The 283,507-nt window shown below is 53.3% G+C and overlaps 3 protein-coding genes across 7 annotated transcripts; 2 read left to right on the forward strand and 1 right to left on the reverse strand.

Annotated features, from left to right (window-relative positions):
* Positions 1–46,697: 46,697 nt before the first annotated feature.
* NR3C1 (nuclear receptor subfamily 3 group C member 1) lies at positions 46,698–109,251 on the forward strand. Its single transcript, XM_066559964.1, has 9 exons — positions 46,698–46,782; positions 48,596–49,784; positions 85,340–85,503; positions 89,440–89,556; positions 93,748–94,026; positions 96,492–96,636; positions 102,649–102,779; positions 105,729–105,886; positions 106,735–109,251. Exons 2-9 carry the CDS (start codon positions 48,610–48,612, stop codon positions 106,885–106,887), a joined length of 2,322 nt encoding a protein of 773 aa, XP_066416061.1. The 5' UTR covers positions 46,698–46,782; positions 48,596–48,609; the 3' UTR covers positions 106,888–109,251.
* Positions 109,252–117,993: 8,742 nt separating this feature from the next.
* ARHGAP26 (Rho GTPase activating protein 26) lies at positions 117,994–225,502 on the reverse strand. 4 transcript variants are annotated; one of them, XM_066559966.1, is made up of 24 exons: positions 225,206–225,502; positions 206,516–206,611; positions 205,580–205,641; positions 205,183–205,254; positions 203,581–203,682; positions 201,626–201,736; positions 201,280–201,384; positions 200,516–200,645; positions 200,163–200,263; positions 197,027–197,121; positions 187,796–187,874; positions 171,911–171,947; positions 167,336–167,401; positions 166,571–166,645; positions 161,812–161,899; positions 160,684–160,742; positions 159,855–159,960; positions 145,645–145,804; positions 144,134–144,272; positions 139,803–139,956; positions 123,159–123,269; positions 121,190–121,281; positions 119,254–119,379; positions 117,994–119,141 (listed from the first exon to the last, which is right to left on the reverse strand). In XM_066559966.1, the coding sequence occupies exons 1-23, from the start codon at positions 225,357–225,359 to the stop codon at positions 119,291–119,293; spliced, it is 2,283 nt and encodes a 760-aa protein (XP_066416063.1). In that variant the 5' UTR covers positions 225,360–225,502; the 3' UTR covers positions 117,994–119,141; positions 119,254–119,290. The 4 variants fall into 4 exon arrangements, with proteins under 4 accessions (XP_066416063.1, XP_066416062.1, XP_066416064.1 ...); XM_066559965.1 differs by having other exon boundaries at positions 117,994–119,379; XM_066559967.1 differs by lacking the exon at positions 123,159–123,269 and having other exon boundaries at positions 117,994–119,379.
* A 19,109-nt stretch (positions 225,503–244,611) lies between these two features.
* Positions 244,612–262,263, forward strand: FGF1 (fibroblast growth factor 1). 2 transcript variants are annotated; one of them, XM_066559979.1, is made up of 4 exons: positions 244,612–244,762; positions 256,744–256,935; positions 260,383–260,486; positions 261,163–262,263. In XM_066559979.1, the coding sequence occupies exons 2-4, from the start codon at positions 256,767–256,769 to the stop codon at positions 261,355–261,357; spliced, it is 468 nt and encodes a 155-aa protein (XP_066416076.1). In that variant the 5' UTR covers positions 244,612–244,762; positions 256,744–256,766; the 3' UTR covers positions 261,358–262,263. The 2 variants fall into 2 exon arrangements, with proteins under 2 accessions (XP_066416076.1, XP_066416077.1); XM_066559980.1 differs by having other exon boundaries at positions 244,659–244,762; positions 256,670–256,935.
* Positions 262,264–283,507: the final 21,244 nt, after the last annotated feature.

The following is a 283,507-nucleotide window of genomic DNA, read 5'->3' on the forward strand; positions in this document are numbered from 1 at the left end:
GCTTGGCCTTAAAAACCTCCATGAAACGTATCATTTGCTCATTTTCTAATTTAACAAAGCAATTATATTAGTCACTCTTTACATCTGCTTCTCCAGGCTCTATGGAGATAGATAGATAGATATAGTTATAGTTGATGTAGATAGATATAGATATAGATATAGATATAGATATATAGATACAGATAGATATAGATTATTAGATATAGATAGATATAGATATAGATATAGATATAGATATAGATATAGATATAGATATAGATATAGATATAGATAGATATAGATTAGATATAGATAGATATATAGATATAGATATAGATATAGATATAGATATAGATATAGATTAGATATAGATAGATAGATATAGATATAGATTATATATAGATAGATATATAGATAGATATAGATAGATATAGATTATTAGATATAGATAGATATAGATATAGATATAGATTAGATATAGATAGCTATAGATAGATATAGATATAGATATAGCTTAGATAGAGATGTAGCTATAGATGTCACACTTCCCATGTTGGGAATGGGCGATTCAGCCTCGGGGATGATGGAGGTGCCTCCACAGAGGATGTTGCTCGCTGCTCCCCCGTGTCTGACTGCAGGATGGCAGAGGACACTCAGCAGTCTGGAGCAGCTCCTCACACCCAAAGCCCTCAGGCAAAGGCACTGGAGTGGTGGCAGTGGCCAGATAACCTCAAATCACAGCTGTGTGTCATCTCTCAAACATTCTGTGACTCCTTTCAGACATTCCACTTCATTCAAGCTGCAATAGTGCAGTGGCAGCAATCTGCAGCCCTGACAGCAGATACCCCAGTTCACATTCCCTGGCAGAGGTGGGCCAAAGCTGGAGTTACTTTCCAAATCCCTGTGACTTTGCAAGTTGGAATTAGAATATTTAGGCAAACCACACAAGTGATTTTGGCTTCAGAACGTGCAAAACTTGCCTGGTGAGCTTTAGCCAAATAAAACCACTCTGGGTTTTATTTCCCGGCAGCTTTTCCAGGCGAGGATGCTTTTCAGAAAATGAAACCCCTTGACCCAGGCCAGGCCAAGCAGAGAGGGAAGGGTGTGTAAAGGTTATAAGCAGTAACACTGGAAGGGTTCTGCTCCACCCCTCTGTGGTTGCACTGAGCCCAGCAGAACCCAGCCCTGGGCGCTCAGCCAGGAGCACCTGAGAGCTCATTCCCACCTCAGACTGTCTCAGTCCTGACGGGCTGTGAAACACCTGAATGAGGTGAAATGTTCTGTACAAAACCATTGTGTCCTTTTTTAGTGAATGGCTGTGCCCAGTTATTGCCATCCCTGGGCTGCCCCAGGAGCAGGAGGGCCAGGCTGGTCCCTGCAAACCAGAGTTGCAAAGATGTCCCTTGTCCACGGAGCTCTGTGGTTATCCAGGCAGAGCCAGGCTGGACACTGGGCTGGGGGCCCTGGCGCAGGGGAAGGTGTCCCTGCCCTGTCGCCTCAGGGACACTGAGCTGCAGGGGACAGAGGGGAGGCTGTGCAGAAGTGCTGAGCTGTTCCTCCCCCTCCTGGGCTCAGAACTGCCCAGGCAGGCAGCATCCTGCAGGAATTCTCTCTTATATGGCTGAGCTTGGCTGAAAACTTCACGAGCCTGAGCGGAGTTTGGGTTGGTGATCATATCCAAAGTGGGAGATGTTTTGCCAGGGGGTTGCTATGAAAATTGCTCCCAGCTCCATTGACTGCCTGGGCTGCCTCTGCAGCATCAATTCTATCCCTGGCTGACACCTTGGATTTTGGAATTGTCTCCATTTTCCAGAGAAAAGTATGTGCATCAGCTATTTTTGGATAGTGTCTATTTAATCTCCTGCAAGAAATGGAGCAAGTCTCTTGTTCCTTATTTCCAGAGCCATTACATTTCTCTTGGTGACAGCTCCAAGGAGCAGAAATCCTTATCTTCTCCAAAGTCTTCCTCTGGGTGATCCAAAGGCACTAAACCAAAGATTCCTTTCTGTGCCACTGTGGGGTAAATCCTGGGCAGCACCGCCCAGGTGAGGCAGCTCCTCCCTCAGCCTGGAGAAAGGGAGTGCTCAAAAGAAGCTCTGGATGGTTCTGTGTCTGCCTGGGAGCCAGTTCCAAATGCCACGGGCTGTTCATCATCTGCTCTGGCCATTCTTTTCCTTTATGCCTTGCTGAGGATAAGCTGTGGTCTTTGCACCATGTGAAGTGTGTTTGGACTCTGCTGGAGTGAAAAATGAGCTGTTATCTGTGCCAGTAGTGAGGAGAGAGGGAGAAATCTGGGACAGCCACGGGGCTGCCAACGGAAACAAGCTGTGGAAGATGTGACTGCTTTAATGGCAAACGCAGGGAGCAGAGGCGCTCACTGAGAGCTGCTCCCTGCCCAAAGGTCTCAGCAGCTCCAGAGGGGCTGAGGGACATCCTGGGGTTCTCTGGGCTGCCCCACCTTGCTCTGTTCACGTGTGACAGGGGAGCTGGGCTGAGGAAATCATGGCAGGGTCTGCACTGCCCAGGGCTGGAGGGGATCACAGAGCCCCCCAAGCTCTGCTCTGCCCGTGCTGCCCCTCCTGCTGCGCCTGGCACAGAGCGAGTGGATCCTGAAAGGTCACCCAGCAATGGGACAGTGCTGCCAGGGGGTTTTGATATTGGATCGTCTTTTCTCACTGGCACCAGCAGCCACAGGATGGAAAAGCGTGCCAAGGATGGCTGTGCCATGCCTAAGGAAGAGCCATCACCTGCTCAGAGCTGTGTTCTGATGGGGACTCGCAGGAGGGGACACCAGCACTGCAACGAGGAGGGCTTGGATAAACATTTAAATTGCTAAATCCAGCCCAGCTGGCTGAGTGGAAAGTGCTGATAAAACAGATTTCTGTTTCTGACAGGGCAGGTGTTCCTGCAAGGAACATGGAGCTGGACTCAATGATCCTTATGGCTCCCTTTCAACTCCAGATATTCCATTATTTTACTTTCTGATCTCCAGTTTGCTCTAGGTGCATCAGATTGGGCAGAAGCTCCCAAAATCAGCAGCTGCCATTTCCCTGGTGCTTGCCAGCCCAGGTGGGACAGCTCCTGAGCCCAGGCTGGCCACGTTCTGTCCGTGTGAGAAGCAGCTGCTGGGCAAACACGAGCAGAGCGTTCTCTCCGCTCTCCCACACCACAGAGCTGGGGATGGAGCACTTGAGGAACAATTGGTGACCTCAGAGCCACGGGAAACACCCCCCAGGGCTCTTCCAACCCGCAGACACTCACCCTGAGCACCCACCTGCCCCTGCCCTTTCAGCTGTGCCACCCCTGCTCCCCCGGAGCCTCCTGAGCCCCAGCCCGTCCCTGTCCTGTCTCAGCCCTCCCTCCAAGGCTTCCCCTTTTCCTCCCTTTCCGGGGCTCCTGCTTTGGAGCCATTTGCCAGCTGGCAATGGATTGCCAAGCATTTCTGATGCTCTTGGGGACGGAGCAAATTCCAGACCTGGGGAAATCCCTGATTTTCGGGTTGGTGCATTCAGAGCCCATCAGAGTGGGTGCTGCTCTCCCCTGTCCCAGGTGCAGGTGACAGATCTGTGTCTGCAGGTGCAGCAGGAGCTGCAGGAGCTCCCCTCAGCTCCTCTCAACTCAGACTGGCTCTGCAGTGTCCCGTGGCACACCTCCCTGTGCCAGTGTCCCCTGGCTGCCACACTGGCACTGCTCACTGGCTCTGCAGTGTCCCCTGGCACACCTCCCTGTGCCAGTGTCCCCTGGCTGCCACACTGGCACTGCTCACTGGCTCTGCAGTGTCCCCTGGCACACCTCCCTGTGCCAGTGTCCCCTGGCTGCCACACTGGCACTGCTCACTGGCACTTTCTGTGTGCTCTGAGGGCAGAAGTTCAGTGCTTTGATCGTGACAGCTTTGTAAACTGTGCTGCTGAAGCTGCTCACCTCTCACCTCCCCACCTTCCAGTTGGGTCAGGAGCCTTGCCAGGCCCTAGGACAGGGTGAGATTTATGCCCAAGTGTCAGCCCTTGTTTGCAGTGGCTGGACTCTCTTCTCTGGGATTTCTGTCACTGAAATGTAATGCAAGGCGCAAGAAAAATTATTTCTCGCCAAGAGATGATTCTGAAATTTCAGAGGAACAAAAGTTAATGGTCTGAATTTGTAATTTCCTCTAATCTAAAAAGCTGCAGCTTATATGAACAATTTACAACAAAAGGAGAAAAGCATCACACACAAACTCTTATAAAAGACCCAGAACACCCAGAACTCGGACCTGAGTAAATTTTTGCTGATTTTACTCACATAACTTCTCCTGTGGCTTCCCTGCAGCTGTACCAAAGTGGTGGTGTTGAGGCTGGAGCAGATCCTGCTCAGAAAATCAATCAGATCACAGACACTTCAACTGTTGCCTTGTTGAAAGGCCATGGAAGGGTTTCACGGCCGGTCTGATCCTCAAGTGAAGAATTTTGACCCAGTAATGAATGCTAAGTAGGAGAAAAGGCTGGCTCTGGAACAGGGATCATCTACACAGGGAGGGAGGTCTGACCCTGCTTGGCTCAGACAGTGAATTCTGGGGATGCTGAGCAGAACAGGGCCCTGCCCAGCATGGGGGAATCCCTGCATGGACAGGGCTGCAGGGAGCTGGGGATGGAAATCATTGCATGGACAGGGCTGCAGGAGAGATCCCTGCATGCACAGGGGCTGCAGGAGAGATCCCTGCATGCACAGGGGCTGCAGGAGAGATCCCTGCATGCACAGGGCTGCAGGGGAATCCCTGCATGCACAGGGCTGCAGGAGAGATCCCTGCATGCACAGGGGCTGCAGGGGAATCCCTGCATGCACAGGGGCTGCAGGGGAATCCCTGCATGGACAGGGTTGCAGGGGAATCCCTGCATGCACAGGGGCTGCAGGGGAATCCCTGCATGCACAGGGGCTGCAGGGCACTGGGAGCAGCAGCTGCCTGCACTGCCCTGCTGGGGTCACAGGGATGTGGCTGCTCCTCCTGCTGCACAGCAGGGTTTGTCCAAAGCAGCACCTGGAACGTTGTGGACACGGTTCCATCCTCTGGAACTGCTGCAATTCACACACAAGGGTCAAATTAACGGCACCAACATCTCCCAGCCTCCGCTTTTGCTTAATTAAAAAGAATCAGATACTAATTAGCATTCTTAATTGGGCTTGTCAATCCCAAATGAGCCCAATGGAAACCAATAAAATCTCAGTTCTGGCCTTCATTACCAGCATGAGAATCTGTTTATTTTTCTTACAAAATAAAGCAGCCTCTCAGAATTTCCATCTGCCTTTGCTGGCAGGAAGAGCTGTCTGTGAATCCCCACAATGGTTTGGGGAGCCTTTAGGTGTTTTTTCCTCAAGAATCTGAACTGGCACTTTTGGGTGCTTTGGGAGTTTGCTTTCCCATCCTATTTTATTAGCAAATACATTTTTCACATCTTTTCACATTACAAGGAAGTAATTTCCTTCTTCACAAGTTACTTCCTTGTCATTTTTGACATTGAATAGTATTTATTTTTCAGGAAAAGCTGTTCTGCTTGTCCAGACAATGTTGAGGGTTCTTAAATAGATGTTTTATTCCCAAATAAATGCTTGTGTGGCATAGCAGAAGCTGTCCAACTACAAGACAGAGCTTCCCTTGTGTAACTATTAATCTTTAGTCATGGCAAATGTCTTTTGTGACAGCAAAGCCAAACCCTGAGCCAACTGTCTGTGTCCTGAGCACCACTGGCCACTCAGGTGTGCTCAGGTGTGTCCTGGGGCAGCTGGAAACACCTCCCTTAGGTTCCCTTAGGAGACAAAGCTCTGGCTAAGCCATTTGTCACTGGGTGTTGCAATCCTACAGTGCAAGAAGCTGTAATTGGGGATGGATCTGGGGTGATGAGCAGATGGATCTGGGATCATGTGCAGATGGATCTGGGATCATGTGCAGATGGATCTGGGATCATGAGCAGATGGATCTGGGGTGATGAGCAGATGGATCTGGGGTGATGAGCAGATGGATCTGGGATCGTGTGCAGATGGATCTGGGGTGATGAGCAGATGGATCTGGGGTGATGAGCAGATGGATCTGGGATCGTGTGCAGATGGATCTGGGGTGATGAGCAGATGGATCTGGGATCATGAGCAGATGGATCTGGGGTGATGAGCAGATGGATCTGGGACGATAAGCCAATGGATCTGGGGTGATGAGCAGCTCCATGGCTCGGTTTGGTTCAGCAAGGGCCATTCAAGGGCTGAGCAAAGCAGAGCTGTGCTCTGTGCAGGGGAATTGCTGCCTGTGAGCAGCCCTTGCATCCCCTCCCCTCCCTGCCCCAGGACAAGGGCAGCAGGACAGAGCTGCCCCTCTCGGTGCCAGGGCAGAACCCAGAGGTGTCCAGAGGAGGAAAATGAGTGCACCCTGAGCACCTGTCAGTGATTGCCAGAGCTCAGGGGGCAAAGCCAAGGCCCTCACTGCTCCCTGTGGGAGCCTGGAGCTGCTGGAAAGGGGTGACCCTTTCCCTCCACCCTCCAGCTACATCTGCAAGTATGGAGGAGTAAGGGAAGAGGGAAAAGCTAACTGACTGTTGAATAAGGATTTCTGTTCACCCTTTCTAGTTCAGACTCACACTTGAAGCTCAGCTGGGCTCTGCAGGCTCAGCCTGACCCATGGACAGCCCCAGGCACAGGCAGAACCCCTGGGGCAGGGCTCTGGGCCAGCCTGGCACAGGGCGGTGGCCCAGGCAGAGCTGGCCTAGCAGGAGCGGGGCGTTTGAAAACATGGAAGAAGAACTTGACTTTTATTTTCATTGGAATCCTCTAAGTGTCTTTGACAACCATGGCCATGATGTTGTTTACACAAGCAGAGGTACCAATAGATGAAGGATGGAAATATTGCCCCAGTGTAAACACAGGGCTGGGCTGGGCTGAGACCCTCTCCAGTATCCGTGGGATGCTGCCATCCTGCTGACATATGGTAATGCTTTCTCCCAATCATCTCCTGCAGAAGTTGTTCTGGGCCAACCACTCATACATTCAAATTCCATCAAATATATGGCAGAGTTTATAAAGTTATTAGAACAGAAATGGATTTGGAGCTCTCGTTTCATTGTACAGTGTGCAGCTTCAGCAGAAGAAATCTGTAAACAGCTATTTTAGCTGACTACAAAACTCTCTTTAATATTTACTCTGACAATCTCAGTGGTGGACCTCAGCCAATGTGTTTATGCAGCTCCATGCCTGAAGGTTTCTGCTCCAGCCTTGCAGCTGAATGTTTTCCTGTGTGATGGACACTGATTCCAAACTCTCCCCAGCCCTCAAATCCAAGACAGTTTGTGTTGCAAGCTGTAATTTCAGTGTAGAGGCAGATTCCACACAGATTTCACGTCAGTGTTTGTACACGAGGAGCAGAGCTTGGAGGTTCCCTCTCCAAAAGTGACAGAAGAACAGAATCAGGTCCTGCAGGGTTCAGTAAAGAGTAATAAATAACATTGATGTGAGTCCTCAAAATAATTATGTTTGCTAAAACAAACTGAAACACTAAGCCAGAATCTCTATGGCAGTTAAAATTCAACATTAAAATTGCTTTTTACAGTTGTTGCCTGGACACCCAGCACTGGATCAAGCCTGGGTAAAAGTCAAATGAAAACAGCTTTGTTTGGCTCTGAGTGCTTGTTACTGCCTCCCAAACCAAGGATGCTTCAGCAGAGAGACACAAACAATTCCCCAGTAACTGGCTCGTCGATGCAGAGCTAATCAATGCAATTAGCTGAACTGGGCTGAGTGATTGGCCTCAGCTCTGAGCAGACCCCTGCCACAAGCTGTGTTTATAGCCCTCTGCCATCAGCAAACTCGTAACACCCACAGCTCTTGCCCATCCTTTGATGCCAGTATTAAATTACCTCCTCTTCCATCTGCACAAGCCAGGCTGATATAAAATGATGTCAGAAGTGTGCAAAGAAATAGGTTTTTAAAGGTAATTTAAACAGAGTACCCTGTGAAAGGCCTAAGGAAATGCTACTGAGCACTGGGGAGCAGTGGTGGGATAATGGAATAGAGGCAAAATTATGGAAATTGCTGTTCATTGAGCATTTATTCTGAATATAACCCAGCACTCTGCCCATCTGCAGGAGGTGTAAAGCAGAGTTCAGAGCGGCTGGGGCACCTGCACTGCTCCTGTTGCTTTAGTGACTGATGGTGAATTTATACTGAGGCCGGAATTTCAAAAGGGCTCTCTTCCATTTGCTTGTTTATATTTAGTGTATGTCTAAATAGAGAAGCAATCAAATGATGAGATTAACACAAATTTTGGTGCACTTTTACTGATTGCCACTGTATGACCTTCTAATTATTCTGTGCCTCCAGCTTAGGCACCCTGAAAAACCCATAATTGTATTAATGAGGATTCTTCTCCTTTCAGAACCTCGTTCCCTGAGCTCCTTCAGTTTCCTCCCAGTTCTGCAGCCCTTGGGGCTTGGCAGCCTTTGGCTGCCTGTGCTCAGTGCTAATAAAGGTGACAAGAGTGGCAGCAAGGGCACTGCACAGAAATGATGGTCTGGGGAGGGGGACCCTCAGGGAACTCACACATCCCTCTGTAGAAATCAGGAGGGAATAAAAAACCCCAATTATATGATGAATTTTCAGCTCTGCAACTCAAATGTCAGGAGCTGCACTTTGACTGTAAACACCAAACTGCTCTAGGTGGAGGTTTTGCCTCCACGCTGTTGTAGACGAGCTGTAATTTTGGGCATTTGCACTTGACAAATGAAGGGCTCAGGTGAGCACAGGTGGTTCTGGTCCTGGGCTGGCCCAGGGGGTGGCACAGAGCTGAGAGCTTGGGAAAGGAGTCAGGAAAATGGGGCTCCAGGGGGTTCTTCCCTGGCATGACTGAATGCAGTTTATGTTCATTGAATATCTTCGTGTGTTTCATCCCAGCCTCTGTAACCAAACCTCAGTGCGACCTTGCCCAAGAACATGTCTTTTGGTTTGGCTCCTAATTTTAACTTCTCGATAAAACTGAAGAGGTTTGGCTTTTACCACTGCTCCTCATTCCGAGCTGGCATCTGACCCCGGTGAGTGAGAGCAGCCTGGCTGCTCTCCAGCAGCTCACTGATCCGGGCCAAGCTGAAACATCTGATTATTATTATGTGGCCTTATTGACACGCTGCTTAGAGAGCCCCTGAACTGAATTGGAAGAGACAGTTTTAATATCCTCTGCAGGAGAATTTTCCAGGAACAGAGGTGTGTGTTTGGTGCAGGGGTGGCTCTGCACATCACCCTAGAGGAGGCTCCCAGAGCCCTCCTGCCCAGCCAAGCCAAGCCAGGCCCAGGTGGGCAGCCCTGGCTGAGGAGAGGGCTCCATCACCCTGGCCATGGCCTGGGGTAGGTGTGGGCTCCTGGCATGGGCAGGGCAGCTCCCCTGCCCAGCAGCCCAGGTCCTGCTCTCTCACCTGCCTGTGTTCCCCCTCTGGCCCTGGCATGGGGCTGGAGGTACCAGCAGCCTGTCCTGTGTGCAATACAAAATACAGCTCATGGTTCCAGACATCTGAGCTGGAAATGTATTAACTTATGAGATTCTGGCTTTCATAAGTCTGAGGGTTTCTGATGTTTTGGGACTGTTGTCATCTTGATTTATTTTCTGGGCTTGAAAGGCTTGAACTTGGATATCCATCTTTAGGTCTGTGCCTGTCTGCTCAGCACTTCCCTGAGTTGCTCTGGTATTTCATCTTCCTAGAAGATTACTCTGCTGGAGTAAATGTAAGGATGGCAAAACCCTCTGGAGGCAGTTTGGGCTGGTTTATTTAGAAAGAAAAATGTGGTAGATTTTCAAAAATGCTGCCGTGGGAAAGAAGGGAGCAGTGTCTGTTTTGGCAATCTGCGCTCGGGTGATCTGAGGGATGCGATCAATACCCTGTTCCCATGGTGTCCTGCTCCCACTGGAACCTGCCCTGCTGGCACCTGCGGTGGGGGAGATCAGGCACTGGAAGTGAGCTGGTTTTCAAAGGGGGGAGAGATCCCTGCACTCCATTTCCACAGGATTTGATCTGGAAATGGGGCAGGGAGGGTGCACGAGGGGGGCACAGCCCCGCTGGGGCAGGGTCTGCAGCCGGGCACGGCCCTCACCCAGCCCAGCTCAGCCTTCCCAGCCCTGCTCAGGGCACAGAGAAGGTTCTGGAAGCGCTGGGCTGGGGCTCAGGGAAGGTTCTGGAAGTGCTGGGCTGGGGCAGACAGAAGGTTCTGGAAGCGCTGGGATTGTGGCAGAGGGAAGGAAGGTTGTGGAAGCTCTGGGCTGGGGCAGACAGAAGGTTCTGGAATGACTGGGCTGGGGCAGACAGAAGGTTCTGGAAGCGCTGGCCATGGCAGGCAGAAGGTTCTGGAAGCTCTGGGCCATGGCAGACAGAAGGTTCTGGAAGCTCTGGCCATGAGGGCTGACCCAGCGTGGCTGGGCTGTGGCTGAGGGAAGGTTCTGGAATGACTGGGCCATGGCAGGCAGAAGGTTCTGGAAGCTCTGGGCCATGGCAGGCAGAAGGTTCTAGAATGACTGGGCCATGGCAGGCAGAAGGTTCTGGAATGACTGGGCCATGGCAGGCAGAAGGTTCTGGAAGCTCTGGGCCATGGCAGGCAGAAGGTTCTGGAAGCTCTGGCCCTGAGGGCTGACCCAGCGTGGCTGGGCTGTGGCTGCCGTCACTCACAGGGCAAGTTTTAAACCCAGACTTTGGGACCTGGTTTGGATTTTTTGCAACTGTCAGATTTGTTTTAATCCCCGTCTTCTTTGACCAAGGAAGACTGTGGAGAAAAATTTCTTTCCTTGTCTTTTTTTCCGCCATCTGTTTGATGCTGCTCCAGTACCAAGTGATTCACAGAGCCCAGGCTGAGGGAGGGAAGGAGCCAGATCTCCCCTCTTGTCTTTGCAGAAGCGTTTCGGGGTCAGTTCTTCAGCTTTGCAAAAATGCAGCTCAGGAACACGGCCGGGCTTCCTGTGCCAGGAGAGCTTTGTGGCAGTCACTTCAGAGAGCTGAGGGAACTTTTTTGTGAGATAAATCACCACCATGGCTTTGACAGCAAATATCCATCTTCAGCCCAGAGCACTTAATGGCCATGAGCTAATCTTCGTCATAAATACCAGTTCCAATTTTGCTTCAAACAGGTGGAATGTCAAATGGTGAGTGTTGGCCAGCTGAAATTAGTTTGATCTTGATCAGAACTACAGTGGGAGCTCTGGCTCTGGGGGCAAACACAAAGATTAAGTGTCACCCTGCAGAAAAATGATGGATTTGCTGCAGGAGAAGAAAGAAACCAAACTCCTCATTTCCAAGACCCCTTGTTGGAATTACTCCAAGCAGACTCTGCCTGCTCTGTGCTCAAAGGTTCGGAGCATTTGAAGCAGAGATGTGAATTTCAGACCGATGAGAGAGGCATTTGCAGCTCCAGGGAGGCAGCCTGGGTGCCCAGCTCCTCACCCAGCCCCGGGTGCTGCTGCTGGCGCTGTGGGCACGGGCGGGCAGGGGCTGCCCGGGGTGCTCAGTGCCACCAGCAGCCGCCCCTGCTCCCCAGCAGGACACACAGCTCCTGCCTGCCTGCCGGCCCTCGGGCAGCCCCTTGGCTGCTGCCTCAGTTTCCCCGCCGTGCCAGCAGCACGGGGAGCTTGGGGCAGCTCTGCACGGGTCTGACTCCAGCGTGGAGGGAGCAGAGGTGCCCTCGGTGCCCTCGGTGCCCACGGGGGACAGGGGGAGCCCTCAGGGCTGTGCTGGGCACAGGCAGCTCTGCCATGGGGACACAAATTCCCGGTGTGCAGCCCTGCCCTGCCTGCCTGTGTCCCACAGCTGTGCAGGTGCTGCAGCTGCTCCAGCCCAGCCCAGCCCAGCCCAATGCCATTGCATTCTTTATATCCTTTCCCCCACTTCCCCGTGAACTCCTCCGAAATTAACGGGCTTTGTGTTTCCAGCCTTTCACCAGCTAGCAGAATGGCTTTTTTCCATTACCAAAAAAGCCTTCTCAGCTTCCCAAACACCGTCATGCACTAGAAGCACAAAGGAAGGCACAGGCTGATGTCTTCGTACCAGTGAGGGGCTTTGAATCGAGCTGCAGTTGAGCAGTGACTAACACTGAGTGCACAGATTTCTTCTCTTATTTAGATCTCGTGCATCACTTTTATAATCATGCTGAATAATATCACCAGTGCTGTATTGTGGCTTCTCCAAGGATTTCAGTTTGTTTATTGAAATTGCTGCACCACTCTGTAGGGGCTCTTAGGAAGGCAGGATGCTTTGGGAGATCCAGCACTCAGATCAGGATTGAACAGTGTAAGGGAGAGCCGGTGGGACAGAGGGACAGAGGGACATGGGGACAGAGGGACAGTGGGACAGAGGGATAGAGGGACAGAGAGACAGTGGGACAGAGGGATAGAGGGACATGGGGACAGAGGGATAGAGGGACAGGCAGACAGCGGGACAGAGGGACATGGGGACAGAGGGATGCTGCCCGAACCGGCAGCTGTGCCCCTCCCCTGCCTGCCGTGCCCAGGTGTGCACCCCCAGCACCCCGGGCAAGCCCCCGGAGCCCCGGGAAGGGACGGGGAGCAGGGAGGGGAGCGGGGGGACAGAGCCATCCCCGGGCACCGCCGGGAGCCGCTCCGTGCATCCATCAGCGCACAGGGTGGGAGAGGAGGGCACTTGAGACCGCCCTGAGCAGAGCGAGGGGGCTCTGCTTCCCGCAGATGTGTTGTTTATAAATACGTGCTGTACTTAGGAAAGTGCCGCTCAATTTCCCAATAACGCCGGATTTATTTTTCCCAGTTGTCTCCAGTCTCCAAGCCGGAGCTGCGCAGCCGATTGGCTGCCTGCGATGGTTTCTCAGGAAACTGGCAATTAAGGAGCAGGAAAAACGTCTGTGAGTCACAGATACTTATAAACAAGGCGAGGGGATTGATTGGGCTGCTCGGGGGCCATGGGGCAGTGCCGGGTCCCGTCCCCAGCGCTGGCAGTGCCACGGCGGGCACCGCTGGCACCGCTGGCACAGCGCTGGCTGCGAGCAGCGGCCGCTCCCCGGGCCGGTGTGGGGTTATCCAGCTGTGCTTTGGTCCATCGGCACTCCCGGTGTGTCCATTCCCGATGTGCCCGGCAGCAGCAGCAGCAGCATCGGTGTGCCCTGTGCGTGCCCTGCACCCGGAGCTGGCACCGGCTGGCCCCGCGCGAGGGGACACGGGGACATGCAGGGTCCCTTGGCCATGGCGCTGCGCTGACAGGGCTGGCTCTGGGTGCTGCCCTGGCACACCTGCTGCAGGAACACTGGGGAAGGGAGCTGGCCTGCGAATCCTCGTGTCTCTCTCCAGGCCTGGGACCTCTCCCAGCTCAGAACTCAGAGCTTCGTTTTCTGGGGTTGGCCTGAGCTCGCTCTGTGCCCCGCAGCCTCTTTGTCCCCATCTCTGGAGGTGCTGCCCGTGGGGTGCCCCCAGCTCCCCAGCACAGCCTGGGCACCAGGACGCTCCCTGCAGCCCTGGCAGAGCAGCCCTTGCCCCAGCCATGCCTTCTGCTCCCTCCACCCCTGCTCCTGCTCCAGTGAGGGGCACGAGCAGAGCCAGGGGCCTCACAGAGTCACTCAAACCAGCAAACCCAAAAGGAGAGAGAAAACACAGATGAGAGACCTGTGCGGAGCCTGCCAGGGACAGGGGCCATCGTGGGCAGCCCCACCTCTGGGCTGGCCATTGGCACCTGGCACGGGTGGCCATTGGCACTCTCTAGGTAGGACCTTTGGCACCTGCAGGGCTGGCCATTGGCACCTAGCATGGGTGGCCATTGGCACCTGGCAGGGCTGGCCATTGGCACCCTCTGGGCTGGCCATTGGCACCTGGCACGGATGGCCATTGGCACCTGGCAGGGCTGGCCATTGGCACCCTCTGGGCTGGCCATTGGCACCTGGCACGGGTGGCCACTGGCACCCTCTGGGCTGGCCATTGGCACCCTCTGGGCTGGCCATTGGCACCTGGCACGGATGGCCATTGGCACCTGGCAGGGCGGGCCATTGGCACCTGGCACGGATGGCCATTGGCACCTGGCAGGGCGGGCCATTGGCACCCTCTGGGCTGGCCATTGGCACCTGGCACGGATGGCCATTGGCACCTGGCAGGGCTGGCCATTGGCACCTGGCAGGGCGGGCCATTGGCACCCTCTGGGCTGGCCATTGGCACCTGGCAGGGCTGGCCATTGGCACCTGGCAGGGCTGGCCATTGGCACCTGGCACGGGTGGCCATTGGCACTCTCTGGATAGGACCTTTGATACCTGGCAGGGCTGGCCATTGGCACCTGGCACGGGTGGCCACTGGCACCCTCTGGGTAGGACCTTTGGCACTGTTGGCAGTGGCCCCCAGACCCACAGGGGTGGCCCCCAGCACCTCGTGGAGCTGTGCTGGGCCAGGGGCACCCTGTGAGCAGTGAGGCACTGCAGAGGGTGAGACAGGAAACAGCAAGGGCTTCTCAACAGAAGATCTTTTTCTATTTATTCCGTATCCATTGGAAAGCGATTGTGTCCTGAAATAATTCCTGTGCTGTCATATGGGGAGTTGATGATAGAACCAGAAATAGCTTCCCCCACGGTAATGCCTCGTGCTGTGCTGCTCTGGGCGCTGCTGCTGACACAGCCCTGCTCTCTTTTCTCCTCTCTTATCCCCTAGTTCGACAGAAATATTCAGAAATTTGGGGAAATTTCTCCTTTTCCTTCTGAACCCGTCTCTGAGTGCCGCACAGAACTGAACTCCTGTCAGCGCTGCCATTGTCGGTTTTGTACATTCTGACATACATTAGTCTGGAATATAAAAATCTTCTTTCGTATTAAAGCTAATCTAGAATTTTGATTTAATAAATTGGATCATGCTCAAGGAAATCAGAGTGAAATATCAGCTTGTTAAGTTTCATATCACCAGCTCTCTGATAGGTATAATACGGCAATTTCTGGTGAATAAATTATCAAAAAGTTTTATGTGCTGTGTCTAATCTCAATTTCCATCAGATAGAAATTACCACCTACCTCCCAAAGGATTTTTTATTATTATTCTTCTGTACAACAGGAAAATTAATTATGCTGTTTGGGGTGGGAGTTTATGAAAAAGACACAGAGGGTGGTTCTTAGGGAATTATCTTATTAATGTTACTTCAGCCATCCAAATAAACATGAGGGATTCACTTGAGAGGGAGGCAGAGTCATCAACTGCTTTGATTCAGTGGATCAACTCTGTCCCACTTCAAAGTCTCATCTTCGTTATTTGGCACCAGCTCTCAGCTTTATCAGGTTTTTAAACGCCCTCCTCTGCTCAGCACTTTGGAGATATTTTCCTGAGCGGGTTGTTTCTTCCACTGGCCCTGGTTGAGCTGCATCATTATTCCACATTTTAACGGCGCTCTAATCTTCCTCCTAATTACATGTAATGAGTATTTTGGAGTTGACAGAAGTACATCAAGACATAATAATAAAGAAAATTACGAAATTGAGTCTTCCAATTACATTCTATTAGCTCAGATGGTTGGCATCTAGTAGAAATAAAAATAGGCATTATTAAAATCCTTCAATTTTCCCTTGGTGTTTTATCCTGGCCCCACATGGTGCTTCCACAGACACATCAACAGCAGGTCCTCTGTCCAAGCCAGAGCCTTGCAGAGGCAGAGCAGAGCAGAGCAGGGTCCTGGCTGTGCAGGAGAGGCCAGAACACAACTGGCTGCCCTGGGAGCAGCTCCATCCCTCACCTGGGAAGCCCTGGACCCATTAAATGCCCCAAAATGTGTGAGGGTGCTGTAAATGGTGACCCTCAGCACAGGAGGAGAGGGCACTCAGCCCTGCTTAGGATAAACTCCACTTTTTCCCTGTTGCTCATTGAAGGAAGCAAATTTTGTTCATTCTCTGACTGAAGGGTGGAGGTTTTGCTCTTGTTTTCTCACCACATCTTGTATTATTTATGGCCTCTTTCCACAGTGCTGATTTTAGCATAAATAGAGGAAAGGTCTTAATTACCACAGCTCTTCCATCCACGGAGCCCTTCTGAGTTTTCTCACCTGGTGGTGCAGCTGTGGGTCAGTGCAGGGTGAGCACTGCAGCATCTGCCCCTGGGAGCTGGACAAACCCTGCAGCATCTTCATCCCAAACCCTTGATCTGATGCTGAGCCCCAGCCACAGCATCTGCACCCAGCCTCTCTCAGGGTCCGCGGTTTGTGTTGAAGCTCCTCTGGCTGTGGGATCTAAATGCAAACCCCAGGGTCTGTGTCCCCCCAGGGTTACCTTGAGCTCGCCTTTGTCACAGCCTTTTGCTGCTCCCCATGTGCATCCCACTACAGAGGGGTTGAATTTCGGAAAAGCCCCAGCCAACAGAGAGAGAACAGCTGGAGAAGAAGATTTAAATGTTTGATCATGTGCACAAGTGTGTTTGTGTCTTCAGGGCAGTCTGGGGGTCTCTAGTCCCTTCCTAGCCAGGGGAAAGTCCTGCCAGGCTGCTTTCCCTGCTCCCCCAGCGTGGCCTCAGCCTCAGTTTGGAATGGATTCGTTCGAGTCAGAATTAAACACGAGTCAGGCTGCAGCTCTCTGTGTGTTATGGTCCAGAAAACCACGCAGACACGACGGGCTCTGACCCCCTGAGCTGCCTCCACTGCTCCCACCAGGAGCTGGCAGCTGAGCAGCTGAGCCCACGTTGTTTTCCAGCTGTTTGCTTGCTCTGCCCCACAAAGGGCCACAGGCTGTGCTTCCCATGGCTCCGGAGTGCCAGCCCTGATACTCACACTCATCCAGCCTGTCTGGGAGCCATTTCCACACCCGGGGCTGCAGGAACATGTTGGATTGGAGGTGCTCCCTCGTGCAGGGCCGTTTGGAAGCAGGAGTGTGATCAGACTGAGGGATTGCCCATTAAGTGCTCGAGTGGTGGAAATGAAACCTGTGAACAGCACGGCTGTTCCTCCGCAGAAACGGCCCCGCTGCGGCTCAACCCAGCTGATCTTTCCCAAAGACAATTACAGCATGCAAATATTTATAAATCACCCTTCTCTTTTTTGCCCCTTGATATGTTAAACACAACCTCTGTGTTTCCAGTAAAGGCTGAACAAACTCTGCCCCTTATCCATCGTTCCTGAGCAGGGACACAGGTGCTGCTGGGGCCTCAGGTGTGTCCTGGGAGCCTGGGGAGCCAGGATCACATCCCCACATCCCTACATCCCCATGTCCCCATGTCCCCATGTCCCCATGTCCCCACATCCCCACATCCCCACATCCCCACATCCCCACATCCCCATCTGGCTCAGACTCTGGGATGGGGGCTGCAGTCCCCCCTCTGCCTTTCAGAGGAGCAGGATGACATCCTCCTAAAATTTTCTGTGATACACTGGGAATATGGAACTGACAAAAAGAAAAAATGTCCTTTCAGAGCTGCAGGTGTTTAAATGCAATGGGATCAGAGTCATTTGCCACTTCCCAGTGCCACCGGTGCCATCCTCCCCCTCCCTCTGCCCACCCAGCCCTAACCCTGTCCCCCAGCCCCTTTTTGCTGCAGTTCCAGCCACCTCTCAGCCTGGACTGTGGTGTGGCCTTAGGGGATGGGTTGGCTTTGCCTCTCCCTGCTCTGCAGGGCAGGAGCTGTGAAATGTCACCGTTTGTGGCGATTGTCAGGAGCTGGGTGTGGAAGCCAGACCTGCAATGGCAGTGTGTGACTCTGCTGCTGCTGCAGAAAGCCACAGACGGGGCTGAGAGCCCCCAGCCCCATCCCTGGCCTTTGGCAATGCCCATCCCCTCCCTCCTCCTCCTCCCCAGCCCCGCTCTGTGCCTCGGGGCTGGCAGCCAGGCCAGGGCTGGGGCTCAGCCTCGAGCTGGCCACATCAGACACGCCGTGATTTATACATCCTGTCCCAAGTAATGGCTCCAGCAGAAGAAAAGCACTGATTGCAATTGCTGCTGTCACTTGTGCCTCCTGTTTATGAGGCAGGATTGGGTTACACAGATGTCAGCGGTGGCACCGCGAGCGCCGCATCTGCCCTGGCTCAGGTACGGAGAAAATGAGGGAACATGAGCTCTCAAATCACATTTTGGTGCCAATATCTTCCTTAGCAATAAGGGAAAGAAGAAAAACAATTTCAGGAAAAGGCAGTATATAAGGCACGGTGGCTCCTGAAGCAGAACAATTATTGCTGCCATAAAGGAACCTGTGATGCATCATCTGCTCCTTAACAACCCCTGCGAGAGAGGAGGGTGAGAGGGGGACTCGGGGGGCAGATCTCTAACCCCAGCCTTTAATGAAGAGCTGGAAAGAAGTCAGGAAATTATACACTTGTAGGGTTGATCTCAATGGTAAATGCGAGTCTACAGAAATTAATAAAGGATGAGGTCACCCAACAGCTGGAGGAGTTCGTGTTGGTTTGAAAAAAATACTCCAGATGGCTTCTCTAGTTTATTTTTTAAAGGAATAAGGCCTTACCTGACAAAGCTGTACGAATGCTCTCAGCAGCTGACAGAGGGAGCAGGGTGAGATGGGCAGCGACAGCCCCTGGATGCAAAGACCCTCAGTGCAAGGGCAGAGGGGCATCCCCACGAAGGGGGCACAGCTCAGAGCCACGGTGCCCTCCTCGAGCACTGCCAGGCAGGTTTAACCAGCCAGGGGCAGGTACACAGCCCTGCTAGGGTGACCATGAGGAAAAGCCCTTCGGTCATTCTTTTGGGGAGAAAACCCTCATTCCTCTCCCCATGCCTGCCCCTGGCAGCCAGCCCAGGCCGTGGTGGGCACCCCAGCCTCTGCAGGGCTGGCTGGGGAGCCAGGGGCTCCTGCCCTGGACTCTCAGAGGTTGCTGCAGGGCCAGGGGACACCAGGGGCTGCCCAGCCGTGGTGAGGAGCTCCTGGCTGGCTCTCAGCACAGCGCTGGGCTCTCACAGCCCATCCTCCTCACTGGATCCCAACCCAGCACGGGCTGGCTTTGAGGCTGGAGCCAGCTGGGCTGGGCTGGGCTGGGCTGCTTCCACCAGGGCTGGGAGCAGCAGCAGTCCCAGGCTCAGAGCATGGAGAGAAATCAGTGCTGGGGCTGAGCTCAGTGCTCTGCCTGCCTCTGGGAGCACTGGGATCCCAAGGGGGTGTGGGCTGCTCCAGGGCAGCCCTGAGCAGCTCTTTGGGGCACGTTAGAGGGGCTCAGGGCTGGGCTGGGGTTTGGGATCAGCAATGGAAGGCTTGGGAAAGACAGGAGGCTGCCTGGGACCTGCCTGGAACCCTCAAAGTCACTGCTGAATTCTGAGAACGGAGAGGAGAGAAAATGCTGAAATAGAAGTGCCTGACCACATGGTTTCATTCCCCAGGATGTCCCCTGGGATGCTCAACAGGGAAAGAGAACTCTCAGCATGCAGGAACCGGATCTGCCCCACAGGAGAGGCCCCACTGTGAGCAGAACTTGGCCCTGGGGACGTGGGTCTGGGCAGGGATGGTGCCTCCAGCTGGGGAATGGTTTGGCAGCAAGGTGCAGCTCTGCTCTCCAGCCTGACACTGACCACACTCAGCCTGGGGATGGCCAGCCTGGGAGAGTTTATCAGGAATTTCATGGCAGGGTTTCCTTAGCTGACAAGACTTTCCTCAGCTCTACTGCCAAGACTCATGCAATACAGGGATTTATTTTGGTTTTACTACAACGTACCATTTTAACCTATTACTTCAGCCCTTAAATTGCAGTAAAACCCCTGTGAGTGGGAAATGCACAGAAAAGAACCTGATGGAAGCTTGCCCAGCTGGGTGGTCTGTCTGTCACTCCTGCAGCTCCCACATTTTCCACAGAGACCTTCTGGTGAACTTTTAGCACTGAGCTAATCCTGAGCTGGTGTGAGCAAGCTCTGTGGATGAGAACAAGGTTTTACAGGCCAGGGATTCTCTCACAGCAGTCTGCTGACCTTTCTCTGCTGAAGGCCCATCTGACTGTTCAGGGGACCAAAAGTGGGTCACCCTCAGCCTCCTTCTTGCTCAGCTATTGAAAGAGATGTGATAAGTAAATAAACATTTCAGCATTGAGCGAACAAGATGTCTCTGTGCTGAGGAATCAGAGCAGCCCTGTGGTAACTGCAGAGGCTGTAATTAGTCAGCAGGAACCACTGGAAACCAGCACCTGACCCTCTGTGTGCAGGCCCTGACACGCTTCTGCCCACCCAGCTCTGCTGCTTTTGGAAAAAATGCGTTGTTTTTCATCAGGTTTCTAATGCCTTATTAACTTCTGCATCACTCTGCTGTGTGGGGAAAGGGCTTCATCCTCTGGCTTTGCTCGGCCGTTTGGGTGAGTTCTGAGCTGTTCGGGTGAGTTCTGAGCCACCAGCCCCACGCACTGACAGATTTCCTGGGCCCAGTGCACCAACACACTTACTAATCCGTTCACTAATTCATTCTCCAACACGTTTGCTAATATATTTACTAATTTATTAACTAGATATTAGTAAATATTCAGACCGATTAGCTGGAAACTCCTTCTGCTGGGCTCTTTCTGTTCCAGAGTGCTCGAGCTGCACGTGGGCAGCAGCCAGAGCTGGGAACCACCAGCCCAGGAGCCACCCAGGCCTGGGACCCCTTGGGTCTCCTTGTCACCCTTCCTGGACAAGATTCAGGCTGTGTCCATGTTATGTTTTGTAATCAAAACCATAGTTTTGGTCTTTCTTTTGGTCTTTTGCTCCTAATGCCTGGTAATGGATACATGGGGTGGAAAAAGGAGAAAACCTCAACATTTGAGCAGTCCCAGAGATTTCAAATCAGGGCAACTCTGGCACTTACAGAAAGAAACTTATTTAAGATTTTTATCATTTTCATTTCCACTAAAAAGCTGACACGCAGGTGCATGTCTAAGTCCACCCATTGTCATCTTTCATGTCTTGGCTCTTTTTTATTTCCCTGTTATTTTTTACCCCTGCTTTTATTCTTTGTCTCCTTTATTCAACAGTGACAACTCAAACCACCTTTTTTTGAAATGCATTGCCAGGTCAGTAAATCACAATATACACTTTTAAAAGTTAGGCTGCAATGTGCACGGCCATAAACAGCCAATAAATAAATTTATTGGCATCTAAAGGTGTCCTCTCCCAACAGACTTTCTTGCAGTCATTTCCTAATTTTCCTGCTGACTGACTTACCAAAGTCGTTCTTTCTGTGCTTAGGAGGAAAAGAAGAAATACTAAAGAATCATTTCTTTCCAGTGGCATCATCCATTTCTGCTAAATCAGTAGCAGGTCACGTTGGCTCAGGAAGAGCTCTCCTCATCCTTCCAGCCAAAATGAACCTTAGCTATGAAAAGCAGCATGGTTACCGTGTGATTTGGGAATGCTGTTAAAAATAAACAGGGATCAGGGCAAGGTGGAGCCTGAGATGTGGCTCATCCCCCTTCGTGTGGCTGCAAATGCCTCTTTATCCACCATTCTGGAGGAGATGGAACAAGGCAGGAGTTATTACAGTAATGTCCCTGTCACTCTGAATAAAACATGAACAGAGCTAGTTACTCTTGCCTCAGATTGAAGCAATTATTCCATGTCTCCTTGCACGAGGCCATGTGTAACCGCTTGCCAGGCGCTGCAGACGAGGCCGTAAAGGATGGAGAAATAACAGCTGGGACTAATTGGAATTGTGGTGGCTTGATTCACTCCATTTATTTATTTATTTATTTATTTATTTATTTATTTATTTATTTATTTATTTGTGTGTGTGTGCAGGGAAGGGAGGGAAGTTTCCCTCAGCGTGCAGAATATTTAAAGGGAAAAGAGCCGTGGCAGGTCTGCCGGTGAGCTGGGCTGGTTTAATTAACCTTTCCACAGAAGCCCCAGCTTATCACCTCGTTAACACTCGCTCCGTGCCCTGTGTCCTGCCCAGCCCTACACCAGGCTGGCACTGCCAGCTTGTCCCCACACCTGCTGAGATGGGCACACGGGGCACCCACGGGGCTGTGGGCAGGGAAAACCCGTTCCTGGGCAAACTGAACCTCCTGCACTCCTTACCCTTCCGTGTCTGATTATTCATGGGCATGAGGAGGCAGCTCTGAGAATGTTCAGGTAGCTCAGGCTGAAAATTCCGGGTGCCTTGGTGCAGCCCCATGCCCAGCCAGGCTTTGGGAGGTTTGGGGGATCCCTTTCCCAGGGGAGCTCAGGGGAGAGGGCAAAAGGCTGAGGAGCTTGTGGAAAATGTCTTGAACCCAGCAGGTTCCCCCAGCCTGTTTGGGTTCTGACCCAGTGATGATTTCAGCCCAAACTGTGTTGTTTGTCTGCAGCCCCAGCCCTGGGATCCACGAGGGCCACTCTGGGCCCATCATGGTGGCACCTGGGGTCTCTGGGGTCTCTGGGGTCTCTGGGGTCTCTGGGGTGTCTGGGAATCAATCCCCATAGTCTGAAAACAGCAAAATGGTGCCTGGCAGCACTGGGGGAGTGCAGAGGTGGAACGTTTGCAGGATGTTTCAGAAATGCTGTAGCCTCCTGGCTATAGATAGGCACAGAACCCACCGAGGCCGTTGGGAGCAGAGCACAGCTCATTTTGGGACATTGTGGGTTAATCTGGTGGTTTTTCTGCCCTATTTTTTTTTTTTTCTTAAGATGTGGCAGGATGCTGCTGAAAATGTGTAACTCAGGGCACTGGAAAGAATCCTGTGAGTTGCAGTGAATAAATGCAGAGCAGGGAGTATAAAATATATGTGTTTTTTAATATTTATTCATAGATTAAAAAGCCAATATGGTGGCTGAGATGAATGCTAAAAACTTTAATTAAAACCAAAACAACAACGCTTTATTTCAGTTACCGTGGCAGCAGAGAAAATGTAGGTAAACATCCTTCATTCTGAAAAATGATCCTTTTCCTAGCAGAGCCCACCACCTCCCTTTCCCAATAGGAATGTATCATATCATCCTGCTGAACTGAACCATGAAATGACACCGTGCAAAGTCCTCAGAAGTCAACGTGAGGCTTTTTGCTGATCTTGCTGGACACCGGATCAGGAGGTGGAAAATTATCTCATTTCATTAATTAGTTGGGAGAAAATTAATCATCTTCTGGTGCACGAAATGTTGAATGCTGATTTCCCCTCTCCCGGGCTGTCTGTGCCAGGGTTTGGGGAGCCGTGGCTGCCTAAGGCCAAGCTCAGCTCAGCCTTTTCCAGGGGGCTGAGGGTTGGGACCCAGCCTGGGCCTGCAGAGACCAGAACTTGAACCCTGGTGTGTTCCACGAGCCCGTGGAAGCAGGGCACACGAATGATTCCTACAAAAACCCCATTCCACCAAATTGCAACACCATGAACATTAATAATATAGTTCAAGATGGGGACAAGCACAGAGCATTGTCTGCTCATTTGGGTTCCATTGCTGGGGGGTTCTCCCACTGCCCGGGACCATCTACCACCACAGAGTGGATGGATGGATGGATGATGGATGGATGGATGGATGGATGGATGGATGGATGGATGGATGGATGGATGGATGGATGATGGATGGATGATGGATGATGGATGGATGATGGATGGATGGATGGATGGATGATGGAGGGATGGGGATGGATGGATGATGGATGGATGGATGGATGGATGGATCATGGATGGATGGATGATGGATGGATGGATGGATGGATGGATGGATGGATGGATGGATGGATGGATGGATGATGGATGATGGATGGATTCAGGGATGCAGGGATACAGGGATGGATGGAGCTCCCTGCAGAGCTGACACCCAGCCCAGCAGGTGCCTCTGGCTGCCCCTCTCCCAGTTGTCCCCACTTTGGGCACTTGCAGGGATGGGGATCCACAGCTTCCCTGGGCAGCTGGTGCCAGGATCCAATACAGGAACTCCACTAAAACTTTCACCAGCCTGTCTGGTGTCTCCAGGCCTGGCATGGGCACAGTGAGCCCTCCCCACCCGAGGGTGCAGAGAGTAACTGACACCTGGATTGAAAGATGCTTTATGAGCTGTGGGGGAGACCTGAGCTCCTGCGTGTCAGAATTAGAAACCATTACTGCAGAGTTTGACAAAAATCAACTCAACCTTGACTGTTCATAAACATGGCCTGACATTTCCCTCGCTGCCTGTACACACTGGGCAGGCTTTTAAAGAGTCCAACCCTATATAAAGGCTCACTGTTATGAAAAATAATTTACATTGGTTCCTTTCCCAAATACATCAATTACAACCTCAATAAGAGCACACGGTGTTTGCATTTCCACTTCCCACCACGTGTTCCTGTGAGAGTGCACTGGAATAGCTGGAGCACTTTATTCCATCCACAGACCTTGATAATCCAAGCCCACAGGGCCCTCCTTATGGAAAAATCAGTTTCAAAATCAGTTTTCCTTCCCAAGAGGAGACAATACAAATAAAATAGTTCAAACACTGCTAATGTCACCCAGGATGTTGGCAACTAGAATGGAATAACAGAGCCACAGAATGGTAAGGGACCTTAAAGCCCACCCAGTGTCCCCCTGCCATGGCAGGGACACCTTCCACTGTCCCAGGCTGCTCCCACTCCCAATGTCCGGCCTGGCCTTGGGCACTGCCAGGGATCCAGGGGAGCCACAGCCTCTCCGGGCAATATAATATAATAATAATGCAATGATTTAGCTTTAGGTTGCATTACATATCAGCAGGTGAAATAACTATTTGCTCATTTTACCTTCAAGTCATGAAGAAATGAACACTTAATTTACTTTCTTCATTTGCTTGTCAGCTCTGTTCATTATAGATGCACATTTTCTAAGTTAAGTATCCAGATTTCATGTCTATATTATAATCAGGACTGGGAAAATGTAATGGGTACAGGTATCATTTAGCCCTCCTATTCAAATTACTCCTATTTTCAGCCAATGGTTCAGGAGGGGCATTTCCAGGAGGATCCAAGTTGCTGCATTTTTCTGCATCCCCTGTAATGATGCTAAAAGACATCTGGCCTTCTGCTTTCCATGGGCAACAGAAACTTGGCTGGCTAAAGCAAAAAACCCTTTAGGGCTCAGGTTTGTGTCCTGCTCTGTGAAATGGGAAGAACTGGGGCTGCTGGAGCTGTGACTGCAAGGAGCAATTCCCAAATAGTCATGGTGGAGAGGACAGTGTGGAGGTGGGGGTGACAGTGTGGAGGTGGCACTGTGGGGTGGCAGTGTGAAGGTGGAGATGGCAGTGTGGAGGTGGAAACGGCAGAGTGGAGGTGGCACTGTGGAGGTGGCACAGATGGGTGAGGTACTGTTCAGGTGGGTGTGATGAAGTTCACATGAATGAGATGATGCTCAGGTGGGTGAGGTGATGTTCAGGTGGGTGAGGTGATGCTCAGGTGGGTGTGATGAAGTTCACATGAGTGAGGTGATGCTCAGGTGGGTGAGATGATGTTCAGGTGGGTGAGGTGATGCTCAGGTGGGTGAGGTGATGTTCAGGTGGGTGAGGTGATGCTCAGGTGGGTGTGATGAAGTTCACATGAGTGAGGTGATGCTCAGGTGGGTGAGATGATGTTCAGGTGGGTGAGGTGATGCTCAGGTGGGTGGGGTGGTGTTCAGGTGGGTGAGGTGATGCTCAGGTGGGTGAGGTGATGCTCAGCTGGGTAAGGTGATGCTCAGCTGGGTGAGGTGGTGTTCAGGTGGGTGAGGTGATGCTCAGGTGGGTGAGGTGATGCTCAGGTGGGTGAGATGATGTTCAGGTGGGTGAGGTGATGCTCAGCTGGGTGTGATGAAGTTCACATGAGTGAGATGATGCTCAGGTGGGTGAGGTGATGCTCAGCTGGGTAAGGTGATGCTCAGCTGGGTGAGGTGGTGTTCAGGTGGGTGAGGTGATGCTCAGGTGGGTGGGGTGGTGTTCAGGTGCATAGGTGCCACTCAGGTGACTGTTTGGGTGGAGCACCTTTGCAGATGCTGCTCTTTGCCCGCCTGAGGAGCTGCTTGTGCAGCCCAGCCCAGTGGTGGTGGTGTTGAGGGGGGTGGGCGCACTCCCACCCTTTCCTGGCTGAGGGCTCACTGGGGGATTGCCTGGGTGTGGCACAAGCCCCAGCTCTGCTGCCCCTCCCTGCCCACTGGCAGCACCTCTGCTTTATACCAAAGTCTTGCATGCAGCTCAATTACCACAAATGGTGCTGATAAGGAATGAGGAATATCAAAGGAAGAACAGGATAATAGCCCTGAAATGATGTAAATAACTGATTGAGGAGTGTGGTAAAGATGAACTTTTTCCATTTGGGTATATTGAGTATTTGATTGTATTTATTGCTGCGGAATCGCAGCCTCTCCTGGGGCTTTTCTAACGCTGTGGTTTGTATGTGCTACACTCCAGCCTAACCAGCTGTCTGCATGCCAGGGACATTTTTTTTCCCGTTATAAATGACAAGATTTTGATTTCACACCACAGTTATATCAATATTCCAGTCTCCTGAGAGCCTCTAAATGCGATGACAATCGCAATATTAGTTCAGGCTGTTAATCCCAGGGCTCCTGTATTTCAGCATCTCCCCAATCTCATCAGAGTTATATTCTTTCAAGAATATATTGTTGTGTTTATCTTCATATGTATCCCATTAATAATGCTGATGAGCATCCAAGCCTTAGCCGGAAGTTTCCAGGGGAGTGTGAGGAGCTGTTCGTGGTACATTGGCACCCTGCATCCGTCCAGGACAGGCTGTTTCACAGGCCACCCCTGCTCTGCTTCTCCATGTGGATTTCTGCTCTTTTACACAGAGGAATTGCTTGGTGTTCTTTGCAGTCTCCAGAGGGAGCCTGAGGGGAGAATCCTCCCTGTGCTGCAGCCCCTCAGGTGGGAATGGTTTGGCTACCTCCCTGAGAATTCCTGGGCAAAGCAAAAGCATCCTGCTGTTATAAAACATGGGAGTTACTTTTGTGCTGTGCTTGTTGTGGTTTGGGGCTTTTTCCAAAAAGTGCTTTCTGTGAATACTTTGTATAATTTTGAGTCTGCTCGAGGTGCGTTTGGGTGGCTGAGGCTGAGCCATGGAGAGCCTGAGTGCAAGGCTTTCCTGCCTGGTTGTTGTATTTCTTTCTCACAGGAATAGCTGTGATTTTATCATTAACCAGATAAGGTGGTGTTGCCTGAAGCTCTATGAATAATCTCACCTACCTTGCAGTGCCTTCTTGTCTGGTATTTAATTAGCCCGATTTTTTTATGCTTCAGGCAGAGTACAGATCTGGCTGTAACTTCAGGAATACTGCGTGTAACCCCGGGAGTAACACTGCTGAGTCTGTTATGAGATGGTGCTGTGCCACAGCTCCTCTGTGCTTCTGGGAATTTCACCTCGACCTCATGAATTAGGCAATAGGTTGAGGGAAGGTAGAGTAGATATTGCAGCATGTTGACAAATCAGAACCAACACACACAGTTGTCAGTTCGTGCTGTCTTCATTTTCTGGCTTCAAATAACTTACTTGTCACTTAGCAGAAAGAGGGGATGTCCCCAGAGGAGCAGGGTGGGCAGGAGCTGGCACATCTCCTGAGCAGCCTGGGGTGCTCCCAGCCCTGCTCTGGTAACTCCAGGGGTGCTCCTCTCTCTTTGCCAGGGGTCATTCTAGGCTAGGTCCCTTCCCCATCCCCTGCAGCCCCTGGCTGCTCCTTTCTCACCCACAGCTCTCCCACAGCCCTGCTCACCTCCTGCCGCCCCCTGCAGCACCCAAGGCAGGCACAAAGCCACTCTCCCGGGCCTCACAGGGCTTCACTGTGTCTGTCAAGAGCAGGAGTGTTCCCTGAAGGCTCTGCTCTTCCTGCTGGTAATGGCCTTGCAGAGCTGGAAACAGCTTTATTTATATATGTATATCTATATATACACGTATACATGCGTATGTTTAAAGAAGACTGAAAATCTTCTCCCATACTCCTGCCTAGGTCTGTCAGAAACTCAAAATATTAACCATGCCCAGGGCAAGAGGAGCTTCCAGGGCTTCCTCAGCTGGATGTGGGGGCCCTGGCAGGCAGGCAGCCCGGGTTCCCTCTCCTGGGCAGGAATTTCACTGTATCTACAGCTCTGCACTGGCAGACAGGCTCTGGATGCATCATCCTGAGCCCATGCATAGGAAGTGGCTCCGTGTCTTTGCACAGAACAAAAGCTGCAGCCTCCTGCTCAGACTGGAGTCTCCAGCACAGAACTGCATCTCTTTAGTTTAGAAAAAGGGATTGATGCCTCCACCAGAATAGTGATGCAGTAAAGCCTTTTGTCTGAGAAAACCCTACAGAAATACTTGCAAAGCTCTTCAGAAATTCTGCAAGTGGCCCAGAGCTTGCTTTGTCAAAGAATTTAAACATGTAGTCCTGACATGTAAATATTTCCAGAAATATTTCCTGAATAAATAAGATTCCTTCCAAGATGACCTCAGCCCTTGGCAGCAGCGAGAGCTGTACTGTACATCTTCCAGAAGGATTCATCTGCTGTGCTGGAGCCCCCGGAGCTGCTGCCAGGAGCTTGGCATCTCTGCTGGGATGGGGCACGGGAGTCTGGAGTGTGTCACCCCCGTCGAGCTCTCGGCTCCTGAGTCTCTGATTCTCTCCTAATCCCATCCTCCTCCCAGGTCTGCAGCACCTCTGGTCCCCACCATGTATAGTCAAATGTGGGGAGGCAGAACTGAGCATCCCTGGGCTTTATGGGCCATAAATCATTTGGGTTTTATAGTTTCTGTAACTCATCTTGCATTCCAGATAAGCAGGGCTGGAAGTTGCTTCGCCTCCAGTTCCTGGGGCAGGTTACTGGGGGCTCAGCTGAGCCGTTCCCGCTGATCTGACCTTCCAAACCCCATGTGGGCTTTTCTCCATGTTATTTTTGGAGCTTTCCCTCTGGGTGAACAGCTGTCCCTGCAGCCTGTGCCAGCTCCCACCTGGTGTGCTCACAGATCCCTGAGGGGCAGGGACAGCGTTTCCCCTCCAGACCTGGTGGGGATGTGTGGACAGCGCAGACAATAAATAACTACTAAATGTTCAGCACAGGCCTCTCTTAGTGCTTAGAGCTATTTCCCACTTCTGTGTCCGGGAATTTCCCCTGCCCCTTCCTTCTGCCAGCCCATCCCCTCCCCGGCACTGGGATTTCCTCCCACCCTGGCGTGTGGCTCCACCTCACCTCTCTCCCTGTCTCCATATCTGCGACCTGCAGCCAGTTTCTCGCTGAGCTGAGCAAAGCACAAACTATTCCTGCCAATTAAATCTTTATCCAATGATCTTCAGTTACTTTTCAGCTGCCCAGGGAGCTGCAAAGTCTCAGTTCCCCCTCCTGTGGGAAGGTTGGTGAAGGAGCTCTGAGGGGAGCAGTTCTGCCTCCATAAAACACTGGTTTTTCTCTCTGCTTGTCTAAAGTTATAAAAGTGATAAAAAACTCCACTCATTTCTTCAAGTTTGAGGAGACCATAAAGAGTTTCCCAAAGGGCATCTCTTCAGAAAGGGGGATTTTTAAATCAGTTTCATTTCTTGGCCAATTTGTTGCTCAGCGCTCACTGTGTTATCAAAATACTGAATTTGCAGAAGTGAGCAGGGCTGGCTGGAGCACAAGAATGTCATTTTTTGGAAAGCTCTTAGACTGAAATTTGTTTGCAATGCACGTTGAACACAACCAAATGCTTTTTTTTGGGGGGAGAAAGGAAAATATGGAAAGTGTGCCTCCTGGATGGGCACAGCCATCCCAAATAGCAGCAGTTTGTGCTGCTCTGCCCTGGCCTTTGAGCTGCTGAGGGAGAGCTGCTGGCTCCTCGGCCCAGCCCCTGGCCAGGGTGGCTCTGTGCTGTCCCACCTGGGACACAAACCCCTGGGCAGGGGCAGGTGGAGCCCTGCAGGGCTTGGCACTGTCCGGGCTGGGCTGTGACCCCGGGAGGGGACCCTGCCCTGCCCTGAGCACCGTGTTCACCCTCAGGGACTCCACACGTGGACCTAATCATGTCTGAGTCCATCCATACGTGAGTAGTTCCTGACATATTGCTTGCTGACCCCTGCAATTCTGCCTGGTGCTCCTGCAGAGCACGAGCAGGGCTGGCCCCTCCAAGGACACGGGCTCTGACGTTTGTTTTCCACCTATGGCTCCGTGGCTTTTCCCCCTCTTGGCTAATTATTGCAGTTCTTTTTAAATGATGCATTTGGTATTGAACTATGGATTTTAAAAAGTTTTTATGCTTGTCTTAGCTGGAAATATGTTCTGGCCTGACTTGTAATTCCCTCTGCAGCCTTGTTGGAGTCAGGTAATATACCTCAAATATGAAGTCAATAAAATTGTACTCTAAGTCACTGCAGATTTAAAGATTCTTTTTTTTTTTTCTTTCTTTTTAATGAACAAGAATCCCAGGCAGCCAGAAATAATTTCAAAAAATTCCAAGCTCTAATTAAAAAAATAATTTAAGAATATCTTGGGATTTAAAAATCTGCCAAGGGCTTTGCCTGCACAGGGCTGTGCTGGGCAGGGGGCTGAGCACAGGGGCTCTGGCCCCTCGTCCTGCTGGGGTGGGAGTGGGAGCCAGGCAGTGCTGAAACTGCTCTGGGCGCAGGTAATTGGGTGCAGTGGATTTTCCTGGCAGCAGGAAAGCAGAGGGGAGCATCCACCGCTGTGCCTGGGAGCTGGAGCGCAGCCTCCCCGTGCTGGAGCCATGTTCTGAGCTCCCCGTGGCCTTTGGGACCCTGTGCAGGTGTCACCAAACCTGCAGCCAAATGAGAACAGCGCTGGGAAGAGCCCTGAGTGCGGCCCAGAGCAGCTCCCTGTGCAGCCAGGCTCCGTGTGACGGTGAAAGCTCCCCATGAGCAGCTGGGGTGTCCGTGGTTCAGCCAACACCTTTGTGCTGGGGAGGAAACCAGGGCTGGGCCAGGCTCTGACCCCTCCAGGGGCCTTCCCTCTGGGAATGCTCTGCACCGAGCACCCCAGGAGGGTCGTTTGCACTCACCTCCAAGTGTGGCTGCTCAAACAGCCAAAAAGCAAACAGAGATCCAGACTAGTGTGCATAGATTTGTCTTGTCTGGGGTTTTATTTCAATGGCCTTTTTTTGGCTGCTTCTCCCAGCTCAGGGGCACCTGGAAATAGCATTCCTCTAGGGATGCCCCTTCCTGAAAAACCATGGTGGGACGCTTCAGAAATAATATTTGTGTTTAATGATTAATTCCACCTAATTCAGAGAGTTCCACTGACCTCAAGCACAGGTAAAGCCTTCCTAGGGAATGGAAGACATTGGCTGTGGTTGGAAGCATCTCTTGTGTTATGTTTAACCTGGAAGTATTTAATTTTGGAGATAATTTGAAATGATGTATTTTGCTTTAGAGATAACTTGGAAAGAATAATTCCAGTAAAAGGATCTGTGGTTACAGCACCAGGCTTGTTTCTTCAGAGCTGCTGATACTGATGGAGTCAAAGCTTATGCACTCTCATAAAGCAAATGAGTGATTCACAGGCTCCATCTCTGCACAGCGACTCTATTTATATGATCCCAGAAATTATATAAATACTGTGTTAATCATACATCTGCATTCGCTTTGATGGCAAGGCAATTATTTCTCCCTAGCACAGTCCCGTTCAGCGACTTCCTAATGCTCCAGAGATTATTTATTTCAGAAAAAAATGCTAAATGCACTTTAAATGGTCAACACTGTATTGTCCATGCTGTCCCTGTCACCCCCCAGGCGCTGCCAAGGGCTGGCACCTCCAGCGTCAGGGACAGCAGGGTCCCAGCACTGAGCTCACACTGAGGGCTGCACGCGGGCAGGACAAAGGGCAGCCAGGGCCACACCTGCAGTTCATTCTCCTTTTTTTGCTTCCCCTGTCCCCTGAAAGCCCCAACACTGATTTAATGCCCCGTTTCCCCTCGAGGCAAGGCTCTCGCTGCAGTCTGGGCTGGCAGAGCCCTGCTCCCTGAGCAGCTGGGCACTGCAGCCCTGGCAGGGACACGGCTGCTGCAATGGCCCAGCTGCTGTCCCTGCCATTGTCACTGCCAGTCCTGCAGCTGCCTCCTGAGGCCTGGCCCAGCACGGCTCCTCCTGTCCCTGCCCAGCAGCGCTGGGTGCAGCCGGAGCCTCCCCTGTGCTGCAGGTGCTGCCGGGGCTGAGCTGCCTGCACGGCTCCATCACCCCCACACACGGGCTCTTTTTCCCTAAAGATGAAAAGAGCAGCTTCCTTAGAAGTTCCTTATTAAATGCATAATCTTGTTGAGCAAAACCATCTTGTTTTTAACTCGTTTTAAGGGCCTTGCATCGCGTATTTGTTCGTGCTTGATCTACAAAGTGATTTAACTTTTGCAGAATTCCGTGGGTGTCGAGGGTTGTTTTCTCAGGATTTTGTCTTGGGGAGATTGGAATGGGAATTATTGCAGAGACAAAGCAAAGTTCCCAGTGCCAGGCAGGCTCTTCAGGCGTTTGTGGCCTCAGACTTTGCTGTAAATGCGTCGGGTCAGTCCCCAAAATCTGGGGTACAGATGGGACCCCACCCGTGCTGGACTCTGGGCAGAGAGGAGGACTGAGAGTTTAGGCTGTGTTTTACTGTAAATTGAAACGTAGGACCTGGAAAATTGTGGCTCCCAAGCAGTGAGGATTGCTCCCACCTCCCCAGTGCCCCTCCAGGGAGCATCCCTTCCCCAGCCGAGGGCAAACCCCATTCCCCTGCTGTCCCTGGGCTGGCCGCATTCCTGAGCTAATTGCACAGCAATTAAACAGTGCCCTGTGCATGAGGTGTTGCAGTTGCAGTTCTGTCTCTTCTTGTTGACCGTGCCAGGATTCATCCCAACTCCATTTCTTGGAAAAGATCTCTGCAGGAGTGGGAGCCATGCACCAGGGTAGGTTCAGGCTCCCCATCGTGGGTGATTTACTGACAGCATCCTGCTTTGGCAAACAGGAATTTCAGTCATTGTAGCTCCTTAAAGGAAAAACAGAGCTGACACCCAGATCAAATATCTAGACTATATCAAATATTAAGGTTGTTCAGGTACTAGTTTAAATTACTTAATCTTTATTCCTTTTTAAATTTTTTTTCCCCAGCACTAATTAATATCTCCCTAAACCCTTGGAATTCAACAATTTCATATCTATTTTAGCCAGGCAAAAGCCTTTAAAAATATTCTCCTGCTATGTTAGGGAAGGAAAAAAAGAAAGAGAAAAAAAGAAAAACAATCTACCAAAGGAAGGCTGTCATTAGATTACTTCTGCAGCCAGAGACCATCTTGCTCTTAAAATATATCAAAAGCCCCTCTCAGTGAACCGTGTACATTCTGTCCCCAAAGATCTCAGAGCAGCAGTGACCTCAGAGGGTCTATGGAAGAGAAGCCCTTTATGTCTGAATGAGTGTCCTGACATATGATGAAGAGATTGCCATGGCAAATCTGCATTTCTTGCTGTAATCAGAGAAAATAAGTGAATAAACCACATAAGTCTGAGTCATAGTTACTGCTGCTCAAGGCTGTAGTAAGCCCTCGCTCCTGTTGCGTGGCCAGAGCTTTTCTAATTTAAAAAAAATAATAATAGATTATTAAATTCAAATAAGGCCATTTAAATCCAGTTGGGTTCCCTTTGCCTTGCAGGTTTAGAAATGTTCAATTATAGCACAAAGGAGCCCAACCCCAAGGAGCTGCTCCTGCAGCTCCCAGCACACACAGAGCAGCAGCCATGATGGGCCCCTTGTGCTGAGCCCCCTTTCCAGAGGGAGCAATCCCCTTTGTGCTGAGCCCCCTTTCCCAATCCCCTTTGTGCTGAGCCCCCTTTCCAGGGGTGCAATCCCCTTTGTGCTGAGCCCCCTTTCCCAATCCCCTTTGTGCTGAGCCCCCTTTCCCAATCCCCTTTGTGCTGAGCCCCCTTTCCCAATCCCCTTTGTGCTGAGCCCCCTTTCCAGGGGTGCAATCCCCTTTGTGCTGAGCCCCCTTTCCAGAGGGAGCAATCCCCTTTGTGCTGAGCCCCCTTTCCCAATCCCCTTTGTGCTGAGCCCCCTTTCCAAGGGGAGCAATCCCCTTTGTGCTGAGCCCCCTTTCCCAATCCCCTTTGTGCTGAGCCCCCTTTCCCAATCCCCTTTGTGCTGAGCCCCCTTTCCAGAGGGAGCAATCCCCTTTGTGCTGAGCCCCCTTTCCCAATCCCCTTTGTGCTGAGCCCCCTTTCCCAATCCCCTTTGTGCTGAGCCCCCTTTCCAAGGGGAGCAATCCCCTTTGTGCTGAGCCCCCTTTCCAGAGGGAGCAATCCCCTTTGTGCTGAGCCCCCTTTCCCAATCCCCTTTGTGCTGAACTCCCTTTCCAGAGGGAGAAATCCCCTTTGTGCTGAACTCCCTTTCCAGAGGGAGAAATCCCCTTTGTGCTGAGCCCCCTCTCCAGGGGGAGCAATCCCCTCTCAGGATGAGAACAGCCAGGGAGAGCTTTGCCTTTGGCTCTGGTGTGTGATGGTACCCACGGCAACCTCCTGCTGGTGTCCCTGGGGGTGTCCTACCTCCACAGCAGAGCCTGCTTGCAGCAATTTTCCCCTTCTGGGATGAGCCCCTGCAGAGCTGCTGAAAACTGGCTAACCCTTGGAGCCCTGGGGCACCAGGTGGAGAGAATCCTCATGGTTTTATCTAAAATGCTGGAGTTTTATTCCGTTCTAATGGTCCAGTCCCAGGAAATGTTAAATCCAATATCCAGCTCAGGATATTCCATTATTCTGTGGATCCAAGAAGGCACTGCTGTTCCCTCAGAGCTGCCCCCAGTTTCTGGCTGTCCCTCCCATCCTGGGGCTGCTGCGTGTCCCTGATTTCCCTGTGCACCAGGATCCTGCAGGATCCAGCTGCAGGATTTCAGCTTCACCCTTCCCCTGGATGGTTGCAGTGGAAGTGCAGAGCTCTGCTCTCAGCTGGGACAGGGACCAAGGGATGGGGATGTGGGCAGGGACTGGGCGAGCTCTGCCAGGCCAGAGGAGGAGTTTGACCTCATCCAGGAGCTGGGAAGGTCTCAGAGGGTACAAACATTCCCCAGATGACAGGCAAAAGTCAAGCCAGCAGAACGATTGGAAAGCTCTGGGTAGTGGCAGATTGTTTCTGGAAGTGGAGAAGTGGCAGTGTAATGGGAACGGCAGGTTTTCTGGGAATTCTGGATGTTGTACAAAAACAGCTCCTTTCAGACCCAGCAGACAGAAGCAGAATAAAATAGGGGTTTTGAGTGGAAAACTGCCAATTATTCCAGATTGTTGTGATAGTTTAGTGATTCACACAAGACTTTTGTAGACTATTAGGGAGAACTCCTTCTCCAAATGCTCTTCAGGGTACAGAGCCTGTTTGGGAATAATGCACATTTGGAAAGAACTCTTCCATGCAGTTCTTCTGCTTCCTGAGGGCTTTCAGTGTCTCAGCAGGGTGGGCAGGGGGTGGCCACCAGCTCTAAGGGTAACCCCAGGGGACAGGACCAAGGTGGGGTTGTGGACAGCCCTGGTGTGCTACTCACACCCAAGGCAGGGTGGGAGGAGTTTTACCTACAGCTCTGTGGGTAAATGAAGGTAGTAGCAAAAAAAGAAGCACTATATTGACTCATTTTTACCTTACTTAAACTTCTCACTAAAATATGTGAGTGATAGAATGTGCATGTGGCATCAATTCTGTTTTAAATGCCAAAAAATTTCCATACAGTTTATAGAAACCACAACAGATCTTTAAAACAAATGATTTTGGTGTTTTTTCTTTACAATTCTGCAGTGTTGGCAGTTTAAGGAATCTGAAAATTGAATCCATCCATCTGGCATTGGGAAAACAAACAACATATTTGTCTCTGTTCTCTCTTCACTCCAAAGCTTAAAGATGTGAAACACAACCAAGTAAATGTGACACGGGAGGGGAGGGAGGGCTGAAATCCCTTACCCCTCAGGCTATTAGCTTGAACAGGTTCTAAAGACAAGATTTGACTCATTTACCAAAATTCCTCCTTGCAACTGAGACATTTCAGAAGTTACAGAAGATCTGAGGAGTGCAGAGAGTGTAAAATGCCAGGAACTGATCCGACAGTGCTGGGGTCAGAGCTGTCCTCTCCAAGCAGGGCTGTGCTCCCTGGAATGGAACCACAGGGGACACATGCACCCACCCTGGCACCCTTGGGCTCCATGGAGGCTTTTCCAAGCAGGGCAAACAGCAGCAGAGCTGCTCCCAGGTAATTACGTGGGACACAGTGATGTGGAACTGCTGGCTGCAGTGTCCTGGGTGCTCCACAGCAATGCTCTCACCCTCAGCGTTCACCTCTCTCCTCCACCACGCTCCTCAGCCATCTCAGGGGCTGATGGAGAGGTTCTACCATCACTCTTTCTCCTTCTGGACATGGGAGGAATGGCAGCAGAGCAGTGATAATGTCTCACCAGCGAGTCCAACTGGTCCCTCCACGAGTTGTGCTTATCAGGAAAATGCAACAAGCCAGAGATTCTCTTCTTCCATGTGCAGAATGAAACAGTTCCAGAAATTCAGCTCCCCGTGAAGTGACAGTTCCCAGATTGCCTCAGGGCTTTGTGCACTGGGCTGTCCCTGCTTCCAGAGGTGATTTCGTCAATTTTTCTGCTCTGGGCTCTAACAGTTTACGTCCATCAGGAAAGCTTTGGCTGTGGAGAGCGGGTCCTGGGGCTGTGTGTGCCCTGAGCCTGTGAGCTGGAAATCTCAGGGACTGGGCTGAAGATGTAGCATCCTCTCAGGGTGAAGGATAGGCCCGATACTGCTTCCCTCTGGGAAGGTGTTCTGGCCTTCCACAGAAGGAATCACATCCTTCAGACCCTGATTACATTCCGAGGACGGCAGGCGGAAGCTGAGGCTGTCAATGCTCCTTCCTGGGTTCAGGTCAGTTGGGAATGGATCACTGGGAACTTGCTAAACGAGAGAAACTGCAAAGAGTTAATCTTTATCAGAAAAGCATAAGCACACTTAAGTACACATCATGGCCACATTATTTCCATTAAATTCCCTCCTCCCATCTATAACCTTGGTCACATAATCAGGAATGAAAATCATTATCTATTTCATTCACATCTGTTAGTAATTTTTTTGAAACCTCCTTTTAATCTGATTAGAACATCTCCTCTAAACCAAACAAATTCTAAACTCAAGGCTAAAATATCAGGTTAGCTTAGTAGTCCACGTAATATTTTCATTTTCTCTTCCTAATTGAATTTGCACATTGATCCACGTTACTGTTCTCCTGACCATTGTTATCAGCTGTTTCCAAATGCCAGAGGTGTGTGATGCTCTGGGAACACACTGACAGCACACTGCTTTTCCAGCCCCTGCATCCCCTGTGCCTGCCCCGCTCTGCCACCCCTCAGCCCTCGGAGGATTCTTCTCTGTACTCCCTGAAAACCTTGTCTGAGATGAGCTCTTGGGGTGAGCCAGGCTCAGGGCTGTGAAGGGACACCCCATCCCTGCCTGAGGCTGTGAAGGGACACCCCATCCCTGCCTGAGGCTATGAATGGACACCCCATCCCTGGCTGAGGCTGTGAAGGGACACCCCATCCCTGCCTGAGGCTATGAATGGACACCCCATCCCTGGCTTAGGGCTGAGAAGGTGTTATGAACAAGGGACACCCCATCCCTGGCTCAGGGTGTGAAGGTGTTATGAACAAGGGACACCCCATCCCTGGCTCAGGGTGTGAAGGTGTTATGAACAAGGGACACCCCATCCCTGGCTCAGGGTGTGAAGGTGTTATGAACAAGGGACACCCCATCCCTGGCTCAGGGTATGAAGGTGTTATGAACAAGGGACACCCCACCCATTCTCAGGGATGTCAATGGACACCCCATCCCTGGCAGTGCCCAAGGCCAGGCTGGACAGGGCTTGGGCCACCCTGGGACAGTGGCAGGTGCCCATGGCAGGAGTGGGACAGGACGGGCTTTAAGGTCCCTCCAACCAAAGCATGCTGGGTTCTCTGGCTCTAACTCTGGGACTGTCCTGCCTGGCAGTGGCAGTACCGGTGAAAGAGAAGAGAAGGCAATTCAGGGCAGTGTCTTCCCCTCCTCCTGGGTGTCCCCACTGCTCTGCAGGGCCTCAGGCTCAGCAGGCAGCAGGACACTGCGAGGAGGAGCGGGCACAGGCATCGTGTGTCCATCCCCTCTGCAGGGCTGTGGTTTCCTGTTTTCTCTGCCGTTATTTAGAGAGGTCTCTCTCCCAATAAAAGCAGCCAGCGGTCCCAGGGCTGGGCCGGGCTGGGCACCGCGGGGCCCGGGCTGCCGTGCCAGGGCCCGGGGGCACGGCCAGGAATCACCTGGGAGTTTCACTTTCGTTCTGCCGAGGAGAGCAGATGCTCCCAGGCGGTTTCGCTCTGTAGAAACCCCTCGGTAAAGCGGCTCAAGAGCCCGGTGGGAGCTGGTGCAGCGCTCGGGGAAGGGCAGGCCCAGAGCCCCAGCCCCGAGCCCCCGGGCCGGCATTGCGCTGCAGTTTGCTCTCATCTGGCCTCCAGCTCAGCCCTTCGGGCGCTGCAGCCATAGCAGAGTCTTGGCAAGGACACCACACTGTAAAGCTTTTATTTGCCTTTTGCAGTTGTTTCGGGTCCTGTTCCTTGTTAAGCAGTAATGAAGGAAGTCAAACACTGACCTTGCGTGTAAGCACTAAAGAGCCTTTTGGGGCACTCTAACAACCTCCGAGGACTCCTGTAGTTCTTCACAAGTCTCTATAAAGTTACTGTTCATAATCTGCTTTTTCCCTCCTCTCTGATGATGACTGAGTTATTTTAAATTAGTATTTATCGGTTTATCAGTAAATATTTCTCCGTCCCATCCATTCATTGGGAAGTGGCCTCTGACACTGGTCATTTAAGGTGCAGGTGCCCCTGCCCATGGCAAGGGGTTGGATCAAAATCATCCTTACTGGCCAGCCCAAACCAGTCTGGCATTCCCTAATTCTCCAAACATTTCCTTTGGCTCTCCCAAAAAGAAATGCACACTGTGAGCACTCAGAACGCCCTGAGGAGGCTGTGCCCACGGACCTGGTGGCTGTGCCCTCTGTGGATGCAGGGCCATGGCAGGGATGCTGGCACGCCACAAATCCCCGTGTGATGGCAGATCCTCTCCTGCAGACAAATGATGCTGCAAGGCTCAATACTGGACTGCTCACAGCACCCAGGGAGCTTCAGCTCCTGAGAGACGTGAGAAACTTTTGTAATAATTCCCAGCGAGTGCTGAGCCTCAAGTTCTCTTCATCTCTGCTAAACCTTATAAATCATCACACCTGCAGGACTTCTGCCATCACGCAGCCCCTTCGGCTGTGACAGCAGGGGTGTGGTTGGCTCCTACCTGCAAATTAACGAGGAGTTCCACACCATACCTGAAAAACCAGAGAAGACTTGTTTCTCAGGAGAAACATTTTTTTAGAAAGTTTTGCATTGATACAGAAGAGTCCAAACCTGCAGCTTCATTAGTGCCTCTAAGCCAATTAACCTCGCTCGTGTCCTCCTGGGGAGAAGTTTGCAAACTGAGGAGTTCAAATCCTGCCAGCGAGTCTGTGCTTGGGCAAAAGCCCTGGCTCCTCCTCGCTGCTGCAGCTGAGGGCTCTGTCTGCAGGGTGAGTCAGGCTCTTGCTCCTCTCAGCAGGAATCTCTGATTTCCTGGTGCTGACACCCGCAGCAGAACTGGGCCTTCATCTCTCTTTGCTGGGTTTTAATAAAAGGTCAGGCTCCTTCTCTGCTTTCTCGCCCCTTCAAGGCAGGTTAATGTCAGACAAATTGAGCTGCCCAGAGAAACAGAGAGGATCCTTTAAAGGGTCAAAAAGTGGTTAAAATGTGGAAGCAAAAGGTAGGAAGAAATAGAGAAATAGATCATTTCACAGCTAAGTGGAGTCCCACAGAGATCCCTGCCATTCCAAATACTCATAAATGACTTGGAAAAGGAGAGGAGGTGGCAGGAGGTGGCAGGAAGTGACAAAGATGTCTGCTCAAAATAAATTATTGAAACCCAAAATCTAAGTGTAAAGAGCTGCAGAAGTACCTGACCAGTGTCTGAGAGAGTGAACAGGTGATCAAATGCCAGGCTGAATTTATAATGCACTGAAGATTATAAGGCACACAAGGAAAAGCAAGGAAAACAAATGAGTATGTGCCATGACAAGCTGTAAATTAGATATTGCCACTGGAGATACGGAGTTTTTCTGAGACAAACTCCCCTCTGGCTTTCAGAAAAATCAGCTGGAATGTTCAGAATGATGAGGGAAGGGAGAGAAAAGAACTTTGTGTGATCATGTCTTGTATAGTGTGTGTGCTTCTGGTCGTCCCTCTCAGCAAGTATATCCTAGAATTAAAAGGTATAGAAAGGACCAGGCAATAGGATTAGGGTAAAACAGCAGGTTTGGAGAGCACACACTCCTGCTGGATTCCGTGGTGCTGGAGCCGGGGCTGAGGCTCCTGTCACTGTGCCTCTGCCCCTGGGGAGCTCTGTGACACAAGGTGTGACACCACAGGACACACGTCCCTTCTGCTCCCAGCGCCAGCGAGGGAGAACAGGAGCTGCAGGGGGCTGCCTCCAGGCTATTTCTGAACAAAAAGTGGGAGAGGCCCCGCTCCTTGAAATATTTTAAGTGAGGCTGTTTCTGACAGAGCTGCTGCTTATTTACACTGAAGTGCTTCAGAGCCACTCGCGAGTCTGGGTTTCACTGCTGCTGGCAGCACAGAAACTCTCAGGTGGCAAAATAACCACCTGTTCTGGAGAGCCTTGTGTTTCCAGAATGTTTAGGCTGTCTCTAAACTCATCTTTAAGTAAGATAAGACAACATGATTTTCTTTTTGTTTGTTTTTTCTTTTCAGCTCCAATTTCTGTGATGTCAGTCTGATGACAAGCACAATCCCACAGAGGAATTTGGTGGTTTTTTTTAGTCTTTTGGTTTTTTATAATATCTTCCGACTAAATCACAGAAAATGCCCATTTAAAACAGCAGTGCTTTGAAAGTTATATCCATGTAAATATTGGAACAACAAAACACAGGGAGTAAAGAGGATGAAGCTCAAAGGATAAGGACAATTAAGCTCTTTTTCTATAAGAAATTAAAAGATTGAGACCTTGCATCAAATTAATTTCTACCATATTCCCTTCTTGTCTCCAGAAAAAGCATTTTAATTTTTTATGTCCCATCTCCTTACTTAACTCCCTTTGAATTCTCCCATTTTGGGTTTGTAATATTTAGGAAAAGGTTTAAAAATCCTTTCTTCATATGGCACTCATACTGCAAGTCCAAGAATCCTTCCCCTTGGCCCCTGGGATTGCCTCAGGCTCTAATTTAGGAGCCATCCAGGGTACTAAACATGGCAGAGTTTGGAATTATGGGTTCAGTTTGAAGAGGTACTATATCTCTTGCTGTAAAGGCAGATGTTTTAAAAGGCAAGTGGCGTTTCATAAAACACACTTTTAGTGGTAACATTTTTGTTTTGCTCATACCTTTACTTACATATTTCACTCCTGAGTCCGAGCTGAAAACTCTGCCAGTGTCACAGCTGAATTTGTTTCATTAGTGAACCCAGCTGCACATAACTCTGCTTTATTGCTGACAAGCCCTGGATTTATGGAACGTGCTTTGAAATCACCAGCATGGGGAAGTAGGACTTGCTTTAAAACAAAAGAGGTGTCAGCCTGCTGCATGGTGCACTTGTGCACTGGATCTGCCATGGTGCAGTCACGTGGGAATGCCGTTCCAGAGTCCTGGGAATACCCAGCTCTGCTCACTCTGGTTCAGCACTGCCTTGGCAGCGGTGTTAAACTGCCCCTGTGCAGCAGCAGCAGCACCACAACATCCCAAAACAAACAAAGGAGCTCCCAACACTGCTGTTCATCGTTTCTGCTTGCCTGGGCTCCCTGCACGTGGCAATTCATGGCGCTGCTGAGCCACATCAGGCCTTCGATGATTCACCTGTCCCGGTAACTTGTCCCTGTCCCCAAGGACAGCTGAGCCGAGGTGACCCCGTGAGCTGCCATCGGGTCTCTGTGACACAGGGAGCTCCTAACACCCCCTGCCCATGGAGGGGCTGCCTTGGCAATGCCACAGAGCCCAGGCTCCACTCAAATCTGTGTGCCACTGGCTACTGGGTTTCAGCAGGCATTGTGCTGCAGGAAAAAATAGGGCTGCAATCAAAGGTGGCTCTCTTCTAGCAGGCATCCTGTAATTAGCTCAAGTTTTCTTTTTTTCATAGAGAGGTCTTGATGCATAAACCAAAGGTTTCCTTTTCCTTACATGTTGTTGCCAGATGTTTCTGCAAAGCTTCAGAACAACAAAGTTGTTTGTGTGTACTTGCACATGACTTCACCCCATGCCTGTCAAAAAGTGCTCCTCCTCCTCCTCCTCCTCAATTAACCCAATTAATTCCTCTCTCCCATTCTCCCCTCCATTTCTGACCACTGCATTTCATGGTCTGTCCGTCCCAGCACCTTGGAGTTTCGGCCCTTTGTCACAGATCCCACAGGAATGGGTTGAGCTTCAAGGTCCCTTCCAAGCCAAGCCATTCCATGATCCTTTAGGGGAAGGAACAAAGGGATTCAGGATGAAGCAGATCAATGCATGAAAAGAGGAAGGAGGTGGGAAGGAGAATGTCACAGAGGGAGAACTGCAGAGTGGTTCATGAAGAAGTGAAGGACCTGGTGGGAAATCAAAGCACAAAATAGACCACAGCAGACAAGGGCTACCCTGGGAAATACAGGAAAAAACATGGTAAAAATAGGAAAAATACCAGGAATCATTAGTGCGAGGAGGAGTTAGGAGGGCATGGGCCAGCCCCTCTGTGCCTCACTGTGTCTGACAACAGCTAATGGCAAAAGCACACTTGGAGTGAGCTCAGAGCCAGGAGCCTCCCCTGACAAGCACGTGGAGGATGCTGTGATGTCCTGCTGGTAGAGCAGCAGCTCCTGAGCTGTGGGAGCCACAGCTGGGGAACATCCTTATCCCATTCTGGCTTCCCTGCAGAGCTATTGACAGGCTGCAGGCACTGGCTGAGCCACTTTGATGTATGCTCAAGAATTAAACAGAATTACTCCCAAGCTGATAGGAAACAAAACACAGCTCCTTACAAGGCAACCGAGATCTTCAAAGATTTGGGCTTGGGAAGAGCCTTAGACACTGGGCATGTCACTGCCCTTTTGGGAGAGAGCAGATTGCAGAGGGAGGAGCAGGAGGAAACTGTAAAACTCTGCTTTACATGAGCTGTCTGAGGCACAGCTAAGGAGCTGGCATTTCATAGGAAAAGGCAACACAACCCTTACTTTTGGAAGTACTTCCAAGCAGGCTTAAGGACTTTAGGAGTTGTTATGTGTGGAGTCCATACAGCCGTCATTCCATAAGTGCAAACTCTGATCTTTCCCCATGTGACTCCACGCTGAGATGCTTCCTGTGGCCCACGTTCTGCACGCTCCCTTCTGTCAGATGTGACAGGATCTGCTTATCTCCAGGTGCCCCCATTGTCCATGCTGACCCCAGGCAGATTTATGTCAGCGTCTGGCAGCCAGAGGAGTTCCCTTCAGATGTTCTTTCTGACCTTTGGAACGCTCCACACAAAGCTCAAAGTGGCTCCCGCTTCCATGAATTGCCTGATCTCCTCAATGAAAGCCATAATTATGTTTTAATGATTTAATAATATTCTCCACTTCTATATTTTAAAGTCTATATTTAGTGTTTTTTAAGGTCAAGGCTCATTATCTCTGCAGTGTTATTACATTGTGGCGTAGGAATGTGCAGCCATTTATAGATTTTTGAAATCTGTAGTATGACAATTGGCACCACTGTCCCTGCGGCTCCCCAAAATTCCTGGGGCTCTGGGCTCCCACCAGACATGCACTTACTTGAAAAAAAAATCATGAGTTTTTTAAAGCCTAACTTACTCCACGCATTTGTGTAAACTAGCAAAGATGAGTTGCACTTAACTCTGACCACCATCACATAACACACTGGAAGTTGTTCTGCATTGGATACACGTTAATGTGGTAAAACAGCCAGAACACACAGCTTATCAGCTTTTACATTACATGTATTTTTACGGTGTGGGAGTGTCCTGGGGAGGGGAGGTGGTTTGTGGGGTGGTTGAGCCCCAGAGGGCTGTGGCAGAAAGGTTTGTGCGGCTCCAGGGGCGGCACAGGAGGATCCATCCCCGTCACTGCCCCGCGGGACGCTCCGGGCCGCCCCCGCCCCGGAGCACCTGGAGAAGGGCGAGTCTGTAACATTCTTTTCCCAGTTTTACAGAGGCAGAAGACATCTGACGTTTTTATCCGCTCCATTCAATAGAAAACCCTTTAAAGGGACCCGATCTCAGGGACAGAATCCGGTGCGGACCCGGCGCGGCTGCAGCGCCGGGCGGAGCGCGGCCGGAGCTGCGGGGACACACCGGGAGCGTCACCAAAAGAGCTGGCACTGAGCGATGCTGCAGCCAGCACCGAGGAGAAACAGCTCGGGAGAGGGGGCGGCCGTGGCCCGGGCAGAGCCCCTGCACACAGCCCTGCCCCAATTCCCGCAGCGGGAGCTGAGCTGGACGTGCCCGCACCCCCAGCGCTGCACTGAGCCCCGGGCTGGGCGAATTCACAGAATCACGGCACGGCTCGGGCTGGAAAGGACCGAAAAGTCACCTCGTTCCACCCCCTGCCATGGCAGGGACACCCCCCACTGTCCCAGGCTGCTCCAAGCCCCACTGTCCAGCCTGGCCTTGGGCACTGCCAGGGATCCAGGGGCAGCCCCAGCTGTGCCAGGGCCTCACACCCGCACAGGGTACAGTAAAATTCTGTATAATAACTAAAATCGGGATCTTTTGGATCAAAGGTGACATTAAGATAAAGAATTATTCATTAGAGAAGGAGTGTTCTCCCCATTACTGTACAAACCCAGCTGTAATTAAGCATCTGGGTGTTTATAAACAGATGTTCTCATCTAAATGTCTTCGAAATAAACAGCTTCGTTATTCCAGTTTCCCCAGACTACAGAAGGAGCTACAGCTCTCCTCCAGGCTGATGTTCTCCCACACGTACACTAATATTTGAGTTCCCCAAATTGCAGGGGTAAGAGGCATCCCCAAATGCAGGAGAGTTCCTGCAGCAGGACATTCACAGAGCAATAGAGTAAATCTCCCAGGTCCCAGCAGCACTTTGGGATTTCATGCTTTGAGAGAGATCATTGCCTTTATTGAACAGCCAGCACCTCTGCAACAGCCCTGCACTGGTGACAGAGGTTTCACAGCCTCTGTGAACACTCTAACTTCTGCTATTCCAGTTCCCTTGCATGGGAAGAAGCATTTCCTGAGAGCTGTAAATCCATTGCATCATTCAAAATGCACTGCAAGACAGTTTTGAGGGCTGCTTTAAACACATCTTTTAAAAATGGGGAAGAGCTACAATTTTTAGAACCATTTTTCACAACTTGTGGGGGAAAAAATAATGTTAATGTAACATTTTGTGCATGTGTTTTGCATTTTAAAAGTAAAACAACTGCTTCCAAAAGTCAATGTGGCCCGAAAAAAACCTTATAATTAAAAAACCCACAAGATGATATATAATTGTGCTGTAAAATCTCAATCTTGTCCAAGCCTCTGCCAAGGCAGGGTCACCTGGAGGTGACACAGGAACATGTCCAGGTGGGTTTGGGATGTCTTTAGAGAGGAAACTCCAGCCCCTCCCTGGGCAGCCATTCCAGTGCCTGCCACCCTCCATGGAAGGAAGTTCTTCTTCATGTTGAGGTGGAACTCATTGTGTTTGAGTTTATTGCTCCTTGTCCTGTCACTGGCACCACTGAGCAGGGTCTGGCACCGTCCTCTGCCAGCCCTTGGAGACGTTTGTATGGATTGATGGGATCCCTCTCAGTTTTCTCCTGACTAACCCAGCCCAGCTCTCACAGACCCTCCTCCATCAGAAAGATGCTCCAGACCCTTCAACATCTTTGTGGCCTCTGCTGGACCCTCCCCAGTCACTTCTTGTCTTGCCTGTAGAGCAGAGCCCAGAGCTGGACAAGGCTCTAGCCGTGCCATGCCGGGAGCATCTCCCCTGCGGGAGCATCTCTCCTGCCCTGCTCTGCCCTGTCCACTCTGTCCTGCCCCGCTCTGCCCAGCCCTGTCTGCTCTGCCCGCTCTGCCCTACCCAGCTCTGCCCGCTCTGCCCTGTCCAGCTCTGCCCATCCTGCCCTGTCCACCTCTGCCCATCCTGCCCTGCCCACCTCTGCCCGCTCTGCCCTGTCCAGCTCTGCCCATCCTGCCCTGTCCACCTCTGCCCATCCTGCCCTGTCCACCTCTGCCTATCCTGCCCTGCCCACCTCTGCCCATCCTGCCCTGCCCACCTCTGCCATGCTCTGCCCTGCCCAGCTCTGCCATGCTCTGCCCTGTCCACCTCTGCCTATCCTGCCCTGCCCAGCTCTGCCATGCTCTGCCCTGTCCAGCTCTGCCCCGCTCCGGCCCGGGCCCGGCTGCACTTGCCCGTCTCGGCCAACAGGTCGCACCGTTCGCCCTCGGCTGGGGCTGCCCCGGAGCCGGGCGGCGGCGGCGGGGCCGGAGCGGGGCTGGGCACGGCACAGCCGAGCCGAGCCGAGCCGAGGCGAGCCGGGGCGCGGAGCAGCTCCGGCCGCGGCCGCCCCTCGCCGAGCCGCTGACTCCACTCCCTCTCCACGTCGGGGAGGCGGAGGGAGGGAGGGAGAGAGGGAGGGGACGGGGAGGAGGCGGCCGCCGCCGTCCTCCATTTTGTGGCGGGGGCAGAACCGCCGAGCGCGGCGCTGCCCGGCGGAGGGACGGGGCGGGGAGCGCAGGGGGGCGAGGTCCGCGGCGGCAATTAGCGCTAATTAACGGAGGGGGCGCCGCGGCGGCGGGCGGGGACGGGTCAGGGTCTGGGGCCCGCGGGAGGAGCAGCGGCAGCGGCCGGAGCGGCATCAGCGGCGGCGGGGGGAGCGGTGCTGCCGCCGCCGCGGCCCCGAGGGGCGGCTGTTGATCCCCCCCAGCCGGCTGCCGCCCCCGCCCGGGGCGCCATGGCCGTGGGCGGCTGAAGGAGCCCCAGCGCCCTCCCCCGGACGAGGTAAGGGCGGCGGGGGTCCCGCGGGGGCTGTGCTTTTCCCCGGGAACTTGCCGGGGGGGGTGCGGCGGTCCCCGCAGGAATGCCCGGGGCGGGGGGACCCGGGCCGAGCCGCCCCCGGAGGAGCCCGGGGCGGGACGGCAGCGGGAGCGGCGGCGGGGCCGCCCCGGCGGGGCGCGGGGACCCCCGGGCCGGGCCCCCGGTGTCCGTGTCCCGGGGGAACGGGGGGCGCGGGCGGGGAGCGCGGCCGAGCCCCGCGCGGGGCTGCTGCTGCTGCTGAAGTGGGTGTGCCAGGAGACGGCTCAACAGGTCCCGACACATTTCTCTGAAAACTGTACTTTGCAAAGGCGATTTTATTGCAATCCGGCGGTTTTAAGTATTTGCAGCGTTTTCCGCCCTTGGGCAGACTCTCGCAGCTGATTTTTGACACGTTTCCTACGCTGGATGATTCGCTGCCTTGTTTCTTTTTTTGGGCGTTGGGGGAATTGTCAAATGAAATAACTACCTTTTCCCTCCCCTTCATGTAAAAAAGGAAGAAGGCAGCGCTGGAGGTATTCTTGTGTTTTCTGTATTTTTTCCGGTCGCTGTCGGGTGTCCACCTTAAGCAGCGCAGCTGCGCTTCGGGGCGCTCCGCGGGCCGCGCTCGGGGCTGCGGCTGCCGGCGCCGCGCTCCCCGGGCAGCGCGGACGGGACCCCCGCGGCCCCGCTGCCGGGAGCTGCTGGCGCTCAGCCGCTCCCGCCCGGGACGAGCTCGCCCGGGCCACCTTAAGGTTTTACACGTGGGGCCTTTTTGCCGCTCGCAGCCTTAACTTTGCACACAGAAATAGCGGCGGGGCCGCGGCTGTGGCGGTGTCCCCGTGCCCGCGGGAGGGGACAGGCTGGCAGTGCCCCCCGGGCTGCGGCAGAGCGGGCTGGGCGCTGCCGGGGGAAGGCCGGACACCGTGTCGGAAGTTTGCCGAAGAATTTACAGTATTTCTCCAAATATTTATGCTCTCCGCTGAAAAAAAAAAAAAAAAACAACCAACCATGTAGCAAATACAAACATCTGAAACTTACGAGGTTTGTTTTCAGTGTCGGGTGTGTTTGGAGAGTAGCCGTGAACGGGTAGAGTGCTGGAAGCTAATAAAAATCCTGCTTTATTTTTAGCTAGGTTTTATTTATAAATTTGAGATGTATTTAAAGAATTATGCGGGGTTTACTGCGAGATGGGTGGGTTCCTTTTTAAGACTGAACCCGTGCAAAGGTGGCAAACGATGCGTTTTGTGGTGGGGAGGTCGAGTCCTGGGGAATGCCAAACCACGGAGGTGCCGCCTCTGGGCGCTCCGGACCTGCTCTGCAAGGGGAGAGCTGACTTGGAAAGGTGGCAAATGTTCTTTTTGCCCCGCTCAAGGTGTAGTTAAATATCAGAGAAATTTACCTGGCAAAATTTGTAAACGGAGTCTTTCAACAATTCTTAATTTCCTTAGTGCTGGGATGGGTGACAGAGCTGGAGAGTGCGTGCACAGATGTCACGTGCTGTAGCTTGATTCCGAGTTGTGTGCAGGCAGACTTACCCCTTCCTCCAGGTTTAGCAAAGCTTTAAAATACATAGTTCCTCCTCACTAGACAGAAACCAAAACCTAAAACCCCCTGAAAACAAGGGCAGTGTGTCTGAGAGACATGGCACGTGTCAGCCCCGGAGCATGGTGTGCCATGCCCTCGCTCTCAGAGCAGCTGAGCCAGGTTCGCCAGGCGAAGGATTTAGACTTTTCATTTTAAAGCTTTTATTAACGTGTCCTTGCTGTGCTGACTTTGACTGCTTCTCATCTTTTTATAGTTAATGGTAAAGTAATGGATTCCAAAGAATTGCTTAACCCGTTGGATCAAGATGAAACCAGGAAAAATGCACTCATCAGTACCAAAGGAGGGATCGTGATGGACTTCCATCCACCCTTCAGGGGTGGAGCTACTGTCCAAGCCCCTGTGTCTACATCTCCTCTCCCTGCATCTTCTCAGTCAGATTCCAGTCAGCAACCTGCTTTGGCTGACTTTCCAAAAGGATTAGGAAACAATGTGCCTCAGCCAGACCTTTCCAAGGCAGTGTCGCTCTCGATGGGACTGTACATGGGTGAAACAGACGCAAAAGTGATGGGAAACGACCTTGGATTTTCGCACCAGGGCCAAATCAGCATCTCTTCTGGAGACACGGACTTCAGGCTCCTGGAGGAAAGTATTGCGAGCTTGAACAAGTCCTCGAGCCTGGCCGAGGACGCCAAGGGAACCGCGTCTTCTGAGGTGCCGCTCGAGCCGGATTTCCCAGGCATGGCCGGGCGCAGCGGCCCCGTGGAGTCGGGAGCTGCGGTCCAAGGCCAGGTGGGCTCGAATGGTGGCAACTTGAAGTTGTTCTCTGAAGACCAAAGCACCCTGGATATCCTCCAGGATTTGGAATTGCCGCCGGTGTCGCCGGGCAAGGAGCCCAACGGGAGCCCGTGGCGGCTGGACCCGTTGCTCGATGACGGCGGCCTGCTCTCCCCCATATCCGCGGACGACGCCTTTCTCCTGGAAGGAAGTCTCGGCGAAGACTGCAAGCCTCCTCTTTTATCTGACACTAAACCTAAAATTAATGACCGTGGTGACCTTTTACCCAGTTCCAAAATGCCAATGCCCCAAGTGAAAACAGAAAAGGAAGACTTCATTGAACTGTGTACTCCCGGCATCAAGCAGGAAAACATGGGCCCGCTTTACTGCCAGGCCAACTTCTCCGGGTCGAACCTGCTGGGTACGAAAGTCTCGGCCATCTCCATCCACGGTGTCAGCACTTCTGGGGGACAGATGTACCACTATGATTTAAATACTGCGTCGCTCTCTCAGCAGCAGGATCAGAAACCAATTTTTAATATCATTCCATCTCTTCCTGCCGGGTCAGAAAATTGGAATAGGTGCCAGGGATCGGGGGACGAGGCATTGGCTCCACTGGGAACGCTCAACCTCTCTGGCAGACCTGCTTTCTCTAATGGCTATTCAAGGTAATTAGTTTGTGTTGCTCTTTATTAAAATGCTGCAAGTGTGTTTAGCACAGCTCCATGCATGCTGGTTTGTTGCCTGGGCTTTTTTCCTTTTTTTTTCCTTTTCCATTGGGTATGTGTGGATGATCAGACATCACTGGGGAGTGTTTATCCCACAGTACAACAGCAGCTTTAAGCAACTACTCAATTATTGGTATTAAAGGGAAGAAAACTTGAGGAGAGCTGGCATGGTCTAGAAAGTAAATAAATAAAAATAAAACTTCCAAGATACAGCCTAGAGGGAGAATCAAGTATGTGGTAGCAGGATCCAGGCAGTATGGGAGGAAGTATTTAAATGTATACAAAAGCTCCTTCGTTCCCAGGGGTTAGAGGATCAATCACTGTGGGCTTTTTTTCCTTCCTAGCATTACTTAAATGTTATGCACAAAAATAACTTGGTTGCTGGGTAAATTTCTAGAATTACATTTAAGCTGAACTCAAGTTTTCGCTGTGCTCGGTATCGCATTTACCTTACATGGACAAGAAGATTCCGAGTGGGAAACACTCAGCAGCTTGTTCAATAACTGCCTTTAAAGAGATAAGAGTATTTGCAGTCGGACTTAAACATACCTGGAATTTAACTCCAAGCAGGACGGCAGGAGGGGCTGTGGGGAGCTGGGTCCTACCTGTGGCCGGTGCCTTGGCGGGTGTGTTTCCTGGAGTAATGCAGAGGTGCAGCTGTTGCAGGGAAGTGCTGCTGGAGGAGCAGCTCTGGGACAGTTTTGGGACAGCTCTGGGACAGGTGTGCTCGGCTGTGCCACCAGAACTGTTCTGCTTCCCGGGGAACACCCAGCTGTGTGTCTCCCCCAGCTGCTCTGTGTTCCCCAGCTCCTCTCACAAGCAGCGTGTGGCCGCCACAGAAGAGGGGGATTTGTGGAGCCTGTTAGAAAATGGCCCTGCAAGTGCCTATACAGAAAGCTGGCGTTTGTAGGCTTTTAATGAAGGATCCGGTTCAACATTCTGGGTTTTACTGCTCTGCTGACAATTGGATCCCCAGGGTGCTCCCGCCAGTCCCGGGGCTCTCTCCCTGCACGATGTTTGCTCCATTTTCCCATGGCTGGAATGAAGTGTGTGAGGATTCCTTCTTCGTGTCAGGAAAACAACTTTTAGCTTGCTTTCGTTCTCAGTTTCTTTCAGAGATTTTGATTTCTGTTGTAAATGTTTTCTTTTTTCTTTGGAGCGTTTAAAGTTTTTTTTTTCTTTAAAGTGTTTAAATTTCTAATGTAAGAGATCCAGAAAAGAAAATCGAAATCTGTGGCTAGACTCCACCTTGACATGTGAATATTGAGCATGTCTCACCATTTATTTCGACAGACTAGAAATGCTTTGTGCTAACCCTTTGCATAATTTGTCCAATTCCGTGTTGTGTTCAGTTTGTTTCATGGGTGTTTTTTTGAGTTTATTTCCCCTGTTCTCACTGTATCTCCAATGATAATCATAAACTTTGTGTCAAAGCAAGAAATGTCTCTGCGCTGGGGAGGAGGCTTTCAGGGACAGTTTAAATAAGCAGATTGCCCCGAGGTGGTGGAAATGTCGCTTTTGAGGGTAACTCCGAGGAGGTGCTGCCCGGGCTGTGCTGTGCAGAGCTGTGGAGGCAGAGCCGGGGTGGGTAACAGGGGATGTGTGCCCAGCCCAGGGGAGTTGAGAGCCCAGCAGCGTGTCCCGGGTGTGATCCTGCAGGGGTGGGCAGCTCCTCCGGGCTCTGAGCGTGGCACAGCTGTCCTGGACGGGGAGGGCGAGCAGGGGGAGATGTTTGGGGCAGGGCTGGCAGTTCTGGGACAGCGCAGGGACTGTCCTGGAGCATCCCAGCACCAGCTGCCTCCTCCTCTGCCCAGGGTTATCCGTGCTGGGGCTTCAGCATTGACGTTCTTGCTTCCTGCAAGGTCATCTTACATTTTATTGCTTCCTTTTTTTGCCTTATTTGTAAGATAATGGGGTTTTTTTCTTTATGGAATGTGTAAAGAATTTCGAGGTGGCTCCTAGCTGAGCTTTGCATAAAAATGCATTATTCACAAGTTTGTGGAAGCTGTTCTTACTTCCCGAGGATTTTTATACACTTCAACTACCAAGTCCAGTTCTAAAAACAGCATTGTTTGGGTTTGCTTTATTATTTTTGTTCTATAACATTCAGGCAAGTCCATCTTCCTTTTACAGTGTTTGAGGTATTAATGAACTCTGGGTTTGAAGCAGGAATTTTTTTTCTTCTTGAACCTTGCCAGAAATATTTGGTCTAAACTGGGTTAGTTTAAGGTGATGTATTGTGGATTTGTTTGTTTTTCTTGCAGAAGACTTAACAAAATTGGCATTTGTTTTAGAAACAAAGGAAGGACTCTCTTGCCAGGTTCCCGTGGTCTGGTTTTTTTTAGGTACTAAATGTGAGAGGTGGAGGCTGGGATTTTGAGAAGCTTCAGTTTCCAGGAGGAAATACTTTTTGGTGTTTGTAGAATTATTTGTCTACTAATAACATATTAATTGTGGACTGAACATAGGGGAAGAAAAGCTGCAGTTCAGCCCCGGTGTTCAGGTTGTATTTAATCTGCCTGTTTAGTGGGAAACCTGGAATGTTGTTTTCTGTGCACTCAGGCTGGAGTTGATGCCATGCCATTTCTGAGTGGTTTTGCTCCTCCAGGTAGCCCAGCATGCTGGCTTTAATGAGACAAGTGATGATCAGGACCAAGAAAACCAATCAATTGCAGGGAACTGCGGGAGGGATGCGGACGTTAACGAGCAGAATGCAAACTTCAGGAATTTGATTGATGGGAATGAATTGGCAATAATCAATAGGCTGCTGTCAGTGGAAGAGGCAGCTGGGGCTTGTGCTGAGCTGCTGAAGCCCTGAGCTGCAGCTCCTCAGCCCCCAGATCTGAGCAGATCTGGGGAGGCTCTGGCTGGCAGGACAGTTTTGTCTGGCATCCCTCGGGGTCTCCCCTCTGAGCAAGTGCACTCCATGAAGAGGGTGGACAGAATAAAAGGGAGGAAGAAGCAGGATAACAGACATTTTACCTTAGATTGTCCTCAGTGGCAGCGAGACAGCGGCTGGAAGAGGAGCAGATCGTGCTGCAGTGCTTCACTGAGGATCTGGAGGGTTTGCTGGCGTCCCTCTGCGATGGGATGTTGCTGTGATTTATTACACAAACCCAGGGAGAACCGTTCCATTTCAAGGAAATGGTTTTAGCAACACACACTTGTGGGGCTCTTGCATGGTATATACATTAAATCCTTCGCTCAGCTCCTATTGCTCTGACTTCCTGGAGATGTGGCTTGTTGTGGGGGGAGTGAAGGATGCTGAGAACCAGCCCAGCAATGCAGGGTTTGCTCCCACAGCCAGAATTCACAGAAACTGGGCCCCACTGGCAGTGTTATGGCTTCTCTTATTACAGTTAAAATCATTCCTAGTACTTAAGCTTGTGGGGGATAAGGATCATTAAGGAAGTTTAAGAAAGGGCAAGAGCTGAGAGAAGCCATTAAAGAGGAGGAGAGTCTGGGAGGAGGGAAAGTTTCGCTGGTCGGTCCCAGTCCAAAGCCTTGCTTCCAAAAGTTACCCTCCTGCCCTTCTACCCTTGGCTCTTTAACTGGGATTCTTCTTGGGCTCAGGTGCTGTGAGAAGGAAGGGGAAGGAAGGGCTTGTTTGCCAGCAGTGGTAAAGGTCAGTTGTCCGTTTGTCTTGCCGCTTTGTTTCCCTCGGCTGCTGGCCAAGGCCGGTGGCTTGGCAGGGCTGGCTGCAGAGCTCTCCGTGCTGCCTGACTCAGCAGAGGATAATGTATGGGACATCCGCAATCGGGGCTTTTTTCATCATTCTGCTCTGATAGAAAACCCAGGCGTGGTATTTGGAGCGCTCAGGGTTCCAGCAGGCTGTGTTGGGATTTGTCAGCTTCGTGCAATAGTGTACTTGGGGCTTTGACTCTAGAAGTACATGGCGAAAAATCCAGTTGTTTTGGCAGAAAGGGGTGAATCAGGAGTGTCCTGCAGAATGTGCTCTAAGGTGCTGTGAAAAGGTAACTAGCTAAATGGGAGGTCATGTGAGATGTAATCCACTTTTCCCAGTTTTGGCTGATCTTCCATCGAGCTCATAGCCAAGGAGGTTGCTGTAAGTCCAGTCCAAATGGTTAACTTCTGAAATTTATTTCTCCTGACAATGATCTCTGCTTTAAACTTAATTCTGCCTTATAAAGCAACCTTATTTTTGTTGTCCGTATAATTTTTTTTTAATTTATTTCCATGGTTAAACCCCTTGTACTCTCCTGCTGCCAGTGAAGCCAAAGCTGTGGTTGAATGAGTCCTACTCACGAATCTTTCCAGAAATGTGAAATACAGGTATTATCCAACTCCTACATTGTATATTTACCATGCTAAAGATTACTTTACAGTGAGAGCAATTTATCTTGGGGGAAGCAAATTTCCCTTCTTCCCTTATTGCTGCTTATTTTGGAAGTGAACAAGTGGCGCATATTCTGTGTATATGTAACGTGCAAACTGGAATTATTTCTGCACTGTAAAAGGTTCCCAAGTCCTCTTGGACTAATATTCATTTTTGGGGTGGTTGAAGCCAGCCCGAGCTACTGTCCTACCCCAAGGTGCTGCTGTAGTGTCATGTGTGCATTCTGCAAACAGTCCCCATGGCATCAGTCTAGGGGAAAACAACATCCCAGTAAAATCCTGTTTTCAATTCAAGTCACAGGCGATGGGAAAAGCTTTGTAGAGCTGTAGTTACAATTACCTTGGGTTTGTGCTGTTAAAATAACTGTGAGCATCACCTCTGGTGTAGGCAGAGGAACCTGGAAATGCCTTTGTGAAGTGATCAGCTTGGAACTCAGGAGCACAGAACAAGTGTGTGTGCAACAAGGTGGTTTCTGGGCACAACACTTGGGTGTGCTGAGTGCTGTGCACCAGACCCAGGGCGTTTGGCTTAAGCTCTCTTTGGTTTCCCAGCCTTTGTCTCCCAGAATCTCAAGTGTACACAGATTTTAATCTTATTTACTGAAGAATTAATGTGTGGCACTGTTTCATGTACAGATGATTGTTCTCATCGCAGGGATTTTCCAGCTGATTCAGTGCAGTGTGAGATCCACTGATAACCATTTGTAACAGCCCCTGCAGTGTGAGATCCATTGATACCCTTCTACAGCACAGCCTTCGCTTAGCTAGCCCAGGCCCTTGCAGAGCAGGAGTTAATGCTGTTTCAGTGCTGGGTTCTGGAAATGCTGGTCAGATGCTGTCAGCGGATGGCCTCGTCCCCCTGGGACAGGAGTGAACCAGTACAGCTGGAATAGATGACACACGCAAAAAAAAGAATAATTCCATCTCATTGTCTTGGCTCTGACTCCAGAGCAGCTCTGTTGGGCTATCTGTGGGAAAAAACCAAAACACAAAATCGACTGTTTCTTTGCCCTTTGTGATGAGGTGTGACCAATTGTGGCTGTGGCCTTGCTGTCACCTGCAGAGGGATGTCAGCAGAGGGTCGCCTGCACGGAGTGAGCTCCATCCATGGGCTGGAGCTCTGGGTACCACAGCCTTGGGGGCAGCTGGGAGGCTCTGGCCATGCAGCTCTTGCTGCCTGTGGGCAGGAGAAGCAGCAGGTGTGGGTTGTCCCCATGTGTAACCAGTCCAGCACCCAGCTCCTTGCTGGGGTGTAACTGTGTCCCCAGAAGGGCAGGCTTGGGCTGGGAGGACAATTCAGCACAATTACTGTGTCTCACCTGGGGATTTTCCTCCTTACCTCACCTTCACTCCAAAGAAGGTGTTGTGCCTGTGCCTCCCATGTCCCGGTCTGACTCAGCTCCCCAGAGCTCTGCCATGGGGTTTCCTGCTGGGATGCCATCCCTGGCTGAGGCAGCGTCTCCCTCTGCTCAAGCCATGCCTTTATTGTTTGAAATAGAGCTACAGAGCACCCTGAGAAAGGGTTTTGCTCCCTGTCCCATGGCCTGGCCCGCTGGCTGTGTCACCTCCGTGTCCCAGAGGTGTCTGGCAGGAGCAGGAGGAGCAGCTGCAGCTCTTGGGGCTCAGGGAGCCTGGAGCTGGGCTTGGAATGCAGGGGATGGAGATGAGGTCAGGATTTCTCCCTGCTTCAGACTCCAGGACACGGTGTTACTTACCCAGGATATCATGTAGAGTTCTATAGCCTGGTGCCTTAAATCAATAATCACCACAATTGTCTGGATTTCTGGAGGAAATTGTGCTCTTCAGAAGTCATCCTGACAGGGTGTGTGGAGAATGTTTCTGTACCAGCCCAGTGCCTTCTCAATCCAGCCAGTGCCAGTGGATCACCATTACACCTCCAGGCTCCAGCTCTACTTGTGGAGCTCCCAGTCCACGCTAAATCTTCCTAGAAAATTACAGTCCTGATGTACTTTGGAAGTTAATACCCCACAGACTGCTGATAGTTTCTGTGGGGATGCAATATCATACACAAGTTCCCCTTTTTGATTGAATATCTTGGGTTTTGTGACGTTGCAAATGCAAAAGTACTGTTGGGGAAGGGATTCTAAAATAATGATCATGTCTTTCTTGAATTCAGTTCACTGCTACTGTAATTTAGTAAAGAAAACTAGTTTCATATTGGATTTTACAGTAATACATTCTTCATGCTATTTGTAATATGTTTGTACAGTTACTGTGTGTCAGAAAGCAGCTGGAGATCATCAAATTTCTGCACCACGGTCACACAAGATTTAATATGAAACTTGTGAGCAGCAGGGCACCATTTACTCTTGTCTTGCTTTATTCAGACACTTCTTATTTCTCATTACTTTTATTTGTGTAGCTGAGTTTTAAGTTAGCAAGTATTGCTCAGGATGGGACTTTTATAAGGAAATGAGGGCACAAATGAGTAGTTTGCCTCAAAATACTACTTGAGAAACTCAGAAATGTGCTGTAGAGTCAAGGAGGAGCAAATCATGAAGTATCATTGAAGTCTGTCATCTATTCTAGAAGCAAATAATGGAAGTGATTTCAGAGCTCCCTGGCTTGGTTTTCTTTTTTCCAAGAAACTTGGAAAAGGTCCTGTCATTGTCCTTACCCAGAAGATCCCTTGTGGTGCACTTCTGGGTGCAGCAGGGACTTCGCTCTTTTCTGACTAGAAACTCTGCAGGCAGGGGTGATTTGGGGGGTTTTGGTGCGTGTCCCTGTCCCTGAATGCTCGAATCCCTGTTCCTGCTGGCAGTTCTCACAGAGAAGAAGGGCTGGAAGGTGGGTGACCTCTTTGCTCACAAGTGGGCAGCAGCTTGGCTGCATCTCAGTGGTGAGGGGGGCGTGAAAACAGGATAATCTGGGGTTAGACATTCTGTGAGAGTGTTACAAAGTGAGGTTCTGCTCTTAGATGGGAATCCTCCAGGCATTGCACAGCTCCTCTCCAGCTGTGTGAGTCGGGTGTGACAGGGAGGGTTTCATGGATCTCTTCCTTCCCAGCTGGCATTGAGAAGGACAGGGCTGCTTGTGCTGTGTGTGCACCTGGCCTTGCATCGGGCTCCAGCCTGTGTGGTGTCCCCTTGCCTTCCCCTGCCCTCACAGCCTGATTTGGGGGCACCACTGTGGGCTTTGGGGGTTCTCAGGGACTTTTATTGCCAAGCTCCAGCAGGTCCACTCTGCCCTGAGCCAGGAGTCTGGAATCTGTGACAGAAACCAGCAGCTGATGCGGTTTATTTTTGCTGTCAGGGCTCAGAGAACCTGCTCCGAGGTGTGGTGGTGTGGAGGGATGCAGTAACAGGGTCTGGGAGGGCTCAGTGTGGCCGGGGAGCTGTGCCAGGCTGCCAGAGCGCACCCCCGACACCGCGGTGCCACCGGGCTGGGCTGGGCTGGGAGAGCGGGGGCTCGGGGGCCTTTGTGAGGCTGGGGCGGGCAGGGGGAGCTGGGGAGCCTTTGTGGGGCTGGGGCGGGCAGGGGGAGCTGGGGAGCCTTTGTGGGGCTGGGGTGGGCAGGGGGAGCTGGGGAGCCTTTGTGGGGCTGGGGCGGGCAGGGGGAGCTGGGGAGCCTTTGTGGGGCTGGGGCGGGCAGGGGGAGCTGGGGAGCCTTTGGGGGGCTGGGGCGGGCAGGGGGAGCTGGGGAGCCTTTGGGGGGCTGGGGCGGGCAGGGGGATCTGGATGGGCAGGGGCATCGGGCTGGGCTGAGCTGGGTGGGCAGGGGGAGCTGGCTGGGCTGGGCTGGGTGGGCTGGGGGATCTGGCTGGGTGGGCAGGGGGATCTGGCTGGGCTGAGCTGGGTGGGCAGGGGGATCTGGCTGGGCAGGGGGATCGGGCTGGGCTGGGCTGAGCTGGGCAGGGGGATCTGGCTGGGCTGGGCTGGGTGGGCAGGGGGATCTGGGTGGGCTGGGGGATCTGGGTGGGCAGGGGGATCTGGCTGAGCTGGGCTGGGCTGGGTAGGCAGGGGGAGCTGGCTGGGCTGGGCTGAGCTGGGCGGGGGGATCTGGGTGGGCTGGGGGATCTGGCTGGGCTGGGCTGAGCTGGGCAGGGGGATCTGGCTGGGCTGGGCTGGGTGGGCTGGGGGATCTGGGTGGGTGGGCAGGGGGATCTGGCTGGGCAGGGGGATCTGGCTGGGCTGGGCTGGGTGGGCAGGGGGATCTGGCTGGGCTGGGCTGAGCTGGGTGGGCAGGGGGATCTGGGTGGGTGGGCAGGGGGATCTGGCTGGGCTGGGCTCAGGGCTCTGTGCCAAGCTGCTGCCGCTGCTGCGCTGAGCTCCTCACTCATGCCCACAGCCTCAGAGCAGAGCTCAGCTGCCATCTGGCTGTGCAGGAGGGGCCCTGGTGCAATGGATGCGCTGCCAGGAAAGGGCTGGGGGTCTCCCCCAGCACTCAGAAAAGAGGGGGGTGTGAGTACAGCTGTGATGTATTAAATTCAGCATTTTATTTGGGATTTCAGCAGCTTTTCAATTGGTCGGATGCTGTAAATTCAGAATGATGTGTTTTAAACCAGCACACCTATCCACAGGCACGCTGTCCATTGCTGTGTACCCGTATATTTTTTCCTCTTGCTTGTTTTTTTCCCTCCCCTAAGAGTTTCTGTTACCTTTCTGAAGCAATAACTTCCTAAAGGCATCAGCAAGGTTTTGACTAAATCCATGCTGAAAACATGTTCGTTCTGCATGCACATGTGTGGATTTGTTGTGCAAGAATGCAGTTCAGGCTGTTAACTTCTAAAACAAAAACTGAATGAAGAAAAGAACTGACAGACGTGATAGTTTCACGTGGATTTCAGTTTGCATGTGGATTTCAGTTTCCAACTACCCGGCTGTTGTTTTCTCTCTTGTATTTTTTTTTTCTGTGGGTTACTTTTGCTACCAGGACCTTGGATGGTTTATTTTGCCTGTTGAATTTCTGCTAATCTTGTGTTCTGTATGAATTGCTCCCAAATCAATTGTGCTGTCCCCATATGAGGGCCATGTAGGTATAATTAGACTTTTTTTTGTAAAGGACTCTGCATCTTGGTTCTCTTAAAAGATGGACTAGATTAGAACATTAGCCAATATGAGAAAAAGTTGTATCTGAAAACAGACTTTTAAAACAGCTTTAACAATTAGAAATATTAAGCTTCGTACGCAGAATAGTTTATGGATGCTGAAGATGTGTGGAATTTAATTTCACGTCACACCTTAATTTTAGTAAGGTAATACACGTTTATCACATGTTTATTGAAATAATACCGTACTGGGGGATGCACTGCTTGTTGGTAAGGATTGTCAGTGACCCCAGTAATGGCACTGGAGTCACCTTGGGGGTTTCCCAGACCTAGCTTTTATTAAAAAGTCATTTCCAAACAGAATAATTTTGTTTGGAAAGGCCCTCCTGGACCATTGAGTCCACGCTGTGCCCAGTCCCCCCTTGTCACCAGCCCAGAGCACTGAGTGCCACGTCCAGGTTGTTTTCTGTACCTTGCTGGGGTTTCCAGACATGAATTAAAATTACTTTGTAGAGAATGATCTTACATCTTTGCCTTTTGATTAAAAAACGATGTAATCCCATCTGGGGGAGAAGGAAGGCTTGGAATGCTTTTGGGGTTATTTGCTGTGACCAAACAATCCTGATAAGCTTCAGGTTCAAAAGAAAACAGGAGGTTAAATTTGTGCTGCTGTTTGAAGCAGCACGAGGTGTAGCCATGATCCTGGATCACAGACAGGCTCTCCCAGCTGGAATAGCAGTGCTGCTTTAATCCACACTTCAGCAAAGGCTTTTTCTCTGACCTACTTTGGCCCGGCCCAGCCCAGGCCTTTGAGAGCTCCCTTGGCCACCCCGACTGTGGGGAGGTGCTCTGGTGCAGGGTCTGAGTCCTGCTCTGGTGTGAGTTCCCTTGGTTTCATTTTTGTGTTGCTGTACCAGTTCTGCCCTTCCTGGACACGTGTTTCTGCTAAGCCCTGCACATCTGCCATTTTCTGAACTGAAAAGGAAGCTTCTCTGACACCTTCTTTTTTAACAAAACCCATCTAACAAGTTCTGTGCTGACTCGGTTTCCGTAGCTGGAGAAGACAAGTCTGTTCTCATGCAGTGCCAGGTGATTTGCAAGTTCTGTGCATGATTTGATAAAAAATCTAGTGCTGAAACTCCTTCATCTAAAATGTAAGTGTTGTAAGAACCCGAGTGCTTGGAATTCTGTATTATGAGTAGCAGAGCATTCCTTTTTCAGCTCTTACTGAAGGGAGCAGTTAATATTAGGATGCCTGCTCGACAACATCCTGAGTCATCGAGATACTTGACAGCTACTTTCCAACCAGAGCAACTGGTTTGACAAATGAGCTTGGACTTATTTTATCACTTTAAAGATAAATCTTTAAAGACTCTTTTAACACGTTAAAGGTTGGGACATCTGATATTTTATTAAATAACAATCAGGAGGTTTCTGAGCCCACTTATTTTAGTGGCTGAGCTTGTTCCGTGTGGCAGATCAAAGCCCGGCTGAGGCTCTGGCATACCAGTGGGGAGGAGGAAGTGACTGGGTTTCTATTCCTGGCTGACCCCAGCCTCGGAACCGAGGAAGAGCTTTAAAGGAAATGCAGCATTCAGCTCTCTGAATCTTTCCAAGTATTCGTAAGTGCTACCAGCACTGGCTTCCTGCACACGGCGTTTCAAGGCGTGGACATCTTAAAACTGCCCTAATTTCAAAATGAAACGGGGCTAACAAGGGAAGCCCTAAAATTCATGGGAATAGCAAAACTTGCCGTTCCAGATTTTATCAAAAACTTCCAAAGCATCCTCTTTTTACCTGGCAGGCAGCTCTGCAAGCCCAGGCAGGTGGGAGGTGGTGGGAAGGGATGGCCGGAGCCCAGTGGGGCTGCTGGGTCTGAGCCCCTTCAGCCTGGGCAGGGAGAGCTCTGTGGGATCAGTGCAGTGCCAGCCATGCCCTGGGCTGGGTGGCTTTGCCCAGCAGACCTGCAGGAGCTGCCAGCCCTCAAAGATGTGGTGTGCAGTGAACCAGCACCGCGATGGAGCACCAGGAGCTGCAGCAGCGTGGGGTGGGAGCCCAGCTCTGGCCCTTGGCACGGGCAGGCTGTAAACCTGTAAGGTCACTGAGCACGTGGAGGCTCTTGCGAAAGAGCTGTCCTTGCTCCTGGAAGGAACGCTTCATTTCTGACACTGGGGTGTTCACATCAGTGTCCTGGGCTGCTCTGAGGATGCCGATGAGCTGAAGTCCAGCCCACCCAAATCGACTGGAATTGCTTTTTCTCCTTCCTTTAAGACTTTGACACGATTCCTTGCCAGAGGCCATTTCCAAAGAAAGAACCACCCCAACACCCCCCCAGGCTGTCATGGAACTGGAAGAGCAGTTCTTTATGGGCTGGGCAGTGGGGCTGGATTTGGGGTGCCTGGTGAGGCTGAGGAGTGGTTCCCTGTGGGTCAGTGCTGGGCTGGGGAGGGACCATGCACAGAGGGGTCTGGGCTGGCTGATCCTGAGCGGTTGTGGGTGCTGGGTGTCAGGCTGGAGAGCTCTGTGAGCACACAGCTGAGCAGAGGGAGCTGCAGCTGGAAATGCAGGGCTGGAGCCTCGGGAGTATTATCTGTGCATTGCCTGCACAGGATGGAGCTCAGAGCTGGCAGCTGGGACTCAGGAAGGGTCTGGGTTGTCCCTGATCCTCTGGGGATACCCTTAGCTCAGTGTGCAGGTGGATGAGGCTGTTGGTCACCAGGGAGGATGGAGGAGCAGCTGTGGCTGTGCTCCCGTCCCAGCACTGCCCCTTCCCTCCTGCCTGCTCCTGGAGGGGCTCCCAGAGCACTTCTCTGGAGGGGTTTGGCTCCAGTGCTTTAGAAATGGTCCCCAGATGCCACCAGTAAGCAGCCAAAATGGAGGGGGGACAGTGGCAAAGCCGGGGTGCTTGTGGTGATGTCTTCCTGCACAACACCTGTTCCTTTCCTTGTTTCTGATACCGGGATATTCACAAGTTTGTGTATTCCCCCCACCTCGTGTGTTAAATTCCATACTTCATTTTGTCTTTAAAATTTCAAATAAATCAAGGTGATTATAGGAAACAGGCTCTGCCAGATGCTGCCTGGGAAAATTCCTGAGGGCTTGAAAGCCATCCTTCACTTCTTCTGTGCTGTAGTCATTGTTCCAGAGACATCTAGGAAATTAAAATCTTCTATTATAAAGATGGGTTACTCTGTCACACATATTACCGTCAGTAGTTTCCCTGGCTGTCCCTGTTGTCCCCACACGCTTTGGGTTGCTGTACCAGCTCTGAGGAATGTTCTTTTCACTCCTCTGCTGCTGCCACGGATGTGCCACCAAAAGCAACCAGACCCTAGTTTGGCAAAAATCAATTTTTTTGCTGGTTTAACTGCAGGGAGATTGTAGTGAATAGAATGAATATCAATTTAATAGAATTAATACAAATTTGTAACTGAAATGTAAACTTGTGAAGTATTTTCTGCAAACACAGCAAGAAAGAACTTTAATTGTTCAAGAAAAACGAGAAGTTGACCATGTTCTAGCCATTGCAGTAGTTTATTTTTCTTTATTTTCTAACTGCCAAGGCTGGAGCTCGGTGCTCTCCCCTCTCTAATCGTTCTTTCCCAGGGAAGGTGATTATGTGTGTTGTTGCTGTGTTAACGATGTTCTGTGGCACTTCAGCCTCCTGGGCTGAGGGTGCATTAAATCCAGAGGGTTTCCAGGGTGAGAGGTGCCTGGGAGGAGCTGCCTCTGCTTTGGCTGTGCCTGGGGTCTGCAGGGCAGGGCTGGGGGATGCCAGGGTGCAGATCCCTCCTCAGACACTCCGTGTGTGCAGTACATTGTGTTTCTGCTGTACATTTCCCAGGGTGATGATGAATCTCAACAGTTTTCCCAGAATTGTAGTTTCAGTGAATAAAGCTGTTCTCGATGCTGGAGCGGGGAATGGTGTTGGGAATCCTTTGCCTATTTCTGCCCTGAGGGGGTTTCTAATTCTTTCCAGTAGAAAGTCATCGTGCAGATACTGCAGAGCATTAATTGCTTGGACTGAGCCTCGCACAACATGTGAAAATTAGCAGAAATACAAACAAGCTGGCGGTGAGACGCTGCCTGGGAGGCCTTGTGTTAAAATGACAATCACTGGCTTCTCCAGCCTGCGGTGTGGGGACCTTTCTGAGCCCACGAGTGAGACCAGGCTGGGAGCAGCCAATGGCTCCATCCTCCATGGCTGCCCCTCTGCTCCAGGGCACATCGCTTTGCTCCTGTTCTGGAGCTCAGGCAGCCCTTCAGATCACTTCCAAAGCAGTATTTGTTTGGTTTAAGTCAGCCTTGGGGCAGTGGTGTCCTTGCTGTAGGATGCCACAGTTTGTGCACCGAAGTGGAGGAGCAGAGCTGTGTTGTTGCTGCACTCTGGAGCAGTTTCTCAAGGAAGAGCTGCTCCACTGTTCTCACTGCCCTGGACTGCCTGAGATGCTGCTTCTCACAGCCTGTCTCTTGGCCTGACCACTTGAATTTCTTTGGACTCTTTGGACCTGTTCTAACCAAACCTGTTGGTTCGTTGCTGTTATTTTCCATTCACGGAAGATCTGCAGAACATTATTCCTTTCCTCTTTTTGCAGGTGTCTGAGCTGTCACCTGCCTTTATTAATGCCTTTGCAGCATCACACTCATCAAGCTGCTGCTGTCTGGGGAGGGGCTGTGTCTGTTACCATCCTTCATCTCAAAAAGTGGAGTCAAATATTTGATGATAATTTTGTAGCACTCCAGCACTGACACATCCACCTTTTATTCTGGACCCCTGAGTTGGTGAAGTCTGTATTTTCTTTTTTTATTGTTGCCGGCACAGTGAAGACAGGATCATAGAATGGCTTGGGTTGGAAAGGACCTCAAAGCCCACCCAGTGCCACCCCTGCCATGGCAGGGACACTCTCGACTGTCCCAGGCTGCTCCCAGCCCTGTCCAGCCTGGCCTTGGGCACTGCCAGGGATCCAGGGGCAGCCCCAGCTGCTCTGGGCACCCTGTGCCAGGACCTCACCCAAAAGCCCATCTAACCCTCCCCCTGTCAGTTTAAAGCCTTTCCCCAGGCCTGTGTAAAAAAGGAAAGCGCCTTTTGTCTCCTTCTAAGTAACCTTTTGCCAGTCCAAATTTCAGTTTTCAGGCCAGCCAGTCTGGGTTTTGCAATTGCCTTTGATAAATAAGCAGTGTCTGGGTTTGCATTTGACAGGACAGGCATGTTGGAATGCACTTGGTGAAGCCTTTTGCCCAATGAAAACTGCTTCTTCTTCACCCTAGTGATACCTTTTTCTGCTAAATCACCAGCTGTGATTATATCTCTTACCATATGCAAATTTTAAATTTTCTGTTATGAAACTTTTATTTACTTAGATATCTACTTTGGTATCTACTTAGATTAGAAGGCACATGTAGCAGGTCTATATTTGCTGTTTAATATTTTTAGAGAAGTAGCGTGCAGGTTTGTCTCGGGGTAGACATGCAAATGTCAGACAAACACTTTGAGTCACAGGTCTGGTCAGTCCCAGCCTGTGGGACAAGATTAGAGTGTCTGGCTGTGAGAGATGGTCGAGGACCGAGTCTTTTTCTTAGCAAACCACGGGTTTTGTAACTGCCCACGTAAAGGCAGGGGAGAGCTCAGCCACCGTCCCCTGCCAGCCCCTTATCAGCTCTGCTGCAGCCTGTGCCTCTGGAATCACAGAGCAGGATTAGCTGGGGCTGACGTGCAGCTGCAGACCCAGCCCGGCAGCACCTGGGCTCTGGCACCTTCTCCCTGTTTGGGATCGGGAACCTCTCCCTGTTTGGGATCGGGAACCTCTCCCTGTTTGGGATTGGGAACCTCTCCCTGTTTGGGATCAGACACCTCTCCGTGTTTGGGATCGGGAACCTCTCCCTGTTTGGGATCAGGCACCTCTCCCTGTTTGGGATCGGGAACCTCTCCCTGTTTGGGATCAGGCACCTTCTCCCTGTTTGGGATCAGGCACCTTCTCCCTGTTTGGGATCAGGCACCTCTCCCTGTTTGGGATCAGGCACCTTCTCCCTGTTTGGGATCAGGCACCTCTCCCTGTTTGGGATCAGGCACCTCTCTCTCTCTCAGGGCTCAGACACCTCTCCCTGTCCCCACACACCCACAGAGCCCCTCAGGCTGGCCAGCAGCAGGATCTGTGTGCTGGCCATGGCTCCTGGAGCCCAGGCTGGGGCTGTGCAGTGAGCTGATGTTTGTCTCACCCTGCCAGGGTGGGTGCTGATGTTGGAGCTCACCCTGCCAGGGTGGGTGCTGGTGTTTGTCTCACCCTGCCAGGATGGGTGCTGTTGGAGCTCACCCTGCCAGGATGGGTGCTGGTGTTCAGCTCACCCTGCCAGGATGGGTGCTGGTGTTCAGCTCACCCTGCCAGGATGGGTGCTGATGTTTGTCTCACCCTGCCAGGATGGGTGCTGGTGTTCAGCTCACCCTGCCAGGGTGGGTGCTGCTGTTGGAGCTCACCCTGCCAGGGTGGGTGCTGGTGTTCAGCTCATCCTGCCAGGGTGGGTGCTGCTGGCACAGCCCCTGCTGCCCAGGCAGCTCCCAGGGCTGCTGCTCAGGTGGGATTGGCAGCAGCCACTCCTGCTCAGGGTCAGCAAGGGGCTCAGCCCAAAGCTTCCTGCTCTGTATGACTGCAAGGGAGGAGAAAGTGCTTGGAAAAGCCACTGCTCCCTGCTGGTGAGGGTCAGAGGCGCTTGCCAAAGCCGTGCCAAGGCTCCAGCTCCCCTGGCACGTGGCTGGTGAGGCTGGGACCTGGCCACCAGCACTGTGACTCCAAATGAAGGTGCTGTGGCAGTGTTCTGTGTACACTAGAGGACTTGGCTTGTGGAATGTTTGCCAGCACCCATCAGCAGGGTTTTTCACTTGAATCACAAGATTAGGCTTACTCTTAAATAACTGAGAGCTCTTGGAAGGAAGCAAACATCTGTGTTGTGTGTCTGCTTCAGGTGTGCATGTGCTCTGTACTTGTGCTGCTTGAGGAGCAGGGAATCCTGAGAGCTGGAGTTTTACATGGGGGGCATGTACACAGCAGCATTATTTCTCTATAATAGTATAATTCCTGCTTGTACCTAAATGCTCTTGCTGGTTTGATACATAAGAGTTTTAATTTGACACTGGACTCTTTAATCGCTGTATATATTCAGAAGTGAGTATAGTAGCCATCAGCAGTGAATATTTTTATTGTTGTCGCTTTGTTCTTCCTTCCTCTCTGACCAGAAAGCTTGGTTCTCTTTTGGATCCGTGGATGGCTCTGGAGTTATCAGTGGTTAGACAACAAGTAAACATGTACTGTACATGGGCTGCTGGCCAGCTGGCCCTGGCAGCCGGCAGCTCGGGACTTGCTTTCAGCCCCAGAAGAATGCCTGTTTGCTTGGTCATTTCCTTTCCTTTCAAACACAAAAAATAAAACTTTTTTCCTCCAATTAAATTGCTTTCCTGGCCTAAATATTGAAATTAGGGAGAGAGCTCCTCAGATATTGAGGCTTGGGCAATTTGGGAGGAAACTTTTGAGTTTGCACAGAAGCCCTCGAGGAACACTCACTGGGATGGGAAGTGACCAGGCCTGAAATTCATCTCTTTTTTCCCCTTGCTTTGTGGGGCAGTCCAACACCGAATTTCTCTCCCTGGCTCAGGCCTGCCTTGTCTGTGGCAGCTGTGCTTGCCCCCAGGGAGCTGTTGGGGCACACAGAGCCCTCGAGGGGCAGTGCCCTGACCATGGGCTGTGTCCCTGAGGCTGAGATTTTCCTCTGCTTGGAAAATCCCCTTCCACGAGGGTGTTTTCTGCATGTTTTGAACTCCAGGGTGGAGAAGGCAACTCAGAGCATGACCTGAAGCACCCTGGGACATACCTGGCCGCAGTACCCTGGTGTTTTGCAGCACTGTGACTAGTTTTCATCCAATATTTGAGTGATCACATTTCTGTCACGTGCAGTTAAAAATGTCTGTGCTGTAAGCTGGAGAATAATTAGACTGAACGCATGCCTGTAATTGATCTTGCTGCTGGTTATTATACTAAAGACCTGCCAGGAAATTTGCTTCCTTTCCCGCATCCCTTTCCTTCTCCCCTCAAAATGTGCTCAGAAACTCCAAAACAAAATCCCTCTGCTTGGGAAAGCCTCAGCACGTGAATGGAGCCTCGTGGCTGTGGCTCCTTCTCTGACCCGAGGAGGATTTTTTCAAGGGCACCAACACAATGTGTGCATTATTCCCTCCAGCTCATGGGTTCTTCAGCCTGGGATAAGGTTTGGGCAGGTTTGGAGGGGGCTGCCCAGGGAGGTTTGGGGTGCCCATCCCTGGAGGTGGCACTCAGAGCTCCGGGCTGGGGACAGGGTGGGCACTGGGCACAGCCTGGGCTCGGTGGCCTTGGAGGTCCTCTCCAGTGTAAATGATTCTGTGATTGTAATGGCATCCTTTCAGCAGTGTTACACGTACCAAGGAGTTACCATTGGGTGTTGGAGTAAATCTGCTTTTGCAGGGAGCTTCACAGTAATCATTTCTTACACAGCACTCTTAGATATCATCTCTTTTCTTGGCTCTAGTTTGAGGTGAAAAAGAAATCAGAGGGTGCCTTGGCAATGGGATTGAAACAGCAGCACAGGCGATTTTGGGGTTAATTTACTTATTCCACAGAACCCTCTTCCCAGCTTAATTTTATCTCTTCTCCGATCTGGTGTCTCTGTCCATGTAATGCTGTTTTGCAGCAGCAGTTGCATTTCTGGTGACTCCTGGGCTGGTTTTGCCTCCTTGGTGACAGAGCTGCCCCCACACAGCCCCAGCTGCCCCTGCTCGTGGTGCAGGGCTGGGCTGGAACAGGTGGATGTGTCCTCTGAGCTTCTGGAGAGGCTGGAAAAGTCTAAGGAGAGATCCAGCATTCTGTATCTTGGGAAATCAGAATAGCAGAGGCTTTCAGGAGAGTGAAGGCTGGTGATAGGAGCCACCTTCTTTTCCAGCTGCCTCCAATAAATGTCAAATAAAATGCTTATTTTACACACCAAGGGTGTGAGGGAGTTTGCCTTTAAAAAGTGTGTAAAAACTTTCTTTTCATCTTGTAATTCAGGACTGAATTTAAAGGCTGGTTTTGAAATCAGTAATACTTAGTGGAAACTGGTTTTTAGTATTTTGAATAGTTTTCTTCATTATTAATTTCCATTTGAGCACTTTGAAGCCTATCAAGTCCATTTCCCGTCTCCATGATCACATTGAGATTACTTGGTGGTTTCTCTGATCTTCTCAAGGCCTTGCTTTCTGTAAATGACAGTCCCTGTGGTATTTATAAAACTGTTTTTTACTTGGTGGTGTTATTAAAAAATGCCAAGCAGAAAAAGTGACTCTGGGAGGAATGAACTGGGTTATTTGTGACTTTGCAGCACTCTTGGGTGGCTCTCGCTGGGGGAAGGAGGAGGCTGGTTCTGAGCAGGAGAGCAGTAACCATGGGTTTATTCTGAGCCCTGGCTGCAGTTAGGGCTGCAGGGAGCCCTCTGCCAGGCTGCCATGTGCAGTCCCTGCAGGGCTTCGGGCATCTGAGCACGTCACATTCCCATAATACACTGAATTTCTGGGAAAAACCTGCCCGTACATGTAGGGCTGTGAGCACAGCCACAGGTGCTTCCCTCGGGGCTGCTCCTGAACCTCCTGCACCCTGGGAGCAATGGATTTTGGGGATTTGGCACCTGCTGGTAGCACTGAGCCGTGGAATTTGGTCCTTGCTTCATCAAAGTCCATAAAATATCTCAAGTTTTTCTTACAAAGCTTAAAAACAGTACCAGGTCATGGTTTGAGGCTCAGCCTAATTGTGAGATTTACTTGGTAATTTCCTTTCAAATACAAAAAGTAAAATTTTTTTCCTCCAATTAAATTGCTTTCCTGACCTAAATATTAAAATAAGGGAAAGAGCTCCTCAGATACTGGGGCTTGGGCAGTTTGGAAGGAAGCTTTTGAGGTCTTGGAGGAAAGGTTGTGCAGATCCCAGAGCCACTGAGGTAGGATAAGACCCCCAACACCATCGAGTCCCAGCCGTGCCCAGTCCCCACCCTGTCCCCAGCTCAGAGCCCCAGGTGCCACCTCCAGCCCTTCCTGGGACACTCCAGGGATGGGCACCCCCAGCCTGCCCACACCTTATCCCAGGCTGAAGAATCCAGGAGCTGGGAGCAGTAATGTTTTCCTCTGTGCAGCAGTTTAAGCCCATTTTCTCTCCCTGGTTGAAATCAGAAGTGCTGCTTTATTCTTTAGCTCTTCTGCACATACATTTCTCAGCCCAGAACAGATTTTCTGAGAAAAGACAGATTCTCTTAATTGTCAGCCCTTAAGTGAAGCTGAAGGAGAAGTGCCAGATGCTGCAGGATTTGTGATGAAAGTTTCAAGAATAATCAGTCCAGGGAAGCACTCATCATTGTCTCCTTGGAAAGGCTGACCTGCTTCTCTGCAGCTGAGGTGAGGAGCTGCAGCCTTTTGCCTGGATCTGGTACTTCCTTGTGGATTGTTGCAGGGGAAAATGGGGTTAATTCATGACTTTTCCAAGCTTTTTGAAGCACCACAGCTTCTGGAATACTGAGAAGTAGCAGCAGTGATGGCAGTTGGTGGGTCTGCCCTTGTCGTGGTATCATTTTCTGTATTTCTCTTGTGGTGCTTCCTGGGTTTTTCTTCCAGGACCTTCTTTCTGTAGGTCCCACATACAGAACAGGGTGAGAGGATGATCTGTGTTACAGGTAGGAAGAGCTGTAGATAATGATGGCGTGTTCAGCATCACGAATAAGAAAATACAAAACTTAAAGCATTCCTTCCTGTCACTTTGATGATAATTTATATTCAGGCGTTGGTTAATCTCATCTAAATTCAGACGTGCTGAGGACTCAAATTTAAGAGCATAATTATCCATAGTTCAGTTTTCTCCATGAGGCAGTGGGGAGGAGAAACAGGCTTGGATTGTTCTTGGCTGTTCAGTGTTTCTCTGTATTGCCAGGTAAGTGTTCATTATAGCCATACTTCTAAAATTAGTACCTCTTTTGGTTCCTGAAGTGAGAATGAAATTAATTTGGGGGAAAAAAATTGACCCTAGATTTTAAAAAAATACTTTGTTCTTAGGATGTGTTATAGTTCTTTTATTTTTCATTTTCTGTGGTGGTGGTTTATTTGTTGATAATCTTAATTATACTTTGCAGATTGAACATTGGGACACTGAAATGTTATGACTGTATCCATCCTGCATGATCCAGGTGTTGTCTTAACTTTTAACCTGGTTTGTCTCTCAGCCAGATCCTTTATTACCTTGCCACGAGTAGATTGGATAGTGGAAGCTTCCCTAGGCAGGGTGGAGAGGAAAAGCCCCATGTGTGGTGGGGTGATTCCACAAAAACCAGGAGCTCCTGTTCTGCTGGAATCAGTGGGATGGCTCCATAAAGACCAGGAGCTCCTGTTCTGCTGGAATCAGTGGGATGGCTCCATAAAAACCAGGAGCTCCTGTTCTGCTGGAATCAGTGGGATGGCTCCATAAAGACCAGGAGCTCCTGTTCTCCTGGAATCAGTGGGATGGCTCCATAAAGACCAGGAGCTCCTGTTCTGCTGGAATCAGTGGGATGGCTCCATAAAGACCAGGAGCTCCTGTTCTGCTGGAATCAGTGGGATGCCTCCACAGCACCAAGAGCTCCTGTTCTCCTGGAATCAGTGGGATGCCTCCACAGCACCAAGAGCTCCTGTTCTCCTGGAATCAGTGGGATGGCTCCACAGCACCAAGAGCTCCTGTTCTGCTGGAATCAGTGGGATGGCTCCATAAAGACCAGGAGCTCCTGTTCTCCTGGAATCAGTGGGATGGCTCCATAAAAACCAAGAGCTCCTGTTCTCCTGGAATCAGTGGGATGGCTCCACAGCACCAAGAGCTCCTGTTCTCCTGGAATCAGTGGGATGCCTCCACAGCACCAAGAGCTCCTGTTCTCCTGGAATCAGTGGGATGGCTCCACAGCACCAAGAGCTCCTGTTCTCCTGGAATCAGTGGGATGGCTCCACAGCACCAAGAACTCCTTCTCCCCAGAAGGGGCAGCTCAGCAGATCCATCTGACACCCGCTGGTCCTGCTGGCTGCCCTGCACCTGCAGCCACCAGCCTGTGCCAGGTGAACCCCTGTCCAAAGAGGGCTTTATCTGCAGGTCCAAGCAGAGCCCTCTCCTCACAAAGAGTTAAGTGTGCAGCCAGAGCTGGGTTTGTTCCCGTTGCAGACGTGTTTGCCAGCCTGACCTTTGTTTAATGTTTCTCAGACAGAGCATGCAAGCGACATGACAGCAGTTAGGGAGGGATTTTAGCCTGGAAATACAATGAGGCTTTGGGCTTACATGTATTTATTGCACCTTGCAAATACTCCTGGATTAGCTGCCCCTTCTGGGGGCTGGTGGGAGCCTGTGCTGGGAGCCAGGCTGGTCCCAGCTCTGCTCTCAGAGCCCTGGCTGTGCTGACGTGTCCAGAGCCCCACGTGCTGCTGCGCCCTGAGCCACTGCTAAAAACAAGGAAAGATTAACCCCTCTGCTGTTTCCTAAAGGTGGTTTGTTTCAGGGTTAATTCCTCTGAAAGCCCAGGAATCTCAGAGAAGCTTTCCAAAGGTACAAAAGCTGTTTTTCTGAGGGAGCCTCATCCCCACTGGAGTTGGCTGAGCCATTGGATCAGTGTCTCTCAAAGATGCAGTAGCAGTTGAAGTTATTGTACTGTTAAAGCAATACAGAAATGCTTGCTGGAACCAGGATGTTGTGTTTTAGATAAAAGCACCTCCATGTGCTTTTCATTTGAAAACTTAAGGCTTTGTGAATGTCAGCATCCCCTGTTATTTGGAGTTAAAAGCTTGTTTGGTGTGTGTGTGATTGCACCTGTATGGGGTCTGCACCCTGGGAGTTTCAATGCTGCTTTGGTTTGTTTCTCTGGTGCTTGCTGCTGAAAAAGCTGATTATAAACCTGAGACTCAGGTAAATGAAGTTGTACCCAAGTGAGGTCTTCTCAGTAATGTCTGATTGAAATAGATCTTTTTTTTTTTCCTTTGCTTTATGTTAATATTTTTTAAAGGTGGGACTGTTGGATTGGCTGATCATCTGATGGGTTGAAAGGATTGGCTGATGAACTTTCATTTTTTCCTACCCTATCCTGCGTCTAGCTTTGTCAGATTTTTGTCTCTGATACGTTCTGTTCAGGTGCCCATAGCTTTGAAACCTTTCCTAGCTGCAGCTCAAAAAGCATTTTTTTATATTTTTATATTGTTTGATTTCATCAATAATATGGGAAACTGATTGCCATACCCATTCTCTCACCTCCTGTGTAATTATGCTTATGTAAGGATATAAGGACTTAGGGACTAATACATAGTCTTAAAACTGAATTAAGCACCTGTTTTCTTCAGGTACTGAGTAGAGTGAGCTCACCTCCCAAACCCAGCATGCAGTGAGTTCTGCCTTTCCCACATTTCAGTAGTAAACACCCAGTAATTTTCCCATGAGGAATACTACAGCTCTCCTACTGGAACAGTCTTCAGATGGCTTCAAAACCTGTTGCAGCTGTGAATGCAATATGCACTCCATTGAGTAAATCTTGAGTAATGACCATAGTTAAAATGTTGATCTGAGCTGTTGTGACATCTTCTAAATCAGGAAAAGAAAAGAGTTTCCCATCAGGAAAGCTTTTAATACTTTTCAGAAGGAATGTTGGGATTGCTGCAGTAAGTTCAGCCCTGGGGACGCAGGAGGAGCTCTCGGAGGAGAGGGATGGTGGGGAGGGCTCGGGGTCTGTCTGTCCCTGTCATGGTGGCTGTGGGAGAGAGGTAAACAGCCCATTAATGAAGTTTACAGATGGAGTTTAATTGGGAGGGGCTCCCAGTGCTGCTCAGGAAGAGAAAATACACAAAGAGGCAGAGACGAACAATGTGGCCAGGAAACAGCGCGAGGTTCAGCGAGGAAGGAATAGAGCTTCCTTCAGCTGGCAGGGAGGGGAGAGGACAGAGGAAAGTGCATAAAAAATACCAGGAGCCCCGAGAGGGACAGAAGGCGAGAGCTAAAAGTATCATGGGGGAAAAAAGCACACCACAAAGGAGCCCAAAGCCCCAAGGTGAGAATCGCCTGCAAAGGCGGGGTGTGGGCAACAGGAGGGATGTGGTGAAACATCTTTATAGTCTTGTGTGACATGGTTGCCAAGTGGAAATAAAAGCAGGTAATAACCTACTGTGTGTGCATGTTATAGCAGAAATTGTATCTGTAATTGCTTAACAGTGTTGACAAAAGTAATTACAGCCCTCTCCTGGCTAATTCAATAAGGTTGACTTAAAATGCCTTGGAAATGACATACAATATACACGTCATACAGGTCTGGGGTGCTACTCCTTGCTTGGCCTTCTGAGAATATTACACAAGTTTCTGTGGCTGATTTCGTGTCAATAAACAAACTTAGGACGTGCTTTTCTTCCTGTTCGTGCAGGGAAGAGTGGTTTCGTATTTGTTCTTTGCATCCCCTGTGTCAGGGGCCAGTTAAAATGAAGTGGAATTGTGTTCTGAAGGGCGGTAAAAGTGATTGTAAGAGTTTGGGAAATGCTTTTTAAACAGATTCACTCAGTTTTAAGCTCTGTTATGTAGACACACAGATCTGAATATGAAAGATAAAATGCACCAAGAACTAAATGTGAAACAGGAAGAAAAGCTTTTTGTAGGGTTTGGGGGGAGACCTCAGCCTCTCCCTCAGGGCCCTGTGCTCATCCGTCAGCGACTCTCTGATTTTTAAGTCACCAGGGATTTTGAATTTGCTCCGTGTCTTTCCTGTAAGAATTCCTGTTCCCTCTGTAAGATGGTACAAAGGAATCTCTTCCCTTTAAAGTGGCGTTGGTGCTCATGACTAAACAGGGAGCACAATCCACACGAGCTGGCGCTGCACCGCAGGCCCGTGGCGCTGACAGCAGCTTGCAGTCGTCATCCTTGTGACTAAGATCTCAAAATCATCACCAGTATTTTTGTCTTCCAGCAAAGTACCCAGGATATGATGTTTTTATTGGGGTTTGTTTGTTTTTCATGCTCTTGGAAGCCGTCACAAAAGCTGATTCCATCCTGGCAGGTTTATTGTAGCAAAGCCCAGTCTCCCTTCCCGCTGCTCTTCTCATTAAAGCCAGCTCAGGCTCCCCCTTGGCTCTTTCTTTAGCTGATGATGAAAATAAGTGGCTGTAACAATGAATTTCCCTCCCTCTCAGGGGATCCAAACATACTGAATACATACCTGGAATGAGAGTGGAAACACAGTGAGTTTAGTAAACAGTTTGAAAACAACAGGCATGAACCTTCAGTACAGATTCCTGTTGGTAAATGCAGATTATTTGTGTAATGACTTCATTTCATGCCACATCCATGTGGAAACAAACCACCACAGTTTATGGGCCTCTCTTCTGCCAAACAGAAGGGTGTCTTCAGTACTGAAGCAGTAACTTCTGGGGGTTAAATCTTTTCATTGTCGGTTGTAGGTTGAGTACTGGCTAAAGCAAATGACCAGTGTGCCCATTGCCCATCCAAAATTTCAGGAATATTCTACTGTTAAAAATACAGTTCTCAGTCACCAGTTGATTTATTTGGGGGGAAAAGGTTTGCTTTCCTTCCTACATATATTGGGAATATAACAGGCACGTTTTAAACCACAAGGTGGATTTTGATTCTTCAGTAGTTTCTGCTAATAGCAAACGTCATTTGAGAGTATTTTTCTTGCTTACATGCCTTGTTTAAACTCTGTTTTGGCTGCTTTCTTTTTGGTCCATTGGTGTTTTTTGAGCTTCTGGACTCCTGTTCAAAGTTTAAAGAACAATAACCAGTCAAATGTAAAATAATGTCAATTGAACCAACTGATGACTCAACAGTCAACCAAGTCATCCTGGCCCTGCACCAAATGGACCGAGGCCAAAACCTAAAGTTGGCACCGTCCCCATCCCTGTTCTCCATAGATCTGCACTGAAGCAGAGCCCAGAGTGCAACAGGCTGGTTAATATTCCATAATGAAGTGCTGCACGTGTGAGTGTGTGCCTCCCATTGAGGGAGCCCGTGCTGGGCAGGACCTGGGTCTGCAGGGCTCCCTCCAGAGGGACGGGGGAACAAATGGGGAAATGGGGAAATGGGGTTTGTGCTCCGGGGAATTCAGCAGCCTCGCCTGCTTCAGTATCACCTCTCCTCTGAACAGAGCTTCCTGGAAGGGCTGGAGAAGGAATGGAGGAAAAATAATTCATTTCTGCTTCTCTTGCCCTCTCTTCATCTTTCCCTTCTCCTCTTCTTCTTCCTGCTCAGAGTTAAGGTGTCATTTCTGCTCTGTTATTTGTGTTTGAGTTACATTACTTTTAGTTTCTTTTTTTATATTTCTACTGATATTTGTTGTTGTAAAGCAGGAATTAGCTCTGCAGTGCAGCTAAAAGCATGAGCTGGTGAATAAGTTTGTGTGTCCACATTGATACAGCTTCAGTCCAGACCACTGTTCCACTGGCAGCAGGAGAGTCTTGATTTTGTTGTGTTTTTTCAGAATAGAAGAAATAAACTTCCTAATTGCAGCTCTAAATTTATTTATGTCTTGATGGTTATTTGACTGTGGAAGGACTCTACTGCAGCTTTGAGGCTTTTGGAGAAGAGAAGGTTCCAAGGGACCTTGAAACCCCTTCCAGTGCAGAAAGAGGCTCCAAGAGAGCTGGAGAGGGACTTTGGACAAGGGGGAATGGCTTCCCACTGCCAGGGAGCAGGGCTAGATGGGATACTGAGGGTGGGCAGGCCCTGGCACAGGTACCCAGAGCAGCTGGGGCTGCCCTGGATCCCTGGCAGTGCCCAAGGCCGGGCTGGAAGGGCTTGGAGCAGCCTGGGACAGTGGAAGGTGTCCCTGCCATGGCAGGGGATCTTTAAGATCCTTTCCAATCCAGACCATTCTGGGATTCTATGATTCTACTGCAGTTTAATCTTTTACTGCCTTTCTTTCTGTATCATTAATATTTTTCCATGTATGTTAGAATCAGCTTTCCAGATGTGTCTCTCCTTTCCTAGCAGCATCGTTTTGGCAACCTGCACACAGTCCTGTGATTGACACGAGCACTGGACACGGCTCATGCTGAGGTCATTAATGGAACAAATCCTGTTTAATATTTTAAGTTGAGTTCCTCTGGTACAACATTAATGTGTGCTGGAATAAGGGGTCAGATCCGATCTATGCTGACTGTGGAGGAAGAGCCAAAATGCTGGGGCTGCTCTGAGCTCATGAATCTCTTGTGATCACCACAGAATGTCTCAGTGCAGTTCTGCTGCTGTTGAATTCCAAGTGCTGGCCCATGGAACTGGTGTGTGAAAGGGTCAGTGTTCAGACAATACATTTTTGGGCAGTTAGTTTGGCTCTTGGTTAGTTTGCAAGGTTCAGAAAACTAAAAACCTGCTTCCAAGAAAGGTAAAGCAGGTCTGAGGCTGCTGAGATCTGAAACAGAACCCCAGAGTCCACAGGAGTTGGAAAAGACTTTTAATGTTATCTAGTCCAAGCTGTGCCTGACACCCACCCTGTCCCCAGCCCAGAGCCCCCAGTGCCACCTCCAGCCCTTCCTTGGACACCTCCGGGGATGGGCACCCCAACCCTCCCTGGGCAGTTCCAATGCCTGAGCCCCCTTTCCATGGGGAAATTCCTGCAGTGCCCACCCTGAGCCCCCTTTCCATGGGGAAATTCCTGCTGTGCCCACCCTGAGCCCCCTTTCCATGGGGAAATTCCTGCTGTGCCCACCCTGAGCCTGCCTGGCCCAGCCTGAGGCCGTTCCCTCTCCTCCTGTTCCCTGGGAGCAGATGCCAAATCCCACCTGGCTGTCCCCTCCTGTCAAGAGCTGTGCAGAGCCACAAGGGCCCCCCTGAGCCTTCTTTTAACCAGGCTGAGACATTTCTTGGGATGCACTGAAAATTAAAAAAAACAAACTCTAATTCTACTCAGACTTTTGCATTTTATTGTAAAGTGCATTATTTTGCAGCTGTCCTGGTCCTGGCTCACCTCAGTCTGTGAGCACAGAACATGTCCCTGTGCCTGCAGGTTTGAGATGATCCACAGGCTGTAAATATAGGTAGATCAACTTGCTCTTTTGTCATCCAGCAGAGCTTAAACAATTGGTATGGCCCAGGATGATTTGATTCCATATTTTTATGCAAAGTCTGTATTTGAGTACAGAGGTACTGGCTTCTGTCTGGGTCTCTTTCTTTGCTGCCTCTTTATTTAGAGAAGGAAGGGTGAACAATGAAATTTTAAAAGCAGCACAAAGCTTTGGAAAAGTATGCCTAAATTGATTCATATAGAAATGAATTCTACCCTTGAAGGTAAGACTTTTTGGCCGCTTTACTGGAGCACTGTAATAAATATAAAAGTTTAGAACATATAATTTAATTATCATATTCTGGCCATAAATGCTTTAGGTCTGTAGTACATTTGAAATCCCAAGAGCTCTGGCTGAGGTTGCAGCTGCAACATCAATTACCATTTATCCATTCCAAGAAAGCTCTGCCTGTGCCCTTGAAGCCTTTACGTTCTGGAGAGGCTCCAGCGGGAGCGCGGCCGCTGCTCCGGCGTCACTCGCGGTGATGCCAAGATGGCAGCGGGCGCCATTTCACAGCGGGGCCAGGGCTGGCCTCGGGCTGGGGCCTGTGGAGCTGCCAGCCCCTCCTGGTGCTCCAGAGAGCTGCCGTGCCCTGGGCAGTGTGGGTACCCTGGAGCTGCCAGCCCCTCCTGGTGCTCCAGAGAGCTGCCGTGCCCTGGGCAGTGTGGGTACCCTGGAGCTGCCAGCCCCTCCTGGTGCTCCCAGGGAGCTGCAGTGCCCTGGGCAGAGCGGGTGTTCCTCAGGGATGGGGATGGCTGTGGTGCAGGCTGGAGCTGGAGCTGGAGCTGCAGTGCCCTGGGCAGGGTGGGTGCCCTGGGCAGGGTGGGTGCTCCTCAGGGATTGGGGATGGCCGTGGTGCAGGCTGGAGCTGGAGCTGCAGTGCCCTGGGCAGAGTGGGTGCTCCTCAGGGACTGGGGATGGCTGGGTGCAGGCTGGAGCTGGAGCTGGAGCTGCAGTGCCCTGGGCAGGGCGGGTGCCCTGGGCAGGGTGGGTGCTCCTCAGGGGTTGGGGATGGCTGGGTGCAGGCTGGAGCTGCAGTGCCCTGGGCAGGGTGGGTGCCCTGGGCAGGGTGGGTGCTCCTCAGGGATGGGGATGGCCGTGGTGCAGGCTGGACGCGCCGCTGGCCCTGAGGAGCCCTGGCTGCCAGGGCAGCTTTGCTCTCCATGTGTTGTGTTGGCAGATTCCTGCCCTGCTTCCATGCTGTTGGCATTTGCCAGCACTATTTGTCTGCCTGTACAAGCCCTCAAATCCTGCAGCCAGCTCTAGTTGTGTGTGAAGGCGTGGTAAAAGTTGTGTTCTGGGATAGGGGATGATCCTGAGACTTTGCTGCTTGAGGAATCTCTCGTATTTTAAATTTTTCTGTTATAACCGTGGCATCCCCTAGCAGCATGTACTGTGGCAGGGTCAGGAGGAGGGACAGCCCCTCTGCCTGTGCACCAGGAGCTGCTGTGCCATGAGTTTCTGGCTCTGGCAGTGAAGGAAATTCAGCCGTGGCCTTCCGCAGTGCCACATCCCTCCTCTGCCATTATCTTGGCCGTGTCACAGATGTGCTGCACAAAGCGAGACCGTTAGTTCAGCATCTGATTTCCTGGCTTATCAGGGGTTTTTTAATACAGTGTTTATCTGGGTGTGCGATAAAGGAAACCGTGTTAATCATCCTGGTTCTCAGAGCAGCTGGAAACCAGAAATGCTGAGGGCTTTTTTGTACAGGCTTTGGTTAAATACTCCGGAGTGGATTTTTCATTTGTTGTGGCATCATTGAGGACATGCTTGTCGTCAAGACCTGCACTCCTACCAAAACCATCCAGATCTCCATTTTAAACAGAAAATAGGAAAGAGAGCTGAAGAGTGGGTGGGTCTGTAAGGAAGTTACGTGGAGGGAGGATTTGTGGCTCTGTGAGCAGTCAGCACCCCAGGACACCTTGGCTTGGGGTCTGTCCCCATGGCAGTCTGTGCCTCTGCAGTGGCTCTGTGCCCCCTCTGTGGCACCCGGCCAGCCAGGGCTGGCTCTGTGTCTGCAGAGCTCAGGCAGCCTGGGAGGAAAACCTGGGTTCTTACCAATTTTCAGCCTCTTCAGAATGAAGTGAAAACATTTCAAGAGACAGAAGAGGCCAATGGTTCAGGTTCTCAGCAAAATGCCTTTCTGGAATTATTTCCAACTGGCAAACACACTTCTGTTTTAATAGTCATGACAGGTCTAGTGTCAACAGCATTGGATTGAAATTTCTTCCTGCTTGAACTCAAAACTACTTCCCTGCCTAGGAGGATATAAAAATAATTAATAGTTTCTCTAGTTAATGAAGAAATAAATAAACAATTCAAAAAATGTAATCAGGCAGTGTCCACAGCCTAGTGTTTACATTGTTCTCATTGCTGGAAGATAAGGAGGAGGCCCAGATGGCAATGACATTGAAAATGGTTTCTTTACTCTTAGTTTGGTGATACCACTTACACCAGTGAGTAACTTGCTTTAAGGAATCCATTCCCAGTGGTTGGTTCCGTTGAGCTGCAGAGCCAGCATGTGTGGTGGGCCATGTTTTGGTGTCTGGGGGTGTGAGGAGTGACCCCTGTTTGGACAGAATGTGGTCCAGGCTGACCATCCCTTGCACACACTGGTGAAGAGGGGTGCAGGCTGTAGGCTGGAAATGGTCGGTAATTTTGGCTCCTCAGAGTTCCACTTGCCGTTGTCTCACTAGAGTTGTCTTTTATAGGGTGAGAGAATCGTGCAATGGTTTGGGTTGGGAGGGACCTTGAGGATCAACACGTCCCACCCCTGTGTGTCCCTGTCTGTGTGTCCCTGTCTGTGTGTCGCTGTCCATGTGTCCCTGTGTGTCGCGTGTGTCCCTGTCCGTGTGTCCCTGTGTGTCGCTGTCCATGTGTCCCTGTGTGTCGCTGTCCATGTGTCCCTGTGTGTCCCTGTCCGTGTGTCCCTGTGTGTCCCTGTCTGTGTGTCCCTGTGTGTCGCTGTCCATGTGTCCCTGTGTGTCCCTGTCCGTGTGTCCCTGTGTGTCGCTGTCCATGTGTCCCTGTCCGTGTGTCCCTGTCCGTGTGTCCCTGTGTGTCCCTGTCCGTGTGTCCCTGTCCGTGTGTCCCTGTGTGTCGCTGTCCATGTGTCCCTGTCCGTGTGTCCCTGTCCGTGTGTCCCTGTGTGTCGCTGTCCATGTGTCCCTGTGTGTCACTGTCCGTGTGTCCCTGTCCGTGTGTCCCTGTGTGTCGCTGTCCGTGTGTCCCTGTGTGTCGCTGTCCATGTGTCCCTGTGTGTCCCTGTCCGTGTGTCCCTGTCCGTGTGTCCCTGTGTGTCCCTGTCCGTGTGTCCCTGTGTGTCGCTGTCCGTGTGTCCCTGTCCGTGTGTCCCTGTGTGTCGCTGTCCATGTGTCCCTGTGTGTCGCTGTCCGTGTGTCCCTGTGTGTCGCTGTCCGTGTGTCCCTGTCCGTGTGTCCCTGTGTGTCGCTGTCCGTGTGTCCCTGTGTGTCGCTGTCCATGTGTCCCTGTGTGTCCCTGTCCGTGTGTCCCTGTCCGTGTGTCCCTGTGTGTCGCTGTCCGTGTGTCCGTGTGTGTCGCTGTCCATGTGTCCCTGTGTGTCCCTGTCCGTGTGTCCCTGTGTGTCGCTGTCCGTGTGTCCCTGTGTGTCGCTGTCCATGTGTCCCTGTGTGTCCCTGTCCGTGTGTCCCTGTGTGTCCCTGTCCGTGTGTCCCTGTGTGTCGCTGTCCGTGTGTCCCTGTGTGTCGCTGTCCATGTGTCCCTGTGTGTCCCTGTCCGTGTGTCCCTGTCCGTGTGTCCCTGTGTGTCGCTGTCCATGTGTCCCTGTGTGTCACTGTCCATGTGTCCCTGTGTGTCACTGTCCGTGTGTCCCTGTCCGTGTGTCCCTGTGTGTCCCTGTCCGTGTGTCCCTGTGTGTCGCTGTCCGTGTGTCCCTGTCCGTGTGTCCCTGTGTGTCGCTGTCCATGTGTCCCTGTGTGTCGCTGTCCGTGTGTCCCTGTGTGTCGCTGTCCGTGTGTCCCGCTGCCCAGGCTGTGTCTGTCCATCCCCTGGACAGGAGCCCTCCCCAGCCGTTGCCACGCCCGCCTGCTGCAGGTGACCCTTGAGCCGGGGTTGAAGTCCCTGGTGAATGATTAACCCTGGAATGGCTTTAATTAAACACCTTGATTTCTGCACAGCTCGTTACCGGGGCGCCATCTTCGTTAAGCCTTTCCATTTTCCCCCTTCATCAAACTTGCCCATTTCACCCCCTTAATTAAGGTTTCCCATTTTGACCCCCACACTTTCTGTTGACTGGAAATGATAAACACATCTATACAAATAAATAGAATCAGATTGTGTATGAATAGCTTCTGAAAAATACATGGGAATGTACTAAGTTTAGTACCCCATACCAATACCTTGCCTCCCAAAATGAAATTTAATCAAAGTTTTTACAGATTTGGAAGGCTGAAAATTGGGAGATTTTTTTCCTCTCTCATCTGTGCTGCTTGATTTTTTCTTTTATCTAGATAGGACTCATAGTTTATTAGGGTTTGTTGAGTTGAAAGTAGTTTCTGTAAATACTGAAAGGTGTTCCATTATTATATTACCTCAGAGTGTAATTTCCCTGCCTTACCTCTTCCTTAGGAAGTGGTCATTTGCCTTTTGCTGTGTATCACTGTGTAGGTGAGAGATGTACACTGCGTGTGGCTCGTGCAGGAGCCCTGCAGCCCCTCCTGGTGCTGCTCCACAAGCGGGGCTGGCTGGCAGCTCTCCACACAGTCAGTGAATATTGCGCTTATCTGATACAGCCAGGCTGGGGAGATATGCCTGCAGCCCGGATTGGATTGCTGGCTACTGCTGTATTAATCAATGTAATCATTTATTTTTAGTTTTAGATGTCATATCATCTGTTTTCTTTCTCATATTACATTTTCTGTGGTGCTGGTACAGAAAATGAGCCCTGTTTAAAAATTAAAGGTGACTGAAAAGTTTCAGTGGAATATGTTTGGCACTGTCATGGTTTCCCTGACAGCTAATGAATGTTTCCTTAAAAATGCTTTTGTCAGAAATTCGAGAGATATAAAGAGTTTTATTTTTGTATCTAAATTAGCAGTCTTCAAAACTATACATAGAAAGATGTTTCCATCTTTTTAATAATTTTAATGAAGCGAAGTTCTCAAGTGCTATATTTCTTATTTAAACTCATAGCTTCTAGCCCGTACTTCAGTGTTTAATCTGAAATATTTATTATTAGAAAAGGAGCTATTGGGCCTAAAGTTTTAGAGAAAATAAGGCATCTTAGAGTAGCCAGATAGTGACTGCTCCTTGTAGAAGGGGTATTGCTTAGTTTTGAGGTAAGTGTTGGGGTTTTTATTTGGGTTTTTTTTTTGTATATGGTGGTCTAAAAGTAGAGAAACAATTTCTTCTTCCAAACGTGTCAGTGAGCTGGGGAGAGAAGAAAAAAAAATGAAAGAAGAAAGTAATACGTGCATCACATGAAAGGAAGCAAAGCTTTGAGGTCAAAATTACTTGTCTGATGATCAGACAGGAAAGCTGTGAGAGAGCAAAGAACCAAGGGTGGCTCTCAAGCCTGAGGTTCTCCTCTGGTCTCTGGGCTCCTTCTGAGATCTCCACGGAGCAGCAGGGCTGGCCAGAGGCAGCAGAGCAGGAGCAGAGGTGGATCCTCAGCTGCCTTGCCAGGAGGTGTGAGCTCCTGCAGCCAGGAGCTGCAGTTCTGTGCTCAGAGGGGACGGGGCAGTGCCCCTCCATCCCTCCAGAGCTGCTCCTGGAGCTCTGTGCCCCTGAGGAGGGCAGGCCTGCTGAGCCTGTCACTAAAGATGTGTGTTCCTAGGCACATGGAGTTGGTGGGACTGGCTTGGGTTTCATTCTGCCACGGCTCCAGTGCTGCGGGGTGCGTTGTGCAACCAGAGGGGTTTATCAGAGCTCTTTAAAAGAAGGGTAGTTAATTGGAAGAGCCAGGAAAGCCATGCCATGGGTGATGAGCAGGGGTGCAGTCCCTCAGTGAGCCCTCTCCAGCTGACAGACACGTTGTGGGGGCTGGCAGCCTCGTGGCAGAGCCACGGAGGAGAAGTGTTGAGCATTCCAGAGATGCTTCTGAGCGCAGAGCAGCGATGTGACAGATTCGAGTTCTTTTCCAAGTTCTGGAAAGAAGCATGCTTCCCTTTGGGAAAAGAGGGGCCTTTTTCTTCCCTTTTTCCTCAAGTTTGACTCATTCTCCTCCATTCCTGCTGCCAGCCTTTCCTGCTGAGGGCTCTGCACCGCTCTTGTTCTGGTCTTACTCTGCTCTCCTCTTCCCACTTCTCTTGCAGCACGCTGAAGCTGTTGCTGTGTTCCTGTCTGGTGTTTTCTCTTCTGCTCAGCCTCTCTGCTCTGAGACACAGCTCAGCTTCTCCCCACCTCAGACTCTGCTTTTAGGGGGTTTGCACATCCCTTAGGTCTTTGCCTGCCAGTGCTGTCTCATTTTTTCCCCCTAATGCAAGTAATTTTCACTTCTCTCTGCCTTCTGGTTCCATTTTTGTCAAAGTGAGAACTTCATTGACACATTTATTGTGGTTTGACTTTGATCCCTCTGTGTTTGAGTGGGAGGATCCTGCTCCTTGTCTTTTGATTGCCTCAGTCCCTGTAGGAAAGGACAAGCACAATGGCAAAGTCCTTTGGACACTGGATGGACCATTTCTCAGGTGCTCCCTGGGGATGGGACATATGGACCTGTGCAAAAGCAGAGCTCTCAGGTGTTGGAATGTCTTAATTTGGGATGGAATTTTAAGGTTTGCGTGAGCGTGTTGGAGCTGTGGTTTTTTTTAAATGTGTGACCAAATCTGGTCAGACTTCCTTGAGGAGGGGAAAAGGAATTTTCCATGCAAAAGCCATCCCACATACAAATGCTAAACCCACATCAGGGAACGTGGATGGTCTGGAGAGTTTCCAAGGCGAGGCACCAAAACCTTAAATAAAAGTGTCATTTTTCTAGCTTCATCTGGAGAGTGGCTGGAACCCTGGTGAACAGGATTTTCTGTGAAAATCAGTTTCAAGTGAAGCAGGCAATACAGAAATCATGTTTTAGCCATCTCAAACTTAGCTGGGAATCACAGAATAGCTGGGGTTGGAAGGGACCTCTGGAGATCATCCAGCCCAACCTCCTGCCCAGGCAGGGTCACCTGGAGCAGGGGACACAGGAGCGTGTCCAGGTGGGTTTGGGATGTGTCCAGAGAGCGACACTCCCTGAGCTCCTGGGCAGCTGTTCCAGTACCTGCCACCCTCCTTGGAAGGGAGTTCTTCCTCACGTGGAGGTGGATGAACTCAACCTGTGGGCCTTTGCAGGGCTGTGGGGCAGCGCCTGGCTGGTCTGTAGGATCAGGGTTGGTCTGTAAGAGTGCATGCAGCTCTCTTCAGGCCAGAGAAGATAAGCCACTGTAAGAGCAGCCCCTGAGCCCTGGCCCAGCACTGCTGGGTCAGCCCTGAGGATTAGGAGCAGCTCCAAGGTGATTAGGATGGATTGTTTGTTGTTCCAAGAGGGATTTGGGTTTTTCCCTTAACAAACTGATCCTTCATTTGTAGCTGGGCTGGGTGTTTACATCCAGATCCTGAAATGAAGGATATTTCACTCTTCTCCTGAACTGCTGGGGTGCAACCATCACTCGTTACTGTGAATATTTGTTGCTATATGGCCCAATTTGCACGGCTTCTTGCATAACAGCATCCCAGTGGAGCAGCCGGTGGTGCTGCTGGGAAGGGAGCCCTTGTGCAGACTGCAGGGAATGTGGCAGTAATGGAAACAATATGGAGTAAGAGCGTGTTTAAAGAGTCAATTTTAAAGGCTGGGATAATTGTGCAAGAAACTTGGCTTCAGAAACGTGTAAGGGAAGGAATCTTGATGCAGCCAAATAGGCCGTGAAAAATCCATACAGCTTTTCTGGGGTTTTACAGAAGTCCTTGTTTAACTGTTTCTGGTGCTCTCTGTGTGCAGAACTGCCCCACCAAGCTGTTCCTGGCAGGTGCCAGCCCTCTGCTCGCCTCCATCCCAATTAAAGGTATTTTTCTGCTTTGTTTCAGCCCTGGAATGAGGTCAGATGTAAGCTCTTCTCCATCCACAACCTCAGCAACTACGGGACCACCTCCCAAGCTCTGCCTGGTGTGCTCCGACGAGGCCTCGGGGTGCCACTACGGTGTCCTGACGTGTGGCAGCTGCAAAGTCTTCTTCAAAAGGGCAGTGGAAGGTAGGACCTCCTGATAAATATGATAATAAATATGAGATCCCCACGCACACCATCCATTTTCAAACCCAGCATCCACGGTTTTGCGAGAATCCTACTGAACAACCCACCCATTAGATCACTGATCTTGTCATGGTAAATCACATTGATAATGGTGCATTATCCAAAGCATGGATTCCATTCACATTGATAAAATGCTCCCATTCACTCAGTGTAAAAGAATTTATTGTTGTTTTGGCTTTTGTCTCTTTCATTTTCTTTCACTGTTGTTTTTGTTTATTTGTCCCGTTTTGTACAGATATTTGTCTGTGTGCAATGGATTTGTAAAGTTTGTGATTTTTCAATTTACGATTAGTTGGTTTGTGTAGAAAACTTACATGGAACTTGGTGAATCCGTTGTGTGTGAGGGTATTGTAGTTTTCCTGTAAACAATGTTGGTTGAATTGCATCCATGTCCCTGGGTGTTATTTGCAGGGACACTGGGTACCAGGGGCGTGTGTGGGATTGGATCACTGAGATTTCTGTCCAGTTGTGATTAGAGAAAACCATTCTGGAAAACAGAGATGATGGAAAACTAATGTGAATGAGGGCTGTGTGGATTTTGGGTGCGTCAAAAGCCATTTTGTGAGGGACCAGGTTGTACCTCAAGATCTGACTGTGCTTCAGTATCACATGAAGAAAAACTGGAGCATATTCCCAGTGATTCTGAGGTGATTCCTCAGATCTGAAGAGCATCATTCCTAGTTCTGGCCCTCAGGGTTTCCTGTCTTGTGCCTCCCTCATGCAGCCCTCTCTGAACCAGGCTCTTTCTGCTGACATTTGTGCAAGCTGGGGTCACTGGAGGAGAGGGAAGGCTCTTTGACAAAGACAAGCCGCCATTCAGTCCTCAGCATCAGCACTTTCCCCCAGTTCTGGCTCACCAGGTGCCATGGGGAGCTCCATGGAAGGGCAGAGCCCCTCGGAGGGATCAGCAGAGTCAAGTTCATGTGGTGGTTTCTGCTGGTCACAAAGGGCTGTTGGCTCTGTGGCAGCTGAGGTATAACAGGGCAGTACGAGCTCAAGTGCAAAGCAAATAATCATCTGTACCTTTGATTAAAACATGGTCACCAGAGATCCCTCAGAGGACAATTTGTAAGGCAGCTGGACAGGTGCCATAGCCATGGGTTTGCCTGTTCTCAAGCTTAAATAAATCACAAAAGTATTGATACAGGAAGGAATCACTCCAGTGATTCCTTTTGGGTTTGACACACCATAAATCAACTGTCTTGGTATTAAAAGTAAAGTGTAAGCAGGCTTGTGGCAATAGTTCCTCGAGGCTCACCTCTGCTTCCATTTTGACTGTGCCACAAATTATCCCACTTCTCACAGAATCCCAGAACCATTAAGGTTGGAAAAGACCTCCAGGTTCATCAAGTGGAGCCTTTGATGGATCACCACCGTGTCAGCTGGGCCACAGCACCAAGGACTGAGCACCCTAAACCCTTCCATTCCATGACAGGGATGTGCAGGACTGCTTCCAGGATCCGTTAGTCCTAGTCCTCACTTTAAGGAACAAATAATTCGGTTTTGTCTTTTATAGGCATTTTTCTTATTAGGAACACATGTAAAAAGAATTTGTTTCTGCAATATCCTTTTTATTAGTGGCTGCCAGGCACCTGTTAGTGCTCAGATCAAGCTGACTCTGCACACTCATTCTCCGGCCTTTAGCCAAAGCCCTTTTTTCCACCTTTGCCTCCAGGCCTGTGTACTGTGACAGAAATAGTCACAGAAACTGGAAGTGTCAGTGTCTAGAAGTCAGTATAGAGTGCATTTTTTCAGCAAAGAGTAGAACTAGAGGAGAAGAGGAAGGGTGAAGGTGGGACAGCAGCTGTCGATTTATGTGCAGCTCTTCAGGCAGCCAGGTCTTTCTCCAGGAGCCCAGGCTGGCCAGAGACAGCTTTTTCTCTTCTGATTTCGTGGTGTTTCAGAGCCCAGAGCCCTTGTGACTGAGTTTCTCCAGCCCCAGCCCTGCTCAGCTCCCAGCCCTTCAGCCTCCAAGTACCAACCTGGATCCTCCAGCTCCTCACACTCCCTCCCTGCAGGCTCCCCAGCACCTCCCTCCTGCTTTGCTCCAGATCAGCCTTCTTCGGCAGCACTTCCCATTCCATCTTCCAGACTCTTTTGTCTGCAATTCCCAACCTTTTTTAGGCTGCTGTGCTCAAATGGGCACAGAGCTGTTGGTGCCACAGTGCGTCAGAGCCCCGGTGCCAGCGGGGCTGTGGGCAGCACGGGGATGGGGATGGGGATGGGGATGGGATTGGGATTGGGATTGGGATTGGGATGGGATTGGGATTGGGGATGGGATGGAGATGGCATTGGCCAGCCTCTGAAAAATGCCCCTGTGTGCCCCAGATCCCCCTGGAAACTCCTGCCTTGGCTCACTCCTGGTTTTTAGCAGAGTATTTGTGGAGTGCCTGGGCTTGAGCAGCAGAGAGAACTGGAGCACATTCCTTTGGCTGCTGGCACAGCCCTGGGCAGCAGGAGGACATGGAGCACCAACTTCCCTTCATTCTCCCCCAAAACGGTCATGGGACAAGAGACTTTGGTGTAGCATAATACAAAGAAATGGTGTAGCTTGGTCCTAGAAAAGGCAAGAATAGGTGAGCAGTAAATACAAGAAACGAAGCGTTTGTGGAGAGGAAGCTCTTTGTTAGGAATAGAATGGAGCAGCTCAGGAGCAGCCTCACCTGAGTGCCTGTGTTCATGTGTGAAACTGTGGTCTCATCAGACAGGAGGGACAGGGAGCTGTTGTTGTCTCTGCTGCACTGCAGTGCTGGCACATGGGCATCAGTTCATGTTCTGTGTGTGTTTCTGTGTGTTAGGATGCTAATGGCAACCAGAATGGTGAGGGGAGGATCTGTTGTCTGAATTAATCAAACACAAAGCTGGCACAAGGGTCAGGAAGGCTCCTCTTCCCTGAGTGGAAGAGGTGGGGCAGTCATTCAGAAAAACATTCCTTGGAATATCAGCTTGAGACGCTTCACAGGAGAAGTTTGGCCAAAGCCATAGGAATGAACTCTGCCTGCCCATAATTTTCACAGCTGACTTGTAAGAAATTCCTTCTCCAAGCTGTTTTCCTGTGAGAAAACTCTTGGACTCTGTTGTTAATAGTTCAGTATTTGGAAAATCTGTTTGTTTCTCACAATATTGTACTGTCAGTACTTTGCAATACAGAGTAAAAGCCCAGGCTGCAGCTTTCTGCCCTCTGGAAAAACATGCTCCTTGACCCCTGTCTGGGAGAAGGATCTATTCTTTAGTAATACCTTTCCCTAAATAAGTTACATTCAGACATTCATTCACTCACATAAGTCATATAATTAAGAATAGATACTTCTGTTGCCCTGCTCTAGGCAGCTAAGCAATACAGTTATTTTAATGCATGTACTTCAACTTGTTGTGTTTTCAGGGCCAGTTTTGCTCTGAATCTGTGAATTCATAAAACTGTCAGAGAGTTTGGTTTGTCCAGGTCAGGCTGTAAGTTCCAGGAAGGTTTCATGGCTGTCAAGCTGATGAAGCTGTGTCTGTGCTCTGTAGAAACGTTTACAAGTGTTTTCTCAGAGTGTGTTTGTGCACATTATTTATGTCTCTTGTCAAACTATTTAGAGAAATGGGAAACCTGCTGTAGAAGGAGGCTTTGGTAAATGCAAGGGGAAATAGTTTTAAAAATAGAAGTTGCCAGTCTTAACAAATAAACAATAATGTTTTTACCTAAATGTATTGGCTTGGAGGTCTAAACATGAGAAATGGCTTTGGATATGTGAAGTCAGGTGGGTACCGATGTTCTTGCAAGGCAGGCAGCGCAGCAAGGGAAGGTTTGCTGTGCTCCTTACTGTCACTGGGGCTGGGCTGAGCGGGTCTGTGCGTGGGGAGCTGATGTTTGTCTGTCTGCGTTTGTGCCAGGGCAGCACAACTACCTGTGTGCCGGCAGGAACGACTGCATCATCGACAAGATCCGCAGGAAGAACTGCCCCGCGTGCCGCTACCGCAAGTGTCTGCAGGCGGGCATGAACCTGGAAGGTAACAACCCTGCCCGCTGGGCTGCCCAGGGGAACTGCTGGGGAAACTCTGGGGAAACTCTGGGGAACTGCTGGGGAAACTCTGGGGAAACTCTGGGGAACTGCTGGGGAAACGCTGGGGAAACTCTGGGGAACTGCTGGGGAAACTGGGGCAGCTGCTGGGGAACTGCTGGGGAAACTCTGGGGAAACTCTGGGGAACTGCTGGGGAAACTCTGGGGAAACTCTGGGGAACTGCTGGGGAAACTCTGGGGAACTGCTGGGGCTGCTGCTGGGGCAACTGCTGGGAACTGCTGGGGAAACTCTGGGGAAACTCTGGGGAACTGCTGGGGAAACTCTGGGGAACTGCTGGGGCTGCTGCTGGGGCAACTGCTGGGGAAACTCTGGGGAAACTCTGGGGAACTGCTGGGGAAACTCTGGGGAACTGCTGGGGAACTGCTGGGGCAGCTGCTGGGGCTACTGGGGAACTGCTGGGGCAGCTACCTGGGCTGCTGCTGGGGAAACTCTGGGGAACTGCTGGGGAAACTCTGGGGAACTGCTGGGGCAGCTTCAGTGTGTGCTGCATTCTCTGGGCATTGTAAGGAGACACAGCAGGGCTTGTGCTGAATCTTCTCCTGTCTGTGCTCACTTGCTGGCCCTGTGTGTCCAGCACAAGTGAGGCACGCACACAAACAGGGATTGTTCTTCATCCCTCTCAGCACATAGGTCTCGTGGCTTTTTCATGGAATGTGGGACAGCAGAACTCTTGGAGAACACCTGGAGGGAGGGGTAACACCTGTGGGAGGGTGTGCTGTCTGAGTGACCTGGCTCTGAGACCATGGACAGGGATGGGAATGGGGATTGCATCTTCTAGCTGAGGAAAATTGAAATACTTCTGTTCATGCTGTGGATACTTCTTAAATATCTGACAAAATCTCTCTAGAAGGCGTTGGTTAAATTTAACATACCACCACATCATTGTCCTCTGCTGAGTCCTGAATGACTCCTGAGAATCTGAAGGCCACATCAACCAGAGATTTAGCAGCACTTGTAAAATCGCATAAAGCACTTTTATTAGTGTCAGCTTCATTTTATGTTTGCTATTTTTCCCTGAGCGGCAGAGATTAACGCAGCACTTACTAGTGCAGTTATCCTGGTGGTACGTGTGTGATCAAAATTGTCAGATAAAATAAAAATGTCAAAGATGTATTTGTCAGCTCCAAGGATGAACAGAATTTCATTTCAGTCAGAGCTAACATCCTTGGTGAGGTGGAAGTGATAAGTTAAAGAGATCAATGAAGCACAGACTGGTGTCTGAGCTGGCACATCCTCCCTCCTGTGCTCCCAGCCTCCCTCAGGAGGACACAGCACCACTTCTCCTGGGCTTCTCCTGGCTGGGGAGAGGGAGGCTTTTGTGGCTGAGAGGAAAAAGGAATCTAGAAACTCAGGAGCACAAAATGGAAGAACCCAGAGCAGTGTGAAAGGGTGAAAAACACCCTGAAAACAAGGATTTTTGGAACAGAACAAGGATTTTGAACAGATGGAGAAGTGGTCATGCAGAAAGGCAAACTGGGAGGCAGCATAAAGTGCAGAACAGACTAAAATCCAGTTTATCTTGTCTATTTTAGGGTCACAGTTTAGGAACGACCGTTGTTGAAAAGAGAATTAAATTTGCATGTTTTTTAGGCAGTAATTTCTTTTTGAAAAGCCCCCAGCTGCATCCCCAGTGCATAAACAGTGGCTGAAGCAAACCAGTGAATGTTCAGAAGAGACCCCAGTGTCCAGCCCATCAGTCCTTGGGCCCCTTGCACTCTCCTGACTTCCTGCTGGGCTTTTTCCAGGAGCCTGGCCTGTTTTGGGTTTCTCCCAGTTTCTGGTGCCTACAGTGGATCTCACTGTTAGGTATTGGGTAGAAAATGAACTTATTTTTAAATTAATTAATTAATTCATTCATTCCATCGTGCAGTATTTTAATTGACCCATTCTTGTCCTGAGTTAAAAGTGGCTCCTTCTAGTCACTTGATAATTTTCTATTTGTGTTTTTTACCATAAAATCATTAAGGTTGGAAAAGACCTCAGGTCCATCAGTCATCCTTTTGGCCCAGCATATCATCCTTTTCTGGAACTTTCTTTTTTTCTATTGCATGGGGTTTTGGGGCCTGGGGGACTGGAAAAACATCAAACTGTCAAGCTGCAGGTACCAGAGATTTACACAGCACAAAGATGATATTTTGTACTCCAGCCTTTATTTCCTTGAGTTCTCATTTCCGCTCCCACCGTTAATTGGTGTTCCTTGGCACCCTCTCTCTTTGTGATGTGCTGGAAGAAAAGATTTATTGTTAAGTTTTATGCCTGTAAAAAAACGGCCTCATAATTTTTTTGGCTTTTCATGCTGCATTTTACAGTTAAACTTGGCAATTAATTAGTTTTTTCTGCAGTCTTCGCTCGGAATTTATTTCAATTTTTTGAGGAATTTTTATTTTTTTCCAGTTCTTTGCCCTGCTCTGCCTGCAGTGGGCTGGCTCTGGCTGCCAGTGGAGGGGGGCAGTGCCTGGTGGCCCTGGGGGTGGTGGCAGGTCCCTCGCCCACCTGGCTCAGGTGCTGGGGCCATCTGCCCCCAGGCAGGGAGGAGGAGGAAGCCTCTGCAGCCTGGTGGATGCCAGATGCAGGAGGCTGGGGCTTGGGGGGGTTTTGTAGGTTTTGAACAGAAAAGCTTGGATGCTTTTCTCTCCATGCTGAGTTTATCTGTGGGGGTTATCTCCTGTAAGGTGCCCTAAGGAGCTGGCTTTAAATTAGTGGTATTTTTATTATTGAAAATTAATTGCACAGAAATACATTATCTCAACCTTCTTTTTTTTTTTTTTTTTTTTTTGAGGTACAACTATATATCTAAGTCAGGACTGGTAACAGCCTGATAAAAATTCTTGCATAATAATTTCTCTTATCAGATCTGTTTATTTTGATTATAATTTTATCAGGCTTTCTGGGCTGGAAATGCTCCATCCAGGTGTCTGCAGGAAGCTGAAGGCATGTGCTTCTAAATTTAAGTCAAAGCAGTTCATTTGCTCTTCAGAACACGGATAATGGGGCAAAAAAAAGCCAGAATATAAAAGGATTTTGAAGCAGCCATTTCAAAATTGAGAGGAGAATAACAAGAAGCTCTTTGCTCCAAGGAAACAACTCTTGCTATTCCCTCATGGCAGGCTTGGCACATGTGGCCAGTCTACAAAACTTTGGGAAAATGCAGTTTGTACAAGGTCTGTAGGGGATTCCTTGTCTTTGGCAGTTGGTTTCTGAAGGCTCTGCTGCAGCCAGGGCCAGGAGGGGGATCTGGGTGCTGCCACTGCAGCCTCGGTGCCTTTAGGGTGCTCAGGGATCCTGAACAGCTCAGGAGGGCCTTGGAATGCACGACCACGCTACGTGATGCTTTTATGGGCTACAGATTTATGTCAGGAGCTCCAGAGCAGAAATCAGCTGATGAACTGAGGCACCCAGGGAAGGAGCTGGGCTCCTTTGGTCCCTGTTAGAGAGGGAGCTCCTTCCGTGTGGCCGCCTGCATCCAGGAGAGCCAGAGCCAAGCAGGAGACTCCATTAGGGACAAGATGCTAATAAAATTGTTGCTCCAACTTTTTGTAGTTTACAGTTAACATCTCTGTGTGATGTTTTATTTATTTGGCGAATGAGTTTTATGGTTTAATTACGCAGCAGTGATTTATATGCAAGAGAGCTGGCAAGAGAAAAAGCTCCTCCTGCCCAGCATTTTAGAAAAAAAACATTTTCCCTGGCTCGAGAGATCCAGTAACTTCTTACCCATTAAATATTTTTTTTTTCCTTTCTTTTGCCTAGTTTCTATGTTTGCTATTTAAAGGAACCTTTAAAGTATGCAGTCCTGCAGATATTTCCAGTGGTGGAATTGAGCCTTGTATTTTAAGGTCAGCCTTGCATTTTAGGGTCAGCCTCGTAAGGTACCTGCGGACACAACTGGGCATTTTGAAGCATTGGCATAAATGTGACTTTTATTGAAATGTGAGGTATTATTTTCGCTGGAAGTTTGCTTGGAACGCGTGTGAAATTCCTGGCTTTGCAAAGCGATGCCGCGCAGGTTCCGCTGCCCTGCTGCCAGCTGTGGGGGCGGGAGAGCAGCGTTTCCTCTGCTGTGTTTATCTCTGGGTGGCCATTTCCAGCCCTCACCTGCGCCTTCCCCACCCTTTGCAGCCCGCAAGACCAAGAAGAAGATCAAGGGGCTGCAGCAGGGCGGCGCGGCGGGCGCGCGCGAGGCCCCGGAGGCGGCCGGCAGCAAGAGCATCGTGCCCGCCTCGCTGCCGCAGCTGACGCCCACCCTGGTGTCCCTGCTCGAGGTCATCGAGCCCGAGGTGCTCTACTCAGGCTACGACAGCTCCCTGCCCGACTCCAGCTGGAGGATCCTCTCCACCCTCAACATGCTGGGCGGCCGCCAGGTGGTCGCTGCGGTCAAGTGGGCAAAGGCAATCCCAGGTGAGGCACAGGCACAGGGGGTGCTGCCTGCAGGCTTCCTGCTGAGCCTAAATCTGCCTTTCTGCCCTCAAAGCTGTGCACGTGAGCTGTTGGTACTACTGGGGCTTCTTCACGGCTCAGGTGCTTCCGCAGCAGAAAAGTGGAAAAAATTAGAGATGCAATCATTTATTTGCCACAAACTAGGTTAATTTATTCACTCTGACCATTGAATATTGAAATTCTTACTTAAACGGGTATTTGTTGTAAAAGTATTACAGAGAACTGTTTGTATTAGCTCTGTCTCCACCTCAGATTCACAGAATGCCAGAATGTTTTGGGTTGGAAGGACCTAAAAGCCCACCCAGTGCCACCCCTGCCACGGCAGGAACACCTTCCCCTGTCCCAGCCTTCCCCTGCTCCCAGCCCCATCCAGCCTGGCCTTGGGCACTGCCAGGGATGCAGGGGCAGCCACAGCTGCTCTGGGCACTAAATTATTTTTTGAATGCTTTTAGCAATGAGGTTCTCTTGACTTCTGCAGCCCAACATCACTGTGCTGGCTCACTGGGTCTGCGTTCATGGGTGGGTCTTTCCTGACTCCCCCTCACTGTCCAGCTCCAGGGTAGAAGTCAAGGAGTTACTTTCCCTCCAGCTCTGCTCAAACTGACTCTTACCTGGGCTAGGAGGGAGGTTTGCTGCTGTTCTGGCTCCCACCTAAAGATGCAGTGAGACACAGAAGAAGGAATGTCAGATCTCAGCCTTGGACGTGACCCGTGGTATCTGTCTTGGAGAGGCCAGGGCCAAGAGGAGCTGAAGATGTTTGTTCCTACAGAACAAAGCCCAGTGTTTATCTCCCTCTCGCCCCTGTCAGGGCTCTTCACTACCTGTTCTCAAAATCCCTGGCAAAAACACCTCCATGACGCATAGGTTGCCCAAAAATAACATCACAGAACAGGTCTGCCAAAAAAAAAGAAAAAAGCCTGATAATGAGATTTATGAGTCATAACTGTGTCTCTTTGAGCAGGGGAAATAAATTAACAGTGGGAAAGAAAGGCTGGAAAACTCAAATACATCCATGCCCAGCAGAGATGTGACTGGAGAATCGTGTGGGGTCTGGTGGACAAGGTGGGGCAGGTTGGACTCGGTGATCTTGGGGGACTTTTCCAGCCTCAGTGATTCTGGCATTCTGTGTCAGGGCTGTTTGCACTGGGCACTTGTGCTGAATTAGCTCAGTCTGCTCCAGGAGAGGCTCACATGCACACACTTCCTTCTGGGACAGGTTGTTGGGAGACCATCTGGTATTCCCAGATCCAGATTTAGATTCCATTTTATAAAACACTTCTCTGTTCATCATCTCTGCTGAGCAGAGATGTTTGTAATTAGCCAAACCCTTTGGGTTAGAGCTTATGCTCTCAATGAAAATGCCAATCTTCTCTTTAATAGCTACATTAATAGCAACTATTCTTATCATTTTTATCTCCTTTCTTTTGTTTGCTGAGGTGGTTCCTCATGAGTGTTTAATTTGTATATCCTGCTCCTGTTGTAGCCCATCAGCCATGCTGACAGCACGCCAGCATTCCTTGCCAAACCCTTTAGCTGGGATTTCAAAATAACCTTTTCCTGGGGAGGGTTTGAGCACACATTTCAAGGTTTGACCCAGAAAGGCTGGAATCACTTTGAAACCCTTTTTTTTGTAATGTGGAGGCAGAAGCTGGTCATTGCTGGTGGCTCCAAAGCCAGGGGCTGTGTTCAGACCCACCAAGTTAGTAACACGTTCATCCACTGGCTCTGTCTGTTGGAACAGCTTCAGGAAGCAGCTCTTCAGATGTTATGAGCCCTTTAGATGTCAGATGCTTAATAAAAATAGATAAAATCAGCTTGTATTCAGGTTCTAATAATGGCTCCGTATGGCACGATGGTTTCTTGGTAAGTGTAGGCTGGATCTGATATGAGCTGGTGCTGCAGATCCAAAGCTGGTGGCATTTTCAGACTCTTTGAGGAACCAGTTGCCAGGTTTTACTCATTTCCTCCCTGTTCAGTTGGCTCTGTTCATGCTACATGTGAGATTAGAAGCAGTTCATGCTGGTAACCAGTGCAGTGCTTATTTTGTAGGTTCAGTGTGCAATTGTTGTTGAATAAGAACAACATTTGATATTAAATCATTTATTGTCTAGCAGGCTGCTCTTGTGAAAAGGAGCTAACCCTGTTATTTTTGGAAGGCAGCCCAGTGAATTACAGTGTATGTGAACTATTATCGTTGCCTTTGTGATGTATCTGCCTGACCATCAGCTCCAGATAACCACACATACATCTACTGCGATTTTTTTAATATTACATCTCTTTTACTCCCTGTGGTACCTGTGCACTGATAACACAGCAGTTGTGCTGCTCATAACCCTGCTCCTTTTCCAAGCCCTGCAACTTTTTTGTCCTTTGTTGCTTTTTTTGCAACTGACACCCTGATCCCCCCCCCATTCGTATTTCCCCAGGTTTCCGAAATTTGCACCTGGATGACCAAATGACCCTTCTGCAGTACTCCTGGATGTTCCTGATGGCTTTTGCTTTAGGCTGGAGATCCTACAAGCAGTCCAATGGCAACCTGCTGTGCTTTGCTCCAGACCTGATCATTAACGAGTGAGTGGGAGCTGCCAGAGCTGGGCTGTGCCTGGGGTGGGTTCGGGCTGCTCAGGGCTCACAGACACCCCCAGCACCTCTCCTTCCCCCCTGGATTTCTGCAGCAGCTTGCTTAGCATTTCCCACTAGGTCAAACGGAAGGTAATTGAGATATTAAGTGTATTTATAGCCAGAAGTTTTTGTGGGAGGTGTTTGTGCTTTAACATTCCATATTGTGACTGTTCCTGCACCATTCACTAGAATCATTCATTTTATCAGAGCCAACACAGTCACAGCTAAAAATATGCCTGGGATGGAGAGCAAAGTTTGGCAAATTGCATAATGTTCTGTCTGTTTAGTGTATCAGAGAGGCAATATGGCCCTCGGAGTTTGCCAGAGTGAAACATTTCTGTCTGGTCTGATGGGATTAGGGCTGAAAAGACAAGATTAAAGATGGAACAACCTGCCTGATTTACATTTTCTTGTTGAACTTTGTTGTCAACGTTCAAGCCAAGCTGAATTTGGTGGAATGTTTGAACAGATATTTTCTTGCACCACACATCCTTTTCCTTGTATTTTTCCAGGCTTGTGTTGTGCAGTAATTCTGTACTGTGGAAGAGGGGAAGAGGGAATTTGAGATTGTTGAGGTGGTTGGATCTTATTCGTGTGTCTCTTTTCTGGTTTTGATATGGAATCAGTACTTTTAGCCTGCTTTGGCACAGTTTAACATTTTTGGTCCTATTTCACTTCAAAATCCGATCTCCCAAATATTTTCTGTGTTTTAAAAAAATATCATAATTGTTACATTTTCTGTAGAATCAGCGATTTATAGTTCATGTTTATTTATTCCCTTGCTTTTTTTATTGTAAATATTTATACAGGCTTTTATAAACTGTAATCATTGCCTCATAATAATATTTTTTTTTTAAAAAGCTGAGGAGGAGATGGCAGGTGAGGGCCCATCTGTGTCCTTGTGTTTATTAAAGTGCTAAGAAGGTGTCCCTGGAGTAGAATAGTCTCTATATGGTGGAATTGAAATAATTGATGTTGTCACTAAGTGCAATAACAGCTAATTTACTGTAAGTCAGAGGTCTCCTGCTGTTTTATCAGTGGGTCAAAACCACAGAGCTTCACTGCTAGGTGTTGGAACTCTTGAAAACCCCCAGAAACGAAAGGGTAATGTTGTTACAGCAAACAGTGACTCCCAAATTCCTTCCAGCTACAGTTTGGTGAATCGTAGATCAGAGTGACATTTGTTTTCAATAAAACACTGAGCTGCCTGAGAGCGCTGCAGCTCCTTCCAGTGAGCTACAGGTTCTCCATAAAACTCTCTGGTCGTAACTTTTTATGTCCCATCCCTCAATAAAACAGAGCCACCTCGGGGTAAAACCTGACAAGCACCAAGGGAGACGTGAGAGCCCTTCAGGGAGGCCTTGTGGGCAGGCAGACAAAAATAAATCCCTGGGGTTTGGGTTTGTGTTCACTGGGGAGCTGAGCTGAGGGCTGGGCAGTGGCGCTGGGCTGGGGCTGCAGCTGCTGCCCCTGGGCAGGGGACCCTGCCAGGGCTGCAGGGAGGGCAGCTGCTCCTGCTCAACTCCCTTGGGCTTTTACAGGGGGTTTGGAAACCATTTATTCTGTTCCTGAGCTTTCAGGACTTACCCTCTTGTTCAGTAGAGTTCAATGTCTTCAGCTTCACCAAGGGAAACTCCAAGAAGGCTTGGTGGTTCAGTTGGACATAACTGCAGTTATTGATTGATTTCTTTATGGGATTAATTAGGCTTTCTTTAGCCTCATGTATCTGCTCAGGCATCTGAGCAGCATCAGTCCTTGGTGCATTTATCCTTGTGCCAGCCCTGCCCAGTGTGTTCCTGTGTATTTGCTGCTACTTACATGGAGCAGCAACATCCACTAGCTCAGAGTCTGTGGTAGGAAAGAGGATTAAATTCTCTTCTTATGTTTTAAACTGGCATATTAGTCATTTGCTCAGTCTTCTCCTAAAAATTTAATATTTATTGAATATTCCACTTTTACGTCTGTACTCCTATAATTTATTTATTTTTATAGAGGTATGTCCATAGTAGCTGGCAATTTTATATATGTTATACGTGTTTTTATACACATACACATGAAACTTGATTCAAGTTGTTGAAAAGTTTGGCAGCTGAATAAATCTTAGGCTTTAGGCCATTATTTAGTACTTGGAAAGGGTTTAAACCTGTGATTTTGCAGTATTGTATAACTGTTTCCCCAGTTTGTGATTGAAAACATGCCCTGCTGGAGCTGGCACTGCTTCTGTCTCAGCTTTCGTCCTCTGGGTATGTCACAGGGTGCCCAAAATTACAGTGAGCACAGTGGCAGAGCACAGTGGTGTTCTTCGAGTAGCAGATGCCGTTTAATTGCTGTCCAGCTGGGGACACAAGTTCCTGGAAGTCCTGGGCCCCAGGATTTTGTCTCTGGGGCCGTGCTCGTCACTGTAGCTCCTTGCTGGGAGGAGTGAGGTCACGCGTTTGTCCTCCTGCTCTCATGTGCCATGCAGGGTGGCTGTGCTGCTGGCTGCGAGTAGCAAAACAACAAGTGAGGTCAGTTTTGTAAGCAGTGCTTTGTCAGTTCCCTCTTTCCCCGAAGTTTCTCCCCGGCATTCTTTTGTAACTCCTTCAGTGGAGTCGGTGCCATCTGGTTCTCAGAACAGCAGCATCTTGTTTGCTGGGGTTTGGTGTTTGTTTGGTGCTGTGCAGCTCTGCTGAGCTGGGAAACTCAGAGCAGTGCAAAATCCCTGCCGTGCTTCCCTGGCCCCTGTGCCCATCCCTGTGCCCTTTGCTGTGCCCATCGCTGTGCCCATCGCTGTGCCCTTTGCTGTGTCCATCGCTGTGCCCATTGCTGTGTCCATCCCTGTGCCCTTTGCTGTGTCCATCGCTGTGCCCATTGCTGTGTCCATCCCCATGCCCATCGCTGTGCCCATTGCTGTGCCAATTGCTGTGTCCATCGCTGTGCCCATTGCTGTGTCCATCCCCATGCCCATCCCTGTGCCCATCGCTGTGCCCATTGCTGTGACCATGCCTCTGCCCATTGCTGTGTCCATCCCCTGTACATCATTGTGTCCATTGCTGTGTCCAGCCCCTTGTCCGTCCCCATGTCCATCCCTCTGTACATCCCTCTGTCCATCCCCATGCCCATCCCTGTGCCCATTACTGTGCCCATTGCTGTGTCCATCCCCCTGTCCATCCCCGTGTCCATCCCCGTGTCCATCCCCCTGTGTCCATCCCCCTGTGTCCATCCCCCTGTGTCCATCCCCATGTCCATCCCCGTGTCCATCCCCCTGTCCATCCCCCTGTGTCCATCCCCCTGTGTCCATCCCCCTGTGTCCATCCCCATGTCCATCCCCGTGTCCATCCCCCTGTCCATCCCCCTGTGTCCATCCCCCTGTGTCCATCCCCCTGTGTCCATCCCCCTGTGTCCATCCCCATGTCCATCCCCCTGTGTCCATCCCCCTGTGTCCATCCCCCTGTGTCCATCCCCCTGTGTCCATCCCCCTGTCCATCCCCCTGTGTCCATCCCCCTGTGTCCATCCCCCTGTCCATCCCCCTGTCCATCCCCCTGTCCATCCCCATGTCCATCCCCCTGTCCATCCCCCTGTGTCCATCCCCCTGTGTCCATCCCCCTGTGTCCATCCCTGTGTCCATCCCTGTGTCCATCCCCATGTCCATCCCCGTGTCCATCCCCCTGTCCATCTCTGTGTCCATCCCCATGTCCATCCCCCTGTGTCCATCCCCATGTCCATCCCTGTGTCCATCCCTGTGTCCATCCCCCTGTCCATCCCCCTGTCCATCCCCCTGTCCATCCCCTGTGTGCAGGCCTGGGCTGGGCACAGGGGTGGGCATTGAGGGTTCAAGGGGGGGGTCAGCTGGAGCAGCCTGCTCAGCGGTGGTGCCCTGGGAAGGCAGATGTGTGCTGTCCTCTCCAGCTCTGTGTCTGTTCCATGAGCTGAGCACCCCATGAAGGGTTCCTTGCTTTGTGTGGGGTCTCTGGGGCTGGTGCGTGCCCTGTGCAGGGAGGGCAGCTGGGATCTGAGCGGGCAGAGCCCTGAGCCCTGCCCTTGTCCCGCCTGTGTCCCCAGGACAGCTCCCTGTGCCAGCTGAGATCATCTGATGTGCCCTGGCCAGGATGGGGCTGGCTGGGAGCTGTTCCCAGAGCTGTGCCAGCGCTGGGACCTGGGACAGGCTGGTGAATCACCCCCTTGTGCTCTGTCACTGGGCATGGGGGCCGTGGCTGCTCCTGTGCTCTGGGAGCTGCGGCTTGTGGAGCCTTGGCCCTGCCCAAAGCTCTGTGCCTTCCTCTGCATCCTCAGCCTCCTGCATGGGCTCGCGTTCCCAGCAGGCAGAAACAAACAACAGGCTGACCCCTTTCATAATGTTTATTTTAACCTTCTGCCCAGAAGTGGACACAGTTTTACATGAGGAAAACTGCTGAGCCCTGGCAGAGAATGGGTTTAAATTACTCAATTTGAAATGTGTGAGATGCCCTTTGGTTCAGCCCAGAGGGGCCAGGACAGGGTTTGCCACCTGGCCAAGGGGTGGCTCTGTGCCAAGTGCCCTGAGAAGCATCCCACAGCCCAGCAGGGCCTGGCTCCTGTGTCGTGCAGCATCACCTCGTGTGCCCTGCTGCTCCTTGGAGGTGGAGCCCGCCGTGGGGCCGGGGTGTCTGGGCTGCTCTCAGTGCCCACAGCTGCAGGGCTGGGGCAGGGAATTGTCCAACAGCTGCATTTGGGAATGCTGGGGTTTTACCCTAGTGCTTAGTCTGCTTTAATGCAGTTTCAGTAGTTTGTGTTTCTTTCAAAAGCCATCAGGATTCCTCCTGGTTTTTGCACCTTGAGAATGGGCAAACCCTGTTTCCACTCAGGGTTTCCCAGAGTGATTGTGAGGGAACGTTGTATAATCCTTCTGAAGGTCTAGGGGAGAGAGAATGGAAAAGTGATCAACTTTGGAGGAATTATTGTTTCATAACCAAATCTTACTTGTAACTCCCACAGGGATCCCATTTTGTCTCTGTGTAGATTATAATGCTGTATAGGTGATACCAAGGAAATGTGACATGTTATTAACAAAAAATGAGGTGCTGGCATCACTGCAGAGAGATTGTGTACTCATTGCATGGAGTTATTTTGCTTTTCTTTTTCTCTACAAAAACCCATGGAAAATCGTAAATCTGTCTTACACTGTTCAGAATTAGTCTGTTCTTCATTTCCCACTCAAAACTAATTCTGCAATATTCACAGTAACCAGCTGTAAGAGCACAGATAAGCAAGATTGCTGTGTCAGATGAGGTATTAGATAAAAGCAGTTCCTGTCTTGATGCAAGGCTTCATTGAAATCGGAAAAAAAATATACAAAAACATAATGTTTGTTATTCTGATTCCAAGATTTGCCTTTGCTTGTCAACATGATTTTCCATTTATGGTTAGAAACAAGTTTATTGCAGTACAGAGATAGTGAAGTTTAATTGCAGTGCTGGTCATTGCTTCAGGAACACAGATGGGCACAAGTATAAAGTCACTTTGAAAACTGAGGAGTTACAGGAAGACACTCCTAAATGCATAAACATGCATTAAATTAGGTGCACATTTCAAAGGCATTGAAAGAATTAGAGAAATCCCAGCTCTAGTGTGGCACTCCATCGTGTTTCCCTGGGAACATGAGAGACTCTGGGAGCGCCAGGCTCAGGGAGCTCAGGCTGAGCTTGATTTCTGTGTCACATTGGTGCTGGGGCTGCTGAGAGCAGAGCTTGCTGCCGAGTCCCTGCTGCAGACAGGCTCCCTTTGTAAAGGCCCTGGTACTCAGGGTGCCACAGGGCTCCTCCTGCCCTCGGGGCCAGCGTTGGTCTGTGCCACCAAGGCAGAGCCACAGGGACACGCTGGGAACGGAGCCTCCTTTGCTGTGCCCTGGCTCACGTACAGCTCCTCATGTGCAGCGTGGAAAACCAGACCAGAGCGTGCAGATAGTCAGACATGGCACTAATTCCTGTGCTCTTATTCCTCAGGCAGAGGATGAATCTCCCATGTATGTATGAACAATGCAAACACATGCTCATGGTGGCCCGAGAGCTGTCCCGCCTCCAAGTCTCCTACGAGGAGTATCTCTGCATGAAGACCTTGCTTCTCCTCTCTACAAGTAGGTGAACAGCTCAATACCAAGCTTTTTGCTTCTTCACAAGTATGTGGTGGATTTGCAGTAGGTATTGTGAGATAGATTTATACAGTATGCTACATGCTGGTTTTATCTTTAGGTAGGATATGCTGGAGTTAAACAAGTCACAGCTTAGTAAATTCTGTCTGTGCTGCATGGAAGTTCAAAGGGCAGTGGCAAAAATAGTGCTTTTGGAATATACAGAAATAAACTAACCTAATACAAGTGTAAATGTGTAAATACCTTTCACAGTGTTGTTTTCCCCTCTGTTGATATCAGTGGTAGCCAATGACTTTGTTCTCCCCTGCCCTGTGGGGCTGGAGGTCCCTGAGGGTCTGAGCTCAGCCCAGGCTCAGCTGCAATCCAGGGACTCACAGGGCAAAGAGAGAGAGAGAAAAAGAGTGTGTGAGTATGTGTGAGTGTGCTGGGGTGGGTGTGAGTGTGTGTGAGTGTGTGTGAGTGTGTGTGAGTGTGCTGGGGTGGCTGTGAGCTGGGCACCTCACTCCAGCACAGCCTCTGTGTCCTGGGAAATCCCATCCCATCCCATCCCATCCCATCCCATCCCATCCCACCCCATCCCATCCCATCCCATCCCATCCCATCCCATCCCACCCCATCCCATCCCATCCCACCCCATCCCATCCCATCCCATCCCATCCCATCCCATCCCATCCCATCCCATCCCATCCCATCCCACCCCATCCCATCCCATCCCATCCCATCCCATCCCATCCCACACTCACAGGATCCCCAGGGAGCTGCTCAGGCAGGCACTGATGTGTTCCTGCTCCTGCCTGGCACGAGGGCTTTGCTTCAGAGCAGTGACAGAGGTGCCAACAGGTTTGAAAGGTAGCAGCAGAGCAAATGAAGATTTGTCAGCAGACTTTGGTACTTGTGCATCATCCTCATCAGGTGCCTTGGCTTGGAAGGGACCTGAAATGTGATGAAAAGTAAATATTACTAAGTTTATTACACTGAAGGTGTAAACATTCCTTATCTTTAATGTTTCCAGTGAATAATAGCATTGGTTCTCATACAGAAAGGAGGTTTTGTTCACCTTGGTTTTTTTTCTGGGTAGGAGCAGGAGGATTGGGAGCCCCAGCACTGCTCCCATGTCAGGGCAGGGGCTGGTGGGTGTGGGCAGTGTGAGGGTGCCATGGCCAGTGCCCCCGGTGCCCCAGCAGCCTGGCAGTGCCCAGCCCTGCCTCGCTGCCAAGCCCAGAGCTGCACAAGGGCTCTTTTCAGAGGAAACTTGCAGCCTCTCATGGCCGTGGGCTTTGTAGGAACTTAAAACTTCCCTGAAGCTGCAGATTTCAAACAGTTCCTGTTTGATTCTGAAATCTCTCCCGAAAATTCCTCAAGTGTTTCGGGTGTGGTGTAGGCCAGCTTTCCTCCCAGGAGCTGGAAATTTCCACGGAGAAATTTCCATGGCAGAAGTGGTGAGGAGGCAGCACTGGCAGGACTCAGCCCCCCCAGCAGCAGGTCTGGGCAGGGGCTGGCACTGCCCAGAGGCCTCTCCACTCCATTTCCAGTGGGAGACAATTTATCTTCATTTTGCCAAGTACATACATTGTGTGAGTGGTACATCAGGGAGCTTCTGCAATTGAATAGCTGAAATTTCTATACCCCTTTAATCCACCACTTGACAATTTGAATTTGTTTATTGTGTTTCTGTGTTGAGTTTTCCAAGAGGAGAGGAGGAGGAGTAAAACAGGAATCCCACACAGGTCTAGACTTGTAGCTCACACACAGACGTAGCTCAGAGACCTTTTCCATGTGAAATATTGAAACAGTTGACAGGCTTCATCTCCTGTGTAGGCAAGACAGACAAGAGACTTTATTCCAGAATCTCTCAGATGCTGACAGTGCAGGGAAGGTTGGATTTCCTAAGGAAGGGAATGTGCTCTGTGGCCTCTGTCCTGCTGTCCTGCTTTTGGTCACCTTTGTCTCAGCTCTTCTCTGTCTTCAACTCTTTCACTTCCCCGAGACGATCAGAGATCTCAAGGGCAGCACCTTAGGGACCTCTGGAGTCCCCGTGCTCCATTTGTCTGGGTTGGTCCTTGGCCTGTGGAAGGACCATCCCCACAGGAGGAGATCGACACAGGGACTTCCCCTGGGCTGGAATCCCCAGGCTCTGGGTTTCTGTCCCAGCTCCTCACCTGCCCAGCCCTGTCCCAAACCAGCTGTGGCCATGCCCAGTTTCCCATGGCTGGTGCAGTGTTTGTTGTCCAGTCTGTCACTGCCTTGCCCTGTTACTTGATCCATGTCAGGAGGCTCAGAACCAGATGATCTTCCAAGTTCCTTTCCAAGCCAAGCCATCCTGTGATCCTGCCCTTGCTCTTCCCTGGGCACGCAGAATTTTTAAGGAACCTTCCTAATGTCACATTTCCCCAGGGCTGGAGACCACAGCAGCTCCAGCCCTGGTGCTTCTCCATCAGGGTGCTTCCAGGGCTGGCTGTTGCTGCCCCCAAGGTCCAGTTCCCCTCCTGCTGTTTTTGGGTGGTATACCTTTGGAGGTTATTTTCTATTTTGCAGCAGGCCTGTGCTTTGTGTTCAGCTGGTCACCGTCCCATCCTGCTCTCTCCTTGTCTCTCTGCTGTCATTTCAGTCAGTCCAAGTCCTTTTCCTTTTGCTCGTTTTTGTAGAATCACAAAATAGTTTGGGTTGGAAGTGACCTTAAAGCTCATCTTATTCCATACTGGCCTTAAACAACACTTCCAGGGATCCAGGGGCAGCCACAGCTTCTCTGGGCACCCTGTGCCCACCCTCACAGGGAAGAAATCCCTATTTTACCCTAAATTTCCCCTCTTGCTCCTTGTCCTGTCACTCCAGCTCCTGATGACGGTTCCCTCTCTGTGTAACTAATGTAAGAGAGCTTAAACCATGCCCCAGTTGAGTCTGGCAGTGTTGTAAAGGTGGGTGTCCATGTTGCAGTTCCCAAGGAGGGCCTGAAGAGCCAGTCCCTGTTTGAGGAGATCCGCATGACGTACATCAAGGAGCTGGGCAAGGCCATCGTCAAGAGGGAAGGGAACTCCAGCCAGAACTGGCAGCGATTTTATCAACTGACTAAACTGCTGGACTCTATGCATGATGTAAGTCCTGACAGGAATGCTGCAGGCATTCCAGAGAAATACGTTTGGGGCGGGGACAGCGAGCTCCTCCAGCTCTTTTTATTTAAAGGGACGAATATCGGGGAGGAGGAGGAGGAGGAGGTCATGCTCCTCTGCTGTCTCACGAAAGGCAGATTGAGAGCCTTGAACATGGTCCTCTCAGGCTGCCTCTGCAGTGCAATCCACAGCAATTAATTGTATAATTAATCTCATTTTCAGTCTCTGCCATTTTTTAAAATTACATTGCTTTAAAAAGGAGGAGCTCAGGAGCTGTAACTGACTTTGCAGTAGAAGCAGAAATGTGGCATTTAAAAGCAGTCTTACCTCAGAGCCCAAGAAGTTAAGAGTTTATGGAATAGTTTGAAATTCTATTAAAACAATGCTTCAGCAGTGTGTGTGGTGTTGGCAATGATCTAATTTTGAAGGAATTTCCAATTCAGACCGTCTCCTTTGGCAGTTTAATTCTAATTACACATGTAGCACAAAGCAGTGTTTAAGACAAGGGTAACTTTGAGACCTCAGAATTACTGTTTTTTTCTTGTAACTGTACCAAGCACCTGGAAAGATCTCATTTAGGTTATCCATGTGTGTGTTACTTATCTGCTGGAATGGGAATTGGTACCGAATCTCCTCAGCGTTTGTCAAGCCTTGCACAGTCTGTTTGGTTGGTTTATATCAGAGTGCCACAGACAATAATTAATGAACTAAACGAGGATTCCTGTGCACGTCTTGCCTGAGCCCCATCCTGTGGGCAGGAGCTGGGGAGGAGGGAGGTGGATGTTCTCTGAGCGTCTTCATCTGCAAGTAATTCTTTGTCTTGTCACTCGTAGGTGGTTGAAAATCTTCTGAGCTTTTGCTTCCAGACATTTTTGGATAAATCCATGAGTATTGAGTTCCCAGAAATGTTGGCAGAAATCATCAGCAATCAGATACCAAAATATTCCAATGGAAATATCAAGAAGCTCTTGTTTCATCAGAAGTGACTGCCTTAACACAAAGGGTTGCCTTAAGAAACCGTCACACGATAGCTTTGTTTTGTAAAGAGAAAACCTACGGAACTTGTTCCTTTTGTCCTCGCAGGTGTTTCTTTTGTAATTATGCACTACATGTGGTTTACAGAGGGCCAAGAGTTAGGCTGGAGAAGCAGCGGATTTCTCGTGTTGGGGAAAGGATTGGGGAGAAAGGAAAGGAAAAGAAATCGTGGTTTTGGCAGAAATTTTCTCTCTCCCCTCGTGCACCATCCCTGGATGCATCAAACCACCAGTGACAAGCTCTGAGGCTGTTACGAACATTCTGCTAATTAATTAATTAATTGCTGCAGTTGGCTGGAGACAATTTTTTAGGCTTTTTTTTTTTATTTTAGTAAAGTGTTTTGGATTTTTTTTTTTTAAAGTTAAGGTAGTATTTTGGTTTATGCATGTAACCTGAAGAAAGTTTACAAGTGTATATCAGAAAAGGGAAGTTGTGCCTTTTATAGCTATTACTGTCTGGTTTTAGCAATTTCCTTTAACTTTATATACCGTGAACTCGGCTTGTTCATTTTTTCTTACATAATTTTTTTGTAATACTTCAAGATGCCTATTGTACAGCTGGTTTTTTAAGGTGGGGCAGCTCGTAGCTTTCCTAAATGACCTCTAGACAGTAAATACTCAAGTAGATTCATGTGAAACTGGGTTGGGCTTTTCTAACCTAATGCTTTCAACTGGCAAAGTGGCCATAAAAATTGGGTTTTTTTCTAAGGGCCCGGGTGGGTGGGAGAGCACTCTCAAATCTCATTTCAGTAGATCCAGATGAAACAAATCCTTTTGGTACATTGCAAAAGCGTTGGATATGCAGATTCATAGAAAATTAACCCAGTCCTAACTGGATGTAAATGAGCAGGTTATTTTATATATTGAAAAAAAAAACGAAGCCTGATTTTTGCATATGATGCAACAGCCATAACGCAAAGAGTCACGGGCTGCATTGATGCCAAGAAGATCAGTCCTGACTGCCCATCAGGAAATTTTCAGGAAAATATGCATAGCTTCAGAAAAGTTTACTTCTGTGTGGAGAAACTCCGTTTTCTATACACTTAAAGCTGCCATCACACAAGAATTTCTGGAGACCCCAGGGACAGGGGAGGACGCGCGAGTGCACCCAGCGGCTGGGGCTGTTCTCCTGTAGGATTCCAGGATCCTCCTCTCCGGGGACTCGTCCACGCAGCTGGGATGGATCTCCCGGCTCCGAACTCACCTGGTTAGAGACCCAGTTCCACATCTCCACCCTTCACTGACTGCTCCATCCTCTTTCCTGGAGAGCAGGAGAGCTCCGCTACTGAGTTCGTGGTCTTAGAGTTGTCCGTCAAACTTTCTGTCTTTGTAAGGCTGCAGCCCTTCACATTGAATTCCTGGCGTGCCATAAATTCCCATAGGCCTTGTGGATTTCTCCTTGTTGCCATTGATGAGGATATTTTCGACATTTAGAAGCTGTAGTAGCCTTTTCTACGTGCACCTTAACAATTTTCTGTATCTCAAAACTGAAATATTTACTATGCCACTCTAAAATTTGATTTTTACTCGAAGTGGCCAGATCGTTTGTGTAATAGAAATGAGAAAGATCGTCTGAGAAAATACAAAACCTAATATATTTTTATATTTAGTTATAGTTTCAAATATGTATAATCGGTATATTCGCTGATCCAAGAAAAAAAGGGAAGGGCTACTGCAGCTTTAAAAGCAATTTATTAAATGATTGTAAAATAGCTTGTATAGTGTATAATAAGGATGATTTTTAGATGACAGATTGCTTTATCATGATACATGTAATTATATTTTTTGTAGGGGTCACAGATATGCTGAGCGGAAACCGTCGCGCGTGGTTTGGCCGGAGGCAGCACCGGGGCTGTCGGTGCTGGTATCCAAAGAAGTGCTCTGTTCAGAGGGGAAACCTGTGCCCCTGGGTGTTTGTAGGGTTGGGTTGTGTCCATGGAATCACTGTGTACAATTCCCGTTGGTGTGGGGGGGATACTCCTATCTGTATGGTCGGGAGCCGCTCCCGAGGCACGGCTGAACCAGACCCCGCTGCAAAAACCGTCACAGCTCTGACAGCAAAAACAGCTTAGAAATTGGGCAATAATCCACATCCAGGTGCCAGCAATATGTAAATACAGAGCGTGGGGTGTTCACAACACATTTCTACATTGAGCAGACCTTGGTTTCCAACTGAAATAGGAAACTCAATTCTCATCCTTTCTTAAAGCTCTTTTTGAATGTTATACCTATTAAAAAAGATCCTATATTCAGTACTTTGGAGTAAAATAGCATCTTTAATAAAAGAAAATAATCACTCTCTTCTTTGATCTGTAAGGAATATGTACATTTTGTAATAGGTAAAGGTCAGGATTTTAATTACAACCTCCAGCCCAAGTCGTTGGGAATCGTCCCGCGCCCGTTTGCGATACAGATAGGAGTTTGTACTGCTGGGGCTGGGGGGTCGTGGGGAAGGGAAACCTGCTGTTTCTTTGGAGAATGTTTTATAAACTTTCATCCCCAGAGCCCTCGGTCAGAGCCTGGGGACAGCGTGTGCGGGTCGGGGTGCAGGGACCCCAAATTGTCATTTTTGCCAGCAAAAGCAACTGCAGTGAACTCCAGCAGGTGGTGGAGTCGGGGGTTGGAACTGGATGAGCTTTAAGATCCCTTCCAACCCAAATTCTGGGGTTCTGCGATCCCCCCGTGAGAGATCCGGTCACGTAGGAGGAGAGGCTCTCTGCCCCTTGTGTCTGTTTGCCTGTATATTCATTTTTAGTCTCTGGATTTAAGGAGAATCAGAGGAAACTCTGATGTTGGAGGAAGAATCGTCCTGTACATGCTGTTCAGTTTAAACTTCACCAGTGAGACTCCGTAGTGCTGTAGCCAGCAGTGAGAAGTCCGTGTCCTGTTATCCGTGGTCCGTGTAGCAGTGGGGAGTCCCTGCACTCTGGATAAAGCAGGGAGAACTCGGCCTTGGCCCTTCAGTGCCTTATCACAAAGTGCACGGATCCGCCCGCAGGCGGGGGCAGCTCAGGACTCGCAATGGCCTTAGGGGGACACCGGGACGGGGACAGGGACACGGGGGGGCGGGGGGGCTGGGGACCGGTGCCAATCGATGCTGAAAAATGACCTCGCCATTTCCACAGGAAAAGGTAGGGAAGGAGGAAGTGCCTGGATGAACATGGGCTGTGGGAAACATCCCGCGGCCAAACTCCAGAGAGGGAGGATTCAGGGACATGACTTAGAGTGAGGTTTTATAAAGATTGTATTATTATATCCCTGCAAGTGTTCGAGGCCTGCCTGGACGGGGCTTGGAGCAGCCTGGTCTGGTGGAAGGGGTCCCTGCCCATGGCAGGGGGGGATCGAGGAGCTTTAGGGTCCCTTCCGACCCAGTCCAGGCTGGGATTCACGGTCACAGACCAGGCTTGCTCTGCCCCATCCCAGTCTGCAGCCAGGGCTTGCTGAGCCATCGATGTCTCATAGGAACCAAATTTTCCGTGAAGGTCGAGGCCTCTCCAGGGGCCTCGTGTCCGAGGGAAGGCTGGGAGAGTGTGGGAACACCCCACCTCCAACCCCCTGCCCACAGCAGAGGCAGCGATGGGTCATTACTCTATTTTGTATATTAAACAAAAAGATATATACTGGGGACAAATCCTATATCATACCAGTGTATGGCATTATTAAAAAAATCATTATTTTTATCACAGCAATTTTAAACAGCATTAAAAAAAAAATTAAACCAGTGACTCCTGTTTAAAAATAAAAGTTGTAGTTTTTTATTCATGCTGAATAATTCTGTAGTAACAAGTCTGTAGTTTTCACCTACTCAGTGAAATGTTGGACTGTAAAAGCTTGTGTGGAATTGTTGAACATTTATTTTTTCATTTAAATTTGCTGTTCTGGTAATACAAAGCCACACATCTGTACAGAAGTTGCAGTAAATGTGAGCCATTTACAGCAATGCCGAATAATGGACAGAAACCATATAATAAAATTCTGCTTTTTTCATTAAATGGCTCCAAAATGCTTTTGTGGAGTTTTTGTTGTGGTCTTGGAGAGGGTTGGGTCTGACATGGCAGGAGAGGAACTCTATGAGTTTATGGTCCCTTCCAACCTCAATCCCTCTTTAATTCTGTGATTTTGAATGTATTTTGTCACAGCGGTGGTTCCCAACTGTCTGATACTCATCAGGATGTGATAAAAGCTCCCTCCCAAGGCAGGTGCAGCTGCCAAACATCAGTGATAGAGGGAAATAAAATGCACTGAAAAGCCTCGGGGCTCCCCAGGTGCGGGCAGGGGATGGGTGGTGGGGGCTGAGCTGCCCTGGGGTCCTGTGCAGAGACAGAACTGAGCCCAGGAAAAAGGGAAGAGGACTTGGTAAATCAGCAGGGCTGAAAGGAGCCTCTCTGGCTGGGAGGATGCTGCCCTCGGGTTCAGAAGGTCTCAGCCCTGGAGCAGAAGATGCTGCCATGGAGCTCCTTCCCTGCCCTGTTGGAGCTTCCGACGTTTCCAGCCCCTCAAACCGCGGCGGTTTTCCCCCAGCACAGCTCAGCCTTCCCCCCGAGCCACAGAGCCAGGCCTGCTGTAATAAAATCTCATTTAACTGCAGCAGAAAAGGCCGAGTTCCCAGCAGGGAACGATTTCTTTGAATTGTTTGCAATTAAAACAAAGCTTACATAAATTTCCCTTTGGTAATTCCCAAGCTGGATGGCTGCGGATGGGGGTCGGAGGCAAGGCAAGGATGGGATTTACCATAACCACGTTTATTTGGGCCACAATTATGGAAAGATGCTTTAAGGGAGCCATCAGACACTCAGATAAAGAACTGCTCAGTGCCTGACGGGCTCCAGCCTCATGGTAAGTGCATCAAGTCCTCAGTGTGGTCACATTCCACCCGAAATCCCCTTTGTCCCATTCCATTTACAAAAACATTGATAGCAGAAGGATCTGTGGGATTTCTGCCCCTTCCCTCTGCACCCTCCCGTGCTCCATGGCCCTGGGGTGGGCTGGGACAGGGCTGCTGCCCTCCCTCACCTGCCACCTTGTTCTGCTGTTGTTTGCTGTCTTGGGCTCCATCCTCAGCTTCCAAGAAATTCGGGTGAAGCCCAGCATGTGATTGCAATTCGTGATGTCTGCTGTGTTCACATTATCCCAGTAAAATGATGGCATTTCAGACTAGTTAGGAGAAGATGCCATTAAATGCCATTTTTACAGCTCTGACATTTGAGATTTGAGCTTTTGAGTTGGTGTTTGCCCCCGGGATGGTCCCCAGGGGGCTGGTTTGTCCCTGGCTGTGTCCCCTCTGCAGCGTGAGCTCGTGTTGAGCTCCGGGCACATAGAGCTGGTCTGTGTCAGGCACAAATTCTGGGGTTTTACAGAATAAAAGACTCCTTGGCTGTACGGTACTGCCTATCCCAAAGGGGCTCCCAGATGCTCTCAGTGCTCTTGCCAAGCTCCTGCCAGGGCCCAGCAAGTTTGGTGCATTTCCTCACCAGGGTTACTGATAACTTCAATTATTGGTGAACCTGAAAATACACTATATATTATATATAGTACATGGACATTTCAAAATGAAGTGTAAATATTGAACTTGTCAAAGTCTGGCTGGAGGAGCAGCAGAGAGAGGAACCATCAGAAGGGAGTGCGCTGATGTCCAGTGCCTGAGCCCATGGGTCAGCTGATAAAATCCAGCCTGGAGGAGGGGGGTGGCACTGAATTGCCTTATCCAATCCATCACAGGCCTGGCACAGCTCCAGGGCATAATGAAGGATATTCCCTGAGGTCACAACAGGGAACCTTAGGTTAAAAAAGTAACAAGTGGAATACTTCTAATTAAGGGATCTGTTGATTTGAGATCAAACCACATTAAAAGGTTGGGGCAAAACTGCTGAGGCAGCACCAGATGTGGGCACTAATTGTGCTCCTGATGCAGGAGATGGGGTGACACTTCCTGCTGAGAAAGGTGACCTGGTGTGCCCAGGGGGGATATGTCCCCAAGGAGCAGAGCATGGAGGGGAAATAATCTCCAGGGACTGGGCAGGGGGAGCCGCATCCCTGAGGAGCTGAGAGGGGACACGGGGGACAGGCAGTGACACGGGGCAGGGGGGCTGTCCTGCCATCCTGTCACCCTGGGCTCCTGCCCTGGTCCCAGCACACGCCTATCTGGGCTCCTGCAAGAACAAATCCAGAATTAAAACCCAGCATTTTTAATTCCTCATTTCTCTCCTAGCCTTTTCCTTTTTACCCTTTTTGGCTCGCAGGCAGAGTTCCTCCAGCTGGCTGCAGCCAAGCTGCACGTGTTCCTACCCCAAACAAACACAGCGCTGGCCTGCCAGCCTCAAACACAGCAATTACTAAAAATAATTTTTAAAAATCCACCCAGCCCAGCCCAAGCCTTGGCGAGTCCAAGGGAACCCTTGGAGGGACGTGGCTCTCACAGCCTCCCCTCCTGCAGCCCCTGCCCAGGGCAAGCACAGGTTGGGGGGCCCTGCTGGGGTCCCGGGGGGCTCCTGCTGCCCCTCGGCCACTGCTCACTGCTGGGTCTGCTGAGCAGAATGGGGCTGAAACAGCTCAAAGCTCTCGGGCTAAATATATCCCCGTTGCTGGGGAAATAAATAATAAACAGCAATGTGATGGGGATGTCATTGGTTCTGCTGGGGCTGGGGCTGCAGCGCTCCAGGTACCGCACAGGGCAACAAAACTCAACAAAAACTGGGCAAAACCAACAACAGCAGTGGCTGAAAAAATAGCCCAGCCAAACCCAAGCTTGGCAAAAAACAACCAGCAGTAAAACAGAGGCAAAAGCACACGAATCTCCCAGAGTGAGAAATATTAATGGTAACAGCTGCAGCAAAATTAATGAGCTTTAAAAAGGAACAAAGCATCTCCAGGATCTGTGGGAGTGGGAGAGGGAGGGCAGCTGGGCATGGGGCAGATGGGGCTGCCCCATCCCTGTCCTCATCCATGGGGCCAGCGGAGGTGGCACTGTCCCAGCTCAGTGTCACCAAGGTGTCACTGCAGTGCCACGGGCAGGGCTGGGGCTGGCTGAGGTACCCAGGGCCAGACCTTGTTTGCTCCAGAGCTGGGGCAGCCTTGCAAAGAGCTCCCTGCTGGCTGCCAGGACAGCAGGGACACGGTGCCATGGGCTGGAAATGAGCACTTACCTCTGTGTGACCGTGACAGGGGCTTTGGACAAGGATGGAGGGACAGGACACAGGGAATGGCTCCCACTGCCAGAGGGCAGGGCTGGATGGGATATTGGGAATTAGGAATTGTTCATGGTGGGCAGGCCCTGGCACAGGGTGCCCAGAGCAGCTGGGGCTGCCCCTGCATCCCTGGCAGTGCCCCAGGCCAGGCTGGACAGAATGGGAGCCCCTGGGACAGTGGGAGGTGTCCCTGCCATGGCAGGGGTGGCACTGGGTGGGATTTAAGCCCTTTCCAGCCCCCTGTGCCAGGGAGATGCTCACCCCAGTGGAACCTTCACTGCCAGCCACATTCCAGCCCTTCTGGGGCTCATCCCCAGAGCTCTCCCATCCCCTGTCCCTCCTGCTCTGCTCTTCACCCACAGCTGGCTGTGAGCAAAAGCTCTGAGCACTCTGCAGATATTTAATTATCTGCTTGCTGGGGTAAGCTGCTCCTGGGGCAGGGCAGGCCTGGGGGAGCAGCTGATGGGGGCTGTGGAGGCTCCCAGAGGGATGGCAGGGACACAGCAGGGACACAGAAACCTCCTGTGGAGATGGGATTGCTCCAGCTCCCCCCACTCCCAGCTCCAGACCCTGCTCTGCCATCCCCACCTAATCCAGGCCGGGCTGGTCTCCGGGGCACCCGGCTCCTGCAGACTTTTTCCCTTCCTGCCTGCGTCAGTGAGTTTAGAGCCCAAGTGTGATTTTCTAGACCCTTTTGTCTGAGGTTTAGAAGCAGAATAAGCTTCATTAGCAGAAGGGAGGATTTACAATAAGTAATAGGTAGGTGCTAGCTTGTGAGCTGTCAGCCTCGTGCTAAATTACCTGCAAACAATCAGCTCCTCACTCAGAGAACAGAGCTTTGAACAGCCATTTCTCTAAAAACCTCTGCTTTTAATCGTTATTTCCCAAAAGCTAAAAATCTGAATTAGCCCAAATGTACAAACTGTAATTGCTTTGAGGTTTCTGGTTCGTTGGGAGTATTAAACCAGCACACACTCTCTAACATGTCTGTCCACCCTCGGCCTCTGGCTCTGTGCAGGTGACTTCCCCTTCATCTGCCCCAGATCCAGCCCTGTGCTCTGCTGGTGCCCATGAACCAGGGCTGTGGCCTCTTCTCCAGGCAGCCAGGGACAGGACAAGAGGAGATGGCCTCGAGCATCCCAGCCAACCCCAGTCCAGCTGCAAACCCAACCCAACCCAACCCAACCCAGCACCAAGCCCAACCCAACCCAGCACCAAACCCAACCCAACCCAACCCAACCCAACACCAAACCCAACCCAGCCCAGCACCAAACCCAACCCAACACCAAACCCAACCCAACACCAAACCCAACCCAACCCAGCACCAAACCCAACACCAAACCCAACACCAAACCCAACCCAGCACCAAACCCAGCACCAAACCCAACCCAACCCAACCCAGCACCAAACCCAACCCAACACCAAACCCAACACCAAACCCAACACCAAACCCAACCCAGCACCAAACCCAACCCAACACCAAACCCAACCCAACACCAAACCCAACCCAACCCAACCCAGCACCAAACCCAACCCAACACCAAACCCAACACCAAACCCAACCCAACCCAACACCAAACCCAACACCAAACCCAACCCAGCACCAAACCCAACCCAACACCAAACCCAACCCAACACCAAACCCAACCCAACCCAACACCAAACCCAACCCAACCCAGCACCAAACCCAACCCAACCCAACACTAAACCCAACCCAACCCAACCCAACCCAGCACCAAACCCAACCCAACACCAAACCCAACACCAAACCCAACCCAGCACCAAACCCAACCCAACACCAAACCCAACACCAAACCCAACCCAGCACCAAACCCAACCCAACCCAACACCAAACCCAACCCAAGCCAACACCAAACCCAACACCAAACCCAACCCAACCCAACACCAAACCCAACCCAACCCAACACCAAACCCAACACCAAACCCAACCCAACACCAAACCCAACCCAACCCAACCCAGCACCAAACCCAACCCAACCCAACACCAAACCCAACCCAACCCAACCCAGCACCAAACCCAACCCAACCCAACACCAAACCCAACCCAACCCAACACCAAACCCAACACCAAACCCAACCCAACACCAAACCCAACCCAACCACAACTCAACACCAAACCCAACCCAACACCAAACCCAACCCAACTAATCCAATAACCCAACTCACTCCCAGCCCAAACCCAAATCCAGCTACAACCCAACACCAAACCCAGCCCAGCACCAAACCCAGCCCACCCCAATTAATCCAACTGCCACCAAACCCAGCCCAAACTCACGGTGTGTTTGTGGAACATCAGCCATTGATGTGAAACATGGCAGGGCTGCACCAAGAGACTCTTCTGATGTCAGCTCCAACAGCCACCATTGCACCTTCTCTTTTTTTTTGTGACTGACCGGGGGCCATGGGAGAGGCTCAGCCCACTGGCAGTGTCACCACCCAGCTTTCGTTTCATTTTGACTGAAGATTTTAATATTAACCATCAAATGCTGTGTCAGGCTGGTTTAAAAAATATTTCCTACCTTTAATTTCTTTTGGAATAAACCAATGTTTACTACAGTATTAAAGCTGGCCCAAAATGGGAACATTTAGTAAGCGTTCCAGACAAGTTTTTCTTTTTGGAAAATTTTAATTAAAAAAAAAAATATTCCACTGGCTCTCCTGTAAGAGCAATAACTTCTGCCTCGGTTTGATTTCCTTTCCTCCAGGAGACATCTCGTAAATAGATGTGTGTGGGACTTTTGTTCCCAGAAACTCTCTAGGTAGCACATCCAAGAGCTCCCAAGTGCCTCTGAAAAGGAATTTACTGTGGTCTCGGAGTAACTGGAGTATCCAAGGAGCTGGAGGGGGACCTTGCACGGAAAGGTTTTGTGGGGACACGGCGGGAGCAGCGTGGTGCTGCTGCTCACACAGCATTGCTAAGCAGGTCCCAAACACCCTGTCCCCAGATAATGCCTTTTGGAGGGCTCTTGGCAGCTTGCAATCCCCATTCATCCCCAGCAGTCGCTCTGCTCCAGCAGCATCCCAGCAAGGCAGGAGGGAGCTCGGCACAGGACAGTTACAGACACACACAAACAGTGCTAAAGGATGAAGCATGAAGGGTTTTTTAAAATCCTTTCCATCAGCCCTCCCCATCCCTCTCCCAGCCCCAAGGAGGGGCTCTCTCACACCCAGCCCAGGCACCCCGAGGTCCCAGCACCAGCCACAGCCACAGAGCGATGCTGGGGCTGGATAAAGCCTGGCCTCAGCCTAAGCCAAGGCTGGATACAGCCCAGCCCCATCTGATGCCAGGGCTGGATAAAGCCTGGCCTCGTCCCTGGCCTCAGGAAAGCCAAGAAATAGCACAAGAGTTGGCTATAAAATCCAAGGATGGAGATGAACCAGCAACGTGCTAGGGAAACACCGGATGTTATCCCTACAAGCCCCTGGCCCTCTTCATGCAACGCCTCAGAGGAGAGACCACGAGGCAGTTTGGGGACCTCACCCCTGCCCAAACCACACCAGCCACCTGAGGGGCCCAGAGGGGTCCCCAAGGGGTCAGAGTGCTATGGAGAGGGGGTGATCCCATGGGAATGAGCTGTGCCGCCCATCCTGGAAAGCAGGAAAAAAATTATTGCCTTTTTCCTCTACTTTTCCCTGAGACAAAAGCCCAGGAAGTTTAATTACTGCGGACAAAAACGTGAAGAAGGCTGAAATTTCAGCTGCCTTCTCTCTAAGTGACACCATGGAGTGAAGGAAGCAGCAGCTCCAGGCTGGGGGTCGGGGGCTTTGGAGCCTCTTGGTGACCAGCCTCAAATGGCCTTTGCTTCTCTCCTTACAGCTCTTCTAAAAATATCAAATATAGATCTTTTCCTCCTAATATTTTAAGATACTCTATTTATACTTTAATCCTTTCAAAAATAAAAAGTGACACATAGAGCAATTCAGTCACTCAGAGTCTTTAAAACTGTTACAAAAAGCCACGACATCCATCCCCAGCGCCCCGGCCTGGGGGCTGAGACTTTCTCTTTATAAAATATGATTCCAGCTCTCAAAATCCCGGCTCTGCAGCCAAACAGGGCTCCTTCTCCCACCCTCCCCCTTCAGCACAACCTGGAACAATGAGGGGTTTGCACTCCCACCCTGCCCAGCCCTCGTGGCGTGTCCACGGAGGCAGGAGCTGGGCTGGGGCAGCCAAAGGCTCCTCCTGGCTCTGCACAGCCCCACCCTGGCCACACCAACAGCAAGGATGGAAATAATTCACCTGGCACAACCAGCACTGCACAGACTTGGCACGGACGAGGCTGCAAGCAAGGGGAGGCCTGGAAAACAAGGCTGGAGAGAGGCAGAGGCAGCTCCAGCAGGGCCTGGGCACGGGTGGGAGCACGAGGTGTCTGTACAGTGGGATTTGGGAAGGGCAGGTACCAAACAGCCAAACAACAGGAGTGGGGTTGGTCTGGGGCTGCAGCACGAGGGCAGCACGGGCTGCTCACCTGGCACAGACTGAGGGCTACCCCACAGAATCAAAATCCTGGAAATACAAAAGAAGAGTTTGAGAGGTTTGGTCCAAAGCATCCTCTCTGCAGCGAGCAGGTGCCTGCTGAGCCCTGCCAGCCCTGGGCCCTGCAGAGCCCACCTGGGGCTCACTCTTGCCAGCAAGAGCCACCAGCACTGTGGTGGCACAAGGAGGGGACACCTGCCAGGGCTGCCCAGCCACCACGGGGGCTCAGGCCCCCTGCCCTTCCCCTACCAGCCCCAGAACTCCCTGGCAGCACCGAGAGCTGTGCTTGGGGCTCCAGGGAAGCACAGGGAGCACAGGACTCCTCCTTGGTGGGACCCTGCCGGGTGCAGCCAGGGAATGTCCCCCTGCAGGAAACCCCCCTGGAGCAGCTCTGGCCATTCCCAGTCTTCAGCTCGGCCCCTTGGAGCACTTGGCTGTCCCTGGGTTGGTTTTCCATCACTGGGATGTGCATTGAAGCACCCCCAGCTCGGGGCTGGGGGAGTCTCTCCATGTCCCCAGGAGCACTGCAGGACGAGAGGCGACGTCAGATGCACACAAACATCCACAGCAGGCACAGGGCTGTCCTCACCCCGGTCACACGGGGGCACAGGGGCCTGCAGGACGGGCCATGGATACCATGGAATGCTCAGCAGTGGCTCTGTGCACCCCACAGTTATAGGAACTCCACGTAGTTCTCGGGGATCAGTCCTGTCTTGCCGTTGAGGGTCCCTTCCAGCCAGCCAGGCTCCTGGGATGGGTGAACTGCAGAGACAGGGGAAGGGCACGTCAGACCTTTCATTTGTGCTCATTTTTAAGGGAACTACAAGAGTTAAAGATGATCTTCAAGGTGCCTTCTGACCCAAACCGTTCCATGACTCTGTGAACACACCAAGGGGCTCAGACAGTGCTCTGTCCCTGCCTGCTCCCTGTGGGACTCCTTGGCCTTTCCTTCACCAAGTGAGCTGCAGGCTCCAAATACTCCCTGGGGCTGCTGGGCTGAGGGAAGTGAAGCATTTGGGGTAAAAACAGGGGCTCAAGACTTCCTCTGGATTTGAGCTAAGATCTTGTGGAAGTTGGAGAGAACGTGGTTAGCTCCATCACAGGGTAACTGTGCACATCCCGCCTTGGCCTGGGCCCAGCCTGGGAGGGAAATTGCATTAGGGAACAATCCCAGTGGGAAAGCAAACCCTGCAACCTGATTGTGTGCAACCAGAAACCTGATCAGTCCTCAAAAGCCTTTCCTTATTCAATCAACCCCCAAAAATTTGCTGATTGTGCGGGAAGCAGGCCAGGGTTACGCCTGCAGGCAGAGGAATATCCCCTCTCCCACAGTCAGGGTGGGAAGCCCATGCTCCAGAGCCCCTGGAGCTCCCTGGGCTGCTGGGACTCTGCAGCTCTGGCCTCACTCCCTCACTCGTGTCTGGGTCAGTGAACTGGAGCTCTCAAAGTGCCACTGTGCCCCGTGGGTGCTGCTCAGCCCCAACCCCAGCTGGATCAAGCTGCTGCTCAGCCACGAGCAGCCTCACAGCAGCTCAAAGTCAAACTGGAACCTGGCTCCGAGTATTGCCAAGACCCCTTTGCCTTCGCTGGGGTTTGAAAAGACCCTTGATCACAGCAAGAGTCCCACCAAGCCAGGCTGGTTCTGCCTCATGTTCCCCAGCCAACGTGAGCCCTGGCTGTGCTGCTGAGTGACTGGAACACGCTGTGTACTTTTTCCCTTGAATAATCCATTGATTTTTATCAGCAAACATAATGTATTTAATTCAAACTTGTTCCCCTCCTAGCTGCTCTGATTCCCACGGGCCCTCAGAGGGGAGACCATGTTTATTTATAAGATGACTATGGAGCTGCTTCGGAGAAGATTGTCTTTAATTCACATGCATTCATTCTCCTCCCCTTTCTGCTGTATTCGCCTCTATATCCCTGGGCAAAAACAGTGCATGTGGTAGCAGCTTCCCAAATGACAATGCTTAACATTTAAAAGCCAAGAATGACTTGGAAAGCAGTAAAAAGTCTTCTCGTTACACTGGGATTATAACTAAGCCAGAGCTGCTCAGTTCCATGGGGCACAAACTCTTGGTGCAGGAAACACCAAATCTGAGTTCATTAGTGTGGTCTGAGTGAGCAAAGCCCACCTGCTCCAGCACTCCTATCCTGAGGGACAAAGCACACGTGGCTTTCCCATCTCCTGCACAAAGCATTACAGCAGCTACTCCGACTCTTTCTGCTGCTGATATCCGGAATCTCATCTCCCTTGCACAGAACAACTCGGGGAATGGCAAATGCTGGGGCAGGCACAGCTCACCAGGATCTCCCTGAGCTTAGAGGAGGGGTCAGGAAGCACGGGAGGGTTTGGAGGCAGGGGATGTGCAGGGCCTGTGGGACAGGCTGGAAGCAGGGCTGGCAGTGGCCTGAGGAGCCCAGGGCCTGTGGGACAGGCTGGGAGCAGGGCTGGCCATGGCCTGAGGAGCCCAGGGGGTGTGCAGGGCCCGTGGGACAGCCTGGGAGCAGGGCTGGCAGTGGCACAGGCTGGGAGCAGGGCTAGCCCTGGCCCGAGGGGCCCAGCACTCACCGTTGTCGAACACGGTGCCGGCCGTGAAGGAGAGCTCGGAGTCGTGCTCGGCTTTGCAGGCGTAGAGCGCGCGGGCCTTGCGCAGAGGGGAGCTGCAAGAGAGGCACCAGAGTGGGCACGGGGCCCCCACACCCCTCCCAGGGCTGTGCCCCTCTGCTGGGGCTGCTGCTCTGCTCAGCTACCCTGCCCTGGAGGGAGGGAGGGAGGGAGACACCAGCAGAGGCTGAAGGCTCTCGGGGATGAGCCACATTTCACCCCAATGCAAATCCCAGTCTGAGCCCAGCTGGACTGGAGCCCACACTGGTGCCCAAACAGCACCAGCCCAATCCAGGGGTCCCCTCATCTCCTCTAGGCTGGAGCTGGAATGTTCTGTATCTGAGGGGCCATCACTGACCAGAGGTTGGCACAGAGCAAAGGTGGCAGCAGGTGCTGGCACTGACCCACTGCCCCTGGCCCCGCTCTGCCAAACCCATCCAAGTGCAGCTGCAACCACAAGGAGAATTTCACAAGGAAGAATTAGCACTTGGGGAAGGTTATTTCAAAACAGAAAGACAAGCAGGTCCGTGAAGAATTTGCTGAGCCTGTACCTGAAGGTAAAAAGATTTAACAGCCATTAGATTTTGCTGGAAGTGTCAGCGTGCCCACGCTGCAGGGGAGGGAATTGGAGCAGGGAGAGCCAGGAATGGAGCAACTGCTGGCAGAGAAAGGAAAAAGAGGGACCTCAGGCCTCCTCAGGCCCAGCACAGGCACACAGAGCTGTCCCTGCACCTGGAATCCCCACCCATCCTTCCCAGCTTTGGGCTGGAGCAGGGCTGGTGGAAAGCTGGGACACTGCCAGGCTGCAGTGCCAGTGCCAGCCCAGCCAGGCCCTGGCCATTCGAGCAGCCAGACACATCCAGCACTGCTGCTCAGCTGGGACATGGGCAAGGGAAGGGATGAAGTGCCCCAGGAGCTGCTGGGGTGGGGAACAAGGTGTCACCATTCTCTGATCAGTGGTTTTACCAAATTTTATCTTTCCAAGGACTTGAAATTCCTGAGTTCCTCAGATGAGCCCAGGGAAGCAGCAAGGCAAGAGCAGCTCCCCTTCACACCAAACTCCAAAGCCAGGAGCTGGGAATGGCTTTGGCTTTGCTGCAGAGAGCCCTGAAATGGAGATCTCTTTTCTCCAAACTCCAGCTGCCTGACACAAGCAGCTCCCAAACACTTAAAAACCAGGATGAGCAAACAATCCTCCCACTCCAGAGGGTCCTTCACTGCCAGGAGGCACCGCTCACATGGAGTGCTTGAGACCATCAGGTGGAAAACAAAATATACTTCCAGGCTCACTGTGCACTCAGGGCACGATGGCATCACTGGTGCCAAGGGCACAGGAGCCTGGGCAGTGCCTGCTCTGGTGCCACCCCAGGGCACAGGGGGACCCCACGGGGCTGGCACACAGCTCAGCCTGACCCACTGCTCTGGGACTTGCTGGGAATCCTGCCCTGGTTCCTCTGCAGCTCCCAGGAACGGTTTGCTCCAGCAATGCCCAAGGACCTTTAGCCTGGGCACAGAGCAGCCTGCGCTACCCCATGCCCATCACCCTCCTGGGATCCCAGACAAGGCCATGGCCAGAAAACCAGGGGTGGCAGAGCTTTCCAAAGGCACTTTACTCCTTGCAGTACACTTCTTACCTGTTGCAGAGCAGAGCAAAGCCAGCACAGCACTGAGCTGAGCTGGGCCCAGCAGTGACACCGAGCACAGCTCCTGCTCCCCTCACCTGGGGGCTGCAGGCTCCAGCCTGGCTCGGGGTGCTCCGAGGGGCTCTTCTGGGGCAGGAGGGTTTCAAAGCTCCCCTCTTGCGGAGTGCAGACAGCTGCTTGGGAGGGTTCGAGCAGGATGCCAAGGGAAAGGGAAGTGAAGTGGGGGAAACCGGGGAAATCCAACAGAAACGGCAAAAGCAACAAGAAGCCAAGCGAATTGTGCAACAGACCTGATGGGGGATGAGTCGCTGGACGTAGAGGAGGTGGGCATAGGACTTGATGGCGCAGAGAACATGGGCCAGGACGGTGAGAGGGGTGACGTTGGGCTTGGATTCTGAGGGCTGCAAGACATAACCAGAGACCTTATCAACATGCAAGCACAGCAACAAACAGCAACCGAGACACACAGACGGCAGCCGACGATAGCGAGTGCCTTGGGGATATTCCGAGCGTGAGACACAGCTACAGAATGAGGTGCCAAGACCTTGGGGAGTGTTTCAAGGCTGGGTCTGCATTTGTCTGGACAACAAGAGCTGGATCTTCCAGTCAAACCCCACTCCATTGCCCCGTCCATGGCACCTGGCACCCCGGGTGCTGCAGCATGGCCACTTCCCTGCCTGTGCTTCCCCCAGAGCTCCCAGAAAGAGCTGCTGGTATTTCTGGACGTTAATGATGCCTGCGAGCAGCCTCCACCCCCTCTGTCTGTCACTTCACTTGTGGTGCTCATACAATCAGTGTATAAAAATGGCATTGATTTTGTTCTCCGTGTTTTACATCCCTTTTTCCCCTCGCGCTGATTCCTGAAGCCACAGCTGTCAACCGGAGCTGAATCGAGTTACTGAACTGGTAATTGCACACAGAAGTTTCTGGGTCCTTCCAAACTGTTCAATTCAGGTCATTCTCAAGTTCACCAAAAAGCAATTATTGTACCAAAATACCAGCTTGATTAATTTACTGCTTCTCTGCTTAGCACTCATTGGTATTCCCTATCCAATTCAGATTAGAAACTCCATCCCTGATAAAACACCAGAAGTCTCTCTCCACACTGCAAGTGCCTCTGTAAAAACAAGTTGTTTTGTAAAAGCATCATGACTTATGTTTTCTCCTTGAGAGAGGGACAGTACCTCTGATCACACAGTCTGATGAGGTGGGGACAGGGCACAACCCCCAGGATGTCCTTACCCCTCAGCTGGGGCCTCCTGGGGCACAGGGAAGGGATTCAGGGAATGGTGGCTCCAGAACACAGGGAGAACCTCAGCCCTGCAGGAGCTCAGACCAACGTTTAACCTTCCCCAGTGTCCTCTGGCTGCCACCACGCGGGGATATTTATGACATGGATGCTTTCCCCTTGGAAATTGGACCGTCTCTGCTTAAGGCCAAACTCTTGGCTGGACTCCTTGCAGAAGCTGTGTCACTGGATTCAACAGACACTGATTAATTCCCTCTGAAATTACAGGCAACACCTTTATTATGTCAGAAGATTACACATATAGAGAAATGGGTACAGCAGTGAGTGCAGCATGACTTCATCAGAGGCTGGAAAACATGGAATGCTGTCAGGTAGGCTATCAATGAGATCCTCCAAATGTTCTGCTAATAATCATCACTAGAAACAATCCTTTAGCATTTCTGTCATAAAAACTGTCCATCTTTTGAAAAATGAGCTTTCCTTGGTCTTTACCAAACCTGACAGACATTGGTACTTACCAGAAACTCCATCTATTCCCACCCCGAAATGGGAGGTGCTACCAAGGTGACAAGTCATCCCAAACTGCCAAAATTAACCCTTTAAGCACAACTTCTTTCAAAGAGATGGCTTAGCAATTCCCTTCTCCAAGAGGGGCCTGGCCAAGGTGGGACTTGGAGGGGCGATGAGCTGGTGACCAAAATGTGGCTGAGCCTGTCCCGCTGAGAGTGGCCACCAACACCCAACAGCCCTCCCAGCACTGTGGCTGTGGGCAGCAGGCTCGAGGTGCAAGAGGCCATGGCACTGGGTGTGCCAGCATGGGATGGGCACTGTGACATGGCACTGGTGTGCCAGTGATGGGATGGGCACTGTGACATGGCACTGGTGTGCCAGCACGGGATGGGCACTGTGACATGGCACTGGTGTGCCAGTGATGGGATGGGCACTGTGACATGGCACTGGGTGTGCCAGCACGGGATGGGCACTGTGACATGGCACTGGTGTGCCAGTGATGGGATGGGCACTGTGACATGGCACTGGGTGTGCCAGCACGGGATGGGCACTGTGACATGGCACTGGTGTGCCAGCACGGGATGGGCACCATGTCTGCCACCAGCCCCGGTCCTCTCCACTGCACAAAGGAAGGAAAATCCAATGGTACAGGGCTCCAGGACTGGAAATTGCTATTGCACTTTTTGAGATGAAATCATGGCAAAAGAATGCAGCTCTCATTTCTCCTCAAGGCGCTGTCATTGCTCCACCACTGTGCGCCTGCTCTGCTCATGACAGCAGGGAATGCAACCAGCAGGATCTCAGAGTTATCAGGGAAAAAAGCCTGAAAGAACCAACACTTGGGCCAGCCTCTGCCTGAGAAGTTATCAGTAGTTTGGAGCAGGATTTTGGTGTCTTTGGAACCCTGGTGCCACAGAAAACACTCTGTGCCCAGCAAAGCCACAGAGAGAGCGTGTCACTAATTCCAGTGTGTGCATTGGGGTGTGCAGAGCACCTGGCAGGTGCTCACAGAGGAGATGAACATGGTCTTATGGTGACTGAGCTGCTCTGCAAGTCCTTCCAGAACATTTCCTCAAGAGGAACCCATGGATAGCTCAGGACTCACCTGAGCTGCTGCCCAGCACTGACAGACCCTGGGGTATGATGGGTATGGAGGGTTCACCTCCCTCCCATGAAATACACAGGAATTTATTTTCAAGCTGCTGCTTGAGTTTCACCTTCCTGAGCTTATGTGACTGCCAGACCCAAGTCCTGCCTCGCTGGAGATGTCAGTGCACAGGAGGGAACGGGCTATCCCAAGGTCTCTGGCGTTTTGGAAAACAGTTTTCTTGTAGGATCCAATTTCCTTTGTTTCTCACAAAAAGAGCAGAGATGGTGAGAGGCTGAGGGGAAGTTCTGGCAGCTGCCTGCAGGCAGCAAATGTCAGCTGGACGTTTTTTTTCTTCTTCTTACTCAGGAGGGCTTTGCGAGGGGCTCTTCCTGTTGGGTGCACAGTGGAAACAAAACAGAGAAAATTGCTAAGAACCAAAACCATCAGAAGCAGGAAACAAAGAAATGGCTCACGTTAGAGTCTTCCAAGGTGAGAATGGACCTTTCCCTAGCAGAAGCAGCTGGGGGAACTCCACAAGTCCGTAGCCCAAGGCATCCTGGGGCTCTTGCCCTTCCTGCTGGTTTGACTGCGCCTCGGAGGCAGTGGCTGTGGTCCCACAGGGAGGGAGCTCTGCTGGGCACGGGCAGGGCAAGGAGGGCACTGTGCCACAGCACCTGCAGGGGCACCTGCACCTTCCACTCCATGTGTCCCTCTGGCAATCCCACTCTTCCAGCAAACACAGTACTTGGAAATGAATTTAGGAGCTAAATCCTCCTCCCTGCTTCCCGCGCCGGCCGTACACGCTGCCTTTCCCATGCAGATGTTTAGTTTGCTGCCCAAACATGTGAAAAAAAGCTCTTGTTTCAAGACTCTGATGGAGTTGCTGGAAGTAAAAAAAAAATTTTGTGCTCTTTTCTCCTAACCTGCCTCTTTCATTGCTCTTCCTCCCCCAGGCTGCCTCTGGCGCTCCTCAGCTGGCTCAGGCCCCCAGGCATGTGCAGCTCTCAGAGCCCCTCTCAGCAGGTCTCCAGACAAGTTCTGCTGCTTTGATCTCCTGGCCGAGAGGACATCAGTTCCACTTCAAACATGTTTATTTTTGTGGAACTCGGGGCTATTTCTGCCACAGAACATCTCAGAGCTATGGACGGGCAGAGCCCACTGATGCATTCCAGCCCTTTCATGAAATCACCTCAAGAATAAACAACAATATTCCCCTTCTGACATGATCAGTACCTGACTGCAGAAAAATACATCAAGGACCACCCAGCCCTTTGCTCCCTGATCTATTCCTATAGAACAAAGCTGTGGAACATAAGGTTCTTCTCAAAGGTAACAAGAAAAAAAGAAAATTACAGCTTTATGTAATGCCAAAGCACTTCAGCTCTGCTGAAACAAGGACAAGACTGCAGCTCACCAGCAGCCATGGCTCAGTTGCCTAAATGAAATGGAAGGCAGGCTGGGTCTGGGAAGCTCATGGAGCTCAAGCAGTGCAGCAGGTCCCAGCAAAGCTTGGAGTGATGGATGGGCTCTAGGAAGCAGCTCCTGGGCACCCCTGGCAGAACCACCCCAGACCTGACCACCAGCTCACAGGGCTCCAGTCTGGCAGGGCTCTTCCTGTGCTTGGTAAAAAAAATGATGTTAAACTCTCTGCAGTGTTACTCTCTCAGAAGCAACGTTGCTGCATGCTTGTTTAGGTGGGAAAAATGTAAAGAAATTTAAAGAAATAAGCAGCTGGAATGGCCTGTGGTCAGCATCACTTGACCAAACTGGTCCAAAAAAACTCAAATTCTTCAGTACAGACCTTCCCCACATCTCCATCAGCACAGATTTCAGAATCTTCTTTCCAACAACACGGACGTGTCCCTCTGTAATCCTGATGACACTTAGCACATGGGTTTGTCTTGTCACTTTGCTGCTTGGCTGATTTCCCGTGTGTGGGAATATTTCCCTGCTTTAGTAATTTCAGAAACCATCCAAAAGCTTTTCCACTTGACTAGGAGAGAGCCCAGGCTGAGTTCTGGCTCTGGGGAGGAGCTGCTGTCCCACATTCCCATCTCCAGGCGCAGACGGATGGTGCTCGATGGTGCAGAGGGAGGAGGTGACAGGAACAGAATTCTGGCACGGAGCTCAGAGCCTGCTGCTAGTGCTGGAGACAGCGAGGGAGCGAGCAGAGAGTCAGCAGTGGGAGAGTTCTCAGCGTGAGCAAGAGCTACAGGAAGGAAGCTGCAGCACCAGCCTGGTGCCAGCACAGGTGTCCTCGCGCCAGGTGAGCTCCAGGTGACGGGACATGGTGACATCTTAACAGGGAACAGCATCTCAGTGACAGCTGCACAACTTGTTTGAAACAGAGCATTACAGTATCACCAGCGAGCTACAGACCCAGCAGTGGCTGCTCTCACACAGTCCCAGCACTGGGACAGGCAGGGGAGATGGGGCAGGGCAGGGAACGGAGGCAGCCACAGCTCCTGCCTGGACAAGACCTGGAGTCACAGAATGGCCTGGGGCTGGAAGGGACCTTAAAGCCCATCCAGTGCCACCCCGACCTCCCACTGTCCCAGGCTGCTCCCAGCCCTGTCCAGCCTGGCCTGGGGCACTGCCAGGGACCCAGGGGCAGCCCCAGCTGCTCTGGGCACCCTGTGTCACCTGCCCACCCTCCCAGGGAAGCATTGCTCCCCAAGATCTCACTCCACCTTTTGCTCAGCAGCTGCATTTTCTGCTCCATCAATACCCTCCTCCCTCTTCCTCTCTGCCCAAAAGGCTCTCAGCTGACTCAAAATCAGGCTGGAAGGTTTTATGTTGAACCAAGTGCTTTCAAACTGTGTTAAAGCTCTTAATTATTAATAGAAAAGTTGTAATGTGGCAGCAGGGAGCCAAAGCAGCAGTTTAGGAGGGAAGTGTTGGTAAATCAGGAGCCAGTGTCTTAGTCATGGCTTCTCCATCGTGCCACAGCTTCTAACATGAGATAATGCTGCAAGGCTGGGTGCATTAGTCACCAACAAATTCTGTTTGCAATTAAGCAGAACTCAACAGCCCTCCAGAAATCTCACTCCTCTCTGGCATTCAATGCACTGCAATCTTACATCCCCCTGAAAAGAAAACTCTCCCATCTGCCACCCCAACAACCATATGGGATCCTTGGAAAATGAAGGAAATTAAAGTCCCTGTGGGATCACAGCTCCCAGCTCAGCTGTGGGGGGTTTGGGAGGATCAAATATTTGAGCTAAACACATCCTGTGCCCCAGGCAGCCCCAGGGCACTGCCGGGCTGGCTCTGCCAGCCACCAGCAGCTAAACTGAGCTGTGTGGCTGAGGGTGACCTCCTTTTGGGAACTCAGAGCTGCAGGGAAGTGAGGGATCCAGAAGGATGCTGTCCTTGCTGCCAGCCATCACCACCTGCCCCAGGGAGGGCAGCCCTGACCCCTGCCCAAGGCTCCCACCCCGTGCTGCCCCAGCGCCCTGGGAGCCTGGCTTTGGGTGCCAAGTGAGGGCATTTGGTTCTTATTTCCCCAGGCTGAGCCCTCCTGTGGCTGGCAGAGCTGTTCTGCTGCAGGAGCCAGCAGGGATGCTCAGATGGCCCAAGGCAGGCGATGGGGGATCCCCTGCTCTGCCCCACAAGCTCCCAGGGGGGAACACAGTGCTCTGCCACCCCCAAGGAGGGCACAGACCTCGGGATGGCAGCAGCAACTGCCCCCAGGAGCTGGCACTGTCAGCGCTCCAAGGGGAGAGAGACTCCTCTCACTTTTAAAGCTGTTTCTGGAAACGACCAGAACAGTTATTCCCCACTGTAAAAAATTCATTCCTGGCTAAGGAATATTCCCAACATAACTTGATAGGAGGCCACTTCCAGGCTCAGATCCTAACAGAAAACAAAGACAGTTCCTTTGAGGCTCATTAGCACCACAGGCTCAAACTCTCATTTTTTAGCGTGTAAATCTCCTCCCTGCACAAGGAGCCAACACTGCCCACGGAGAGCACACGCAGTGGGAAAAACAATGGGGATTACTTGGGCCTGAGAAGGTGATTTAAGAATAATGGATGATTAAAGACAATGCATAATAATTTTCTGCATTTTCTTGGTTTCCCAGATTTTGTTTTGTCCGTTTGGCCTCGTGCTGCCTTGCTCTGCAGCATTCTGCACACACCAGTTACAAAAGCTGATCAGAGCATTTCACTGCAAACCCCGCAGACCACAAAGCTGAAACAATCCAACTTGATCATATTTATCAAAAGAAACACCATGTTAGTTCTGTTCTTTCTTTTTTGATTTTTTTTTCACTTAAAACCACCAAACTTCGTAATAACATTTTTGCCTCAGCAGCTCTAACCAGCAAAACTCTCCTCCGGTTGCACAGCTGGGAGGTGGGAGCACCACAACCCTCCCAGTTTACTGGCCCAGCCTCAATTTCTCTCTCTGCCATCAAGCTGGACATGTAGCCTTGGAGAACCCTTCCCAGTAATCAAATACAGCAAAGATTAATGCATTCAATTGACTTTTTCATGGTGAGCTATTTTTCCACTCCTTTTCCTGTGTGCTTTCCCAAATCCCCCTGTGCTGCACCCACTGCCGTGCTGTGCACCCAGCACTTCCAGCCCAGGCTCCCCAGCAGTTCCCTTCCCAGTGCCCAGCCAGGACACCTTCCCTGAGGATCCCCCACTCCCAGCCCAGGGCACGGGGCCAGCCTGGGGACTGTGACAGCTCTGGGGCTGCTGACAATGTCCCAGCTTAGCACTGCCCTGTCACCAGTGTCTGCACAGCAGCCACGGGATTGGGTTACCCCCAGGTGAGGGGAAAGCAGAGGCCTTGCAGCTCCAGCTAATTTAGGAGATTAATTAGGCACAAGGATCCCCTTTCAGAGGAGACACGATGTCTCTGTGAGCAGCAGCCCTGCTCTGCTCAGTCTCTTTGGGGGAACTGTCAGCCTTCTGCTGGGAAAGGGAAATGGGATGGTGTGGGAGGGGTGGCCCCCGGGGTGGTCCCCATCTGAACGCTGCTCACATCCCCTGTGCCAGCCCAGCTCCTTCCAGCCGGGCCAAGGGGCAGCTCTGGGATGCTTTCAGCACTCCCAGTGCTGTGTGGTGGGGCTGGAGCCCAGCACTGCCTCAAAAACACCCCAGAGCTGTCAAAAGACTTCCAAGGGAGAGTCTGGGCCACATCCCTGGTTTTGAATTTGACCTCCCTGCAAAAAGAGGAACCAAAGAATGCACTTGGCCGTTTCTCTACTATATTTCACCTGGGGTGACATTTATAGGTGGCAGGAAGACCTAATGTACCATCACTCTGCTTTCAGCAGGCTCAATGAAAGGTTTGGCTGGGCTCACACTTGACATTCTGCCCAAAGGAAACTCAGACATTGACTGAGCAACGGGAGCAGAGCTGGATGGGGGCTGAGCAGGCTGGGACCCCAAAATCAAAGGGGGGAGGGCAGGCAGGGGAGGAGAAGAAGAGAAGCCTGGCCAGCAGGATGATGATCCTGAGCTCCACAGAGCAGCTCAGCACACAGAGTGCCTGTGACTGCCCCTGGGAAGCCTTTGGTGGAGCATCTTTGATTCCTGCATCCATCCCCCCACAGTGACTGGGATGGATTTCAAATCCTGCTCCATTTGAAAGTAAAATTTCCATTAGCCAATATTTGTCCGAGGCAGTTTCTTTGAAGAAGACGCTGCTATGCTGCGATCTCCACACTAATTACAGGAATTAGGAGAGCAAGTGCAAGATCTCTTTTTTTTCCCAAGGCTTTCCAGAAAGCTGCCTCTTAAGCATCATGTGCTGCTGAAGTTTAAGGTGCTTTTTTAGAACTCTTGCAAGGAAATCTAAATTAATTCAGCTTGCGAGAAGCACCCTTAGATGTTCCCAGAGCATCACCCAAATAGAACAGTGCTCTTCAAAGGCAGAAACATCTGAGGAGCCTCCTGAGGAGCAGCACTGGGAAAAGCTGTGGATGGTGGGAGTCAGGCTGCAGGAGCTGCGGGGTGGCCTGGAGTGCAGAGCCTCTGAAGTTCATCTGTCCATCTGTCTGTCCATCTGCAGCCACTCACACACCCCTGTGCCACCAGAGCCCAGAGGAGCCCATGGCCAGGGCAAGGCAGAGCATTCAGAGCCACCCCAACTCATTCCTGCTCCCGTTAGCAGAGGGCTCTCAGCCTGACACTTCACCTTTGTTTGAGGGGATGAGATGGAGGAAATGTTTTGATCTCTGACCACTGGGTCACGTGGGGCTGGCCACAGGGCTGGAGACTCCTTTTATGAGAATATTTGGCTTCACTTTCAAGTTCAATTTGTGGAAAGTTTCTAGACCAAGAGCTGACTGAAAGTGAAGGAGCTCAAGCTTTGCACAGTTGCTGTGCCAAACTCCAGGGCCCGTGGAGAGCCCACACAGCAGGAAAACACAGCCCAGCTTTCCCCCTGCCAGCCCAGAGCAGCACACAGAGATGCTGGGGCAGGCAGGATCCCACTGCTGGGGGCTTCTCTTACCCAAACAGCCTGGAACATCCCACCTCAAAGGGAAATCCACCTCTGCCCTCCCCAGACCGCCCCCTGCTCCTGCAGCCCACAGGCATTGCTCCTCTCCACACATCTTAAAACACCTCCTGGAAGGATACAGATGCTCAGAAAAGAAATCATTTAAGCACAACAAGGGATGGAATTCATGGAATCACGAAGGTTGGAAAAGACCTCCAAGATCATAAAGTTCAACCTTCTGTATGGAATCTGTACATATACATGTATATATAGAGATATAGATATAAATTTAAAGATTATATGGCCATCAGCAACTAAGCCTCAAGTATATTTATCTGTGGAGTCTACTAAGTTTGCTGCTTGTGTTTTCCATGAGCCAGGTTTAAGGACATTTGCCAGAGCCCTGAATCACTCTGGTTTATGGAGCTTTCTCACCACAGGCATGATCTAGGACTCCCAAGCTAAAACTGCTCTAAAAGAAACAAACACACAGACACCCTCACAACAGTCTGCACCAAAAAAAATAAATAAGTCACAGGATAGTTTGAATGTTATGTCATCTGAAATCAGCCAAGCAGCAGACTGGGAATTTTAGGAGCTTTTCTCAAGTATGAGGACTGGGAGATAGGCGGGTTCTGTTCTAGCCTGGCAGCAATCTCTGCTCCTCCTGAGCACAAACCAACCCCGTCTGAGGCACAGATGATGCCAACCCTGAGCAGCCACTAAAGGAGGTATTGAGGGGAGGTGAAATAATCGAGTATCCTGACCCTGCCTGGAAGGCAACTCTTCAAGCAGCAAAAGCCTGGGGTGGGGAGGATCAGGGCTGGGAGCCACCCAGGGCACCTCTTGCACCAGCTCCAGCCATCCCACCCTGCTGCAACCACAGCAACTGGGTGTAAAACCCCCTGTCCCAGCCTGGGACCACAGCTGGGAACTGGTCTGCTCCTCTTAAAGAGCCATTTAGATAAGGCTGTTCTGGAGCTGCTCTGATTACAAGATTTTACCTAATCCCCCAAAAATGCCATTTATTGTTTGGCAGCCGAAGATCCGCCCCTCGGGGCTGGCCTCGGCGATCCAAACCCAGATTAGGCAGAAGAGCAGAGTTTTGGGGTCTGGCCTGAGCTTGGAGTGGCTGCAGGGAGCAGATGGAGGCAGACACTTCCCCCCAGCCCCCGTGTCCAGCTGGGCTCCCTGCACTCACCCACGGGTGCCCAGCACAGCCGGGGTGCTCAACCCCCCAAGGAAGGGCAGCAGGGGACAGAGGGTCCCCAGGGAGCCCCAGCCCTGCTCTGCTGGCCCCAACACGCCTCTCCCAGCTCTTGGCTCGCTCCAGGGCCGCGGTGGCTCACGGCCAGGCGGCCACAATGCGGTGGAAGGAAGAAGAAACAGCTTTGTTTTGCCCAAAGCCTCACAATTAATCAAGTTCCTATTTCCTCGCAGTTCCACGCTCCCCACCCCAGGCAGCTCCCAGCCATGGCTGGGAGGCCATGTGCTGAACACAGGGTTTGCTTTGGAATTTCACCTGAACAGAGAACCAGCAAATGACATTAACGTGAAATAGAAACGTCTTTGCTACAGTGAGAACCACGCAGGGCCCTGAGAGTCCAGTGCAAGATGGGAGCCTCTGGGGCAGGCTGGCAGCCCCATCCCCTCCAGCCCCATCCCCTGGCACCCCCCTGGGTACCAGCTCTCCAGCCAGGAGGAACACGTGGAATCCCAGAGTCATTTAGGCTGGAAATGACCTCCAAGAGCATCAAGTCCCAGCTGTGCCCAATGCCCACCCTGTCCCCAGCCCAGAGCACCAAATGCGACCTCCAGCCCTTCCTTGGACACTCCAGGGATGGGCACCCCAAATCCCTGGCAGTTCCAGTGCCTAAGCCCCCTTTCCATGGAGAGATTCCTCCTGATTTGGACCCCTCTGAGCACAAGTCACTGTTTTTATACTGACACACAGCAAAACAAAACACCAGTGCATTTTCCTGGCCTTTTTCCAAATTAAAGTGGGGCTGAATATGAGGGTGGGAGGAGAGCGGGTGAGAATCCAGGCTCCTCAGGGACAGGAGCAGCTGATTTATGAGTAAATTTCTTAAACAGAAGTCCCAGAGATGCCATTTCAGAGGGACATTCCCAAAGTGGCTGCCGGGAAGGCAGGATGAGGGTGGGACCCGCTCCTGCGCCTCTGCACCTCTAATTGCCATTATTCTTCAGGAATATAAACAACAGGAGCCACCCAGCAGAGAGCCATGAAAGCTCAGCAGAAAAGGGCCTGGGAGCACAGGGACAGGAACTGCAGGTCAGGCAGGTGAAGGACTCATTGCTGGCTCAGCACAGCCCCTCTGGTGAGCACAGATGGGCAGCACAGCACAGCACAGCCAGGAGAGGGACCAGCAGCAGGTAAAGGTCTGTTTGCTCCACCTCACGTGCTCTTGCTTTCCTGTGTCCCAGCTGATAACTGTCAAAGAAACCTGCATTTTTAAGAGACCATTTTTCCAAAGAAACCCTACCCTCTCCTGTTTGATGCATTGCCCCATCCCTGGAAGTGTCCAAGGCCAGGCAGGACAGGGCTTGGAGCAACCTGGGACAGTGGAAGGTGTCCCTGCCTGTGGGGTGAAGGAGTTGAAGGTCATTCCAAGCCAAAGCAGTGTGTGGATTCTGGGATGGTGAGGGCCTTCAGAGCAGAGCACAGGAACGGAGCAATGGGAGGAAGGTGCAGCATCACCCCAGTCCCATGGCTCTGCTGTGCTGTCCCCTGTCCCCCAGCTCCCTCCCAGCCACCTGGAGAAGTCCCTGATACAGACAGTAATAGTAGAAATTTCTCTCATTTTCAGTCATGGAAAGAGAAATGTTCAATTTTAACTGGGATGCCTAATGAAGATTTATTTATGTGGGAATAACCACTCTTCCTTGGAGTAACTGGGTTATTTTTTCATGACCACTAGACCTTAGATCTGCTCCTCATTTCTTTCCATACCCACAGAGGGCAAGAAATAGCCATACTTGGTCAGTGAGAAAATGAAATTAAATGCAAATAGACATGCACTGACTAAATCTGAGTTTCCCAAGGTTATTATTTCCCTAAATGCCAAGTCCCTGGGGTGAAGGAGGGGCAGCATCAGCCTGGGCCAGGGCTGGCAGTGTGGGGGCTCAGCCCGGCCCATGGCCCCATCTCCAGCAGTGCCCTGGCCCTGAGGATGGGCAGCAGCACTGGGAACACTGGCAGGCCTGGATGAACATGGGAAGGGTGTTAAACTGCTTCTGTCTCCTGGTTGGAACCACCCAGTGCCACCCCTGACACAGGCAGGGACACCTTCCCCTGTCCCAGGTCACTCCAAGCCCTGCCCATCCCTGACACTCTCAGGGATGAGGCAGCCCCAGCTGCTCTGGGCACCCTGTGCCAGGGCCTGCCCACCCTCCCAGGGAACAATTCCTCCCCCATACCCCATCTAACCCTCTCCTATCACTTTGAAGCCATTCCCTTGTCCTTCCCCTGGCTCAGCTAAGGACACATCTCTGCCAGAGGCACAATGCTTTCTGCTTCATGCTTGGCTGTTTCCTAAGGAAAATGCTTTCTGCAGGGGCAGGACAAAGACACCCAACAGGACACACAAACCAACGGGACACAGAAACCTGCAGTGCTTTGGGCACCATCCCTGCCCAGGCTCTGGTGGCCCTGGTGCCCAGGCAGCTGCAGGCACAGTGACAGCTCCTGGCATGGGACAGCAGTCCTGCTGACTCACCCAGTACAGCTCCTGCCCAAAGCAGTTTTTCCATAAAAATAAACCCAGCCCTAATAAATAAATGCATTCCCATCGTAAAAGCCCGATTGGTGGCTGGGAAGGAAGAGCCTGAGCCCGGCACCAAAACAATTTCCCTCTAAATTGGAGACTGTGGACTGTGCTCCAGGAAAAGCACTTGAGAAGGAGCCCATTTCCCTGGGGAGGGGGACAGGGGACCAGCACCGAGGTGGGGGGACCCCAGCCCCAGCACAGCCACTGCTGCAGCAGCTGGGAAGGAGCAGCACTCGCTCACCAGGGGGATTTAGGAACTGGCCCAGCTCCTGGCAGAGCAGACCTGGGGGATACATGAGCATTTAGCAGGGAGCCAAGGGCTTTTGTAAACAGAAGCTCAAACAAACATCTCTCATTTCACAGATGGTGCTCACAATTTACAGCTGGCACATTTAAAGGCCACCTCGGACACATTGGTGCTCACAGCCACAAATGGGACACAAGAAATGCCCCAGGCCTGCAGGCCTCAACATTTGCACTCCAAGGAGCCTCCCTCTGAAATGCACAGGAGTTATTTCCACAGGAATATCAGCAGAATATTCTGAATCAATATATCATCAGAATGACCCAACTCCTTTCCCTGCAGCTTCCCAGTCTGGGTGAGCACAGGGCTCATGGGGGCTGCCAGGAGACAGCCCCTCCTGAACAGCTCCCCAGCCCTGGTCCACAGCTAAAAATCACAGGAAATTGTGAAGAACACAAGAAAAACCCCAAAGTCCTGGAGCAGAGCTCAGGGATAGGTGTCACAGGACCAGCAGAGGATTGGGCAGCGTTTGAAGCAGCACAAACCCCGAGGCACCTCCAGAGCCTCCCACGGCCACAGACCCTAAATGTGGGCAGACCCCTAATTCCAGGGCAGCCCCAGAAGCCCAGCACAGCAGCAGCAGCTGCCCCAGCCCGGGGCAGAGTGCGTGGCTGCCCGGGGCTGCCTGCAGAGCCCACATTTCTCAGCTGCCTGGCCAAACAGAAGTGCCTTTATGGAGACAGGATTTGGGCAGCCCTGCCGAGCAGGGCCGGAGCTGCTGGACACTGGCACCATTCAGACACCCTGCCCTGGCCCAGCCTGCAAACACAGGGCAGGGCTGGGCACAGACCCGCTGCTGGCAGCCTCCTCACCCTCCTCATCCTCACCAAACCCAGCCCCGCCGAGGGCAGAACCCCACGGAGCTCTCAGAAACACAGGCACAGCCCCTGCTCCTGGGCAAGCAGGGAGAGTGACATCCACACACACTCAGAATAAAATCAAGTTAGCTGCTTCATTGAAAGACTGGATTAAAGACATTTGATTTAAATATTTGGGGTCACAGAGAATATTTGCCCTGTGGTAGCCCCCTGAGGATCCATATTTCAAACTTCAGCTCAACACAGACCAAAACCCCGTGTGCTCCTGCATGTGCAGAAATTATCTCATAATCACCGGGCTTGTGGAAAAGCACCAAATGCCACCAGCACTGTCAGAGCCACGAGCTGCCAGTGCTGTCCTGCTCAGCCCTGTTTCAGCTCACAGAACTCAAGGCTCTGTAACTGGCACAAGCACCTGGTTGAGTGCCAGCCTGCTCACCTAATCCCTGGGGAACAGCACGGTGCCTCCGCTCCCCAGAGCCCCACACAGCTCTAACTCTGTTATGCTGCTGAATTACTCTGCAACTTCCCTGAAGAAAGAAATCATTAGGAAGAGGCAACTCTTGGAATCTGAAAAACTGTGAATTTGGCAACCAATCCTTGTAAGGTCCCAGTAAGACCCAGGCTCACAAACCTCATTCTGTGACAAGACACACCATTTTTTCCCCCCTTGAAGGATAAACTAAAGCCACCCTGTTGGGGAATGGGATGTGACTGACTCCAGAGCTTCAACCAGAGAGAGAAGCATCTTTCCTCTGTATGTACCATATGTACAGCACAGCCTTGATTTGGAGGTGTCCTACCTTTGGGTGGTCTGGCCTGCCCCCAGGGCTCTCCTGCTGTGGGATGATCCCCATGGAGCAGGCACAGCACAGGGCTGGGCATCCCTGGATGAGGACACGCCGCTGTGGGGCTGCTGCAGCTCAGGGTTTAGTGGCAGGAGGATGATGATGGAAGCAGAGCAGATGGTGAAGCTGGATGAAGTCTGTCTGTTCCACACTTACCTTCCTGCCTGGGAGAGCCTGGCAGGTCCTGGAGCCATCCTGAATGCCAGAGTAAGAGCTGCACCTCAAGCCCCAAACCCCAAATCCAACCCAGCCAAGGCAACAGCTCACCATGCCCATAGCTCCTGTCCCAGCACCCACTGGCACCCAGCTACCCCAGGCATGGCCCAGTGGGGACTGGGAGTGTCAGGGGCCATGGAAGGGGTGGCAAGGACGGTGTCCCTGCTCTGGGAGGGGAGCAAGGACAGTGTCCCTGCATTGGGAGGGGAACAAGGACAGTGTCCCTGCTCTGGGAGGGGAGCAAGGACGGTGTCCCTGCTCTGGGAGGGGAGCAAGGACAGTGTCCCTGCATTGGGAGAGATGTCAAGGACAGTGTCCCTGCTCTGGGAGGGGAACAAGGACGGTGTCCCTGCTTTGGGAGAGGAACAAGGACAGTGTCCCTGCTCTGGGAGGGCAGCAAGGATGGTGTCCCTGCTCTGGGAGGGGAACAAGGACGGTGTCCCTGCTCTGGGAGGGGAGCAAGGACAGTGTCCCTGCTCTGGGAGGGGAACAAGGACAGTGTCCCTGCTCTGGGAGGGCAGCAAGGACAGTGTCCCTGCTCTGGGAGAGATGGCAAGGACGGTGTCCCTGCTCTGGGAGGGGAACAAGGACGGTGTCCCTGCTTTGGGAGAGGAACAAGGACGGTGTCCCTGCTCTGGGAGGGGAGCAAGGACAGTGTCCCTGCTCTGGGAGAGATGGCAAGGACGGTGTCCCTGCTCTGGGAGGGGAACAAGGACGGTGTCCCTGCTCTGGGAGGGGAACAAGGACAGTGTCCCTGCTCTGGGAGGGCAGCAAGGACAGTGTCCCTGCTCTGGGAGGGGAACAAGGACGGTGTCCCTGCTCTGGGAGGGCAGCAAGGACAGTGTCCCTGCTCTGGGAGGGGAACAAGGACGGTGTCCCTGCTCTGGGAGGGCAGCAAGGACAGTGTCCCTGCTCTGGGAGGGGAACAAGGACGGTGTCCCTGCTCTGGGAGGGGAACAAGGACGGTGTCCCTGCTCTGGGAGGGGAGCAGCGCTCCCGCCGCCCATCCCAGGGATGCACAGGGCGTGCCCGGAGCTCCAGGGGAACAGGCTGCATCTCCTGGAGATCTGAGCAGATCCTCACGTGGTGGGGAGGGGAGCTTCTGTGGGAAAATGCTGCGGGGCTGGCCGGGGCTGGCAGGAAGGAAATTCCCCCAGCGGAGCCGCCATCGCGAGGGCTCCGCCGCGGCAACTTGAGGGCTTCAGAAATAACCCGGCCCTCCCCAGGGAGGCACTGCTAAGGTCACTGTTTTTTCCCTTGAACTTTCCAGATGAAGGAAGCAATAGCAGAAGCAACAGCATAGATTTGGCCGGAGATCAACTGTACTGACAACAGTCACAGGATTGAACTCAGAAGAAAAGTCCTTTGTGTGTGTTGGAGTTATCACCAGATGGGCCGGGCAGCACTGGGGAGTTCTGCTCAAAAATATTCCACATGGGCAAAGCCATCAGAGCTGGGACCCATGGCAGATGGAACCCACAGTAACTAATTCCACTGCTTAGACCGAGTTAAAAACGGAGGCAAATGTTTGGTGCCCATTAAAAATTCAAATGTTAAATTGTATTCTTCAGCAGACTGCTGAAGTTGAGAAGAAGAAACAATTCTGATTAAGGATGGAGAGTCTATAAAACACTAATTACCATTGTACTTACAGGGAATTTGGCCTGTTGGGCTTAATTACTTCTAGTTCAAGATCACTCGAGTTCAGGCTGGGCTGGGGAGCGCTGTTGGAGTTGAGGAAGCTGTTTACATTTGAAGAGACGACAGATTCCAGGCTGGAGTTGATGATGCTGTTCCTATTCTCCTCTAAAAAACACCAAAACCCAAGAATCATCAGCTGCCACTGCAAAGTGAAGAGCAAATGCTGTGAAGACATTGAGCATTCCCAGGAAAGCCCGTGCCAGGGCAAACAGGGACATGTCCCCAGAGCTCAGTTAGTTACAGACACATTGTACATTAAACCACAAGAAATACCAAGTACTCTTTGGCTCCTTTGGGTTCCAGATGCAGTGAGCACTGACAACACTGCATCTCAAAGAGCCACCAGAGCCCAGGCCCCCTCCTCAGCTCTGCCAGGCCACCCAAAATCCCATTTACTCATTTCCAGGAGCTGCCTTTGCCATTGGAGCAGTAATTGCAGTTGTGAGAAGCAATTAGCAATGCTGATGGCACGAGAGCAGCCCTGGGAAGAGAGAGAGTGGCTGCTTCTGGGATGCTGCTTTCCTGAAAGACAGGCACCAGCTGGAAAACACAGAGTCCTACTGCAAGGATACCTCTTTCCAAAATTATTTTTGTGGTGCACAATAACATGGTCAAACTACAACCCAAAAGCATGTAGTGAGAGGGAATCCTTGCTCCCAATCTCTTTAAATTCCACCTCTTTTTCAGTGAGGAGAATGTGCAATATTAATTTGTATCCCGTGCACATACAAAGAGGGGTAAAAGAGTGCAAGAGGAACTCCTGGGTGGTGTGAAAGGTTATTCCTGAGCACACAGCAGAGAGGAACTGCCTGTAAAACAGCCTGGCAGGAGGGTCTTGGGGTGCTGGTGCAGCTCTGCCACCACTCCAAAGGGAAATGCCACATCAGCCCTGGAGCTGCTGCATTTCCCAGGTACCTGGACAGAATCAGCACCTGCAGGGCAGCAGGACAGGGCTTGGTTTAGCTCAGGTTGAGCTTATCTTCCAGAGGTGAGCCAAGGATGGGTGACACTGATACATGTCAACGTGTTCTGAAACTGGATTCCATTAATCTTCATCAGCAATGAGCCACCCTGGGAACAAGCAGCACAGACATTTCTCTGTCCCCAGCTCTGCAAAAGTTCCATCCTCAGGGCACCAGCACCCTGGGATGAAAAAGATGATCCATGCAGAAGACAAAGAGGGAAAAGTGAAGAAAAGCAGAGTACTGACCTCCACAAATACTGACAGGCAGATGTGATGGCCAGCAGATGAAGAAATAAAGAAATTAAGCTGTCTAAGGACCTAAAAGCACCAAATCCCTCTGTTTTTGCATCTGCCAGAGGAAGTTTTAGGCAGCCCATGAGAGGCCACCTGTACACAGCTGGCCAAGGGCAGGAACTGCCTGTGCTGAGCCCAGGCAGCCCCGAGGCCCTGAGGAGCTGACCTGAGCCCCTGGAGCGTGGACTGACACCAGCTCATTATTTGCAAACATCTTCTGCCCAAGGCTGGAGGCTGGGAATAAGCTCCATAAGCTTGGCAGCTCAGCGTGGATTGTCCCTCTAATCTCCAGAGCAGCCACAAGCCAAGAGTGGAGTCCCTGTCAGCCACAGAGCTGGGAGTGCCTCAGCTCAGGGGGAACGGAGATGAATGGCAGAATCTAAAACTCCTGCTTCATTTGATTTCCTCCTTTTTAAAAGGCTGAAACTGTACTTGGCTTCATGTTTTCGAAAGATCACGTGAAGGATTCTTGGCTGGAGGATTTGATTTGGTCTTACAGCTGCAGGAGCAGAGCTGCCCATCAGCTCAAGAGCATTTCCAGCATGCAGAGAAAAGAGCCTTTCACCCCTTACCCAAACTTCCTGTCTCTAGTGGGAAGTCAGGCAGGCAGAGCCACTGGAGCCTCACCAGAGGCTTTGTCTCCAGGAACCCTGATAAGTGATCCAGGGCACTTTGGGGACAGTGACCCCAGGGACCAGAGAGGGGATGATAAAAGAACTGATAAGGAACAAAACGGTGTTTGCTGTGTTGGTGACACTTGGGTCACAAGAGCTACTGGGTCAGATGTGGATAAAAATGTAAATGTTTAACAACAAAATAATCACTATAATCATAGATTAATCATGATTATCTAATCTGCTCCCTGTTGTGCTGAACATGATAATTTTTGACTTAGACACAGCTTGGTATGATGAATGCTAGTGAAAACAGAAAGATACTGGACTTTGATGAACAGGTTTCAAGTGATGGAAAATCCACTGTCCCACTCCACTTCCTTTTATGTCAAATTGCTCCCAGTCTTAAAAAACATGCACCCTGCTCCCATTTAGAACATTTCTAGCTTCAATTTCAACTTTCAATTTCTGTGCTGTTCAACTGGGCTTGAGCTGCTGCCTAAGCCCTTGTGCTTCACCCTGACTTCAGAGCCTTGGTCTGGCTCCAGACCGGTAAAAAAGGAAAGGAAGAAGAAAAGAAGAAGAAAGAAAACCTCACATATTTCTCGTGATGTGCAGCAGGGAAGGCAAATAAAACAGCAGTGGCTTCCCAAAGACACAGGAGGTTATAGACTGTCAGGAGGAACACCAAGAAAATGTTGCTTCACATGGGAATAAATAAATGCAGAAATAAAGAAACGAGCTCAGCTCCTCTCCCAGGCATGGGGAGGATGGCACATGGAGCCCAGAGAGCCTGGAGGCTGACAGCCACTGCTTAGTTAGCAGCAGATAAATTACTGGAGCTGAAACTTTTCAAAAGCAGCGTTTGATATTTGAGGCTTCACCGAGAGTCGTCCCACACCATTTCCAGAGCACGCTCGGGGCCATCGCTGCTTCCTCAAACCCACGCGGATCTTTCCGACACCTCCGAAAGGAGAGTGCCTGGTAGTTACCAGTAACCTAATCAGACAAACCCACGTGTTTGGAGAGTCAGCAAAGTCCACAGCAGCCACTCTGTGCACCCTGGGGAGCTGGCCATCCCCAGCCCTGCCCTGCTCCTTGCTCCACTTGTGCTGTCCTGCTCACCAGGAGACTCTCCTGCTTTTTTACCAAACTGGGAGAGCTCCCTGTGTGCAGCTGGCTGGCTCCAGGAGCACACGGGCAGGAAGAACCAGAGAGCTGGGAATTGGGTTTACTCTGTAACATGAAACAACAGCCTGAGCAGACACATTTCTGCCACCCCATGAGCAGGGCTGGGGCCTTGGCTCTTTCACCCAAATATCTGGAGCATCAATTAGTGACAGAAATGGAAAGATGAGCTCCAACATTTTTAAACTGCCATGGTACATAATCCTCAGGAAAATGCCGAACCTCCTGGCCGAGTTTTCCTGTCTGTAAAAGGCAAAGTGCCCGAGGGCATCCCAAAAGGGCCGCCCTGTGGTGGCTGCCCTTGCCACAGGTGTGGCACCACGTCCTGGCAGCTGATGGCAGCGATGACGGGCCCAGGAACATGAGAAGGGGACACGCAGGGGCCCATCAGGTGGGGAGGGGACAGCAACACTTTATCCCTTGCTAAGGCAGCGTCATGCAGAGCCCCAGTTAAGGGCTTGGATGCCAGGAGAGATTCCAGTCCCCACCAACGCGACAGCAGAGGAAACCAAAGCCTGACCCTGTTAGGGAATCAGACCGTCCACTGACAGCAGGAAAACTGCAGGGGAATGGCAGGGGAAGGGCAGGGGAAGGGCAAGGGAAGGGATTGGCAATGGCAGGGCAATGGCAGGGGAATGGCAGGGGAATGGCAGGGCCATGGCAGGAGGATGGCAGGGCAATGGCAGGGCAATGGCAGGGGAATAGCAGGGCAATGGCAGGGCAATGGCAGGGGATGGCAGGAGGATGGCAGGAGGATGGCAGGAGGATGGCAGGAGGATGGCAGGGCAATGGCAGGGGATGGCAGGAGGATGGCAGGAGGATGGCAGGGCGATGGCAGGGCGATGGCAGGGGAGGGCAGGGCGATGGCAGGGGATGGCAGGAGGATGGCAGGAGGATGGCAGAGGATGGCAGGGCGATGGCAGGGCCATGGCAGGGCCATGGCAGGGCCATGGCAGGGGATGGCAGGGGATGGCAGGGCGATGGCAGGGGATGGCAGGGGATGGCAGAGGATGGCAGGGCCATGGCAGGGCAATGGCAGGGGATGGCAGGGGATGGCAGGGGATGGCAGGGGATGGCAGGGGATGGCAGGGGATGGCAGGAGGATGGCAGGGCGATGGCAGGGCAATGGCAGGGGATGGCAGGGGATGGCAGGGCCATGGCAGGGCCATGGCAGTCTGTGAGGCATGGCCAGGGCACAGCTGGAGGCAGGGAGGGCACTCACGCTTCTCGTTGGCCTGGGCTGTGTGGAACAGCGTCAGCGGGCGCTCACTGCACGAGGGAGGCTTTGACTCCGTGCTCTTCTTGCGCGATAACAGCAGCTGCGAGTTCGACGCCGGAGCCTCTGGCACCGTGTTAAATATCTGTTAAAAATAATAAACAAGTTGTTCTTTGGCATCACCCTGTGGAACAGGACAGCTGCCCACCTGCCTGGGCTGCACCGCTCCCCAGGACAGCCTCTGAGGAAGACATGCGCTCAACAGGGCAACGTTTTGGGGACAGATTCCTAAATTTCATGTTTTCATTCTGTCTGCACTCCTCTTTTTTTTCACCTGCGAGACACGCTACAAGCTGTGAAGAATTCTGGCACTCTGCTGACTTTTTGGGGGTGCAGATGATGATGGGCAGCCCAGACAGACCAGCAGTGTCCCCCCTGTGCCCCCCACTGCGTGACCCCGGCGCCCACGCTCCCACGGCTGCAGACCAGCTTGGGAAAGTGTTTGCAACTTCCAGCTACAGCTGTCAGAAAACTGAGTAATCACATTTTTCTCAAGGGGATGAAATTTTAAAACTGCATGAACCCAAAGGGCAGCAGCCTTGCTGGTTGCTGATGTTCGGTTATGAACTGCTCCTTCTCTAGATCCCACAGGCTCAGAGAAGGGCAGTGACCCCTCCAGACCAGCTCTCTCAAAGTCTCTCTCCATTGTGAGAGTCCATTAAACCCATTCCTCAGTGTCCTTCCTGCTCTCCTGCCCCTGTCAGACAGACAGCTGGCACAGCCAGGCTTTCCCAACAGGAAAAGCACACGTTGGCACAGCTCTCTGCTCGAGACAGAACTGATGTGGACTTGGAGCCATGATGCCACCCCAGCCAGGGCAAGCTGCTTTCTACTTCTGCCTTCGCTGCCCAAATGCACAAATCCGTTACTCCTTTCCAATCAAAACCAGACTAACAAAAGATCATAATCAGGGAACTGGCTGCATTTGGAAGAAAATGGTATTTTTTAAAAAGCAGATGCAGCCAGGGAGGGATGGCCAGGACCTCAGCCCCACCGAGCCACCACTGCTCCACTGGCAGACCCCAACATCCATGGCCAACAAACACAAATGCACCAGGATTCAGATCAACACTGTGGATAAAGCCAGTACTGGATAAACCTGGATTCAGTCAGCAAAGCAGGAGCCAGCCAAGGTGTGCATCTCACTGGTTTGCTTTAGCACTCATCTCCCTTGACACCAAATACAAATTCCCATAAACAGTGGGAAGGGGGAGAAAGGGAATTTCTGTGCTGGAATCACAGCCATGCTGACACACTGGGATGACCATAAACAAGGCTGGCTACCAGCAGCACTGGTTACACAGCCACAGCCCAAGAACCAGGTGCCAGCTTCCCCCTCCCCAGCACAGCCCCACTGTGGTGCCACTGGCCATGGGGAGAGAGGGGGCTGCCATGGGCAGAGAGACCAATTCCTTTCCATAAACCCCTGACATGAAAGAAGCAAGGGAAGCCATTACCTTCTCGTGGTTCTCTATTAAAATTTCAATCACAATGTTCTGGAATTTGATGTCCATAATGGCAGCCACAGTTTCCTCTTGAGGTCGAAGCAGCGTCGGCCCAAACACCACACCCAGATTAGCAACAGTCATCAGGTTCTGCTTGTGATTATCTGCAACTCTGGGAAAAAAAGAGAAAGAGAATGAAGTAGGTGATGGAACTAATCCACAGGGAACCCCCTCCCTGCCCTCCCTGCCTCGTGGCTGGCACAAGGCTCACAACGCTGTTTACATTTTTCACGCTCCTGGTGAGCTCCTTGAAGGCTCAGCCATGTGGAAAAGTACAAATTTAACTGTTGTGTTCCTGGGGACCTTTCAGCCCCCATGAATTGACTAATCCCATAAAACCTCAACCCCGCGCCAGCCACCGAGCCTCATGCAGCAAACCACTCCCAGGAAAACATCTTGAATCATTAATGCTTAAAACCCTTCTGAAAACAAATTGTTGGACCTCTGACACACGCTGCTCTCCAACTCAATGAGTGACCTCATATGTTCCAAAGGCCAATTCCTTCCCAGCCATTCCAGCACCAGAGGTCAGTCCCCTCTGGCCCAGCCAGGCTGCTGGGCGGCCAAGATGGGGCTTTGCCCCCAGATCCCCATGTGTTCCCTCCTCCTGGCACAAGATGGGGACCCAGGGACACCCAAGCCTTCCTCCTCACCACCTCCATCTCCTTCAGCTCCCAGGAGGGCACAGAGCAGCTCAGCAAAGTGAAGCAGCTCACGCTGAGGAGGCAGCGCCCTGCTTATGGTGTTTGAGGGCTTAGCCTGGAGCAGCTCCAGCTGGCACCTGGGCTGAGAGGGGCAAAGCCCCAGCAGCCCTACTGGGACATGTCCTCTGCTCTGCCTCACCCCGAGGGGACACAGCAACAGGGACACGGGCAGGCATCCCTCAGCCACACTGGGCTGCAGGTGCTCAGCTCTGCAGGAAGGACAGAGCTCACTGGGCACCTGTGTGCCTGCTGGGACACCTGTGTGCCCCCTGGGCACTGCTGGGACACACCTGTGTGACCCTGGGCACTGCTGGGACACACCTGTGTGACCCTGGGCACTGCTGGGACACACCTGTGTGCCCCCTGGGCACTGCTGGGACACACCTGTGTGACCCTGGGCACTGCTGGGACACACCTGTGTGCCCCCTGGGCACTGCTGGGACACACCTGTGTGACCCTGGGCACTGCTGGGACACCTGTGTGCCTGCTGGGCACTGCTCAGTCACACCTGTGTGACCCTGGGCACTGCTGGAACACACCTGTGTGACCCTGGGCACTGCTGGAACACACCTGTGTGCCTGCTGGGACACCTGTGTGCCCCCTGGGCACTGCTGGAACACACCTGTGTGCCCCCTGGACACTGCTGGGACACACCTGTGTGACCCTGGGCACTGCTGGAACACACCTGTGTGCCTGCTGGGACACCTGTGTGCCCCCTGGGCACTGCTGGGACACACCTGTGTGACCCTGGGCACTGCTGGGACACCTGTGTGCCCCCTGGGCACTGCTGGGACACACCTGTGTGCCCCTTGCACACTGCTCAGTCACACAGGGACACGTGTGCGCCTGTGACCTGCAGCGCAGCCCTGCAGCCCCAGGAGTCTTTCTTGTGGTTTGTTCCTGACCTCTTCAGCCAGGACATGTGGTGGCTTCAGGCTGTGTCCTCACACAGTTGTAGCCTGAGGGAGTTTTAGTGTCTTTTCTTTCTCTTTCTTTCCTGTTTCCCTGGACAAATGCAGCAGGCCAGCACACAGTGAGGCTCACACTCACTTGCTGGACTGACCCTAAAATTTATTGCTGTGAGTTTCTAACACTGATCTTGGGGTCAAGACATTTGTGTGCAAGCTCAGCATATTTCAGCACACTGCAAGCCCAGGGCTGGCTAAAATGAAAAGATGCTTTCCATCCTTTTCCATCCAAATCTCACCTGAACCAGCAAAGAACTCATCCCTACACACAGCTCCTCAGGCAGCAGACAGGGGCACATCACAAGAGGGGCTCAGGGCTGCTGGCTCAGCTCTCTCCAGCAGCAACACCAGCCCTGCTCACTGCCTGGGCAAGAAGCCTCAGGCTGGTGCACATTTCATTTCACCCTGGGGAACAGGCAGAGTGTCCCCACTGAGTGTGCACCTGGCATCCAAGCTCAGAGTGGGGAGGGAGGTCCTGGCCAAAGCCCTCGGGAGCTGGTGGGACCTCCCTTCACCTGTGACTGCCCCACTGCCAGGAAGCTCTGAATGCTTAATCACAGCCTGTGGGAATCCCTGGTGGCAGTAATGGCTGGGACAGGTGGGCTGGCCCAGAGAGGGCTCTGCCACAGAGGGGACAGCATCACACGGGGCACAGCGTCACAGGGGGGACAGCAACACAGAGGAGACAGCATCACAGAGGGGACAGCATCACACAGGGGACAGCATCACACGGGGGACAGCAACACAGAGGGGACAGCATCACACAGGGGACAGCGTCACAGAGGGGACAGCATCACACAGGGGACAGCCTCACCAGAGGGGACAGCATCACACAGGGGACAGCGTCACAGGGGGGACAGCGTCACAGAGGGGACAGCGTCACAGAGGGGACAGCATCACAGGGGGGACAGCATCACACAGGGGACAGCGTCACAGGGGGGACAGCGTCACAGGGGGGACAGCATCACAGAGGGGACAGCGTCACAGAGGGGACAGCATCACACAGGGGACAGCATCACACAGGGGACAGCGTCACAGGGGGGACAGCGTCACAGGGGGGACAGCATCACAGAGGGGACAGCGTCACAGAGGGGACAGCATCACACAGGGGACAGCATCACACAGGGGACAGCCTCACCAGAAGGGACAGCCTCACCAGAAGGGACAGCCTCACATGGGGGGGACAGCATCACCAGAAGGGACATGCTGCTCACACTGCCACCCAGCCAGGCTGGCCATCCCCACCCTGGGCAGGCACAGAGCCTCTCCCCATCCCCTTCCCCATCCCCTTCCCCATCCCCATCCTCAGCACAGCCAAGAGCTCACCCAGCTGCTCATGGCCATGCCAGCACTGCTGAGCTGGGAGGGGAACTCCTCTGAGGGAGTCACAACCTCATGGAGCAGCAAGAAAGGCAGAACAGGTTCAATAAGAAACAATATCTACTAAATAATACTTAAATACTAAATAATACAAATAATAAATATTACTAAATAACACAAACCCACCCCCCACTCCCACCCACATCACTCACAAAGCCCCATGACATTTTTGCATTGCAAAATTGCATTTCAGACACACATTCACATGCTCCTAATTGGATATGGAAAAACGCAGCTGCAGTCCAAATGGCTTTCAGAAGCATTAATAAAATAATAATTTTAATGATCTTCTGTGGTTAGTAAAACAATGTTCATTTATAAAAAAAACAACTGAATTGATCTAAGTCGCACAAAATTATGTGCCTCCATTTCTCATTACCGTTACCATGTCCTACATCACTCTAATAAATTGCACTGTCATCAGCTCATTACAGGGAGGCAGCTGAGCGTGGTCCTGGCAATTATTTCAGACTGGGCTATTAATGGCTTCCCAGGCAGGACATGGTCCCACAGCACCAGCCCAGGGCCTGCCCACTCACCCAAGGAGTGCTGGCCTCACCTCCACCCCCACACCCTGCTCAGAGGGCTCTGCTTTGCCTCTGGAGCACGGGAGCTGCCCTGCAGCTGTGCAATCTGGCTCCTTTCTGGAATAAACCTCAGGGCCACAGGAACTCCTGCTCTGCAGCCCGGGTACTTTTCCAGCAATAGCCATCCCTGTACCAGGTCACCACAGCTGTGCTCCAAAACATGATTCACCTTTCACATCCTTCAAATTCCCCATCCATTACCCACAGGATAATTCACTCTAAATTATACCTCTTCATCATCCTTTGTACTAGGAAATAACGCTGCAGTTTCTAAAGATGGCTGTTCTCAGCCCAAAGTGGGCTTAATGCTGGGGCTGTTCAGCAGGGACTGTCAGTGCCATTCCTGAGCTGCTCTTTGGAAGTTTTCCAAGCAGGCGCTGTATTTTCCTTTTAACCTGCTGTTTCCTTCCAGCCCTTGATGCACTCTCAGAGAGCTGCACTATCATTCATTTCTATGGGTCCCTTTTCTGCTCCCCACTTTACAGGAGCCACTTCCAGCACAGGAGAAAGCAACAACTGATGGAGGAATGTGCAGAACCTCTTCACTTGCCTCCTGCTCGCAGTGGCTTTGGGACTGTGGGCTGGTCCTTGTGCTGGCAGCACACGATGGTTCCCTGGGGATCAGGGGAGATCAGCCCGGGGGTGTGGGACAGGCAGAGCCCTTGGCCAGGGAAGGTCTGTGCTCAGCACAGCCTCCCCAGCCGCAGCTCCACCCAGACCTGACCCACCTGGTGCTGCCCAGCAGTGCTGGGCTCTGGCAGCACCCAGCGGGTGTCACTGGGACAGAGCCCTGCCATGGCCTGGGGACAGCCCAGCCCAGGGAGCACCGTCCCCCAGCCATTCCCAGGGTGGCCCTGGACACCACTCACTTCTCACTCCCTTCCAGCACAACAAAGGAGAACAGCAGCGGAGTAAATCCATGTTGGGTGTTAAATTAGATTATGCCCGGGTTGCCTGGATACTGTGTAATCACTGCCATGACCAAACACAATTTAATACGGGGTAATTGGTAGCCAAGGCTCAGTGCAGGGGGAGCAGGGAACAGTACATATTCCAGTGTGGTCAGAGCTCCTGTGGGTGCCACAGGGGCTCCTGGCTCTGCTCCCACAGAGCTCCTGCCTCCCATGTCTGGAATTACTTCCTACATGTATTTTATATATGTATTTATATGTATGTATAAACTACCGTGTGTTTATTTTATATATAAACACATATTTTATATATAGAATGCATGCATCTGAATCTCAGCCAAAAGTGCCATTATTAGTTCAAATATCTTCCCTGATTCAGAAGAAAACTCCTGAGCAAACAACCATCTGAAGGGAACAAAAGCAAAGTCTGGAGTGTTTCTATTTCCATGCCTGGGACAAACATTTGCAATCAAAGTGCTTGTTGTGGCTGGCCTAGCAATTCCTCATAGGAGAGAAAATAATGCAGCTCATTCCTCTTGCTACAGGTGAAAATCCATCCCTTGTCTGCCACCACCACTAGAGCTTCTGTTTAATGTGAAAAGCCAGGCACACAGAGGCCAGCAATCCCCAGAATTATTGAGGCTGCTCTGGGCAGTTTGGTAGGCATTGGACACCTTTGACTCTGGACATACAGGGAAGGGAAAAAGCAGAGGGAGTAGAGGCAGCACAGTGGGTGGAGAGGTACCTGTGGCACCAGAGCCACCAGCCTGGCTCCCGTAAAAGTATCTGCAAAGAATCATGAAATCATTTAGGTGGGAAAAGCCCCCCAAGATCATCAAGCCCAACTGCTGCCCCAGCACTGCCAAGGCCACCACTAAGCAATAATGTCAGGTGCCACATCTGTACAGCTTTAAATCCCTCCAGCAATGGTGACTGCACCACTGCCCTGGGCAGGCTGTGACAGGGCTGGACAACCCTTTCAAGGAATTTTCCCTCATGTCCAACCTGAACCTCCCTTTCTGCAACTTGAGGACATTTCTTCTTGTCCTGTCACTTGTAACCCAGGAAAAGAGGCTGACTCCCACTCACTTGCCTACAGTCTCCTGCCAGGGAGCTGTGCAGAGCCACAAGGTCCCCCCTGAGCCTCCTTTTGTCCAGGCTGAGCCCCTTCCCAGCTCCCTCAGCTGCTTCTCATGAGCCTTGTGCTCCTGACCTTCCACAGCTCCCTTCTGCCAGACAGACGGACATGGCAGCCTGAGCACACATAGCTGGGGGTGTCTATCAGATAGCAGCCCACACTCCCAGCCTGTTAACCTCACCAGGAATGGACAGACAGACGGACACAGCAGCCTGAGCACACAGGGGCCGTTTGTGGGACACCATCTAATGAGTTCTGGGAAATGCATTTAACTCATCCCTGCACATTTTTGGGGTTAGTTGGGTTTGGCTGATGGGAGCAGAGCTGGAGAGGGCAGAGGGGCTGGGTGGGCACCCTCAGCCTCCCCCCTCTCCAGGGGGCTGCTGGAGCCTGTCCCCAGAGATGGCAGCCCTGAGCTCCCTGGGGGTGGCTCACTTCTCACCCAAAGCCACGGTGGGGGGGTTTCCCAGCCTCAGGAATGTGTCTGATGGCTGGAAACACAGCAGGTGTTTATTGCAGGAATGTGTGACTGGCACCCAGCACAGAGCTGGTGAAACCAGTGATGCAATTCCAGCTGCAGCAGCACCCACTGGTGTGCCAGGCAGCTAAATCAGTCAATCACACATTCCTAAATCATTCCTAAAAGGTACATGTGCATTGAGGGAGGTGACAGGGACACGGGTCTGCAGTGGCTGCTGGCAGACAGCCGTGGAGAAGCAGGGAGCACAACCAGCTCTGCTTCATCTTGTGCTCAAACGCCCCGTGGATGTGGCACCTGGGGACACACCTGGGCTAGTGGTGGCCTTGGCAGTGCTGGGGGAATGATGATGATCTTGGTGGGTGTTTCCAAATTTAAAGATTGCATGATTCCCAAGCCAGAGCACACACACACACAGAGGCCACACTCCCACCCTGCACCACCATCCCTCCATCCTGCCTGTTTATCCAGGACGTGCCTGCCTGCCTCAGGCTGCTCTGGATGCAGGGGGCTCTGCAAGGGCCAGAGGGGCCCAGAGCAGCAGCAGCAAACCGGGCTCATTCAGGCACACAGTGGGAACTGGGACCATGGGGAATGTGCACAAACCCCACTGTCTGCAGCCAGGTTTGAGCCGTGGGCTCACAGCTCTGCAGCCTCCCCAGCCACACCACTCCAGAGAGCAGAGCCAAGCCTGAGCAATGCACATGGAGGCCAGCAGGTCAACAGGGAATGACAAAACCTCCCAGGGAAGACAAGGGAAAACTTGCTGAATGCAAAACCCTCGCTGCTCTCGGGCTCCCTGCTCAGCTGGGACCAAAGCTGTGCCTGCGCTGATTCCGGGCGCTCTGACTTGCTCCAACAAGACTCGCTTCTTCTCCTGGGTGGATCTGGCCACAGCTGGATGCTTGGGTTCACTCCCAGGGAAAAAAAAAAGGGCTCATGTTGCACTGAGAAGACACCAAGGCCAAATGTGAGGTTCAGTATCAGTGAGCCAGATCAGCGTGAATACCAAACGTGCTGCGACTTGCAGGGAAACATGCAGGGAGCTCAACGCTGCTGCTGCGGCTCACGCTTCCCTGACTGAGCCAGAGGGGGTTCCAAAGCCATCCTCTGCAGCTTTGGGCAAGCTGAGCTTGAGGGGGGACCTCAGAGCGACCCCAGCCCTGCTCACCAACCTCAGCCCAGGGCTGAGTGGCACCGGGCTGGCAATTCCCTGTGCCTGGCATTGCAGCACTGCAGGTTTCCACTGACACCCTGGTGAAAACCACAGGCACGGCCAGAGCTGATGTGAAATGTCACCATGGTTTCCACCTGCACAAACATAGCCAGCAAAGGGGCCTCAGGCTCAAACACCCCGGGGGAGGGGGCCGGAACAGGGCCTGCCATGGTTGCAAACTGTGCCACTGTACCCCAGTGCCAGCCCCCGAGCCTCAGCAAAGCCCTGATGCAGGAGCAGCTTTTCCTCCAAAACCAGACCACAGCAGAGCTGTCACACTGCAGTAACAACCCCCCAGCCAGCAGGGCAAGGAGAGCCCGACAGAGCAGGTCTGGGTTAACAAGGAACCCTTTGAAAGATGTGCCGGCACGGCGAGTGCCACGCCGGAGTTACAACCTGCTGCATGGAAAAGAGCCAAAGTAAACGGGCTCCCAGAGAGCCTCCCGGCAGCAGCAGCACTGGGGTGAGCCAGTGCAGCTCCCACATCCCCACAGGAACCATTCCAAGCCAGAGCCAGGTCACAGGGCCACGTGCAGGAGGTGCCAGTGCACACCTGTACCTCTGCACGAGTGCAGCGGCCAAAGGAAGAGCAACAGAGGGGGGCTGACCTTTTTTTGTCTCTTAGAGGTATTTTGGAGCTCATTCACATCACAAATGCAAGGCTGGAGCTCATCCCTCCAAAATACTGAATTCCTAGAAGACAGTGTTGGAAGAAAGGGAATGTAGGAAAATAAGGAGCTTTCAGAACTAAGGATGTGAACAGCAGCAGGAAAAATGCTTCTCTCACCTTCACCAGTGGGACAAGGTGTTGTCCAAAGACTGGAAACAGCCCTCACTCCTCCAGTTCTGAGCCCCCTGCCACACACATAGGCTGGAATGAGATGGCCTTTAAATGTCCCTCCTAGCCCCAACCTTTCTGTGATTCTGTGATTGAGGGATCACTCAAACATCCTGGCAAAAACTGCAGCTCAAAGATATCTTGGCATGATAAATGGTGATTTCCAGCCTCCTTTCTTCTGCTGAAAGACTGTCTGACTAAAATCTCTCTATCTGAGTTTGGTTCAGTCCTGGGTCTGTTTATACAGAGCAATCAAAGGATGTGCTCATGAAGCATCTCCATCCCACTCTGTCTGCGGGGACGGTGCAGACACCACCAGGGAGACTCCAATCAGTTATTGGAAATCTTTTGCTCACTCTCAATTCAATCTCTTTCCATATCCAGTTTCAGTTTCACTGTGATAAACAATTAAAAAATTATGTGCTATCAACAACCTCTATCCAACAACACCAAGTTCAGACACAAGCCCACAAGAATTCACACTTGAGAAACGCAAAATGCCTGGTGCTGCTCCTGGAGATCCAGGAGGAGCTCAGCAGAGATGTTCAACCACAGAAACTCTCCAGCAAACCCAGCAGGTGCTTTGTTACCAGCTGCTGAATCATCATGCTAGGTTGCTGATGCCAGCTTTAGAGCAAGACCCCATTATCCTATCTCCAGACTCAAGTCTTGTGCAGGATGTGGGTGCAAAAGAACCTAACAGGAGACTGCAGGCTCTGGGGCACATTCCCCTCCAGCTAAAAACTGGAGAGCCTGCGTGAAATATAAGGAGCTTTTAGAGAAGCATGGAAGGAAAAGCTACCAGCACCCACACAGCTGCTCCAGGGACAATCCAGACAGAGGGGGTTAAAAGTTCATTTGCAGAAGCAGAACAAAACCTTTAGCTAATTTACACATTACAGGAAGCCAAGCCCAAAAAACCCAGCGTACACCTACAGGGCTTTTTGTGGTGGTTTATAATTCTGCAGAATCTTATATCTTATATTAAAAACAAAGGCAGAGGAGTGAGAGGGAGGCAGAGTTGGCAAGGGCAGGCACAGAGTCCTGCAGGGCTGTCTCGCCTCTGAGGAAGCATCACTGGCTCCCCCACCAAAACACCTGAGGGAGAGGAGAGCAAAGGGGAAACCAAAGGTGCTGCTGCTCCCCACAAGGCTCTGGCACCTCCAGCTCCAGAGCACAAATCACAGAATCAGGGAACAACAGAATGGGTTGGGTTGGAAGGGACCTTAAAGCCCAACTCATTCCAACAGGGAAAAAAGGAAAAGGGGTAAAAGAGCACAGTGTGAACCTGACCCAGGACAGGCAAGCCCCAGGCAGGATCCTCCCTGTCCTGCAAGGCAGCATGTGCCTACAGGGAGTCTCCTTCCACATCACCTCCCTTTTAGCACCCATTGGAGCACCCAGATCGTTTGGGTCACTTGAACTCCATGGCTTTGCCTGGATGCAGCACTGCCACGACCCAAAAGGATCAGAAAGAGGCACTGGACATAAAAATGGCATTCCCAAAGGCAGCAAGGAGGCCCATTGCCTGGCCCAGCCACACCAGCTCACACAGCTCCCTGTTTGCTTCTGGCAGCCGAATCAGGCGAGCAGCCCACGAGAGAGGGGCATCTCAGAGGCCTCAGTGGCTAGTGGAAATTTCCAGAACGTCCTGGACAAGAATGACTTACTGGAAGCAATACATAAATCAAGCCAATGAATAGTTACCAGACAGCAGCATAAACAGCTGCCACAGGGATGAAATCAGACCTGCTGTGCCAAGAGGCGTCAGCCTCCTTGCCGGCTGCACCTTCGGGGGAAAGCAGCCCAGGGAAAAGCACATTCCTGGGGGAGCTGCCACCCCTGGCCCCGCACAGGTGCCCTGCAGGGTCCTGGGGCTGCTGGGCACAGGGGCAGCGTGGTGAGCACTGGAGCAGCTCCTGCAGGGCCCTGCAGGGCAGCGCGGCCCCGGCTCGGCTGAACGAGCAGAACGGCCACACCGAGCAGAACGAGCCCCGCTGCATTTCTAGGCACAAGACCTGGAGGAATCTTTTCTTCTCCTCCTTTGCCAGCAAGCCCTGGTTGAGCAGCGAGCCCTCCAGAACGTGCCAGGCTCCGTGTCCAGCCCCTGCCCCAGCAAGGGTTTGCTGGATCCCCATGAGCAGCTGCCCTGCAGAGCCCATGGAAACCATGGCCCTGATAAACAGCAACAATTTGTGCAGGAGATAACAATCACTGTCATCTTGGTTAAAACACGTAAACTAGAAAACACCGCCACAGCAAAACCAAAGAGAACCAGCCGGTGTTGGCCAGGCCACAGCTGGGAGTGATTAGAGATAATTAATTCTGCTAAACACACGTACACCCAGCTCGGCTGCACCTCCTCCGTGGCCTGACCTTGGCACAAGAGCAGTGGGTGTGTGGATCAGGGGGTGTGTGGGGCAGTGCCAGCCATGCCAACCCTCAGAAGGGTCTGGGAGCCCCACAGAAGGGGTATGAGCCTGGCACCATCTGTGCTGGAGAGCCCGGACTTGCTGCCACAAGAACAAAGCAAAGCTCAGGTGTCAAATTATGGCCATGCATGAAAAATAATTCCCTAAATGCTTGAAATATAATCAGAGTGAAATCCCCCTGCTCTGCACCTCCACAGCATTGACTCCTGGGTGAGAAAGTACATTACAAAAGAAGAAGGAGACAGGGATGATATTGCAGCTCCACTAACAAAAATGGCAATTTTCTGTAACCAGCTCCACTTCAGCAGCAGCCCTGGCACAGCAACCACCAGCCAGCAGTACCACAGGCAACTTGTTTCACTTTGACTTATTTGGCATTAAAACAAATTGGTTTAATCACAGAATCCCAGACCTTCCAGCTAAAAGGAGCAGGGATGGGGACAGCTCCTGCTCCCTGGGCCACAGTGAACAATTGCCTGGACATGTGGACATGAAGCAGAAGGCAGCACAAATTGGCCTGGAGATGCAGTAAGAGGCAGAAATTGAAATAATTGTCTATCAAAAGGCTCCTCACTCTGTACCCTGTCTGTGCCTGTTCCTGAGATTTGTCCTCTCCCTCCTCTGTGCCCCTCTCGCTGCACCCCAGTTCTGTGGCCCCCAGCTGCCACGGGACCCACCACATGGGGAAGGGCACTGCTGAACCACCTCCAAGGCACTTATCCTGTCTGATACTGGGCTTAATAATTGCTATTTTTGAACATTTCAGCTTTCTTACCAGTTTTATTACTGTTAATAAAAACTGCAGCTTCATCACATGAGGAACCCCACATCCCCCATCAGTGCAGCAGAGCACGTACACCCCAAAAACAGAAGTCAGAAACCACCCAAGACAGGCGCTTTCTTTACTTGACCGACTCAGCCCAAGTTCTGGTTTTAGTGTCAGAAATCTCCACAGCTAGATTGTGAGAAATATTTTTTTAGCTCATCTGATAAACATGCAAATCTTGATTATTCATACGTTACTTAAAATAAAAAACCCAGACAGAAACAGAGGAGACAAACCCCTGCAAGCAGGGCAGCCCAGCTTGGCAGGGGCAGCCAGAGGCCCTTGGCTGTGCCCCTGCTGGCTGTGGGTGCCCTGCTCTCAGCAGCACCAGACCCAGCAGGTCCCACCCTCTGCAGCATCCCCCCGGGGCAGCCAGGCCTGTCCCTCCTGCAGCACAGCCCCTCCCTCCAAACATCTGCTGCAGATGTGAAGCTTTCTCTCCATTCTTGTCTTTAATCTGGCTCAGTGGCACTGCAGCCTCAAGCAGCTCTTTCAGAGAGTAATGGACACAAACCCTGGCCCTGGCTGCCCCATGGGCACTCCTGGATCAGGGCACTGCTCCTGGGTCAGGGCAATGGGCACTCCTGAATCAGGACACTGCTCCTGGATCAGGGCAATGGGCACTCCTGGATCAGGGCATTCCCCCTGGATTAGGGCAATGGGCACTCCTGGATCAGGGCAATGGGCACTCCTGGATCAGGGCAATGTTCCTGGATCAGGGCAATGGGCACTCCTGGATCAGGACACTGCTCCTGGGTCAGGGCAATGGGCACTCCTGGATCAGGGCAATGTTCCTGGATCAGGGCATTCCCCCTGGATCAGGGCACTGCTCCTGGATCAGGGCAATGGGCACTCCTGAATCAGGACACTGCTCCTGGATCAGGGCAATGGGCACTCCTGAATCAGGACACTGCTCCTGGATCAGGGCAATGGGCACTCCTGGATCAGGGCATTCCCCCTGGATTAGGGCAATGGGCACTCCTGGATCAGGGCAATGGGCACTCCTGGATCAGGGCAATGTTCCTGGATCAGGGCAATGGGCACTCCTGGATCAGGGCAATGGGCACTCCTGGATCAGGGCAATGTTCCTGGGTCAGGGCAATGGGCACAGCTCCGTGATCAGGGGGCTGCTCCTGATCAGAGCAGGAGCTGCAGGACAGCCCCAGAGGGATGCTGTGAGCCCTCACCTGGGGCTGGCTGTGGATGCTGTGAGCCCTCACCTGGGGCTGGCTGTGCCTCTGCCCCCACAGCCCAGGATCCCCCAGGAATGGCACCAGGCCTGGGGAGCTCAGCAGGCTCGCGCTCCTCAGCTTCCTGCCCTTCTCGGAGATAATTTTTTTCCTATTAAATAACACTATGAGCTGTTTCTCTTCCTAAAATAGCACACACCACCACACACACTGTTTGTTTGGTTTGAATTCCTTCCCCGCTAAAGCAGCACAAACCCCACTGTAAACCTCCACATCTCTACTCCATCACCAGGTTTTTCCTTTAGATGGAAAACACTGCAGCAATTACAGATTCCCTGCACATACAAAATCACTGAATCCCAGAACAGTTTGGATGGGAAGGGACCTTAAGGCTCACCCAGTTCCACTCCTTGCCATGGGCAGGGACACCTCCCACTATCCCAGGGTGCTCCAAGCCCCATCTACCCTGGCTTGGGACACTTCCAGGGACCCAGGGGCAGCCACAGCTTCTCTGGGCAATCCCATCTGGCTGATGGGTGCACCTGGAACCACAGGGCCTTGGCTTCAGGCTGTAAATGCAGAAGGTTTGAAACCAACACCTAAACCAGGCATTTGGTTTCTAACAGCCTTGCCAGGGACCCCATGGAGCAGACACAAGATCTGGCGACAAGAAAGCATCTGGAGTTGTGTTTAAGCCTATTTCAAGTATCATCTGTTATTTTTTCTCTTAAACAGATAACTTGGATTCTTGCAGATCTCCTCCTGAGCAGTTATCCCAATTAAGTCATTCCCCAGCTTTCCCAGCCCTGCCTCAGCCCTGCTGCTCCTGCAGCACTGGTGCAAACAGCAAGGGCAGGTCCAACCCTGCAGCCTTGAGGCTGCCACGAACACCTGATGATGCTTTCACTTCTAAAACACTAATCAAAGGTTTCCATGGGAACCTGCAGGAGCAGGAAGAAGATAGGAAATTACAGGTCAGCTCTACCACCGAAAGAAAAAAAAATATCCCATTCCTTCGCCCTCACAAAGTTTCAAGGTAACACAAAAATATTGATTCATCAGGGTGCAGAAAGGCAGAAAATACGCCCCAGAGCAGTCATTTGTTGCGTAAAGAAATCACTTTTAGTCCTTCAATGGCAGGTTTGCTCTGAAACCACGTGAGGAGCTTCAGCTCCACTCTGCCTCCTGGACAGCCTGGGGAGCCAAACCCACTCCAGGCCATCCAAAGCAACACAAGGTTCCCAGGAGGGAATGGGTTCCTGGTTCTTCCATGGGGCTGGGGCTGGCTGGGAAGCTGCTGTCCTTCATCCCTCCCTCCCTCATCCTCCCTCCCACCCCTCTCGCTCTCTCGGCCCTCAATTCACTCACATGTGGTTTCCCGTTGCCAACCAGAAATGACTCAACACCACACACACACAAGGAAACTTTTCCACCACTATTAACTTTCAGAGGAAATGGAAAAAGGAGAGAAAAACACATCAGTCATAAACGTACTTTGCCAAATGGTTCATGAGCAAGTGCAGCATCTGCCTGTTTTTCTCCGGGAGCCGATGAACGAGGCTGTGGATCTCCGACACCCTGGACTCCTGATTCTCTAGTTCTGCATGGGGAATAGAAGATGATTTATCTCCACATTAGGGGGTTGTTATGGGAAGAGGCATAACACTGTCCCTGACAGACATCCCAGGGAGCTGCTCCATCCCACAGCCAGGCACTGCAGATGCTGCAGTGAGCTGAGAGCAGACACCACGTGAACAGCATGGTGAGCAGGGCAGGGCTGGCTGCAACCAGAGTGATTCCAGGGATGGGAATACGGGCACATTCCCATGTTCAGTGTGCCCAGTGCAGGCCAGGCTGGAGCATCTGCTGCTCCACAGGCTGCTTGGGTCCATGGTGCTAAGTGGGAGCTGCTGGAGGAGGCCAGCACTGCCATGGCCAAGGCGCCCTCCTGACATCCCACTCCCATATCCACAGCCTGCATGACTGCCAACAGAAAATCCCCTGCTCCCAGCAAAGCCCCTTCCTCTGGGCAGTGAAGGAGACACGGCCCAAATGTGTGAAGCAGCAGGGAGCCCCTCAAAGCCCCCCAGACCCCATGGTGCAGCTCAACAGCAGCCAATGGTCCCAGCCACGGGAGCTGCCAGCGCCGCTTCCGGCACCACCCGCGCTCCCTCCTCCTCTGTCACCCCCAACACCAGCCTGCCCCAGCTCCAGCCCTGCTCTGCTGGCCAGGACACAGCCCCGGGGAGGCAGCAGGGCAGGGGGATGGCAGCCACTGGCAGAGAGGCTCCTCTGTGGGAGCCATAAACACCAACAGACTCACTCGCTGCTTTGATGAAGCTCCTTTGAAACTGGTACATCATCAGGGGCCCCGGGAGCATTCTGGAAGATAAAAAGGAAACAGGCACAAAACACATCTGAGGAACACAATCCACACTGAGAAAGCTTTGCCCCTACAATAAACTCAGCTCCATTTTGAAAAGGGCAGAATTAAGCAACACCAACTCTAATTAATTCCCCCTCAGAAGGAGTAAGATCTATGCAAGGACCTTTGATTTATTCACCACTAAATTAATCTTTAATTTTAGCATTCCTTCAGTAACACAGCTTCAGTGCATTGCTGAGCCCATGACTTCCAAGGAACTTTGAAAATAAATTGAAAAGATAAACAAGCCTAGCTGTAAAACTTTCCCAATCCCCATTCCCACTGTCCCCTCCCACTGCTGCATCCCTTCAGAGGGACACACTGGTGCTGCCCACATTCCTCTTTGCTTAGCCAACAGTTCAGACTCTGGAGCAAAGGTTGCCAATCACACAAAATTCTGTGATTTTTCTAGGCTGAGATCCACCAGGCTAATTACCCTTATCCCCCTAATTGGATTTAGGCTCTCTCTTGTGCTCCCTCAAACACAACCCAGCACACAACAGTCGCTGAGAGCAAGGAGCTGCGGTCACAACAGGTAGGAGCACGTTGTGGATAATGAGATGCTGCTGGCTGCCAACACCCAATCCTGTGGGGAAGATCCCCAGGATAATACTGGCTCGCCTGACACACACAAATCAGAACTACAATAAAGCTCAGCACCAGGTCTGGAAAAGCTCTTCAGCCCTTGCCCTTACACAGCACTGCCCTCCCCTTCTGCCACGTGCTCAGAAGGTGGAAGTCCTCTGGGAAAAGCTCAGGGAAAACCTTAAATCAAGGCAGGGGATGCAAGAATGAGCTTTTAAAATCATGTCTGTATAATATGTGCATCTGTCAGAGCTGAGTGTGTTCCCCAGATCCTACTCAAACATACTGGAAAGCCAGGGAAAAGCCAGAATAAATTCCCTAAAAGCAGTTTCTGCTCTGTTTCTATAAAAGTGCTGTTGTTAAGGGTCTGCAATAACAGGCAGTAAAATCCCAGGCCAGCCCCAAACCCCTCCTGAAGCCAGGTGAGGCTTTTCTCCTTACCTCAGGTATGTTTTCAGTGCACTAGTAATGGTCTTGATCTCCCACTCTGCACAGATCTCTGTGTCTGTCTCTGTGGCTGTCTTGGGATCTATGGAAAAAGACAAAAAAACAGTAACTGAAGGAAACTGAAGACAATTCCAGGTCATGCCAGCTCAGCTGTGTGGGGAGACCATCACACCCCATTTTATTTGCTATTCCCAGCTCAGGACACATCTGCAGAGGTGTGGGGCTGCAGGACAGGCCAGACTCAGTGACACGGGACAAGAGAAGGAAAAGGGAATCCCCCATCCTGAGCAAGGACAGGGTAGTGTGGCTTGGAGTGTGCCAGGACAGCAGGCACAGCAGCCCGAGGTGCTCAGGGACAGCAGTGACAGCCAGGCACAGACACAGGGACCAGGGACGCTCCTCCCCACAATGGGCAGCACTGTCACCCTGCAGCCACCTCCCCACCCAGCCCTTGGCTGGCAAATACAGCCACAGCCACCTGCAGAGCCACCTGCAGAGCCACCACCAGGCCAGTGGCAGTGGGCTCAGGCACACCACTGACACCCAGATGGTGACAGCTCAAAGCTGGGGCCAGGAGCACCCAGCCAAGGCCAGGAGCACCCAGCCAAGGTCAGGAGCACCAAACTGAGGCCAGGAGCACCAAACTGAAACCAGGAGCACCAAGGCAAGGCCAGGAGCACCAAACCGAGGCCAGGAGCACCCAACCGAGGTCAGGAGCACCAAACTGAGGCCAGGAGCACCAAACTGAGGCCAGGAGCACCAAGGCAAGGCGAGGAGCACCCAGCCGAGGCCAGGAACACCCAACCGAGGCCAGGAGCACCAAGCCAAGGCCAGGAACACCAAACGGAGCCCAGGAGCACCAAACTGTGGCCAGGAACACACAACCATGGCCAGGAACACCCAACCGAGGCCAGGAACACCCAACCGAGGCCAGGAACACCCAACCGAGGCCAGGAACACCAAATTGAGGCCAGGAACACCAAGGCAAGGCCAGGAACACCAACCAAGGCCAGGAACACCAACCAAGGCCAGGAACACCCAACCAAGGCCAGGAACACCCAACCAAGGCCAGGAACACCCAACCAAGGCCAGGAACACCCAACCAAGGCCAGGAACACCCAACCAAGGCCAGGAACACCCAACCAAGGCCAGGAACACCAACCAAGGCCAGGAACACCCAGCCAAGGCCAGGAACACCCAGCCAAGGCCATGGAAAGCCCAGGCAAGGCCATGGAAAGGCCAGCATGGAAGTGCCCCATGTGCTGACCTCTCCTGCCTGGATGCTGCTCCAATGGTCTTTGCTAACTCCATCCTGGAAACTCAGCCAGGATCCTCCCCCTGCTGATCTCCCCTGTGAGGATCCCTGTGGGGGTCCCTGGTGTGGGTCCCTGGTGTGGGTTCCCCCGGTGCCAGGTGTCCCTGGGGAGCCTGGGTGCCAGGGCTCCCACTGTCCCCAAGGCCCAGGGTGACACAGCCACAGCTGCTAACACCGTCTGCTCCCACAGCTCAGCTCGGGGGCTTTTTGCCTCTTCACAGACACAAATAATGCACCTTTGAGTTTTAAAGCCCCGTGTAAGCATTGGGCAATTTTTAACCTAGTTAAAAGAATGCTGTGAATAGAGCTCAGCTTTCCCTCAGGGCACAGGGTTTATTTTAATTTTAAAAAAACATCAAGAGGCGCTTGGAAAGGTAAATACATAAGAAATGCATATTCACACAAAGATCATGTGTGTCTCAGCAATCACACAAATGACCTCCATCCTCCTGACTCAGTGCCCAGGAAACTTCCTACAGCACTGCCTTTACAAGGAGAGAATTTTAAGATAAGGAGTCAAGATAAGTTTGGCATAGTAAAAAAAAAAAAATAAAATAAACGAACAAAACCCCCCAGAAGCTCCATCATTTTTTTACATGAAACTTTTTACCCAAAGCAGAACAAACAGTGTGTCTTTGCAAAGGCTCAGCCAGCAGTTTCTAGGCAGGATCATGGAACACGAGGTGAAATTCCACAGTCGGCCCCATGAAAGGGCTCAGAGCAGTTAATCAGCTCCCCTTGACCTTCACATGTATGAGTCTGCAAGGAGCTGCAGCAGCTGCAGCATCTGTCCCCCAGGCAGGGGTGCTGTGCCAGCCCTGCCTCCCACAAGGACACCCTTCCCCAGGAACTGGGGCCACGTGGAACCAGGGGCTGGAAAAGCACCCACAGCCATGGGCAGCATTAACCCTGCAGCTGCTTTTTGCTGCCAACCCCTGCTCTGATGCCTCTCACATTTCTCCAGGGTGAGGGGCACAGCCTGGGGAAGGACCTCATCACCCCAGTGGGATTATCCTTGAGAGGCTTCCCAACAGCCTCAGGGATGACACATCCCAGCAGTGAGGGGCTGGAAGGAGCCCCACTCCCAGCTCTTATGGCAAAGGAGCAAGAGCAGATCAGATGCTGTAACTCACCTTCTGCAGAGTTCAGACCTGCTGGGGCCCCGAAGTGCCACAATAAACCCTCTCATGGGAGCTCCCACTGATGAGAGTTTGGTTATTTGTGGGGTTTTGTCCCATTATTTGTCCTCATTTTGATGGCACATGGTACCAGTGAATGCTGGGGACAGGATCTGCTCCCCACCAGCCCTGGCATCACCCCAGTCCAGACCCCAACAAGATCTGCCCTGAAACCCAAGCCAGGGGCTGGGGCTGCCCCTGCCCCAGCAGTGCCCTCCTGCAGGACACCCTGCCAAAGCCCTTCCCAGCAGTGCCCTGACAGCAGCTCAGGGAAACTCGATCTTTTTGCCATTTCAGCTGTATGTGAAGCAGTGAGGCTGCTCACATTCATTTCTAAATATAAGGGAAACCTGACAGTGGGAGCACAGTTTGGCTCCTCCATTCACGAGGAGCCCGAGGGCAGCGGGAACAGATGGGGTTTGACAAGGGACACGTTTCCTGTGACACTGACTCCACACACAGCCCAAACACCAGGGGTGATGGAGATTTAATCCCCCACAGTTTGGAGAAATTATGGGGTCACGGGTTTGCAAAGCACCCCAAGGATGGACAGACACCATGGGGGATTCCCAAAAGGGGTCCCACCGCCAGCCCTGCCTGCCTCCAGCAGGGCTTCCAGCCCCACCAAGCCAGGAGGACACACCAGGACAAAGGAAAAGCACCAGCCATTTATCACCTCCTTATGAGACACAGGGGCGACAGCTGAGTGGCTTCAGTGGCTGAGGAGATAATGGATGCTGGATGCTGTCCAGAACTGAATCCCTCCCAGCTCTGCAGAGCTCCTCACCCAGGCCAGTTCTGCCATCTGTCACAGCCTGGGGACTGACACCAGCACTGACACCTCTGTGACAGGAGAAGGGGGCCCGTGGCCCTGCCACCTGTGGGATGTGGTGAGGAGCATCACTGAGCTGTGACCTGCCAGGACCTGCCCCGGGGCACCAAGCCAGCCTGTTCCTGTCAGCAGAGCTCCTGGCCCAGTGCTGTCCCTGTGCCACCCTGTGTGCCCCAGGACAGCGCTGGCTCCCCACGGCCCTGGGCTGCAGGGCACCTTCACATGCCCAGCCTGTGCCAAACCCCTCTAATAACAGCACCAGCCACCAGTCCCGTGACTGCAGTGAACTTTCCAAATGCCACAGGAGCAAAGAGGTGCCCTGCACCCAGATTTGGAGCTGTGCCCTCCCACTCCAGTCACCTGCATTATCTGTTTTCCACAGGTTAACACTGACAGCTGTAACAGCCACCGTGGGCTTTGCTCACTGAACACCTTAATGGTGGGAAAAGGAGGAATTGGAATAGGAGAAGGAAAAGATGTTGAAACATGACAGATGAAAAACCTGCAAGAAGAAATATGCAGAGAATGGAGCACTGGAGTTTTGTGAGGACAAGGAAAAGGAAATCATGTAGAAAAGGAAAGTAAGTGAAGGGAAAGAAGATGACCAGAAATGCCACACATTTTCCCCAAGGAGTAACAAACACATTCAATAGGGCACTAACAAATTAGTGAGCATTTGTTTCCCTATTCCTGCAGCTATTTCATCTGTGGTTTTGCCAAGTCTGAGCAGCATCACACAGGACTGGCCAAGGGCAGCTGCCCTGCTCCAGCCCAGCTCTGCTCTCTCTTCCACTGTTGTGTCTCAGGCATGTCTGGACAGATGGACAGACTGGTCCAGGGCTGCAGCTGTGGGATGGAAATGCTGCCTGTGAGGTCAGGGCTGAAATGGTCCTGTCCCCACAGCCAGAGCAAACCTCTGCTGTGCCAAGAGCCAGCAGCTTGGAGCATCCAGAACTGCAGGATCCAAGGCCTCAGTCACGAGGGAAACACATGCTGGAAAACTCTGGGCAAGGCTGAGATAAACAGGCACAAGAAAATCCGTGGGGAAAGCAAGAACAGCCACAGGCAGCATGCAACATCCAGAGAAAATCATTTCAAAGGGTGCTGGGAACATGGGGGCAGGTAGGAGATGAAAAGCCAAAGCTTTCAGCTATTTCTTTGAAGATTTTGGTTTGCATTTGGGAAGGCTGCCAGAGCTCAGAGCATGTGTGAGCAGGACACCAGTGACTGCAGCAGGACCTGGTGAAGCCAGTCCCACACGAGTCCTACCTTCAGACCTGCCCACGGTGCCCAGGACCTCCCGGCCTCGACACGGTCCTAAGGGCACAGTCACCACCATTAGGGACCCTGACAGGAGCCCCTGCTCCTGCTTGGCAAGGCCTCAAAGCAGCACAGCCCACTTGCCTTTACCAAATTCCAGGCACTCACCCATCAAGATGCTCAGCAGCTTCTGCACCCTGGAGTTCACCCCCACGATCCGGTAGAGCCCCTGCTCATTGATCCCTGGGAAAACAAGGAACCTGTTAGCACAAGGTCACAAGAGCTGCTGAGGTTACTTCCACTTCTTTGCCTTCTCAAATAGCAAAGCCAATGAAACCTTCTCACCTGTCAAATACAAAGCCACAGAAGATGGCAAATTCGGGGTTAATATCAAGGTTTTCACAAATCCTTTCATTAGAAGTGTTACCCCCAGTTAGCTCAGGAACAAGGATCTAAGGACACTTTTCCTCCTTCCCACAGCCATGGCAGCCCCATGCAGGATCTGCACTTAACCAGGGCAATCTGGGAAAATTTTACTGTGTCAAGTTCTTCAGTTTGAGGTGTGAGCCTTTTGCATCTGACCTCCCTCTGCAGGGCTGGGACAACCCCACCTGTGTACAAGGAGCCTCACAGAGGTTTTGGGGACACAGTCTCACATGAGAGGACGTGCTTGGCAGCATTCCTGCAGGAAGGATGCTGAACACCCCCTTTGGTCCTGTCCCAGGGTGTAATTTGCTCACTCTGCCCCATGTATGTGAGTCCTGCTGGCCCAGCCGTGGGGCAAACGCTTCTCTCATCGGCCCAGCACGTCATGGGCTCATCTGATGTGGGTCCCAGGGCTCATGAATCATTCTGTCCATGAAAAGGGCAGGAAAGCAACTGCTCCACTGCCAGCAGCTGCCCCAGAGCAAGCCCAGCCTGAGGCTGCCCTACCTCTTGTTTCCACAGCATGGATGCACTTCTTGATGATGCTGAAGCCGATGCTGTCCAGCTGGGCTGCTGCAGGGGAAGGGCAGAGAGCAGGGTGAACAGCTGGCAGGGCAGGCCCTCACAGGGAGCACCAGGCTCCTGCTGAACCATCCCAGCAATGCACCACTGCCCAGACCAGCAGGAGATAAATGAGGCCAGAAAACACAAGTACAGCAGTTTGTACCAGCTGTAACCCGGGCGAACACAGACACTGATCAGCATTCCAGCCTCCACATCCCTCTGAACCAAGCCCTGGGCTCTGCCAGGCATCTACCACTGCAGATGGACAAAATTAATTTAGGATCAAGGTGAGATAACCCAAATTTCTCTGGAAAGTTGACAACGGGTTGCTTGGAAAGAAATGAAATTGGGCATTTGGACACAACAAATCCCTGAAAATGGCACATGAGGTGTCTTGCTTCTGCCCAAGAGTGAGAGCTAAAAGAGAAGAGTGAGTGGGATCTACAACTCAATTCACCTGTGCCAATGCAAGTTTTCACTTCTAAATTCAAGGAATTACTAATCCAGGGACCCCAACACCTGCTGGAAGAATTCACCCCACAGAGAGCTTTCCACCACTGCCTGGAAAACACTGCCCACAGCCAGCTATTTGTTATATTTAAATTAGTTCCTCCCTAGAGAAAGGTTTGGAAAACCTTCCACAGGGCAGGAGCCCCTCAGGGAAGGGTGGGCAAAGGCTGCAGACCCCAGGAATGCTGTGATGGGAGAGACACAGCTCGTTCAGTGCAGGGCAGGGAGCAGAGCCCAGGCTGGCAGCGCCCTCTGCAAGGCACGAGCAGCTCCCCTCCCTTGCATTCCCTGCTCCCCTGCCCCATGGGCAGCTGCCAGCTCCCAGCCCTTCCTAAGCCCTTGCTCTGAGCCCTCTGCTGGGGCTGGGCTTTGTCTGGTGCGTGGCACGAGGACCCACAGCAGTGCAAAGGAAAACAGCTCCATTCTGTTTTTCTGGGCAAGCAGGCTGCAGTGCTGAGCCAACACAAGCACACGAGTGCAGGATGGCTGTGCCACAGCACGTGAGGACAATGCAGAGGCTGCAGGGCCCTTTGCTGGGCACCCTCAGGGCTCCCAGCATGGATGCAGCAAAAACCCAAGGTGCCATCATCCATCAGCAGGGCACAGCTGCCATTCCCAGACCACTGACAAACACAAGGGGACCTGAGCAGCTCAAAACCATGCTGTGCAAACTGTCTTGCTGCAGCAAACCCAGCTCAGCAGGTCTGATCAGCCTTGGCTTGGCTCGGTGTGACCCTGACCTGTGGGCATCCCTGTGTGGTGCTGACAGTGTGGATCACTGCCTCAGGCTCTCTGCCAGCCCACCCCACAGACCAGCAGGTTTCCCTCAGCCCCTTGCATGTTTGGGCCCCCAAGGCCAGGCTGGACAGGGCTTGGAGCAACCTGGGATAGTGCAAGGTGTCCCTGCCCACAGCAGGAACTGGATCAGCCTTAAGGTCCTTTCAACCCAACCTGTTCCATGATTCCATAACCCTGCAGGGCCCAGCACCCCAGGGCCAGGCAGGGCTGGGATCCCCCCTCCCTGCAGCAGCAGCAGCAGCAGGAGGAGACCCAGCAGTGCCTCTGGATGAAGTGACCTGGCATAATCCCCCTGAGCAGATGAACAAACTCTTCCACTCACTGTCAAGCTCTGGATCAGGAAAAGTCGGGGATTTATTTGCAGTAGTTATATCCAGAAATAATATCTGATTAAATTTCCAAAGTGCCTTTATTCATCCTTAAACTTAACTTCTAATGAGCATTGTAAAAGCTTGGTTTCCCCTCTCTCAGAGCATCTGCTTTTTATCTCAGCCATTTACCACATGATTCAGTTCAGCAATGGCCCAGATCAAATGCAGATCTGGACCTGCTGCTGTCCAGATCACAGATCCATGGAATCATCTGGGATTCCATCTGGGATCACAGATCCATGGAATCATCTGTTTGAAAAGCCCCCAAGGTCATCAAGCCCAAGCATTTCCCCAGCACCAACCTCTGTCCCCAGGAGCCACATGGCTGTGAAACCCCTCCAGGAATGGGCACCCCTGCCCTGGCCAGATGTGCCAAGGCTGGACAGCCCTTCCAGAGAAGAAATCCTCCCTTGCCTTCCAATCTGAGCTGTCCCTGCCAGGCTGAGGCCAAGTGGAAGAGCCTCCCTTGAGCTCTCCATGCTCAGGGCAGGTGTGAGGCTCAGCTCCAGGCCACCACACGTGTGCAGGCTCTTCCTCCAGCAGCAGGAGCTGCCCTGCCCAGGCTGGGACCCATCCAGGAACGTTTCACATCAGCACAGGGGACGCACACACCTGGAGCAGCTGCTCCTACACGCCCCCACGCTCACCTGACCTTCAGCAGCATCACATTCCAAGGGCTACTCAACTGCTCTCATCCCATTCTATTTTTGCCTGGCAGATTATTTCTATTTAATCCATTAATTCCCTCCCTTCACACTGGTGTGTGACACATCAGTGTCAAGGGAAGGGGGCAGGGGCTGGATCAGCTCTGTCAGCCTGGCTCCAGCTGTGTGTCAGGGCAGGGCAAGGTCAAAGCAGCTCCTCTGCCTCCCCACCACACTGGGCCATGCAACCACCTCAGGCTTGAATTCTTTCAAAGACATTTTGGAAATAAGAACCACAGAGGAGGGGGGAAATCATGAAGCAGAGACCAGAGGAATGAGCTTTCAAGTCTCACCAGAAATGAGTTTTCAGGGCTCTAACTTCCAGTGAGCTGCCAAGATTGGGAAAGGAAGATTGAGGGTCAGATTAGGTTAGAGAAATGGAAGAAATTTTTTACAATGAGGGTGGTGAGGCCCTGGCACAGGGTGCCCAGAGCAGCTGTGGCTGCCCCTGGATCCCTGGCAGTGCCCAAGGCCAGGCTGGACAGGGCTGGGAGCACCTGGGACAGTGGAAGGTGTCCCTGCCATGGCAGGGAGGGGAAGAGAGGAGCTTTAGAGCCCTTCCAACCCAAAATATTCTGTGATTCCATGACTGTGATTGCTGGGAAGGGCCAGAGCACCCAGAAAAGGGCACAGCAGACAGGACAGCCAAAGGGACTCAGCAGTGGATGTGGAAGATGGAGAGTGAAATGGTGAGGAGGAAGGGAAAGGAGGAATTTTGTGCTGTTCCATGCAATGAGCACAAATGGCCTGGAGGATTTGTTTCCATGGAGCAGGGCAAGTCCTCCTGGTTAGCAAAGTAGAGCATCTAAATTCCCTGGCCCCGATGGTTCAGTGACAGCACTCAGCCCCTCTGGCAGCCTCCTCCCCCTGCACAGCACACCAGGTACATCACCCACAGCCCCACGGCCATCTGGCCACACAGCAGGACAGAAAACCCAGGAGCTCTGCAAAACCACAGTGTCCTGAAAGCGCCAGCAGAGCACTGGGAGGCACTGCCAGGCCCCAGAAGTGCAGGCAGGAAGCAGAGGTGTGGAGGCTGCCAGGGTCAGGAACTGCACCCAGACCCACTCCATGCCCACACTGACTGCAGGTCCCTGCAGGAAACCCTGGATCAAGGGCTGCTGGCAGCCAGGCAGCCTGCGGCTGGATCCATTTCTGAGGGCCTGGGGAGCAGGCAGAGCTCTGAACAGGGACTCGGTGAGGCTGCAGCAGCCAGCCCTGTGCACACAGGCAGGAAAGGAGGGATGTGCAGCTGATGGCAGAGAGGGTCAGAGGGAAGGGGAAACCACAGAGGGGGCAGAGACTGCTTTGAGCAAGGGATGGAATGGGTGTGAGGAACATCAGCTGCAAATTATACCAGTTACTGAGAGAGAAATGCTGGGGCTGCAGAGGAAAATGGCGTGTCTGAGGCAGCACCAAAATGAACCAAGCACTGAACAGCAACCCAGGCCTGGCCCTGCCTGGCTGCTGGCTCTGAGGGAAGGAGGGAAGGGACTGGGGCTGCAGAATTGCAGTTATGGCAAATCCAACCTACTGGGAAATGGCTCAATTAAGGGTTTTAAAACACAGGACATAAGAGTCAGGACCAGGTGCAACTGCTCCTCCAGGAAGCAAAACAAGTGCTTTCCTGACCCAGAGCTTTGATTGCCTGAACCACAATAAAAAGATTTTTATTTTTAAGGGCTCTTGTTGACAATCTTGACAAGGCAAGACCTCCTTGCTCCTATATTTCTGCTCCAATTCCCCCTTGGAAAGACACACTCACCCTGCACATTCTGGCTCAGAGACAAGAGCTGCTTGGTCCCAGGTGTCACCTGATCCCTGCTGAACTTCAGGAGAGGTGCCCAGGCCACCCTGCAGTGCCACTGGGGTGGGGACACGGTGTGGGGCAGGAGGGGACACACCCTGAGGGATGCAGGGCCTGCCTGGCACTGCTCTCCACAGCCCAGGTCCCACCAGCAGGTTTCTGCCCCTGATCCCTGCTGGGTGCCACACTCAGCTCTCCCTGGGGTCCCCACACTGAGCCCTGCCACCCCCAAACCCTGGGGAGCCCAGCCCAGTGTCACCAGCATCTCCTGCTGACCCTCCCACAGCTCAGCCACCTTCAGGGGTCAGGCTGGAGAAGAAATACTCACTGCCTTCGCTCTGGTTGTCCTTGTTGGAGTTGTACACCTGCAAAACACAAGCAGAAAGCCTTGTGAAGACCCTGGCTGCAGTGGTGCCACCACAGCGTGGCTGCTGCCAGCAGCTCCCCCAGCAGCCAGGTCCCCAAACACCACCACGACCTCCTGCACACAAATGTTGGGCTGGCCCAGCTCTGGAGTTAAATATAATAGCTCTCTCTATTTAAAATACTGCCTAGGACAGCTCTTAAAATGAAAGACTGCAAATGGGATGGATCAGGTAAAAACAGATATTAGAGGCTTCTAAACAAAATGGAGGTGGGGTTGGACTGGAGGACCTTTAAAGGTCCCTTCCAACCCAAACTGTTCCATGATTCTGACTCCTGTCCTGCAAGGCACACACAGAGGATGTAAACTGAGAGCAAAGCAGGCAATTCCCTTATGGGCACTGCAGGAGCCCCTGGTAGGTGCAGCTGGGGCAGGGAGCAGGCACCACCCTCCTCGGGTACAGCCTGAGCAAACGAGCCAGGCAAAGAGAAGAAGAGGAAAAGAAATGTCCTTAATGTAGAGAGCACAAGCAGTGCAGCAGGATGAGGCACTGAGTGCACCCAGCACTGCTCCCAGCACAGCCACCACCAGGGCTCCATCCCCTCCCAAGCCTCTCCAGCCTTCCAACATCCACACTCCTCCTCCCACCCCCATCACCTCAGCTTGGCTGCTGGAGAGCAAAGGGACATCTCAGTGGACACAATAAAAAGGGAAAACACTGGCAGAAGGTTTTAATCCCCATGTGAGGGCACTTTAAAAGCCCAGGATAATACCAACAGCAGCTGTAAGAAGATCAGCCCTCAGACAGGTTGTATTTCTGCAGCTCAACAGAGTAAAATGGTTTCAAATAATCCTCCAGTGCTCAGAGTGCCACCAGGAGCCCTCCCACACAGCCCAGGGCTCCAGCAGCAGCCTGGATGTGGCTGAGGGGGCACAGGAGCAGGACACAAGGCTGCTGGGGCTCTGGGGAGCAGGGCTGGGAGCCCCCTGCAAGGGGAGCTGCCTGCATCACATGCTGCCTCCCAAAATAGCCAGCAGGGCAAGCCTCCAAAGGCCATGTTGATAGCAACACCCAGCAGCAACGGGGGGAGGCTGAGGGCAGGGCTCTGCTGCAGCCATCCCAGCCCTGGCACCAGGGGTGCTCTGCGCTTCCCCAGGGTCCCTGCTGGGGTCCCTCCCCCAGGAGCTCCAGGCCTGGGGAGCTGCCTGGGGTGCTCTCAGGGGGTCAGAGCCAGGCTCGGGCACTGCTGGCACTGCTGGCACTCCCTGCTGCTCACCCCAGCACCAAACCCAGCCAGCACCCTGTGTGTCACAGGGCGTGTGTCACAGACACGTCTTAGGAAAAATCCTTCTGCTAGGATTGTTCTCCTGAAAAGCTGAGAGGCCTCAGAAATGAAATGTAACCAATGGTTATCTGCTGCTGTGGAATGCAACAGGTGCATCTGGGATTGGTCTCACGTGGTTGTTTTTAATTAACGGCCAATCACAGTCCAGCTGTCTCAGTCTCTCTGGTCAGTCACAAGATTTCATTATCATTCCTTGCTATTCCTTTCATGCCTTCTGATGAAATCCTTTCTTCTATTCTTTTAGTACAGTTCTAATATATCATTTTCTTTTAATATAATATATATCATAAAATAATAAAGCAGCCCTCTGAAACATGGAGTCAAGACTCTCGTCTCTCCCCTGCTCCTGGGACCCCTGTGAACAGCAGCACAGGCATGCCAGCAGCAGGGCACATAAACAGATCCCTTCCCTGGAGGTGACCCAAACCCAGGCCATTCCTGAGCTGGGCACCAGCTGGAGCACGGCAGGACACCTTGGACCAGCTCCACCAGCCAGCACGTGCTCAGGGAAGCACAAATCCAATGGAGCAGCTCAAAGCTGGGCTTTGGGCAGGGACTGGCCCCTCCAAGGAGCTCCTTCCCTGTCCCCCTCCCAGGACACCTGGCTGTGTAACACCAGACCAAGCAGAGAGGATTGTTTGCAGAGAAAATCCATCAGCCACATCTGGCACGTGGGGGATGATTCAGCAGCAAAAGCAGCTGCAGTCAGCAAGAGAGTTCTCCTCTAGGAACAGTGTTTATATCAAGAAAATTAAATAAGTGGGAAGAGGGAAGGAAAACACCCGCAGGCTCCCCGGGCAGCAGTGCCCCACCACAGCCAGCCTTGCCTAGGGAAGTTCTCCCTCCAGCCTCAGAGCCTCTGCTGGGGGCTCAGCCTGTCACTCAAAGTCACCAAACCTGGCATCACACACAGATCTGTGCCCTGGCTCACCCCCAGGTAACACCAAACACAGCCAAGGGTCAGGCTTGGAGCAGCCCTGGAGGTGTTCCTGCCCATGGCAGGGTGGGATGAGAGGAGCCTTAGGGTCCTTCCAACCCAAACCATTCCAACTCCTAGCACAGCACAGCAGCTCCAGGGACACCCTCTGCCTGCACATTTGCTCTTCCAGTCTGGATCCATGAAACAGCAGAGGTTGTTATCACCAGAGACTGCTCTTAAAACAAGGGAAAAGGGCAGACAAGGAAACACAATATGCCTTTGCCATTAATTGCAAAGTGTGCACACAGCAAGAGGGAAGTTTCACACAAAGGTCAACAGCAGCCATAAAACACAGAGATACTGCCACCCTACACCCATCTTATCAAGGACAAACCTTTTATCCCTTGTCTCTGTTAATCCTCTAACACAGCTCCACACCAGCAGGGTTTTAGCCATGCCCCAAGTCTGTAATATTCCTTCCTTTTTCAAAAATACTTCTCCTATTCTGCCTCAAATCTTTTAGAGGGAGATTTTTCTGGGTAAGAGAAAGTTTCCAAGTCTGAGGAAAGGGCTGCTGTGTAAGAGCTCCAGGAGTGAGGCTCCTCCAGTGGCCCAAGGGTCACCCCTGCTCTGCTGGGCCCCTTGGGCTCGTGCCTTGGCAAAGGTTCTCCTGCCCAGCCTGGCCCTAGGATGCTGATATTCCACTCCTTCCAAAACAGCTCTGATAACAGGCAGGGCTTAAAGCACAAGATGCACTTGAAGATTCAGCCTCATACACGTGAGTGGATCAATCTCCCTCCAGGAAAAGGTGCAGAATTCTACAGAGGTTCTTGCTATTCCCACAGCACACACAGCACTGAGCCCAGGGCTGCTGCAGCACCTCTGTCCTGGGAGAGATGGGCTGGGAGCACCTTGGAAAAGCTCTTCTGAACCCTCTCCCACACAGCTGCCAAGGCTGGATTTGATTTCCCCTGCCCTCACCTCCTCCCTCTCAGATGTGTTTGCACCATTGCCATGCCCAGGCTGCGGCTGCCTCTCACAGCCAGCCCTGGGCCAGGGCAGCACGAGGGGACAGCACAGTGCCACTGCCAGGGTGACAGCATCCAGCACACAGCTCTGAGCTGTGCCCAGCACAGGGCAGGCAGGAGCTCTGCACACACACGCACGGCCCAGCACAGGCCAGACAGTAAAACACCAATAAATGAGTGTATTTTTATGCCCACACGCTGTTTGTCCTGTTGTTAACACACTCTGGAGGAAACAGCCCCAAACCCACCCAGAGAGTGGCTCGTGAAATAAAAAGCTTCTTTCACTTTCCAGCATTAGTCACTGACAAAGGGTGGGAAATCAGAGGGAAGAAACATTGCTGGGAGGTGAAGGGGCTGTGGCCCGTGGACACGTGTGGGAACGGGCTGGGTTATAAAACTCCCAGAACTGGGACCAGTGACTAACAGGGAGACAAATCCCTGCCCTGCAGCACTGCCATGCTTCAGCATCTCACTCTCACTAATTATTCCCTTTTGATTGTATTTCCAGAGCCAAAATATTCTCCCAGGCAGTTTCAGAAATTATGTGTATAGAAAAAATATATATGGAGATAGTACAAAACTTACAGACCTTGATGTCTTGTACTTAGTTTTCTAAACTCCTACTGTAGATGATCAAATATCCTGAACAAAACCAGATTGTATAATTTTTTTTAGCAGAAGCTACTGCTGCTTCATTCCTGCAGGGTAATTGCTGTCTGGAAGCTTAAAGAAGACCTTTTCAAGCTATTATTGAAAAATTCCAAGATGCATCTGTAAGTAATCCAAAAAGATAAATTTTATGAGAGCAGTTACAACTCATGACTACTTTGACACTTGCACTATGCTCAATTATGAACTTGATATTTAAGATAATTCATCAAAGAACCAGTTATTTCCTTTGCTGAGACATTTCACCAAATGCACGCTTTGTTTTGCAGAGGAAATGGTTTTATAGGGATGGTTAAGAGCTCTGAGATGCTGGAGGGTGTGGCAGAGGAACACACGGCCCGGGAGGCAGCTCCCTGCTCCCCTGGAGCCCAGGGATGAGCTGGGGTCACTCACACACACCCACTGCTGGCTCCTGGATCCACGTCCCCAACTCCTCATGGACCAAAGCCTGGGCAGGAGCAGCAATGCAGGTGCTGCACCTGCTCCTGCCCCCTCCAAATTCAGTCCTGCCACTACCACGCAGCCCAACACTGGAGCTGTGCATCATGCAAACGTCAGCTGCGGATTTTCCTCGTCAGAAATCCTTTGAAAGACACCATCTGGAGCCTCAAACACTCCTACAGCCACTGACAGCCACCATCTGGAGCCTCAACCACCTCCACAACCACTGATGGCCATCACTGAGAGCCGAAAATACTCCTACAGCCACTAAGAGCCACCATCCAGAGCCTGAAACAGCCCTCAGACACCATCCAGAGCCTGAATAACCCCTCAGACACTACCCAGAGCCTGAAACAGCCCTCAGATACCATCCAGAGCCTGAAACAGCCCTCAGACACCATCCAGAGCCTGAAACACCCCTCAGACACATCCAGGGCCTGAAACAGCCCTCAGACACCATCCAGGGCCTGAAACAGCCCTCAGACACCATCCAGAGCCTGAAACAGCCCTCAGACACATCCAGGGCCTGAAACAGCCCTCAGACACATCCAGGGCCTGAAACAGCCCTCAGACACCATCCAGAGCCTGAAACAGCCCTCAGACACCACCCAGAGCCTGAAACAGCCCTCAGACACCACCCAGAGCCTGAAACAGCCCTCAGACACATCCAGGGCCTGAAACAGCCCTCAAGACACATCCAGGGCCTGAAACAGCCCTCAGACACCACCCAGAGCCTGAAACAGCCCTCAGACACCATCTAGAGCCTGAAACACCCCTCAGACACATCCAGAGCCTGAAAGACCCCTCAGACACATCCAGGGCCTGAAACAGCCCTCAGACACCACCCAGAGCCTGAAACAGCCCTCAGACACCACCCAGAGCCTGAAACAGCCCTCAGACACCACCCAGAGCCTGAAACAGCCCTCAGACACATCCAGGGCCTGAAACAGCCCTCAGACACCATCCAGAGCCTGAAACACCCCTCAGACACATCCAGGGCCTGAAACACCCCTCAGACACATCCAGAGCCTGAAACAGCCCTCAGACACCACCCAGAGCCTGAAACAGCCCTCAGACACCACCCAGAGCCTGAAACAGCCCTCAGACACATCCAGGGCCTGAAACACCCCTCAGACACCATCCAGGGCCTGAAACACCCCTCAGACACCACCCAGAGCCTGAAACAGCCCTACAGCCACTCTTCATCATCCGATGCACTTCCTGCTTGTGCACAGATAAATCAAGAAGAATTCAACCCATAAGTTTTCCAACCTGATCCTAAACAAACTTTGCACACATGATGTGCAAAGAGCAAATGGGTATGAGAATGGTTTGGGATGATACTGGGCTGTGGGAAAAGAAAAGGAAAAGGAAGTAGCTGGGGTTGGAAGGGGAACTACAAAAAGATGATGTTGCATAATTTCATTTTTATTTCCTCATTTCAGAGGTCACGCTGTTGCCCATGGTGCTCATTAACCTCCACAAGACATGGGCTATGATTTCCTAAGGCACTTGCTTCATTTCAAGTTTCATTCACTTTCCTTTAAAGCTTAAAATCCAAAATGGCCCAACCTAAGCTGCATCCCTTGGAGGCTGCACAGTGTTCAGCACAGTTCCCAAAATCCTTCAAATTCCAACACTGGCATGAAATTCTGCCTGATGGCTAAAATCTAGAGGAAAGGATTGCCCAGCTGCTCAGAGGAAAGAGGAGTTTAAGGGAAGCACTGGAGAGCAGGAGGCCAGCAGCCCTGCTTTGCAGAGAGGGGGATCTCCATGGAAGGAGGATTTCAACTCCAAGCCCTGGCCTGGAAGATTCCACCTCACACTCCCTTCCCTGGTGCTGGGACCTTCCCTCCCAGCCCGAGTTTCCATTTGGACTCTCAGAACGGGCCAGTCCTGCCAGAGTTCCCTGGTCTCCCTGGGGGAGAGGGGTGTTTGCAAGGTCCAGAGCAATGGGAGGAAATGCTGCAGTGTTATGCAATTTCCTTGTGATTCATATTCAGAAATCCTCAAAACAGCCAGGAATGAGTCTTTCAACTTTCAGCTCAAGAGATGCACAAGCCCAAGGGGTATAAATAGATATGACATTCCCTCAGAACTGGTAGCCTAAGTGGCTTCCCAGCCACGCTGGGGCAGCCTGGGGAGCCATGGGCAGGAGGAGCACAGACATTCCACATGAGTGTTTTGCAACCCTTTTATAAGGGCAAATGGACCGAAGAGCAGAGCTCCAGCTGGAGTCTGGCCACCCTGACTGACTCAGCTGCTGCTGGGTGTCTGCAGCACCCAGAGCACCCCAGAGAGCCCTGCCTGAGCAGGGAGAGCTGGGGATCCCACACATCCCTCCCCACACCTCAACTGCCCTGCAACAGAAGGAACAAGCCCTTCCTCTTGATGCCTTTCTCACAAGGGCACCAGGGATGTTCCTGATCGTGTCCCCACAGTCTGCAGCCTGTCCTGCAGGGCCCTCCATAGGCACAGGGGTGGCCAGAGCAGGGCTGGAGCTCTGGCACCAGAGATCCCCAGAGTGGGGCAGGGGGGCACCCTGTACCCTGTCCTGCAGCAGCAGGGAAGGGCTCAGAGCAAGGATGGAGAGAAGGAAGAAGAGAAGAGGGAGGTGGACCCTCCAGACCTGCCCCTGAGCTCAGCACTGTGGAGCTGCTTCCCTGGGACACAGCCCTGGAGCAGCATCCCAGCAAAGCCCGTGTACAAAAAGCCTGTTTCCTTGTTAAAAGCAGGACACCTGGCAACCTTGATGAAATCAGCCCTTGTTTCTGGCTCTGCCTTATCAACCCTGTTCTATTTCTGTCTGAGAGCCAGGTTTTCATACTACAAGCAGAATTTTCAGAGCTAGACTACACTGTGTTGTGGTTAGAAATAACCTGCCCTGCTCTGAGAGCCAGAAGGATATAGATAGGAGTATGATCTCTCCCAGCCCACATCCCTGCAAACCTCTCTGCAGCAGGAGGGGAGGGAAAATTATGCCTTACTTTCCCAAGTGGAGAACTTGGCAGGGCAGCAGAAACCCACTGTGAAATGCTGGTTTATGTCATGCAGACGAAGCTGTTCATTTGGAAGAGGGTGGCCAGGGACCCTGGCAGCTCCTTCCTTCCTTCCTTCCTTTCCTCCCAACCTACTGTTCATCACAGTCAGAGCCATCTCCCACCTCGTGTCCCCCTTTCTCTCTCCTGCTCCTTCCTTCCAACATAAATTCCAGCTTCAAACCTATACCCTGGGCCTGATCAAAGGACAGAAAAGAAAAATCTATCACAAACGCAGCATCTGGGGGGCTTGAATCCCTTACATGGGTCCTGCTCCTCTGTCTCTCGGAGCTAGCTGAAGGATGGTTCTAATTAAAAGCAAGCCCACATTTTATTACAAGTGCAGGCATTCCCAAGGGCCCCTGGAGCCGAGGCCAGCCGGGCTCCCCGCCAGCCAGCTGGGCTGCTGAGCTCAGCGCAGTTATATAACCCTGTTTGTCACCCAAGGAAACAATCACCTGGGTCAGGATGCGGGAAAATCACCTGGGTCAAACTGCCAGCTTCCCATGGCTCACCCAGAGCCGGGAATGCAGCAGCAGCCACTCTGGGGCCGTGCGGCAGCGAGGGGAGCCGAGCGTGTCAGATGCGCGGCAGCCTCGGAATAACACAGCTAAAGGTCAACTGCTCCAACAAAATGCATTTCTGGAATAACTAAAGCGCCTAAAGTCTCCCAGAGCGGCGTTCCTAAGTGGGCCCAGCGAAGCAGACATGTTGGGATCACCCAAATAACTGATTAAAAGTGAAAACTTGTACTGCTCTAAGCTTCCCCCAAGTTTTCTGGGATGCTTGAGCAACAACTTGCACATCCTCCTCCGGCAGCCCTGCCTGGAGCCCGGCCAGAACACACGCCCTTCCTCCTCCCAACGTCTGCTGACGAACACGGGCTCTCAACACATCAAAACCAGCCTAATTTTAAATGACAGTGTCATCTTTATTTTTAAAATAACTGTAACACAGCCGTGCCTGGCGCTCCTCCTCTGTGAAAGAGGTTTGACACTGCCCAGGCGCTCCGAACAAGGGCGGTGGCTTCATGCCAGGAATGGCTCAGGCACCACTGCCTGGAGCTTTAAGGACTGGGACATCCCTGAGCTGAGACCCCCTTCAATCCCCCATTTGCACCTGAGCACACTGTGGGGCAGCACAGACCCTGAGCTCCGGGGAAAGCAGCAGAAAGGGAACACAGTCCCATCCCTCCTCTCCCAGAGAGACTTCTCTAAGCCCAGGGTGGCTGCAGAGGTTTCTTGGCAATCCTGGGATGTGGCACAAGGTTCTTCCCTGGACCTGGGAGCCAGTCCAGTGGGGCTTTAAAGGCTCCTGGAGTCCCTCTCCAAAACTGCAGCAGCACATTTATCCCTCTCCAGACAGGACCTGAAATTCCACAGCACTCACAACCGCCCTGGGAAACCCTCAGCCCTGCCTGTACCACCCCAGGGGCTGCCAGCACTCCCCACCACCATTTCCACCATCCAACAAACACTGGTGAGAGACAGCATGGGACACATCCACCCTGCCATGGCCTGAGCCTGCAGCCTGCCTGCTCCTGATGCCAATCCTGCTCCTGATCCCAGTCCTGCTCCTGTTCCTGATCCCAGTCCTGCTCCTGATCCCAGTCCTGCTCCTGATCCCAGTCCTGATCCCAATCCTGCTCCTGATCCTACAGAGCCCAGCTCCACACATAGATCTGCCAGGAATGACAAACAACTGAGGGTGAACACAGAAATAAAATTATCAAAACAACAGAGTCCAAAGACCTTCTTCTGGGGCTGCAGCTGGGAGAAGAAAAACCCCTGGGTGAGGGAAGGTGGTGGGGCTGCAGCAGGACAGTAAATCACTGCTTAAAACCAAATGTAGGACCCAATAAAGGAGGAAATAATGGAAGAGGCTGGCTTTGTGAGTCACTGTAGCATGAACCATTTACTTTAATTTTTAATTTAAAGTAGGAAACAATACTCTAATCGTCTATTTAAATTGGCAGGGAAATTTCTTCTCCCAACATGGAGCTATTCCCTGAATTTCTGCATGTTTGTTGAATTGCCTGATCAAATAACTCGAAGCAGAGGTGATAAAGAGAGGAAAGCAAAGTGAGTGTGTTCTCTTTGGTCTGTCACTCCAGCTGAGGCTCTGTGCCTCTCTGCTGAGGCTGCCAGCATGGCTGCAGGGTGGACAGCATGTTCCCACCAAACCATGACACGAAATCACTGGATGCAAGCACCCTGCTCCCTGCCCTGAGGCTGGCTCACCTCTCTGGGCCCAGGCTCACAAACAAGTTGCTGCAAGCAGCTGCTCCATCCTGTTCCACATCTGTGCTGCAATCCAGGTTCGATTATCCCCATTGCCCAGGCACCCACAGACCCCACCCACCCCTCACCCCCAACCTGAACCCAAACCCAAGAACACACCTGTGCACCAGGACCCACAGCCACATCCCTGGCCCTGAGCCCTGTGAGCTCCTCTCGGGGTTATCAGCAGTGACAGAAGGAGATAAGTGGCTGTCACCCACCAGAGACAACATCTACCAAAGGGACAGCAAAACCCAGCTGGTGTCCTGGGACCAGCCAGCCCAGCATCCAGGCAAAGCCAAACTTCCACAGCCAATTTCTGCAGCACAGGCCCCAAGGAAGAGCAAGGAATGCATTACAGACACGGTGAGGTATTCACACCAGAGACAGGAGCTCTGCTCTGCTCCTGGACACCCCGACAGCACAGCTGCAACGAGAGGTCACTAACTTGCCAGAACTGGGTGGGACAGCACTTTTAGGTGTGTAAAAGCAATCCAGAGGCCTCTTTTCTCTTTTAAAAATTATCTATAATGCTTCCCTAAGTATTTTTCTCTGAAACTGCTTCTTAAGCAGAGGACAAACCCCAGCAGCCACAGGGACTCCAGCTGGGCGAGCCGTCAGCCACTGAAGCAGCAGTTGCTGGAACCAGGAATAAAAGCGTGAAGTCAAGGCTTAAGACCTCACTGGCTTAAGTGCTTTAGAAGCAAAATAAAAGCTTACAAACTCCATGTCAAGTTACTGCTATTACAGGCTTAAAGGGGTACCAAACAGGAGAGGGAGAGGGAGGGAGCAGCAGCAAGAGCACATGATCTGAGAACAACATGGAACATGACATGGGCTGTGCTTCTCTGAGGATCCCCTGCTACCACCTTGTCCCCAAAAAGGACAAAGTATTTTTTGGGGCAATAACCTTGAGCTGTGGGATGCAAAAAAAGCCAAGCAGGGGCTGCCCTGGGCCAGTTTGGGTCCCAGTGGGACTCACCATCACCACAGCTCCCTGCACTGGGGGGTGGCACCAATGCCCCCAGAGCATGGAGAGACTGAGCTCCAGTTCAGGGAAAGTTCACTGGGTTGTCTGGGCTGGGCAACAGAGTGGAGGCAAAGAGAAGCAGCAAACAATAGAAACTTAGACATAGGAGTGGGCAGAGTGGGGAAAAAATGTTCTGTTCACTAAAGAGAGAGACAGGGAGATGGAGAAGCAGCAACAGGAATGACTCAGGTCATAGAGAACAACAAAAGAAATCTGCTATAAGCAAACAAACCCGGGCAGGATGAAGGCCATGAAAACCTGCAAGACAGAGTACACAAAAAAACATATTTTCCAGAAAGCTGACAAAAACACGTCTGTGGGACTGAGAGCATAATCAAAGCTGAGCATGAAAAGGGCTGTGAGGAAAGGCAGAGCAGAGGCAGGCAGGGAGCAGCCCCTGGGGAAAGCAGAGCAGGGAAGATGGCACTCGCCCATGGGCTCCCCGCGCACAGAGCTCAGGCCACAGACACTGGCTGTGCTCAGAGATGCTCTGGGCGAGGCTTCTTCTACCATCTCTGAGACCTGAGATGGAATGGATTCACAGGATAGAGCAGATCTGCAGCTCCAGTGAGTCCCAGAGCAGTACAAGGGGTTGGGAAGGTGAGCAGTGGGTGCCTGTCCTTCCCCCTGCAGCCACACTGGGACTGAAGTCCTTCAAGCGAATTTATTTTTTGAGTGAGCCAAAATAACAGGAATGCCGAGGTTGAAAGCACTGGAGTGAGTTCAAAGGACAGTGTTTCCACTGGGAAATAAATCTCTCACCATTTTGTATAATTAGACAAGGAAAACTAAAAACTATTTCAGAAAGAATTCCCAGAAGCAATATCCAAGGAGGAGGTGAGAGGTGCGCTGGGCAGGAATGTGGGGCTGGGCTCTGCTGTCACTGCCACAGGAACACGGGTGGCATCTCCAGCAGCAGGGCTGGAGGAGCTCCAGGACCACTGACAGATGTGCCAGCAGCACTGACAGATGTGCCACCAGGAGCACTGGGACAGGGGCAGGGCACGGGGGGCTCCAGAGGCACATCCAGAGTGGCCGTGGCACCCAGCCCGAGTGGAGGAGGCGGCAGACCCTGAGGGGACACACCGCGGGAGAGGGAGGCAGAGAACAGAGGAGGGACACGGGAGGGACACGGGAGGGACACGGGAGGGACACGGGAGGGACACGGGAGGGACACGGGAGTCTGGGAGGTGAGCGCTGTCCCCACCCCGAGCAGCCCCTCAGCCCCCGGGGGCGGGCTGGGGTCACATCGCTGCCCGGGGTGCGGGTGCGGTGTCGCCCCGGGCACAGGTGCCGAGAGGGGCCGGTCTCAGCTGCCCTCTAGTGGGGAGCGGCCACGGCTCCGGCACCGCTGGGGAAAAGCCCTCCCAGCCCATCATCCCCACCCTGTCCCCAGCCCAGAGCCCCCAGTGCCGCCTCCAGCCCTTCCTTGGACACCTCCGGGGATGGGCACCCCAACCCTCCCTGGGCAGTTCCAGTGCCTGAGCCCCCTTTCCATGGGGAAATTCCTGCTGTGCCCACCCTGAGCCTGCCCTGAGCCCCCTTTCCATGGGGAAATTCCTGCTGTGCCCACCCTGAGCCTGCCCTGAGCCCCTTTCCATGGGGAAATTCCTGCAGTGCCCACCCTGAGCCTGCCCTCAGCCCCCTTTCCATTGGGAAATTCCTGCAGTGCCCACCCTGAGCCTGCCCTGAGCCCCCTTTCCATGGGGAAATTCCTGCTGTGCCCACCCTGGGCCTGCCCTGAGCCCCCTTTCCATGGGGAAATTCCTGCTGTGCCCACCCTGGGCCTGCCCTGAGCCCCCTTTTCATGGGGAAATTCCTGCTGTGCCCACCCTGGGCCTGCCCTGAGCCCCCTTTTCATGGGGAAATTCCTGCAGTGCCCACCCTGAGCCTGCCTAGCCCAGCCTGAGGCCGTTCCCTCTGCTCCTGTCCCTGTTCCCTGGAGCACAGCCCGGCCCCCCCGGCTGTGCCCTCCTGGCAGGAGCTGTGCAGAGCCACAAGGGCCCCCTGAGCCTCTCCTCCTCCTCACTCATTCACCACAACCTTACCTAAACACTTACCTTGCTCTTTGCCACAAGACACAGCCTAATTTGTGCCTCTCCAAAACCCACAGCCCAGCACAGCCACCATCAGCCAACACAGCTTTTATTCCTGACTCAGGTTCCAAGGAACTTTCAGAATCGCTCTGGCCTCCACCACATACATTTGCAAACTGCATCAGCAGAGGAGAAAATCCATAAGAAACTGATCCTGAGTATCTTAACAAAACCAAACACCGCTGCTCCGTCATGGAGTTAGCAGTTTCTCCTGTTTCCAGCCTCTGCAACATGGAAGAAAACCCAAAGTCAACACAGGGGCTTTATCCAAATGAATAACAAGTGGTAAGAGTTAACGGCGTGATGAGGGCTGTCTGGAGCTGCTCTGACTGTGAGACACGGCGTAAATCTTCTCAAGTTGTGACAAATGTCTTGGCTATTGCAGCCACATTCTATGTTTAAATCTCACTAAGATGTAATTTGACATTTGGGTTTACTTTTTTCATTATAATTAAGAAACAAACTCCAGTCCACGCTAATCTCTCCACAGCCTGAATTTGCTCATGGAATTACCATCCCCGCCGTGCCAATCCTTCCCCACACTCTACAGTCAAATCAAAGGAAAACCAGACATTCTTTCCAGTAGGGTTCTGGTTACAGAAGTACAGTCAAAGCACAGGATGGATATTTCTAGGAGTCCAAAGGTCAAATCCTCATCTCTTGCTCAAGGAAATCCCTGTGGAATAGGTAACACGAAGATAACGCGCTGCACCCTGGTGTTGTAAGATAAGAACCCAAACAGAACAGCCCACAGCTGCATTTTTGATGGACGGAGGAGGATAACTGAGGACAGGGAGCTGCCTCATGTGTCAACACACTCCACCTTCAGCAGCAAAGTGTCTCTTGGATCCCTTTCCACGCAGGCAGCATTCCCATCGCTCCCACTCCGCACCTGGAAGGGCAGTGTAAGCCATCAGCAGTGAAGTGCCACAAGGTATGGCATTAATGCACAGCCACAGCCACAGCCCTGCCGTGCTGGATGAGCCAGCTGCCCTCAGCTCAGCTGATGGGCACGATAGGGGAGAGCAGCAGCACGCAGGCGGCACCGCCACCCGCGCGCTTTGGAAGGAGCTCTCATGACCAGATTCTGGAACAGGATAATCCAGGCAGTCCTGTCCTGGTTGCTCCACTGAACCTTTGGCACGCACAGCTCTTTGCAAGCACCCGAGATGTGCGTCTGCACCTCTGCAGAGTGGCTCTGCTCCTGTGCTGCACCCTGCTGCCATCAGCAGCTCACACACAGCTGGGTGACCGCTGTCCTGCGGCTCCCATGGCAGCTGAGTGTCCCTGCCACAGCAGCTCCCAGCAGAGGTGGGCAGTGGGAGGCAGGTGAGGAGGCAGGAGGAGCACAAGACTCCATTCAGATGAGGAGCAACAGCGCCCATTTTGTTTCTGAAGAAATGGTGCCACCAGAATCAAGGCAGGGGTTTCTTCAGGAGGGATCAAGACAGCTGGCACCTGCAGCTGGAGAGGCACCCCAGCTGCCCCAGGGGTCAAGAGCCAAGGGTGGAGGAGCAGGCTGGGCCCCTTTTCAACAGGTGACAGAAAAAGGGAGCAGAGGTTGTCACAAAACCAGAGAATCATGGAATGGTTTAAATTGGAAGGGCCCTTAAATCTCATCCAGTTCTACCCTCTGCCCTGTCCAACCTGGATCTGGACCAGGGATGGGGCAAGCACAGCTTCTCTGGGCGGGTGTAAATTGGAACAAGAGAGGTTCAGCCTTGGGGTCAGGAGGCCAGGGAAGCAGCTGGGCTGGAGCCCAGGCAGGCTGTGCCCTCTCCTCCCTCGGATGCTCTCAGCTCCCAACCCAAGCAACCTGCTCTGAGCAGGAGGTTGGACCAGAAACCTCCTGAGCTCCCGTCCTACCTGAATTACCTGATGGATCTACAGCTCCAGGCTGGGAGCTGGCTGCAATCCACCACACAATCCTTTCCCTGAAATGCAGGGCAGCACCTCCCACACGCAGCCTCCCGATCTCCCAACTGCTGCACGTTCCAGAAGCGAGCACTTGACCGAGTCCAGCACTCAGAACAGCCTCGTGTGTCCATGCCTCACCTGCCTCCCATGAACATTTCCCCTGACAAACAAGAGCCTTTCCATGGATCTGGGGGGGGGGTCTGCTCAAACCAGGACCAGTCTGTGGGAGCAGGCTGTGCTGGGATGGGACACCCTGCTCCCTGCATGGGCTCTGCTCTCACTGACAGAGCCTGGCTCGAGCCCAGTGTGCAGACACCCATTCCAAAGCCACATGGGCTGTCACAGAACAGCCCAGGCTGCTCTGGCTCTCCACACGGCTTCTCTTCATGTCCCAAAACGCTGCTGGCCACAGGCACAGAGGCCACAGACTGTCCTGGTTGCTCAGCAGTGCTGTAAGAGCCACAGGAGAGTCACCCCACAAAGCTGGCATGGGCCACACGGTGACCCCAGCACCCCAGAGGGACCTGCTCAGAGCCAGCCAATGCTCTTCAAGCCGGCAGTGAGGTTTGCAAATGCATTCCAAAATAAAAACTAACAACAATGAGTTTTCTGCAAACCTCCAGAATCCCTTCCAGAGGTGAGGAAGCCTTTGGCACAGCAGGAGCAAACACGGGAACAGGGGCCACACTCCTCCCGCTCACACGAAACGTACAATCCTCCAGCAGACCCAGAAACCGCTGCCAAGGAGCCGCAGGACTCCAAAAGCCCTGGAAATCTACAACGTATTTTCTTCCACTGCTCTTTTTGCCATGTTTTCCTTTCAGCACGGCAGAGCAGCATGTTTGTGCTGGCCAAGCCTACCCTCCTCCTCTCCACCGCACCTCCAAGCAATCCAAGCACGGGAGATACAGTATTACCTCAAATATTTAACCAAGGGATTAAAGGATTCGCTTGGCAGGAGGCAGAAGCTGCCCCACGGTTACAGCTCCCTGCCTGGCTGGCAGGCTCTGCAGGGAGCGCTCTGCCCCGGGCTCCGGGGCTCACCACGATTCCCCCTCTGCTCTGTGCCCCAAAATCGCTGCTCACCGGCTCCCGGCCGTCCATGGCCTCCATCCAGAGCCGCCGGTCCTCCTCCGAGAGCGCCTGCATGGTGATGACACCGGGCCTGCGAGAGAAAGGGGACGCTGTCAGTGAGCACGGGACGGGGAGCCAGCGTGGCAGAGATGAATCTTTCATGAGAGGGAGAGGGAAGGAGGACAAGCTCCTTCCCAGGCAAGCCCCAGCACAAGGAGGACGAAAGCCATGGACACCCCTGCAGGTCCCGGCCAGGGTCGGCAAGGAGCAGAGGGCATCTCCAACAACCAGCACACCTTTCCAGTGGTTTTGTGGGAGAGCTGGGTGCCAAATTCCTCCTCTGGCCCTCGGCCAGCCAGCTCACCTGCACTGGGCAGAGCACGTGCATGCAACGGCAGGAGAAGGCAAGGAAGGTAGGCAAGGAAGGCAACCAAGCAAGCAGGAGCCCCACACATCCCAGCCCGTGTCTCACCAGCACCCCAAGCACTCATGGAGGAGACCACTGCTCTGCAAAGTGTTTCACCCCCGAGGGGTCTGTGCCCTCATGGCTGTGTCAGTCCCCTGTCTGTACCCTGCTGTGAGACACAGCAGTGGCAGTGACACGATGCTGGCCCGTGTCCCCCTCCAGGAGCAGTGCAGGAGCCCCAGGGTGCTGCTCCTGCCCCCAGCACTGTCACACACACCACAGCCCTGAGCTGCCCTGCCAATCCAGCCTCCAACAAACAGCCCTGGGACTGCTCATTCACTGTAATGAGAGGGGAAAGGACAGGCCCGTGTGCTGCACACATGGCACAGGAGCAGGGCACAGCAGTGGCACTGCCCTTGCCCGAGGGCCAACGCCACCTCCACACTCCTCAGTGGATGCTGTCCTGGACCACCCTTTCCAGCAAGGAGTGAAAGCTCCATTAGCTGCTCTGTGACCAGCAGGGTGAGGATGGGTTTGATAAGACAGAGAGTTTGCACAGCCTCAGGTGCGGGAGTGTGGGGACACAGAGGGTGGGAGCTGTGACCCCACACCAGGGGCTGCCATCTCTCTGTGCCCTGCTTGGCTGTGAGCTCCCAGGATTTCCATGCCCACATCCTGGCCCATCCTGCAGCCTGGATCCCAACACGCTCAGCGGGCTAAGCCTGCTCCTCCCCAGCCTTGTGCCTTTGGGCTGGTCTGCATCCCCCCCAGCGCTGCTCCCGGGCTCAGGCAGACAGACAGACAGACAGACCTGTCCGTGTGTCTGTCTGGCACTGTCGCTCCCTCCCTGACTGTTCCCAGGCACAGCAGCCCAGCATCCCTGCAGGAGCACAGTGAGCAGAGGCCCTGGCAACAGGGACACCCACACAGGGGGGCTGCTGTGCTCTCTGCCCATGGGGATTCAAACGCTGACCTGTGACAGCACAGAGCCCCTGGTGCTGCTCTTCCCAGCCCAGCAGAGCAGCAGCTCTGCAAGGGCACAGGAGCCACGAGCGCTGCAGGGCACAGGGAGGGAGGAAAGGGAAGGGGATTAAACCTCAGGAGCTGCCAACCACCTGCAGAGTGTTCACTGAGCACGTAGGCTCTGTTCAGTACTCGACCCCCAGAACCTGATAAAGCCTGGGGAGAGGGGTGATTTCTAACTTGAACTTCCCAGGGGTGGTTCAGCCGGAAAACGTGAGCTGCACCAACACTCTGCAGATACCCTTTGGTCCTTGATAAGAGCCTGTAAGAAAATTAAACTTTAACAGGGGCTCTCAAGAGGTGGGCTTGGCCCCTCTGCTGCTGCTCTGTGGCACGCACAGGCCAGGGACCGAGGATTAACCCTTCTCCTAACTGCACTCCCCATCCAACCAGCCCAGCTCTCAGCAGGCACACGGCAGCTCAGCACTGTCCCACCAGTGGAAGCGGTGCCCAGGTCCAAAAACCAGACATAATGTGCTTGATCTCTGCTAATCCCATTGGTGAGTCAGTCAATACTCACCAGCTTAGTGGTTTGGAAGTTTACTCACTTAGGAGGGAAGAGGAAACCACTTAACCATCGCCTCATCTGAGAGGGAAAACGCTCCACGTCCAACAGCAAACGTCTTCAAAACACTGCACAGAGCTCCTTGTTGTGCAGGTACAGAGTGACTCAAGAGCAGTCCCTGGTACCCGGGGAGCTGCAGTGGCCACTTTAGCCAGGGCTTAGGTCTGACTTTAAGCCAGGCTGCTGCTGAAGGCACAGACACCTCAGTGAGAAAGCCCTGGAAGGGCTCTAGCTCAGCTAGGGACACACGGGAAAGGAAATACTGGCATTTCTATGTCTTTAGCCAGAGAAATAGAACAGAGAAATTTAAGCCCTCCATCCATGGTATGTTGGGCACTGGACTCCCAGCAGAGCATGGTCCCAGAGTGGCAGTGCTGGTATCTGGAGTGCCAGCTTCCCTCAGCACAGGGCAAAGAGGTGATAACAGCAAAATGTTTGTTCTGCCTCTGAGCAGATAACAACTCCTCGGGCTTCACTTCCAACTCAAACTTCTTTAACAGCATGAGGGGAGGGGCTGTGAAACTGAATCAAACCCAATTTCCATTGCAAATAGCCCTGCATTTCCTCCCCCAGTGTTTATTTGCCAGGGCACCCATTGCATCACTTTCCTGAGCAGAACCATCTTCCTGGCTGTGATAAATTTAAAATGCACCCACACATTACACCTCATTCATTATGGATGTGGCCGAGGCCCACGGGGCTCCATGTGCTCCCAGCCAGGTCGGGTGGCTGGCACTGGATCAGCCTCCTGCCAGCACTGCCAGCAGCTGGAAACACTGCTGGAAACACACAGCTCCATCCTCACCAGGAAACACTGCTGGAAACACACAGCTCCATCCATCCTCACCAGAAACACTGCTGGAAACACACAGCTCCATCCATCCTCACCAGAAACACTGCTGGAAACACACAGCTCCATCCATCCTCACCAGGAAACACTGCTGGAAACACACAGCTCCATCCTCACCAGGAAACACTGCTGGAAACACAGCTCCATCCTGACCAGCACCAGGAAACACTGCCGGAAACACACAGCTCCATCCATCCTGACCAGGAAACACTGCTGGAAACACACAGCTCCATCCATCCTCACCAGGAAACACTGCTGGAAACACACAGCTCCATCCATCCTCACCAGAAACACTGCTGGAAACACACAGCTCCATCCATCCTCACCAGAAACACTGCTGGAAACACACAGCTCCATCCATCCTCACCAGGAAACACTGCTGGAAACACACAGCTCCATCCTCACCAGGAAACACTGCTGGAAACACAGCTCCATCCTGACCAGCACCAGGAAACACTGCTGGAAACACACAGCTCCATCCTGACCAGGAAACACTGCTGGAAACACACAGCTCCATCCTGACCAGGAAACACTGCTGGAAACACACAGCTCCATCCTGACCAGGAAACACTGCTGGAAACACACAGCTCCATCCATCCTCACCAGAAACACTGCTGGAAACACACAGCTCCATCCTCACCAGGAAACACTGCTGGAAACACAGCTCCATCCTGACCAGGAAACACTGCTGGAAACACACAGCTCCATCCTCACCAGAAACACTGCTGGAAACACACAGCTCCATCCATCCTCACCAGGAACACTGCTGGAAACACACAGCTCCATCCATCCTCACCAGGAACACTGCTGGAAACACACAGCTCCATCCATCCTCACCAGAAACACTGCTGGAAACACACAGCTCCATCCATCCTCACCAGGAAACACTGCCTGCACACAGCTCCATCCTCACCGAGCCTCCTCAGAACCAACCCCTCCCACAGCCATGGTGAAACCCTGCTCTGACCTCCCTTCCCAAAAGAGTAGCAAAACTGATCTCTCCTTGTCCCTTCACCCAACAAATGACCCCGAATACTGGGGGTCACTTATGCAGATAATTATTTACAAAGATAACACACAGCAGATACAGATTTTGCTGTGGGGCAGCTCCTCCCAACACACAGGATGTACCTGGAGCCAGGTGGAGCCAGCCCACCCCAGCCAGCCCCAGCTGTGCCATCAGGGCAGCAGGACACCCTCCTGGAACCTGAGCTCTTGTGGCAAACAGACCAAGGACCTGCTGATTCACTCCCAGGTGTGCATCCCACATTTCCACCTGCACTCCACATTTCCCACCACGCCCCTCTGCCTTTTTCTGGGACACAGGGAGGGGAAGGGACATTTTGGGATCAGAAGAAATCCATTTATAAACGGAGTGAGTGTAGGAGGGTGAGACTAGAGCAGAACATGGCAAACACTTAATAAGAAAGAATATTTTCAATATGCTACAATCTAAAAATGGAAGATTATTCCATATGAGACCACACAGGAAATTTGAATTTTCTCAATATCTCAGCTTTTGTGACAAATGGCCTGGCCTTAAGGAGCTGTGACTAAGCACACTGAGAAAATGAGAAACTGCAATAGCTTTTCCTTCTTCCAGGAAAACAAACAAATAAGGAAAGCAATAGAAACAGATAAGAACTTCCAACTGCTGTAGCAGCTTATCACAGCGAGACAATCTAAACTGCTGATGAAAACACACAAGAGTGCATTAATAACAGGGGCTGAGCTGGGTGAGTGCACAGAGATGTTCCCAGAGCAGAGCAGCCCTGACAGGAGCCCACAGCCACGGGCCTGGCACCAGCAGCCAGGTGTGACCCCAAAATGCTGGGGAGCAAAGCTGGAATTAAGGGGGAGATTGACCCCAAAAATGCTGGGGAGCAAAGATGGAATTAAGGGGGAGATTAACCCCAAAAATGCTGGGGAGCAAAGCTAGAATTAAGGGGGAGATTGACCCCAAAAAATGCTGGGGAGCAAAGATGGAATTAAGGGGGAGATTGACCCCAAAAAATGCTGGGGAGCAAAGATGGAATTAAGGGGGAGATTGACCCCAAAAATGCTGGAGAGCTAAGCTGGAATTAAGGGGGAGATTGATCCCAAAAATGCTGGGGAGCCAAAATGTGGCCCCAAAATGCTGGAGAGCAAAGCTGGAATTAAGGGGGAGACTGACCCTGACCTCAGAAAGTCACACAGAGCTCGGAGCACCCCCAGTACAGCACCAGCATCCCCAGTACAGCAGCAGCAGCACCAGTACAGCACCAGCACCCCAATACAGCCACCAGCACCCCAATACAGCCACCAGCAGCACCAGTACAGCCACCAGCACGTCCCACAGGGGTCAGGGCCACCGTGGCCACCAAGGGCAGGGAGCCTCATCCCTGTCTGTGCCAAGCCAGCCCTCGCCCCCCTGTGCCAGCCCCCAGGCTCTGTCTGAAAGGTGGCTGGAAAGGTGACCCGGCAGAGGCACAGGGACAGCTGCACTCCCTGAGGCTCTGCAGGCACAGGCACAGCACAGCAGGGCTGGGCTCACCTGGCACGGGCAGCAGGGACAGCTCCTGCCGCTGTCAGAGCCCTGCATCCTCAGGTGCATCCCAGAGCAAGGCCAAGAGCCCTCCTGGGATCACCACCTGCTCAGGACAGCACCTGGCAGGTGCCTGGCAGCCCTCCCAGCCCCATGCCAACCACTCAGCCCCTGTGCCAATTCTCTCAGCAGGAATTTACCCGTGGAAAGGGGGCTCAGGCACTGGAACTGCCCAGGGAGGGTTGGGGTGCCCATCCCTGGAGGGTCCAGGGAAGGGCTGGAGGTGGCACTCGGTGCTCTGGGCTGGGGACAGGGTGGGGATCAGGCACAGCCTGGACTCGATAGTGCTGGGGGTCTTTCCCCACCTCAGAGGCTCTGGGATTCTGGCTCTAGAGCTCCACTGTGCACCAGGTGTGGTGCCAGTCACCCTGGGGGCACCCACAGGGCAATGGTGGTGCCTGCAGGGTTCACTGCTCTCCTGACACACCAAACCCTGCATCTGAAGAGCTCCTGCTCCCCAAAAAGCCAGCTGGCACTTTGAAGCAGTTTGCTTCTGGCCCAGAGCAATGACCTACATCATCCTAAATGACAAAGCCTTTGTCATCAGTCAAAGGAGATGCTCCTCCTCCTCCCCAGGCTCGTTTTGTAAGACACTGGCTGACATCCCTGCTCACCTTGTTTACAAACCTGATTTAATGTGCAGAGACGACAAACAAGTGCAGTTAATGAAAAAAGAGCATTAGCAGTAAAACACAGTATCCATCACGCTGGGGGTGTGTTTCAGGCAGACCCTAGAACACCATTTGGGGTTAATTTTGCTGTCACAACACAGTACAATAGTTCTAACTTGCCACATTGAACATGAGAGCTATTTGTGAATGCCAAGGCCAGGTTGGGTGGGGGTTGGAGCAACCTGGCCCAGTGGAAGGTGTCCCTGCCCATGGCAGGGGGTGGAATGAGATGGGTTTTAAGGTGCAACAGAAACTATTCTGGGATGCTGGGACAAGGAAGCAATGCTGTAATAACAGATCAGGCTCCAGATTTTCAGCTTGGTTGTGCTGAATCATCTTTACAGGAGAAAAACTCACTTTTTTTCCCACCTAGGAAGGAACAGCTCTTGGCTGGTGCTATTTAGGGAGTTCCTGCTGAGCTCCAGCCTCCAGCCCGTGCTGTCTGAGCTCCCAAAATGCAGGGCTGACAAAAGTTTCTGTGTTTCTGTGCAGTGTCTGAAGCAAGGCCGAGGCTGCCACCTCCAGGCTGCCTGAGAGCTGTGGGACAGCCCTGGAGCTGGCAAGGTGGAGGTGATCTCCTGCACTGACAGCAGGACCTGGGGGTGCCCAGATCTACCCCAGGAACAGGGAGACTGGCTGGGCACAGCACAGCCTCTTTCAGCCACAGCAAAACTTGTTGTTTCCTCTTCCTCTTAATTTTATCCATATTTTAGACATCTAATGACAAATTCTGATGCCAAGAGAATGCAGAGCTGCCTGTATATTGGGAAAAAACAGCTTTTTCCTTCAGGTGTGTCCTGCCCTCCTGCTCTCTCAGGTAAATCCCTGCAGCAGGAATGTGCACATGAAAGGAGAAATTCCTCAGGTTTCCCCTTCCTGTGCTACTCCACTGCCATGATTTGCATGGAGCATGCAGATTTCTGGAGCAGCTCCTGATCCCATGCCTGGCAGGCTCCAAACATCAAGGGAAGCTTCAGCTGCCTCTGAACACGCTGAAGAAAATTATTGAGGCTCCATTCTCCTTCTCCCGCTTTTTAGTTTGGTTTTCACATTATAAAAAAATATCCTCAGGGCAGAGCAAAAAAAAATTCCCTGTGTCAGCAGAAACACTGCAGCTTTTTGGAGAAAAGCACAGCTCCAGAGAGTGGGAGGCAGCCCCAGGTTATCTCCTGCCTCAGCCAGCACAGGCAGAGCTCCATCACCCAACCCTCCCTGCCACGGGCTGGCACTGAAACACTGCCCAGGCACAGGCTGGACAGGGAGAGGCACCAGAGGGCATCCCAGCATTATTCAACACCCAGATTTTAATGAACTTGGGTTTTTCTGAGACCTCCAGGGAACTCCTGCAGATGGGAGGACAGCTGGACAGGCACACAGCTGGGAGAACACACGGGGTGCCTTTGGAGCAGTGAACTCCTGCAGAGAGGGAGACCTGAGGCAGTGACAAATTCCTCCTGGAACAGCAGCACCAGCCTGGCTTTCCTGTTTGTGTGTGTAAGCCATGCATGATGCCAGCTGATACGGTAACAGCTCTCACTCCTGGCTGCCAGAGATTGAACCCACACACACCTCTGGTCCAGCTGCTGTGTGATAAGTCACAGCAGAAGTGTTTTCCTTCTTCAGGAAAAAGGAATGAAAGTGCCTGGAGGCACGAGCCAGAGTCCATTATCACCATCCACGATGAACCAGTAACAGCCAGCCCAGCAGAAAAGCTGACACTGTTCCAGCACACACCCAGGGCTGGAAGAGGCAGCACATCCCTCCAGAACAGCCACAGAGCACCTTCTCCAGGCTGGCAACCCTCACCTTGTGTGGCCAGAGGCTGCAGAAGTGCTAAACACCCTTAAAGTCAGAGGGACTTGAGTCAGAGAGGCTTGTAAACCAAAGCACTGACTCAATACACAGAGAGCACCTGGCTGGGAAAGGTGTGACTCCATGGATTAATGCTTTCCACTCACTGAGGTGTGACTGACAGAGAGGAACTCGGGAACTGCAGCACAGGGGCAGGGGCACAGGGGCAGGAGCACAGCCAGGAGCAGGAGCACAGGAACACAGAGCAGGAGCACAGGGGCAGGGGCACAGGGGCAGGGGCACAGAGCAGGAGCACAGGGACACAGAGCAGGAGCACAGGGGCAGGGGCACAGGGGCAGGGGCACAGGGGCAGGGGCACAGAGCAGGAGCACAGAGCAGGGGCACAGGGGCACAGGAACACAGAGCAGGAGCACAGAGCAGGAGCACAGGGGCAGGAGCACTGGGGCAGGAGCACAGGGGCAGGAGCACAGGGGCAGGGGCAGGGGCACAGGGGCACAGGGGCACAGGAGCACAGAGCAGGGGCACAGAGCAGGAGCACAGAGCAGGAGCACAGGGACACAGGGGCAGGGGCACAGGGGCAGGGGCACAGAGCAGGAGCACAGGGGCAGGGGCACAGGGGCAGGGGCACAGGGGCAGGGGCACAGGGGCAGGGGCACAGGGGCAGGGGCACAGAGCAGGGGCACAGGGGCAGGAGCACAGGGGCAGGAGCACAGGGGCACAGAGCAGGGGCACAGGGGCAGGAGCACAGGGGCAGGAGCACAGGGGCAGGAGCACAGGGGCAGGGGCACAGGGGCAGGAGCACAGGGGCAGGAGCACAGAGCAGGGGCACAGAGCAGGGGCACAGAGCAGGGGCACAGAGCAGGGGCACAGGGGCAGGAGCACAGGGGCAGGGGCACAGGGGCAGGAGCACAGGGGCAGGGGCACAGAGCAGGGGCACAGGGGCAGGAGCACAGGGGCAGGAGCACAGGGGCACAGAGCAGGGGCACAGGGGCAGGAGCACAGGGGCAGGGGCACAGAGCAGGGGCACAGGAGCACAGGGGCAGGAGCACAGAGCAGGGGCACAGGGGCAGGAGCACAGGGGCAGGAGCACAGGGGCAGGGGCACAGAGCAGGGGCACAGAGGCATAGAGCAGGAGCACTGGGGCAGGAGCACAGGGGCAGGAGCACTGGGGCAGGAGCACAGAGCAGGAGCACAGGGACACAGGGGCACAGAGCAGGAGCACTGGGGCAGGAGCACAGAGCAGGAGCACAGGGACACAGGGACACAGAGCAGGAGCACAGCCCTTCCCTCCCCAGGCCAGCACAGCCCCAGCAGCCTCCTGGCAGCACTCACCGATCCACAGCCTCCACATCAAAGCAGAACCTCTTCTCAATGGTGTCTGTTTTCCGCCGGGTACAGGATTTCAGGGTGACAGCTTCATCTTCCCCCTGAGAAGAGACAAAATCTCAGCTGAGGCTGAGAACAACCAACAGCCACAGGCCTGTCCCCAGCTGTCAATGAGCAGGTTCAAACCTGGGGGGATCTGGCTACATCACCCTGCTAAGAATATCTGTTTATATCTCTGACAGGAGGACTTGTCTTTTTACCCTTATTTAGTCCAAAACCTTTCATGAGGAGCCTTCCTTTCAGGATGCCCACCATTCAATCTGAGCATAAAGCACCACACAACCCATTCTTCATGTGGGCAGGTACTGCTGGACCACAACTTTTGGGCAAAATCAGCTTTATTTTCCATTGCTGAACAACACTCCTGCTGGCAGTTTGCACTCCACGCTGCATTTTTGGCAGCACTGTGCACACGAGGACTCCTAACAGGAGCAAACACGTCTTAAAATGTTCATTGTATAACAAAGCAACGACAAAACCATTCTCCCAGCCCGAGAACGCCTCTCTGCATCCAAGCTGTACTGGATTTCCAGAGGACTGAGCAGCAGGATCTGTGAGCACTGCTGTCCTCTGCTGGAGGGAATCCTGCCTCAGCCCCTGCCGGCACAGACACTGCTCCTGCAACTGTGAAATTCCACTGATGACTTCAGAGAAAATGAATTCTGAAGGAGTTCCTGGAGACAGACACTTTTCTGGGCTCTCTCTGCTGTTCCTGATGACACCTTGGCTGACCACCCTGTTCCCTGACATCACCATTTTTCCAGGAAACATATTTAGGATCACTTAGATTGGAAAAGACCTCAAAGATCACCGAGGCTGAAAGTTGCCCAGAACAGCCAAGCCCACCACTAACCCATGTCCTCACATGCTACAACCACACATCCATTAAATCCCCCCAGGGAGGGTGACTCGCTGGCTCCTATCCATAAACTCCTCCCCAGAGCCACCACCATTCAGCTCCTGGCACCCAAAACCCTCCCTGGCACCCAGTCCTGCCCATCCCACCACGATGGCAGCAGTTTTCCTGTGGCCCCAGCCCCTCCTGCTTGCTGCCCATGTTGCAGGCACTGCTGGAGATGCTCTTCTGCTGGGACTATGAACCTGCCCCAAAACCAGCCCTAACCTGGCTGTCCTCATGTGCCTCCAGGGTTTCTGACCCACCAAGAACTCTCCTGGCCCAGCCAGGGCCCCAGCACAGACCCAGAACACAAAGAGCTCCTGCAGGGCTTGTCCCTGGGGTGTGGCAGTGTCCTGCCCCTGGTGCCCCCCAGCCAGCACAAGGCTGCTCCCACTCTGCCCAGAATTGAGGCAATTCCCTGCTCCAGACCCACCAACACCCAGCTCTCAAGCTCAGAGGGGCTGGTGCCACCTGTGCCCCAGGAGTGAGGGGTCTCCTCAAGCAGCACCTCAGCCCCTGCTCCAGCCAGACCCCAGAATCCCCAGCCCCAAGCCCCTGGACTGATCCATGCCCAGATGCCCATGGTGGTCACCACTGACAGATCCTGGAGCCCAGCCAGAGCTGCCCCAGCACGGGCAGCATTTCATGGCAGGGTGGTGCAAGCCACAGGTGAAGCAGAGCCCTGGAGAGGGGCTCAGCACAGCCCTGGACAGGGGCTCAGCACAGCCCTGGACAGGGGCTCAGCACAGCCCTGGACAGGGGCTCAGCACAGCCCTGGACAGGGGCTCAGCACGACCCTGGACAGGGGCTCAGCACGGCCCTGGACAGGGGCTCAGCACGGCCCTGGACAGGGGCTCAGCACAGCCCTGGACAGGGGCTCAGCACAGCCCTGGACAGGGGCTCAGCACGGCCCTGGACAGGGGCTCAGCACAGCCCTGGACAGGGGCTCAGCACAGCCCTGGACAGGGGCTCAGCACGGCCCTGGACAGGGGCTCAGCACGACCCTGGACAGGGGCTCAGCACGGCCCTGGACAGGGGATCAGCCTGGCCCTGGACAGGGGCTCCAGCCTGGCCCTGGACAGGGGCTCAGCACGACCCTGGACAGGGGCTCAGCCTGGCCCTGGACAGGGGCTCCAGCCTGGCCCTGGACAGGGGCTCAGCACGGCCCTGGACAGGGGCTCAGCTGCTGCCAGCACAGCCCTGGGTGCTGGGAGAGCCCTGAAATGGGAAGGGACCAGACAAAACACAGTAGAGCCACTGATGATTACAGGGCTGGGATATGTTAATGCTGAGCTATAATGAAGATGCTCCAAGGCAAGAGGAAATTAATTTTAGAAGCTTCCCTGCCCACAGCTGGCTCCCTGTGCCAGCAGGAAGCCGTGTGGGAGCCTGTCCAGCTGCCCCAGGCTCTCCCCAGCAAGGGGATTGTGTTTGCAAACTGTCCCAGCTGGGAACTCTGTGGAGGGGTCTATTGTTCCTGCTGTAGAGAGCAAAGCCAGCCCTAGACACAGCCCTGGGAGCACTGGGACACAGCATGGGCTGGCTCCCCACAGCCCACATCCACTGCTCCCCTGCTCTTCACACCCCCTCGGGGCCAAGGGGAGCTCCAGGCTCTGCTGTGGCTCTGCCCAAAACAAAACAGCTTCACTGGCCAAGTCACAGGATCATCAAAAACTCACTGAATGGTTTGGGCAGAAAGGGCACTTAGAGCTCATCCTGTTCCACTCTCTGCCATGGGCAAGGACACTTCCACTCCACCACGCTGCTCCAAGCCCCATCCAACCTGGCCTTGGACAAGTCACAGGCATTGGAGAAGGAGCAAAATAATGAACAGGTTCTCTTGTCTGTGCCTTGGAGCAGGAACGAGGGACTGGGGGGCAGGAGCACCCATGGAGCTGGAGCGTGGTGGGTGCACGTGGCTGGCAAAGATCTGTGGGCTCTGGGGGGTTCCTGCCTTTTGCTTCTCAAACCAGGCGCCAAGTCCATTCCCCGTGTGGCAGCCACTCAGCCTGGAATGAATGTGACCCACTTCACTGCCTTTGGGTCACCTTGCCAAGAAGGTGACACAGTTTGAGCCCTGGGAGAGCCTGCAGCCAGCAGTGCCACGTGCTCCCAGCAGGACACAGCCCTGCTCCCTGCCAGCACCAACTCACCCCTTCCCTCCTGCTCCCAGCCCTCACTCACCCCTTTTCCTCCTGATTTCTGGTCAAAGGGCACCATGGTGATGCGCTTGGATTCCCTCTGGTAGGTGCAGTAATGCTTCACCCAGGAAGTCCCAAAGTGACCTGCAGAGCAAACACAGGGTTCATGCCCAGAGCAGCTCCAGTGCCCTCCCATTAGACCCTGCTGTGTTTGACCATCATTTCACATGCCAGGCTCCTGTACCTACCAGGTGAGGCACGGGCAGGATTCTCCCTGGCTGCCCCATCCCCACTCACTGGGGCAGTCCCTGCTCCCAGGGGCTCTGTGCCTGCTGGATCAGCCTTTGTGCCCCTGTCCTGGCAAACCCCTCCCCAGGCTCCCAGCCCGACACCTACGCTTCTCCTGCACGTAGAGATACCCCTCCATGGTGTAGGGGCTGATGTTTTTGTGCTCGTGGGGATTCTCCTTCATCTTCTTCATCAAAGCTTCAACCTCTGACCTTGTTCCTTCAAAGCGGTTTCTTGTCTGCAAATTAAAGCAGGAATGTCTTCCCCAGTGCAGGGACCTGTGCCTGGCTCTGCAGCACATGGGGTGGGGCTGGGGAGCCCTACAGCCCCGTGGGAAATGGGCTGGGGAGCCCAGGGGCAGCCACAGGGCAGGCTTGCTTCCTGGGCCTGGATTTAAGCTAAAGCAAAAATATTACAAGAATTGGCAAGGCCTTCCAGAACTTTAAGGGGGCTTACAAAAAGAGGGAGAGTGATTTTTGGCATGGGTCAATAGTGATAGGACAAGGGAAATGGATTTAAACTCAAAGAGGAGAGATTTGGATTGGATATTAGGAAAAAATTCTTCCCTGTGAGGGTGGGCAGGCCCTGGCACAGGATGCCCAGAGCAGCTGTGGCTGCCCCTGGATCCCTGGCAGTGCCCAAGGCCAGGCTGGACAGGGCTTGGAGCAGCTGGGACAGTGGAAGGTGTCTCTGCCATGGCAGGGGTGGAATGAGATGAGTTTTAAGGTCCCTTCCAACCCAAACCACTCTGGGATTCTGTGATTAAAATACACCAGAAGGTGAGGTGGCTCTGCAGACACTGACAGCACAGGCACAGGGACACCCTGGGCATGGGGACAGCCCAGGAACAGGGACAGCCCAGGCACACTCACATTCTGGATGCTGATTGTCAGCTCTGTCTTGAAGTCACTGAAGTCCTTTGCAAGCTCGTAGCCGTGGTGGTAGAACGTGAAGAGCCCCTGCAGAAAGGCCAGCAGCTGCATTGGGAAAAAGCAAATGGAGATGGTCAGTGGAGAGCCAGAGCTGCACCCAGAGGCACCAGTGCTGAGGGGAGGGGGCCCTGCAGCCCCCTGGGATGGAGGGGCTCCCTGGTGGGCCCCCTGAGAGGGGCTGTGGGGTGAGGCTGGACACCCTGGCCCTGCCCGGGCTCCCCATGACCCCATCTCACCACAGCCCCCCAGTTTTGTGCAGGCTCAGCCCGACTGAGAGCTCACTTACAGGTTCCACAAACTCAAACATCTTCCTCTCCTGGACCTCCTGCACCTTGAAGACATATTCCAGGGAGACCTCGTAGAAGTGCTGCCGAACCAGGTCCACCTGGCTGTCTGCCTGCAGGGGGCGGAGGGGAAACAGAGCTCAGGAAAGACCAGAGCACAGCTGGCTCTGATGGGAACATCCCCAAGCGCAGCAAACGCAGCTCCAGCCCCCAGGCCCAGCTGGACAGATGGCACAGCAGTAAACATAAACCTGATCCACATGGGCAAGCTCTTCATTCAGCTGAGGAAAACGGGTGTGGTGACTCATGCTCTCACCTCCCCAACAGCCGGGTACAAAACGTGCGGTAGAGGCGAGAAAAATGGAAATCACTGTGAACTTGACAAGAAAAGGCAACTCTCCCTTTTCTGGAAAGCAGTCCCCCCTCGCCAGGGATGCCACATCCACATTTCACTACTCCACACCGAATCCTCCTTCTAAGGCAACTCCTCCCTCAGGGGGTCTGAGCCACACAAACCACGGACCCTTCCCGGGAACAACGGGGAACAGGAGCAGCCCCTGAACGGGAGCTGTTCCCAGCGGGCTCCTCCTGCCCTCCCGGCAGCGGCCCGAGCCAGGCCCGGGTGGGAGATGCCACCAGATGGCACCAGATGGCACCAGCAGGCAGCGCTGCTGCAGCGCACCTGCACGGGCCCGGCATCCCGCACTGATCCCGCACACATTCCCAGCTGAATCCCGCACTGATCCCACGCACAGCCCAGCTGAATCCCAAACACATCCCAAACAGCATCCTGAACAGAATCCCACACTGCATCCCGCACTGAATCCCAAATTGAATCCTGCACTGATCCTGAACTGAATCCCGAACTGAATCCCAGGCTGAATCCCAAACAGATCCTGAACTGGATCCCAAACTGAATCCCACACTGCATCCCAAACTGGATCCCAAACTGCATCCTGCACACATCCCAAACTGAATCCCGTGCTGAATCCCGCACACATCCCACTCTGCACCCCATAAGGCACCTCCAGGCAGCCCCCAGGGCCAGGCTCTGTCCAGGGCACAGGCTCACAGCTCTGACAGCCACGAGTGGATCCTTCCCTCCCCAGCCAGAATTCCTTCCACTCCCTGCCCCATGTCAGTACCTCAAACACAAACTAAAGCAGGGCTCATTTAAAAGCCACCCTTCCCTGGGACACATGGGTGCTGCCCCATGGGAAGTTATTTACAAACCCCAAGGACAAGGCTGGCTTGCAGGCACATCTGCCCAGATGCTGAGCCCTCCTCAGCCCTGATTTGCTGGAAGATGATCACCTGTGCATTTCTGCTCTGCTGGGCACAGCCTTCCTGTACCCCCCTGGGTACAGGAGCCCAGCAGTGCCCCAGTAAGGGACAGGCAGCACACCAGCACCATGCCAAGGGCAAGGACACACATCCTGCAGGACCAACCCAGCTCTGGGCCAGCACAAGGAATTCCAGACTTGAAAGAAGGGATTGAAAACTCAGCATACTCATCCAGTAGGAGCACTTGTCACCACAGCTAACCACATCCTGAATCACTGATGGCTCCTAAAGAGTTTAAGGCACTAAGCCTGATCCCTCCTCCCCTGGAGCACAGAGCAGAGCAGCCACTTGCAGAGAAGGAGACCAGACATCCATGATTTGTGCTGGCACATGGGAAGCCTGCAGCAGAACCAGTTCCTTTCTGTTACACTCTTTAATTATAAACCCTCTCTCCTTTTTGATTGCTATCCATTTTGGGATCTCTCTGATTTACTTACCAAGAAAGCTCCATATCCTTTCATTACAGGAAAAGGGGAAAACCCAGCACCCGCAGCCAGAATGAGGGAAAAAAATGAGTTTACAGCCAGGAGAACCATTGTTATAAACAGTGTGAGGCATTCAAAAAGCTCTCCACAGTCACAGCCAGACATGGAAGCTCAGAGGTTGCTCTCACCTCCTGAAGCTGGGATTCTTTCTTCTTGGAAGACAAGTTCAAGTGCTTTTCTAGGACACCACAGTATTTCTCAGTCTCCTTGTCGTATTTCTTTTTGGCATCCTACAAAACAGGACAAGGAGTGTGACACTAAACACAAGGGTCCAGAGCAGCTGTGACAGCATCCCTTGGCACTGGGCAGGATGGCAGTGCCAGGTGGGAGCTACCATGAGACAGGACCTGGGGGCAGCAGCTGGAAGCAGGTGAGGCTGCTTTTATCTGCCAGCATCAGCAGCTACAGGAAAGGAGCTTGTGCTGCCAAAACCCAAGGCTTGAGGGAACCCCTCCTCTGTTCCTGGGGCCCAGTGCTTGGTAAAACATCCAGATCCAGGTCCAAAAGCAACAGAAAGTTGCTTTCTAAGCAGAACCTGGTCACAATTCCACATCCCACCCTGCCATCCCTTGCAAGAGCTTCTCCTCTGTGCCACGGGGGACAATGACACAGCACCTCAGCTGTTTGTGGCAGCAGCATTAAGGACACCAACTTCACTTTCCTTTGCAGCCCTGTCCCAGCCTGGCCAGCCCAATGCCAGGCCCCAGTCCATGGCAGCAGCTGCAGGTAAGCAGGTGTGTTCTGCAGGACTCCTCTCTGGGTTTGTGAGCAGGTGTGTGCCACAGGTAAGCAGGTGTGTGCTGCAGGACCCTCTCTGTGTTTGCAGGTGAGCAGGTGTGTTCTGCAGGACTCCTCTCTGTGTTTGTGAGCAGGTGTGTGCTGCAGGACCCCTCTCTGTGTTTGTGAGCAGGTGTGTGCTGCAGGACTCCTCTCTGGGTTTGTAAGCAGGTGTGTTCTGCAGGACTCCTCTCTGTGTTTGTGAGCAGGTGTGTTCTGCAGGACCCCTCTCTGTGTTTGTGAGCAGGTGTGTGCTGCAGGACTCCTCTCTGGGTTTGTAAGCAGGTGTGTGCTGCAGGACTCCTCTCTGTGTTTGTGAGCAGGTGTGTTCTGCAGGACTCCTCTCTGTGTTTGTGAGCAGGTGTGTGCTGCAGGACCCCTCTCTGTGTTTGTAAGCAGGTGTGTGCTGCAGGACTCCTCTCTGGGTTTGTTTCCAGCTGCACTGGGCACTGCTGCCATGCAAACGCAGCCCTGGGAGCTGGCATGAGCTGCTTGCAGGCAGCAGCAGGTTGTTATAACAACAGGGAAGCCACAGACAGTGGTTTTCATTTCAGAACAAAGGCAGGAAAGAAAGAGGGGGGGCCAGGCTGTCTCATGGCCGCCCTCAGCCACACCGGCGCTTCCCTGTCCTGCCAGAAGCCTCCGAGTTCCCCTGCAGCCCCCAACCATGCCTTGGGGTGGGCAGTGCAGCCTGGGGGACTCAGGAAAATGTGAGCCCCTCCAAAAAATCCTAATTCTTCCTTGGAGTAAGGAAAAAAGTTCACTTTGGTTGGCATGCAGATTTTGCCCTTGGCAGTTCCTTGGCTGTGGGTGAACTCGGAACACTGAGGCACTCCCCAGGAGCCAGATCAGGCCGTGTCCATCCCAGGGCAGCACACTGCCTCCTGCCATGCCCGAGCCCGCCCTGCAGAGTGCCAGCTCCTGGCCAGCTCGGGGGGCAGTGCCCGGGTTACCTTGGCAGCCCCGATCTGCTCCTTGCGGAACTTCTCCAGTGGCGTGATCAGCACCTCGCTGGCGTTCTCGATCTGGGGGCAAAGACAGGCACAGCTCAGCTGTGCTGCTCCACAGCCTCTTCCATGGGAACCCTCCCACAGCCCCAGACACCCCCAGGCTTCACCCCTCTGTCTCTGCACACCTGTGGCCCCCCAGCACCAGCACCAGCCGCTCTCCAACAGCAAGATTCCATTCCTGATGCTTTCCAAGTGTTCCCCCACCAAGCCCATCCTCTCCTTCCTCTGCCCTCCCCTGCAGCTCCACCCCAGGCGAGGGAAGGAGCACTGGGGCAGCAGTCACTGTCACCACGGAGTCCCAGGTGCCACCACCCCTGCTCCCAGGACACAGGGGCCGTACCATGCGCATCCGCTCGTCCTCCAGGTTCCGCAGCACCGTGGCAAACTCCTGCAGGGACTTGGCTGGAAGGGACACAGTCAGCATTTCACACTCAGTTCTTAAAGAAAGAAACTGCACAGAGGGGTTTTGTCTGTCTGTGTTTTGGGTGGGGAGGTCGGGGTTTTTATTATCTTTACTGACTAAAGCTGGCAGCAGAGCATCCCCAGGACCAGGCTTCCTCCTCCGGACAACATCCTCAGTTCAAACCTGCCCTGCCCAGCAGACAGTCACCAACCAGCCCCACAGCACAGCACTGGCCTCCAGCCATGCCCAGCACACGAGGGGCAGCTCCCCAGCATGGGCACGGCACCAGGGAGACCTGGGTGAGGAGCTATTTCTGCTGAGAGACTGGGCACAAATAAACAAGCAAAGTTAAATCAGGGCTAAAGCTTCTTTGCTCTCCTGGCTCCAGACGATGTGCACAATAAGCTCTAAAAGTTCAGCTGGGGCAGGAGGAGAGAGGGAAGAGGCTGAAGCCACTGCCCAGTGCCAGGAGAAGCTCTGTGGCAGAGCCAGGCTTAGCTCAGAGAGCCTTGCCAGGCTCAGCACTGCTGATTCCCCCAAGCACTGTGTGCCTCTGCTGCTCCTCTGCTTCAGAGCACAGCCCCTTGCAGTGTATCCAGCCACAACCACCTCCAGATGCTCCTCTCCAGTGCAAAACATCCAGCTAACTGAGGTGGTTTCAGACACAGGCAATCTTCTCCCTTTCCTATCTGGCAGGGACAGATTTAGGCCAAGAAGCAACAGGTGATTGATTCCCTGGGGGAGGCCGTGCTGCTGTTGAAGCAGGAGCAATAAGGCATTTCCAGAGAGCACCCAGACAATTCCCTCGGTGTCCTGGTGTGATTCCCTCGGTGCCCTGCTCGGGGGTGTGGCCCCAGGAGCAGCAGGACTCACCTATGCAGATCTCATCATCAGTCTCAGCATCACCAATGCAGCGGAATTTGAATTCGTTGAGGGAATCCGCGAACTTGCGCTTGGCAGCCGACAGGTCTGTGGGAGCAGGGAACACAGGGACATCACCAATGGGGAAGGGGCCCAACAGCAGGATACAGGCATGATCCCACCCAGGAAACGCCCACAGACAGACCCCTGCCACCAGGGAAGCCCCAGAGCGCCGCCCTCCTGCACCCACCCCAGGGACGGCTCAGCGGGGTCCCTGTCAGCACCCCCAGAACACCCTACAGGAGATGGCCCTTCAAAACAGCCAAAGAGCCACCCCAGAGCTCTGACCTAGAGCCACGGGGCAGCAGTGACACGCAGTGGCAGTGCCCCCCAGGAGATGGTCCCTCTGCATGCTCCTGGCATGAGGGAAGGCAGCAGCACAGAGCTTTGCTGCTTCCCGAGCTGCAGATTCTCTCTGAGATCTGCATCCTATTAAGTTCTTACTCACAGTGACCTGAGTGCATCCAGGATTGGCTTTTCAGGCCAGCCCTGTTAACCTGGCACACACAGACAGTCCTGGGGCCACCAAAGACACCGTGTGGCTGCAGCCCTGCTGGTGTGAGGAACTCACAGCGCTCACTCCCCCGTGCATTTCTTCACTCAAAGCCCAAAATTCCAGGGTTTTTCCCTTTCCCAGCACCGGTGGAAAATGTGTGTGCACGCAAAGGCCATTTCCTCCTCTCAGACACCACAGCCAAGAGATAACCACAGCAGAGTCCAAGTGTTTTGCTTTCCCCATGGGATAAGGGAGCTGGCAACTTTCTCCAAGCATCAAAGCTGTTTTCCCAGTACTGCTGCTGACAGCCCTGGGGTTAATCCTGCCCAGTTCAGTCCCGGCTGCCTCCACACAAGTGCTTCCTAAGGCAGCAGGAAATCACCCAGCCAAGGCAGGCAGGGAGAGGGAAATCCCTGGGAGCCTTCCCAGTGGAAAAGTACAGAGGGGGCTTCTTGGAGGAGAAGGCTCACACATGACAGGATTTGCACTTTGCTCCCTGGAGGATGGAGCAAGCACGGCTTTTACACCCTTCCTGTGCTGGAGCTGCCAGGAGCCTCCACTGGCACCCACAGAAACAGGACACATGCTTTTTGGGGAAACTTCCCCAGTGTTCCTGGGCAGGATTGAGAAGAGGGACTCGGGAGGGTGGGAGGGTTTGTTCCAGCTCAGCACAGGGCTGAGCAAAGGGCACTGGACAGCCCCGTGCAGCTCTCTGCTCCTTTCCACGTGCCTGTGCTGGTGCCAGCAGCAGAGCAGCCTCCTCCCCTCAGCAGAGCTCATTGGAGCAGCCCCAGGACCTGGGGACTCTCACCCAGACCCTCCTGCCTGCCCTGGAATAACCAGGGAGATGATGGTAATGCTCTAAGGAGCCATTTCCTCTCCCCCAGCCCCTGAGCCCTTGGCACATTCCATGTGCCACGTCCCCACCTGAGCCAGGCCTGATGTGACACCCCCCTCATGCCCACCGCTGGCTGGGCAGGACCCCAGAGCTGGAGAGGCTGCAGCAGCACAGGGATGGACACCCGGGGGAACTGAGCTCCCCAGCCTGGGGCACGGTCACTTCTCCAGGGCCACCCTCTCCAGGGCCACCTCTCCAGGGTCACCCTCTCTCCAGGGCCACCCTCTCTCCAGGGTCACCTCCCCAGGGCCACGCTCTCCAGGGTCACCCTCTCCAGGGTCACCCTCTCCAGGGTCACCCTCTCCAGGGCCACCTCTCCAGGGCCACCCTCTCCAGGGTCACCCTCTCCAGGGTCACCTCTCCAGGGCCACCTCCCCAGGGTCACCTCTCCAGGGTCACCCTCTCCAGGGCCACCTCTCCAGGGCCACCTCTCCAGGGTCACCCTCTCTCCAGGGTCACCTTCTCCAGGGCCACCTCTCCAGGGCCACCCTCCTCAGGGACACCTTCTCCAGGGCCACCCTCTCCAGGGCCACCTCTCCAGGGTCACCCTCTCCAGGGTCACCTTCTCTAGGGCCACCTCTCCAGGGTCACCTCTCCAGGGTCACCCTCTCCAGGGTCACCTTCTCCAGGGTCACCTCTCCAGGGCCACCTCTCCAGGGCCACCTCCCCAGGGTCACCCTCTCCAGGGCCACCTTCTCCAGGGCCACCTCTCCAGGGTCACCCTCTCCTCCACCTGAGAGTGAGGAGCAGCTCAGGGCTCTGGGACCAGGCACGAGCCAGAGCAAAGCCAGGAAGCCTCTGGAGCCAGCAGCACTGACAGCAATGGCCCACCTTTGCTGCTTATAAATAGGCAAGGGAGAGGCAGGGGGAGAGGGAGATAACTCCTGCAGGGACAGTGATAAAGGATAAAATTAGCAGCAGGATCAGCCAGAAAAGGAGAGACGGGCACCCATGCCCACCCTGGGGGCCCCACTGTCCTCCCCAGGCCACTGTCAGGCCACCCATGCCCAGCATCCCCTCTTCCAGGAGCCCTCAGCTGCATTTTGGGACCACAGCCCTGCAGGGGAAGCAGGAAGGTCTCTTGACAAGCCTCAGCTCCTGCGGGTTGTTCTTCCCCAGGGCTGTGAACAAGCAACCCCAAAATCCTGCAAAGGCTCAACAGAATCTGCTGCTTCCTCTCAGGCACGAGCAAAAGCACCCAGACCCTGCACATGAGTCACACCAGGGCTGCACCAGGGGCTGGCAAGTGTTCCTTCCACGTTCTCTGCTGGCTTGATCAGCCAACCACAGCATCAGGGAAAGCCACCCCAAAAAGCCTGAAAAATCCTTTTGCCTGAGCAACACAACCAGCTCAGGTTGCAGGTCTCATCATCATCATCATCACCTCCCGTGGCTCCCCTTTCCCACCTGGGCTGGTGAGGGTGGGACAATTCCTTCAGGAAAGTCCCCCCCTTGACAGAAACCTGGCACACACAGGTCCACCTGCACAGCCCCAGCAACCAGGGATCTGAAAAAATGCCCTTTTAAAAGTGATGCATCCTCCCCTTCCACTGCATCCTCGACACCCAGCTCAGGAACAGCTCCCAGCAGGTCAGAGGGCAGCAGCCTTTCCTGGAAGCAGCCTCAGATAACCCCTCTGGCTGCCCCTGCTCCCTCACACCCAGCCCAGGCTCACCCCACTGTCCTCCTCCCTCTGCAGCTGAGCAATTGCTGGCTGAATTCCATCCCAGCCACACACTCCAGCTCCAGGGCTCCCCAAAACCTGCCTGAAGGGGCTTCTCCAGCCCCAGGAGTCCTGCAAGGATCAGCAGCAAGGGAGCACCTCGTGCTCCCGTGTCCCCCCTCCTCCTCCTCAGCTCAGACTTTCTGGGAAGCGGCTGCTGTTACTACAAGGAGACTGAAGTGGCTGCTTCTTACATAAAAAGCCTCTTCCAAAGGAATTTGGCTGGAGAAGGCCATTTGTAGAAGGATTGTGTCCTGGTTTCCCACCCCCCCTCCATGAGTGCAGCACCCCAGGCACTGCGAGGTGACCCCACTGAGCCAGGCCTGCAGCCAGCACCCCAGAAACAACAGCAAGGACACTGAGGGGAACCACAGCCCCTCAGGCTGAGATGGCAGGAAGACAAAGGTCCCCCCCTGCCTGGTCCCTGTGCCTGGTGCCGTTTTGGGGAGCTCAGGTCAGCCAGGGCACAGTGAAGCTGCTGGCTCAGAGAGGGGGGAGCTGACTCTGCAGCCTCTGCTGCACCAGCTGGAAACAGCAAAAAGCTCTGGCTCAGCTGGGCCAGGACAGGGGCAGCAGCAGCAGCAGCAGGGGTGGCTCAGGTTAAAGACGAGCCTGCTGCTGAGTGTGGCCATGAAGGGTTAATGCTGCCCCAGAGGGGGAGCAGAGGATGCTCTGCCAGAGGCTGTGCTCACACGGAGCAGGATTTCTACACTTCCTGCAAAGAAAACTGCTTAATAGCCTATATTTACTGTTCAAGTGGACAACAGGAACTGAGACTCCTGCCCCTTCCTTCCCCCACAGCAAAGAGCAGCAGAACAGCAGCTCGGGCTGGCTGTCTGTCCCCTGCCAGCCCCCGGAGAGGGACAGGAGGACAATGCCAGCCCCCAGCAGGGCAGACCTGGGGGCTCAGCCTTCATTTGGCTGCAGGGAGCAGGACACAGCACCTCCCCAGCTGCCAGCCAGGATGGGTAATCCAGGGAACAGCCACTCTAATCAGCAGCCAGATTACAGCCTGCCTTTCTGAGGCTGCTCACAAAGCAGCAATATGGTGTCTGCCCAGCTCAGCACCCCTTCTGGGCTCACACAGCACTCCTGCAGCTCAGGGATGCCCAGGGAGGGGCTCTGGGCATGGCCAGCTGGGCCTGGCCACGGATGCTTGGAGCGCTCTGCAAGGGACACTCACCCAGCCTGGCCCCACAGCTCGTGCAGGAATCCAGCAACGAGAACCTCATGCAAGAAGCACTTCATGCAACAAGAACCTCGTGCCTGGAGCAGCGTTTGCAGCTGCCAGTTTGCAGTTTCACCCAGCCAGCCCCAGCCCCAGCCTCAGCAGCACTGGGATCAGCACCAGCGTCGGGGCAGCATCAGGAAATGCTTCATTTGCTGCAGAAGGTTTAAATTCCCTCTCTGAGTTTCCCAGCAAGGTCAGCAAAGCCCTGCTCCCATGAGACACCGGCCTGGCCCAGCCCCAGAGTCACCTCCATGCAGAATTAGCACTGATCTGTTCATTAAACAACTTCTCCATCAGGTGGTTGGAGTTAATCAGTGATTGAGGATGGGATGGCGGCTGCTGGCAGGCTCCCCCTCTGAATCATCATGAGCAAACATAAAACCAGATGGGCAGAGCCCACCCCACCTCCAGCACAGCTTCTGCCATCGTGCTCTGCACAACAGCCCGTGGAGAGGCTGCCACAGCTTGGCACAGATGGAGGTGAGAGGGTGCCAAGGACAGCAAGGCGACCCCAAGGACCAGGGCCATGGGCACAGTCCCTGCAGCCACCCCAGGCAGGACCCCCAAGGCAGGGAGAGCAGCACTGAGTGGCCCCAGAGCCCCCCAGAGCCCACTTGGGTCCCTTTTCCACACACAGAGCCTGCAGCTGAGCCTGAGCAGCACAGCCAGGGAGGTCAAACCCCAGCACTTCATTGTCACCGAGTTCACCAGCACACCCTCCCTACAGAGCACGCAGACAGCCCAACACTGCTCAGAGATGTGCTCAAACACAAAATAACAAACAACTCTGTCCAGGATGCCCCAGGAGGGCAGGTCCAGGAGGTGCCCCAGCCGTGGCCCTGCAGCCAGGGCAGAGCTGGGCACTGCTGCCAGCCCAGGGGAGCACTGGGCACTGCTGGGCACTGCTGCCAGCCCAGGGGAGCACTGGGCACTGCTGGGCACTGCTGCCAGCCCGGGGCAGTGCTGGGCACTGCTGGGCACTGCTGCCAGCCCAGGGCAGCGCTGGGCACTGCTGGGCACTGCTGCCAGCCCAGGGGAGCACTGGGCACTGCTGGGCACTGCTGCCAGCCCAGGGCAGCACTGGGCACTGCTGCCAGCCCAGGGCAGCGCTGGGCACTGCTGGGCACTGCTGCCAGCCCGGGGCAGTGCTGGGCACTGCTGGGCACTGCTGCCAGCCCGGGGCAGTGCTGGGCACTGCTGCCAGCCCAGGGCAGCACTGGGCACTGCTGGGCACTGCTGCCAGCCCAGGGGAGCACTGGGCACTGCTGGGCACTGCTGCCAGCCCAGGGCAGCGCTGGGCACTGCTGGGCACTGCTGCCAGCCCGGGGCAGTGCTGGGCACTGCTGCCAGCCCGGGGCAGTGCTGGGCACTGCTGGGCACTGCTGCCAGCCCGGGGCAGTGCTGGGCACTGCTGCCAGCCCAGGGGAGCACTGGGCACTGCTGCCAGCCCACGGGAGCACTGGGCACTGCTGGGCACTGCTGCCAGCCCAGGGCAATGCTGGGCACTGCTGCCAGCCCAGGGGAGCACTGGGCACTGCTGGGCACTGCTGCCAGCCCAGGGCAGCGCTGGGCACTGCTGGGCACTGCTGCCAGCCCGGGGCAGTGCTGGGCACTGCTGCCAGCCCAGGGCAGTGCTGCCAGCCCACGGGAGCGCTGGGCACTGCTGGGCACTGCTGCCAGCCCAGGGCAGCGCTGGGCACTGCTGCCAGCCCAGGGCACTGCTGGGCACTGCTGCCAGCCCAGCATCCCTGTCTGCCCGGACCCCACGCTCAGCTGGCCCCGTATGGCAGCGCTGGGCACGGGGACACAGAGCCCTGTGTGTGCTGAATGGCACCATTGACAGGCTCCAGCAGCACATCAGACCTCAGCAACACGCTCAAGGCAAGGAGTGTTTCACAGGGTTTTAACAGATAAAGGTTCTGCACGTCGTGAAAAACAAAACTGTCCCTTGGAAGGGCTGCCTGGCTGCACAGCTAAAATTATCCCTGCTGCCCACCAGCCCAGCACCCCGGCCACGTCACCGTGCCACCCCCAAATCAATAATGCTCAGACTTGTCTTGGGAGCTTTGCCAGGCCAGGAGGTTTCTGCAAAGCTTCCCAAGACTCCTGATGGAAGGCACTGGAGATCCAAGGGAAATGAAGCCAGAAGGACCAGCCCAGTGTGTCCAGTGTGACACCCTGCAGCAGGGCCAGGGCTGCAGCAGCACCAAGGCAAGAAACCACTCCTTCAACTCCCACTGCTGCAGCCACCGTCCTGTTTTCCCTGGTTTGAGGGAGTTGATGGTCAGCTGGAACCCTTGCCCCTCTGCCCCACTTCTCAACCATCAATCAGCCCTGGACCCCCTCAGGCCCTGGAGCCCTGAGCCCAGTGCTGAGCCTGCCCTGCCACAGAGGCAAAGGTCTCACAGCCTCTCTCCATCCCTCCTGTTCAGCTTTTCTTAGCACTCACCCACCAAGTCATTGCAACAAAGCCACTCTCGTGAGTCAGATCCTTGTCTCACAGTGCCTGAGACGCTGCAGAAACCCAGCTCATGCAAACAGCTCTGCCTTTCCCCTCTCAGAGTGTCACCAGGGTTGTGGCACTGGCAGGACAGGAGCTGGTCCAAGCAGCAGGGATGGGTTAATGATGCAGTTAATGAAGTGCCCCTCACCAGGGTCCCACCTGGAGGAACTTCAGCACTGGGCATGGGAACCATGAAGCAATGACCTCTCCATCCCACCAGGAAAGGAGGACTTGGGAGACTCCCACCTGTCCTGCATGGAAACCCTGGAGGATGTTCTCCCCTTGCCCAAACAGGACTTTTCTGCAGGAACCCCTCCAAAGTGAAGTGCTCTGTCTTGTGGCCAGCCCAGTGTGGCCCTGCCCCTGCTCTGCATTAATCAGGTTATTTTAACGAGCTGCAGCAGCTCCTGACTCGGAGAGCACTGTGGGGAGAGAGGACAGAGGTGCCAGGAGGGACGAAGGGCAGCGATGGCAGTTGGAGTGACCAGGAGCTCTGCTGTGTGCACCACAGGTGCCAGGCAGCAGAGCCTGCCCTGCCTGCAGCCAGGACACGCAGGAAACAAAACCCAGGAATGATGTAAAGGACCCCTGGAAGGGCTTCCCATTCCTGGAGAGCCTGAGGAGACAGATGTCTGCAGCTGCAAGAGGCACAGCCCAACAAATCCTCACTCCCAGCAAGGAGCACGGGGCTCAGAGGAACACGGGCATGCCAGAGCCCTCCTGGCAGCCCTGGCAACCACTCCATACCCCAGGATGGCCCTGGAAGGCAAGGGGCCCAAAGCCAGGAACCTCCACCCTGGCAGGCAGCCTCCAGGCTGACCATCACCGTGCAGAGATCCAGCACACGGGGCCAGCAGAGCCCCCAGCACTGAGCAGAGCCCTGCCAACCCTGGTGCTCTGCACAAACATGGCACACCCCAGTCCTCCCACAGCCCCAGAGCATCACTGCCTGCAGCTCCTGGAGGGGCACAGCCCCCAGCACAGGGCAGCATCCCCCGATGCCATCCCCGGGCTCTGAGCTGGACACAGAGCGTTTCGTGCACTTAGCAGCAAAACAAAATAAAATGGGATTTCTCCACTTCCCCACCCAGCTCCCATGTCTGGCACTTTTCCCTGTGCTTATTTTTGTTCACATCCTGGTGTTGTTTTATGGCAGAACCCCCCGGCCTGTCCCAGCCTGCAGCACAGAGTCTGCCAGGCAGGGAGCCAGGCATCAGAGCAACAGGAGCTCAGGTGGGAGCAGGCACGGTCTCTGAATAAAATCGAGTGTAAATATTCACCACTCCAACACAGAGGAGGGATGCATCCAAACAGCAAACACAGGCAACAGCCTCAGTGCCTGGAAAACATCAGGGACATGGTAATGAAATGGAAAATTCCCACCCTGGCTGGCATTTCCACGGGCAGCCGGCTGCACCAGCACACAATGTGAGGAAGCAGCAGTGAAAATCCCTGTGTCCCAGTCAGGCCAGGGATTTGGGCACAGTGCTGGCTCAGAGAGAGATGTCAGACCTGCTGAGCACAGCTGTCCCACTGCACCGAGTGCCTGACCTTCAAACCCCAACTCCTGCCTGCTGTTCCCAAAAGCAGGGCTTTGAACATCACATTTCCCCTCCACCTGCACACTGCCCCACCGCCCCAGGCAGGCCATGTAAATGCCTCCAGCCTTACACCTGTGAGTAAAGGTTTTGCTGTTTTACTCACAGCTCCCCATGGCCCCCAGTTCCCTCACTGCATGACACTGCTCCAGTAACTGTAGCTTCTCCTCCAAGTGCCAGGAGAGGTTCAGGTCGGGATCAGGAGAAATTTCCTCTGGAAAGAATGGTCAGTCATGGGAAGGGGCTGCCCAGGGAGGTGCTGGAGCCCCCATGCCTGGAGGTGCCCAAGGAAGGACTGGATGTGGCACCCTGTGCTCCGGGCTGGTTGACAAGACAGTGATGGGTCACAGGCTGGACCTGATAATCTTGGGGGTCATTTCCATCCTCAGTCATGGTGTATTTCTGTGATTCCTCCTCTCCAAAGCCTGGCACGACCCACAGGAAGGCTGCAGATGACTTTACCCTTGTCACCACAATATTTCATCGACTGGAGCCTGGAATCACATTTCATTAGGACAGAACGCCCTGCCCGAGACAGCTAATCGATTTAGAGGACACTAATCCAGAAGAAATTTGCTCCTGACCCAGGCAATGCCCATTAGTGGAGCAGAAGGGGGTCTGGCAGGGGGGGCTGTGGCAGAGCCCCTGCCAGACCAGAGCAGATTGCCTCAGGCACTGGCCCTGCTTCTGGATTAGTTAGTTATTAAATCTAATTAGCTAATAGGTGGGCCACAGGGAGCTCCCTTGATTTCCCAAGGGGCAGGCACCAAAGCATTGGGGTCCCCAGGGGAAGATGGGCCCAGAGACCCCAGGTGGGGAGGGGACCAACGCCCTGTCCCTGTGGGCAGGAGGGACAGGAGACCCTCCTGGCACATCCCAGCCAGGCCATGGCACGGGGCAGTGCCTCCCCTGTCCCCACCCCCTGTCCCCATCCCAGAGCTCTTGCCACAGCCAGGGCAGGGGCAGGGGCAGCTCCCAGCCCCTCAGAACTGCTCTGCACAACCTCCTTCCTCCTCCTCCTCCTCCCAAGGAGGCTGCGGAAATCCTTTTGTCGCCGGTGTTCCTCCACCTCAGCTGTAAGAACAGGAAAAATCCCACTGTGCTTGCAGGAACATCAGTGGCAAGTGAGTCAATTTTTCCTGCTTGGGCAGGAAAAGAGAGATATAAATTAAAATCTCCAGTGGAGCTTAGGGAGGCACGCAGGGTGAGGACAGGGATGCACAGCCCAGGGTGTAGCACAGACCCATGGAACAGTTTAGGTGGGAAAAGCCCTCCAAGATTCTCACATCCTGCTGTTCCCCCTGCACTGCCAAAGCCAACAATCACCATTGTCGTCATCTCTAAAACCCCTCCAGGATGGTGACTCCACCACTGCCCTGGGCAGCCTGTGCCAGTATCTGACCGCCCTTTCCAGGAAGAAATCGCTGCCTTTAACCTGGGCTTTCCCCTGGAATTCATGGGAGAAACACCCAATATTTTGCTCTGCAATGGTTGGGTTTTTTGTAAAACATTGCTTAGCAACCAGCACTCAGCGAGGGCATCGCTCTGGGCAGACGCTGCTTCAGCGAGAAACAGAATGAAAATCCAGCACAGGCACAGCCTAGCAGGCAGTGCTGGGAAAAGGCACACGCCAGCTCTTTTTACAGGTCACTCGGCCCAGAGAACCATTCACACCTCCCTCACTGTGGATCGTGGAATGCCAGGCTGGCCTGGCTTGGGAGGGAGCTCAAAGCTCATCTCATTCCACCCCTGCCATGGGCAGGGACACCCTCCACTGTCCCAGGCTGCTCCCAGCCCTGCCTGAGGGTGCAGGGAGGGCTGAGGAGGCAGGGCAGGAAGGCTGAGGAGGCAGGGCAGGAAGGCTGAGGAGGCAGGGCAGGAAGGCTGAGGAGGCAGCCCCAGCCCTGGGCTGTCCCTGGTCCCCGCCGCTCCCTGTGCCAGGGCCAGATGGTCCGGAGGCTGCAGTGCTGGAAACCTGCCTGGCACCAGGGCACAGCATCCCCTTCCCCCTTGGTGCCCAGGGCATCCCAGCACACCCCCTGCACCCTGGCATGCCAGGACCCCCTGGCTCCCACTGGGAGCCGAGGCAGAGGAGCCAATTCCCAGCTCCTCCAAGCCACGCTGGAGACCATCCTTGCCATGAACATCCTTGCCACTTACAGCCAGGGAGATGCCCTAAAGACCCACACTGGGCAGGAGCCCATGGGCCCAAGGCCACCAGTGCTTGCACAGAGCAGGTGGAAGCACCTTTGGCATGGAGAGCATGCCAGGAAAGCAGGGAGGGCATCCCTGTCCCAGGAAAACTGGGAAAGCATCCCTGTCCCAGGAAAACAGAGAAAACACCCTTGTCCCAGGAAAACAGAGAAAACATCCCTGTCCCAGGAAGGCAGGGAAAGCATCCCTGTCCCAGGAAGGCAGGGAAAGCACCCCTGTCCCAGGAAAACAGAGAAAACACTCTTTTCCCAGGAAAACAGAGAAAACATCCCTGTCCCAGGAAGGCAGGGAGAGCATCCCTGTCCCAGGAGAGCACCCCTGTCCCAGGCAGCCATGGAAGACACGCCTGTCCCCGGCGGTGACAGCCGCTGGCGTGCCCGGGGGAGGAGGAGGGGATGATTCACAGCACAGTGAACAAGCTGTGCAGGTTCCTACAGCTCCCCCTCGCTCTGCCTCCCCTCCCACCCACCACGATCACGCTACAGCTACTCATCATACTCATCACAGCCAGGAAAAGTGGGGATGAAGTAACCCAAACCAGCCATGGATGCCTGGCACAGCCTGTCCCCCTGTCTGTCCCCCAGCCTGTCCCACTGCTAGATGCTGCAAAGGGGCCCAGAATGCCCCAAACCAGAACCACAGGGCTTGTTTGGCACCACTGCTGCCCCTCTGCCACGTGCAGGAATGCCAGCCCCTGAGCAGCCCTGCCCTGGTTTGTGGCTCCTGGCCTTCAGGGAGAGGCACACCCCGATTTTAGGGCACAAACAAAGGGGTTGGTGGTCCCCCTGTGCCAGCCAGGGAGGGTCTGGCACCCAGCATGGGCAGAACTGCCTTGCCCCATGCCATCCCTGGTACTGAATCAGCCAGGGAAGCACCACGTGTGCCAGCCTGCAGAGGGCACAGGGACGGCACAGGGACGGCACAGGGACGGCACAGGGACAGCACAGGGACAGCGGGCACCATGTGCCAGCCTGCAGAGAGCACAGGGACGGCACAGGGACGGCACAGGGACGGTGGGCACCTCCCAGCCTCCACAGCTCCATGGGAACGGCATTTCCTCACTCAGATTCCCAACACCACTGCGAGCTGCTACAGCAAAGCAAAGGGAGAAAGGGAAACCTAAAAGGGAAACCTAAAGAGCCCACTGCTCCCAGCCCGTGTCCAGGGCACACAGGTGATGCCACACACGCCACAGGTGATGCCACACACCTCTGGGCCTGGCAGCACTGCAGAAACGAATGGAGACAGATGATTCAAGCTGTGCCAGCACATCTGCAGCCCTGGGAAAACAGCCTCCTGACCCAAATCAGGCACATCTGCTCCATGCTGGAGGCGTGAGCAGGACACAGCTTGTGGGTGACTCCTGGTGCTGGAGGCACACAGGGACATCCAAGCTGGCCCTTCACAGCCCCTCCCCAGGCCCACCCTGTGGCATGCTCCCTCCCTGCACACAGGTGTGCACTCTCAGCCTCCTCCAGCTCTGGCAGTGCCAGCCCCTGCCCCTCAGAGCTGCCCCTTATCCCAGGCCATCCCCTGCCATCCCAAAAGGCTGGGTTTAGCCTGGCATGGCACACGAGCTCAGCACAGGTCCTGCAGCTCCCCCAGGCTCTGTCCCCACCCCAGCTATTGTGCCCAGAGGTGCTCTGTGGCATGCTCCCACAATTACAGAGATCTCCCAGCCCTGTTAACGAGCCTTCTGTCAGCACAGTGTAAGAGATGGAATCATGAACACAGGCTCTCCTGCACACCCAGCCCTGGTGCTCACGGGGCTCCCTGTCAGCGCTGCTGACAGCCAGACCCGGCTCCAGCCCAGCCCCACAGCCCACAGCCCACCCAGTGCCTCCTGCAGGACCCCAGAGCCCACCCTGCCCTCCCTGGCTCCCTCCATCAGTCCCCAAACCTGCCAGCAACGGGGGGTCCTGGCTGGGCTGGGATCCCCTGGGAGATGGGGGACTGTGCCCTGGGTGTGAGGATCCTCCTGCATGGACCACAGCCACGGCAGGGCACACAGGGAACCACTGCAGCACCCAGCAGGGAGAGCTCCCTCTGACACTCAGCAGGGCCGGGTGGGATAAGGGTGCAGCCCCTGCTGGGTGGGATAAGGGTGCAGCCCCCTGGAGCCAGCCCTGCCAGCCCTGCTGGTCCCTCAGGGCTCACAGTGCAGACCCCACCATCACCAAGAGCACCTCCCAAGCAGGAATATGCTCCTGCTGCTAATTTCCACTGTGGAGGAAGAGGAGGATCAGCTTGTGCTAAAACTGAAGCACAGTATTATCACCTGTCCTGTCCCTCATTTGAATAAAATCCCAGACAAGTTATTCAAGATGTGGCTGCACAAGCCACACAGGTCATGCAAAGGAGGAGAAGTCCTTGGTGCCTCTGGCTCTGCTGGTGCAGGACTGGCTGAGCCATAACCATGTCCCTCCTCCACAGCCCCAAGTATTCCCTACACCAACCATTTCCTACAGGAATGAGGAGGGGAAAATGCACCCTGACACAGGAAAGCCTTGTTACACATTGCACCTCAGCTGGGTGAACAAAGCAGGAAAGAATCAAAGTCAATCAGTTTACCAGCCAACCCCAAAGCCACGTGCTTTCCCTGTGGTTTGCAAGGCAGAGGGAGAGCCCAGGGGAGCCTGGGGGGGCAGGAGGGGACCTTCCCCTGCCTTTCCAAGCATGGAACCAAGTGTCAGAGCTCCTTGGGAAAGGCATGGATGCTCCAGGAAACCCTCCCTGCAGCAAGGGAAGGACAGGAGGGTGCCAGGCTCAGCCCTGGGCAGGCACAGGAGGGTGCCAGGCTCAGCCCTGGGCAGGCACGGGTGACTCACCTGGGCTGCCCCCACCACCACAGCCCAGCCCCATCTCTCACAGCACAACCCGAGCAGGACGAGTGCCAACGGTCACAGCAACCCAGCCAGGTGCTGACTGCTGGTTCTGCACCCTCCAGGAAGCACAGGGCTCCTTCTCCTCCAAACTGGAGCCTGCAGAGCCCAGCACTCTCCTGCCTGGGCAGGAGCACAGCTCTGAGCGCTCAGGTTTGCACCTGCACAACCAGGGGCTGCTCCTGGAAAGGCCAGGCCCAAACCTGTGCACCAAGGTGGTGAGAAGGTTTGGGTTGTGGCTGTTTTCTTCAGGGACCAGAAGGGCAAGAAGGATGAAAATAACCTAAGATGGGCTTTGGATTCCTTCTCCCCAGCACCAAACCCTGGGGCACGGGGACCTGTCACCCCAGATGGCAGCAGGTCACAAAGCAGCCCCAGAGTGGGGCCATGCTCAGCACAGCCAGGGCCTTTGTCCCTGCAGGGCACAGCAGCCTGTGCTCTACCTGCCCCTTGCCCACCCAGCCAGGTGAGCTGAAGCAGGGGCCCCGGGGAGCAGGATGCAAAAACAATGACAAAGTGGCAAAGTGGGCAATCCCCGTCAGCTTCCTTATCACCCCCTCAGCCTTGTTTGTGTCAATTGAATTAAATAAACACAGGGCAGAAGTTTCACTTTCGCTTCTGTTGCAGATCCAGGGGCAGCTCCATCCAGGACAGGCACTGCCAGCCCCCAGCCACGGGCACAGACACCTCATGAAGGCTCAGTTTCACCAAGCAGCTGCGGAGATGTGGAACAGAACCCGTGAGCAAGCACATCCCCGAGTCTGGAACACCAACAGCACCACCAGGAACTGCCCCACTGCACGTGTAGAGCTGCACAGCAGCCCCAGAGCAGGAAACACCCCAGGGCTGCAGCAAAAGCCCTGCTGGCATTCCCATGGTGGCAGCACAGGACAGGGCAGGCACACAGGGGTCAGCTCATTGGAATCACACCCTGCAGGCACAGACAGAAGGGACACCACACCTCTCTGACAGCAAACCTCAGCTGGGAGCAGGGGCAGCCCCAGCTGCTCCCCACAGCCACATGGGACACGTTGGTAGGGGGCAGAGCTGGCATGGGACCTGTGGGACAGTGCCCAGCATGGGCCCTGGGAAGCCAGAGGAGCTCCCAGGCACTGCAGGATCCAGGCCCAGCCCAGCATCACCCCTCAGTCCTGTCCCTCCTCGCTGAGCTCTGCAGCGACCTGGCCAAAAAAATGACCCAGAACACCAAACCAGCCCAGCTGTGCCCTTCCCGTGGGAGCCCAGGGCACGGCACAGCCCCACTGGGACCCAGCCCGTGTGCCCTGCTGGGGAGGGGGCTCACAGAGCCACCCCAGCCCAGCCCAGCACACAAATTGCAGTTTGTGCCGTGGGAGCAGGGCAGCAGCCAGGGCGTGGATGGCTTTGGTGGCTTCAAATTAGTGCCTGGGAGTTGGAAGAAGGAAAACAAACCAGCAGAAACGTGGCAGGGCACCAGGCTGCACCCAGGGCCAGCGGGACACAGCGCCGGCAGCACAGGGAGGAGGAGGAGGGTGCCAGGCTCAGCCCTGTGCTACAGCACGGGGGAGGCAATGGCTGGCAGCCCTGCAGCCCCACGTCCTCTGTCCCTGGGTGTGCTGCTGGCTTCCCAAAGCGAGCTGTGGGCATCTCCCCTTCACCCTCCGGGTGCCCGGGCTCAGCTCCCGCTCCGTGCCAGCACAGGGGCTGGAGGTGATGCCAGCACAGGGAGCAGCCACCGGCTGCCTGCCTGGCCCTCACACAGGCACAGGGACACGCAAAGGGAGAAAATCCTTCAGCATCCCTGCTCCTGATGGTCACCACAGCTCCTGTGCTGGATGGAGAACGCCTTTCACGGCATCCAGGCTTCGAGTTCATTATTTATGTCACACTTGAAGTCTCTGCATCTGCAAAACTTTCTGAATAATTTATGGATGGTGGATCAGGGAGGAAGAGGGACACGTTTTGCTGAAAACCAGGTCACTGAATACCAGCCAAGCAGCAAAGGGAGACAATGGAAACAGGCACAGAAACTCGCTGGGGGAAAAAGATCCAACAGCATTTATGTACACACAGACACACACACTCCAGAGATGCCCTTGGCATCTGAGGATATTTAGCAAGACCAGCCCTTGAGCAAATGAGGATCATTTTTAACCTTCTGAATTTATTCTTTCTTCTCAGGGAAGGAGAAAGTGCTGTGAATCATTCCTATTTCTCTCTGTACCTACATTGAGGGCAAAAGCAGGGCAGAACAGCCCTTTCAGCAAACCCTGGCAGAGACTTTGTTCCGTGTCCTTACTCCAATCTCACCGTCCCTGCATGCCCGTGCATTGCTCCTGCCCAGCTCTGCAGAGGGCTCTTCCTCCCTCCTCATCTTCCTCCCCTGCTCTGCCCAGCCTCAGCAGCCCCTCAGCAGCAGCACAGTTACACGCTGTCCCCACGCCTGCCTTCAGACAAAGAGGATGTGAAACGTTCAGCAGAAGAGGCAAGAGGAAGGAAAAGGAGAGAGGATATTGCCAAGACCTCACGTAACTCTGGCTGCAGGCAGTGACTGCCCAAGGGCCCAGAGACCCCCAGCACCCCTCACTCACTCACAGGCAGCACGTCCTGAGCCAGGGGTCTGCTGCCCCCAGCCTGCCCAGCTCCACAGCCACGGGTCACAGCAGCAGCTGAGGAGCAGCATGGAGACAATGACAGTGAGATAAGGCCACCATGCCCAGCCATGGGGAGGCAAACCAGAACCACTTGGAAACACCACTGAAAAACAAAAGCTGGCTGAGAAAAGCAAATCCCTGGTCACAGTCAGGAATGGCCCCAGATGTGCACTGGCTCATGGGGGTGACACCCCAGCCCCTGCAGCAGTGACACAGATACAGCAGCCAGCAACAGGCAGCACAGCAGCTCCTCACCCCTGCAGCATCTCCATCCCTGCTGCTGGGCACTGGGATGGTCTGGAAGGGCTCACACAACACATCAGACCTTGGACCCGTCACACTGAGGGCGACACAGGTGGGAAGAGCCAGCCCAGATCCCACCCAGCACCAGGGATCCATCACAGCCCCACAGCCCCTCAAGTCATCACCCCTACAGCAGGAGGAGGATGCACAGAGGGCCGAGCATCCCAGCCAGGGAGGGAACAGCCCTTCCCAGCCTCCCTGCCCCACATGGCCCAAACCCTCCCCCAGAGCACCTGGGGCCACCTCGGTGCCACCCGTGCCAGGGAGGTGGCCCCAGGGCAGGCAGGGCAGGCACTGATTTACCCTGCAGCAGAATCAGCATTATTCCTGTCCCTGCAGCCTGGGCACCACTGGAACTCCCCCCAGCCCTGTGCAGGAATTAAGGGCTAATCCAGGAACACATTCAATAGGAGCTACAAAACAATTCAGCCATAAAAACATCCTTATCTCCAGAGGCCAGCGAGCGTTCTTCCTGCCCGTGCTGGGGTGTGCAGCACAGCCATGGCCACGGCCAGGGGACAGGAGCCCACTGGCAGCCACGAGCCCACAGGGGCTCACAGCACACCCCAAAATACTGCACACAGCGTGCCCAGGGCCTGAGCACAGCCAGCACCTCAGCCAGCACCTGCTGCAAGCTGACTGACTAAGCCTAGAGACATCTCAGGACTCACCAGCTCACTCCCAAAATGTATTTCTGTGAAGAGCAGCGCTGTAGGGTTTGTTCTGGGGTAAAATGAATGCTACAGCCTTCAGCAAAAGCTCCACAGCAGAACACAGCTCAGACCTGCAGAACCATAAATGCACCCACAGCTGTCGGGTTTGAGATTCTTTTAACCCCAAATGCCAAGAATTGGTACAATGGGAGTCCCTGTAAGCCAGATGTTACCAGCTGCTACTTCAGCACAGAGGAACTACACCCATGGGGCTCGGTGTGAGATCAGAGGGGAGGGAGCAGGAATCAGCCCTTCTGGGAATGGACAGGGTGCTGGGAAGGCTTCACCTGCCCATGCACCCTGGGGTGACCTCGCTGCCCCACAGTGACCCCAACCAGGCTGGCTCACGGCAGGTGATGCTGCAGGGGCTCCATGGCACCTGCGCTTGTGACGTGCCCCTGTCACCCCATGGCACAGACTAGTGACCACGTGTGCTGCCAGCGTGCTGGGTACAGGCACCCCTGGATAGAGAAACACCCTGTGATTTGGGTGAAATAAACTTAAAAACAGAGAAAACCCCAATGACCTCATGAGGGAACAGCAGAGACACAGCTTGGGGAGCACAGCACCCGAGGGCACAGCACCCGAGGGCACAGCCCAGCCAACGCTGGCAGCCATGCAGAGGTGTCCCCAGCCCCGGCCGTGGGGACAGGAGCAGCCCAGCCCGGGCATCAGGGAGGACCGGGACGCTGGCAGCCACAGGTGAGGGTGTCCCCAGCCCCGGAGCCACAGCTGCATCGCTGCATCCCCCTCCCACCCGGACCGCTCCTCCCCGGTTTGCAGCTTTGCAGCCATCTCCGCTTCCCCTGGAGACAGAGGACAGCCCTGGAGGGGCCCTCTGGTCACAGTCGGGAATGGCCCTGGAGGGGTCAACCCGGCACATCCCGGGGGACACCCCGACCCTGGTGGGACACGGGGCAGAGGACAGCAGGGGGACAGGGGAACCAGGCACCAACGCATCGCCCCAAAAGCCGCCCCCAAAGGATGCGACCCCCGAGGGCCGCGGAGCGGGACCTGCTGGGCCAGGACCAGGACCAGAACCACACACGTGCCAACGGACCACGGCCACGCACATCCCGATGGAGCAGGGCCGGAGCCCTGCACGTCCCGATGGATGCACCCTGATGGAGCACACATGCCTGCCTGGACCGGGGCACGGCCCTTGCCTGTGCTGATGGACCAGAACCAGGACCGCGCGTGTGTCCATGGACCACGGCCAGCACATCCCGGAGCACCGCGCGCGTCCCGCTGGACCGGACCAGGAGCCGGAGCAGGCACGGCCCCGGGGCCCGGCCCGCAGGGGGGGCTCGGGCGGGCGCGGGTGGTCCCGGATGGAGCAGCCCCGTGGCGGGGGCAGCGCGGGCCGGGCGGGGCTCGGCGGGCGGGCAGGGCCGGGGCCGGGCGGGGGTCGCGGGGTCCCGCAGGGCCGCCCCCAGCCCCGCACTTACTCTTGAGGGCGGCGACGAGCGACTTCCCGTCCTTGATGAGCTCCTTGATGAACTTGTTGGTCCTCTCCAGCTCGGCCTCGTGGAAGCGCAGCCGCTCCCGGAACTGCGGACTGTCCAGGCAGCACTCGCTGAACTCCAGCGCCGGCAGCCCCATGCTGCCCGGCACGGCGGGGGCGAGCACGCAAAAATCCGGAGAAGATGCAGAACGGAAGGGCTTTTGGGGCGAGGCGCGCGGCCGCCGATGCGGGCGGGCGGCGGGAGCGCGGTGCCGGGCCAGGCCGAGCCGAGCCGAGCCGGGAGCGGGGCCGGGGAGCGGCGGGAGCGGAGCCGCGTGGGGGCGGAGCCGCTGCGGCCGCGCTGGGGCCCCGCCCGGGCCGGGCCCGCCCGCGCCACGCCCCTCACGCTGCCGACCAATGGGCGTGCGCCGCCACCGTCTCTCCCCGCCCCCTTCGCCCGCTCGACCAATCAGCTGCCGGGGCGGGGCGGGGCCGTGCCCTCACCGCCGCTCCCGCACCTGGGCCGGCGCCGCCGCTGCGGAGCCGCCTCTGCCCGGGGCGGGCCCGGCCCTTCCCTGCCCCGCTCCCGTCCCGCTCCTCGTGACCCGGCCCGGCCCCGCCGCCGGGAAACCCGCGCCCGGCCTGCGGGAGCGCCGCTCCGGCCCGCCCCGCGCCCGGCCGGGTGGCGGCTCGCACGTTTCTGCTCCCATCATCGCACATCTGTGCGGGAGATTATCGCCCGGGCTTAGTGGTGTGATCTGAGAGAATGAAGCCGTAATCTCCTGGAAGGGCTGGATGTGGAGCGGCCGCGGGAGGAGCTGTGGGGCCCTGTCCCGCACCGTGTCCCCAAAAGCATCGGCCCACGGACGATGCCGTCACCACTTCCCTCCATAGAGGATGAATGCCGTCACTTCTGCCCCCAGACGATGGCTGTCGCCGCACACACAGCCCCGCTGGCTTCTCCCCACAGCCTTGAGGAGCACGCCAGGAATGCGGCCCGGGCCAGCAGCCGGCTCGCCGCCTCCTTCCCCGGCCGGGAGCTCCCCGGAGCGGGCGCACAGCAGCTGCTCCTCCCCGCGGGGCCGGGGCGGCTGATCCAGGACAAGGGGACACACCGCCAGAGATCCAGGACAAGGGGACACACCACCAGAGCCACCGCCATCCCCGCGGGCCGGGCAAACCCCAAAATAAACCCCAAAATAAACCCAGCACCGGCACCCAGGCGGGAGCGCAGCGCCCCAAGCCCCGGGCCGGAGCCGCAGGGATGCCGGTGGTGACCTGTCTCCCCGGCTGTGACCTGTCCCCCCGGAGCTGGGACCTGTCCCCCCAGGCTGTGAGGCTGGGACCTGTCCCCCCGGGCTGTGTGTGACCTGTCCCCCCGGGCCGTGACAAACAGCCACACCTGCGGACAAACAGCCACACCTGCGGACAGTCCCTGGGGGGCTGCGGTCCCCGTGTGCCCCGCTCAGCCGCCCCGGGCAAGGCGAGCCCCGCTGGCACCGAGCGTTGCTGTCAGCTCAGCCGTGACCGGCACCGGGCCAGCGCTCCCGGAGCATCCTCCGGCACAAAGCTGGGGCTGGCAGCACCGGCTCCGGCCACTCCTGGTGTTAGGAAGTTCATCCACCTGTGTTTTCCAGCGGGTGGGTGCGGGCACAGGAGCCTGACACCAGCTCAACCTTTTGTCTCTGTTTTTTCAGTCCTCTAAAGCATGATCCTCTCCATCCTCACAACACAGCCTAATTCAGGCTGAGTCACCGCCTTCAAATATGGCTTGTGAGCCACATTTTTTTGGATGAGGCCTCCTAATTATAAAAAAGGATGTAATACTAATTACATGCTTATCTTGTAGGCAGGATATAAAGTTTAATGAGCTGTCATTTACGCCATATGCACACAGCCCCATAAAAGCATGAGATGTTATTATTTGGATTATGCTCCCTAATTCTACCCTGCACAAAGCCATAGGAGCACTATTTTGGTTTTATCCTTCTCCATCACCATTGTTCATATTTAAAAGTGCTCCAGCACTTACTGCTAATAGAGAAGAACCTGTAACTAGATTTATAGGACAATGCCTTAGAGGATGCAAATATCTGGGGCTCAAAATTGAATTTTTTTCAGCACTTTTCCAGAACCACAGAAAATGATGATGCTCAGACTGTCATTTCCTGATGGGGACAGAATCGAGGCCATACAAAGCTCTGCCACACATGAAGCACCATACATACCACTGGGACTGAGGCCTCAGGCAGGCAGTGAGGAATCTTCTCCCCTTTTTCTGGCTGCATTCAGCAGGAGACACTCGCTGTGTTTGAGCTCCAAATGTGGGAGCAGAGCAGCAGGACTGGGGAGGAACAGCCATGGACAACTTCCAGTCCCATTTCCCTGGGATTGTGCATCCAAACTGCAAAAGAATACCATAGAATATCCTGACAAACAGTGATCATCGAGCCCAGCTCATGGCCCTGCACAGACACACCAAGAATCCCACCACACTCCTGAGAACGTTCATCACTGAAAGGAAAAATAAGCAAACAAACACCCAGACTTCCACATCCTCCTGCCTGTGGATGACAACAGCTTGCATCCCTCTGTAATCCCTGCCATGTTTGCCTGCTTTGATTTATAGTTTCAAGCAGCTGGGCTGTTTCACCCCAAGTGAGCAGGGTCAGCTGGACAGGGTGTAGGGATCCAGCAGCACAGGACAGAGCCCCGGCCACAGCCAGACCTCCTGCCAGCCTCTGCAGGGCTGTGCTCACACATCCTTCCCACAGAGGAAAGCTGTGGCTGCCCTAATCCCACACTCCCACCCCTGAGCCGTCCTTGACCACACATTAGCACATTCTCCCTCACTCACCAGCCCACATCCCACAGCTCACTCACTCAGGGAACATCTGCAGAAAACTACTCCAGCATTAAAAAAAAAAAAAAAAAAGAGTGAGCAGTTTCTACCTAGATTAGGTGACTCTGGATCAAATAACTGCTGGTGCAGGGGTGGGGGTGTGGAAGGAAGGGGCAGACTGCCAGAGGGCAGGGTTAGATGGGATATCGGGAAGAAATCCTTCCCTGGGAGGGTGGGCAGGTACTGGCACAGGGTGCCCAGAGCAGCTGGGGCTGCCCCTGCATCCCTGGCAGTGCTCAAGGCCAGGCTGGACAGGGCTGGGAGCCCCTGGGACAGTGGGAGGTGTCCCTGCCATGGCAGGGGTGGCACTGGAGGGGCTTTGAGGCCCTTTCCATCCCAAACCAGTCTGGGGTTCTCTCCCTGCAGTAGCATCAGCTCAGCCCAGCCCCAGCTGCTCTCCCCAGCGTTATCTCTGGGTGGGTCCCACAACCAGCTGGATCCAACCGGTTTGTTTGAATAACAGCAACTCTTTCCAGAGAGAGCTTTCAGCTGGATCAGCTCCCTGATCTGAGCACAGCATCCTCCCACCTCCGCATCCCCTCCTCACGGCGGCTGCATTGTCACCGGCTGCCGTGACACATCCATGGCTAACACGGCAGAAGGAGCCCCTTCTCCTCCGGGAAAGCGTCCTGCCAGTCAAGTTCAGCACGCAGGGAAAGCTGGAGTGACAGCGGGAGCGGGAGGTGAGGAGCCAGCCCCGTCCCCATCCCCGCACGGCAGCTCCGAGCCCCGCGGCGGGGCTGCCCCCAGCTCAACCCCTGCACACGGACCCCGGGCCTCACCGGGGAGATGAACCCTCACTCCTGGCTCTCCTCGGGGGATCTCGGAGCCTCCCTCCCAGAGCTGCCCTGTCCCACCCTGTGGAAACCAGAACCCGTGTTAGAGGGCCAGGGAGGGTGGAAAAGCACCCACTGGGGCACTAATGCATTTCATCAAAGCCCAGGAGACAGCAGCAGCAGCAGGCATCCTGACTGCCAGAATGCAGGAGCTGCAGCAGAGGTTTCCTGGAATTGCCCTCGGGCAGCAATGTTCAAGGTCTACTTGTTATGTGGCTGTATATCACACTCACATCTTCCTTGCTCCCAGGACTCTTTTTTATTGGGCTAGACACAGATGAGGCATTGTAGATGGCAAAAATAAAACAACCCTGCTCCAGATAATCCATTAGACCACCATAAGGAATGCCCTTGAATTCCCCATTGTAAAGCAAAGGGTGTGTGTTGACCTGTTGTACTGACGGCCCTCCAAGAGGGCTGATCCTTGACCTTGGACCTTTCCTTGGCTGTGAATACAGCCCTAGGGTAGACACCAAGGGCTTTCCCTTCTCCTGTGCTACCCTGAGATGTGCTGTGGGTACATTCTTGTCTGAAACTTCTCCATGTGACTGCAGCAAACAGCCCTGGTGACACCTTCAGCGTGACAGTGCCCCCTCCACCGAGCGCTCACGAGTAGAACATGATTTCAGACACAGCTATTTCAGAGTGGAACAGTACTTTTCCTCACTGCGTTGCACCTCTCACAGTCACACATGAATTTCCACCCACTCGATTCCTTTTTTTCCCTTCTGCAGCTCACTTCTCTCCTTGCAGTCACTCCTCCTGGCCCCTCAGGCAGATTTGCAGGGGTGGGCGAGACAGACAGGAGACGGGAACAGCAGTGACACAGCTGAGGCTCTGCAGGGGGACAGCTCCCCCCAAAATGAAATCAAACCAGGCTGGGGTCTCTGCTCCCAGCCCCTCTCCAGCTCAGGCTCAATAATCTCCCATGATTTTTTGCAGGACTCATCATTACCACTCGTGCTGCCAAGTCTGCCCAGACACCACAGGTTTGGGACTGGTTTTGGAACTGGTTTCCCGTTGAATGGAAATATCAATGCCATCTCCTGTTAGTCAGCCTGTGGTGCCACAGCAATCCCCACATCCAGCTCCTCCCAGGTCCCTGAGCCCGTGTCCTTGCCCTGGGCCATGAGTTCCTCTCCTCTGCACGGAGCTCGTTGCTGTAACCACAGCTGGGCCTGAGCCTCTGCTCCATTTCAGCTGATTGGCTTCACCTCCTGCTCGTGCTCTGCCACACTCACACCTGCCTGGACATGCCCAGGTCCTCCCTGTGCCACCTCCACCAGGCTGGCACGTGCCTCTGCCAGGCCTGGAGCACCGGGGAGAGCAAGAATGTCCAGGACAAAGCCCCAGGCTGTGCACCGAGGGGAGCTGTCTCCAGAATAGGCACGTTCCCTTTCATTGCCCTGGCAGGTGTCAGAGCAGATCCAGCAGGACCCGGCTCCTGTGCAGGAGGCACAGGGACACTGCTCAGGCTGGAGAGAGGCTGCTGGTGCTTTCAGCCAGTGGGGAAGGCTCGTTTCCTTGGATTCCTTGTCAAAAATAGAAGAAAACACTTCAGCTGTGTGTACCCCTGACCCTGGAGCTGCCCTCAGCTTTGCTGCCCTGGTCCTGTCACCCTGCAACGGGTGGCACTTCACCCAACCCTGTTGATTTTTGGCACAGTTCTCCAGAGTGCTGCTTGTCTTCCCCTTCCCCAGTTTCAGGGGCAGCTTACTTACATTTTTACTACTTCATTAAATTTAAACTCTGCTCCAACACCTGCAAACCTCCCTCCTCCTGTCCTAACGTGTGGCCCCAGCCCTGCCTGCTGACAGAACCCCAAACCAGGATCCTCCTCAGAGCACAGGGGTACTCACAAATCCCTCTGGCTTTTCCCAGCCTGATGTCAAGTTTGACTTTTGTTTCCAGGATGATCCTCAGGGTGCTGGAGCCTGGCTGCCACTCTCAATGTCTGCTTTGTGTCCCCTATTTCAGCGCTGGTATTGATGACCAATGATCAAAGGGACCCTGAGAGCCTCAATGTGGAAGCAGCTCTAGAATTGCCCTGCTGGGGTCTGTGCTCACCCTGTTCTGGCCAGGAATAGCACCTAGAATAATTTACAAACCAGAATCATTATTTTAAAGAGCAGTGCCCCAGTGGGGGATTGCAGAGGCTGTTCCCAGCAGCACAAATCCCTGTTTGACTCCAGCCACAATGACCCTTCTCTGTGTGCCCTGGGAGCAGCACTGCCACTGTAAACGTTACCAGGGCTGTGCACATGTGTGGGACAGAACAGAGCTCTGCATTATCACCCCTGGATTATCACAGCCCGGGTCACACACCAGGAGGCAGTGGCTGCAAGGGCCCAGCCCCTGGAGATGTGATGAAGATGAGGGTGGGACATGGCTGGGTCAGGGAGCTGGCATGTCTGGAGGCATTTAGCACATTTAATATGATGCAGGAAGAGCACACAAAGGAACTTCATAGAACAGCATGGGTTGGAAAGGACCTCCCAAATCATCCAGTTCCAGCCATGGCAGGGACAACTTGCACAGGACCAGGTGGCTCCAAGCCCTGTCCAACCTGGCCTTGAGCACTTCCAGGGATGGGACAGCCACAACTTCACTGTTTTCACACGTGTGTTTGTATATTTACTCACCTTCCAGGCAAAGACAGGCTCAGTGCTGCTGAAGATCACTGTCCCCTTGCTTCTGGTCAGGGTTACAGCTCATCCTGAGAGGAGGGTGGGCTTCCAGCATCATCATTCCCTTCATCCCTGATCTTTCACTGTTCACAAGCTTCACTAGCTCCTTTTCCATCCAGGCATCACTGGCAGAGCAGGGATATTTAGCAAGGGAGGGGAAGGGAATCTACTCCCTGTAGCTGCCGAGAAGTGGCAAAGGAAACATCACCACAGGCTCTCAGAGAAGCCCTTACTGATGGAAAAATAGAAGTGATACATAGGTACCAAGAGTTTCTGGGTGAATTCCTTAGGGGGGAGGTGGACACACAACACACAGAAATACAGAAAACCCACACCACCTCACGGTCATGGAAATGTTTTTGGAAAAAGAGCTGGTCATAGATGTTCTCTAAATTCCCTAGGAGGAAAAGAAAAGGCCTGACAGGTGCATTCTGGGCAGTGACAAGGCACCGAGCAGCTGGCCAAGCTACAGTTAAACACACAAGGTCAGAAACAAGCTCTCAATTAAATGGAAAAGTGAAATTAGTCACGCCCCTGGGAGTCACTGCAGTGCAGGAAGCTGAAATGGAAAAGTAAGAGAACCAAGGGCTATGAAATTGTCAATGATATCCATGGAAGTATTTAAATAACAGGGTTAATTATAAAGATGACAAAGTTTCATTGTCAGGAAAGGCTGAACAGTCTGCCTATTCTTGCTCTCCTTTTTGGGGAGAAATACCAAATCCCCCCAAAGGCCCAGCCAAGCAGCTGCCACTCATTTCCTCTGCAAACACAGGAGATCAGCCTCTCTCCATGTTCTGCATGGGAGCTGTGGTCTGGTAGTGCTCCATGGGTGAACACTCCCACGTGTGGCACAGGGGCTGTGGGAAGGACAGGGACCCCAAGGAGCTGGGGGTGTGAGGGCCTCATCCTGTCCCAAAAAACTCCCCTGTGTCCCTTGGGGATGGAACAGCAGCAGGCGGCACCCAGAGGGGCACCAAGGCCAGAGCCAAGGCAGGAAAGCTTTGGCCACCCCCTGCATCAGACACCCCCATGTCCCATCCCAGTGGCTCCAGGGAGGAGTCCAGCAGGTCCCAGGCTGTATGACCAGCACAGCTGCCCCAGGCAGGAGCTCTGCAAAGCTGGAGGCAGCCAGAGCAGCAGCATTTATAGCCCACCCCAGGCTGGATGCCAGCAGCACTGACACCCTGCAGCTGCTGCCCCTCCCAGCAGCACCTGTGCACAGGGAGCCCTTCCCTGAGAGCACCTGGGAGCCCAGAGACACAAAAGGTACCCAGGAACGTCCCATTCCCCGCCCTGTCACAGGCAGGGACACCTCCCACTGTCCCAGGTGCTCCCAGCCCCAGTGTCCAGCCTGGCCTTGGGCACTGCCAGGGCTCCAGGGGCAGCCCCAGCTGCTCTGGGCACCTGTGCCAGGGCTTCAGCACCTGCATCACACAAAGTTTCAAGGACACCCCATCCCTGAGGATTGCTGTGCTAAGGAGGCAGGATCCATGCCAGGCACATGGGGGCTGCTCCTCACAGGCCCCTCTGGAGGGGTGTGAAGCCACGTGAAACCTCCAACCACTTAACTGGGGTTATATTATCACAAGACAATTCCAAGGAGAGAAATGATTTCCCAAAATTTGTATAACCACTGGAAAAATGTCACAAACCACTGTGAAATTGAGCTGAAGCTGTGTTTCCAGGAATTAGAAGCAGAAGTTCCCAAACCAAACTCTAGTTTCCTTTCTGGAGGGGCTCCAGAGGTGTCTGCTGTGCATTAGCCCTGGTGCAGCCGTTCGGGGATGGAAGCTCTGCCTCTCCCTGTGTAAATAGCAATTTCCTCCTGCTGCTGCTCAGTGCTCCCAGCCCTCTGTGCTCCCTCTCTTTCTGCCTCTGCTCCTGGAATCTGGATGGAGGTTTTCCGCTCCCCAGCACTCAGAGACCAGCCCTACACATGGGCCACTTTACAGCGACTCCCTCCTGTTAGCTTCAGCGCAAATCGTTTTCATTCTCATGATTAGGCAAGGCCACTGCCTTTCCTGCATAAAAATATCTTCAAACAGCTTCTCGAAATTCCTGTGGAAATCCCCACTCGCTATCCCAGCCGTGTCCGGAAGCCCAGACAAAGGGTTTGTTCCTGGGGCTGGGGCTCGAGGAGCCAGTCCCGGTTCCCCCTGCCCGACCCTGCACCCCCTGTGTCCCTGCATCCCCCGGGTGTCACTGCACCCCCCTGGTGTCACTGCATCCCCCCAGTGTCCCTGCATCCCCCTGGTGTCCCTGCATCCCCCCAGTGTCACTGCATCCCCCTGGTGTCCCTGCACCCCCCTGGTGTCACTGCATCCCCCCAGTGTCCCTGCATCCCCCCGGTGTCCCTGCATCCCCCAGGTGTCCCTGCATCCCCCGCGGTGTCCCTGCATCCCCCGCGGTGTCCCTGCATCCCCCCGGTGTCCCTGCATCCCCCCAGTGTCCCTGCACCCCCCTGGTGTCACTGCATCCCCCCAGTGTCCCTGCATCCCCCCAGTGTCCCTGCATCCCCCTGGTGTCCCTGCATCCCCCCAGTGTCACTGCATCCCCCTGGTGTCACTGCACCCCCTCCGCGGTGTCCCTGCATCCCCCGCGGTGTCCCTGCATCCCCCCGGTGTCCCTGCATCCCCCTGGTGTCCCTGCATCCCCCGGGTGTCACTGCACCCCCCCCCCGGTGTCCCTGCATCCCCCTGGTGTCACTGCATCCCCCCAGTGTCACTGCATCCCCCGGGTGTCACTGCACCCCCCCCCCCCGGTGTCCCTGCATCCCCCCGGTGTCCCTGCATCCCCCCGGTGTCCCTGCATCCCCCGGGTGTCACTGCACCCCCTCCCTGGTGTCACTGCACCCCCCTGGTGTCACTGCATCCCCCAGGTGTCCCTGCACCCCCCCGGTGTCCCCGCACCCCCGTGCTGTCACCATCCTCTGTGCCCGTGTGCCTCAGCCTGTGCCAGGCTCTGCACATCGTTTGTCCCCTGCTCGGGGCTGTCAGAGGACACGGAGCGGTGGCAGTGCCCGGGGGTGACCGGAGGGTCCCCAGGGGCTGGGATCGCTGGGGAAATCCCCGGAGGGCCGAGCCAGCCGGCCTGGAGGGGCAGGAAGGGCAGGAACGGAGCCGCTGCAGCCCGGCTGACTTACAAGAAGAGGGAAGAAATACCAGAAAACAGATTTACATTTTAAAGTTAATGATTATAGGAAGAAAAACAAGAGCCGGGAGCTGTGCCAGCCCGTCCGGCAGCCCGCGGGACGGGCACTGCGGCTCTAGCGCTGAATTCAAGGCGCTCCTGTCCCGCCCAGGGATGCGGCTCCTTCCAGCCCGGAGCATCCCGGGCCGGAGCTGGGCCGAGCCCCGGGGGCAGCGGGACCGCGCCGGGCACGGGCGATGTCACCCCCGGGCCAGGGCCGGCTGTGCCCGCAGCCCCTGGGGGCTCTGGGGTCCTGCAGCCCCCGAGGAGCAGCGTGGGGTGGGACACAGCCCCGGTGACACCAGGGCTGTCAGCCTGGCCGTGCAGGGTGGGACACAGCCCCGGTGACACCAGGGCTGTCAGCCTGGCCGTGCAGGGTGGGACACAGCCCCAGGGACACCAGGGCTGTCAGCCTGGCTGTGCAGGAGGGGACACAGCCCCGGTGTCACCAGGGCTGTCAGCCTGGCCGTGCAGGGGGGGACACAGCCCCAGCCACACCAGAGCTGTCAGCCTGGCTGTGCAGGGTGGGACACAGCCCCAGGGACACCAGGGCTGTCAGCCTGGCTGTGCAGGGTGGGACACAGCCCCGGTGACACCAGGGCTGTCAGCCTGGCTGTGCAGGGTGGGACACAGCCCCGGTGACACCAGGGCTGTCAGCCTGGCCGTGCAGGGTGGGACACAGCCCCAGCGACACCAGGGCTGTCAGCCTGGCTGTGCAGGGTGGGACACAGCCCCAGGGACACCAGGGCTGTCAGCCTGGCCGTGCAGGGTGGGACACAGCCCCAGGGACACCAGGGATGTCAGCCTGGCCGTGCAGGAGGGGACACAGCCCCGGTGTCACCAGGGCTGTCAGCCTGGCTGTGCAGGGTGGGACACAGCCCCGGCGACACCAGGGCTGTCAGCCTGGCCGTGCAGGGTGGGACACAGCCCCAGGGACACCAGGGCTGTCAGCCTGGCTGTGCAGGGTGGGACACAGCCCCGGTGACACCAGGGCTGTCAGCCTGGCCGTGCAGGGTGGGACACAGCCCCAGGGACACCAGGGATGTCAGCCTGGCCGTGCAGGGTGGGACACAGCCCCGGTGACACCAGGGCTGTCAGCCTGGCCGTGCAGGGTGGGACACAGCCCCAGCGACACCAGGGCTGTCAGCCTGGCTGTGCAGGGTGGGACACAGCCCCAGCGACACCAGGGCTGTCAGCCTGGCCGTGCAGGGTGGGGAGGTGGCAGCGCTCAGGTGTGTGACATCCCTCGGTGGCCCAGAGCTCCCGAGGAGGGCGGTGAGGATGGGCAGCGCCACTCCAGCCCTGCTGCAGGGGAGGCACGGCCAGGTCCTGGTGCCTTGTCCCGTGTCAGCACCGCAGCACAGACCCGGGCCAGGTCCTGGTGCCTTTCCCCAGTCCTTGTCCCGTGTCAGCACCGCAGCACAGCCCCGGGGCGGGCACAGAGCCAGCCCTCGCACCCACCTCACGGGCAGAGCCAGCCCGGGCACTGCTCTGCCTTGGCTTTCACAGCGCTGCTGCCAGAGGACGTGCCCTTGAAAGGTGCAGATAAGACACTGATGATGGGGAGCAATTCTGCTTGCTGTTAAAAACACCCGGTGCCTGCAGAGCTCCTCATCCCATACCTGCTGTGAGGGCACTGCCCCCAGGCCAAGCACTGCCCCAGGCTGGGCACTGCCCCCAGGCCAAGCACTGCCCCGGGCCGGGCACTGCCCCCCCCCCGGGCATTTCCAGGGGTCCCAAGGTGCTCCCAGCTCCAGAGCAGCCCTGGGGGATCCCACGGGCACCACTGCCCACTCTGCCTGTGCCCAGCTGAGTGCCAGCTGGCAAGGATCAGTGTGGAAATGCCCATTCCCTCACAGCAGTGTCCTCTGCCTCGCAGACAGCAGTGGTTCCTTTGTCTACAGAGCTGTCCCCAAACACCAGTCCCAATTTCCAGCTAACAGGTCTGGCCCTGTTCATTCCCCTCCTGTTCTTGGCCCTTTGCTGTCCCCACCCCATGGCAGATGCAGGAGGGCTGAGGGCTGAGCTGATCTCATGCCTGTTTATACTCATGTGGCTTCTGAGATTTGGTTTGGAACCATAAAAATATGTTATTTACTGTACAATTAAATATTTGTTTCCTAGTGGGTTGGACTTGGGTGAACTGCAGTTTCTACAATATCCTTTAAACATGACTTACACTCTTCCTCATTGCCTTCCTTTTTGTACCTTTAATTCCCTCACTCCTTGTGCCTGTATCAGCTGCAGGGAGGTTTGCCAGGGACTTTACATAGCAAAAATTAAACAAAAAAATTGAAAATAACAACCCCAAAACACAAATGCAGACTATTCCTTAATTACTCAGGAGTACTTCCCCTGCACATACATCAGCCCAGCCTGGGCACCCAATTACCGTGTTGATAATGGTGGTGGCAGTGCTGTGACACACTGGAGCAGGCTGTGCCTGCAGATTATCTGCCTCACCAGCCCTTCCCAGGCTGCTGTGTTGAGCTCTGATGGCTGCTGTGCCCAGCAGGAGCCTGGCAGGGCAGGGCTGGGCTTCCCCTGGCACTCCCGTGTCCCCAGCAGGGTGGCACACTGCTCCATGGGCATGGGACCAGCTCCGGGCTTCTGTCAGGCTGCCCAGGTTTGGCCCATGGTGAGGTTGGTGGGAATGTCCTGTGCAGGGCCAGGAGCTCCCTTCTGCCCATGTTTGATCCATGGTGTCCTTGGTGAGAATGTCCTGTGCAGGGCCAGGAGCTCCCTTCTGCCCATGATTGATCCATGGTGTCCTTGGTGGGAATGTCCTGTGCAGGGCCAGGAGCTCCCTTCTGCCCATGTTTGATCCATGGTGTGGTGGGAATGTCCTGTGCAGGGCCAGGAGCTCCCTTCTGCCTACATTGGATCCATGGTGTCCTTGGTGGGAATGTCCTGTGCAGGGCCAGGAGCTCCCTTCTGCCCATGTTTGATCCATGGTGTGGTGGGAATGTCCTGTGCAGGGCCAGGAGCTCCCTTCTGCCCATGTTTGATCCATGATGTCCTTGGTGGGAATGTCCTGTGCAGGGCCAGGAGTTCCCTTCTGCCCATGTTTGATCCATGGTGTCCTTGGTGGGAATGTCCTGTGCAGGGCCAGGAGTTCCCTTCCAGCTCAGGCTCTTCCATGATGCTCTGATTAGGTGACTCCTAATTGTTGTGCTTTTCAGACCTCCATCTCTTAAAGCCGTGCAGAAGCCCAGCTGATTTCCCCCTCCCTGGGAGCAGCCGAGTTTCCATCCCTCCATTCAGCCACTCCCGGCCCCGCACGGCCCCGCACGCCGCGCCCAGGACAGGCCGGGCTGCAATTCCCCGGGTTAATTGCCAGGATGCCAGAGCAGGGGAGAGACAGAGATTCCTTTGTGCCGGCTCCAAATGCCTCTGTTCCAGGAGAATGGCTCACAACCGACCTTGCTTTGTGTGCCCAGCCCTGGCTTGACAGTGTTTGCACAAGTAGCTGGGCTGACAAAGACAAAATGAGGAATTCTTGGAGATTTTGGGCAGTGAGGTATCTCCTGCAGCAGCCCTCAGACACAGTAGCCCCAATTCTGTTTTCCTCATGGGTTCAGATTAGAAAATTCCGTGCTGCAATGAGCAGAGCTGACATTCCTGAGTGGGCCCCCAGTGCCGGGGTCCTGGGCTGCCCTCCCTGCCCTCCCTCACCCAGCGAGGGAGCAAAAACCTTCTGAGGCAAAGAAACATCCACCAGGGAGAGCTGGAATCCTCCAGGTCCATCCTTCCTTGGTCCAGCCAGTCCCACTGGCAATGGGAGTAAACACAAATAGATAAATATAAACACAAATATATAAATACAAATACAAACAGTGTGACTTGTCCCTGCCCATGGCAGCGGCTGGAACAAGTTGGGCTTTAAGGTTTCTTCCAATCCAAGCCATTCCTTGAGTCTGTGATTGTGTGTTTGGTGGGCTTTGGAGGACTGTGATGAGGGAATAGCAAACGGGCTCGTGGGACAAGGCTGTGGCAGGGGACTGCTGCTGGTCATGATGGAGCAGGAGCTGCAGGGAGGAGACATCTCTGGGGAGCAGGGGAGGAGGACAAATGGATTCTGTCAAGCTAACTTGATCTATTTTTAGATAAAACTGTAATTAAGTCAGTACTTGATAACAGCAGGACTTTTAAGGTAATGGGGCTTCTGTTACATATCTAAATGCAACATGGCACATATTAAATGAATCAGGAGATGTCTGTTTTCCCTGGAATGTAATTACAGGAGAGGCCTCCTGGTCAGGGTATCCAGGAGAGCCCTCTGGGAGGCAGCTCTTGACTCTGAGCTAATGCCCAGCGAGTAAACAACACTGGGGTCAGTGTCTCAGGTCATTTGTTACAATACAAAGGCTGAGAGCCATTCCTCAGGAGGGGCTGCTCCCTCCTGGGAAACAGGGACTGGGAAACTCCAGAGGGATCCTGGCCAAGGAGCCAGCACTGAGAGTCATGTTCAAGACCACGGCAAAGACCAACAGAATCACTGTCCTGTGTCTGCCTGGGACAGTGACAGGTTCTGGCAGGGACCAGGGAGGGCAAGAGGATCTTAATGAAGCCCAGGCTCCTGCCTGGCTCCCCACCCACGCTCACACAGGAACAGAACCCACACCTGGGGCAGCTGCAGCAGATTTGGGAGCCCCCAGAGGTACCCTGGGCCACCAGATGTCCCCTTGGTGTGACACCAGCTGGGCACAGGCACGGCTGCACCTGCTGCCACTGGGCCAGAGTGGCCAGCTCTGCTGCCACCCAGATGTGCTCCAGCTGTGGATGCTGCACCCTCACCTGCAGGGGCCTCAGATGTGCTATGGCTGCCAGATGTGCCACAGCCAGACCAGCTGTGCCCCCTGGCAGGGCCATCGCCCCCGCCTTGCCCTGTGCCCGGGCTGTGCCCATCCCATCCAGCTGTGCCCGCCCTCATCCAGCTGTGCCCGAGCTGTGCCCGTCCTCATCAATCTCTGCCCGTCCCCACCCAGCTGTGCCCGCCCCCATCCAGCTGTGCCCGTTCAATCTCTGCCCGCCCCCATCCAGCTGTGCCCAGCTGCGCTGCTGCGGTTCCGCGGTGCCCTCTGGCGGCCCCGGAGCCTCCCTGCGCCTCCCTCCCTCGGCCGCGGGGTGTTCCCAGCTCATTTTATTCACCTTTTCCTTCATTAAAACCTCTGTTACCTTTATAAAGTGGCATTCTCCCTCTTCGCTCTTCAAAGATTGTTGAAGGGAAAAGTGGCTTCGTAGGAGTTTCTGGTCACCAAAACCCACCTTGTTAGGATAAACACCCTAATTTGGAGAGACTGCAAGAGGAAAGCTTTGGCCCTGGTGAGAGGCCCCCCAAAAAGAGAGCACTTGGTAAGTGTCAGAGATCAATTCCTTATTTCACATAAAACTTAATGGGAAACAGGAATAAGAAAACAATTAAATAAGTATTTAATACAAATAATACAATTTAATAGTTTTGCATATTTAATCTGTATTTAATATATTTGTCATAAACTTCATATATAAAATATTTTTTTAAAAAATAAAGACTCGGAAATAGGCTGAAAAAATAAGCAACATCTAATTTTTGGACCTGAATTTTTCACATCCTTAGCACAGCTCTGGAATGACCCATTTCTCTGTAACCCAAATCTCACCCACCTCTGACTGAAGCCTCACGTGGTGGGTCCTGTCCTTCACCTGTCCCCTGGTGCCACGTGTCACCTGCCCCTGGTGCTGTGCAGTCAGTGCCAAACCAGCTTCTCCCAGATCTGAATTTCCCTGGGACTCATCACAGGGACCTTTAACGAGTTTTAGTCATGCAAAGACTCAATTTAGGCACCCACTCCTCCCACCACCCGCCGTGGAAGGACACGGTGTGCCCGCAGTGACACGTGCACGTGGGGACAGCCAGCTCCATGGATGTCACATCCCTGACATCCGTGCTCTGCCCCACACCTGCACCCCCAGTGCCCCACTGGGCCCCGGCAGCTTTCATTCACAGGCTCAAAAGGCACAAATAGGATAAAAATGTCCATCCTGACAGCGCTGAGCGTGTGGCACCAAGATGTCCCCAAGGATGTCCTCATAGGGGCAGGCAGGGCAGGATGCCCACAGGATCGGGACTGCTGCACACGGAGTGGAGGGGCCCGCAGAGCCCCCCTTGTCCCCTCCTGTGCCTCTCCTGCGCTGTCCCCTCCTGTGCCTGTCCTGCGCTGTCCCCTCCCGTCCCTCTCCTGCCGGCGCTGGTGGCACCGGGGGCTGATGGCCGCGGTTCTCTCCCAGGCTGCTGCACGCTCCGAGCATATTTTTAATGCATTTATCTCCCGCCAGCTTCCTGCCAGGCTGGGCTGCGGGAAACGGGCACCAAGAGGCAAACGCTGCTGGGACACTCCGGGTGCGGTGCCGGTGCCGGTGGCGGTGCCAGCCCTGGGGATGTCGCGGGGCGGGGTGGCCGGGCCGGAGGGGTGGCCGGGCCGGTGTGCTCGGCACAGCCGGGCTCCATCAGCCCTCCGTGTGCTGTCCAGGGCACGAGGGGACAGAAAGGGCTCTGCAGCGGGCAGGGATGGTGGCAGAGCTGGTGGCAGGGCTTGTCCCCGCGGGCGGGCAGAGGTCCTGGGAGGCCCCCGGGAAGGGGGAGGCTGGATTCAATCCTTGTCTTTCACCTGGGCTGGAGTCCAGCCCCAAAATAGCCGTCCAAAAACAAGATCACATGAGAGGAAAAAAATAGCAAGGCGCAGGATTATCCATCCATACTTCCTCGTCCTGTGCGGGTGCGGAGCCGCGGCGGCAGCGCCAGCCCCGGGGCCGCTCCGCTCCGGCCGGGACCGGCGCCTTCCCGGTGCCTTCCCGGTGCCTTCCCGGTGCCTTCCCGGTGCCAGCGGGCCCTGCCCGGCTCGGGGGCACCGCGGGTGCTGCAGGGGCCGGGCTGTGCCCCTGCCAGGCTCCGGGAGGTGGAGCGAGGGGCAGGGTGACCCCAGCACATCCCTGCCGGCCCCGCTGCCTCCCAGCGCCCAGCCCTGCGCACCTCGGGCCTGCTCAGGTGAGTGCCTCCTCCAGCATCCTGCACTCCCCACCCCGGCACAGCCGTGCACATTCCCGGGGGCTTTGCGGCGCTTTCCCACGGGGTCTGCGGCGCGTTCCTGGTTCCTGAGCTCCTGGCCGAGCTCAGCAGCTCCACGTGTGTGGCGCTGAGGAGCAGCTGGGTTTCCCTTCCTCTGGCCCGGCTCTGGGGGCTGGCAGGAGCAGGACGGGGCTCTGCACCTCGGTGCTGTTCCAGCTCGTTCTGGGCTGAGCCGTGCCCGCCGAGCGCTCCCAGGATCATCACAGGAGGGATGGAACCAAAGCAGGACTGGAGGATCTCGAGGGTCTCACTCTAAACGCGCAGGAAGTTTTGTTTAAGTCGTCTCTGCTGTGGGGCCGTGGTTTGGGGGATGAGGAGGCGCCAGGACAGCGGGGCTGGGGCTCAGCTGCCCTCACAGGCACTGCCTGTGCGTGGGGCCAGGCAGGGGAGCACCTGCAGCTTCCTCGGGGCTCCGTGGTTAAAGATTCACTGTGCTGCCCAACGGGCCCGGGAGCTGGCACTGGTGGGGCTCGGAGCCCAGGGTGGGTGTGAGGTGAGCAGGTTCCTTACCACAGGCAGGGACAGGAGAGGAACTGTAGCAGCAGCACCCACCAAACCCATCCCGAGAGCCTGAGAAATAGCACAGGCCCCTGCTGCAGGTGCTGCTGGCACTGCCCAGGCAGGGCTGGCCTGGGGAGGGCAGGGGGGAGCCAGAGTTGCTGCCGAGGCAGGGTCCCCATCCCTGTATTGATCCCATCCCTGCAGTGCCCCCACCTCTGCAGTGTTCCCCATTTCCACTGTCTCCCCCACCCCTGCAGTGTTCCCCATTTCCAATCTGTCCCCATCCCTGCAGTGTTCCTCATTTCCATTCTGTCCCCATCCCTGCAGTGTTCCCCATTTCCATTCTGTCCCCGCCCCTGCAGTGTTCCCCATTTCCATTCTGTCCCCATCCCTGCAGTGTTTCCCATTTCCATTCTGTCCCCATCCCTGCAGTGTTCCCCATTTCCATTCTGTCCCCATCCCTGCAGTGTTTCCCATTTCCACTGTGTCCCCCATCCCTGCAGTGTTCCCCATTTCCATTCTGTCCCCATCCCTGCAGTGTTCCCCATTTTCATTCTGTCCCCATCCCTCCGGCTCTCGGGGCAGGGCCCGGGGCCACTGCAGCACGGTCGCTGCCCGGGTTTTGGCCGAGCCTCCTCTCCCTCGTGCCCGGCGCAGATCCCGCTGCACAAGTCCATGTTTGCTCTGTGTCTGCGTCGCTCCGGCTCTTGGCTCCATCCCGGGACCTTCAGCCTTCGGCACAGGCAGAAAGGACACAAATTTGGCAGGACACCGCCTGCAAAGCACCGCACCAGGGCTGCTGAGTGCCGGCCACGACCAGGGGCAGGGGCAGCCGGGCAAGTGGGGAGGGCTGGGCTGCAGGGAGGGGGCAGCCCCGGCAGCTCCGAAACAAGGGGGATGTTCCCTTCTGTGAGAAAATGGACCAGCATTTCCTAATCTTCCCCACGTCCTCAAAAGCCCCATGCCTTTAGTCCAGGAGAGCCTGAGGCAAAGCCAGGCCTGCTCCTCTGTCAGATTCAGGAATGTTTGGTTATGCCTATTTTTTATTTTCTGAAAAAACAAGGTGAAATCTTGGGCGGGATTATTAAAAATAAAGGGGGAGAAAAAAAGTATATTGCTATGTCCGGAAAGCTCGGAATGCACCTGCGCTGTGGGGAGCGCTCGGAGCTGTCCCCAGCAGGCGCTGGTAACCACGGTCAGCTCGGGAATGTTTTATCCAAACGTCTGGGCTGCGGGCATTTCCAGCCCGGAATGCCTGTCCAAACACGCTGGCTCCACGTGAGCCGCGACTGAAAGCCTATTCTGAGCGAGCTTTAGATAACGCAGCCTAAACATCACCGCATCAAAGGGCTCGTGGAGCCCGGCCAAGCGCTGAAATCATCGCTCGGGCTCCGCCAGTGCTTCATTAGTGCTTCATTAGAGCTTCATTAGCGCTGCGGCAGCGACCTCGCACCCCGCACAGCCGCACCCCAACCTGCACCCACCCCGTGAGCCCCGAGATCACCCCTGGCACCCCCCGAGCCCACCCTGGCACCCCGGTACCCCCCGAGCCCACCCGTGGCCCCCAGTAAGGGCAGAGCCCCCCCGGCAGAGCCAGCACGGCCCCCAGGCTCCAGCGCCGTCCCCGGGGACACGGAGCTGCATTTCATCCGCCTGACAGCGCTCCCGAACACTTCGGCTTTTAAGGCCAAGCTCTGCCGGTGCCAGCGGAACCCAGCCGTGCCCGGCATAGCCCCGTGGCTGCCCCGGGCCCTTCTCGGCAGCTGCCCCCGGGGAGGGCAGGGACCCCCATGGGGATGGCAGGGACCACCCTAGGGATGGCAGGGACCCCCCTAGGAATGGCAGAGACCACCCTAGGGATGGCAGGGACCCCCAGGGGGATGGCAGGGACCCCCCTAGGAATGGCAGGGACCCCCAAGGGGATGGCAGACACCCGTCCCCGCTGCCCGGGGCTGGCTGGGATCAGGGGTCATCGCCTTCCCGGAGGGCACTGAGACACCCAGCGCCGCAGGAATGTCCCGGGCCGCAGGGAAGGGAAACGCGAGGGACAGGGAGGCCGATGCTGCTCCTGCTCCGGGGGCTTTGCCCGCTCCTGGCGCCCTCCCGCTCCCGCAGCCGCCGCCCCCTGCGCCGCCCGGGGCTGGCAGTGCGGCAGGTGCCCGGCCCCGCTGCGGGTGGATGCGATCGGCCTGCCCTTCCCTCCCCCCGCATCCTCCCGCCGCTCCCCCGCCCCGAGGCAGCTCCTCCTCATCCTCACCGTCCCCGCTCGCTCCGTTCCAGCCCGGCTCTCCCCGCGCACTCGGGAGCCGCCGCCGGGAGCGCCGCGCAGCCGCCGGTAGGTGCGGGGCGGGGGGCGGCGGGACCGGGGGCTGAGCCCCCCTGAGGGCCCCACGGAGCCCCGCGGGATGCTCAGACGCACCCCAGGGCACGGATTGCCACCGGAGGCTCCGGGATCCCCCGGGATGCCCGTGGATGCCCAGGGGATGCACTCAGGGCACAGGGAGGCTCCGACGGGCAGGGTCGGGCTGGGATGTGTGAGGCAGCAGGTCCCAGGGACAGCTTTAGGGGGCCGGCGTGATGCTCCCCCCAGCTGGGACAAACCCCCCCAAAACCCTGCAGGTGCCCCCAAATCCTGGGAGGGAGGAGTGGCTCAGTGATGGCAGCATCATTCCAAATGGCAATCTCCACATTACTGCAGATTCACCTGAAGCTCCGGGTAGAAGCAGAAGCCCGGATCAGAATTTGAATAGAAATATACTAAAACCCAAATATTTAAAATGGCAAAACACAATATTTGGACAATTAAAAAAAATGAAAAAAACAAACCAAACACACTAAAAACACCCCAATCAGACAGAACAACAAACAGAAAGGAAAATTGTTGCAGTGACACAGCACTATAAATGGTTCATTTTTGATGCAAAATAAATAAATCACAGAACTCTAGGATGGTTTGGGGAAGCCACAGCTTCTCTGGGCAGTTAGGTATGATTAGGGATCCCCATCCCTGGCAGTGCCCCAGGCCAGGTTGGACAGGGGATGAAGCAACCTGGGATGGTGGAAGGTGTCCCTGCCACGGCAGGGGATGGAACTGGATGGGCTTTAGGGTCCCTTCCAATCCAAACCATTCTGTGCTGATTCTATGATTTATGGCTGAAATGACACCACCAGGATTATCCTGATGGGCCTGACAGCCAAAACTCCTCATCACCAGCATGGTCTGAGCTCTGAGCTGCTCTCAGCCAAACAAAGATGCCAAACACAAATTTCTGCAGGCTGGAATCTCCCTGGCTGGGGGTGCAGGTGTCAGGCTGAGACTCTGGGGCCACCTGTCCCCACTGCCCCCTTCCCTTGCCAGCACCTGCAGCCTCCTGGCTCCTTCAGGAGCAAAGGCAAAACCCCTGACAGGGCAGCAGCAGCTCCTGTCCCTGTCCCCCTGACAGCAGCAGCTCCTGTCCCTGTCCCCACCGTGCCGGGGTCCTGGGCTCCATTTGGCTCAGCTGGCTGGGAGTAAGGGCAAGGAGCCAGAGCCAGCTGCATCAGGAGCTGCCTCAGCTGGGAGGAAGATCAAGGTCTCAGCAGTGGGAGGAAGGCCAAAGTCATTTAGGGAGCTCAGGAGGAAGAGTTGATCCCCTGGGCTGGGTGGAGCTGGAGGAAAGTTTATCCAGAGGGCTTGCAGAGCTCTGGGTCTGGCTGGAGCCTCGGCAGAGCCCAGCTCTGTCCAGCCCAAACCCAAGTGTGTGTTCCTGCAGAGCCCAGCTCTGTCCAGCCCAAACCCAAGTGTGTGTTCCTGCAGAGCCCAGCTCTGTCCAGCCCAAACCCAAGTGTGTGTTCCTGCAGAGCCCAGCTCTGTCCAGCCCAAACCCAAGTGTGTGTTCCTGCAGAGCCCAGCTCTGTCCAGCCCAAACCCAAGTGTGTGTTCCTGCAGAGCCCAGGCAGGAGGAAGCTGGGCTGACCCGGTGTGCAGGGAGAACAATTGGACATTGTGCTGCCTTATCACCAGGGAGCCCATCCTGCCTGAGGAACCCATTAAACTTTAGACCCCTCTTTGGGCAGCCTTCCCGTATGTCTCATGTGCCTCTTCAGCCTCCCACCCCTTTTCACCCTCCACTATTTTGTCTCTACTTTTCTTTTGGCCTCCCACTTTATTTTGGCCTCCTGCCCTTTTCAGCCTCAGCATGTCTTCCCCCCTCCCACCCTTTCTTGGCCCTCTACCCTTTTGCAGCCTCTATTTTTTCTGTCCTTGTTTTTATTTCTGATCAAACTTTTTTTCTCTTGCACTCCTCAGCCTTTACTTTTTTCCTCCCCAACCTTGTGACTCCAATTCCTTGTGACTCCTCCTTCTCACCTTTAGCCTCCATTTCTCTTTCAGTCTTCCTTGCTTATTCCATCTCCTTTTTTTTTTTTTTTTTTTGCCCTGTATCTTACAAACCCTTTTAGTAAATATTCCCTGGAAATAAATGTATATTCCCGGGAGGTAAAGGCTGCCCTGACCTCCCAGGCTGCCCCTGGGTACCAGCACTTCTCCCTCCTGGGCACAGCAGGCACTGACTCATGGCTGGGGCATTTTTAGGAATCCTGTGTAGATTGGCTGTCAGTGCAAATCTGTTGGGGATTATCCTGGGGGTTGGGTCTGGCTAGGTCTGTCTTTCAAAGAGAAACCTCACATTAGAAACCTCTTTGCAGAAGGATTTGTTTAATACCAGTTCAGGGAGAGACAATGGCCCTGTCATGGTCTCTGCTGGGTGCAGGAATCCTCCCTCTCCCCCGTGTTTGAAAGGTGCCTGACTCAGTGTCCAGTTCCTGTTTCTTCCCTTGTTTCCAACACCAGAATCTGTTGTTTTAAAGCTGTTGGAGAACCAAAGCAGAGGCCAGGGCCATGCAGAGCAGCTGCTGCAGCAATCAGTGACTTGCAGGGTTTATATTCCCAAAATCTGCCAGTGTTTAACAGGGCAGGTGGCACTGCCCACCAAGGGATGGGCACTCATGCCTGGATTGCAGGCAGCTCTGGCCTCCAGCCCTGAGGAGGCAGAGACAGTCTGCACCTGGCATCTGCAGGGACAAAACTGTCTGCCACAGCTCCTGCTTTTCCCTCTAAAACCTTGAATAACAAAAGTGCTTCATTTCCATCTGGCAAAGGTGGCAGAGAAAGGCTGAGACAGACCCTCACAGTGCCAAGGTCAATATTTAGGAATTCCCTTCAAGGACAGCTAATACACATCCAGTGCTAAATAAAGTTCTACTAACCCCAGCACAGCATCATTAACATGCACCCATGGTCCAGCTTAAGGCCTGACCTCTGTTTTAATTAGGTATCAAACCCCATTCTGCTGGGTCTGAACTCAGGAGTGAGCTCAGGAGAGCCCCCTTAGAGTGAGCTCAGGAGAGCCCCCTTAGAGTGAGCTCAGGAGAACCCTTTCCCCTTCTGTTTGTGCTTTCCCTGTCCCCAGACTCTGTCCCTTGCTCAGGGAAAGCACCAGACTGAGAGGGCTGCTGGGGAAAGGACCAAGCTGGGATCCCACAGGCAGATTCCCAAGCCCACAGCACCAAAGCTGGCAGCAGTCCCTGAGGACAGGGCAGAAAAGCTTTCCCAGGCTGTGGGAGCCAGGCTGGCTGCTGTGCCCAGGTACCACTGACTCACAGCATGGCATCTAAAACCCTTCTGTCCCCTTCAGACTCCTTTTGGGAGTGGTGTTGTCTGCCCTGAGCCATCCTCCCAAGGATTTGCCCACTGCCCACAGCAGTCTGGACACACAGTTCATCCATGACTCACAGCCCACTGCTGCTCACAAAGTCTGTCCTTGCTCATGGCTCTTCATTTAGGCCTGGGTGTCAGCCTTGAGCTCGGATCTTTCCTTTATTCTTGACTCTCTACTGAAGTTCAAATCTTGGACAGAAAGCACAAGTATTTAACACCAATTAAAACACCCTCCCTTCCCCTTCCTCAGGATTCCCATTGCTGCAGGGTGTTCACAAAAGCTCCCACTTGATGGGAAGAGTTAGTGGCTGCCAGACTCCAAATGGGGATCGTGGAGCTCACACCTACCCTGCTGGGGATGTGATCCTCCCCAAACCACACGGGATGCTCACTGACGGCCCAGGGGTCCCAGTGCAGGGCTGAATGTGCAGCTCAAGAGTGAGGAAAAGGTAAAACCTGGGTCCTGGTTGTGGCACTGCCAGCTGGGCAGGGGGCACAGCAACTGCTGATCCCCACACTCTGCCTGCTAGTCACAAAACTTTTGGTTTAGTGTGGGGTTTTTTTAGACAACCCAGGGCATCTTTCTGTCTTGATTATCACAAGCATCACAGCAGAGCAGCTGGGGCTGCCCCATCCCTGGAAGTGTCCAGGGCTGGGTTGGACACTGGGGCTGGGAGCAGCCTGGGACAGTGGAAGGTATCCCTGCCATGGCAGGGATGAGACAGGAGGAGTTTTAAGGCCCCTTCCAACCCAGACCATCCTGTGACTCCACGATCCTTGGCTGCATCCCCGTGGCCCCAGAGCAGCTGTGGAAACACGGGCACAACAAAGGCCACGGTGTCTCTGAACTCCCCCTCAGGAGCTGCAAATAGCCAGCGTGGGTGAAACCTCAGGGCCTGAGCTTCTGCAGGTTGTTAAAATTGCAGCCTTCCGCCCTGCTCTGCGCCCTTTGTGGTGCTTTGTTGTTTACAGAGATGAGAAGGGGCGGGAGAGCACCCAAACACATCCCTTCCCTCGGAGGGCTGTGTAATGGAAAGCCAAGGCAGGGCTCTGTTTTCCTTGGAGCAGCGTGGCCGCCCTGCCTGCTCCTGCTGCTGGCACACAGCCTGTGGTCACACTTGTCACAGCAAGGGCCAGACAGGTGCCCAGCTCTGCAGGGACACAGGTGTGCCCCTGTCTGGGACAGCAGGAGCAGGATTAGGGCTGTACCTTCCACGGGCTCTGGCAGGTCCCAGTCAGTGACTCAGGCTCCTTCCTAGGCCAGAGATGAGGGTGACACACAGAGAGCTCACTGTCCATGGCCTTCAGAGCCACCACTGCCACAAGTGAGAATTCCCCCATTTGTGCCCGAAGAACTCAGACAAAGCAGTGACCTGTGTGCCCCCACAGACCACAAGAGGTGGAGATGCACAGCTGCTCTCCCTATTTCACTCCAGTGACTACTTAGCCACACTAAAATTCCAGGTTTTTTGCTGACCCACTCATCTCCATTTAACAAGATTCAGCCCTGAGCTTGCCCTGCTCTGATCTTTCATCTGAAACACTCCTTGCCCACTCCTACATGCTGCAGCTTTTCACTGGGAGGAGTTTTCTCCAGTCCCAAAGTCATGCAGATAAGAAAATTATTATTTATTGGAGGATTTTCCTGGTAATAGCCATTATTAACTCAAGCTTTTATCGCACTGTTATTGAGCAACAGCTTAAGCTCCTTACTCAGGCAGCTTGGAGGAAAAAAACTCAGGGGTACTAGAGACTGAATTTAAAATAAGACATTGGGCAACAGAATTAAGAACAGGATTCTTCCAGCCAGGCTTACTTAGATGTTAAAAAGAGCAGCTGTATAGCCCTTACACAAACATTGCAGGATGAACACCATTAACTGCCTGCACATTTCCATGGTAAATCACTGCTGAGCCTATGGTGAGCCCAGAAACCCAAGTGATTTTCCTTGGAACAGCCCGGAGCGAGGCTGTGCTGGAGGAGGTTGGATTTCTGAGCGATGATATGTCTGCTGATGGTTAACCACCAGGATGGATGTGGGCTTTCACTTGGCCTGCAGATGAAACCCTCGATTCCAGCATCCTCTGCTTCCCTGGGGAAGGACAGGGCACAAAGGCTGAGCCCAAACTCAAATCCCAGTTTTGAAGCTGGGGCCAACCCTCGGCTGGGCTTGGCCACCCTTTAGAGGGCCAGCTGCAGGAAGAGCAGCCTGAGCATTCCTGCTTTTCCCTCCAGTGCCAGCCCTGAGCAGCAGCAGCAGCCTGGGAGGAGCTGGGCCCTGAGGGTAGCAGAGGGCGGCCAGGACAGACGGACAGACAGGTACCTGAACAGGGCTCAGCAGAGGGGTGGCACTGCAGGGCTCACAGGGGACATGGTGCAACAGGAGAGCCAGGCCACTGCTGGGATCCACAGCACACAGGGAACTCCTGGGCTGGAGTTTGTAATTCGGCGCCGTCCGTCCGTCCGTCTGTCCGTGGGTGTGCGGGGCAGCCACACCTGCAGCGCCAGCCCAGACAGCCACAGTGGGCTCTGTGGCCTGGCTCTGTGCCCATGTCCTGCACGGACAGCGGGGGTGGCAGGTGGCACGGGGACAGTGGAGAGGTCACTGCAGTGTCACTGCACGGGGACAGTGGAAAGGTCACTGCAGTGTCACAGCAGGAACCCGGTGGGACCCCTCCTCGGCCTGGGGCTGTTGAGCAGGAGCCAAGGGCACACAGAGTCCCCCTGCCCCCAGGGGCATTCCCACATCATCCCAGAACACTCCGGCCAGCCCTGATCAGCTGCACCTCACACGGTTCCCACTCCCTCCCGATGCCTTTCACGGGAAGCCAGGCACAGGCAGGTCCAGGGAGGAGAGGTGCCCACAGCCCTGCCCATACCCGAGGGGGCAAACCCAAAACAAGGGTCCTGTGCCTGGCACATTGTCCCTGAGTCCTCAGCAGCACAGAGCCACCCTCCTCCTCCTCCTCCTCGGGTGACAGGGATGAGATTGGTGTCACTCGTGGCACCTGTCGGTGGCTGCTCCCAGCCAGCCCCACGTGCTGGGAGGCAGCAGAGCACAGGAGCAGGGACCATGCCAGGGACCATGGAAAGGGCAGACAGGACCTGCTGCATCCTGGAGGGAAGGGGAAGCCCAGGGTGCCTGCATTGTCCCCTGGGAGCAGCACATCCTCAGCTGCAGGGACTGAGCTTTGGTGATTCCCTGTCCAGGTGTTGTCCCCACCCAGCCGGTCCCACACACCTGGCTTGCTCTGGGAGGGAGGGCTCCAACCCAGGACAGGTCCAGTGGGATCCGTGGGGTCTGTGTGTGCAGCCAGGGCTTCTCCTGCTCTTGCTCCCAGCCCAGACAGGACACAGGGACAAGGCCCTCCTGGCAAAGCTCCTGCTCTGGGGCTGCATTTGCTCCTGGGGCTGGAGCTGCAATTAAGTTAATCACCGGATGGCCAAGGGCCGTGGGTGGGAGGTAATTAGAAAGGGGAGGTAATTAGAAAGGGGAGGATGCCTTGGTTTTCCTGCCTCTCCACAGACAGCACCAGCCTGGTGGGAGGCTGCACTGGCTGTCCCAGCAGCTGGGCTGTCCCGGGCTCAGAGCTCTGGAAAAGCCACACCTGGCTTGGAGCAGGGATGGGGCTTCCCCTTGGGCACCCCTGAAGGCACAGGGCTGGGGTAACCCTGTCCCTCCCGTGATGCTGCTCTGTTGGTCATCAGCCATTAGTGACACCACTCAGGAAACTGCTGAAGTTTCAGCTTTACAGCCCCTCTGTTCTACCTGCCACAAATCCAGTGACTGGGTGGGATGGCTGTTTTCTGGTGGAGAGCAGCAGATGATGACAGCAGGCATTAGTTAAATTAATTTTTATGCTTTTGGTTGCACTTCATACAACATATTCCACTTACAAAGGCTAAAACCTGGCTGATAAATACTTCATTAAGCAGTTAATCACATCACTAGAGATAAAATCACCTGGCCATAAACAAGCCTAGAAACGAGGCAATGCATTCCACTGATACTCACAGAGTGATCTATTACATATTTATCATCTGCTTTGCCTAATCATTTATTAAATCCTTCTGAGAGGATGTACAGGCCAAGGAATTTGAGCTGTGCCTTGCACTGCCAGCCCTTGGGAGGGGAGGCAGCCCATGCTGATAACCCCAGACCCACCAAGCTGCTCCTGCAGCAGCCCGAGCATGAGGAGACCTCTGCCTGGTGCCTAATCCTCTCCTGGATGAGGAAATCCATCCCATGAAATGGTTCTCTAAAACTTGGAATGAAGAAAATCCCCGTTGATCTGAGAGATGTTTGGTCCACATGCCCAGGTAGATCTCAGACTGCCCCAAAAACCACAGGAACCCCTGGGAAAGGCAACGCAGAACTGGAATTCCTTACAAATATTCCACCTGTTCTAAATGCTTTCCATTCCACACGGAGTGTCTGAGCTGCCTGGGCAGTGACTGTTGTGCTCAGGTGGCTGCAGTCATAGTGGGAATGGGAAGGGAGCCCATCAGGAGGTGATGCTGTCTGATCCCAGCTGAGTCACACGTCCTGGAACAAACAGCATTTCTGCTTTAATGGAGAAAATAACACTTTCCAAAGTGAAACCAACTGGAGTGTTTCCACTGAACTCACCAGAGCCAGGTTCACGAGACACTGATCTCATTACCCAGAGCTGGACAAAGCCTCAGGAGACTCCTGGCTTTAGCAGCTTCTCATCTCTCTGGAGCTCTCTGGGTGATCTCTAGCTGATCATCTAAATGACAGTTGTGATTAGCTGCACTTTTCATCACCATTTCCACTCAGAGGCCATGCAGAACATTTCTTTCCAACCCTACATAAAAGATTGTGTCCAAAGCCAAGGAAAATGTTGATGCATTTGAATCAATCCAATCTGGTTTTAACCCAGTAGGTGAGATACTTCTGCTTTCCTCCATGGAGTAGCCAGGTATTTCATACCCAAGGAAAAAAGGCTCACCTCAGCTGGCTACCTCTGGGTTGAGTCTTTGCTGGCAACTAAATTTGTGCCATTAAAAACAAAACAAAAAAAAGGCACAAAAATTCCTGGCAATGCTGACATGCAAAAAACTTTTGGACCATTAGGAATCTCCCTCATTTCCATCAACACCACCTCTGCCATGCAAACAAGTGCTGTGTGGTGAAGTCTGCACAGCTCTAAGGCAGGGAGCAGAGGTTCCCTCATGGCTCCCAGCGTGTGCTGTTATTTCAGAGCTCACAGCCTGATATTGGCAGCACAACCAGCCCTCCACGCTCACAGTCAGATGCTCACAGAGTTTGGGATTTCACATCAAAGCCACTGGTTTGGCCAGTGATAAAGTTTGGAACCGACCCCAAACTTCTCAGAATTTCACAGCTATTCCAGCCCTGCCCTGGGCTCCTCTCCCTCAGAGCTGCAGGGAGCAGCTCAGCGCAGCCACCACGGCTCAGCACGACCTGGATCAAATGAACATTTGGGTTTAACTCGCTTCTTAAGGCTTTTTTTGCCTTCAGAAATTTTTTCTGGTCCTTTGGGGAGCGGACATCTCCATCCAGGAGGAAGAGCTGGGTGCCCTCAGCCCCCCATGCTGCAGATGGAGCTGGGGCTGTCCTGGGGCTCTCCTGGGGCTGTCCTGGAGCAGGTGCCCTGGCTGCAGCTCCCAGGGACTCCTCCTCGTGGGGGTTTTCTCTGTGCACAGAGCTGCAGGAGAGAGGAGCCACAAACACAGCTGCTCGTGGACAAACAGGCTCCAGATCCAGTCCTGGTGGGACCAGGGGGGTCAGAGCTCAGCAGCAGCCATGCCCCTCACAGCCACCTCCTCTTGCAATATTTTCCTCTCTCCATAGGGCACCAAGTAACCTCTGGAGTGTGGTGTCTCTCGGCTTTGCATATTTGAGAGAGCTTTCTGTTCTGCTTTGAGCTATTTAATAGCATTGTTGGGCTCCTACCCAAAGAAATAAGGCCCTTTATGTTGTCCTTGGTTCAGGTTCTCTCTCTCACTCAAGCTTTTTAATTCCCATAAAAACCTAACATGTTCCTGCCAAAAGTATAATGCTAGGGCCATGAGTGGTGGTGTTTATAGAGGAACAACTCCATGGCCATAAAGTCTGAGAACAGCAATAGTATTTAGCACTGGGAGACAAGGGGAGTGGAAAAGTGTTCACTGAGCTTTGCTGGGGCACTCAGGGCAGCTGGCAAGCACTGGAGTCTTCCTAAAAATAGCAAAAATAACCTTAGAGGAAATCAATGATGATGAAGAAGCTGTTCCCAGTTGAGCTGCTCTGGTCAAGCTGTCTGGAGATGCCCTCAGACCCTGAGGTGACTGTGGTAGAATCCAGGCTGCTCCTCACTCCTGGCTGCAGCTTGCTGAGATCCTGCTCAGAGCCCTTGGATCTGGGATGTTTGCTTCTCAATACCACCCATCATCAAACCAGGAGACTTCTGGGTGCCTTTTACCCTCAGATAAAGGTTCAAGAAAAGCTTTGGTTCCAGGAAATGACCCAATGTTGCTGATGCTGATTAAAGCCCAGTGGAGGAGCAGAGCCCCGTGTGCCACCCTGGGTGAACTGGGGGCTTTCCTTCAGGGAAGGGCTGGCAGTTGGCAAGGAAGCTGAGCTACTGCACTATGGTGCCTTGAGAGAAAAATAAATGTAGGGACCAGACACTCTAAGAAATAATTTCACCTGATAATGGTGTTAAACAAAGATTTTGAGTCTGTATTTGGCATCACCTGCTCTGGAAACCACCAGGAGCCACAGAGCTTCTGAGGCTGCATCTCCAACCTCATGGCAATAGGTGGGGGCTGGCCTGTGCTGTCACTCCAGAAAGCACTTCCCAAAATCCCAGTCTGTGTCAGATGGGGGGTCTGAGAGCCTGGAGTCTGTGCACAAAGCATTGTTGGTGCAGTGGCTGGGGGTGCTCTCACCAACAGCCACACTCTTCATCTCCAGGGGTCCATCTCTAGCAATCCAACTTCCAGAGGTTTTTACTTTCTGCAGGCATTTGGGATCCATTTCCAGGAGTAACTTCCCCTTCTTGCAGCTGCTTTTGCAGAGCTTTTTAAATACTAAAGAGTTTAGAGGCGAGTGTTTAGAGGGTCTCTGTGCATGTACACGTGTGTGAGTGTGTGTGCTGCAGAGCTGCCACCCTCAGTCTCTCCCAGGGCACTCCAAGCACCACAGCAAACCCACACAGCGTGGTAGTGGCTCCATCCCAACGTACCAAGAGCACAACTCAGTCCTAAAGAGACATTTTTACAATCTATAAACACATATAAACAGTGACTATAAAATATTTTCCATAATATAGCTGTGGGAATACATGACATTTAAAGCAACTTCCTGCATCTAGATTTATTCTGTGCCATGTCTTTTTCTGTTCATAAATCCACTTCTCTCCAAGCACTACAGAACTCTGTGTATGAAAGACAGAATTAATCTGTGGGAGATTTCAGATGAAGTTTCTAGGCTGAAAACATGACTGTACCTGGAATATCTGTGGGACTCTGGCCCCACCTGTGGCATTTCCTGATGTCTGTGATGGCACTTCTCACTTCCCAGCCTCCAACCTCCACAGCATCCTTCTTTGATTGGTCTGCTGATGCCTTCAGGTTTTGGCACAGCATCTGCTTAAACATGGATTGTGACCGCAGCCTCCAGCAAAATGAGGTTTCAGGATGATCTTTCATGAGACCAGCTTGCTCCAAGCCCCAGAGTCCAGCCTGGCCTTGGGCACTCCCAGGGATCCAGGGGCAGCCAGGGCCAAGGGCTTCCCCACCCTCACAGGAAAGGATTTCTTCCCAAAATGCCAGAATCTAGCTCTGCCCCCTGGCAGTGGAACTCCCCCTGATCCTGTCCCTGCAGATCCTTGACCAAAGCCCCTCTCCAGCTCTCTCAGAGCCCCTTCAGGCACTGAGATGCTGCTGCTTGACTCATGGCATATCCTGCACTCAAAATTCCCATTTCCAAATGCTGTTGATCAGTGTCTGGGTAAATCCGCTCAGCTCAGGCTGTGAAAGCTCCTGGCCCTTGTCCATCTCCCACCACATCTAACGCGTGTCCTGACCTTTTCCATGTGTGTCCTGGGCAGGTGAGCTGCAGAGTGCCAAGAGATGAGCAGTATTTACTACCTGACACGCAGTGGGTGTTGCAATTCCTGGTCATAATTGTGTTTGAGAGTTATAATAGTGCAGAGAGAGTTTTACCTGGGCTCCCTTCCCGCCTCCTGTGGGTTCCAATCAGACACCGGCTGTTTTCCAAACTGCTTTTCTGACCGTGTAATTTTAGCACGCACGTCAATAGAAAGGAGAACAAAACCAGAACTCACCGTGATAAAATTAAAAAGGACAGAGTCCCTCCTGCCCAGCCCCACCCAGCGAGGAGACAGCCCCACACACCTCCCACGCTGGGGAGCATCCCCTTGGGCTGTGAATCACCAGCCCCAGCCCGCCGGGACCCCCGGGCTCCCTCCCTGCTGCCTTTAAAGCCGGGCAGCAGCAGCAGCGTGTGCCAGCACTGCACTCAGTGTCACCCTGCTGTCACCTCCCTTGCAGCCCAGCAGCAGCAGCAGCAGCAGCAGCAGCGTGTGCCAGCACTGGTGTCACCCCTGCTGTCACCTCCCTTGCAGCCCTGGGAGAAGGAGGCTGCGGGATGGCCGAGGGGGAGATCAGCACCTTCAGCGCCCTGACCGAGAAGTTCGACCTGCCCGCGGGCAGCTACAAGAAGCCCAAGCTGCTGTACTGCAGCAACGGGGGGCACTTCCTGCGCATCCTGCCCGACGGCACCGTGGATGGCACCCGGGACCGCAGCGACGAGCACAGTGAGCAAAACGGGGCTTGGGGGGCTCCTTGTGCTGGGATTTCATCAGCTGGGAAGGGGCAGCTGGGGAAAACGGGCTCTGGACGAGGTTGGTGTGACAGCACATCTCCCTAGGGCCAAACACACCTTCCAGGGGCCAAAAACACCTCCAGGGGACAAACACACATCCCAGGGGCCAAACACACATCCCAGGGGACAAACACATATCCCAGGGGACAAACACACATCACAGGGGCCAAACACACATCCCAGGGGACAAACACATATCCCAGGGGACAAACACACATCCCAGGGGCCAAACACACCTCCCTAGAGCCAAACACACCTCCAGGGGACAAACACACCCACAGCTGGGACCCAGAGCAGGGGAGGTGTGAGGTGTGTGCTGTCCAAGTGCAGATTTGAAGGACAGCAATAGCTATCTCCAGTGTTGAGCCTGGCACTGGCTTCCCCTCATGGCAGACAGACAGACAGACACAGGGACACAGCAGGGCCAGCTCACACAGGGAGCTGGCCCTGGCAGGGGGGCTCAGGGCAGCCTGGCATCCCACACACACAGCATCACATGGAGCTCTGTGCTGTCCTTGCACTGCCAGCCGTGTGCCACAGCCCTTTACTCGGTCACTCCCCCCTTATCTGTCCCCATCCCTGCAGTGAGTGCCCCTGGTGGCTCCAGCCCGTGGTGGGACACCTCTGCTGGAGGAGCTGCTCCTGCAGACACCACCACTTCTCCCACCGAGGAATCATTGGGAATTTAAAGTTTTTTTTTGTGGTCTTGCATTACCAAAAACTCTTCAGGGGATTTTTTAACCTGCTGCCCAGGAGAGCTGGGCACACAGCAAAGCTCCTGCAGGGCTCTGTGGGCAGCAGGGATGGGCTCTGCCCCTGCTCTTGGCAGCAGCCTCTGGGTTCATATCCTGAACATTTACTGGAATGGCACCAGGCCCTGCCAGGCTCCTATCTCGTTAGAAGGAAGGGCTGGGAGGAGCCAAGCCAGCCTTACAAAGTGCTAAGAAAAGCACTTTTATTTTCTTTAAACCACAAGCACACATGTGGCTTCTCCCCCAAACTTAACCTTTCCTGTGGCTATTGTTGTGTTACTGACAGGTAGTTTAGAGCTGAGTTTTAGTTACAAACACTGTCTCCCCAGCACGAGGCAGTGCTGGGGGATGGATGAAGATGGGCTCCCTGAGGCTGGACAAACACAGCGTGCAGCTCCAGCCTCCAGGCAGGAATAAACCCAGCAACTAACCCTCAAACCCCTGGAAAGGCTGGATGATCCCAAAGATCTGCAAGAGACAGGGCTGGGCTCACAGACACACCAAGGAGAGGTGGTATGAGCTCAGGCAGCGTCTCTGCAGCATTTTCCAGAGCTTTTGCTGGAGTCAGAAGGAGAGGTCAGGGTGAAGATGGCATCTCCTGGGACGTGGGGAGGCACCAAGGCCATGAGCCCACTCCGGTGCCCTGGCCCAGGCTGTTGTCTCACAGCACGGCTGCTGTCACACAGCACAGCTCTTTTCCCTCTGGAAAAGCAGATGCATCCCCTTGGAGAGGTCACCAGGGCTGCACTGTGCCCGTGAGCAGGGAGGGCAGGCAGCCCTGCATCCCAGCACGCTCACACCTCCCTGCCTGCTGGCCCGGGGCCACGTGTTTGCAATCCTGTGCCAGAAAGGAGCCTCCTGCAAATGATCTCATGAACTGGGATACAGGAACACACTAATATTTACTGAGGAAACTCCTGGAAGGGCTGAGTGCCAGCAGAGCAGCCTTGGGGAGAGGTACCTGGCTCTGAGCACCCACGGTCCTGCCCCTGCACCTTGGACATGATGGAGCTGCTCAGCATCATTCCCTGGTGTGCAAGAGGAGCAGCCCAGACCGTGGCTGGCACTGTGGGACATTGTCACCCAGCTGGGACAGGCACCTGCCAGCCCCAGGGAGGGACAAGGCACAGGAACACCCAGGGTTTATTGGGAGGCCAGAGGGCACAGCAGCGTTCCAGCCGCACCGGTGCTCTGCAAACTGCCCACGTGCATTTTGTTCCAGACAAATACCAAGAACTCTTATTTTTCTCTCAAATGGCCTCAGAATCATGGAGGATCTCTAAGAAGAGCAGAAGGAGTCTCTCTCTCTAGGCCTTTGTTGTGCAGCCCCACATCAGGATCCACTTCCCGTGTCCTTTACGTGGGCATTCCAAGCTTGCACCAAGGAATGGAAAGAAATCTTACCTGGACTCTGCAGATTCTCCAGGATGAAGCTCATGCTCATCTCTACAAAAAGTCTCCTTTTCCTGCTTTCATGCCATTACTTCATGGAAGGAAATCTCTGTACAGACCTGGAAGAGAACCTGAAAGAATTTAGTGCACAAGCTCCTTCCTCTGGACTCACTGTTCTCACTCCCTCTGTGGCCAAAAACCTCAACATCCCATTGGCAGCAGGAGGGTTCCTCACTCCCCCCTCTCAGGAACAGTTTTTAGAGCAGTGTCATCGTTTTCATCCCATTTCCCTCCTTTCTGCCTGGACTGCTCCTTGGCCAGGTCCCAGCTCTGCAGCACCTCAGGGAATGCAGGTGGGCTGGGGTTTTCCCAGGGCACATTCCCAAACCAGGCATGACAGGGGCCAAGTATTCCTGCAAACCTGCACCCACACTGCTTCCTAATTAATATCATTTACTGAGCAGGAAATGCCAAAAATGAAGAATGTGAACCATTACAGCAAAGATTTCACTGCGATGGGTGTTCCACCAGGCCAAGAGGTAACACTGCCTTTTACCTCATCTAAATAAGGATAAATAAATTAAATATAAACAGGAAGGAAGGAGCTGGAGCCGAGACATCCGTTCATACTTCATTCCAACCAACCTAAATATTGCTGTTATAAATCTTAGGGAAAGAAGCTGCCTACGAGATGGGAAGGATCACTGGGAAGAGCTGGAATTTGCAAGTCACTGTGACTGCAGCCACAGCCTTCTCTATTTCCCCACTCTCCAACGCTCTGGATAAATCCAGCTGGAGCAGACAGCTGGGTGGGATGCTTTGGATCAGGGGGTTGCAGTGCAGGCATCTGCAGTCTGCCCATCCCTGGCTTAGCTCTCAAAATACTCCTTCATATGTCACTCCTTAAGTGTCTTGTCAAACCACATGAGAAATTTGTAAATTAGAGCCAGAATTAAAACCCCAATCTCCTGTGTCCCATTCCAGCATCGTAACCAAAAGGCTGCCCTTCTTTTGATGTAAAATAAGGGGAAAATTGGTCTTTGGTTCCTGAAGGATGGCTGTGGGATTTCTTTGAAGAAGAGGGTACAAGGAGACACTTTTATTACACACTGTACTGTTTCCTATAAACTCTTTATAAGCCAGACTTCAACAAAATACCCCACTAAACTTCCTGGCAGCTCTTTTTTATCCGCTTTTCCTATTTTCCTCTCACTGTTGTTTTGCTGTTCCTCCAGTCCAGCTCCAGCTGAGTGCAGAGAGCGTGGGGGTGGTGCACATCAGGAGCACCCGGTCGGGGCAGTACCTGGCCATGGACACCAAGGGGCTGCTCTACGGCTCGGTAGGTGTGGGGATCCCTGGGGCAGCCATGGGCAGGGCTGCAGACATCCCACAGCTGGCTGATGCAAAGCACAGGCAAGAGCTGGGCTCTGTTTGTGATTCTGGCAGCTGCACGGCCACTCTGCATCTGGCTTTATTTTGGGGGGACATAAATAAATTAGCAAATAATGCTGTTTACTGCCCTGCTTCTGGACAAATATTGTATTTCCTATCTGACACTTGATAAATTTTGTGTTTCATACCTGGAGCAGCAGCTGCTCTGCAGCCCCTCAGCAGCTGCCACCCAGTGCAGGTGTCCCTGCCCATGGCTAAGGGCTGGAGCTCAGTGGTCTTTAAGGTCTCTTCCAACCCAAACTGTTCTGGTTCTGTGCTCTGAGCCTGCAGCTGCTACCACACAGCTCAGGGCCAGAGCAGGAGCCAGGGCCAGGAGCAGCTTATGGAGCATGGGGCTGATTTAAAGTGCCAATTAAAATTCCCAGGTCACAGACACCTTGCTACAGGAGTGGTCCAGGGGAGCAAATCAAGGCCACCTACCCCACAGCTTAAATAAGAGCTTTACTGGGGTGTGGAAATCTCAGAGGTGGATCAGGATGGCATCTCAGAGGGGAGAGCTGGGCTGGGATTGTCACGTCAGGAGCATCCCTGGCTCACTGTCCCTCCCCCGGGCTCTCTTGCAGCAGTTACTGGGTGAGGAGTGTCTGTTCCTGGAAAGGCTCGAGGAGAACCATTACAACACCTACGTCTCCAAAATGCACGCGGACAAGAACTGGTTTGTGGGGCTGAAGAAGAACGGGAACAGCAAGCTGGGCCCGCGGACTCACTACGGCCAGAAGGCGATCCTCTTCCTGCCCCTGCCCGTCTCTGCTGACTGACACCTGGCCCCAAAGCTCAGAGACAACCCCAAACCCCAAACCCAGCTGCTGCTGCCTCCTTGAGCTCAGCAGAGCTCCCAGCTTTAGGTCAAGGCTTTGCCAATCTGCCACAGCAGAGCCCCTGTGCTCTGCACCAAGCTTTGCAGAGATGAGGGGACGAGCCCTGGCACCATCCCGAGGTCCATGGGGCTCCATCTCCCCCTGCCCTCAGCTGTGTGTGCCACGTGTGCCATGTGTGCCATGTGCGCCATGACCCTCAGCCATGTGTGCCATGACCCTCAGCCATGTGCCATGTGTGCCATGTGTGCCATGTGTGCCATGACCCTCAGCCATGTGTGCCATGACCCTCAGCTGTGTGTGCCACGTGTGCCATGTGTGCCATGTGTGCCATGACCCTCAGCTGTGTGCCATGTGTGCCATGACCCTCAGCTGTGTGCCCATGTGTGCCATGACCCTCAGCCGTGTGCCCACGTGTGCCATGACCCTCAGCTGTGTGCCCATGTGTGCCATGACCCTCAGCCGTGTGCCATGTGTGCCATGACCCCACTGCAGCTCCCAGGACCTGCCCTGGGCAGGCACCCAGAGATGTGCCCGAGGTTCCCAGAGAAGTGCACACTTTATGCCCCCAGGCATCCTAAGGCAAAGCCTCCCTGGCTGCTGTGTGTTAATATATTTGTCCATCCAGGTGTGTATCTTCTGACATGCCCTCGAGCAGTTCCAGGTTGCACCATCAGTGCCGTTATCCAGGGCCAGCCTGGTAAGTGCCAGCTGGGCATGCTAAGCTGAGCTAGGCAAAGCTCCAGCCCCAGACCTTGGTGTCCCTCACAACATCAGTAGTGTGTATTTCATGCTAGTACCTGCCATATGTTATTTGTATTTATTTATTAAGTAAATATGTCTCTTCTACGAGCTGTTCATAAGTCATTCCAGGCACCTCGAGGCTGTCTCAGTGAGGATGGGGCAGTGGCAGTGACTGGTGTGAGGGTGTGAAGTACCACAGCAAGGGGCTGCACCAGGGGCAGAGCATCGCGCCCATTCCCAGAGGATTCCTCCCACTGCCTCCATGTCTGGTCAAATGGGGCTCTAAAAATGGCAATGAGGCCCCTTGGTGGCTCCCAACCCCCCTGTGAAGCTGATTTCTCCACTGCTGGCACAATGCACATCTCCCAAGCTTGAGATCAAGGGCAGCTCAAGAGCCACTCCTGCCAGCTGAGAACATCACCAGAGCACCACCCAGAGCATCCACAGCTCCTCTGGAAAACCTGAGCCAGGGCCTCACCACCCTCACAAGGAGGAATTTCTCTTTAATATCAAATCTAAATCTACCATCCTTCATCTTAAAGCATTTCCCCCTTGTCCTATCCTGCCATCGACAGGGACAAGACAGAAGTGCTCCCTGCTCCCAGCAAACCTGATCAGCCATCCCACATGGAGGAAGGAATAAAAGGCTGCTTTGCATATTTCTGCAGCAGCAATTAGCCACTAATTGCTGGGCTTTACAATTGCTCGGCTAATTACTGCACTCCTGAACTTCTGCACTTGCTGCACAAACCTTTTCCCTAGCACTGATAGCATCTCTGTAATCCCAGGGCTGCCAGGCTTAGGGAGCTGGCACGGGAGTGGTGGAGCCATAGCTGGGAAGGAGAATGTGCCAGGTCCTTGAACCCTCCCACCTGTGGGATCCGCAAGGAAATAGAGGGGAAATAGAGGGGAATAGAGGGGAAAGGTGGATTCTGCGAATCCTGCAGGTCCCAGCTGCTCCTCCTGGCCAAGAGAGGCACCCAGCCCCTGCCTGGCTCGGCTGCTCTGGTGGGCACAGCGTGATGTTCCCATGGCAAACACAAAGCTGGGCAAGACAGGGGGACGAGGACAGCCAACAACACCCACACTTCTTAAACACAGCAGTCACCTTCCCTGTGAGAGCCTGGGCTGTCACTCAAGTCAAAAAAGTGAATTAATGCATGAGCAGGAGATCCAGGTTTCTAATTAAACTGGAAAGTTGGACCGTGTAATGCTGGATTTAGCTGTGCTGTCTCACAACACCTCATTAACCCAGGGCACTCTCTCGTTAGGCTTGTGCTGCTCCGAAACCGCCCCCGCAGGTACGGCTTGACACCCAGCTGGGGAAAAATGTCAACACCTGGTCTGGAAAATAATCCCCGGGGAAGCCACAGTAATTGCTTCAGACAGATGGACAAGCCAGCATTGCCCAGAGAAACCACGCTCACCTCGGGGTGTTTGTCCTTAGCGTGAGAGGCAAAAAAGGAGAGTTATAGGATTTAATAAAACCATTACACGTGAATATCCCTCCTGGTAAGTGCTGCGAGCCCGAGCGTGCTGTGAGAGGGTTGCTGGGCAGGGCCGGGCTGCATCGCGCAAAAAAAGAGAATAAATCAACTCAGGCCCACAGGCTGAGCACACGGGAACGCGCGTCCCCTCCGGGATGCCCGGGAGGCACCGAGGAATAAAGAAAATAAACAAACATCCCCGCAGGCTGCCGCGGGAGCCGCCGCACGCCCGGGAGGTGGCGGTGCCGAGGCACCGGAGCTCGGGCAGCGGGGAGCGGGAGCGGCATCCCCGGCGGAGCTCGGGCATCGCCTCCGGGGCTCGGGCATCGCCTCCGGGGCTCGGGCATCGCCTCCGGGGCTCGGGCATCGCCTCCAGGGCTCGGGCATCCCCGGCGGAGCTCGGGCATCGCCTCCGGGGCTCGGGCATCGCCTCCAGGGCTCGGGCATCCCCTCCGGGGCTCGGGCAGCGGGGAGCGGGAGCGGCATCCCCGGCGGAGCTCGGGCATCGCCTCCGGGGCTCGGGCATCGCCTCCGGGGCTCGGGCATCGCCTCCGGGGCTCGAGCATCCCGGCGGAGCTCGGGCATCCCCTCCGGGGCTCGGGCAGACGGCAGCGGGAGCGGCATCCCCGGCCCCGCCGCTGCCAGCGGGCGCACACGGCAGCGCCAACATCTGGCTCAGCATCTGGAGCGCGAACGGAGCGAGAGGAGCCGGAGCTGCCCCTGCTGCGCCCAGCCCGGGGAGCCCCGCGTGGGGCCGGGGCTGCGGGACCCCCGTGGGGGACAGGAGAGGGGGAGCGGGGACACGGCCCCCCAAAAGCGCTCATCCCACAACGTGGCCTCTCCTTCCTCTTCCTCTCACCCCGTGGCTGCTTTGCCCATGAGACAGAGCTCGGCCCCAAGAGCCAAACCAGCCCGAGGAGGGAGCCTGGAATGGTCTGTCATTAAAGTCTGGGAAGTGATGGGAATCCAAGCAAAAGGAAAGCTTGGGTTTCTGCTGCTTTCCTGCGGTTGGCATGTTGGGAAGGCTGCCGGAGGACACACACAGGATGGGAGCTCTGGGACACAGCGCTGGCCACCACAATCTCGGGCAGCATCGTCCCCTCAGGGGCTCCAGCAAGGACTCAGGAAGGGCCCCAGCCCCAGCCTGGCCCCTGGTGATGCCATCCCTGCAGCTCTCCCTGGCACTGGGCTGTCTCCCCTCCACACACGCTCCCCCAGCGCCCTCCACTGCACCTCAGAGCTCCCTCCCCACTGGCCCGAGCTTCTGCCAAACCATTCTGGGATGTCCTGACTGAGAGAGGCTCTTGGGACAGCACGTCTATTCCCCTTTGTGCCCTGTATCCACTTTTAGAGCCAGTATCTGAAGAACTCCCAAGCTGAGGACGGAGCTGGGGTAAACCTCTGTCCAGAGTAGCAGAACAGTGTAAATCTGTTGGTTAAAGAGGAGTGATTTCCATGAGGAAGGTCCCATTGGGAAGAATGGAGGGATTTGCTGAGCAGAGCCTGCCAAACCTCTGCCCCACAGCATCACCACGGTTCTTGCAGGTTGGGCTCTCCCTCAGCACGTGCAGCAATTTGTTCTGGCTAGTGAGGGTGGCCTGTGGCAAGTGCTAATCCCAGCTCCGGGGTCGAGCCCCTCAGGAGAGGGGAGAGGCCCCCCCTGGCAGCCCTGGCTCCTCCCCAGACGCTGAGCATCCCAAAGCAGCAGCTTTGTGTAATCCCCACACAAAGAGGTGGTCACTGCTAATGGGTTTACCTGCTAATTCTCCCTCCCTTCCTGCCTCTCAGGGTTTTCCCTTCCCACTGGCTCGGTGCTGCAGGAAACTCTGCTTCCCACATTAAGCAGATTGTCTGCAGCAGCACAGGCAAATGCATTTACCCTGCAGAATTCCCCGGCCGTGACACGGCGGCGTTTCCAGGATATGAATCCTCCGTCCCTCACATCCTTCCCTGCCCTGCTTCCTGAGCCATGACACATTTATCAATGTATCACCCGAGGCACAGGGCACCTTCAACCCCTGGCTCCCCAAGCACTTCCCCTGGCACCATCTGCTGTCACCCCAGATGCCCAGAGGGGCCCTGATGCTCGTGGTGACCACCAAACCATCTCCCACCCTCTGCCAGGGCTCATCCCTGCCCAGCACAGCCCCACAGCAGAGGGTCCTGGGGGTGGGTACACTCGGGACAAGCTCAAACACTCCCCACTACCCCAAATTTACTGCTTTCTGCAGAAATTATCCCAACATGGGTTTCCTCCTCCTGCAGGAGGGAAAGTGGGAAGGACATTCACACCCACATGTGCCACAAGCTCAATTAAAAATGGTTTCTAAGCTCAGACTAGCAAATGTTGGCCTAATATGAAGAGGATGGGCTCTATCACAGATAGGCAGGACTCTGGGCAGGAGAATAATTTCCAGGCACAGCCATTGCAGTTACAGCTTGATAACTCAGGCTGCAAGGTTTGTGCTCCTTGGAGAATAAGGCCTCAAGCTCAGGTCCAAGCCCTGCTCTCCAAGGACAGCCCCAGCTTTCCAAAGCAAATCCAAGCACAACTCAAAGCCATCAGAATCTAATTGCTGCTCACTCGAGCACATCCCCCTTGTCACTAAGCATGGAAATTCAACATGTGGGAAGAACTTGCCATAAAAAAATGAAATTCTGTTTATTTTCTTAGCAGGAGTTTGGCCTAAACCCTTCACTTTTGGAAAGAGAGTCAGTAACTCTGTCAATTCTTTTTTTACCCTCCTTTAATTACTTTCTAACCTAAATGAGAACCAAGAGGAAGGCTTGGGGCACTATCACAGCATCGTTGGCCAGATGTACCCTGGCCAAAAATGCGATTCCAAAATGAGACAGAGTGCAATGAATTATAACTAAAACACTGTTTTACCAGTTTTCCTCAGAATCTGGACAAGCTTTTCCCCAATACAAAATAATTTCTTTTCTCTAGCCAAACAACCTGTGTAAGAAGGAGCTTGGGAAGGGCATCCCTGAGGATGTCAGTTGTCACTGCAGATGCTTTGTCCAAAGGAAAAGGCATATGGACATTGTGCACCAGCTTTAGCTCCACCGACACCGTGGGGAAACCCTCAGCCCAGGCTGCTGTGCTGGGGAACAGCTCCTTCACACTCAGGTGTAACTTTCTGAGTGCACCACAGAGTTTACATTGTGTTAAGCCCATCTAGACACAGACCCATTTCCTCCTCCTCCCCAGCCCCGTTATGCTGCTAAGCCCCAGTGATTAACACTGTCTCCAACAAGGAGCAGAGAGCTCCCCATGCTCCTAAACGCCCTCTGTTCCCCCAGCCTGCTCTGGGCTGGGTTTCTGGAACAGATCTTCCTCCCTCCTAATGCTTGGGACACATTAATTCATTCTGTGCCCATGGGATGGGTCCCAGCGTGCACAGAGCAGCTCCATGGTCTGACCTGCTCCCCCAGCCAGTTGTTGTTCCATTCTGTTCCTCCAAACCCTTCAAACCCACCTCTTCTCCTTCCTCACTGAAATGCAGGCTTAGATCTCTTTTTTTTTAGTGAAATCCAGTTTCTGGTGTCCCTCACTGCTCTCTCAGGTCTGCCCACATTCCCAGGCCCTGCTGTCCTGCACTGCCACAGCTCCAGCCCCGCTGCTGCCCACCCATCTCCCAGCTCACCTGCCTCTGTAACCAGCCAGAAATCACACCCCAGAGAAGAGTTAAACCAGCCTGGAGAGTGGCTCCTGCCCCACTTTGCTGCCTGAACACCGTCCAAAAGCAATTCCACAGCACAAAAACCACGGTCAGGAGTGCTGATGTTCCGCAGGGACAGACAGACAGCAGCAGCACCAGCCACCCCGTTCTCTCCAGGATTTTCCCCCAAGGCCATTTCCATTCCTTTTGGGGTTTTCTTGACAGTCTGGGCTGTCCCCCCTGGCAGGCTGTGCTGCCTGGCCCTGTCCCCACACAGTCCTTGTCCCCTTGGGGCACAGGGACCCCAAGGAGGCCAACACAAACTGCCACCGGGACGCCACGCGCAACACTGACAAATCTCCTAATAAGTGTTGAAAAGGAGAAGAAAAGAAGAAATAAAAGGAGCCAGAGGAAGGAATCTGCTCGGGGAACAGCTCCATGTGGGCTTGGCACCAGGGCACTCAGCACATCAGCGCCGAGGGGACGATGGGTCCTGGCCAGACGGAGCTGCTGGCCCCGGCCCCGCAGGGATTCGGCCACTTCAAACGCTGGGGCTGCAGGAATTCTCTGCTGAAAAGGGGCCACACAGCCAGGGATTCCTGAAAAAAGAAAATAGCTGGGTGCTTCCCTCAGCAGGAGCTGGGGGCTGTGGGCAGCATCACCTCAGGTCTCTGTCCCACAGTTATCCCACAGCTTCCCGCCTTTATTTATCCCTTGTGCTTATTTTCTGTACAGTTTGTCCTGAAATATGGCAGTCTGGGCTTTCAAGGCTTTCCTGTCCACTGGGGTACATCCCACATGTGGCATGACAAAGAGATGGAATCAGCCAGTGCCGAGTCTGTGCTCTGGCTTCTGCCAGCTCCACAGAGGCTCTGTGGGCTTTGGGGGTTTTTGTTTCTTGGCCTTTCCCCCCCACCCTCCCTTTTTTTCAACTGAACTTGTGCTTTTAACACTTCCTAGCTTAAATATTTTCAAAAGTTAGAAATAGGAAAAAACAAAAAGCTCCACTGATAACAACTTTTCCAGGTTTTCATAAAAATAGAAGAATCTCTCAGCATGCTGTGGGTGACTGCTGGGATGTGCCAATGGAACAGTGACCACAGATCCTGTTCTGGGGGTGTAACAGTGCTCCCCCACCTCACCAGGACCTTAATTCTGGGCATTTTGGGACAGAGCTGCTCTGTGATGATGACAGCAGGAGGCTCAGCCCCAGCTGGAGCAGTGCCATGACCATCTCCCAGCCCAAGGATCAAGAATGAGAATTAAAAGAAAGAAAGAGAAAAAATAAAACCTCTTTGAAATCAGTTTTAAGTAAACAAAAAATTGATCTCACAAGTTTCAGTAACCACAAGCATAAATTTGGGGTTGGCTGGGCTCTGTTTTGCTTGGGTTCTTCTGCATCATATATGAAGCCTATTTTAGGATGAATTGCTTGAGCAGTTGAGCACACCACCAGGGCCAGCATGCACTGCACAGTCACCCAGGAGCCACTGCTGTCCCCATGGCCACGGGGACAGGGACAGGCAGAGCTGGTCTGGAGGGCAAACGAAACCTCCCATCCCTTGGGCTCCTGCTGCCAGGGCAAGCTCTGGCACGAGTTCTCCCTCTCAGCCTCTCCTGCTGCTGGCCACGTTCTCAGGAGCCCCAGGCTGCGGGGGACGAGCTCGGAGCTCTGGGGTGGATGGAGCCCAGTGCAGAAGCCCAGGTCCAGCACAGAACAGTGCAGGCTGCTGTGAAATCAAAGCAGGAATTGCCAGGGCTCACACATCAGTGCTGAGGCTGGAGGCCACACACAGCTGGGGCCTTACCCACCCCGACAAAACCAGCAAATCAAACTCACACCTATAAAACACCCGCAGCTCATCCCCAAGTGTTCTGCATTTAAAGAATGGCTGCTGTTATCTTCCAAAACTCCCTGATTAAAATCCATGTCTAACTGGCATGGCTGCAGGTTGGCTGTGTTTATCCACTCACTCTGAGTGAGCTGCTCAGTTTTCCAGAATCCCAACACAGAAACTCCCCACAGAGATGAACAGGACGTGCTTTTAGTGGTTTAGCAACTGTGCATCCTGTGTGTCCTTCGTGACAGCCACGAGCCCCACCACGGCTCCCTCACGCTGCTTTGAGCACATCTGCACTTCTGGGGTAATTCAATATAAATATATATTTATATCAGGTCCAGCAGTTGGACTCAATGATCCCTGTGGGTCCCTTCCAACACAGGATATTCCATGATTCTGTGATATATTTGTCATACATTCAGGAAGGCTGGCTTTTCAAAGTCTTGCAGGGCTTGGAACCAGCAACGATTATAATCAGGAAAAGAGCAGAGTGAGACATCTCCCAGCTTTTTATGGAATAAAAGTCCCATTTCTATCTTTATAGGGATAGATCTGATGTTAAACTCATGCTACATGAATACAGGGGAAAAAAAAATCAGGATTCTACAAAGAAAATTCCACCCTATTGTTGTCAGATTTTAACATTTCAAGACAGGTAGGAAAAGTATCTGGATTTTCTGTGGAAAGAGCCTGGCCTGCAGAAGCACACAGAGGAGATCACATGGAGACACCAGGGCCAGGGCAGCACCTCACCTCACTCACCAAAGACAGATCAGGTGAGAGCATCACCTTGCACAGAACTTGGATCTCTTCCCCCCACAACAGCAACCCCAACCCCTGTGTGGCTTTTGTGCATGCCTGGGTGGAAAGAATAATTCCAATTATCCATTAGCTGTGATTATTTGGCATTAGTGAGCTTCTGTATTTTGCTGCTGCCATGGTTGGCTGAGGAAGCCTGAGGATGGCCCAGGAGGACTCTTAAGTGTGGTTCCTATCAAGATATTAAAATTTTTGATACTTTTTATGCTTCTGCCAATTTTATTCAAATCTAATAGATCTTAATCTCTCTATCAGCAGCATCTGCACTGCTGTGAGAGAGCAGCACCTCTGTGGACAGATGTGAGGGGGCACAGGGAACAAAGCCCCCGTCCCCAGGGCTTGTCCTCCCTGGCCCTGCAATGTCCTACTCCAGAGCACAGGAGCTGTAGCCACCTGCTGCCAGCGGGAAATGACAATGACAGGGAGAAAAGGCAGATTTTATTGTGTCTGGAGAGCTGCAGCCCCGTGAAGCTGAAGTATTTAAATAGACAAGAATCTTTTGTCCAGGAAACTGAGCACTAATAATAACATTTCCTCCCGCAAAGAAGGCTTCTTCCCAGCTGCTTTCCACGGTCTCTGCCTCCTCCTGTTCCCTGGCACTGTCCCAGACCTTGTCACCCCCCTTTCCCCTCTCAGGCTACAGAACACCCCACGGTTTTCCAGGCTGCCTTCACTCCACTCCTCAGCTCTCCCTCCTCCACCAAACATCCGGATTTTCTATTTGATTCCCTGCTCTGTTTTCTCCTCCAGGCTGCCTTGGCAAGCACACACCAGAAAGAGGAAGCCTCTCCTCTGGATCTGGTGCCCAGAGCCAGGGCACACCCCAGTTCCCCCCTCCTTACTGGGAGAGCTGGTCCTGCTCATCCCACCCAGAGGGCACAGGGCACCAGCACAGAGCCACCACCTGCACCTTTTCCCAAATGCCCACAGCTTCCCAAAGCTATGGGGGAATTTTCCAAGGATGAAAGAGGACCCAGCCCAACATTCCATCTGCTCATCAACTTTCCAAACCCTGGCCAGAGCATGGAGGTACTCCAGCTCTCCAACCAGCTACAAATCATTGAATTATTCATTCATTTCCTATGGGCACTCTTCCCAAGCCAGCCCTAAAGAAAATCCACCCCAGGACACCAGTCCTGTGCGTGGGTGTTGGGATCACTGCTGTGGCAGCAGAAAGAGACTTGGGGCAGCTGGGTACCTCACCAAGGGAAGACGGGAATTTCCTGGAGCAAAGACCAAGCCGTGATCTGTTCCTGCCAGCACAGAACAATGTGCTGGAGGAGCCAGCAGCCATCCTCTGGAGAGCAGAGCTGTGCTTCCCATCCTCCCCTCTGGAGCAGCACCCCTGTCCCCATGGCTGGGTTAAACAGCAGGGCTGGGTCCCCTGGGAGCATCCCACGGGACAGGAGCCAGCCCTGCAGCCTCCTGCTGGGACAAAACAATGTGAAGGAAAGATGGATGGTCAGAAACGAGATCTTTAGGAAATCAGGTCTTACCTGGAGGAAATGTGGGGCTGAGGGAGCCGTGTCTGGGCTGGAAAGGAGGGGTCAGAGCAGGGGGCTGTGGCTGCTCAGAGATCTCAGCTCAAATCCCTCAATATCCTGCTGCTGCCAGGGGACCAGAGTCTCAGCAGAACCTGCACAAGGTGACAAATCTGAAAACCAAAGTGCTGGGTAACAGGAGGAATAGAAACAAATGAGCAAAAATAACAGGGTTTAATGAAAATATATTTTGTTTCCATCTTAAAGAAGGGGAAGAGATAGAACAATTCTTATCCATAGCTCAACATATTTATTGGAATTAATTTAAGAGCAGAAAATTCACAGACAGAAAAAATATTGTTCAATCATGACTGAAGTATCCTGACAGTGTTGGTGAAATACTTTGTTGGTTCTAGTAAAATAAATTGGATTTTATGGTGATTTGATCTCTTGAGTTCAACAGGACCACATCCCTACCCTGCACCCTCAAGGCAGCCTCAGAGCAGAGGATGGGTGTGGAGTCAGGAAAGCTGCAAAATATTAACAAAAATATTGAAATTAGGGTCCAGGTTTCCATACACAAAACCCTAAAGAAACTGGATCCCAAGTGCCAGTTTTTAATTAAATACCAGCTTGGAATATTATAAAAATCCAGGAAGTAACATGTAATTATGCATCTACAAAGCTGATGACTCAAATTATTCTATTGATTTGAAATACAGTGTGTCCAAATGCATTTTACATATGTAATAAACTTGTTAGCTTAATAAATATGTGGAGACAATATTGAAATTTGTGTCTGATTTTAGAAACAAGTGGCTAAATCCCTGACCCATTCGTCTGCATGAGAAAAGTGAAACAAAGGCTTCACTCCTTTTATTTTATTTCATTCTTATAGAAGTAATGATTTAGGAAATGTACATTATCATCAACTCTGTAATCACCATCCTGAGTCTGTAATTCCATGAGGGAAGCCTGCACTGCACATAAACTAAGCCCACTGGGGGCTGTTGAAGCTTAAGTTCCTTAAGAATTATTTTTAAATTCCTCTCCATCAGGGATGTTATAAGCAATGAGAGCAGCTGCAAGTGTGGTTTTTTAGGAAATGTTCTCCCAGCTTGTTCTAGAAAAGCTGCTTGAAAGGTCGTGGTGCTGAGCCTGTGGTGCCTGGCCTGGCTGGTATAACAGAACTGCATTTTAGCTGGCATCTGGCTGAGCTTATATTTTCATTTGTAAAAACTGAAAAATTCTTGGAAGAACTCCACAGCCTACCAAAAAAAATGTTCTTCTTGAAAAGGAGTTAGAAGTTAATGATAATTCCACTTTGGGCAGGAAGGAAGGGTTTAGGCTGGATGTCCCTGGGTGAGTGGGGAGGATGTTAAACCACAGCCCTGCTCAGGTCCCACTCCCAGCCCAGGCTCTGCTCAACAGGACAAAACCTCCCCTTTCCAGGAGATTCATTAAACATCTTCCACAGAACCAAATTACTTCTATAAACACTAAGTAATTCTGGATATGGGAAAACTTTCTGAATGGAGCTCTAATCCAGCTTTTCCTTTGATACATCCTTAGAAGAAACCTCAAATATGAACTCCTGAGAAATGTAGACAAAATCATGAAAAAGCTGAGACATCCTGGATGTACAATGTACTTCATAAGTATTTTTATATCCCTTATGCCAGAGATACAGGGAAACAGTCACAGACATCACAGTAAAACTCAAATTCTCATTTATCCCCACATTTAGCTACAGCCTGGGTACACTTCTGCTTAGACTGTGTATTTGTTGAAAATATATATCTATTTAACAATCTTAATGAGCTTTGGAGTGATCCTATGTTGGGAAAAGAGCAGGTCACTATTCAGAAGGACTTACTACACATGAAAAAGGCTGGAGCTCTGGGAATAACCAAAGGGGAGCTGTACAAGGACAGCTGAACGACCTCTCCTCTGCACAGAGGGAAAAACCTGCCATGCAATTCACTTCTTTCCAATAAATGTCCAGATATAACATGGTTAACATGGATTAGCAAAGGTTTAGAGTCCTAGAATCCAGCTTTACTCCATCTATTTCTTCACCGACATAAATCATGGAATCACATAGAACTGGGGAATTGCTAAGGTTGAAAAAGAACCCCTGAGATCAGATTCAACCATCAGCACCATCATGTTCACCACCAAACCATGTCCTTGAGTGCCAGATCTACATATTTTTTGAACACTTCCAGAGGTGATGACTCCACCACTGCCCTGGGCAGACTGTTCCAATGCTTGACAAACCTTTCCATGAAAAAATTTTCCTAATGTCCAACCTAAACCTTCCCTGGTGCAACTTGAGGACGTTTCATCTTGTCCTGAAGAACCTCAGGACAGACACGGGACTTTTGCAGCTCCACAGCCTTATACCAGGACTTATGCACCATACAGAAATCCTCTCCATCAGGTGCAGAGCGGGGCAGAACCTCACCAGCTCCTGCCATGGACCTGGGACATGTCCAGCTCTGCTGAACCTCAAACCAGGCTACCTGAGGGATCATCACCTTGGGAGAGGGGAGTGAAAATGAGATGGATGTGTCCTGCTAATGCCTTTGCCAAAACCCCACATGAGCTGGGATGTGCACATCAAAAGCCCTGACTGTCCCTTGTCCCCTGCAGAGCTCTGGAGCTGCACCACGTCCCGTGCTCATAAATGTTTCATTGCACTTCTGGAAAACAGGCGCTGCTTTTGAGCAGTCTATGAAACAATATTGTAAACAGCTCAGCTATTCTCCCCTCTGGCCTGGGCAGAGCCAAGAACAATGTGAATTCAGGGATGAAAACCCTTGGCCTTGGGCATCCCCATCCAGGGATGCTCAGCGTTGCCTTCCCGCTGCACCAGGGAGAGGTGATGGGGCTGGATGGACGTCAAGGCACAAAATCAGCCAGGCAAGAGAGAGGGCTTAAAGTGAGCAAGCCCACAGTGGACAGGGATTGCAGGATTTAAGCTGGAGCCAGTGAACACCCAGGGTTGGATGCGCCCGCCTGAAAAACAAAAAAAAATCCAATAAAATGGGCAGATGGTCCTGGAGACGAGGGGGGAAGGGGGGCTGGAAACAAGGAAACCAGATATTAAAAAATGTAAATGAGAGGGAAATTATAAAAAGCATAAAGCTCCTGTCCCTGAGGGAACAGCTGTGTATGCTAATCCCTCCTGGGCTGCTCCTTTTGGATCTCCCTTCCTTCCTTCCTCCGTCCCTCTCTAATAGCTCCCTTGTTCCTGCTGGACAAAACCGGCCCTTTGTGGCTGCTCTCAGAACAACATTAAAAACAGGAATAGGGAAATTGTAAACAGGAGGCTTTTGGCCTACAGGCCAAGGCACACACCGGCCTCTGAGGTCTACTTCATGCTAAGCAAAGAAACAGATCTTTGTTGCTAAAGGGATTAGGGCTGCGGGATTTGGGAGGCTCGGCAGAGGCATTCAGCTGGCCTGAAGTGGGGGCTTTGTAAAGAGATACCTCCATTATGGCCCCGCCAGCGGAAACGGCCCCGCTCTTTATGCACCGGGGAAATGCGATATTGTTGGGGGCTGAAGGGCTCTCCTGAACGGCCCTGCCTGCTCAATGGCAAATTCTTTCCCTGCTAAATAGATGGGGGGTAATTACCTTTGCTGGGGGGCAGGGAAAATGCCCATCTTTAACCCTTAGGTGCTGCAGTAAGAGGCACCACAGCAGAGCCTGCGGTTGCAATGGGTTTCCAGATGAGCATCCACCACCCTTTGTTGTGTCTCGAATTCCTCCTCAAGCAAATAAGCACATAAAATATCCACCACCTGCATCATCCCAAGGTTCCCTTAGGCCACCTTTGCTCCCAGAGGGCCAATAACCCACAGCACAAACCCCAGCCCAGCCCTTGACCAGAACCATCCATAGCACCAAATCTTCCCACTGCCCAGGGTTAGTGCCCTGCCAGGGGCTTGTGGTAGGGGTTTTGGCTGGGGATGGCCTTTTTCTCTCTATTTTTTTTTTCTGTTTTAGAAATAATCAACCAACTCCTTCCTGCTGAACAATAACCTACATTCAGGTTTGCATTAAGATTATCCCTCAGTTGCACACAGCCCACACCACCTCTATGTAAGTATTATGGATTTTTCCATGGTTGGCTTCTAATTAAATTCCCCAGCTGAGCTCAAGAGCCACGGGAGGATAGGCATGCTTACAAACAGCATGGTACTGCCAGCCCCTGTGCTTCCAGTGGGAATCTCTCCTGGGAAAGAGAGCAGGGAGCACTGAGCCTGCACAGCTGAGCCCTCTCTGTCATCACAAACGTGCTGCCCTCGTGTATGTGGGGTGTGGGGCAGCCAGCCACGGGTGGTCACACTTCTCTTAGTGGTACCTAAGAATTACTCCTCCTTTTCCCCCAAAACCGAGAGTGTTCGCAACTGGAAGGGGCTCTGCTCTGGAAAAAGAACAGAAGTTGACTCCAGAATTTAGAAAGGAGAATAAATACAAAATTATTTGCCTTGGGGGCTGTTGGACGAGAGATTCTGCTCTCAGGCTGTTCCAGTGCTGCCAGTGACCTGCTGTTGGCTGTCACCTCTGCCACCACCCCTCTGCTACCCATCCTTCTCCAGTGCCACCAGGGCGTCCTGTGGGGAGAGGGAAGGGAAGAGCTGGGTATGATGGCACTGTTCTAAGCATTCCAATTTTCAATGACACAAACTGGTCATATTGGTATAAAGTTCCTTAAAACCCATTCATTTGAAGTTTACAGGTTGGCCTGATAATAAAAGCCAACTAGCATGCAATCCATCTTTAATTTTTTTTTCAGGCACTGCCTAAATTTCAGTCTTCTCCTTTTTGGCTCTAGTTTCAAACTCTCTTCCCAGGAAAATGTTTGTAAAAATAATTTGCTATAATTAGAAAAACGTTTCATTGGAAATTCATTACTGGAAGCCTGTCCTGCCCTGGAGCAGGGCAGGCTCCAGGACACCTCTTCTGGTGACATGCTCCTACTGAACTGACAACCCAAGAGATGCCCATGTTTGTGTTACAGGAGCTGGGCTTGAGCTCCAGCTCCCAGAATCAAAGGATTATGTGTGGTTTGCTACATCTATTAAAGAGATCTGTTGATTCCAGTCCCTGTGCCTGGTGGGAGTCCTGACTCCCAACGAGAATGGGAATAACAAGAGCAGGATATCTGTTATTTTGAGGGTATTTAGTGTGATACCTGCTCAGGTATAGCAGTGCCACTGAGAGCTGGGGCTGTACCTGTTTCTAGAACTCAGTATTTGGCCTCAAACACGGACACAGCCTCTGCATCCTGCCCTGGGTAACCTGGGAGCCATCACCCTTCAGGAGAAGGGGGAACATCATTGTTCAAACTCAGTGAGTTTGGGTGAGGTCACTAATCCCAGCCAATGCCTGAGTTTTAGGGGTGCAGTGCTCTGAGTGAGGAGCTCTGCTCTGCCAGGCTCCCTCTGGGGTCAGCACAAAGGCTTCCCAGGACTGGAAACCAGAATTCCAGCCAGAGATGAGCATTCCCTTCATATCCCTCTCTGCACTCCTCTGCTCCGATGCAGAGCCCTTGGGATCCAGCATCTCCCACATCTCCCCCACGCTGCTGCAGCACAAATCCCTCTGCTCCCCCCATGCCAAGATTCACCCCAGCAAGGAAAGCACAGCTCGGTCATGTTGGTTACAAAGGGAAATGGCACAAATCCCTCTGCTCCCCCATCCCAGAGCTTCACCCCAGCAAGGAAAGCACAGCTCGGTCATGTTGGTTACAAAGGGAAATGGCACAAATCCCTCTGCTCCCCCCATGCCAGAGCTTCACCCCAGCAAGGAAAGCACAGCTTGGTCACGTTGGTTACAAAAGGAAATGGCACAAATCCCTCTGCTCCCCCCATGCCAGAGCTTCACCCCAGCAAGGAAAGCACAGCTCGGTCATGTTGGTTACAAAGGGAAATGGCACAAATCCCTCTGCTCCCCCATCCCAGAGCTTCACCCCAGCAAGGAAAGCACAGCTTGGTCACGTTGGTTACAAAGGGAGATGACACAAAAAGGCAACCCCTGATCACATCCCTCTGAGCTGGGACTCTGAGATATGAGCATCCCTTCAGTTCTGGGACTTTCCACACACAGAGAAAAAGCTGGAGGGGCTGAGGGATGGCAACTCTCTGACCAATTACAGAGTAATTAAAAGGCCCAGCAAGAAAGCTTTGCATATGGACTTCAATTATTACACCACAGTCCTGCCAGAAAAACACAAAAGAGGATCTTGGGCAGCTCAGAGGATGCATATGGCTTGTGTAGGTGGAGAGACCTAAGAGACTGTTACTCTGGGTAGGAAGTGGATTTTCCCTCTCCTGTAATCTTGTTAAATTACCTTGGTTTTAAATCAATTATTTATATCTCCCTCTTCAAATCCAGGGGGGAGGGGGGGGGAAACCCCAAACCCTCTCTAAACAGCCAGTGTGTGACAAGCAATACATTTTCACTTTCATTTACCCTCACACTGCAAAGTTCACTCAGCAAACCTGAAGTGTTAAAGGAAAATACTGGGAAGGACTGGTTAAAAAGAAAACCTTGGCTGAAGTGAGATGGAAAACAGATTTCCCGGGTTAGGTAAGTATCAGAAAATAATACATAATGTTGGACATCCAAAAAGGGAAGTAGGAAAATATTTAGGAATGTGCATAGCCATTTGCAGCCTATGAAAAGCACAAAAAACCAGTTTCATTAGGAAAGGACACTGCAAACAGTGCCAGGAGGTGCCACGCTCCAGGACCTTCCTGGGAAATGGCCATATCCTGTGCCCAGCACTGCTTTTCTGGGAGTGCCTGTGTGCAGCTGGCTGAGGATTCCCAAACACATTTTCATTCCCCTTTGGGTTTCAGGGAGCCTCCCTCCCTCCTCTGCCAGTTTGCATCTGTGTGGGTCCTGCTGCTTCCAGGGGGAATCATCTCTTAGCAACACTGACAATAAAATAAAATAAAGTAAAATAAAATAAAATAAAATAGAAAATATATAACAATATATAAAAATAATAAAAAATAAAATTAAATAAAATAAATGAAGAATATATGAAAAATAAAATAAAACAAAGAAATATTTTAAAATTTAAAATAATAAAAAATAAAATAAAATAAAATAAAATAAAATAAAATAAAATAAAATAAAATAAAATAAAATAAAATAAAATAAAATAAAATAAAATAAAATAAAGTGAGACCTGGCACAGACCTGGAACCAAGGCCATGCTGCAGCCCACCTGCTCCAGGTCTGTCCAATTAACATCTCCTCACCCTCCAGCTTTGTGAAAGCCCCACGATGCTGCCGTGGAGCACCAATCCTTTGTCACCTGAAAGCCAACCCCAAAAGAAGGGTGGGCACAGGGCACAGGTCGAGGAGGTGATGCCTCCCTCTGCTCCTCTCTGGTGACCTGGAGCACTGTGTCCAGCTCTGGGGTCCCCAGCCCAGGAGGCACCTGGGGCTGCTGGAGCGAGCCCAGAGGAGCCCAGGGATGCTCCAGGAGCAAACAGCTCTGTGCTACAGCCCCAGTGCCCCATGTGAGGCATCACCAGCGGTGCCAGGGCAGGAGCTGCGTGTCCCAGAGCCAGGAGGGAGCAGTGGCATCCCCCAGGGACACCTTCAGCCCTGCTGGGTCACTGCTCTTCCCCCAGCAGGAACAGCCCGGCCCCAGGAGCGCTCCCAGCCCAGCCCTGGCCCTGCTGCCCATCCCGGCTGAGCAAGAGGGGAGCTCAAAGCAGCCCCTCTGTGTCTGGGTGAGCTGGCTGGAAATCACAGGCTCCCAGTTCCCATGGGAGCACATTGGGCACCTCCTGGACGCTGCCACCTCCTTTAACAGCAGTGCTATTATGGGATGCTGAGCCAGCAGCCGTGGGGCTGGTGAGCCCCTGGTGCCCCAGCGGGCACTGCCAGCCCTGGCACGGCACAGGAGGGGCTGTCCCAGGTGTGCTGTCCCCACTGCCCACAGAGGACACCCCCGTGTGGCCTGGAGCACCGGAGGGAAATAAAGCCATCTGTTCATGGGGCAGGCCAGCCTCACAGCAATTAATGTAAAGAGCTGCATTGAGGGGCTCTCCTCCATGCAAATCCCCTCTTGTAAACAAACCTCACAGGCCCTAGCCCCAGTCTCCAAGGCAAGTTCCAATCTGATTGGAACTCCACATGGCTTAAATTCCCCCTTACAGTTACCAGTGAATGAAATTACCTTTTTGCTGAGATATATGAAACACTTACTGATTTTCACCTTGAGGTGTCCTTTGCAGTGATAATTAGTGAATCTGGGACCACTCAGGGCAAAAAAGCAATTTAATTTGGGTTTTTGGCAGTAGTTGTCCTCCAGACCACCACCCACACAGCACAGCACCAGACCTCCACCACAGTCCAGCACACACTGAGTTTTATCTCCCACATTTGCATCACTCCAGACTATTTTGGGTGTCTGCCTGAAGCAGAGCACAGAGTGCAAGGTGTGTAGTTCAATATATCAAAGCCAGGAGAATTAATTAATAAGAAGGGAGTTCAGCAGCACTTTTGTGCCATTCCCTGAGCAACAGTCCTGGAAAGCACCCATGGGAAAAGCACTTGGCGCAGGTGAGCTCACCTGGGCAGGAGAATTCCTGCAGGAACACACAGTTCTGCATTCTGGAAAAGCAGTGGGATGAAGAAACAGTCCCCCCTATGGAGGAAATGCATTTGTTAACTGATGGTTTAAACATGGGAGCACCAAACTGGAGCCACAGGCTGCTCCTGCACAGCTCAAGGAGCCCCAAGGAAACCCCACAGCTCCTCTGATCTGAGCCTTCCCTCTCTCCACCAATACCACTTGCTTCTCTCAGATAATTTATTTGTCTTCTCAGTCTTTCCATTTAAAGACACAAGCCTGAAACACCCCAAATTGGCATCATGTGCATCCCAGTCCTTTCCAGCTTCATCCCTGCCCCACTCTGCTCCCCTCAGCAGGGATGTGGCTCCAGCTCACCTCAGCCCAGCACTAGAAAGGGTTTGAAACCAGCCTGATTTCTTTCTCTCGCTTTGCACATCACTTTTTTCTTCTATTCTGTTTAAAAACAGTCAGGAAATGGATAAAATTATGAGAGCTAAATGAACATTAAGCACTTTATACCTCACTGATTTGTGTTTCTTCCCTGCAAAGCAGAGTCTGTAGATGTTATAGATGTTACCTGTGATGTTCACATGGAGGCTTAGCTTCTCTTGTCTTGCTTCAAGTCAGATCCCAGTGTTCACTCAGGAGAAGTCCCTTTCCCCCAGCAGTAATGGAAATTCCCAAACATGGATAAAATGATGGTCCAGCAGTAGAAGACAGGAAGAGAAGAGTAAGATGCATTTCCTGAAAGCAAAAAAAAAAGATCTTCACAGAAGGTGAGCTCTGCTGTCAGCCCCAGGACTTCCAGGCAGCTCAGAACAAACATCTCCCCCTTGGCCTGAAGGACAAGAATGGCAAGTGTTGGTCTTACAAAACAATGAATGAAAAAGTGAAATTGTGGGTGCCCTGTGCCTCTGGGGGGGGGGGGGGGGCTGAAGCTACCCAGAGCTGCTCTGAAACCAGTGCAGGTAAACAGGAAATCTGATGGCCAAGGGAGAGGCAGTGCTGGGAGCACTTGTGATTTTGGCATTGAAAGTGTTACAGAAAACTTGCCATAAAGTTCCTCTGAGGCTTTAATTTCCCTCCCCCCAATCTTCCTTTGATTTTGATCCCCTCCTTTCCTCGTGTCCTTTGAACTCTTAAAAAGGCACTTTGAAGAGATGTCATAAAGTGGGGGCTTTATTCAGCATCTCCTCTTTGATGCTCCTGCTCCATGTGTGAAGGGCAGCCCCGCAGGATGTGGAGCCAGAGGAGCTGAAAGCTGAGGCAGAAGGGAAAGGGCACAGAAGTAAAAGTGTGGCTGAGGTGTTTGGGAGCAGCTCCTGGGCACGGGCACAGCCCCAGGGTGGATCCTGGGCTGCAGGGACCTGCTGTGGTTACATCCCTCCAGGGGGAGGATGAGCATGGAGGAGAGGGGCAGCAGCTGGGGATCCTTCATCCCAAAGGCCACCCTGGTGTCACCACCAGGTTACAGCTGTGTGACAATCCCAGGCCTGGGTGACATCCCCGTGGGAAGGGCCCTGTCTGTGTCACTTGGAGCATCTCTGGCACCCAACCCCAGGGCTCAGCCCAGCCCAGCAGCTCCAGGAGTTGGTGCTGCCATCACCCTGCTGCCCTCCCCACCTGTCCAGCCATAAAAGGTCCCGCTGCCCGGGACAGAAAACAGTATTAAATAATCAAAAATGCAAATATAACCCTATTAAATAGTCAAAAATGTAAAAATGCAAATAATTCTGTGCACACAAACCACCAAGAGCAGGCCTTCAGCTCCCAAGCCCATTCCATGGCAAGCTGAGGGCACTGCCCAGGCAGGAAGAAGCATGAGGCCATGATGCCATGATGTCGTGATGCCATGATGCCATGATGCCATGGTGCCATGGTGCCATGATGCCATGGCACAGGCAGGAGGAGCCATGGTGCCATGATGCCATGATGCCATGGTGCCATGGTGCCATGATGCCATGGTGCCATGATGCTATGATGCCATGATGCCATGGTGCCACGATGCCATGATGCCATGATGCCATGATGCCATGATGTCATGATGCCATGGTGCAACAATGCCATGATGCCATGATGCCATGATGCCATGATGCCATGGTACCATGATGCCATGATGCCATGATGCCATGGTGCCATGGTGCCATGATGCCATGATGTCATGATGCCATGGTGCAACAATGCCATGATGCCATGATGCCATGATGCCATGGTGCCATGATGCCATGATGCCATGGTGCCATGGCCCAGGCAGGAGGAGGCAGGTGCAGAGCTCAGCCCCAGCTCTTCAGAGCCAGGGAGAGTGCCCGCTCCAAGCCCCCTTTCCATGCTGGAGTCTCTAGAAAGCTCAGAATCCCAGGACCATCAAGGCTGGAAACACCTTCAGGGCATCGAGTGCGGCCCTGCTGCAGCCCAGGCTTGGGCTGGGTGACTCCTTTCCCCCCCTGAGCTCGGAGGGGACATTTCACAGCGGAGCAGCTTGTGCAGCACAGGCCCCGTGGCACAGAGCCACTGCTTGGAGCCTCTCAACTTTGTTTAACCTTTGCATAGGGAATTGCATGAACTCATCCAAGGGAACCTCTCAGCTAGGGAGAAACAGATGTTCAGGCATTAGATAAGCTGTGAGCAAGTCCATGGTGTTTATCAGCAGGGACATGGGGCTGACTGTGGGTTTGTTGTTTTTATTGGGTGACCAGCAGTAGGAACTATTCAGAAATAAGTGAAAATTATCCTGAAAACTGCTTGAAGGGCTTCTGAAAGAATCTTTTCCTCAGCTGCTCCTTCTTACCTGCAATATCAATTTATATTCCTTTTTTTTCTTTTTTTTTTTTTTTTTTTTTAGAATTACAGCCAAGAATCTGCTTCCAAGACTGAATGCAGATGCAGCTGGAACAGGAAATTTTAACTTGCTTCCAACCTGGGAATTTTGCACTTTAAGCATGAGATAAGGAGAGAACTTGGTTTTAAAGACACATGTCCCCTAACAAAAGCCAATTGTCCTTCCAGAGGGGCCTTCCCACAGCCCTCCTGAGACACCAGTACTGCAGAAAATGGCAAAATCTAAAGAGCTGAGTAATCCTGGTGTGCAGGGACACCTTCCACTAGCCCAGGTTACTCCAGCCTGGCCTTGGACACTGCCAGGGATGGGGCAGCCACAGCTGCTCTGGGCACCCTGTGCCACCCAGGCAAAGCCACAGCTGCACTGGCATTGCCCAGAAGTTCTTACAGAGGACAAGGGAGACCTGACAAAGCCACCATGGCTGTTCTTGGTGCAGCCAAGGAGCCTTGGGAAGAGCCACAGCAGCCTGGCTCCTCCTGCAGCTGCTCCCTTCACAGAACCAGCCTTGAGGAGAGAAAGCAAAGGGGGAAAAAATGAAGCAGTGAATGAAAAACGAGTATTTTGTGATGGGCATTTTGTGTTACTGACCTGTGGCAGATGTTTTAA

The sequence above is a fragment of the Molothrus aeneus genome, chromosome 15 (genome assembly GCF_037042795.1).
Source record: "Molothrus aeneus isolate 106 chromosome 15, BPBGC_Maene_1.0, whole genome shotgun sequence".
Taxonomy (NCBI): domain Eukaryota; kingdom Metazoa; phylum Chordata; class Aves; order Passeriformes; family Icteridae; genus Molothrus; species Molothrus aeneus.

Bases quoted from the DNA above. Each gene is read 5' to 3' on its own strand.
- FGF1 (XM_066559979.1), top strand. From the start codon at position 256,767: ATGGCCGAGGGGGAGATCAGCACCTTCAGCGCCCTGACCGAGAAGTTC. The intron at 256,936-260,382 runs GTGAGCAAAACG...CTGTTCCTCCAG, and splicing joins GGACCGCAGCGACGAGCACA to TCCAGCTCCAGCTGAGTGCA. The intron at 260,487-261,162 runs GTAGGTGTGGGG...GCTCTCTTGCAG, and splicing joins AGGGGCTGCTCTACGGCTCG to CAGTTACTGGGTGAGGAGTG.
- ARHGAP26 (XM_066559966.1), bottom strand. From the start codon at position 225,359: ATGGGGCTGCCGGCGCTGGAGTTCAGCGAGTGCTGCCTGGACAGTCCG. The intron at 206,612-225,205 runs GTAAGTGCGGGG...CTGCTCCCACAG, and splicing joins GCTCGTCGCCGCCCTCAAGA to ACCTGTCGGCTGCCAAGCGC. The intron at 123,270-139,802 runs GTAAGTACAATG...TATGTCTTGCAG, and splicing joins CCCAACAGGCCAAATTCCCT to CCCTCAGAATCCAAGCCCAA.
- NR3C1 (XM_066559964.1), top strand. From the start codon at position 48,610: ATGGATTCCAAAGAATTGCTTAACCCGTTGGATCAAGATGAAACCAGG. The intron at 85,504-89,439 runs GTAGGACCTCCT...CGTTTGTGCCAG, and splicing joins CTTCAAAAGGGCAGTGGAAG to GGCAGCACAACTACCTGTGT. The intron at 94,027-96,491 runs GTGAGGCACAGG...GTATTTCCCCAG, and splicing joins GTGGGCAAAGGCAATCCCAG to GTTTCCGAAATTTGCACCTG.